General features: G+C 39.1%; 4 protein-coding genes and 1 long non-coding RNA gene across 5 annotated transcripts in view; 3 read left to right on the forward strand and 2 right to left on the reverse strand.

Annotated features, from left to right (window-relative positions):
- The first annotated feature begins 22,863 nt into the window (after positions 1–22,863).
- On the forward strand, positions 22,864–73,730 carry STT3B (STT3 oligosaccharyltransferase complex catalytic subunit B). Its single transcript, XM_066320283.1, has 16 exons — positions 22,864–23,323; positions 44,976–45,084; positions 46,774–47,061; positions 48,759–48,824; positions 52,379–52,478; positions 56,979–57,077; positions 58,599–58,745; positions 60,710–60,758; positions 62,335–62,489; positions 64,145–64,356; positions 64,446–64,633; positions 65,147–65,318; positions 67,656–67,829; positions 68,792–68,905; positions 69,901–70,113; positions 72,078–73,730. The coding sequence occupies exons 1-16, from the start codon at positions 23,091–23,093 to the stop codon at positions 72,156–72,158; spliced, it is 2,400 nt and encodes a 799-aa protein (XP_066176380.1). The 5' UTR covers positions 22,864–23,090; the 3' UTR covers positions 72,159–73,730.
- A 2,076-nt stretch (positions 73,731–75,806) lies between these two features.
- Positions 75,807–193,204, reverse strand: OSBPL10 (oxysterol binding protein like 10). Its single transcript, XM_066320289.1, has 12 exons — positions 192,861–193,204; positions 161,701–161,882; positions 159,926–160,005; positions 149,633–149,821; positions 129,296–129,506; positions 120,659–120,813; positions 98,003–98,149; positions 91,047–91,530; positions 82,408–82,594; positions 80,819–81,001; positions 79,255–79,408; positions 75,807–78,547 (listed from the first exon to the last, which is right to left on the reverse strand). Exons 1-12 carry the CDS (start codon positions 193,148–193,150, stop codon positions 78,503–78,505), a joined length of 2,307 nt encoding a protein of 768 aa, XP_066176386.1. The 5' UTR covers positions 193,151–193,204; the 3' UTR covers positions 75,807–78,502.
- On the reverse strand, positions 100,025–106,163 carry LOC136362067 (uncharacterized). The gene is made up of 2 exons (XR_010743731.1): positions 104,793–106,163; positions 100,025–100,434 (listed from the first exon to the last, which is right to left on the reverse strand). It is a non-coding gene; the product is annotated as an uncharacterized lncRNA (long non-coding RNA).
- A 23,708-nt stretch (positions 193,205–216,912) lies between the features above and the next one.
- GPD1L (glycerol-3-phosphate dehydrogenase 1 like) lies at positions 216,913–242,137 on the forward strand. The gene is made up of 8 exons (XM_066320326.1): positions 216,913–216,986; positions 221,790–221,967; positions 222,704–222,844; positions 226,457–226,595; positions 227,618–227,730; positions 235,636–235,869; positions 236,295–236,401; positions 239,244–242,137. The coding sequence occupies exons 1-8, from the start codon at positions 216,934–216,936 to the stop codon at positions 239,338–239,340; spliced, it is 1,062 nt and encodes a 353-aa protein (XP_066176423.1). The 5' UTR covers positions 216,913–216,933; the 3' UTR covers positions 239,341–242,137.
- Positions 242,138–257,700: 15,563 nt separating this feature from the next.
- The window catches only part of CMTM8 (CKLF like MARVEL transmembrane domain containing 8), a 35,852-nt gene continuing 28,584 nt past the window's right edge, over positions 257,701–264,968 (forward strand). The window contains exon 1 of the mRNA XM_066320260.1: positions 257,701–257,982. Coding sequence (XP_066176357.1) covers positions 257,815–257,982 — 168 coding nt within the window. The 5' untranslated portion in view covers positions 257,701–257,814. The remainder of the gene's footprint in view (positions 257,983–264,968) is intronic.

The following is a 264,968-nucleotide window of genomic DNA, read 5'->3' on the forward strand; positions in this document are numbered from 1 at the left end:
ATCTTAATTACTGAAAAGTTTATATTTACTACATAATTGAGTTTACTTGTGTATTGCCAAAGGTAATTTTTAAAGGCTTCAGGGCAGAAAACCGAACAGTTGATGCTATGAGAAATGAGATAAATGTCTGGTGTCTGCCCATAATACAGTAAAATCCAGCAGCATATTTCCACAGTTAACTCTATTATGAAAAAAACAAGCTATATTTGCCATGGAATTATGCTTTGTCTCCCATATCATCACTTCTTTTCTTATTTGCACACTTCTATTCCCTTGTATAAATACACTATCTCTATATCTTCATTTTTCTAAGGAGAATACACTGGGGGTTTTTGCCTCCCCACTAAAGCTGAACTGTCTTTAATTTGGTAGAGTTAAGATTCAAGTGGGGGAAAAAAGGAAAAAACAAAAGCTTCTACATTATTCAACAATGTTTGACATAACTACAGAACTGGGAAAAAACCATATCTTTAAATTGCATGTGCCAGCATACTGTGACATTATATTACCAGGTGGTGATAAAACACGACTCTATGGGAAATGATGATACACCTTTGTCATAGAAAATGTTAGGTGTTTTGGAACAGTATCGCTTGCTGTTTTGAGAAAGAAAAATTCTAAGTTATCAGGAAACTTACAGGATGGCTGCATCCAACACTGAAGAAAATTACTTGAAAATAGTTTCAACTTCACTGCCCAGAGCATACATTAAATGCGTTATCTGTATTGAGCTCTGCTGCAGCCCTAAATTTAGTGAAATGCGGTTTTCACCAAGGCTAATGAAACTGGTAATCCCTATGGAGAGTGAAATTTCAGCATTTTCCTTATTCAGGAGCTTCTCATTTTCTAACCAGACCACCTCAGGCTATGATTTATCAGAGCTCAGATGCTAGGTTTGAGGGCCTTTTTAAATACGTGGGTAGGAAACCTTTTTGGAAAACTTGGTTCCCAAGGAAGAAACTATGATACTATTGCACTATTATAAACTCAGAATTAGTTGGCACCTAGCCACTGAAACTGCCTTCTTTTGGCCAAGATCTAAAATACAAGTGTAATTAGCAGAAGACTTTCAAAAATTATTGGGGTGTTGGTTTTCAGTTGTGCTTTTGTGGGCATTCTTGCCCACAAGAAGAAACGTCTGTACTCCTATTTCAGTGATCTCTAAAACTGGAGTGATACAGACCATCTATGGTCAATTGACACAAGGTCAGCAGGAGCAAATCTAGTCTACCAAAAATTTTCAGAGATATCTAACCTAGCCATGTGAGTGAAATCCTTTTTGTCCTGTGGCCAGGGTGGTTTCCATTCAAGACAAACAGCTCTTATGTGGAATTTACTGTATCATGATGTTAGTGTTTGTACACAGTATCAAAGATCAAAAAGCCCCATTTGATGCTTAGTAAAAAGTCAGGACTTACCTCTAGATTAAAACACCTAAAAATCAAGTTCTACACATGAGCTAGATGTTCTCACGCCCACTGGAACTGGTGAAGAACTGATCAATGTAGTTGGTAGGACCCAAAAGCAATTCAGCTCAGAAGTCTCTTCTAAATTTGGCAGCTCATAAAGCCAGCATAGTTAAAAGCACTGTTTCTGTGGCAAATTTTATACAAAAGATGGATGCATCTGTCCACCCACTTAATTACTTTCAACTACTCAGCCCAAATGACCAGGGGATGCATGCTGTTGTGGTGTAACCTCCGTCAGCAACTTAGTCACTTGTTCATTCTCCCCTGGTGGGATGGGGAGAAAATCAAAAGAGCAAAAGTGAGAAAATTTATGAGTTAAGATAAAGACAGATCAATAAGGTAAAGCAAAAGAAACTCATACATGCAAGGAAAGCAAAACAAGCAATTAATTCACTGCTTCCCATGGACAGGCAGGTGTTACAGCATCCCCAGGAGAGCAGGGCTCCATCACATCTAATGGTAACTTGGGAAGACAAACACCATCACTCCAAATGTCTCCCCCTTCCTTCTTTCCTTTTTTCCTTCTTTATACGCTGAGCATGACTCCATATGGTATGAAAAATGCCTTTGGTCAGTGCGGGGCAGCTGTTCCAGCTGTCTCCCCAGCTCCTTGTGCACTCCCAGCCCTCTCACTGGCAGGGCAATACGAGAGGCAGAAAAGGCCTTGACTCTGTACAAGCCCTCCTCAGCAATAACAAAAACATCTCTCTATTATCAACTCTGTTTTCATCGGGAATCCAAAGCAAAGCCCCACTAGAGCCACTGTGAAGACAAATAACTCTACCCCAGCTCAAACAAGCCCACATGCATAGCAGGATCAATCATACAGTTTTGTCACAAGGCAGAAATTCACATCTCTACATACCATAAACACTACTCTACTTCAACAGTGTCATCACTATCCATATTTTTACTCATCTCTGTGTCTTTACTTCAAAGGTCCACTGTAAAGCAAACAAAGGAAAAGTGTAGCAGTTCAGATTTGGTTTATAACATAGCTCAAATGGTCCAATTTCCTACTAGCATTAAGTCCGCTTGGAGAAATATATAATGCCCTAATCTACACAAAGCACCTAAAATTACCTAAATGCCTGAGCTGCCTGCTGAAAATATACTGATCCTATACGTCCTCTGTGCAACCCTTGCTGATTGACACCTATTGAAATTCCACTATGGAATTTAAATTGCCGCCTACACAGACCTCTCCAGCTCTGTCCAACAATTGCACCTCGGCAGTTACAGCAAGGTTCAAGCATCCTCTCAAGCATGACATTTAACTGAAAATGGTTCACCCCTCAGGGAAAGTCTGGATGATGATGCTAAAGATATCCCCTGCAGATCAGCTTAAAAGCTTTTTAGCTTGGCTAATAGATGAAAGTCTCATTGTATTAGTATCAGCTAATTGATTTTGGGGAACAAAACCCTTTTGCCATAGGTTTAGCTTGCCTTACAACTGCCCTGTAATTTGCTGGTAAAGCTAAATAGTCAGAGTCTTACCAGATGCAGCAGAGACTGGAAATTGGATGTTTTCCAACACAGCAATTGGTATAGACACTATCTGGATTATACAGTCCCTTATTAAGTAGTGTCAAGGATTAGCCAGACCTAAAAACACTTGTGGGATTAGGGATTTATTTATGAGGACAATCAGGAAAGTGAATTAACTAAAATTGTTACTTTAAAGAGAAGCTGTAAAACTACATTAAATCCTAATGTAGATGTTCTCCTTTAGAAACTACATTTGAATGATCTAACTTCACTGATGAAGTAAATTAAATTAAATTAGGACCACTTGAATTCTGGATAAGAAGGTCCTTAGGGGTTTTAATGACATTTAACTGATCTATTTCTAAGTCACATCTTTAGTTGACTCACATTAATTTTCACGAATTGCTCCGTGTAGATAAGTCTCAACTTCTGAAATGAGAAAAGCCCATAAAAAGAAAAGTGACTGCTAAATTAATGGCAAAAAAACGTTCCTAAAAACAGTTGCAACACAGTTTGTTCATCTGCATAGGCAATAGCAATCACAATGACTCTGGATCTGCATACTGAAGGACAAGATTTAGTAACAGGTTCTCAAATCAGTCTTCTTGTGACAGTGCCCAACTGAGGCTTCTTCTACACTTCTCAGATTGAAAACTGCTTGCTCTGCAAGTCCTTAAACAAGATTTTAGATTTTAGGAAACTAAACATTTTGTAAGGCATTTAGGCCAAAGTTAAGATTTATAATTAAAGAGCTGTAAACTACTGCTGTGTCAAGAGATTCCTCTTTTCTTATTTTTCATTCCAAGTTCAACTGCTGGAGGCAAAACAAACAAACAAAAAAAATCCCTCATAACTCCATTCTTTTTTTTTTTTTTTCTGTTTCTGTAATCTATGCAATCCATGGTTGACAACTCATAACCAATCTATTTCTTGTATTGTATCAGAAAGCCAATGGAATAAATGGCATTAGTGACCTTTCTGCTTTTTGTTCAATATCCTATTTCCAGAGTGGAAGGAACTATGCCGTTTCATTATACTACCGATATTTGAGTCAAATTGCACAAGAATTCTTTTGTTGTAAATTCAGCTAATTAATCATTGTCATTCTTCTATTGTGCATCTGGAATTCCTTCTGTGATTTTTCTGTCTATAGAACAATTGCTATTACAAATATGTATATTCAGGGTGTACATAAAACTTCATTTCCTCATAGAAGGTTTCTTTTTCCTCAAGAGGGGTAATGTAAGAGTATGCATTTAAATTTTAATACCAGATACCATAAATAGTTTTTCCTTACAAAGAGATAGTTTTTCGAGTCCCTCTTGTGACATGTGCAGTAATGAGCATCTTAATGCTGTAGGTGGATTGTAGTTATTGCAGTTCAGAGAGTATATCTATACTCAGAGGGAGAAAAAAAAGACTGGAAACAGGCTAAAATATGCTGAACCATTGGATCAAATTTTTTTGTCTTCACCACTGTTGGTTATTAAAGGTACAAGCACTCATATTATGCCTCAAAAAACCCCAAACAAAACCAGCTCACTGATTTTTCTCGTGCAGAGAACAGTCTGTGAAGACCTAACCTTTATAGCTGATAGCCAACCCATGTTTAGATAAAAATGCAGGTCTTAAAATACCCTGCTCTTAGACACATGCACTTACAAGGATGTTATGTCTAATTTTGGCCTTTTGGAAGGGTAACTATTTTCAGAACCCATTCTATTGAAGTCTTAAGATACTTGCAGAAATAAAATACTACATGTTGACTCATTAGAAACCAAGTTTCAAAAATCAAGATTCTTTCCGTTTGTGCTTTCTCCTCAGTAAAAGAATAAAAGAAAAAGATACTTTACACCGAAAGCCAAAGACGCTATATTATTTTCATTAATTACGGTCTGAGAAAACATGCAGAGCTGTTCAAGGAGCAGAAAACCTAACAAGCTTATAGAAGATCTTAGTTTGGCTTTAATTCTTTCTCTTACGGAATGAAGACTTCAGCATTTTCATTACTAATTCCTGCTGTTCTGCCCATTGCATCATCATTTTCAATAGAAAGGAAACACAACTTGCTTATTTCAGAGCCCTGAAAAAATCAAGAAAAGTGGGAAAGGGGTTGATTTATAAACAAGGTGAAGAATGCAATTCATCTCTGAACTTTCTGGAAAACACAAAGGACTAAAACCAGAGAGGTTAAGGAGAGAAAAGTTTGCCAGTTTTAAAACTGAAGAGGAAGTCGATTTACCCTTGTCTTAGTCAGTGTTTGTGAAATCCTAGCATCCATGCAGACCTTTAAATGAAAACAATAACCTTGTTTCTCAACTACTCTGGGGTGATAGCAACTGCAGAAATTCTGTGGTTCTGGCATGAAAGTATCCTGATTTTATTTTCCATCAGAAAAGATAAATTGTTTCATTCTCGGGTTTTAAACTCATAATAGCTTAAGCACACAAGTAATCCTTCTGATTTCTGAAATACCGCATGTTTTTCAGGACTGTGATTGTTTGTTTGTTATCTGTTTGCACTCACTTTTTCATGACAAATATAACAAGTAAAATTGCAAAAGCCTGCTTTCTTTAGCAAAAAAACACCCTGTTTTCTGCTTACTTAACAAGCTGAATCCACTCATGAGTGGTTGAACAAGTAACAGTGGCTGTAAAAAGAAGTTGGACCTTGTGGCAGAAGTAAGGGAAAGTGCAAAAGGAAGCAGGGATAACAGAACCTGAAATCTTCCTTTCAGCAGTGTCAAACTATTAGATGTGCTCAGAGATCTCATCTCTTTGCTGGTTTAAAGACTCAGGTATGACACAAGAAAACAAGCAAGCTTCTCTGCCCTTTTTGCTTCCCTTGCTTCCCAGGAGTACAGCTCTGCTAAAAAGAGCTGGTTGGTCCTGTAAGATTCAAGAAACATTTCTTTTTAATTGATTTTCAAGCATTTCTAGTATCTCCACTGCATTGAGCACAACCTAATAGGGGAAGACCTGCCTACTTAACAATAACTGCAATGTTTTCTCACACTAGTCAAGAGTATTGAGTCTCCTGACAAGGCATGTCTCTATGGTTTATCAAAAGCAAAGTTTTTCTTGCTGTAAAAATAAAAACAATTTCTTTTCAGTTTCCATCCTCTCAAAAAACAGCCTGTGCAGTTAAACTTGAGACCTTTCCAAGTACCTTTTTTGACTACACATCACACTTTAAAATTTAAGAGAAAAGTTCTCCTTTATGAAAATCAGCATTAAAAGCTTTTAATAAAAAATTGTTTCACAACTTTAACCATAAAATGGTTACTGGAAGACTATATTCTCAAGATGGAAAATATTTTGGGGGAGAGAAACAGAAACTTATTTGTAAATAATCATCAACATGTACTGGCAGACTTTGCTGGAATGCACAAAATGCAGTCAAGGAAAAAATGTTGCCCTTTTCTATCTATATTTAAATTAGACCTTTGTTCAAAAGCCCATTTCAGATCGGATTTTTTTTTTTTTTTTCGCTTAAACCAACACTGGATGAGGTGAACTATTTAAAAAAAGAAATCCCCCCAAATGAAAAAAGAGGATTATCTAATTTTATTTTCTGTCCAGTTTTGATAAAACCTCAGTGATAAAAACCCTCATGTTATCCTACATAATACATTGATACGTAAGCAGCATGTGCAAAAATCCTAAAAATACAAGAAACTTTTAATGCATGTCAAAAATAAAACATATCAAAGTCATCAGCCCTACACTGTAAAATAATACAAGTACAGAAACCAAAAAGTCCCACAGGACGGCCTTTTATGCTGTCTTCTGCTCTTTTCCTGGACTAGAAATACTCTCATGGCAGGTTCTTTTTACAAAATTTATCACAGACAGAAAATATACATTATATTTTCATTCTGAATTTACATCTACAGACCCCCAAATATACCAATAGTTTCATCTAAGCATCTAAATTTTACTATTGATTGGAGAAAGGAAAACAGATGTGTGTGTGTGTGCACGTATAGGAAATGTAAGTGTAGGAGGGAAGGAAAGCAGAACCAAATGTGAACTCCTGCACACAAAAGATAGTGGTAGCAAGTATGGGGTGTAACACATGTTGGAACACTGTTCTTAATTTTAACATTCTTTTGGATGGATAAATCCATGGCAATTATACCACTAAGATTCTTCAGCCACTTGCAAGCTAGCATGGGAATGTAAGAACAGAAGAATGGTAGGAAGGGACTACAATTAGAGGGAATGCATGGATAAATCAGCAGATAATATGCAGGAATACTGAGATGATTGATATACAGAAAGTGAGAAAGAAAAGTAGTGTAACTAGAGACTCTCTAGAGCCTCCTAAGACTGAGGTTTGCCTGCTGAGCTCTGCAGCACTGGGTCTGTGGTTGCAAGAGGGGTGGAGCATGCACTAGGTATGGTAATGGAACCCATGGAGACTGAAGGAAAGAGTGCACGTAAGAGGAAACACCATCTTGCTCAACTGCAGACACACTGTCAGTTATTCCCCTTGGTTCCTCTTTTTAAAGCAATAGTTTATTCCCCTGTTGAAGGTAACAGAGGAAGCCAGGAACCTTTGGAAATTAGAGTTATACATACAAGAATTCAGTGAGACATAATTAGGAATACTTTTCAAAGGCTAGTTGTTAAAGATCTTCTGTCTCAGATTATTTCTAAAATGGAGAGACAATATCTAACTAGTCTACACAAGATACTGAGTTGTTGGCAGCAAAGCTCTTTTCAATACATGGGGCACTATAGGTGTTAATTATTATCATTACTACTAAGAAGAAGAAAAGAGTAAAATATGGCATCGAACAAAGGGCAACACACTGCAATATTGTTAAATTCTGTTTTAAAATAAACATATTTCTATCACTTATAATAAAAATATACTATAAAATGGATACTTGTAAAAATAAATCGCAGACGTAATTTAGGGAGGGTGGAAGTGATACAAGAAATTGGTACTGGTTTGCTTCACTGCTTTTATGCTAAATGACATTGGGATTGGGCTGAATACTCTAGACTGCAATATTCTCTGTTAAGGTTGATTTGTTCAAATCCATTACTCTTGTCAGAATTTGGTCATTTATACATCTACTGGGGAGAGAAATCAAATATTATGAACACTCAAGGCAATGATGGAACTCCTGCATTGTAATTTTTTGAGTTTGAAGCTACTGCGGGCCACTTAGATGTTGCAGATCCCTTTATTCCTTCCAAAGGAGTCTGAACACACTGACCTTTCTTTACACTATGCAACTTCCAGTGGAATAAAAAAATATGCTGGTTTGACACTAGACTGGGTAGCTTGGCTGTACATATCCAAGCTGACTTAACTAACCTATTTAGTGACTGACAAAAGTCGATCCTGAGGCAGGATGAGTCTCAATACAGACTGTTAAAGCCTAAATACATCAAACTGCCTAAATGAAACTCCAGGCCCCTGTTTGGCTGCACTGTGCTGGGTACAAACAGGAGCAGTTTTAAAGCCAGCTCAGGTGGATCCTGAGGAGCTGTAGCTACATTGCTGGAGTGTAGATGTATGATAGGAGAGATGACTGCAGATATTCATCAGCTTTGAGAATTAAAAATTACTCAGGATAAGAGCAGTAAAGAGACAAAGACAAATTTGCAAAGGAAATAAGATTTTACTTTCTGGAAATTGCATTTGGACAAAAAGTCTGATTAATGAAAATTTAGTAATTTTTTAGCATCTAATCACATTTACTCATGGTGGTTAGAGGTTTCACCACTGCTGGTTATACAGTAAATTCCTAATCAATTAAATACATTATGTTTCTTCAGTTCCATCTGAAGCTTTGGTGGGAAGATTTCTCACAAGAAACGGATTCCAGTCCAAAAGGTTCCTCACAGTAATGCACAAATCATTAAAATTTCTATCTTTAACTTGCTGGGCAACAAGCTTGCTCATTTGCTTACTTTGCTCAGCAATTTTGACAATCAAAGGTGGCAAATGAATCCTCAGATTTGAGTACTACTTCCTTATGGATTCATTTCTACCTCATTTTTGGTTTTATATTGAGTAAATATATCTATAGGTATCATATGGATAAAGCTAAAATCCTTGGAAAAGAAAGTATGCAAAAGTCAAATGCAACTTCTTTAAAATTCATTAGTACTCCAAACATTTTAGCATGCACGTAAGTCCCAACAATATATTTGGGAGGGGAAGGCAGCAGATCTACTTCTTAAGGACTTTATCATTTTTGAGGAAAAACACCAGAAAATTGTTGTATGAAATTAGGGGATGAAGGCAATAGGAGTTTCAAATCCTTTCTTTTGGTCATGAACTGAGCTACAGCTATGTAGTCAATCATGTGATTTCATTAAGATACCATTTATTAAAGAACTCAAACCTGCCAAATTTTAACCATGAATAATTCTATTACCAATAATAAAAATACTGGAAGGCATCTATCTATTTGGATTCCAGCTATTCAGAAAATGAATAAAAATATTCTTTTAAAAATTTAAATACTAAAGATACATATAAATGTTAAATTAGAGGATGCTATCTTTATTTTGATATTAACTGTTTTAGCAAGCTATATTTTTAAGGTTATTTTCTTAAACTGACCTGTTTTCTGTTCTGAAATTCCTTTTAATCATCCCCTTGTGGTACAGTCTTACACACTAAGTCATTGTTATCACATAAGTTGTCCCAAAGAGGTGACAAATCATTACATTTCTGGACAAATAGATGTGCTACAAAAACACTTCTAGCAGGAGCAGTTACAGTTTGATTAACGGTGAAACAAAATGAAAGTGAATGCTGGCTTTTTGTGCCTCTATAATGTTTTTCTTTACTTGATCTTTAATCTTTTAGAGAGATTAAAAGAAGAAGACTGGTGCAATTCGTTTCAACAATAACAGTGTTAGTTCAGAAGGAATGCCTACAAAAATGTGCAGTGCCTAACAACAAAAATTATTAAGGACAGAAGCAAAGATATAGTCATGAATTTAAAATACCGAGATATAATTTAAAATCTCATTTTGTTACCTGTCATTGCAATTAGCAGTATGCAAAACGGCTGTGAGAAGTAGTCATGGTAATAGGAGACCCTTTCTTTTAAAGTCAGGACGTATTTGAAAGAATTTTTTCAATAGTATATCTTCTCTCACTCTTCAGGGAATCCTTACTGCAACAAAATAGATATGAAAACATAATTGCAAAACCTCAACATTTGCTGAGGCATTGGGTATCTACAGCATTGGACTGGAAAGAACTTTTTTTCTGCATCTAACCCAGAAAATCTTAGATAAAACATTTCTGTCTTTTAAAAGATATCTGTATCCATCTAGCTATCTATATAAGTATGATAAATATAAAGTAAAATATAATGAAATAGCTTGAGAAAAAAAAAGGTGTTCTATAACTTACTGAGAGAAGCAGTGAAAATGTTGTTTATTTGCAGAGATATTTAAAACTAAATTGCCCAAAGCACTTTAAAAAAAAAAAAACTATTTTGCCAGGGAAGGCAATGGACTACATAAAGTAATAAGTCTTTCCCATCTCCAGATTCCATGATTCATATAGTAAATTAAGATGACCAATTTTTTTTTTAACCAATAAAAAGAAAAACAGCATCTTTTGAAAAATGTCCTTCCTTATTCCAGGAAATACTAAGATTGAAAAGTCTGACAAGTCCACTAAAACTCTAAAATTGCAACAAAATAAAATTCATTATTTATAATTAAGCACCATTTCACAAGTACTGTACAATATTTTCACTTCCAAAACATGACTGACACATTTACATTGGGTCATGGTCCAACACAACTTGCTGCAGATGCACAGGGCAAAGTGAAAGGGCAGACACACAGGTAAACAAAGGGTACACAACAGGTATTTAGGCCCAATTTGAGCTGTAAACCTACTGGTCAAGTTAGAGGAATCACATCAGTGATTGATCACATTAGTGAGAATTCCTGAAATGACACAGTGATCTGGAATCTTTCCAGCCTCACTTGAGATATTGACCAAAATACCTAAATTTAACCTTGTCACCTGGAGCTCCACCTACAGCCATTTATGAGAGAGCTGCTCTGCCGTACAGTTCTGGCTACCTACAAGCCTAAGGAAAACAGACTGAACAGGGAGTCTCAGTTGTTGATCCCTGTCCCAAAAGGACTCCTGGGAGCCCAGTTACAAATCCTCCCATGGAAATGTTAGCTGACACTTCTCTGCATGACCCCAGCCACCCAACTATTACAGCAGAGAGGTGTAATATGCACACCCAGCTATGGCTTCCTCATCCCCACAGGGAATAGAAGGGTCATATCCTGGAACTATACAGAGTTTCCTCTTGGACAGGAAGAGTAGTAACTTGGCTGTCCACTGCCTACGCCTATCAGCTACTCTTTATTACAGTTTGGTGAGCTTTGAGTAACCTTGGGTTCCTCACAAACTTACCTCCCTCAGGCTATATCCCATGAACCTTCTCAAGAGCTCATACACCCCAGTCACCAAAACTAAAAATTTGAGATCCACTTCTGTGGGCTGATCCTTCCCAAACAAATTCTTAATAACTCTTACGGACAAGGGTGGTATAATCCTGATTCCAGAGTGATAATAGTTTCTTGAGTATAATGATCAATATTATATTGGATTGGAGCTGGAGAGTAAGTGGTCTTGCACTTTCTCTCTGCTTATGGAACAGTGCACAAAAGTATTTTATTACTGTCCAAAATTTTATACATTCTTTATAAAATAGTAACATCAATATATACCAATGCCAAATGCAACTTGGAGGGAGGGAGGGAAGGAGGGAGAGAAGGGCAAGATATTTATGGCATGTTTCTTGTATCTGGATTGCTGAACAGCAAAATTATATTCAAACTGCATTCCAGGGAAACTTATAAGAAGTACATATAGAAAGCAGAAATATTTCTCCCAAACCTGGGAACAATGCTCATATATTTATATATGTTTTTCTTTGCATGTATCAAATTCTCTAGGGACACAATTCAGCAAAAACACTTCGGCATAAGATTAACTCTGTGCACTTTATTCGGGGTTATTCACATGCTTAAAGAGAAATACAAGCTTAAGCGCTGAACTTAAGAATTAGACATTCTAACAATCTTAAAATTAATGTCTTCAGATAAAACATGCAAAAATAGATTTTAGAAAACTAGATTTTAGAAAAATACATCTTATAAAAATATTCCCAACTCACCAGCAACTTTTTCCCTATTACCCAAAATCTGCAGGTATCCTCACCTCATCCATTTTTAGAGCGAATCCTCGTATCTGTCTCTTTATTATACCCTGATAAATAACCCAAACACAACAGTCCAAGACATCCTGATCTCTAGAGGAAGCACAGCAATTTTTTTTCAGAGCTCATCTGTTAACTATCCTAGAGGGGAAAAAAAGAGATTTGAAAAATATACCTAGAAAACTGCCAAGAAAACTTCCAGGGAAGATGGTTTCTTGATCCAATAAATAAGCCAAAGTGCTTCTGCAAGAGGCTATCACTCTGATCCTGACTAACAGTCAGTAGCAGCAGAATCTTCCTGGCTTCTAGGAAGGACATGACATAAAAGACCCAAGTCCAACAGATACATCACAGTAAGTGTGCTCTGGCAACAATTCACTGCACCTAGAGAGAAATCCTTATAGGAAAATCTACCAATTTTTCTCATCTGATAGTCCCAGTTCCTTTGTCATGGATCCAGTCCAATCAGAATCCAAACAACTCTACCTTCAAAAGAATTTGAAAACTCGCAGCAAGAAATGTTTAACTCTGTTACTGTAGGCAAGTTCTTAGAGTAACCACATAGCTAAGCACCAAAAATGCTCCTGCTGATTACAATTTCAAATGTGCTCCTTATGGCACAGGCATTTTTCTTTTCCCTCCACCACAAGCATAGGATCAAAGTTTTGGTTTAAAAATATTTCTTACATTTCTCTAAACTTGAAGTAAAATCTTCCACAACTATCATCACAGGTTTTGGTTTTTTTCTATTCTGTCTCAGATAACACAATCAATTCTCCTGCAACACAGCTGAAGTGCGGGAAATTTTGGTCTATTTACTATTAATGGTTTAAGAATGGAATTTCATCTCACATCAGATCAAAACATCTGCCAATCTGCACTACTGTTCTTCAGAGTGCTACAAAATACAGATTTTATTATGTTCCAGGACAGACATTTAAAACAGAGTCTAAAGGGCAAAATACACTACCACATCCTTACAATTCTTTTAATCTATGTAAATTCTATTCATCAGCAGATGCGGTGTGGGTAGCTCCTTGCTCACAGTAGGATACCCTGCACTAGACCAAGAGCATAAACATTGCAACAGAATAACTGTCCTCAGTTCTTTTCAATTTTCATTTTCCAATGACAAGCAGTTTCTCCACTCAAAGGTCATTGGGAATGGGTGCTTGGCAAACTCCACGTAGGCAGCCATCATGAGGGTCCACTGACCACACTGAAAACTATAAACAGAGTTATTACCAAAAGAACTGGCCTCCATTGCTCCAGTGGGAAAAGGCTCTGCCACAAGTAAGTCAGCCTCAGAAACTGTATTTTTTCCAAAAATTCAGAGTGGAGCAGAAACATGGGTAGAAATACAACGTTTGTTTGCTCATGACATACACACACTGATGAGCTTGTTTTGAACACTTACCATCCCAACTCTGCTACTGGTGTATTATTCATAACTCCAGAGCATTTCCCAATCCTTGCAGATGCCTGAAAATAAAGATGACATAAGCATAGGCGAAGAGGCAATGCCAGTAACTATGCACTAAGAGGCTCAGAAGAGCCATAATGCCATTCTGGCCAATTTAAATATTCATCCTTTCCTTGTTAACATAAAACCTCTCCATGTTCAGTTTCTCGGTTAAACAGGAGGTGAAGTGGTTTACACAGCAGTGCTTTAGCGAGATGGAATTTGATTACACTTAATCTCCCAATACACAAAAGTGTGGCTTCCCAAGAGTTAATAAAAAGTGATGGTTAGAAATTACAAGAGTACTACTTCCAAAATGAACTTAAGATCAAGTACAAGAATGTCTAATTACCAAATTAAAAACCTGCGTTGAGAGGCATTCATTTCTCAAGCATGGATGGGTGGAACAAGCCATGATTATATTTCTCATCCTTTAGTATATGCATTTCTTACAGACTTACCTGGCACTAGTGCTTAGGAAGCTGATTGCTTCAGCTTCCGTTTCAAGAAACTAGGTGCCATAATGTTGGCTGCATGAGTAAAAGGATAGTAATACCATATGAAGGCAGAAGAATTAAAATATCGATATTTCATTTTTTCATCCTACTGGGTATCTGTCATTCTTTAGAATGTTCTAATACGTAACAGAGAGAGAAAACTTTACGATCACAAATTTATGAGTCAGGTTTGTATGCCCCAAAGCACTCAGGGTTTGACCTTGCATTTTTGAAATTTTAGGAGTCTCTATAGGACTCCAAAACAAAACTGTATTGTATATGTATATTTTATTATAATTTTAGTATATATATGCTGACAGACAGGGCTTATAATACTCTGGAGGACCTGGCTAATCTTCAGAGGCATATCTCATTCTCAACTAAAATGGAGAATTAAGTAGAAGATGGTCAGTTTTGTACTTAATATTCACAGCTTTTCTAGTCTCTAGCTATGTGAACCAGTTCTCTGTGTGTTCATAAAAAGTTTCTCCTACCACATTAGAAGAAACCACATACAACTTATACTTGACAGTCCAGTTTAGGACACTGCACATTAAGCTACAGGTGGTGGAACTACAGTGAAATAACTGCATTTTTTTTTTCTGAGCCTGGCAGAATTACTCTATTGCTTTTGAAAGAGCATTTGAACACTGTCTTCTCCTTGTTGTTACCTAACACAATGAGCTAATGAAGTAAACAAGAAAGTCAGAAATTCAGGTCACATTTCTCTCCAGAAGAAGGATAACAAAATATTAGCATAATTCAATACTAATAATTTAACTGCTAGTAATTAACAGCCCAATAAAAAATGTCTAGGATTTCCACACAAATCTTACCATCTGCCTGCAATAAAAATCATGAAGTGTATCTCTGCTTCAAGTGGAAGTCACATGAAGGAGATGTAAGTAGAACCAGCAAGTAGAATTCAGCAAATTAAAGAACCTTGTGAGATAATGAGTGTATTTGCTCTAAAAAAAGACACCTATTACCTTAAAAAATCCTGAATTTTACTCAATATTAAGAAATAGTATTGTCTCAAAAATTGAGTGACTCCATAAACACATACAGTCTCCAAACATAATATTCAACACATGACATTGTGTAAACAGGAATGCTATGTAACAAAAGGGCATTTCAGTAAAGAAAAGTCCTGGTAGCCAGCAAAAAGATATCTTGATGCAGATAACTTGGTCACATCACCTATCCAGCTTGCCGATATGGACTTGGAAACCTGTGGGAAGAGGCCAGGGATTGCCCTGTGCCAGATACTTATGGTTCCTGAAAGGTTCAGAGTGGATCCACTGCAGGTCAAGGCTGAGCCCAACAGCCAAGTTTAAAAATATCCAAAAAATTCAAGAAGACATCAGCTAGAGAGAGGAGGATGAATAGTTAGAAAAGAGTTAGAAACAGCAGAGGAAACACCAAGTTCCAAGGAGAAGGAGCAGAAAGGGGAAGAAGTGCCCCATGACAGATATCCCTGCAGCCCATGAAACACTAACTTTATACCATGCACTTGAAAGACTGAAACTACACTCATTAAATACATCTGTCCCAAATTAAAGTTGACAAGCTATTTATGCCATTGTGTTAGATATGTCTGTTAGATGATAGAGGATAAGAACAAGCATGGAAGGTGCCACACAGTTTAGCTGCTGGTTCTGTCCTATTGTGTCCACCCTTCCACCTCTACTCCCCCTTAACGGTACCTGTGTGACAGAGTAGGTTATGTGACTGGAGAGCTCGTTGTGACCCTTGAATACTGTACATGAAAGTCCACACTTGAGGCATCTGAATAGGGAACAGTTGGAAGATTTGTCCAGACTCTCACCCTTGTAATTTTGAAGGTCAACGATTTGGCACAAAATCCACAGCACAAAGAAGCCAAAGCAATACTGAGTATAGCCCTTCATGCAAAACTAAAGTGCATCTGTTTTAGCTCAGAAAGGAGAAATATTGAGATTAGGGTTATTATACCTGCTTGGCAATTTTGGATGATCTCAAGCAACACTGGTTCCACGTTAAAAAAAAAAAAAAAAAAAAAAAAAAAAAAAAAAAAAAAAACAAAAAAAAACACCCATCAAACAAGGTAGGAGAAGGAAGAGGCCAGGGAGGCTGCAGGCATGTGTCAGGGCAGAAGAGTTATTAAATCAGCAGTTTTAAGGCAATTTTGTATCTTCGTGTTTCAGACAACTTCATTCAAGCCCTCCTCCCGCCCAAGTGCCTCTAAATGCAGAAGTACACGGGGTACAAAAGCAAAAACTAAGAAAAAATTTTAAAGGACAGAATTCACACCAGGAGACAACAAAGAAGCTTTTTAAAGTTATGACACGGCTTGTTACGTTGAGGTTGTATTACTTGCTGATTGCCACGTCAAAGAAGGAGAATGAAATGGTTGAATAACCTGCCCAATGCACCTTGCCATGAACAGTGGCTTGGCTGCTTTGGCACAAGAGTCTGTCCTCTGGCCCTCTTTTTGCATCACCACTTCTGCTATAGTCAAATAAGAAAAAGATCTTTATTTTTTGTATCGAAATTATGTGGCAGCTTTCCTTTAGCAATTAGAAATCTATTCTAGAGAAATTAATTTGAAATACTTTATATGTCTGGGAGTATGTACCAGCAACAAACTGGGAGGATGTATCAGGAAGTGGCATAGAGTATCAACAGGGATTACAATGTTCTAAGATGTGGAACAAATATTTAAGAGAGCAAGGCTAAGAAGAAAGTTTACCAGTAAGGATTAGATTAATTGCTGTGGGGTAAGTTTCCCCAGGACAGGATTTTAAACACAAAGTTCATTGTTTCAGAACAGATATGATAATAGAGGAGGGGGGATATCCAATCAGAAATTCAACTGGATAACAATAAATCTGGCATTCAGGCACTATAATCATTTGCAAGAAGAGATTGCTGGGGACCTGAAGACTGGAGATTATATATCACAGAACGTTGTGTCTCAGTTCATATGCGGACAGAAGGCAGTAAAAACTTTGTAGCAACTTCACCTTAATACATCAGTTTTTCACTTCTGAAGCCTCTAATCATTTGATGCCACTGCAGAAGCCAAAGAAATTCAAGTCATATAAAGTCAAAGCAGTCATTGCTGTGTTCTCTTCTTGACAGTGATGGAATCCTCACTTCAGATACACATGCAAGGATGCTTTAAAATTACACTATCCCAAAGCACCAATAAGCTCCTGTTTTGTATTGTATAGTGCATTTTGGCACAGTTTATTCCACAACAGTGTAACTTAAATTCTTTTGCAATTCTAATGCAGTTATTAATGCAGCAGTTGACCAGAAAAATACCTATAAGTAGTCTAGAAAACAGCAAGGAGACAATTAGTCTGAATTGCTACCAAGAGAAAAGCACTAGAAACAATCTTTTGTAAAATTCTATTTCCTCAAGGCTGTGTACATTTAGACTACAAACCCAGTTATGGAAAAATACTGCACAATACAGTGACATTTCCAGGCATGGGGAATTCTTTGCTGATATTTTACAATTTTTTTGATTTTTTTTTTCTGAATTAGTTAAGGCACTGAAGTATTTGATACTGCAGAAGAATTTTCCAACTTTAACAGCTCACTCAAATTTATCAGCCAAACTAAAATCAGAAGAGCTAAGCTTTAATGAATTATGGCAACAGTTTACAGATAATGTGCAAATAAAATCTTCTTCCAATTTCCCTACATTCAATTGCTACCAGAAACTATTTGGAATGTTCTGGTGAAGGAGGCAATGAAGAAAACCTCAACTCAAGGATGTTCAACATACTACCAAGAAAAATCTCCCACTGATTTCAACAGGCTTTAAATGACTTAATTTTTTTTTTTTGTCTCTGCCCCTTTATCCTTTGCTGTTTCCACACATCTTACCCTGATGCTGTAACCACAGCTGGTGCTACAGCAAACAGCAGAATGCCTCTTTCTTGTACTCTGATCCACCCTCTCACTTCAACAAAATTCACCTTCACTGGGACTAAGCAGCGAGAGATTTCATGTACTTAAACTGAATATAGCTTTCACTCCACTCCCCAGAGGTTGGCTTTACTCTCCAGCTGGTTCCTGGAGCAGTTTGCTGTTCCAACAAAACATCTTAATAAGGCCCACTTTCTACAACATCTAGGTGTTAAACATCACTGTTCAGATGAGCCATTTAGTGATGTTCCTGAAGCAAATGGCCTTTTAAAAAACTTTTTGTTAATCATCCCTAAGACTGTACATTCCTTCTTACCAGAAGGAACGAAATGAAAGTTTTGCAAAAACACTTGAGAGCAGCATTTGCCAAGAACAACCAAATTCTGGTTAAGGTGCTTGCAAACACTACAGATGACAAAACTTGTTCCAAGATTGGTACTTCAGAGGTTCACAGGTTCTAAATATTGCACAGCAGTTATGTGTGCAATATTTAGAAAATAGAAAAGGTTAAAAAATACACATGTAGAATGTTGAGTATGGCAAATTTTTTTTTTATTTATTAAAAGAAAGGCCCAGCTTGTGCCTCTCCCTCAGCTTTTTTTTTTTTTTAAACAAGGGATGAAGATTTAGCAGGGCTGGCACCAACCCAGCAGATGGAAAAGCCCCATTTCTTCATAAGAAGTAATGGCAGGTTGATGCAAAAGGTTATGGTGGCAGATGATTATGTCAGGTCTTTGCTAGAGAGAGCAAAAAGCAGGTCTGTGCATGCAGACTGGAGCAATTTTTACCACTGTACAGGTCATGGGAAAGGCAAGTTAAGCAGGATAATTAAGACAGAAGAAGCAGAGGAGCAACATCAACATTTTTAAACTGTTGGAAAGGAAGAGAAGGAATCAGCAATAAAATGCTGTAAGGTCTGAGTTTCTCCTGTTATTGAATTAAATACCAGATGAAGGCCTTGTCTAAACACACCAGTTGTGCAATTTCTACTCAAATCAATTACAAACCTCATTATAGTTACACAGGTGCAAAACTCTTTACAGACCATCTTGTATCACCACTTAAGTGATTTACTCATATCCACAAAGGGTCACAGCTGCTGATTCAAACTCATTTTACAATTAGAGTAAATTCATGTCATTTTCGTCTATATGGAGACCAATATATGGTGATTTTTAAGTTTATTAAACTTCAGGTTCCCAAAGATAATTTTAGGCAATAGAACCGGTTACGTTTTCTCTCATTTGAACATTTTTAAACAACAACCATCTGAGCACATAGCTGAAATCAATATCCTCCACCACATCAAATTATGCTTAACTTTGCTATTTTAATATTCTTCATTTCAGGAGGTATTGTATCACTAATTTCTAAAGCCATCCTCAAAATATCTTAATATCAAGCTTAACAAATTGTTCCACAAAGCTGGAAAGACTGTTTAAGAGACTTGTTTATTCACTTCAAATCTGAACTGCTCTTCAAATGGCTTTCTAAACTAAGGTGCTTACTCTTGTTACTAAACACTGCTGAATTGTTGCTAATGAAGTTTGGTGAGAAGTATGAACCAGGAGTCTCTACTTCTGGTTAATAATTAATTTCCTGGATGTGTTCATGTAGAGTTTTTTTCTACAGGAATTTTGCTGCCATTCTTTCAGTACTGACACATGGTAGGTCTGCTGAGGAATGAAGAGCTCTCATTTGACATTTTCCTATATGCAGCTCCACAGCTTTCAAGATTTTCTAGTTTGTACAACCATAATATGAATTCTGCATTTGGCATTATCCCCTGAATAATTCCATTATTAAGGAAGCTTGGAAATGAAAGACTTTTTTCTTTGCTTAAGGCATTTGGCCATTATTTTACATGCTAAGAATAGGAAACTGATTTTCTATACACAAAATGGTTCATAATCACTATGCAAAGTCAACTCCTCAGTCACTAATGTGGACATTTTTGCGGGGTTTTGTGTTCAAAGAATGCACCACCACACACAGTGGAACAAATCAAACCAAATTACCTTGAAACAAATCAAAGGATGGGAGGTGAGGGGGGTGCAACAGAAGAAGTAAAAATAAAATAACATAAGATAAAATAAAAAGGGAGAAATGGAAAATGTCCTAGCCTATCAAACTATTAGTGTGGGTTGAGTGCAGTTTCCAGTACGCATATTTTGCATCTCCTCTACAGAAATGTACTTTCCATTGCTGTCATGACAGTATGGTACCAAACCCACTGAATCCTTCCATCTACCAACAGGAGTCACTTAACTTCCATCTGCGTGCACTTGTTTGATCGATTTTGTCATAAGACTATTAAGCCTTATTTCAATTCAAACAATATATTTACAGAAACATTAATAAAAGCTTTTACTAGAACTGTGCTTTTGCTGCCACTAAATTTCGTTGCCTGAGCTCTGAGATATTCAAGAGTACAGCCTTTTGAACAGTTTGAAAATGAATAGGCAACAATATCATTTGTTACCAATGACAAAGAAACACTTTACCATTAGTCAGCATTCAAATAAATCACATTGTCCGGGCTTGTCTATGCTCAAAAAATTGTCTGATCTAACTCTGACAGTAGAGTCAGAATGATATAACCTCCATGCTGCAAGTAAAAGTTACAGCACCGAAATTCAAAGTAAAGACCATATAACCTTATCCACACCATGATCCACAGTAATTTTTTAAATAAATCAGATTCCAAATCAAGGAAAGTTAACATTGGTAGTAAATTATACATTTTTTAAAAGCTCTGATATACAGATATTTTTTTCCCCAGCTAATATGAATCATCAGTTGTTTTTGGCTCCTCCACATCTAGAAAAATGGTCAGGAAGGAAAGAAAATACAAAGGTATTCTTTCAGCGTACAACACTGCCATTTGAAACAGCTCCTCTGCTGCATCGTTAAGCCTGAACTGCTGTTACCAAAAACAGGATGCCAACTGAGAGAACAGAAATTCAGAAAAGTAGACCAGGACTGAGCCTGTTGTAAAATCAGCCAGTACCTTTTAGAAAACACTTGATAGTTGCAAATTTCTGCTTGCATTTGTTCTGCGTTCATGAGCCAATTAAATAAAAATCCTTCACTTGAAATGCCAGTTGGTCAGCTCATTAAAAAAGCCTCACTGACAACACTAGAAAAGAGGCAAATGTCTAACGCAGTCTGTCTTGAACATATTATTGGCCTATTTAAACAAGAATAAGAAAGAATACAGTGTTTAGAAAAGCAGCAACAAACAAACCACAACCAACACAAACAAAAAATCCCTACCTAACAAAATTTTAGCCTTTTAAAAGCCAGATTCAGCAAAACTGAACCTCGAAGTCTTCCGGAAGTTTTCCTAAGCCCCATTCTGTGGCTGTGTGAAATGGAATCCTTTAGGAGCAACAGTGTATCAAAGTGCTCAAATCAAAACATATATACACACCTGACAATACAGTTACCCTGCTTTCAAATACAGTGACCAAGTCACACCCCTTGGCTAATGCAGGGATTGAGGAACAATAGTTACATTCTCTAAGGAGTGTTGAACAGAGCTTTCCACTAAAAGAAATGAGCACCTTTCCTCAGAGCACCTTCCTGTACCTAAAGGGGCACTAGAAGAGAGCTGGAGAGGTACTTTTAAAAAAGCAGGTAGTGACAGGACAAGGGGTAATTTCTTTACATTGAGAGGAAGTAGGTCTAGATTGGAAGTTAGGAAGAAATTCTTTACTGTGAGGGTGGTGAGTCACTGGAACAGGCTGCCCAGAGAAGCCCCAGAAAAGCCAAGGTGTCAATTTGCTGTTCACCGCATCTGACCAGAGTCATCATCCCTGGAGGTGTTTTAAGCAAAGACTGGATCTGGCTCTTAGTGCCATGGTCGAGTTTATACGGTGGTTTTCGCCCATAGGTTGGACTCGATGACCTCAAAGGTCTCTTCCAACCTAACTGATGCACCCAACTGATGATGGATTCTCTAAAAGTGCTCCCAGCTGAGGCAAGTAGCAGGGCTGTCCCTGACTTTGTCCCAAGCTACTCCTCTCAACTGCATGAAGACAAAGCTCTCCCACATCCCTCAGAGCCAGCCAACGCAGTTTCCATCGGGCCAAATAAACATTCTTAAGAAATGGAGTTACTGGCGCCACGCTCGGAGGTTCGCCGCGCCCCCGCATTGCGGACTACAACTCCCGGCATGCTCCGCGCCGCCCCAGAGCAGGCCGGGAGTGGCACCACCCCCTGGCCCACACGCACCGCAGCGCCCTGGCACTGCGCCCGGGGGCGCCCGCGTGACTTATATGCTGTACTCCGATTGGACCAAACCGCTGCCAGTCAACTTCGCCAACGGCTGGCAACGAGCGCGACGTTTCCATGCGCGCGGGGCCGTGCTACTCCGATTGGCTGCTGGGGGATGACCCGCCCCTTTTAAATACCTGTCGCTCCGTGACAGGCCGTCACCGGAGTTCCTGTTAGGAGGGCGCTACCGGAGGGGATCGGTTCCGCCCCCTCGTCTTCTCCTGGGAGCCCCGCCTTCTCCCGGTAGCTCCTCCCGCTCCGGAGGGGCGGCAATGTCAAACGGCCCGCTCGGGAGGAAGGGAGGCACGATCCGCCCCTTTCCCTCCCGCCCGGATCCCGTCCACAGCCCCCTCCTGTCAGAGCCCCTTTTCCCACCCCGGCGCTGCCCCTCACAGCCGCGCGCGCGCCCCGGGCCGTCCTGAGCCCCGCCCCCCCGGCACCTCGGCCCCGCCCCCGTCCCGTCGATGTCCCTGCCCCCCGGGCTCGCCCGCGCCTCGCCGTGCCCCCTCCCGCGCCGGGGGCCGCTGACGGCGGGAGGAGGAGGCAGCGGCAGAGCCCGGGTGCGCCAGGAGGCGGCGGGGAGTCAGCGCGGAGCGCCGAGTAAGAACGGGCGGGCTCCGCCCCGCCCCTTGCCGAGCTCACCGCCCCCTGCCCTTCCTCCCTCCTCTCCTCCCCTCCTCCGCCTCCTCCTCCCCGCACGCGCCGGGCGGAGGGAGAGGCTGCGAGGGAGCCCCGGGTACAACATGGCGGAGCACTCGGCCCCCGACCACAAGCACAGACCCGCCGCCAACTCCTCGGCGCCGCTCCACAGCCGCGCCGGAGCGGGCGGCGGCTTGTCGGGGGGCCTGTCGCAGCCGGCGGGCTGGCAGTCCCTGCTCTCCTTCACCATCCTCTTCCTGGCCTGGCTTGCTGGATTCAGCTCCCGGCTCTTCGCCGTCATCCGCTTCGAGAGCATCATCCACGAGTTCGACCCCTGGTCAGTCGCCGCCGGCGCCGGGCGGGACGGGGAGGCGGGAAAGCACCGCGCCGTGAGCCGCGGCGGGGGAGACCCGCGGGTTCCCTGCGCCGTGGCCGCGGGGACGGCGGGAGGGCCCCGCTGCCCGCCCCCCGCTCCGCCGCTCCGCGAAGTTGCGCCCCTGCCTGTTCCCCGGAGGGGGCCGGCAGCCGCGGCCGCCCGGGAGCCGAGGAGGGAGGCAAGGAGAAGAGAGAGCGAGGCGGTGCGGGCGGGACACGCTGTGGCGGGTCGGAGAGAGTGTGAGGGGTCATCACCGCGGCGCGGGAGGAGGGAAGCGCCGAGAGCGAGCGGCGGTGCCGGGGTGTCCCCTGCGGCGGAGACCTCGGGAACGGGGCGGCGGCACTTCCACCGCATCCCTTGGAGTTGCGGCAGGACTCTCCGAGGGGCACGGGGAAAGTTGTGGCGCTGGCAGGGAATCGGGAGTCGGGCGGGAGTCAGGAGCGAAGAGCTGTGCCAGGCGTGACCCGCGCCCCGGTCCGGGTCCTGCTGTCGCGGCGCCGGTCCCGTGTGCGCGGTGCGGCTTCCCGAAGTGGTCTGTACTAGAGTCCTTGTCGGCCGGGGAGGGAGCACGGTGAGGAATGCACTGCAGGAAGTAATCTTCATAAAAGTGACTTGAGGGATTACAACGAAATGGTTGACATTGATTTACTGCCAGGTGCTTCGAAGGTGCGTTTCTGAGCCCAAGGACTTTTGCTGTTTCCCACACATCTTGATTTTTCCAAAGATTGCTTTCCCTCCTATAGAAGCCATCTGTTCTTTTTCCCTCTTGGAGGGGACCGAAACCATTTTATGCATGAGATCAAGAAATGCTGCGCTCGTTCCTTGCAGCAAGGCGAAGTGAAAGATGACAAGACTTGTGGGGCAGGGTTGTTGTAATGCTAAAACGTGACAATGAATCTTTATGCTATTGGTTACTTCATCCTGGGAATTCGTGAGGTTTTTAGAACTTTAAGTAGGGTAAGTGGCAGATGACTTTAGAATAGTGAATTGTCAGATTTTAATTTAAAATTTTACATCTTGGATCTCACTGTTAATTGCACGAAGGAAGGAGGGGCTTCGTTTTGAAATGCATGCTACATATTCTGTGCTAAATTTCGTCTAAAATCGTAGCCGAAATTGTATTTCTCTGTAAAGCATGCACTCCACTTTGATAGTTTCAAAAGCACAACTTCCTCTTTTCTAGTTGGCTTTTCCCCCCTTCACTTCTTCCCCCCCCCCCCCATCCGCAAATGTAATCCATTCACAAATCATGGCTCAGGATAGAGAACAAGGAATTGCTTTGTTTTTAAATGCTGTGTGAAGTAATAAACCTTTGTGATGTGAAAGCCAAGTATCTCAAAATATCTTCAAAATGTCAAGTAATTACCCGTGATTTAAGTGTTTTTCGGAAACACAAATGAATGGAAGAAGTGCAGACTTCCAATTAATAAAGTTAAGAATGAGGGGGAGCGTAGTTTAAATACATCTGCAATGAGACTATGAAGCTGAGGTTGTATCCTGTGGAGTCTAAATTTCTTCTAGTCTAAATTTAAGCGTAAAGGCTTTCCTTTCTATTATGGAGGAAAGTTTTAAGCATGCAGCCTACTTTTTTGTGCAAATTTTATCTGATTTTTATAATCAAGACTCACTCTTGTTGGATAAATGAAAATTTTACAGTGCTGAGTTGCGTAACTTGTTACTAAACCCAGAAGGACACTAAAATGGTGCTATGGGAGTTAAGTTCATAGTAACGATCTAGCTGTAAAGATAAACTCCTGTTTAAAGCAATGTGTAAATTGATGCAGAGTCATCTTCCTGAGTACACAAACAGAAGGCATTGCTGCCTGTGCTGCTGGATGTACCCTTGTTAATTAGGGAATAGATGAAGTTGACAAAACTCATTGATTTTAATGCAGGTCTGTGAGAAGCAGTTGAAATGTCAAGAATCATGCCAGTGTCGTGTTGCTGCATGCCAGAAATGGTAGAGGCAAATGCACTTAAGTTAATTAGTAGGACAGGGAACCTAAAATGGTAGAAACTGAGGGAAAACAAAGGGCTTTCTCTATTGCAGCAGCAAAATTGTTGGAAAGAGTAAAAAATGTTGTTGCTCTCTTAAACAGTGTGGAGTAGCTAGGTAGGAATGGTTTTTCATAGTTGCAAGGGTCTTACAAGTCTAAATGTAATATGGGAAAGGAGCTTATGAAAAGACTAGCAGCAGTGCTCTGTTTCTGACTTTTTTTTAACCACTTCTTTAGCACCTTCTCAGGTAAACTGGATTTTTTCATTTTCAGGACAGTGGCTGTAGACTTTGCTGTGGATCAGTTTGATATTTTTCTCAGTTCTTTTGGCTTTTCTTGTCAAGCTTGCATAGGATATCTGACAGTGTGTTGTAAAGTCAGTTACCTATTCTCTAGTATTTGTTTTGTGCTCCAGAAAGGAAACTGAGGTATATCTGATAAAATGAAGAGCTTTAGGCAACTGATTTATTCTTTTGCATGGAAAAATATTGTTACCTCTAAGGTGTAGAAAGCTTTCCCGTTTATTTAGGAATCTAGTTTCCTGGTATGGACACATGAAACTGTCAAGGGTGGGAAGAAAGCTAGATTTGCCTTGGGTTTTCTACATATTAATTGAATCAAATAAATCAAATACCACTTTTTTTTTTTTTTTTTTTCCTAACATCCTTTTTGAGTTGCCTTTCTGACAGTAAAATTTTGATTTTAGGTTTTGATTTGGGATAGAAGGGAGATTTGCTGCTTTTGTAAAATCAGCCTCTGAGACTCCCTTGTGTTGGCATTTCTTCCAGAAGTGACCCATATGTAGTACGATAGGCCAAGGCCATAGAGAGAGGACGGTGTTTGGTTTTTGATCTCCATTGAAATACAATGCCTGTGCAAGGTAAAACCAAACTGGTATTTTGAGGTCACCATGCTGTCGCTTAAGAACTTGTGACCTGTACACTATGACTAGGTTTACTGGGGTATTTTTTCACACTGAGTACCAATTTTGTGCAGTATTTTCACTTTTTGATTTATTTCTCATGTCATGTTTACTTTCCATACTTGAGCAGGTTCAGAGCCTTTGAGAAATGTGTGTATTTCTTGGCAGCTTCTAGGTCAGGTGAGCTGATACATGAAGTCAGGCAGCACTGACAGTGAGATGTGCCATTGACAGGCATTTTATTCTAAGATTTCATTCTAATTCCAAGGATTTCATTCTAAGGCCAAGAACGTGAAACATGGATAGTGATGGTACATTGGAATGGACAGATTTCACTCCTGAAATTTGGTTCATCTGTTGGCTGTTTTGGCAGCTGGGTGGACCAAGAGCTTAATTTTGGTACCCACAAGTGCAGAGCGAGAGTGCACATGAAAGTACAACAGCAGCTTTAACTCTGTTGTCAAGTGAGAGCATTCTTACTGTCAGATGTTGCCTTAAGTGCCAACCTGACTGTAGAACCAAGGCAACCAAAATCATGAAGCCCTTGAACAGGGGCTATATTCTATGCACTGTTATTCTAAATACAGCTCCAGCATGTCCATATGCTATATATTTTGGCTACTTGCATCATATATGTATGTGTATATATGTATAAAAAATCATCTGTATGTGTGCATATGTATACGTACAAAATATCTATATATCTAGCATGACTGTTGCATTCTGATACTGCTACCAAGTGAAATGATACTTTTGGTACATCAGTAGTCTTCAGGGAGTACTGTCAAAATAGTACATTCATTCTGTTTCTACAGTTCTTACCATTAAGCCACACGTGTGAGAACTCTGTCTGAATCATTAATCATATCCCATGACATGAGATCAAACTTCTCTTTCCCCTGAGAATTTTAACATCTTGCTGAAAGCCAGATTAATACCAGTTACCTTAGTGAAAGATTTCTTAGGCTGGAATGTTAAAGCTCATATATGTGAGCATGAGACCCTCTCCATACCCTTTTGCATGTGCAGGAAGGTGCACCAGTGCAGGATTGGTCAGTTCCATTTGCCTACCTTCTGCTGCAGGGAATGTTGTCTTCTACATCCCTGCCAGCTCTTGGTACTGAAGAGCACTACCACAATCTCATGTGCATTTTTGGCTCTTCCAAACCAGCAGCATTGATTGCTCAAACCACTGGCTTTTTACCTGCCATTCAGGATGGCCACTGTTTATTGTACCTTGCTGTGTGGTAACATAATTGTTCTGGTAGCAAATATGGATTATATTTTTAATAGCAATCCACTTTCTCATCACTGATACCATAATGTAGCATTGGTGAGGTTTGGTGAATGGGGATCAAATGGTGAAAATAAACCTAAGGTCAGTGTCATTGCTTGAGTTTCAGAGGCAAGCAGGTTAAAGGAAGTTGAGATTTTTATCTCAGGCACCGTAAAATACACAGGTTTTGCTATGTTCAAGTCATGTTTGTCAGATGGATCTTTGAGCTTTTATAAACTTGCTTCATAAATGAAAATGTAATTTATCATCTATAAATAGGACAGGAAACCTTCCTTAAAATTCAAAGTATGATTGAATGAACATAAGAAGTGATGTATGGAATTGACCGATCACTGGAGGTTGTGGGTTTGTGTTGTAGTTACCTGATCTGATAGTTGACTTCTGGAGTAGTTCTCCTCTGTCACCCACTGTGCAGTCCTATTTTTTTCTTCTTGCTAATGAAGAAGTCATAGTAAATTCAGTGAAGTGAATTGTTAAAATACTATAACATTTTAGTTTCCTGAGCTGATTTGGCATCAGTTTTTATATTACAGTTTAATCTCTTATTTTTTAGGAAGAATATGAACATCAGGAGGGAATGTAAAGAGTGACTGATTTAGAGGATAAAATGGGATTGAGTGACAGGGAAGGTGTATACAAATAAACCAGAGCATATTAAGACACTGGAACAACAAGTGATGAAAGAAGAGGAGAATAAGAGCATGTTAAGTTGGTGTTCATAAGGAGAGGGGGAAAAAATTGTGTAAAGAGGATAGTGTTGATAATATCAATTACCTAGTGCCTACCCAGGTAATTCATTTGGGCACTGCTTCCCTGCTAGTGCCTCTTGCTGGGAAAATAGGCAACAGATTGTTTACTAAATGTGTTCTTGAGAGTTGACAGCCACTTTGGTCATCTGAGATGTAGCAAATTTCATGAGATTTGTATTAAAAACTTACTACATGTTCTTCATTCACGAGTGTTTTGATTTTGTGAAGTGAGAAGTACACTCTTTCTGTTTTATTGAAATAGATTTTTAAGATTATATTTACTGTTAACATTTGAACGTTTTTTATACTCTAGTAGTACTAGTATAATTTTAACAGAATTTCAGGTAATTCAAGCTTGTTTCTGCCGTTCAGGTAATTCAAACTCATTTCTGCCGTTTTATTATAGTAGGAAAAATATTCTCTTAAGCATAAAGTCCAGGTCTGATTCAGTGGGGCCTGTGTGCTCATGAAAGAGATTTTTATGTGAGAACAGTCTTCTAGGCTTCACCACTGCACCACTACCTACCCTTTAATGTGGAGGATCCAAATCAGGCATCTTTTTTGATCACTTCTATTGCAGTATGACATGGGTCGAGAAACTCTGTTAGCACAGGTTCAACTGGCTTTTGGGGTTTCTCAATTGTAAGGAATTGCTGACCTACTTGGAGGGAGCCATTTTGAAGCCAGGTAAATTTTTCTGTAAGGTTGATATGGTGGTAACAGCCAAGATGATGGGCGTTGTGACTGTACTGGACTTCTCTACTGCTTGCCAAATTCCAAAAATCGGTAAATATTAGAAAGGTAATGGAAGGAGGATAATTTGGAAAAAGAACATTGGACAGAGTTGAAGGCATGGCAGAAACTGCTTTGTGAATGGGGAGACCTCAGGCTAGGTTTGTTCAGTTGGAATGATGCAGCTGAAAAGCAGTTCACTGTGTGGCCTCATAAAATAGCAGTCATGCAAATCCCTGCTCTGTATCTACTGTTGTCTGCTACCATCTTTACTTAGCTTATAGTGCTTCTTTCCTCACCTGCACTACTTGTAATTGGGGTGAGCACCTCATCAGATTTCATGTGGATGCAGTAATGGGGTTATGCATGATAGGTAGGAGGGGCAGTGTTCGTAAAACACGTGCAGAGTATGGTTGAGTAAAGAGACTCCCTACAGACTTCTTTTGGAGAACATATGAGGTGAGATAGAGTGCTTGCAAAGTGTTGACCCTTTTATTGATTTATGGATAGCAGAATGAAACGTGAAAAGGAAAACATATCCAAATGTTTTATGTAGGCTGGGTCAACTGAACCATCAAGTTTAGCTTTTAATGCCATGATTTTTATTTTTTTTATGGTCTTCAGCAAACACTCACAAACACTTGACTAACTAGAGCAAATGCTACGATTAAAATCCTTGAATGGACTTTTTTTGGCAGATATCCTATTATTTGAACAGCTTAATATGTTTGGTTTTTAAAAGAGGAATTTGATTTGATTACATAGGGTTAAAGTGGTTTATAAAGGTTAGCTTTTGCTTCCTATCAAAATGCTATCTAATAGTCTCTAGTTTTGGCAGCCTGTAATCCTAATGCTCATGTTTTTGAATCTGTCTCATGTTGAACTGATGGGGGAAGGGGAGAATAAAAATTTTGGCCAGTACAGTTAGAAAGGAGATTCAAAGTCCTGTAGGAACTAATAGGTTTTAAATGGATTAAGGGTACACTAAATCTGGGGAGGTGTCTTTGCTGTACGACAAGAATCTCCTCTAATTTAGTCAGGTTATTTTCCGTTTAATGTCAACTGTGCATGTGTTGCAGAGTTTCCTCCTGAATTTTTGAAATTTCCATTCTTGCAAGCCCTTTGAGGTACATTTGTACTGACATTTAGGGCTACTCCTGAGGGCTTCTTTCTACTTAGGAAAGCCATTAAAGCTGCTGCTTTTTGGGCCTGTGGAGCCTGCGCTCTGCAGCAAGATGTGTGACAATGTTTTTATTACTATTAACTCCTTTAGCAAAACTTCTTGCAGCCATTGGTCTTACTACTTGCCTGGAGAAAAAAAAGTGAACTTAGGGCACGCATTGCTACAGCCTTTTTTCTAGTATGTCCAGCACACAGACCTCATTTCCGGCCCATAGCTGAGCAAAGTTTGTGGTCTTCATCTGAGCTCTTTCTGGGAATCAAACTGAGGTGTTTTTGATGTGGGTAGCTGCTGGGTCTGGGCTGGAGAGGTACCGTGAAATTGACCCTAATGCTGCACCACACCTTACATAAGTTGAAGCAGCCTGGGGAATGAATTTAAGGATATAGATAGGAACAAAATAGATCAGCTTCTGTATTTCCCAACTTACGGCTGCTTTCCCAGGGTAAAAGCTCCTTTGGCATTTTAGAGAATTAAGTACTTGCTATACTTCAAAAGTTCTTGCTATTATGTGAGGCAATATTCCTGTGCTTTAGAAAAAGAAATGGTGTGTTTTAAATAAGAAATAACTGAGTATTTGTAGATGAGTGCTTTGAGAGCAGGAAACAGTATTTAAAATGTCTGTCTGCTATGGGGGACCCAAGTCCAGTATCAAATGTTACTTTTTCAGATCCCATCTAACATTAATAATCGTAAATGATAATTTCTTCCGGGTGTTACAATGCTTATCATACAATTTCCTGTGGCAGTACATTTATCTGGGTTATGTTAGTTTGTTAGGTAAAAGAGCATGTTCAAGTTCTCTTTAGCTGCTAATCCATGAGGAATTGCAGAATATGTTTTCAAAACTTCCCTCACTTAAACAAATTCCTTAGGAAACTACGTTGCAATGGAGGATGTAAGTTTTTCTTGATTATTGATTTTTGGTAGTGTTCTTGGTGGGATAGCTATTTTCCTCTGGACTGATTTACACAGTATTATTTACATTTATTTAAAATAGTGGCTCACTGTATGGATGGGCACTCTGTATCCTGTTGATTTAATATGGATGTTGCAGAAGAGAGAAATAACATGTAATTATGTAACTTTAAACTGTTCTAGTATGTGTGACTGGGCAGCCTACCTTTTTTTTTTCAGTCTCTGTATTCTCTTTTTGCAATTATACTATAAATGATAGCCAACTTCTTTAAATTCAGGAAGTGTGATTTTATTTATTTTTATTCCTATCTTCACAATAGATTGGTATGTTAAGAAAGTCTGGGCATGGAAGGTACCTCTTTGAGGATGCAGCTGATTGAGAGGAACACATTTAATAGAATATGTGTGTGCTACAGCCAGGATTTGAAAATAGAGTGAGGCAGAAGCAAAACATAACAAAACAAGCTTTCCTGTCATGAGTACTTTTCTATATTTATCCAGCTTTACACACACACATGTAGTCTATTGCATATGTTGAATGTGCTAACTCCTTATCCCAAACTTAGCCCAAGCAGCATTTGAAAGTTCAGTTAAATAACTTACAATTTAATAAATATTTTGGAAACATTTATCTTGAAAAAAGCAATTTCATCTTCATGGTTGATATATTTGATTGTTTGGGTATTAAAGGTCTTTAAAAGGCCTTTAATTCTTTCTCTAGCAATAGATAAAATACTTTAAAATTGCAATTCTTCTGATTTAGAAAGTCAGCAAAACAAAATTGGCACTTTGTCATTGTATCAGTGGTAACAATGGCAATAAATGGATGTCTCTTTGACTCACTGTTGTAGAATGAAAGTCATGAAAGCCAGTGCAGTGTCTGAGTTTTCCAAGAAGCTGTATAGTGCTACTGTGTTTTGACTGTTTTGTCTTACTCAGGTGACTAGAGTGATTCATCTATTGTCAGATGTCTGAAGTAACATTTGAAAAGCTATTGCATATGTCTCACAATTAATTTTACTTTGTAACAGTTTTAATCTTTCATTTGCCAAATAGAAAATGGATCTTGACACTGGAGAGACTAACTTAAACATTAGCAACAGTATCTTAATTTGTGATGTCTCAGGTCAGCTAGTAATGACAAATGTAGTTATTCTCCTATGGCTAAATGGGAGCCAAGGAATTTTTAGTGTTTTAATTTTGTATTCCACCTTTACTTCAGCAACATTTGCCCCACCCTCCCACAGTAAAGCCCAGTTTTTGCTAGGCACAAGCTTGGATGATATGTTTTGTGAAATACATCATGCTTGTAATTATTCCATTGCTGAATTTTATTTTCTGGCTTTTGCTTTTGTAAGTCAACTTCAGGGTTCTTTTTTCTTTATGCTTCCATTGCACTCTGGTTTCAACAAAACATTCTCAGCTATGCACACCATGGTTTTGCTTTGTGAGAGCATGTTCCACACTGTGCCATCTGCTGTCTTCTTTCAGGGCTACCTTCAAGAAGAAAAAGCTACAAAACGACACATTTGTGGAGAGAGAGTTGAGAGGGCATACGGTCTGTGGGGATCGAAGCATGAAAGGTCCTGGAACAGACTGGCTTAGTTCATAATTGGAGGGCAAGGAGAGAGAAGATTTAGGATTATGTGACCTAAGAACTGTCCCTTGAGAACTTCCACCAGATCCTTCCCAACAACTCTCACATACACCTGCAGTACATGACTTTCAACCCCACCTGAATTGAAACTGAACCTTTTGCTTTAGCATTGTGCTTTTCCCATTTTCATGGGCAACCACACATTCATTTTATGTCACAGTGGGGCAGCAGCAAAAGCGCACACTTTGATTTAATAAAATGCCTTTAGAAATGAACTCATCCTGTTACTGTTCTAAGACAGAGGGGCTGTAGTTACCAAACTGTATAAACCAGTGTAGCTGGCTGATCAGAGAGGTGGTTTCTTTTGAAAAGGCATGTTCCTGGACATGGGAGAGAGGAGGCAATGGTGGGTGTAGTATCTGAATATTTCTGTAATAACATTTCTGACAGCTTCAAAGCATATGTGTGTAACGGCAAGCCTAGCTCATGGTAACAGCGTTCCCCCACCTTCACATTTTAAGGTCATTTCTAAGCATTCATGAGATTTTACTAAAATGACAGAGGAGCACAGTGAAATAGCTCAGTATCTTACTGTAGAGTAAGACTGAACAATACTAGAAGTTCTATCACGTAATGAGAAAATAAATATGTAACTTCAATTTCACATTGTACATGGCAGGAATTTAATATTAATTATAAATATTGTCTTAAATGCTGAGCACTGCAGTTATCATAATACACTTAATCTTTAGCAGTTCTGTGAGAATACCTAAAAAGTAAATAACATTTTGTTATTACACTTGTGTTTCCTGTCTTTAAAGAAGCAGTGGTAATCATTAAGTACAATTCTTAACAGGTTACATTAAATTCAGTGAAAACTTAGGGTTTCTTTTTAATTTAGGCTTACTTGAAACAGTATGAAAGGATATAGAAGTAGTTGATAACTCATAGAAGTTAGAAGTATAGAAGTAGTTGATAACTCATTTTAAATTCTGCTTGCCATATTTATTTGAGACTAAATCAGACACTGAAAGTGTCTGAATGCAAAATACGGTTAGAAAGAGAAACTCCACTCTGTGTATTATGGGGGAGGATGAAGACCATTTTCAGTTTTGAGCTACTTTCCTGTTCTTTGTTTATTTTGTTGGTGACATCTATTCCCATGTTAATTTGCTCCAGTGTGAGACTATACAGGCACTTTACAAAGAGCTGGAACTCTTTTTGCGCTTAGCTAGGGGCCATCATCCCTTCTGTTGGATTGTATTAATTGAGTATGTGTATACTTTTAATCTGCTTCCAAATAAAATCAGTTAAAATAGTTGAGGTTACAGAATCATTTAGGTTGAAAAAGACCTCTTAGAGCAATGGGTCCAACCGTTAACCCAGCACTAGCATGTCCCACCTCTTTTAAACATTTCAAGGGTTGATGAGTCAACCACTTCCTGGGCAGCATGTTCCAATGCTTAACAACCCTTTCAGTGAAGAAGTTTTTCCAAATACCTGGTCTAAATCTCCTCTGGTGCAACTTGACATTTCTTCTTGTCATCTTACTTGTTAGCTGGGAGAAGAGGCTGACCCCCATCGGGCTGACCCCCATCTGCTACAACTCTCCTCAGGTTGTTGCAGAGAGGGATAAGGTTCCCCATAAGCCTCTTTTTCTCCAGGCTGAACAAACCCAGCTCTTTCAGCTGCTCGTCACAGGACTTGTGCTCCAGGCCCTTCTCCAGCTTCACTGCCCTTCTCTGGACTCACTCCAGCACCACAGTGTTCTTTCTGTCCCATAGCTGAACACAAGATTTGAGGTGTGGCCTCACCAGTGCTGAGTACAGGAGGACAGTCACTGCCCTGATCCTGCTACTCACACTGTTGCTGATACAAGCCAGGCTGCCATTGGCTTTCTTGGCCACATGGGCACACATTGACTTGTGTTCAGCTGCTGTTGAACCAGGTCCTTTTCCAGCATTCAGCTTTCCAGCCACTCTTCTCCAAGCCTGCAGTGTTCAGTGGGGTTGTACTGATCCGAGGCAGACCCAGCACTTTACCTTGTTGAACCTCATATAACTGGCCTTGGTCCATCATTCCAGCCTGTCCAGATCCCTCTGCAGAGCCTTTCTGCCATGCCACAAATCAACACTCCCACCCAGCATTTGCAGACTGACTGAGGGTACACTTGATCCCTCACTGAGATAATTGATAAAGAAATTAAACAGGCCTGGCCCCAGCACTGGTCCATGGAGGACACCACTTGTGACCAGCTGCCAGCTGGTCCACTCCATTCACCACTCTTTGGACTTGGCCATCCATACAGTTGTTTTCCCAGCAAAGAGTGCATCTGTCCAAGCCATCAGCAGCCAATTTTTCAGATTGCTATGGCGATCGTGTCAAAGGCTGCAGTAAAGTCTAGATAAACAACATCCACAGTCTTTCCCTCATCCATTGATTGTGTCACCTTGTCATAGGAGGAGATCAGGTTGGTGAAGAGATATCTGGCCTTCATAAACCTATCCAGGACCTGATGCCCTGGTTGTCCCTGTATGTGCTGTGTGATTGTGCTCAAGATGATCTGCTCTATAACCTTGCCTGGCACCAAGGTCAGGCTGACTGGCCTGGAGTTTCTTGAACCCTCCTTCACACACTTCTTGTAGGCTCCTACTTCACATCCTTATTCAAAACTGCTGGGAAATTATTGAAAATGGCTTAATGAGCACTTCTGCCAAGCTCCCTCAGTACCTTTGGGTGCAGCTTCATGAGTGTTTGAGTGGTGCAGTAGGTTTCCCATTGGAGTGTGGGGGGCTTCATTCTGTTCCTCATCCCAGTCTTCGAGCTCAGGGAGTTGGGTACCTGAACAACAGCTGGTCTTACTGGAAAAGACAGAGGCAAAGAAGCATTAGGTGCTTCATCCTTTGTCACTGTTTCATTCCACATCCAACAAAGCATGGAGATTCTCCATAGCCCTCCCTTTGTTGCTGATGTATTTATAGAAGTATTTTTAGTTGTCTTTTATGGCGTCTTCAGAGTGGTTTGTCGTTTTAGCTGTGATTCAAGCTTATTTGTCCGATTTGCGGACAGAAGCGGATTAGGAGCGCTTCTGCTCTCCTTTTAGCTAGCAAAGGTTAGTTGAAGGATAACTGCCACAGTTAAATTTGCATGTGTAATTTAGTACAAGGCATCCTAGAGCTGGGAATACTTTTTTTACCCTTACGCCTTTGCACTTTGGGATTTATTCATGTGTCTTTCTTTTCAGCTTTATTTGTTTGGTGCATAATTAGATCTGTCTCTAGGTTCCTGTAAACCCTGTGTGTATTGTTTGATTTGTTCTGCAGGCAGTTCTGTCTATATATGTACGTACCCACAGGTGAAAATTGTCTGGTCCGTTCTGCAGTCCTTGGGAATGCAATGTTTGTGTCTATTTATGCGCGGTTACTGAAGGGTTAAGCAGAATTGGACCAGATATATTTAAGTTAGATAAAATTAGGTCTTTAACCTGGTGTTAATAGCAGGACAGAAATTCCTAAAGTTAGACTGTATCTGTTCTGCTCTGATGATACTTTGTGTTATCTACTCTGAAGCAATTTTTTTTCTCAGCAGTTTTTGTATTAAATATTCAGTAAGTCAGTATGGCAACAGATGGAGTTCAACAGGTGCGCTATGAGAGATCCAGATTCTTAGACTAAACATGATCTACCTACAGAGAGACCAATGGAAAGAAAGTATAGTCAGAGAATTCAGACAAGGAAGACTGACCTAGATGCAAGGGGAAGAATAGCAGATGCATTGAGAAATGTACTGAAGAGTATATATGTAAGGATTTTTGGATTAAAAGCTACCTTATTTTAACTTGCTAAACTGACTTAGATGTGCAGCCACAACACTGTAGATACTTTTAATTCCTGTGAGCTAAAGAACCTTACATTGCCATAATTTGTACAGAGTGGTTTGATATCTAATGTCTGATTCTGGCTGGATTTGTCATGTTACAAAGAAGTTCAAGCAACAGACTCTTGACTATTGAGGGGTGTAGAAAATAATTTCTGCTAAAGCTTTTCTACAGTGCTATAACTGTTTAAATGTTCTGCCAGAAATAAAATTGTCACTGCTTAAATATCATTTGTGGTGTGAGGGATCTGGAGCCTTTCAAAGGGTCCTATTTACTTTTTACCATGCCTTATATTTTACAGGGTAGAAGCAGTCTGCCAGGCCATCTTGCATCCAAGACTGTTTTCGTAAATTTCACTTAATGGGAGGTGAAGTTGGTTCAAATGCATTTTGAGTGTAGCTGGTGCTTTCTCGATTGCCACGACGTTGTAACATGTAGGTGATTTTATTATGTAATAGAGATGAAGGCTGTGCCACATACTTCCCACTTCTGCACACATAGATCCTGTAGATCTTGCTACAACATAGCAGGTATTTTTGGGATCAGTTTAATGGGAGTAGTTACTTACCTGTTACAGGTTGTACTAGGAGATGATGAAAAAAGTGGCTTGGGAGCTAGCTGTACTCTGTTCCTTGTTACTTCTTATGAGGCAGTCATGTTCACTTCACTGAGTTTTAGCACTAGATTTTTCACGGAAAGGATATTTTACTCTTAAAATATATATATTGTTCAGCTAATAGCCTTTTAATTCCTTCCTGCCAAGCAGATCCTTATGTATCAGCCTTTAACTTAGAAGACGTTAGAGTTAAGCTGTCTCCATCATGTTTAAAACAAGTACAGCACAAATCTGATCTGGAAAAACACCCTTCTGAACATGTTCTTGAATTTGGTGCAAAGCCTTCAGAGTTGCAGCATACAAGGCTTATTGTGCCACAGTGTGGTCCAAGAGCACTCAGAAAGAAACAAAAATAGCACTATAGGTTTTTTTGAGTTTGTGGTAGTTAATACTGTATCGAAGAGACAACTGATGCCTCTTAGGAAGCTATGCTGTCAAAAGGTACAGAACCAACATTGTCATCAATTTGGATGCTAGTTGTAGTGTGGTGGTATCTGGGGTAAAGTGGATGTCCAAAAAAATTCAGGTTTTGGCTGTAAAAATTTCAAATTACTCTGTTTCCATCTTGTCTTTGAAACCTCTTGGGAATTTTGACTGTCTCAAGAAAAATGTCATCATCACTTTGTTCTTAGGTCTAAAATGTTGTTACATGTTATGAATGGCAGAATTCACTGGCAGGGTATGCCTTTTAATATTGATAAAAGCAATCCTTTTCATAATAATTTGCCTTGAGATATGGAATAGTTCAAAAGCAAGGCAGAGAAAAAGTAATAAAAAATCTAATAGGCATCAGGGGAAGTGTCTGAAGTTGTAGACAGATATACGCCCACTACAGTGGTGATGGGAAGCATATCGTGATTTCAGATGGTGGTATATTGTGTGAAAAATACAAATTGTGATCATGAGTGCTCTCAAAAGCTCACAGTTTCTTAGTAAAAATACTGGAGGTTGCCCTGGGTTCTCTGAAGAAGCTGAGTGACTGTATGCTCCTTGTAGAATTTTATATCATTAAGCTACTGGCAGCATGCAGTTCCTGATTTTAGCACTTGCTAAGCGTAACATCTTATTGCAGGCAGGGAAAATACCATGCCAAGCAGTGGCAGTAGGAAGGCTGTAATCCTTCTTAAACACATTGGGGAAATTCTGATATTCTTAATGGTAATTCTTAATGGTTATTCTATAAACATTCTGGTATTCTTTGGGATTTCCATTGAGCTTAGATGAATGTTGGGCCTGGAAAAAAGGGTGCCCTGCTCATTGTGTTGTCCACTTTTTTTTCTGCCTTAGCTTTCTCCTGGTTTACATTCAGGGATTATTCTAAAGATACTACAAAAAGGAAAAGTGGTGTTTCTCAGCTGGATTCCAGGAACAGAAATTTCTTCCTCCTTTCACTCAAAATTTCCATAGTTTTTGAAGTTAGGTGGCCACATCACTGCAAAATTTCCTGCCATTTTGTTGTATCATCATTCTTACTAATCTTAGTATAATAAGGGAGCCTTTGCCACATTTTTCTGAGTGGGTGGGTTTGTCCAGAGTTACGAAATCTGAAATCAGAAGCCGGTCCATGACCAACTTTGAACCTGAGGAAATCCAGAATTGCAGTACTGCTGCCAATTCTTTTGTCAAGGGCTTGTGATTGACAGTCAGCTTGAAGGACATGTATTTCTCTTTTCAAATGGCCCTACTTGCATCAAAACCCCTACAGAACATTTGAGCTTCTCTAAATGTAAGGCAGTCTTGGGAGCTGTCACAAATACTTGATATTATCTCAGAATACTAAGAGTAATTACATATTTTGATATAAAAATGTAAAGACTAAACAGTCAAAAATTGCATATTTAACCCCCTAAACCCATCAGGATTTGGATTATATTAAAGTCTGCATCAGTCAAAGCTTTTACTTTTCTCTCTGGTGGATTTGTCTTAATCATCTTTCAATCAAGTTTAGCAAGAACTGTGCAAACCTGTTCTGTGTCTGTCCCTTGTGAAAGATGGGGTAGAGTTCATGTGCTCATGACTCCCTGGGTGGTTGCCATCCGGTGAGCTACAGAAGTTTGAGTATGCAAAGTGGTAACAGCTTCCACACAAAACTGTGGTAGGTTTGTATCCAGAGAAATTTCAGAAAAAAATATTTGTGATGACATAAGGACTAAAATATATATAAATGCACTAACTAAGGACAAATCATATAGTGTATGTATTAGACTTGGGACCTAATAAAACAATTCCACTGACAGGAATTTAAGTTAAAAAGAAAGGAATGTGAGATTTTTCTGAAATAGAATTGCCGAGTTGTTCTTCCATTTTGCAGAGTGATGTCAGTTTTGGCTCAGGTAAACAGAGGACCACGGTCCTACAGAGGTAGAGCTTGGTGTATGTTTTCTCCACCCTTACTGTGAGGTCTAACACCTTAGGTTTGGGTTGTGGGCACTTGGAAAGGCTCTTCATGTATTGTAAGTACTTTTGCCTGTAGGTATTGCTGCTCCAGAATTCTAATCTTGATTATTTGAAAATGGCTTAAATGTCCAGACCTACTTACCAAGGTTATAAACACAACACAAGTCAAAATTTTCCTGATGAGAAAGACTTCTGTAATGCCTTGAATTCATTATGTGATTGATGGATGCTACACTTCCATTTTGAAAACCTTATGCAGAACTCATTGTGTTAATTGTTCATTTCCAGATAGAGAGCTCAGAATGAGACTTGCAGGATGTTGTGCTTATAGTATAGTCTGTGGCAAGCAGGTGTTTTAAAATTTAATTTGGAATACTGTATATATATTTCTTTGTTTCAATGGAAGTTACTGAAGTTTCTCATTAGATTTTCCATGAAGTGTTGCTCTTCCTTTGGATGCAAAGAATATGTCGGGTATGGAGTCAGTCTGCAGCTATCTTTTTCAAGAATCTCAACTTGCCATCTCTAATTAGATTCTGTATGGCCAAATTGATTCTGTAATCTACATTTGAATTAAAAACTGACTCCTAGAATTACTCAGATAGCTTATAATGTTCACAGTTTGTTTCTTGTCATTTTTCTGAGTTTGCAGATGTGAAAATTTTGTGCATCTGCAGCTGAAGACTTTCAGAGCACAGAAGCCTTTATAATTGAAGGCTTAGAAAATTTTCAACAGATTCTGCTTGTAAGGAGATTACATATTCTCAGATGGCTGTAAAATGCTGGATAAAAAGTCTAAATGATGGGGCAATAATAGCATGAAATTGATTGGGGTTTAGACAGTCACCATTCTGACAAGAAGCAACACACTGGTCTTGCACTCTCTTGGAATGGAGGGGTCAAATGAATTCCATTGCCATCAGTGTAATTTGCCGTAAGTGTTGTTAAGATCTGGGTGAAGTAACTGCACTGCCATACATGTGCTATTATTTTCTATATGTTCTTATTTCTCAGTAGGCTGAATTTTATTTTAATACTCACCTTAAATAGTACTTTGTCAAGGAAATACTAAACCTAGGAACGTCAAAGACATCTCTTTATAAATATAGCAGTAATTGTTGCTGTGAAGTGCTGGAGAATTCTGTAGCTCCTGGATAGAGAGTGATTGCTGTGACTAGCATTAAGTAATCATCCTACAGTATTGCCTTGTGTCATCAAAAAGGCTGTTCATAGCAAGGAATAAAAATCAAACCCAAGCATGAGCAGATAGTTAAGATTATGTTTTAACAGTGCATAATATGTAAGTGAAAACTTCACAGGCTTTGCTTTTCAAGTTGCCTAGTTAAGCTTTCTAAATTAATTTTGCTACTAAAAAAAATTATGCCTCTGTTTCAGTTATTTTGCTGTAGCTGCTTATACTCTGTTCCATGTTAAATATATGAAATGGGAACCATATTTTTATTAACTTATCTCCAGTTATCTACTGAACCAGCTGTAATATAGGTATCTCCAACAGTGCCACAAAATTAATGGTACCATACACAGAGCACTTAGGTGATCGTTAGAGCATCCCCCCTAAAACTACTATACCAGCCTAGTTTGGTGGTTGGGACTTTGAATTCTGAAATGTACAAAGACTTAGGATTGTTTATCGCTTTAAAGCTTAGCTTGGAGAAGGAAATAGTTCAAACTACAGACATGACAGAAAGAGGCAAGGAGAACAGCAGAGCATCACTTTTCCTCCTAGAACGTCAGCTGAAATAAGTCAACGCTTCCTGGTGTCAGGCCCTTAGCTGAATATTAGCAAGTGTGTATCTTCTTCACAGCATGGACTGAGAACTTGAATATTTAACTCAGTTCTTCTAGCTAAGTATTTAATTAATATTCGCTTCACATGATTTTGTTCTTTATTCTTCTCGGGTCTGTTTCAAATCAGCTTGCCTCGAGCAGGTGAGGGAGGATGAGAGGGAATCTTGGGAAATGGGTAATCTGTTTCCCTACCTCAAGATCGGATGGATGTGATGGTTGAGGGTGGCAGAAAAGGGATCCAGTCCTTTGCTCTGGTTCTGTCACATTGTGCTGCACACTGTCTAGTCAGTGCAACCAGCAGTGTACTTCAGTTCCAGTGTCTCCTTGGATAAGATGGAGTAAGTCAGAAGGAGGGCTGGATAAAACCCCTAAATGTCACTTCTACTTACTGCTGCTGCAAGTGGAAGAACTGGGGCAGGCAGTGAGCCCCAAACCTGACATGCAATCCCTACTCAACTATTCTTGCCTCCATTCTGATTCCTCCTGAAGCTGCAGCCGCTGAATCTCCCAGATGCGTGGGAGTTGGCAGTTTTTCTAATATTTTCCAGGGCTATTTTACACCCCTGTGAAGCCTGTAGACACTTGCAGGTATTGTGATAGCATTGCAGTAGAAATACAATACCACTGTGCTGCACTTTAAGCACAGTTTGAAAAGTACCAAGATAGTCAGAAGGTGTGACTGGTTTGTGAAGCCTTCTGTTTGTTAGCAGTGCTCTCCATTGTAGGTTAAAGGGAGACAGTTTCACAGGGTTCAGTCTATCCCTAAAGGAGAAAAGTGCAGTGAAGGGCTAAGTGGTATCAGACCATAATATTGGCATCATCATATGATTGCCAAACTATACTTTTGTCTGGTACACTGCCCATTGCTGCCGGTTTGTCCATGCCTGAAAGCTGGCTTTGACATGCAGCATCACAGCAACCTTTTCCTGATGTGTTCATGGTGACATTTAAACTTATTTTTGCTTGCAGGTAACCTACTGGGAGGTGAAGTGGGCACTTTTTTAAGTCAAAGTGAGGTGTCGAATTAAGCTTCTAAATTCTGTTGTTGTTGTTTCTGTGTCTAGAAGGTTGTTTCTTATTCTCACTTAGAGGTCTTCTCACAGTGAAAAACGAATGTACCTATAGTATTGCCAGTAATTTATGCAGTAAAGACATGCCCAGTTTCACAGCATGCTTTCATTTGTGGCAAAAGAATCACTTTTTGAAAGAAGGGCTAATAGATTTGTGTCTAAGAGTATATTAGGAGGGAAGATTAAATTGTTACCTCTGAAGTGGTAGAAGTAAAATGCTGTTACGTTGCATTTCAATTTTGAGTGGTAATTCATTCTTATTAAAGACTTAATGGGATGCTGCCAAAGCTCAAGACAATTGTTCACATCCTTCTGAAGTTAGTTACAAAGCTTCGCTATTTGGAAACATGAGGAGAATGTCAATATGTATTCTTCTTGCCTATTTCATTTGTTTAACTAATCTTTTGATGCTGTAAAAGTAAACATTAGTCATACTTTTGTAGCCTCTGTGAGTTTGAGTCATGATTTAAAAATCCAGAAGTAATCTGCGCTAGTAAACATCTTTCTAGTTCTCTTTTTAAAGTTCAGGGTAATGGTATTGGCTGGGTTTTTGGTGTTTTCAGTTCAGTCTGTAGCTGGATGGATTCTCTGTGTCCTGTGCAATATGAAACTCCTGAGTTGTTACATACCATACTGCAGGCACTTGGCACTAAACAAATTAACAACAGACCTTGCTATAGTAAGATAAGAGGCTAATTTTACAGGTACAGCATTTCAGAAATCACATTAGAGTTGACAGTTCAGAACTGGAGAATTAATTAATATTTAGAAATCTAGTCAAATGGGAATAGTTGTAGGCTTATTAGAAACCAATGTCACACTGCTGTTTGAATCAAAGATTTCTAGGTCAGAATGACTGATGTTCGTGTGAATTTTCTTATATAAACATGACTAATGACTTTTGAAAGGCCACAGTTTTATCAGTAAATGTATCCTATATAACTCCTTATTTAACAGATGTAAGAGAGTGTTCCTGAAAATACTTCACTCTTCATTATTAACTTATTTTTAATATTATATGATTGATGCTGTGATAGTTCAGACACTTGAAACGTGCAAGTTTGCAGACATCTGAACCTGAATTTCAGTTCTTTTTGTTCTTCTACTGTGCAGATGAAGAAATCTGCTCATGACCTCCATGTGGCTTCATTTCAGATACTTCTTGTACTGATTAAACAATTAGGAACTTGATGAGGTTTGCAGTCTTAAATAATCTTAGCTTATTCTGTGGAAATGAATTGGTTCAAAGTAAACATGTGATATTTTGGGAATCCTAGATATGCAAAAGAACTCAATTTAGTTTAAAAAAAATTGTTAGAAGATATGTATATTTCTGATCTAAGGGGATACTTCCATAAAATAGATAAAAAGAAAAACACAAGCTTTTCTTGGCTTGAATTCCAGCAATGTCTTTGGAAGTTTTTCATGGTGGTTTGGCCGTCTAACCTTTTGTGGTATTCCGTTTAGTCATGTCAACTTTTACTTAACTAATGAATAAAATCTTTAATAGATCTTTAACTAATGAATTTCATATCTATTAGAAGGGTTGGCTTTGTGAATATTGCTTGTTTTAGAAGTTGTGTTCACCCAGGATTTTCTCTACCTAGACTTTCTGTACGAAGCTTCACGTTTTCAATGTCTGTAGCCTTCTTAGTTTGAATGAATGATCATTAAAGAGTTGCTGTTATAGGATAACACGCGCTGTACTGCTTCTTGCAGCCTGATACCTAATTTCAAGAACTAATGGATGTTTTAATAGTTTAAAAGTTTTGTTCTTGAATGTTTGAGGTATTTTGTCCCAGAAAGGTGGAAGATGAATGCCTTAATAGCAATCTGTTGGTGTTTTTTAATGGTTCTTTTACAGTGTGGAAGACTGAACTGAAGGTGTGCATGAGAGACCTTTTGTTGTACAAGAAATTCTCTGCAGCAGAGAATGTATAAACTTTGAAGATGGAACTTCATCTACAGAGGTTCTACATTGTGTAAATTCTTACTGATTGAAAGAAGGCCATTAGTTTGATAGTGTGAACAAACAGACTGATTCCTGTTGCCTGTTTTTGAATGAGTCACCTGTCAATTTTACATGAAGTAGGGCAGCAGCAAAGGTAGCACGTAGCTGTCTTGTCTCAGGAAGGGAGTCTTGCATTGACTGCCTGTGATAGACTATATTTGAAAATGAATAATTTTAGAAAGGAATAAAAAAACCCCAGAGTGTTTATCAGAGTGAAAGAAAACCTTTCAGTGTTTACACACAAAATCAAACTCACCAAAAACTGTCATCTGTGGTATACGCACTGGCTGTAGAAATGAAGAAAATATAGTTGTTAGTAGCTGAGAACTTGGTAATTTACTTTAAAACTCGGCAGATTTAGAGAGGACCTTTGTACTTATATAGTAAATGAGATGCTAAAGTTCTTTGTTTTTATCTTATCCTTCTTCTGTTTCTTTCTAGGTTTAACTATAGATCAACACATCATCTTGCATCTCATGGGTTTTATGAATTTTTAAATTGGTTTGACGAAAGAGCATGGTATCCACTAGGAAGAATAGTAGGTGGAACTGTAAGTATTGTAATAATAAATTTAATAAAATACATTTAATAAGTAAAAAATAACTGAAGATTACTTTTCAGGAAGTATTTTGAACTTTCAATACAAATTTGATGTTGATAAAAGGAGAATCTTAATAAAACATGCTTTTAATTGTCGGATTGCTGCAGAGGGAATATCAAGGTGTTTTTTAGCTGCAGAAATTAAGCCACCATGCCTTTATCCAGTAGCACATTGTGACCAGGAAATACAGAACTTCTTACATATGAAATTCTCATAGTAACAAATAAGAGAATTATGACTCCTGTGATTTTGGTGCATGAAATCAAAAAAGGGAAAACATTTTTTAAAAAAATAACTCATTATCTAAATTTCTTAAGGTACAAGTTTTAATACAATATGTATGCTGAGTAGATTTCATGTATGTATGGAAAAAAGTTAGGATTTGACTGGGAGAAGATCTTGTGAAATTATATCAGTGTGGCACCTGTATGAAGCATCAGGACCAGTTAAGATTGGTATCAATACAAGTTATAAGACAGGAAACAATGTTTTCAAATCAGAATGCAAATATTCATTGGAATAGTTTTGGTAACACTAAAGTAATGCAGCCATGTGTTTCTTAATGTGTGAAAATTCATCAAGCTTTTTAATGATAGTATATGCCACTTAAAGGTTTTTTGTAGGAGTTAGATCACAATTTGTTTAAGTGTCTTAGAAATACTGGACACTTTATGCAACATGTAAGTGCATGTTTTCCATACCTGTCTTATACAAAATAAAACCTCCTAGGAAAAAAGAATTGAAATACTTGCAGGGGAATGTTTTGTCGTTTGTTAATTTAATTTAGTACAATGCCCTTCTTTGTTTTTGAAAGAAACTGCATCAGGTGAAGTACATAATAACTTTTCTGGGATGTATTGATTTTTCTAATGTTGATAAATGTGGGAGGGTAGAATTCCTATTAAGAATATTCTAAAGTTCTCCAATATTCTATGGTGGATTCAATAGATTTATGTAAGTCTATGCTACCTTTCCTGGAGCACATCTTAATTCAGTTTTACAGGACTTTGTTTTAATCCTTCATATCCAATGATATCTACAGATATCTAGCAAAAATATGGTACTCAATTGACTGACCAACAGCTTTTCAACTTTAAAAAATTAAATCTTGTTGAAGCACATTTTCTTTCCCCATTGGTACCAAGAAGTGAAAGAATATATTTTAGAGGAAAATGAATATGACTGGGAAATTTTGGGTTTGTTCTTGAGGGCTTAGAGTTTTGGGGCTTGATTTTTATTTATTTTTTTTCCTTAAAACCGTTAGCTGGCTTGAAATTCTCTTGCAGATTTTGGTTTCTGCTTCTATACCTTAATGACAAATTCTTTTCATTGTATGATAAATGTCAAGCAAGATGGGATATTATCTGTATGCTGCTCGTTCATTTATGAAGTAGATTATATGTTATTGTTAGCATTTGGATAAAATTAAAAGAGCCTAGGGTATTCAGTTGTGTTGACTAATCAAAACATGATTAAAGTAGTACTAAAATAATTCTGTTAGCTTATGCTAATACTCACTGCTTATATCAGCCTAAAAATTATTGTTTCATTGCAAGTTATATGTAAACAAACCTACCCATGATAGTTTTCTGTAATAACCAAGTGTATTGGTTTGTTTTGGTTTTTATCTCCGTGTAGGTATACCCAGGGCTGATGGTGACAGCAGGCCTTATACATTGGATTTTAAATATGCTTAATGTGACAGTCCATATAAGAGATGTGTGTGTGTTTCTAGCACCAGTCTTCAGCGGCCTTACAGCTATTTCTACTTTCCTGCTCACCAGAGAACTGTGGAACCAGGGAGCAGGGCTTTTAGCTGCCTGTTTTATCGCCATAGTTCCAGGTTACATATCCCGATCAGTCGCAGGATCGTTTGACAATGAAGGCATAGCTATTTTTGCACTGCAGTTCACATACTATTTATGGGTAAGTAATTGCTGAGTCTTTTGCTTTGGGAAGGTTTTTTGGTTCCTCCTCCAACCAAATGACTGATTTTCTTAGAATCCATTGAATTCTTATTTTCCTCCCTCTCATCCCTCTTCCCCTTGGCTCTTGATTAGGCAAGTACTGAGAAGTCACATGATCTAAGCCACTCCATAATCATGCTCTTCAATTTGCTGTATAGAAGCACAGTTCCACTGAAGTGTGTGTGTCCTGTAGTAACAAAAATGATGATGAGTCTATAAATTTGAAGCGAACAGAGGTTGTTTGTTTTTTTGTTGGTTTTTTTTTTTGGTTTGGAGGTATTAGTATTGTCTGCATCAAATGTTAGCCTCCTTATATTGCTGGTGAAAAGCAATAGACTCTGAATAGAAGTGCTTTGAATTGTCTTCTGGAAAGACTTTTGACTGTATGGAAGGTCAGGGGTTTGAGTTGAGTATCCAAATTAATAGTCAAAGCTCTCTAGAGTTAGATACTAGTGTTACTTGTGTGCTTAAAAAAACAGTCATATGTCTTTTAATTTGCTGCTTGCTAAAGCAGCATGTCTGCCTCTCTTTAATCTGTGTTAAATTTCATCGGTAAGGCAGTTTTGCAGGAGGGAGTTTAGGGAAGCTGGAGTTTTTCTGGACTGTTGAACCTACTTTGGAAATAACAAAAATAGCATAACTATATTATTAATTCAGCACAGACACTGTAAGGTACTGTCGCTTGTGTATTCTGGAATGCCTGTACTTTTCATTTAGAATGGCTTCATGTAAGTACATGGTCAAGACAACTTTCTCCATAATTTTATCAAGAGTTCTGGTTTCCATAAGCAGATGCATATTCTGAAATGTTTTAGCTTCAGAGTATTTCAAACTTGGGAGTTGGTTGGAATATAATGGAAGAGAATTGACTTTTTTCATGACTGAATGACTGATGTTTCTTAAATGCAGTTTTTTAAAAATCTGGTTTTAGAATAAGCTGCAGCTGGAAAGGTGTGCTGTGTTCGATAACAATAATAGAATCAACCTATGTTGTTACTTCAGAGTAACTGACATATGATAGCAGTTATCTGTTCTCCTGGAATTCATATTTAACTGAACTGCAGAGTGCAATAATGTTTGCATGAACTCTTGTAGAATCAAATACATTTTATAGACAACTTTCTAGCTTTTTTGTAATGTCTGTTCTTCATTCCTGTTCTCCCTCACCACAGTCACCCCCATCATTTTCAGACAAATTCATATTCCTGGGGCAGTTTCTGGATCCTGGTAAACCTTTAGTAATATCTGGATGCTCTTGTTAACCTTGAGCTTTTTGAAATTATGGAATAGCTCTTTTGTCAATAATGGCAGAGTTGGGTTGGGTGTCAGATGAATTAAGGCATGGATGGTCTTCACTTAGAATTATAAAGTGCACCAACATCTCAGAGGAAGTAGCACAGAGCCATTGCAACTACCTTTCTACATCAGATCATAAGGCACAGGGTTGGACTGAATGCTTTTGCTAGAGAAATAGACCTAACCTCCTTTTGTATGTGAAAGAATTGCATTTGTGTTACAATTTTATGGATGTCAATTGAGAAGCATAAAATATAACTTGATGTGGGCTAAAGAAGTTCTCTTGACAATTGTTTTGGAATGAAACTTTGGAGTATTGTCCAGGATTTGTCATTCATAAATACTTGGTTATTTTTCCAGGTGAAGTCTGTGAAAACTGGGTCAGTCTTTTGGACAATCTGCTGCTGTCTATCCTACTTTTACATGGTAAGGCTTTTATGTATATAATAGCTGAACTATTTGAGTAACTTACATAGTCCATATGTTGACGAAGAGGAGAAGAAAGATATTTTCATCTTTGTAGGAGCCATAATAATAAATTGTTGCTTTGTATTGGTATTAAGCCTTAAATATATGACTAAACAACATAATATGTAACGGTAAAGTATTTAAATCAACATGAGTAAAGTAGTTTTTGAAAAAAAAATTTTGAAATACAATAACTTTACTTACAAATTTTACCTGTGCTGTGAATAGGTGCTCTGATTTAGTTGGGTTTTTATTTGGGTACAGGTAAATTAAGGTATAATTTTGATATTAATGTTGTGTCATCATGATAATGCAATAATAATCAGAATATTTAGAAAGTAAGGACAAAGTTGCATTTTTATGATTTCAAAGCTATTTCTATATGTATAATTGTGCCATAAAGTAAAGCTTCCCTTCAGAACTGACGAATGACTTCAATGTCATAATAAATGATCATAAATGCCCTTTTCATTCTTGATCTATGCAAATGGAGGCTATTGCAGAGATTTTCCTAAGGGTTAACAGAGGGAGAAAACAGTAGTAAAAATGAGGAGATAAAACCAATAGAAAAATGGAGGGAATTGGTTTCCCCCTCCTCCATGTTCTGAAACCTTAGACTTGAGTAATTCTCCTGTTTGAATCAAATATTTTTATTTTTTTTCCCCTAACTTATAAACTTCATGTGGCTGGATGAAAAATAAATTATCCTCAAAGTAGCAGTGGTGGGACAGCCAGGCTAATTGCTTGGTGACAGTTAAGACTGAGGTTTCAAATACTGCTTTTCTACCATCAGGTAACTAGGTTTGCAAGAACAAGGAAATTCTGGATTGGTTTATGTGCCTTGAAGTCAAGGTTAATTCAAAGGTTCTCTGGATGCTGTCTAGTTTTCCTCTAGCTTTAATGTCCATTTGGTTTCCTGGGAGACTTTTGTAGTTAATATAGGAAATAATAGCCTTGTGTTTGTCACCAAAGAGGCTAAGATAGCTATTTCTTGTTAAAAGTACATTTATTTCATTCCATTTCTCCTCCTTTTTGCCACATTACTTAATAGAGAGCCACTTCTTTATACAGAGCATTGCTGTTTATATAGCATTACAGTGAAAAAAGGTCCTGTAGCTTTGCTACCTGTTTTAAGTGCAGTACAAAAGCTGCAAGTAAGTTTGTGAATTGTTATATTTATATAGCACGGTATTTTTTTATATTGTGCCAATTTATTGGTAAGATTCTCTAAAGATGCCTTCATAAACATACAGATAACAAATACAATACTTCCACAATTTTACTGCTAAAAAAATCACACAATAATAGTTCTTGCCATCTTAGTGTGTGGGACTGTATGTGAGAGTATGTGATCGTGTGTGTGCATGGTGTCAGAACTTGAGAACCTCTGTGTGATTCTGTGTGTGAATATCATCATGACAATCAATCCTTGAATGTAAATGGGGGGTGCTGTTATTTTCCTTTCAAGTTCTATCAGCTCATGAAAGGTTCAGATTCATCTGTAGCTTAGCTTCAGATCTCAGTGATTAGATGATAGAATTTTATTGCTTGTATCTGCTTCATCCCACATAGGCGATAGCTTTATTTTCCTTTTGGAAAGAATTCTGTGGAGTTGCCTTTCTAGATACTTTTCTTGAGTAAATTTTTAGGACAAAGCATGATTGAACTGTTTGTTACATGGAATTGTCATTTTCAATGTAAGTTGGAAGTTAAATCATATCACAGTTTTGAGGTAGTAAGAGTCAGGCCTTGAATGGGAAGTTTGGAGAGCAGCTTGAAAGGCAAATGGATGTTGCATGAACTGACAAATCTTTCCTGATAACTAAATCTGCCTTATAATATATACCTAACTCACTGTGGTACTTTGACTCATAGCCTTGCATTGCATTCAGTATAGAGAAGGGTATTTTCTCCTTGGATTTATATTTTTAGCCTTTATTTTACTTCTTCAGCTTCTGCTTCATATGGCTTTTCATGACAAGGAGGTAAAATAAAAGAAAGCTTTACATTGAACCAAACCTGTAGGAGTAATAGCATGTTTCCACTCTCTTTGCCAATCTGTGAGGATGCCTCATTTATGTTTGAAAAGCTCCAAAGTGCATCTTCAGTATAATTTTCAGTGCTTAGATTTGAGCTCATATTTTGATAATTAGAAATGCAGGTCCCTGGTCCATGCAAACTGCCACCTCCTTCATTCAAACCTTTCGCTGAATTTGGCAGTGTTCTATTTGTATGTTTGAACTCTATTCTATCTTACCTGTCTTCATACAGTGTTTTCTCCCATTAAATGAACTTATCTGTGTAAACCATGATACTTCATACATGTAATTAGACAACAGGATTTTGCTAATCTGAAATGAGTTACTAAAAACTTTGATTATTTTATTGTACTTGTTTCACATTGTCTGAATTACTCACTGTAAATTTTGAAATGTTGGGGGTTTGTAGTATTAGTGTCAAAAGACAGTAATACTTGGCCTCATGTTTTTTTTTTTTAGAATCTGTTCTATAGAACATGGTAATTTGGGTTTCTTTTTGGATTCTAGGGCTTTAAAAATAGCTACATGAATCTAAACCCTAAAGTACAATTAAAGTGAAAACCACATTAGCTACTGCATGCTAAAAATGAAGATCTGGGGTAGGCATGGTGCATATGGGAGAAGTCTAGACTGTAATTTGACAAAGAGGATGTGTTAGAATACGGATTGTCTAGTCAATATGAGCCCTTCTAAATATGTTAGAAATTTAGATGACACGTTGTAATGATAGCTCCTTAAATCCTTACCTAAACTAGCAATCAGTGATCTGTTAATAACACTATAGTGTTTCAGTTCTAAGTACACCATAGCAGTCCTTCTCAACAACTCTTATTGCCACAGGTTTGCAATTTCTATAACACTGTTGTATATCATTCCACAGTTCACAGTCCTGCTTTCATTTGCATCCATACTCTTCCTTCTGTTTATTTCCTTATACTGCACCCTGAATTGGCTGCTCTAGTCCTGGACTTCTGCTCCTGGCGGTGTACCTTGCTCCTTTTCCCCTCTCTACCTGCAGATAATGTTCCCTGTCCTCAGCAAAAATGCATGGTGCTAAATTTGTAAAAAAAAAGTTTTGGATCCTATATGAGATTATAGAATATCCTGAGGAACCCACAAAGATCATCAAAGTCCAACACAAGACTCTACCACTGCCTTCACCATTGGGAAAAGCCTCCAGCATCACATTCTTGTTTGCCAGTATGACCAGATTAGCTTGGAAGGAGGAGATCCAGGAAGGGTAGCCTGGGAAATCCATCAGCCCATTTCAAACACCTCTGATATGTGGGCTTTTTTGTGGTTTGTTTTTCTTTTATAATATATATTGGGAAGGATTCTGGTGGTATTAGTTGTTCTGACTGCTCGTGTAGATGCGCTTTGTGTTTTCTTGTCAGACCATCAAGATGTCCAGCATGGGCTGTCCTAAGAATTTGCAGATATTTCAGATCTAATTTCCTATTCCATTTGTCCTAGGTCTCTGCATGGGGTGGTTATGTTTTCATCATCAACCTTATTCCACTGCATGTGTTTGTTCTGTTGCTGATGCAGAGATACAGCAGGAGGGTCTACATTGGTAAGTTCTGTTCATTGCAAAGTCATTCTCAAATATTTAATCATGAGAAACAAAATTGTTGTACTGATGTGTTTTGTATCAAGTGGGTGTAAAGTAATTGCATTGAGTCAGATTGAGTTGTTTTAATTTGAGTACTGATTATAGTCAGTTATTTTCTACAACATGGAAATAAGGATGTGAAACAACTCACACTTCCAAAATTTTGTATATGTAGCTGCTAATTAATTTTTTCCTTTTTCATGCATGGGAAAGAAAAATGGGTAGTTTGATGTAAAAGAACCCTGTTAATACCTTCTAAATATGCATTACATGTGTGCCTTTAATAATGTGGGTTTTTTTTTTTCTTTTCATGATATGAAATAATTGGTATTTTTAAAAGTTATACAGCAGAAATTATGCAAACATATAGATAAAGACATAGGAAATTTTAAGCAGCCATGTAAGTTTTTAGATCACTGAGAGAAGGTGTGCACAGTAAGAGTCTGTCCACTCCATGGGAATCCTTAAAATTTTATTGGATTAATTGGTCAGCCTTCCTTCCAGTTTCAGGAATGTGTGAATACGGATCCTGGGAGCCTAACTTTTTTATTGATTTGCTTGACATTTAAATACTGTGTAAACTGTTTTTACTGACACTTTACCAATAAAATCAGTTGGCCATGATGTAGGTGTGTGAATGGAATAATTAGTAAGCAATTCAGGTATTCAGAGATTTAGAAGTTAGCTGGAACATTTTTAAAGTGAAGCCTTTACCAGAGGTAGGTGGAAAACATATTGTGAGCTGAAGCATAATCACAAGGAGTTTCATATTTGTAAATATATTTTCATTCCTCATTTTAATACTGTTTTTGCTTTGTATTTTTAATTGTTTTAATGCTTTTTTTAGTCCTTGCTAGAGACATTACTTTATGTACGTATATATGAATCATTATATACCACAATAATTGCTCAGTTTACTCAGTTTCAGTTTTGAATTTTGTTATCAAAACTATAAATATTGCTTCCATACTTCTTTGTTGCTTTATGTAATTGAGAATTGGAAATTGATTAAAATTTAAAAAAAAGAGAAAGGAAAAGCTCTAACCCATCTTTAATTTTTAATGTTAGTATTACTTCTTCATTAACTACTTCTTCCGAACTTAAGGGGAAAGTAATTTATCTTGTTTTCCTTTCAAAATTGTTTTATTGAATATTTTCATTTTCTGATTTCTGTGAATTAGGCAGGAGAAAATTAAATCAACTAATTGTAAAATTCTGAAGCAATATGGTAGCTAGAAACAATAACGAATAAGTGCTCCTGCTTTTTCAGCTTTAAATGAATGAGTCTTTGAACTCATATGGGGAAAATAGTACTGCATGTTCATAGAAATCAAAGGGTTTGGCAGATGTTTGTTTTGCAAATAACTACAGTGTTTTGAGATGTTATTGCCCTTCAGCAGTGAGGGGTATGTGCTGCCATGGAGTTGTCAGAATGAAAATGTGATCACTGCTCTGCTGTTTCATTGCAACTGCTGTCTTAATTTAAGCTTTTGTGGGAAGCCCTAGAGGAGTCTGTACATCTCACATTACTGTGTCATTTCTAGGTTTGTTTAACAGGATGTTTTTGTAAAACAGGTAAGAATGTTCAAGCACTTCTGAGAGGAAATTCAAGTGTGCTTCAACTCCAAACTGTTAAGATGGAGAGAAGATTTTACAAAAGCTCCTTGAAGCAGGGAGAGTAAAGATATTTGTGGAGTTTCTGTTGCAACTGCTACTGTGCCTGCAACAGTCACATAATTCTTAAAAAACTGCCCATGTTCAGCTAAAGCTTTGAAAAATATTGTCAGTGGACAATAGCTAGTAAAATCTGCATTCTTTTTACTATTACGGAGAATTTGGGGGGTTGTAATCTCTAGATCATTTGTTTAAATTTATTTCAGGCTAGCATGAGCCATTTTATAAAGGCTGTGTTAAGTTTAATCCAACAGAACAAATATAGGGAACAGTATTTGACAGAACCAAATTTTTAAAAACAGCAATGGTTTCCTGGTATATATTTTTCATGATAGTGTTCATACACCAAGGAAAAGGTTAATAGGACACAATTGATACATCTAGGAGTGTAATTCAGAATCATGTAATGAGTAAAAATTTCAAGAATGTGAAGGGGTTGCCAATTTTAAATATTTTAGGGCTGGGAGACAGATGACTTTATTAGCCAGATAGCTTCTGACCCATTTGGCATCAGTAGCGATGATGCTACCTCCATTTGAAAGCTCAAGCTGTGCTTTTATTTTTTCATCTTGACAATGGCCAGTGCCTTTCATTCAGATCCTCTAGTTTAATCATTATGAACAAGTGCTTGCAATTCCAGTGTATAATCGGAGAGGTGAATAACCTCTTTATTCAGATACAGCAACCATTGATACTGTTTTCTATTATTGTACTCTCTTTAGTTTCTCATATTTTTAAAAAATAAATTATTTTACCCTTGTAAGGGTATAGATTTATATTATGTTTGCACACTTAAATTTTACAGTTTTTTATATAAGTTTTTAGATTTTGTATAATTATCAGAATATTTAATAAAACACTTGAGGATTCTCCAGAATTTAAAACTTCATTTCAATACTTCCTTGTTATATGTCTTGGATTTTATCATTCAGTCTGTGAACAGGCATATAGTTATATCAGCTACTTCAGTATTCTAACATTTCTGATTGAGTGTTTATTTCTGGTGATTGTAATCCATTAATTGAAAGTATGTGACCAATATATGATTATACACTCTGGAGAAGCTTTTCAGTCGGTCTTTACTGTGTTTGTGTGGTGTACCATAAATTAAATTCTTTGTAAAATTACTTTATCCACAGTAGGTCAGAATGGTTTTGTTCTGGAGTTGGTCAAAGTTACAACCATAAGAACAGCATTCAGGAGGCAAAATTAACTTCTTGTTTTTGCAAAGATTGTGCAAACTGTGGAATATAAAGGAACATGAAAAGTTTGTGATAATATATCATTCTGGTGTTTCTAAGTTCCTAGAAAAATCATCATGTTGTGTAAATTACTTTTTTTAAAATCTTTTCACTACCAGGCAGTATGTAGCTTTTTGAAAGAAGTAGGAGTAAGGGATTGGGGTGAGGGTGGGCAATGCACATAGCAAGTATAGCACTTGCAGGACTGGGCTTAAAAATTATGATTTACAGTGGTTTAACAAATGTGAAATGTAGTGATTTATGCCAATCATTGAACTTCCACAGGATGGCAGTGTTGTAACAGTTGCTTGGTACAGAAAATGATTTATATTGTAGTGAATTCTTAAAAAATTTAGCTTCATACAGGAAAAATGCATTTCAGTGACCTAAGAGGGCATAGATGAGTAGCTAGGCCAAGCTGTGCAATACAGGTGCTTGAAAGAATAAACCGAGTGCTTGGAAGTATCATCCCTGACATGTCTGACTGATTTGGAACTCAGACAGTGCCCTGGGAGCATAATGCCTCAGTCAGCCCACATCGGTGCTATGAAATGACTGCTCAGCAGTGCACCCCCCAGAACGGATCTCATGGCGCTTGTAAAGGACTCTATGAGAACAGGGATCTCTTTGTAAGATCCAGGCCATCTAGAGCCAGGTGTTGGCTTAGGGTTTGTAGGAGTTTGAAAATCTGACAGGTGGATTTGTTATTGTTGTTTGCCACTGAAGGAACAGAACTTCATTTGGACTTTAAGTTGGCTGGTTACTTCAAATGTAATCAGCATCGTGCCTTTTCAGATTTGATATTTTTATCTTCCATTTCCATCTCTTTTTCACCTTGTAATATTGAGGACCAAAACCCCTTTCAAAATAAAGTATATGAATGTTAATATATCTGCAGTAAGAATTCATATTAATAATAGTAATGTTAATATTAATTATGCTCTTGGCTTCTGTTTTCTGGGGGGTTATAAATCCCCAGGATTGATACGGGTCTTTCAGTAAATCTTAATTTTTAATTCTATTGTTGTTCTGTTTCTTGCATTCCCTCTGCTCTTGTGTTTAAGCAACAATGGTGCCTGTTTGCATTTTCTAAAGAATTAGTAGGCTCTTAAATGTTTTCCTTTTTTGAGATCTGGTCCCTTCAATTTCTTCTGATATAGAAAGCTTCCTATGTCAGTTGTTATTTGAGAGCTCTTTCCATATCCATGACTCTCAAAATCAAGATGGGAAGAGAAAATTTTTTCAAGCTGGAGAATCTTAGGTAAATGGCATATTTTCCTAGGAGAAGAAAAACTAGTGCAATTAGAGCAATACTCTGCTGTATCCACTAAAATTGGTTGCAATAGACACCTTTATTCTAGTCAAAGAAGGAAAAAAATAATTAGGATGGCTGAAATATTTAGCGTAGTACAGTTCTGTTTTGCTGTCATTCAAGTTAAGGGAGAAGGTGGACTTCTCTTTGAAGGTGGAGCCAGTGCTTTTTCAAACATGTATTAATTTTGTTCCCATCTTTCTTCTCCCCTCTCCTCACATTTTTCTCTCCTAGCATATAGCACTTTCTACATTGTGGGGTTAATATTATCGATGCAGATACCTTTTGTGGGATTTCAACCAATTAGAACAAGTGAACACATGGCAGCTGCAGGTAAGAAAATGAAACTTCTTTATCCAACAACCTGCTTAACACAGGAAAACCTCAAACACTTGCAGCTTTGTTTCCTTGTATTAGAAAAAACACAGGCTAGCAAAGCAAATTATTAAAGAAAGAGGTACAGTTTAGTGTCTGTTGGGAAGTTTCCTTTCCAACTGATACATTATTTTTCACATCTCTTTTTGTGTGAACTAATGGAGGTAAAATGCTTCCATAAGACTGGCTCAGTTAGCATTCTGACAAGCACTTACTTCACACATTGATGGTCTCTGCAGGTTTACAATACAATGTTGCCTTCATTGTACAATTGAAACATTCCTTATTGGTAACAGTTTTTACTGAGTGATTGAGTTTTAGAGTTTACAGTCTAGTGTAATTTTTCAAAGCAGGCTAAATACAAATTACTTAAGTTACTAATCAGGAGGGTGATTTTTAAATAACTCATTTCAATCTTGTTTGGGTTTTTTTATTTCTTTCAGCTGATTTTTCAGTAGTTTTTGGCAGACATCTTGATTTCTTGACAGCAATAACCTCTGCTTACACTGAGTTTAGCTGCATGCACTGTTTGTGTGATATAGTTCAGTTTGTTAGATTCTCCAGGTTTTTTTCTCACATTTAGTCACTTACCAAAATGTATTTGGGACAGAGATGGGACCATCATTAAAATTTACCAAACAAATACTTTCAAAATGGAGACTTGCAACCATCTGAATGTAATGGGAAAAGAAAAAAATTACCAAGCCATATTTGGATTCTGAAGAATTTTACATTTTTTTTAGTGCATAGAATTTTTGTCTTTTTCTAGGAGTTCAGAACTAGTGAATTTCATTGCGTACCTCAAATTCTTTGTTAATTTGAAGAAAGACTATGCACTTTCATTTTATTTTATTCCCCTGCCAGCCAGTGTTGAATTTTCACTTTTGAAAGGATTCATCAATGGGTTGGTCTGATTATATACTGTGAAATGAACAATTACTGAAATACCATGTCCAAGTTCTGAGTTTAATATTAAACTCTGAACAGCATTTTTGAGGATGTTGGGTGCTTCACCAGTGAATTCTGGTGTTTCAACACTAACTTTATATAATTCAGTTGACTTAATACTTAGTTGGTTTGGTTTTTTCTTTCATTAATTCCTCCTGTTTTACTCAGTAACTTGGTTTGTGTGTATTTCTGCATTAGCATTGTGTGTTGCCTGAAGTCTGTCTCTCAATTTTCCACCACATCTAGCTAGGTATGTTAACCTGTATTTTTGCCATAATCAGTGCAATCTAGTTTTTGAGGTGAGTCTCTCCTTTAGAATACTTTGTCATTGACAGTTTCTGTTTTTCCAAGAAATATCATCCCTATTAAGTATTAAAGGTTATTTGGCAGAAAGTGATATTGTACTAGTTTCTAGATGTTAGGGTGTACCTTATGTTTATTTTTCCAGTTCAAATATAGGCAAATATGCTGGTTGCTTTAACAGCTGTACCACTTTTGAGCATTTAAACAAGAACTTTCCTCTTTCCATAGGTGTTTTTGCACTGCTGCAGGCTTATGCATTTTTGCAGTATCTGAGAGACAGATTAACAAAGCAAGAATTTCAGACATTGTTCTTCTTGGGCGTCTCACTAGCTGCTGGTACTGTATTCCTGAGTGTCATCTATTTGACATACACAGGTAAATAAATATGAAACTCGTTTACCTTTACAGCTTGTAAGCCAGATGATCAACATTTGGTTTCACCTAAAGTAGTTGTTTCAATATTTTGAACTATTTAATAACAGTTTTATTTTTGTTACTTACAATATCATTACTCCAAAAGAATTGCTAGCATCTCTGTTTCAAAGTCTTCTAAACCACAGTAGTTTGATTTGTTTTTCCATGCATAAGTTAGCAAAGTCTTCAGACTGGCATATCAAAACAAAAATTGGTTTCTAATCTCAGCATGCAGCCAAATATGTATTCTGTTGCAGTTCTTGGGAAGTGTGATTCCATCTTCTGAAATTCACTGATCAGTATCCCTGCTTCATCAGCTGGAACAGGCCTTGTTCCCTCAGCTCCTGACAGGCTGTGTAATCTGGGCTCCTGACCACCTCACAGCACTCTGATCTCTCTCAATTTTCTTAGTAATCCTCTTGCAGAAGAGGGTGCCCATATCTCTGGACCTTTTATCCCAGGATCCCAGGTGCAGCATCTGGAAGAATGAGCTTCAGGTTTTGGACTGAAGTCCTGCCTGCCGCAAGGCATGTCAAGCCACTCTTTTCAATTTAGTACAATTCCTTTTGGCCTCTGGGATATTTTTACTTTCTATGAGCCACCAGCTGGACCCTGATCCACTGTGTACTACCTTGAGCTTGTCAGGACAGCCACTTTTCAACCAGTCAAATGGTGCACTTGTCCTGTCTGTTCTTCTTCAGCTATAAATGAGCAATGAGGAAAACATTTATCAGTGTATTTCAGGAGGCTGTGTTCCATGGTCTTTTCAGCAGCTCAGGTTACACCCTGTAGATTCCCACGTATAACTTCCTGCCTTGCCTAGAGTTGGAGCAGTAGCCAATTCCCAGGCATCAGGCACCTTTATCACACAGGTGAAGATGGTGGGTAGCTCTCATGTTGGCCAAGTCTTCCAGTGCCCTCAGGTGAAGGCTGTCTACATCCAGAGAAGATCAGAACCAGTAGCTAGCTCCCTGTGTGCTCACAGTTCCTTCTTTGTGTGCACACAGTGGATTGGGATCAATTTTTTCATGTGAAGACTGAAGGGAAAAATATGTCTTGTATTAGAACATTAACCACAATATTTAAATGTCTACATTAGATACTAAACTAAACCCTTCAGTCAGATTATACTAAATTTGAATGAAGATAGAGGGAAGACTTACTGAGTCGTGCACAAAAACTTGGCTAATAATGAAAGGATTTAACCTTCTCTTATTTCTCCTTGTCTGTATCTGTCTTCAGGAGGAGCAGAAACAGTTGCAAAGAAAGTGGAAATAAAAATTTAAGAATCATATAATAACTTACAGTAATTTTATCTTCATCTAACAATTATACTATTTCTTTTCATCTTTTCATATTCAACTTATCTAAAAGCCTTGTTTTATAAAATAATATGTAAAACTTACCAGCATGTCTAATATGTCTTACCAGCAGTTTTTATATTCCATGCCAGAAGTAGAATCACCAGGAGAGAAATAAAAGGAAACCAGCATTTCATTTAGTGTTTGTGTTTTGGCTATAGAGTGTTCCCAGTTTCCTGCTGACATTTCCAAAAAATGAAATACTTTCTTATCAATTATGTTTTCTTTTTCTTATACCCCTTCACAGAGTATAATTTGCTATCTGTCATATTATTTGAGAAATATTTAGTATTGCATTGCCTTGACTTTTAGAAGTGTGCGTGTCTTGATACTCAGATTGTACTTAACAAGTACAGTGTGATCCTGTAAGTGTGTTCTAAAACCAGCTTGCTTCATGGTTGGTAGATTTTATAGCCTGTCTAATGTAGTAGGTATGGTTCACATATATTACAAGTTCAATGAAAATTTCTTTGGGTTTATTTTATAACTTGAGGGAGTAGAAAAATTATTGCTTTTAAAAACCTAGGCAGCAAAAAGGTTTTTCTTCCTCCTTCTCTTTTTCAGGTTATATTGCTCCTTGGAGTGGTAGATTTTATTCATTGTGGGACACTGGGTAAGTGAGGATTTAAGATTTAGATATTGGTAGCATTTTACTGAAAACTAATAATCATTTACTCTCCTCATCCCCAAATCCATTTAGTATTTCAGTCAAGAAGAATCAGTTATCTGAAGAGAGTATTTGCAGTAGCTGTTTCATGATCTTTACAACCATTTCACCAATTTGTCTATGAAATTTCTTGCTTCTTTGCAAGTCTTTGAATATGTAATGATATGTTTTTTCTGTATGAAACTGTAGTGTGTATGTCAGCATAAAATAACTGAAAGCTGTGCCAACACTTGAGTACACATTTAAAAATTACTAAGAGCTTTAGACTGTTTTCATTGTGCAACGTTGCATGAAATCACAAAAACATTGCACATATAATCTTACACGTTGCCTCTATACTAGGTTTATACATCTGGTTTGTGTATACAGATGTCTACTCTGAACAATTGTTTCAGTAATGTGTGTTTTCACAGATAAATGTCTTGTTAATCTTTTGTTGTAATTAACCTTTGAAAATACTTAGTTGGATTCTTTAGTCAGCACAGAAAAAAGGAATAAAATGGAAAGTATTTTTATCAGATAAATATTTTAAAGTGAAATTGAGTTGGTAGATTTTTTTTTTTAATTTAAAGCAAGGATAGAAGAACTTCGAACTTTGTGCAGTTCAGGCTTTTTTTCAGGCTCCAAAATTCAGCTCATACAGGATTCTGTCCCAGCTTTATAATAAATGCAGTAGAACAGATGTCAGTAGAGAAGCCTCAGATTCACTTGAGGAATATATAGATGTTGTTCTTTGTCTGTATATATATATATATATATATATATAATATATATATATACAAAGCATTAAACTTTTGAGGGCTTGTCTACATTAGAAAAACATATTGTGTTGAAACACACAATCCAGTTTTGAATGAGAATTAGATCTCAGTGAAGAAAAGGACATATGTTTGATACCTCACCATTCAATCATGGTAGCACCCTAGATTAGGTCCATATGTATAGTTGTCTGTATATAGAGCAGAGTTTTGTCCTTGTCTGCACTGAGTGTTTGACACGTTGTTTAGATGGCATGTGTTTCCAAGTGTAGACAAGGCCTGATATTTTTCAGCATCTGAAAGAATGTGGGTGCACCAGTAACTGATCTGGTACTAAGAAAATGAAGATACTCTATGTAGAGGTTTTGAAATACAATGTTGAAAATTTAGATTTACTGGCATTGGTGATTCTCTTCAACAATGTAGTAAAGTTCATTCCATAGCTGTGTGTTTTCATTTTGGTGAATCTGGCTTCATATTTAGCCATAAATAAATGAAAATGTCCATAATTTTAATTGTCTTAATTAGTATGGAAATAATTGTTCTTTTAAATAACTGTATACCAAATGCTTCCAAGATACAGTAAGGCCTGGTGACTTCTTTGGTTTAAGAGTTTCATCAGATTTCTTCTTTTTTCTGCATCAGATTTTACAATTTAAAATTGAAATGCTTCCTTTGAGATAAATTTCAGAATTCCTAATGTTTACAAGTTTTAATAATTTTATCTTTTCAAAATAATTTGAACTCGATTTTTTTTAAAAAAGGTATGCGAAAATTCACATCCCGATCATTGCCTCTGTGTCTGAGCATCAGCCTACAACATGGGTTTCCTTCTTTTTTGATCTGCATATTCTCGTGTGTACTTTCCCAGCAGGGCTGTGGTTCTGTATCAAAAACATCAATGATGAAAGAGTCTTTGGTAAGAGAAAATATTTAAAAATTATTTTGAAAAAGTTTGCCTTCAACTTGATTTTACTTTGGTTTTGTTTGCTCAAAGCCGATCATGTGGCTTGTTCTAAAATATGGTTTAAAAGTGATATATTTAAAGGTGATTGCAGGCAACTCTTAATGGTCTTTAAAACAGTATAGAAGTGCAGAGGTTGCTGAAATGGTGATGGAGTGTAGTCCCAGGAGGTGGGATGCAGGCATTTGCTGTGTTCAGTTCTGCAGCTGGAGTTGCATGTTCTGGTGGGATACGGTTCCACAGTACGGGTCAGCCAGGAGAACAGCTCAGTGCAAAGGCAGGGTCCATACAATGGGTGTCTGGCACTCATCCCATCGCAAATAATTAAAATGCCTTTGCTTTCCAGGTTTTCTGCTATTTTAGTGAATAGAATTACTTGCTTTGGAACAAGTGCTAGATAAGGCACAAGCCAAAATGGAAGTGTGGGTTCTCCCTGTTGTCAGTGACAGCTTCTTTTTTTGTGCAAAGCTGTATTGTGAAAGCCAGCTCCTGATTTTGAATAAGGCTTGTAAGCAGTTGTAAGCCATATGGAGGAGCAAAGATCACTCAGGTCTTGGTCTTTTGCAGGAATGGGGGGCTCCAGGCTAATACAGCCACCTCTTAGGCTACCTAAGATGTGTGTGGGCAGTTGGAATGTTTACTCTGAGGTAGTCTGTGCTGTGTGCCTTACAGTGAATGTTTGTCAAGACCAAAGCTGGGCAACTTGCTTTCAGCCTCCTACTGAAGGCTGCACCTTCCATTTAACACAGCATAAAGAGACCTATGAGTGAGGATGGAGAGCCACACTGCCTCACCACAATGTAGAAAATATTTACATGACGTAATCTGATAAATCAGTGTCTCGATGGCTGTGGCAAATCTTTCACAGGAGAATATTGTTAAACTGTAGCAAACAAGGAGTCTACCACAAGGAAACCACTATTGGATATTCCCAATCAGTGTACACAGGATTGTTTGGGCTTTTTTTTTTTCTTTCCAATAAATGTGTTCTTAATGTTTTGTAGTATTCTGAAAATCTTGGTTTATGTTTTGTGGAAGACAAAGTGGAGGTTAATACTGCTCAGGAATACTTCCTTCAGAATAGGATTCACAACATCATTATTATTCATCTGTATAGAATTATAATGTAGACAAGCCCCCAATTTGTCCACAGATACCTCTAACTTAAATCAAAATTTAATATTTACATGAAATTGTAACATTCCTTTTGCTTTTTCAGTTCTAATAACATGTTTGGTCTAGAGCTGTTTGACTTTTTTAATCAAATGAAGTCACCTGTTATTCCAGTAGTATTGTTGGTGTGTAATATTAAATTTCACTAATAATGTATCTTCTGACCCATTACTAATGAATATTGAAAATGGGGTTGTGTTATTGTTAACAGTTGTTGAGATGAATCTCAGGAAGGGTTTGAGGCTTCAAAGGGAAAAATGTAATTCAGCTGTATGTCTGTAAATTAAAAAGCAATGAAATGCAAGATGCACACTCAAGCCTTTATACACACAGATGCTCAACCCACTTCCAGAAGTAGTTTTATGGAGAGCCTGTACGTGTGCAGTCAGAGGGAGTATTATTTTCTAAGTGTCACCATTAGATGTGTTCCCTTGCAGTTGCTCTGTACGCAATCAGCGCTGTTTACTTTGCTGGAGTGATGGTTCGCCTGATGCTCACTTTGACTCCAGTGGTCTGTATGCTGTCAGCAATTGCTTTCTCCAATGTCTTTGAGCGTTATTTGGGTGATGATATGAAGAGGGAAAATCCACCGATAGAAGACAGTAGTGATGAGGATGACAAAAGGAACCCTGGCAACCTGTATGATAAGGTGAGGGGAGGAAGCAAGAGGTAGAAAACTTGTATTCCAATGTCAAGGATGATAGAATTGCTGTAACAGATACACTTGTGTTTGTTTAGGCAGGCAAAGTGAGGAAACATGTATCTGAGCAGGAAAAAACAGAAGAAGGGCTGGGTCCTAATATCAAAAACATTGTGACTATGCTGATGCTGATGTTGTTGATGATGTTTGCTGTTCACTGTACCTGGGTAACCAGCAATGCATACTCCAGTCCCAGCGTGGTTCTTGCGTCCTATAACCATGATGGGTAAGTACGGTCTATAGCCCGAAGTGATTCAAGGGCAAAAGCCTTTTTTACTGCCATTGTATTAGCAATTTGCTTTGTCATCTTTGAATCACTCCTTATTATATAAAGGAATTGAGACCTGAATAAAAAATTATTCATACTCTAATTTTTAAAAAGATACATTTTCTGAAATATTTAATGAAATATATAAAAATAATCCTACCCAAAGCCAATATAAATGATGGTTAAAAAAAAAAAAAGCCTTGGAGTCAACTAGGAAAACTTGTTTAAGAATATATATTTGACTGGAAATGCACTTAGTCATGTCTTCAAAAGCAGTTGTGTCTTCAAAAGCAGTTCAGCTTCTGAACATTCAGCTGTCAGAGAGTTCAAATTTATGACTGCTGGTGACAAAATCCTTAAAGGGAGCTGAACTCACAAGAAAACCCTTGTTTGTGAACCCAGACTTATCATGGTGCAGTTAATTTGTTGGTAGGATTTGTGCAGATGCAAATAAAATGAACTGTTTTCCAGCACTCGGAATATCCTGGATGACTTCAGAGAAGCCTATTACTGGCTCAGACAGAACACAGACGAGCACGCCAGAGTGATGTCATGGTGGGATTATGGGTATCAGATAGCGGGAATGGCCAACCGGACAACCCTGGTTGATAACAACACTTGGAACAACAGCCACATCGCCTTGGTAAGGGTGGCAGGTTTCTGTGCGGCAAAATGTTTATACTGCAGTCCAGTATGAAGTTGCAGATGTGTCTTTAGGGTGACTGATATTAAGGAAAAATTGCACCGAGTGAGAAACACAAGCGTGGAAGGAGCATACTTTTTTCATTTGTTAAAACTCAAGTCTAGGGATCAGTTTTGCTTCAGAGTTTTCATTTTGTTTACTTGAAGCTTCCATAACTTCACTTACGCTTCAGTTTCTCTTTTTTTCTTTGAGGGAGGATAGACAAAACCTAAGGTAATCATTCCCCTTGGGATTAATGCTGTAACAGCTGGTACCACTGCATTACTGGCCTGTCAAAACAAGGATCCTTGCATTTCAGAAGTGTCACTGCTGAGAGGATTTTTGAATGGCATGTGAAAACTGACCACATGACTTGACAAATTTTCATACATCTGGGAAATCACAGGAAGTGATTATTTATGACTAGCTGTGGAAGAGTAGCAGACTTAATGCAATTCTCTCTTCTCAAATTTGGAGATAGACAAAATGTCTGCACCTTTATTTGCTTTCACTTCTGAAGAGTTTAAGCTTTGTACGTGTGCTTAAGGCAGGGTGTTAGTATTGCCTGTGGTTACAGGGCAGCACCTTGAGCAACTTGTGCTGTGGAGTGACTCATCATCAATAACATTTCTTTTCAGAATGTTTTGCTACAAGGGCAGAATAGGGGAAGGGCTCAAGAAATTAGGATAGTTTCTTGTGTTCTTTCTGTCTTGTGTCAGTATGAGTACAGCTGTTGGACCAGATCTGCCAAAAAGCACTGTACAAAGCCAACAAATTAACAAAGCTGTGCTATGAGCAGAGTCCAAAAAAATGTGTGTTGGAGGAAGAGGGATCACACATCCACACTTTTTACAGGGCAGGAAACTCACATTCAGGTAGAAGGAAGCTTGGGAAGCTGTACTGATGGTGTTAATATCAGTCTAATGTCACTCAACATGCATTTCCACGTACTCTGATGCACTTAGTTCGGCTGTTGACCTGACAGCATTGGTGTGTTTTAATGGACATTTAGTTCTGATATCTCTGTGTGCCTCCCTCTGCTACAAGAGGTAGAAATGCAGATACTGCATCCAAACTCAGTTTCTTGCAGGACAAGGTGTATCCATGTCAATAGGGACTGGGCAAGTCATCTGTGTTGCCTAAGGACAGTAACCACACACATTGCAGCAACTGGCAGTAATGGCTTTAAATAAAGAATTCTCTCGAGTACACCTGCTGCATTGTCAAGTTCCATTTTGGAATGAAGACTCCATAAAGAGGGGCCCAAGCAATAAATGTGTGCTGTGGCCAATACCTGCACTTGTGCTGCAAACGAGGCATGCCCTAGAGATGTGTCCAGATGATTTTCTCCTGCACAGAGATGGAAATCTGGCAAATAACCTCACATTAATTAGGATAATGGCCAAGAAGCTGAGGTTCTTGGTCTTTTGACAGCTTGCTGCTTAAGCTTAGTGCTCTCTAATTACATTCTTAGATGAATGTTATCAAGTCAGATGCAATATTATGTATATTGTAGTTACTCCCGTACACTACAGAGATACCTTACTATGCCTTAAGTACAAGAGCTTCAAGAGCAAACAAAACTGCTGAACTGCATGCCAGTTGCTGACCAAATTCTTATAAGTGTGAGAAGTGACCAGGATACAAGAGGTGCTGGATTAGGCTCTAAAACATTTTATTCTGACATTTTCTCTGTGTAGATTTACCTGGAATTCAGTGCTGAGGGTGCCTATATGCCCTTGTATGCCTTCATTAGTGCAGCACACAATGGCTGCTTATTAATGAAGGACAGAGCTTAAGAAAAAAAATAACATTTCAAATAATTTGTACACCTTGGGCTGTGTCTAAAGCTTTGAAAATAATTTGTAATTAGGTATTTTCTGTAACCCTTAAGCTTTTGGTAATATAGTTATGACTTGAAAAATATGTAGGTGCCCCAAAAGGCAAACCCTTGTTGCTACATTTCATACTCAAAACACTCCTTTCAACAGGCAGCACTCCTCTTAAAGAGGAGAAAATAGGTTCGGCTTTTGAGTTTCTCAATATTCACAGTGGGTTTTCTTTATCTGGAATGAAAATGTTGGCTTTGGTGGGTTGACAAGTAGGTATTAGAGAATCACAGAACCACAGGCTGGAAGGAGACACAGTGGGGTCACCTCGTCCAACCTCCCTGCTCAAGCAGGGCCATCCTTGAGCACGTGGCACAGGATTCCTGGGCTTTGGTCTGGCTATATTGATCTGTGGAGCTGTTCAATAGGCAGCTGTGCAAAATTTTAAGATATTTTTGCAATGATACAGGTGGGAAAAGCGATGTCATCAAATGAGTCTGCAGCATATGAGATCATGAGAAGCCTGGATGTGGATTATGTTTTGATTATTTTCGGTGGTGTGATTGGCTACTCTGGTGATGATATTAATAAGTTCTTGTGGATGGTGAGAATAGCTGAGGGGGAACATCCCAAAGATATACGGGTAAGTGGAACCTCTACTTTTGGGTTTTTTTAAAAAACCTTTTATTTATGTTATCACATATCTGGGAGTGCTCACTACCGTGGAGAGAAATCTCTATTTTATTGCCATTTTATTTGTAACATGTGCTGGGGTTGTTTTTCTAGAATAGCAGGAGTGCAGTGGCCCGTAGCCCAGTTTCTTTCAATGTTTTTGTTTCTGAAAGGTCAGTGGCCTCAAAAGCTTTTCACGTTTTTGCATGATACTAGAAGTAGGATTTTTTCAGTAAGTCTTGTCTGTTTGTCTCTCTGTGCATCATCACATGCTTGAAAAAAAGTAGGAGCATTCAGACTGTTTAAACAGCATTACAAATTTCTTCAAACTCTGTAATAGTAGGAGACAAGTGAAAGTGTTAATATTGACTAATGTAGAGTTTTAGCTGTTCACACACCTCTGAGACTGCAGAAGTCTGTAGTAACATTTTCTTAAGCCTAACAAAAACTCCTAGATATTGAGCACAGGCTTAAGGGAGTAGCCCATGTGTGTACTTCTGTATTGTATTTGAGATGAAAACAGCAGAAATTTTTTGTTTAAACACAGAGAATATATGAAGTTTATAGTGACCCAGCAGATCTCATATATCAACAATACAGTGTTTGTCGCCCTTCTGAAGAATAGATGCCCACCTAAATTTTACAGTTTGAGGCAACTTTTCCACTTACAGTGATGTGACAAAACTTTTAACAGCACATAAGTACAGATTTAGGAAAACTGGTCCGTTGGGGTCTGGGTTACAAGGAGGTAGTTTGCAACTATTTCACCTTTAATAAGCACCATCTCTTTCATTTTAAGGTTACCTTAAATCATCTTTTAAACTGTAATAGCCAGTTGAGATTCTTAGGGGTCTTTCTGTGGGGAAAGGAATGAGAAATTCCCTTGAGATTTTAGTTTGCATTGACTCTTTGTATCTTCTTTTCTTTCTAAAGGAAAGTGATTACTTTACCCCTCAGGGAGAATTCCGGGTAGACAAGGCAGGCTCTCCAACTTTGCTGAACTGCCTCATGTATAAAATGTCCTATTACAGATTTGGAGAGATGCAGGTTAGTGCTACAACTTCTTCTGAATCTTAACTGAAGTGTGAGAAAACAAATATTATTTTGATGTATTTTCTATCTTTTAAATTAAGCATTGCATGTAGTAGTTAGTACGATCTGCAGTAAGAGTGAGCTTTACAAATTGAAATACATCCAGTCATGGTCTGCTGTTTATAACCTTTAGCAAAAAGCATTTCTGCTGTTAACCCACACTTGTACTTCATTTTTTGGTGTCCTTCACATTGCCTCAGATGAGTATGACTGCACAATGCTGTGTGCTCACTAAAGCATCAACTGTAACACTGTGAGAGCTTTAGATGTGTTTGTTGTAATAGCAGCACACAAGTGGAACTATTGACTGTTTAATGTCTGTCAGAAACTACATGATTTCCACCCAGGTCACATCAGTATATAAAACAACACTACACTGTATAGTAAGGGCAACAGTTGTCACTCCCTTTTGGGAGCACATGGATGGAGCTAAACCTGTTTGTTTTTTTCCTTTTCTTCCCTTATTGCCCCCACCAGGGGCCCTTCCTTCTGATGTATTAGTACAAGAATCCTTTTTTCAGTGGACTTTACTTGTAACACAGCAGGGCCAAATTTAACTGATAATTGTGAACTACTTCTGGATTATATGGAAAACTGTGGAAGTGCAAATTATTGCAGTATAGGCAGGAGCTCAAATGCAGCAGCTGTATTGAGAAAACACCGCTGGCTGCTGCACCTCAGACGGTTCTTTGAGTTGTTTCATCTCTGAATGCAAACAGGGTGGTTTTGCTGAGACATAAGGTACTGTCTCCTGTGACAGCTGTAGGAGTAAGAATGAATTTGTCCCTTAGGGTCTCAAAAGTTTTTCTGTGTAGTAGTAACCAATGCAAGAGAAGTGCTGCCCTTTGACTCTCGCCAGCTGAAGGCATTGCCTTATGAAGTTTCACAGTTTGCAGCGATTGGTGTTCTGGGTTTTGTCTCAAACTAACATTCAACTTTCATTTTTATAGCTGGATTTTCGGACACCCCCAGGATTCGACCGTACACGCAATGCGGAGATAGGCAACAAGGACATTAAATTTAAACATCTGGAGGAAGCCTTTACCTCAGAGCACTGGCTTGTTAGAATATACAAGGTCAAACAACTAGACAACAGAGAGACACTGGACCATAAACCTAGAGTAACCAACATTGTACCGAAACAGAAGTATTTGTCAAAGAAGGTGGGTTCCCAGTGAAGTAACTGAAAGGGGTCAGGAGTTTATTTTTAACAGTGAATCACATAGCTGGTGAATTATATATTTCCACTAGCCAGAATGTTATGGATACTGTTCATGTTAGTGTCCACTATCAGACCTGCCTGCTGGTAATAATTGTTAATTTACTGTCTGCTTAACTTAAAAGCATGTGAAGACACAAGGCTAGATTTTTTTTTAGGCAGAATGCTAACTGGACATAGAGTGTGTCACTGGCTGTTACAGCTCTTAAGTCTTCATGTAACTGGAAGTATAATCTCTAAAGTACATCAATTCATGTTTCAGTAACTATGGCTCACTAAGTAAATGTGGAAGTTGCTTTCTGACTTTGTTTGAAAGTAGTGATGCCTAGAAGTTTACAAATGGCAATTTTGTATGAAATAAATTAAATATGAAACTTTTGTTGATGGAACTTTAGTGTCTGTCTGCTTACTGCTTGAAGTCATCTTCACGGTTTTAAAGTTTGTTGTGCTGCCCTCCTTCAGCCTATGAAGAAAGGCCTGTTCCCAGGGGACTTGGGGAGACTGTTAGCAGCCTTCTCCTTCACAACAAATATGTTTTACATATATATTCAAATAGATGTTGCAAAATGAAGTCCAGAATCCTGTCTAACAAACTAGTATAGGCAGTAGACTTACACGGTGTCATGGAAATGAGAGTAGGGAACGTTCTCTGCAAGTAGAAAATCTTAAATGTAAAGATGCTTATTTCTGTGATTTGATGGGAAGTACATAAAATAAGGCATTTAGGAATTGCTACTGAAGCTAGACATATCTTGAAAGTGTAAGCTTTACAGTGCCTGTCATACACTTAACACTGTAACTTTTGAGTTACTTAAGTGACAAGCAAGGCTGTATTTATCTGTGATAGGTGCACTGACCCCCTTGAGCCTTGGATGGGTAGATTCTCTGACTAGAACTTGATGCAGTTTCTGACCCATCACTAACTGCTGCAGTACAGCCCTACTTCCCATTAAGAAATCAGAGAAGCAGGGGAGAGCATGGGGCAGGTGTCCAAATTAGAATTTCTTAAATACATTCTGAGGGCTCCTTAGCAGCCACAGTTTTTCAGCAGTTGCCTCCGTACTGGAAATTCAGTCTGTCTCCTATCATGTTAGGAATGACATTGCTTAAGCTCAGAGATACAATAAGTGTCTGAATATTACATATTATTTTGTATCTATCTCACTTTATTATAATCATGTTTTTGGTGTCATGTTGATTAAATGCAAATTTTTTTTAAATAATAGACCCTGCTGGTAAGCACAGCAAAGTGCAGCAAGGGTGGGAGCTCCCTCCTGGCAGGTGTGTTGAATGTACAGTTCTACGTGCCACAAACTATGTACACAAATTTGAAGTTAATTTTACCTATGACCAACATCAATGTTCCCCCCCATTACTACCTTAAAATAAAATCTAAAACATGCTGATAAAGGAATGAGCAGTAAGTGCTAACTAAGCAACCTACAGACCAACAGCAGAGTTTAGAAGACTAAAATGGGATCATTCAGGTTTTTTCTTTTGAAAAATGCTGCTTTGAGCAAGTACTTCTACCTAACTTCTAAGAGAATCAAATAGTGCAAAAGATACGTATTTCCAAACAAAACTAACACTTATGCCAGTTGTTCTCTTTGGGCATATTAGAGTTTTATCATGTTGGTTAATTATTAATTCTGCCTCAGCCCATGCTTTGAAAAGAACTCTACAGATCTGGTAGACAGGGTTACAAAAGCACATCCTGTGCAAAAGCAACTGCTGGGCAGGAATTAACAATCCCAACATTAAAAATAATAACTGGATAATGCCTAGTTGAGGGTTTAGCATTTAAGCTCTTTAAAATCAATCTAAAGCTCAGGCGTTGAATGCAGATCATTAAACCGCGGTCAAGACTACATCATGAACTAATACGTGTTATTCTGTTTTTCTTTTTAGACCTCCAAAAGGAAGCGTGGCTACATTAAGAATAAACTAATTTTAAAGAAAGGCAAGAGACCCAACAGGAAGACAGTTTAAACACACTGTTCTGATTGCTAATACGAAGCAGTTGTCCTTGAGATAACCAGTCTTTGCCTTTAGCTCAAATCATGTTTCACAGCAACATGAGGGTACAGAACCATCATTGGTCCAGATTATTGTACAAAATTTTCAGGCAATGTCTGATTAAAAATATTGGCTTATTGAGAACAGCTGTTTTAGATTTGTAATGTGAAGCAAGACAGAGCTGCTATCCAAGTCTAGCAGCATTTTTTTTATTGGTACATATTATCCTTCAAATCTGTTGAAAATTTGGACTGACTTTACCAAAGAACCCTGTAATTTGGTCCTTGGCACATGCATTACTTGTAAGTCTTTTCTGGAGAACACTGTTCAGCTGAATAGCAGCAGTATGAAAACTGGAATGGTGACATCTGAAAATGACTTTTTCAACAAGAAAGAGGTGGCAGAGCTCTCTCAAATTCAACTTTCAAAGCAAGTTACTCCCATGATTATTTTTCAATGGTTTCTTTCAATGTCCTTTTACTCTTGCTGCAGGCTGGTTTTGAGCTGGAGTGTAAGAAGCAAAGCTGCAGTTTTCACAAGAGGTGACAGGACAGATAAATTGGACAAGCTGCTTTTGTTCAACACGGGATTGCAGTATTGCTGCCTTACACTGTCATTTCACAAGGTAGACAAGGCAAATCTTGCACACTGTAGATACAAGGGCTAAATCTGTAACCTCCTGAAAGATCTGAAACGACAGTAATGAATGCTACAACAACATACAACTGAGCACCGTGGAGCCGCTGGTGCTTCAGAACAGAAATTAAACTATTTTAGGTGAATGTTTACATTGGTAAAACAAGTATGGCCTGGTTATTGGGGAAAAGAAGGTTGACAGGTATACAAAACCCCTTTTCTGTGGCTCTCAGAGGTAGGAGATTTGCAAACCTCTTCAGCCCTCATCGCCTTTCTGGCGAGGGTGGAAGTTTTTCTGGAAATCTGTTTCTCTGCATTTTTATTTAGAGTGCTTAAATCAATTGAAATTCCTGCTCTAGTGCTATTTGCTTTGTCTGTCTTTTTTATTGGTTTTGGTTTGGTTTGTTTTAAGTGGTGAAAACTGTCAGAGATTAAATGCACTAAAATATAAATGGAGACTGAACGTGTTCACTTTCCAGCTGTAAGGAAACTTTATACAGACTTGAAATTTTTCTTTAATTAAAATGAAAGGGTTTTTTTGCAGTTTGTTTTCCTGCCACAGGTTGTAACTTTTTATAGAAACAAAACTTGCATCAATAACTTTATGTAAAATGCAGAATAGTATGTACCTTTCATGAAGAAAATGTAAATTTAAAGTGTTCTGTGAGAATGTTACTGCTGACTTCTTTCCCAAGGTGTAGAATATTTTTTTGATTTATGAACTCATTTTTGACTCAAGTGGTTTATACAGACCAATATTACAGCTGCAACATTTTCACAAAGGTAATTAAATCTGGATTTCTGGCCCCTGTCGTTTGGAGATTTCATTTTATTTTGTTGCTTTAAAGCTCAATGCAGACCAGTTGTCAACTGTAGGGGAAAATAAAGTTAATTCAAGTTTTGTGTTAAGGCTGTTGTGTCAGTTTTGTTATGATTACCTTGATAACATGTTGCTTGTAGTCCTAGTCATAAGTCAAGCCATTAGAATTCTGTATTGCAAATCCCTGGACTTCACCAAGCTGCTGTAATGAGGCCACAGCATCTTCTTAACATCTCTCCAGCTTAAACTAAGCCAAATCTAGGGCCTCTGCTGTGATGAAATGAAGGGAGCTGTCATATTTCCAGGGAAGAGCGGCCTTCTTTCCCAACCACACATTGCAGCAACTCCTTCCAGCATCTGGAGCTTCTCAAGCTGCTACAGCTGCTCACCCACCAGCAGAAGGGCTGATTGATTACGTGATGCACGATGTCCAGTGTCGTGCTGCTTCCAAGCCAGTCTGCATCCTGACCATGGGTAAGAAATAAGGGATTTGGAAGAACACCTGAAAGGCAGCAGGACAGAGGCTGCCAGTCAGTCTGTGGCTTGGCAGTAACTCAGCCTTGTTTTAAAAAAGGAAATACAAGATCCCCTCTTCAGGTACGTTTACAGTTGGACAGACAGTCTTCAGCCTTAGGTGAGAGTGTTCTCTTTAACAGCAGGAACAAGTGAATCTGAGGCATGTGAAATACAAGTAAGCCAACTGCAGGGACCCCAGCCAGCCTGGGCCTAAAGTTGCCTACTACTTACCTGAGCTTTATTTTTTTCTTGAAGTCATGTTAGATTTAAGGATTCTACCAGTGTTCTGCAGTTGAAATTAAATAAAAAGTTTGGAGGCATAGAGGCATCCACTTAGAAAAAGCAACATTACAAAGAACTGGCACTGTCTCACCTTCCTTGGTTCCTCAGGAATCTGCACTCCATGTATGTTTACAGCTGGATCCTGAAATCAAACAGCTAAACTAACTCCCGTCTCCTCCTTGGGAGAATTGAACAGTGCTTCTACCAGCAAAGACTATTAGCAATCTTCCTCCTTCATCACATACACCTCCCAGATTGGTTTATTTCCTTAGCTCCAGGCATCCTTTTTCCTTTGGTTCCAAGTCAAATTTTGAAGCATAATTGCCACAAAACAGTAAAAAAAAAAAGAAAAGAAAAAAGTTTAAAAAAAATATCACAAAAGCCATGTGAGCCAGGCTCAGGTCAGCAGTTGTTAAGGTACTTGCTAAAGCTGCAAGTGTCTAGAACTCAATACTGCATAGGTTCTGTATCTTTTAATCAATTACTGGTGTGAGCAGTGAGGCAGACAGAGTTGTAGGTCATCCCAGAAGAAAAACTTCAACTTCAACTTGAACTAATTTCATAACAAGGAGAAAAGTCATTCATTAAATACCTTGATAGATTTACTCTTTTAAAAGCCAGCTGAATGCTTTGACAGAGCTCTTGGTACATACCAGTCTCATCATGAGTAAAACCTGAAAACTCCTATTTGGCTGTGACTAAATCGCCTGCCCTCACATCTTTAACCCAAGTGGATAAACTGCTCAAAGATGGGGCCTTGAAGCAATGCCACGGAAGCCAAGGAACAGGGCTGGGTAGTTTCCTGCCATACTTACAGGCACTGTTGTTTTCCGTTTTGCATAAAAACAAAGTGTCCCAACAAGATTGTTTCCAGCACTATGGATGAATGTTTAAAGAAAACCAGAAGGGCATTATCTAACACTTGAAAAATGCTGAATCTGTGCGATTCCTCCAAGAGCCTTTTTTCTTCATGCAAGTGTCCAATGCTGCAATAATGTAGAGTTGTCTTTTAAGAGGTTCTGATCAAGAATCTGTGTGGGTGATAAAGACTAAATGAAATAGGATTTTCAGAAGCAAGCACCTTTGCCTATTTCCTTTTTACTTGCCAAAATGAAGCAAATTTTCCCCAGCCTTTCCTAAAGCTGATGTGGCTGCCCAGCCCTGTTTTCCCTGGGTAGAGCCATCCTATGTAATGTATGCAGTGTCTGAGAATAAGCAGGGTGGAAAAGCCCCACACCAAACCCAGATTAACCTGACAAATCGCTTCCATGGGAACCATGCTTGGGTGTCATACACAGCTCCTGACAGTCAGTGACTGACACCACTGAACTAAGGCTTCCATGGAAAGAGAAAGGGCATCCCACTGCTAAATGAAACAAATCTTTTATTCATGAGCATTCTCATTTTAAATTCACAAATTATGAAAGGAAGGCAAATCAGAAGAGACCGCCAGAGCATCTTTTAAATGATAAAGGTATAAATTTTCTTTCTGAACATTTCTAATTTAAGAAAGAAAAAGGTTGCATAGGCTTTCTACAGGTGTGCACAAAAAAAAAATTGAAGTACATGGAAGTTTTTACATTACAATTCAGTGTACATTGGCTACTTGAAAAGGAAAGTATTTACTTGCAATTCCAAGACAGCTATTGGAACGACCTACAGAATAAGGCTTATGAATATTTACTTTTCAGTCCTGCAAAATATGCTGAACACATACTATCAGAAAAATGAAATTACATTTGTGAATCTTGTTCTGGAATCTTTCACTGATGGGATCTTTTCTGAAAGGACTTTTCATGTTCGTGTCTCCCAAGTTAATTTGGGAAAGAAACAGTGGTAATGTTCAGGGGATTCTTCATAGCATCAGAACGGAACAAAACATTGATCAGAGCACACGTGGAATGTCCTCAGCATGCAGAAACAACCAACCATGCACACAGAGAAAATCTTCAATAAATTACAAGCGGAAAATTATTCAAATTTCTCTTTAAAAGAACAGCTACAGCATCTCTGTAGCCTTGACAGTCACACCATCCCAGCTGAAAGAGGTCTACTCCTTCAGGGGCCCAGGCCTGCATGTCTGACACACAGAGGTTTGCAATGGCTATTTAGTGAGTATGTGTCTTGTTCTTTGGTGTGTGAGAGTTCTGGGAGGATGTTCTTCCATGGGTTTAACTCTGCTTTTTCTATTGTTCTTTGTGATGATAATACAAACTGTAGAATAGGTACTTACCAGACTAATCTCTAGAACTAGAGTGGGTCCATTATAAAGTGAATTCTTGCAGGTGATAAAGTACAAGTGTTCCTGATGATACTCAGTAGCATTACTACAACAGCATCATTTTGGTTTTGTTACAGAAAACTATTTCCTCAACTATTCCTAAAAAATAAGATTTTTTTCTTCTTGTAAAAAAAAAAAGTATCAGTTACAAAAACCAAGCTCATACAATCCACTTTTTTTAAAAAATAGGATTTAAATCATTTAGAACATGAATCTTTCTAATGTGAAGAAAAAAAAAAAAAAAGGACAGACAAGACTAGATAGCATTTTGGAGGAAAAAGTAGCCACACCTTCATTAGAGATCTGAAGTTCAAATCCAAAGGAACAATTAATGGAATGTTTCCTTGTGCACACACCTCCTCTGCTCAGCCTTCTGAGCTGCTCAAGAGATTTCGATGTCTACTGAAAAAACAAAATGCAGGATGCACAAGGACAGATGTGAGCAGTGCTTTGATCTAGGTATCTTTGTGTAGTATCTATCAAGCCTAAGCCAGTGTATGAACAAAGCAGACAAAAGGCACAAAGTTACTCAGCTCTACAGACAGGCATCCATGCTACTGTGTTAGAAATACAGTGCTTTCATTACGGGGCACTGTGGAAAGAAGTACTGAGCACATTTTACATGTGCCTTTTGCTGCCACTTCTCTCAAAAACATCTTCACTTCCAACAAATACAAACTAAAAAGCAACAAAGCCGTAACACACTTCTAAAATCCACTTTGTCAGTGTCACAGTGGATACCTTAAAAAACAAGATCAAGTGACAGGATTTTTTAGGGGTTTTTTTTTAACACTACAAAACAAATTGTATCCCATTTCATTTGTTTCATTCATAAAGTTATTGTCTCCATGGAATAATTTACTAAATTGTTACTTTTACCTCACGCAATCATTTATCTGGGAAGGCTAGTTGTATCATCTCTACTCATCCAAATGTTTTTGGTCAGAAGCAACTCCATTTAGTGGAGCATGTAAGCCAGAAGTGTTGGCACCACAGCAGCCAGAGACCATTACACAGCAAGATCAAAGTTACCAGAGCAGCTGGCTCAGGGGTGGTGACCAGAGATCAACTGAACAGCTGGAGCATGAACAGACAAAGCAGCAAGGGCACAATGGGTTAGTGTGAAGAACAATGTTCTGGAGAAGGTATTGCTACTTCAAGGGTGGCAGGAAATTCACACTCATCAGTGACAGGAAACACGCACTGAACTCAGCAGCCCAGAGTGAGCACAGCCAGTGGATCATTCTTACGTCAAGGTGAGTAACTCGGTGACTGTTCAGACAGAATGACTGCCATTAAGAGACACGTCACGTTTTAAGTGCAAAACATTTTTGGCAAAAGTGAAAAATAGAAAAACCTTAACCAGTACTAATAAAAAAGTATTTTCTTAAATACTAGCATAGGGCCTGATCCTGCAAGCACACAACTCAGGGAACCCTGGCTGAGTCCAGCCAGGGTTCTGTGCCCTAACACTTGGAGGAAAAGGTCTTTGAGTTGCTATTGGTGTTGGTACTGTTTACATGTAGTGTAAATAACACACACAGCACATGCACACTGTGGGTACTTGGGGACGTGTGCCTGTGTGTCTGTGGGTCTGCACACACACAATGGCTCCTGAATAAACTCGAGCTCGTGGTTATTTTGAGATGTATCATTCACAGTACATAGCTTCCCATGGGGATCTTCTGGGAACACACGACCTATCCAAGGACATCCTGAAGTTACATACTGTATCATTTTAATGCCATTCATGTAAAGGTACGAGGCAACTGCTCTCTCCTGTCAATGGGTCTTCCAGAGAGGATTCACGTACAGCCAACCATCGCCCTGTAAGAAAATTAGGCAGAGTTTACAAACAAGATTTATAAATACTGGATCTGTGTATGTCCACACAAAAACTAAAATAAGACCAAACAAGAAGCCATCCCTGTCACCTGAAAATTCGGTGTTTAATGAGCGGGCAAGTAATGTGGGCAGGAGGAAAAAAATTACAAGGGGAGAAGAGATGCAGTGAAAAGATGCAAGAGATTTTGGTTTAAATAGCAGCTAATGTAGCAATTCCCTCAGTCAGTCTCATTTCCCCTCCACAGAAGGAGAAAGATGAACTTGGTAAAATCTGTTTCCTTTCACACAGATGAAACCCAAGACCCTTTAGGATGTCAGTGCTTACTTACACTGGATATATCTCCCTAGATCGTGCTCATTTTAGTATGTTAAGGTTATAGGGGATGTGAGTGTGCAGAATTTGAAAAGTAAGGGCAGGATTTTACAGATGAACACATCACTTTATGTGCCTAACATTAGGCACCAACAATCCAGATCAAAATCTAAGTGAAGAAAAGTGAACAAGTTCATGACATAGATATGGAAAAGTCCACTGCTCTCCTTCAAGAGCCAGACTGTCAAAAAGAAAATTTAAGCAATGAATGGTAAATAACATGACCAGCTCAAGACAAAATCCATGGAGATTCGCTTGTTCGAAGTCCTGTGCAGGAACTTGCTAACAGGTCTCTAAACCAAGAAACTCCAAGTACCTCTTTGGCAAAGTATTTGGGTTTCCAGGGAGTGGAGAGTGCCGTGCGCTGCCGCTCCTCTGCTCGCTGTCTCTCTTCCAGGCGGTGCTTGTGCTCCGTGGCGGCATCAATGTTCCCCTCCTTCAGGGAGCTGGTGACGTGCTGCCACAGGCGCCTGGCCAGGGAGAAGGAGCACAAGGGAGGGTGAGAACAGCTCTGCCACAGCCCAGTGCTGCTGGACACCAAGCCGGTAAGAAGCAGGCTGAGGCCACACTATCCATGCTGGTTTTCCAAGTCCCACAGCTTAGGAACCATCACTCTCCTAGGATATTCATCACATTTGTGGACCAGATTTTCAGATTCACTCAACTCCCAGTATTTTGCCATGCAATTTTCTCAGCAGACTCTGCTTATGTTCTGACTCTTCACCACCTAAGCTTTTTTCTCAAAGCAGGTGGATTTATTTTTATCATTTCCAGTTCACATTCCTTACTGATGTTCCTCCAGCCCCCAAATGACAGGTGTTTAATTCTGTGGTTTTTTGCAGTTAAATTTTTGACTTCTATGGGAGTGTCAGCCAAAGCCCGATAATGCACTGAATTGGGACACTGACTGGTCAAATGAGGTCACTAACAGAGGAACTGATTCTAGGGAATCCCTCCAGGTCTGTGCTCTGTATTGCCAGTTACAATATTTACCAGCACAGAGCTACACGTTTCTCACACAACTGACCACACTCAGATAAGAGTCAGTGCCTTATACCAGCCTAGCAGAAACCATGCCAAGAAAAGCACTGAGAAAAACCCTCATAGAATGCTTTGAGTTGGAAGAGACCTTAAAGATCCTCTGGTTCCACCCTCCTTGCCATGGGAAGGGACACCTCCCACTAGACCAGGTTGCTCAGAGCCCCATCCAACCTGGCCTTCAACACTGCCAGGGATGAGGCATCCACAGCTCCTCTGGGCAACCTGTTCCAGTGCCTCACCACCCTCACAGTAAAGAATTTCTGCCTAATATATAATCCAAACTGCTCTCTGTCTGAAACCAACCAGAGCTTTCACCTATGTCCAGGGCTGTTTAAATGAGTTTGTGTTTACAATCTGATGAACTGCAGATCCTGCAGAGACACTTGATAAGTGCAATTTGCTTACTAGTATCTAAAAAACACAATAAATACACTGAAAGGCTACTGGTTTCCTTATTTACTACAATCTTTATGTTCTGCACTACAGAGAAAAAATAAGTTTGTGGATAAGCAAGTGGTCTAGAAAGTAGGCATTGTATCTGACCCTGCACAATGACTCAGGACACCCTTGTAAAATAGAAAGACATTTGCAGATAATAAAATGTAGTCGAACTCATATTTTTAAATCCTCCAATAAAACGTTCCTAAATTCAATTAAAGTATTGATTTTTCTGAAGATAAACATCAACAGTTATTGACAGTGAATACACAACAGTTTTTTTTCCAATGTACTTAGTCAGAGTTAGAATTTTTGAACTACAGCACTCAGACCTGCAGTTGGCTTCCCTGCTCTGTTCCCACCCAAAGTTCAGGACAGTACTGCAAAGCCTCTGCCCTTACCTCGATTCCAGTGGCCCCTGGTTTGCTATGGGCCTGATCTTTTTCTTGATAACAGGCAGTTTGGTGGTGTCAATCACTTTGGTGTCTCCATTGCTGTAAGTGAATTCCAGGGTGCCATTCCATTCTCCCTGTGCCTTGCACACAATGGTGTTTGTTGGATTGTGCTTCACTTCGGCTGTAACCCTGATTCCAGGGGGAAGGACAAACAGACCACAGAAATAACTGGTACCATTTATTATCAGCACATGAAAGCACCACCTTGCTAAGGGGGCAAGCAGCTTTCTACCTCCACAAACCCATTATTCAAGCAAAGTAATTATGCTGCCTCCAAAAAAGACAGACTCATCCCAGGAAAGCTCTTCTAAGACAGCAACAGCTTTGGGATGACATCGTAGCTAAGTACAGCAGTAACCCAACTTAAAATTCTGATACTCGGCTCAAGCCCAGAGCCAAATGAGGTAACCCTCAGCAGCCTGAAAAACAATTCCTGACGTTCATGTGACATTTTCAATGCATGATACTTTCACACATGAACATAATGCTTGCTGTCAGAGACTCATGTCAAAAACTTTGGGTATCTTTTTTTCTCTTCTTTAGCTCTGCAAGTTCACTTTTCAGCTGCTGAGAGGCAATGATTAAAGCCACCTCACCAGTCAAAGAACTGGTCTGAGAGTGAGCAAAATAGACAGGTAGGACTGGAAAACGAAAATGAAGGGAGAAGTTTTGTGTGTGTCCATGAACATGCACACACGTGCTTTAGCCACATAAAGTAATGTGAGAACTCAATTTTTTAATTACTGAAGTAATACAGCACAACTTCCCTAAATTTTCACTCATCCTGATGGCACCAATTATTAATCTTTTAAAGAAAAACCCTGTCAAAACAGCCCCACGTGAACATTGACCTGGTGGACACATATAGGGAAGAATAGTCACATAATCTAAAATAAAAGAGAGGTAACCATGCAAAGCACAGTCTCCTCTGGACACTGCAACAGTCCACAGCAGAACAAGAAAGGGGTCTGATGTTAACGACTGGGCCATCAACTTAAACATGGAAACAAAACAGGAGCTTGTCTTGCACAGTACCTCTTTGCACCCTTAGTAAAGGGGAACCAAAAAAAGTAAATAACATTTTCACCACCTGGAATTTCAGTGCAGACACAGGACTCCCCAGTAGGGAGCTACCACTATGGGCAATGACACTTTTGCTTCTCTTTTCAGGAGCTCCACCTGGAACACCAGTTCATCTACAAGACTCACACAGAAGCAGCAGCTGGGGTAGCAGAAATATTGCCTTTTCCATGTACATTTTTCTGATCCTGCACTTACAGCAACTTTTAACAAGCAACAAAGCCTGGAGAGATACATTCACTTTATTTTAATGAGAGAAATACATCCAATTCAGTTAAACAACATAATATGTATTGCTACAATAAACTGCCCTAAAGCTTTAAGTCATCTCCGGCAATAATAGGAAAACTATTTCGGCTATCTGTCTAAAAAATATTGCAACAGAACTGAACAGATGCCCGAGAGCCTTTCACGTGAAATCCAGCAGCAGATAAAGAATGCAGTAATTCCCCTACCTGTGGACCTTCCCTCCATAGAAGGGCTTGGTGTGGAAGGTGACCGTGGCAGAATAGCCCGTTCTGGCACAATTGATGTTGACTTTCCCTCCAAGCTCCACCCATGGGATGGTAAGGATTGAGCGAGCGTAGGCACTGGGCAGGGTGAAGACATACTCTTCTTCATGTTCCAGCAAGTGAAGAACACCTGCGCAGGAAAAGGTGAGAGCAAGGTGATAAAAGGTTCCCTGGTAAGACCTGATGGTCACTGACCAATTACCACCATCAAAATGCACATGCACAGACAGCACAATATGCAGCTCTCCTTAAAGGAGGGCACTGTCTGCTAAGAAACTCTGCTCTCTGAAACAAGCGTCTGCCAACAAGCATTTTCAAAAGCATCCAATTTGACTGTGTACCCTATGGTCCTGCACAGTACCAAACAACTTTTCAGAAAATTTGACTGGATTCCTTACTTTGTATTACTCTTAAAAGGTGGGAAAACACAGAATGCCCACCTAAAACGCCATACTGAAAACTGAGATGCCAATATTGAGATCATAATCTCCCTCCAGATAAAATATGGCCATGGCCAAAGAATTCTTCACTTCTCCATTCAGTTAGAATGGTCCAAATTAATCCTCCAGTAATTTCCTCTTGATGCTGTGAAAGGCTCTAAGTCTCCGTGGGTACAACAAGGAAATGTGGCATCTACAAATTTCCCATTAATTTTGCTCCTTAATTTCCAAATGCCTGGTTTCTCACATAGGCTTTGAAAAAATCTGGGCCAGCAGCGCCACTGCTCTACTAGCACCAAGTCCAATATCTCTATCAGGCAGAGGAAATGACTGGTGATTCCATCTCATTCTGTAAAGGTTCCTCCACCCCCAGCACTATGAGGCTGTAACTAAAAACAACACACAACAGCAGCAGTTTTTCAACATTACTTGGAAGTTGCACAAAGAAAGTTGCTTTCCTGATCAGACCTTTGCAGCTTCCCCTGGGGCTAAGGATACAACTCTATCCCCATAAAAACTGTAGTTTGGTCTTCAGGATAACAGGACATAAGACCAGAAAAAGAGCACCATAAACCTTGCACACAGAATTAGATCATGCCAAATGTCTGCAGTGCATTTTTTTATTAGTTTTACAGTCCTTTGTGTCCCATTTACTAACTGCCTAAAGGCAAAAATGACAGCTTTGAAAATATTTTTTCACAACAGGGACTGAAAATAACCCATCACAGGAAGAACTCAGAACCCAGAAATATTTTAAAAAAAGAGCAGGGAAGTTATTTTGACACAGTAACAGTATCTGTTTAGAAACAAGATGAGCATAAGCCCATTTGCCTTCACCCTGGGGCAGGCAGGGGAAGAACACACTGTTAGTGGTATTGATTAATCTATCTGTTTAAGGGAATACTGACACAACTTTTTCAAAGTGATCTCACATTTAATGATGAAAAAGCATTAAACAGGAACACAACACTACTGCTGCCAATAGGAGAAAAATATGCCTTTAACACTGCATGGAGACACAAACTTTAAAACACACTCAAAAGCACAGAGCTCTAAGAGAGCCCTGATCTTGAATATTGGCTTCAGCTAACAAAACTAAATACAGGCACAGGAAACTCTGCAATTTGCCACTTCTGCCTTCTGAAACTATTTCACAGGAAAACATTTGCAAACCAGAACAGCTTCTTGCAGTTCTTCTCAGAACATCTGCAACCTCAGCCTCCCATCAGTAACACAGCCAGCACATCCACCCCAGCAGGTCAGACACAAGGAACTGAGAGTTCAAAAGCACACAGAGAAGACATGTCTTAAAAGGCCCTTTAATCATTTTGTCTTGGAAGTTACAAGTTCCTCGTGTCATGTGCTGAACCCTCACCAGCAGGGAGAGGCCAGGAGGACACAGCCAGAACACACATACACATTTTGCCTCAAGCTTCCTCAGCTTCACACCTGCAGAGACATCCAAGCTGAACACACTGCAGCAAGGCTGAACTACCCCACTCAGACTGGACATGCAGCCAGAAGACCTTTTACTCAAAAAATGACTCTGGTTATCAAACCCATTAAATGGATGCTATAACAGCATTAAGTTAATAAAGAACAACTGTAGAATCACAGAATGACCTGGCTTGGAAGGGACATTAAAGTTCATCCAGTTCCAACCCCCCTGCCATGGGCAGGGCCAGACCAGGCTGCTCAGAGCCCCATCCAACCTGGCCTTGAACACAACCAGGGATGGGGCATCCACAATTTCTTTGGGCAACCTGTTCCAGCACCTCAACACTCCCACAGTACAGAATTTTTTCCTAGTATCTAACCTAAACCTACTCTCTTTCATTTTAAAGGACTTCCCCCTTTCTCTGTCACTACATGCCCTTGTAAAGAGTCTCCCTCCATCTGCCATCCTCCTCTGACCATCACTGTATGTCATGTTTTCTCACCTGAGAGGAAACTGGTATGATAAACACCATTTCCTTATGGGTGAGTATAGGTTTGCTTCTGTCCCCCGATGGGATCAAGAGGTTTTTCCCCCCTAGTCAAGTGGGAGGGACTCAAAGCTGCAGTGCTGCCAAGCACATTTAAAGAGGAGAGCAAACAGCAGCAGTGACCTTCAATGTAAATATTTAACCACCACAGCAGGTTAGATATTAAAAACTGAACCCAGCTCTCTCGGCAGTATTTTTAGCACCCAGGAGCATATTTTCTGAATTCCTTAAACACCTGAATAAATACATTTTTTAATTAAGTGCTATCTCACCTGAAATATGACCATAATTACACTCTAAAAGAGCTTAAAGGGCAGATCTGAAATACTCATGACTTGATAATACCTTTAATATTAACCTGACTGTTTTGTATTCCATTGTTCACAGAGCCCACATGCAAAACCTCTTTTAAGTGAAGCACCACAAACACTGTGGCTGCACCACCACATTTGAACAGAGACTTGTGCCCCCTTAAGGGAGAGAAAGCCAAAAATTACACTGATATTCAACATTTGTAATAGGTACCACAATTTGAATTAACTTCCTGCCCTGCCAAGTGTCAATCACAAGAAATTAAAAGCCTATTAACTGAAAGTTAACAGTTACTTTGCAATGTGCGATTTTAACATCTGCTCATAATCATTACATTGCAATTGATCTTTAAAAACAACTGCTGGAAAATACACAGGCTATTTTTGTTCCCTTGCTTCCCTGTTGTAAGGGATGATTCATGTTTAGTTTGAAAATATAAGTAAATACACAAGAAGTTGTAGAATATTCTCCCATTTTTAGTTTTTTCCTCGCACATCAAAGAGTTTTTTCAAAAACTTCCAATTCCTTTAAAAAAAAAAATCTGAAGTATTTATAGGCAACAATTATACACGGAAGAATGCACCAGATCAGTACTCTGGGAGGAGCAGTGGATTTAGTAATCTAGTTTGTTAGAAAAAAATGCTACAGAGAAGGGTAAATTTGTTATAAACCATTGCAGAATACTGATATTCCCCCTTGAAATGTCCTCAACATCGTTTACTCCTCCTTTTGACTACAGCAATGTATTCAGAGTCACACCCCTGCCCATGACTCCTCAGTCTGTGTTTAAAGGAAGCAATGGTCCTGGCATATCATTTTCCCAGTTTGACTCTTACGTGTCCCTCACTGATGCTGCAGCTTTGTGAATTGATTTCCCAGTAACACATATTGACAAAAAACCCAGAGAAGGCTCTGGATCAATAAGCTGCAGAAGAGACATGTGGGATTTAATGCTATCCACTGCCTGCATGGAGATCAATCTGTACAACAAATGGCACATGGCACTCGAGGGCCCTGGGGCAGTTTCCTTGTTTAAGAAGCTCTTCACCCTGTCTGTGTTTCTCCTAACACACAAAGAGGAGGAAGTTACATGTGGGATGAGCCCCACACAGGTGCTGTGTATCACTTACTGCCCACATCCCCACAGGACAGCAGGAGATGCCGAAACTGGGCTCTTATTGTCTCAAACCTTCCAGGCAGCTGTGTCGAGCACTGCTCATTTTTCAAAGACTGGAACCATTTGCTAAATTAAGTAATGATTGCCATGCTATATGAAAATGGTTCTAAAAACACTGGGCTAAAAATATTAACACAAAAATGAGTACTTTGGGAAATATTTAGGTAGCTCTAATGGCATGAAGCAATCAAGCTTTGAGACTGGTAAATTAAAAAGTCACTCATTTCTCAGTACTACAAATTATAGACCTGTACTTCTATTATTACATACAAATACATGTATTTCAATGGAAGAATAAAAAAGAAAGGAAAAAATATTTATTGCTTTCTTTTAAATTTACCCTGGAAAAAGCACTGAATCTTTTACCCACCTATCAGATCTTTTCAAGTTGATTGTTAATTTAGAAAAATAATTTTTGGAAGCCTATACCTCACTACTTTTCAAAACATTTGAAATACCAGAACTGAAAACACCAGACATAACTAGCCACTTGACAATACAGAGCAATCCATTTAAATGTACTTTATGCTCTCTGCAAAATTAACCCATAAATCAAAGATGACACTTTTTGTTGCTCTGGACCGAAATCCAAGAGCAGAAAAGGAACAGGTACAGGTGACACTGAGGTGTGCTTACCACAGCATCCTTATCCTACAACCAGGATCCGTTTAAAGATTCTATGGACAGTGTAAAAAACATTAAATATTTATATTGACTTTCTCATCCTTTGCTAATTTAAATCTTAATGTGACCCTGTTCATTACAGCCTCATCTCCTCCCTCACTCTTCCATTAGTACATAATTAACATTAACCAGAATTGGGGACTGCTCATGCAACCTAAGTTCTTTTATGCAAAATACTCTCTTTTCTATTCTGGGTGGCTTTCTCATGAGGAAACTCAGTGCTGACTACTCTGAAGAACGGGGATTTTGTCATACGGCAAAGAAACATTTCATTAGCAAGCCAGATTCAGACCACTCATAACAGAGATGAAGAAAGGCTAGCATATAAAACAGCTCCCCTCGTGGATTTCCAGCAGTGCTCTCCCACTTGTTCTGCATCTCTGCAACTGATACTTACTTTGAATTAACAAACAAAAAAACCCCCACAGACAGGAAAAAAAATCTTAGTCACTTTGAGATGCAACATACACAAAAAATCACATTACTGAGACACTGAGCTGTGCCAAGATCCTTTTTGTGCCAAGACCATACCATCCTGGAATCCCCTAATTCTTAAATTTCCTTTATAAACCTTTGTACTTCCACGACATTCTAGGTCAGTTTCTAATAAAAAGCATAAAAAGCAATGTGCTGTATACATCTAAGGACTTTCTATAAAAATATGATTCAAAGCCTCCACAGACACATTACCATTACCATATTCCTTACACACTATTTATTGGTCCAAAAATTCAGTACTACTTTATTTCTGCAAATAGACAACTGCAGTAGAAAAAACTTCATTGAACTGTTGGAGGGACACACACAATATTGTTCAGTAGACAGCAAAGTTTTAAAACACACCACAGCTGCTTGTGTTCAACATTAGGCTACAATGAGGTTTCTGGTCATCATTAGAGAATGGCCTGTGTTGGAAGGGAGCTTAAAAATCATCTTGTTCCAAACCCTGTGGGCAGGGACATCTTCCACTAGACCAGGTTGCTCACAGCCCCATCCAATCTGGCCTTGGAAACCTCCAAGGATGGGGCATCCACAACTTCTCTGGGCAACCTGGTCAAACAGAACTGTTCTATCTGACTGGAACAAGACAGTCACTCACTACCACTAAATTATCCAAAACATTAATTTCAGTTCTCTAACACTCTGTTTGGAAGGATTATTTCCCTTCTCATATATCAATTAGTACTGCTAATCTGTCATACAATGAAACTAATATTGAACCAACAGCAGAATTATTTAACCCAAGTCTCAAAATGGACACAGGTATATTAGAGGTATCAAGGAAACTGCCTAGAGAAAGTCAAAGGCCCCCACATGTACATAATTTAACTCCAGCAACAGGCAAACAGGCAAAAAAAAAAAAAAGGGGGGGGGGGGCTGAATGCTCATAATGAGGGGAAATTTTTAAAAAAGGAGAAATGGTCAAGACAAATTTCCAACAACAGCACGATTATTTGGTCATCTGATGCACAGTAGCAAAAAAACCCACGACAATCAAAACCCAGACGTTTTGATGATCCATGAGACATTGCTTTGTCTCTCATCAAAAGCAGGATCAGTGAAACTTCATTCCCCAGAAACTCACGTTATCTGCTTTTAACAGTTTAAGATTCTACAACCTTACTAGCCAACCCTGGTGTGCAAAAGTTTCTCCAAGGAGCAAACTTTAAGTAGCTTCATATGTCTTCTGACTAAAAGCACCCTTCCACAGCCAAACTCACTAATTTTGCTAGATTAATTCACCCCATATGAAATGTTGCAACTCTAACATGTCCCTAAACACAAGGAAAAAATCTCCAGATTATATTTCACATTAAAAAAAATTATTAGGCCCTGCATTACTAGGCACACAAATACAGGTTTAGGTTTTCCACACTTTTAGTCCAGCAGCTCCTTTTTGTTGGTTCAGCAGTCTATTCCCTGCTACTCACACTGACCTCAATCTACTACAGAATTTATACTTATGCAGCACATAAGAAAGAAGCATCTGCAGTAGATTCTAATTTTTGCACAGCTTGACAAATCTACACACCAACTTAATCAGGAAGACTTCCCTGGACCTAAACTAAACAAATAAATTAAAGCAAGTGCAGTTTCAAGTGAAGGAACTCCACTGCAAAGCTGGCATTTTAAACTGAGGCTGTCAGGCTTAGGCTTGCTGTTTCCAGACAGTAAAAAAGCCTCAGTGGTACATCTTCTTGCTGCCCATTGCCAGTCCTCAACATGCAACAGAAATGCTTGGGCTGCACTGAAGTGTCTCCATCACTTCCCAGAAATGCTGTCACTCTGAAGGTCCCTGCTCTTGCACTGCTTACATGAACAAAAAGATGAATAGTACCTATAAACTGGCGAACCCAGACTTCCTCCCAGAATGCACACCACAAAGACAGCAGCAAACCTTGGAATAAAAGAGTTTGCTACTGCAGATGTTCCCCAAAGCCCACCCTCACTCCTGGGATGTCTCCAGGATCATGAAAAAAAGAAAGAGTATAGAGAAAAACTTATTCTCACCAGCACACATTAAACAATCCTTGGGGTGAGTAAGCAGTTAATTCTTAGACCCTTTCTCTCTCAAAACTGGGACACATCAGGACTTTGAAGTCTTAAATAATCCCCACAGTAGACACCCCAATCCCAGGGAACTTTGTGCGCTAGCAGCAAGAGAAAGAAATTTCCCTACTCCTACATAATCATAAGTGACTTCGTGTTTAATTTTATTTCCATTAAATAGTTCCCTTCACTGAGCAAAAGAGTACTAGAAATGAACATATACCAGAAAAATGCAGAATGTTAAGCCAATGACTCAGGCTGGCAGTAGTACAGGCAGAAGACAGACAGACCAATTTCCCTTCTGACTCTCCCTTCCCAACTTTCCAAGCTTCATATTCCAAGCAAAATACCTAAGTCGTAGGAAGAAGGAAACACACGTGCTAACATAGCCTTTATCACAAAGATATCAAAATCAGCAGAAAGGAGGCTTCATGTCTCTTCTGTTAAAAAAGGGAATATATCGCCATCAGGCAAGGAGCTACTGTAGTCCTTTACACTGGTCTTTAGTTTTAGATAGTGGAAATAGCAGAATATACGTGTATTTTTTCACCATAATTATTTTGTTTCTATTAATAAACAAAACCAAACCACTACAGTTCCCACTCCACCTTTTTACTGCCTTTAATACCATAGTATTTAACATAATGATGACAAAAAGAAGCAAGTTGTCCTCATACTTCTGAGACTACAGTCTAAAAACTAGTTAAGGCAAAACACTAAAATTCATACTTACCCTCAAATGGCCAAAGGGACTTAATTGCTTAGAGACACACTTATCTCAATGCATTAACAGTCAGTGAGAACACTGGTAACAAGTGTGTGTATCAGTTCAGATCATCCATTAAGGATTTGTTATGATTCCCTGTATTTCTGAACTCAAGTTGAGCAATGACTGATCACAATGCAGACTGCATATGCATGATATAGAAAATCAGGATTCACACCTCTACTATGTGACTTTCTAGAAAGCTTATGAATATACACTAACTTTGGAAACACTACAAAAATCATGATTCTTTGCAGAAACTGAAAAATGTTAGACTTATGCAAAAACATGTTTTTTTCTCATTGCTTTGTTCCTATTGTGAACACCAAATCCCGTAAAAGTGAATGAGACAAAAATATTCTTAGAGAATATGCTATAATTTGTCATTTGTTATTGTAACTTAATTATTTCTGAAGTCTGGCCATATATATTTACAGAGTTTTGTCAATATATGCACACATTTATATATGCAATATGTACTTCACATTCTGTCTGGACAGCAAAAGATTGCATGAAGCCTACAGTTTAAATTCCAAACTTCACAAAAGCAAACAGTCATAAGGTTCAAATGAAAGGTCAGAGAGAGTGCGAGCAGGAAAACATTTGGATTTCTGCTGACACCCAGAAATATTAGCCCAAAAAAAGCAGAATAAAAGCACATTTCTTACCTTCACCTACCATAGAAACACCTATTGACATGCCCATGAACTTGCTTTTGGTCCACACGTGAGCGTTCACACACATTTTCTTCTCTTTGCACTCACAGTAAAAGCAAGATACTGGTGGATGATGAGACACTTGTTCAGCTACAAACCTCAGCTTGTAGCATGTGGACTGGTCCTGGCCAAGCTCCTTGGCTGAGTCCTTAGAAACCGTGGAGGCACCGTTAGTTCTGAATGCTTTCACTTTATCTTTAGGCACATCCCACGAGCAATGAAACGTTTCACCAATTATAGGGTTATAGGGCTTCTTGGCAACTGCTCCCTTTCGGCCTTCGTGAAAAGCTGTTAGATAATACTCCACAAAGCAGATAATTCTTTCCTCGGGAGTGGCTCCAGCTGCAATTGACAAAAACAGGTCTGGATGGGCCATGAAATTTGCATACATCTCCAGCAGGGATCTTTTCTCCAAAATAAATGTTGGAAGCACTACCTGTATGCAAAGCAGACAAAGGCATATATGATTTCCCCGTGATCACACTACCCAGGGGAAAGGGGGAGAGAGAACAGTTAGGACAGCTGTAATTCTGACCCTGCCAAATTCTGGAATAGCATATTTCCCTCCTATGGCACAACAATTTAATTTTCTTTGCAGTGTGAATAATGGGCAAATGAAAAAAGCAGTGGCCTCGATACCCATGCAGGCTGCTTCCTATTTCATTATGACTTTGAAGAGCAGCTCACACAACAGGGATGGGCTGTTCCACGCACATGGAAATCCACCTTTTCCTCTCCTCTCAGTTAACAAACCAGCCATTGTTTTCTTTGTTTACAGGACACAAAAACATACTTTGATATAAACTAATTTACATCAAACATCAACAAACCAAACTAATTATAACCATCCAAAATGGGAGGGGCACACCCTCCCAAATCACCAGGAGATGAGTATTCTACATGAACATACAGATCACCAACCTCTAAGTGGTGGATAATGTAAGGACTACATGTATCTATCCCTTCTGTCAAACATCTGTGCTCCATACTTCACTCCTGGGCCACTGACTTACCCACTCTACATGGATTAGGTCCCTTCCAGCCTTAACAAACCAACCCAAGGAGATCCAGCCACAACCAAATCATAACCAAATCTCAAGTCTATTTCCAAGTATAAAACCATTCCAAGGAGCCTTCCCAAGAGGCTACAGGCAAGAAAGCACTCCCCATTTGCCCTGGAGTGCCATCGTATGTCACGTTCCCCCACAACTCCCAAGTCATCCCTAAGATCTCCTCTCTCCCCCAAGCCCATGGCACATCCCCTCAGTTTCAGATGGTATCATGTCACTGTGGTGGGCCCCTGCACGGCTTTGCTTTACTTCAGATGAGCTGAAACAAAAACTGCGCACACCATTAAATTCATACCACGGGAATAAAGAGGCTCCCATGGGCCCAGGAAAAAAACTGGGGCTGAGCACTAGGCAGTCTGCCCTGGAGGGAGCCAGCCCCAAGTGATTCAGATACAGTCTCAAGGGCCTTCTCTAGCAAGGCAGATGTTGCCAGAGTCACTCACTGCACAATAACACTTCATCAGAAGTTTCCAGGGAAAGGTCTTGGAGGGCACTGCAAGGCAAACAAAGGCTAAGGGACATGATTTACCTCTCTCCCTTCTTTCTCCCCCATGCTCCCCTCACCGTGCTGGTCTGTTGCAGGGGAGCTCAAGGGCTGCTCTCCCATGACCAAAAGGAACTTCTGGCACAAATGTATTTGTCTTACGTGAATACAAGTGGCTCAGTGATGCCAGATGCAAACCAACAGCTGTCCTCTATTACAGCAATTCTTCTGCTTTCCTCTTTAATTCTTCATTGCATTTACGTTTTCCCTTTCCCAAAAGCAAGGGTTATTTACAGCAGGCAGGGAGCCACTGTCACAAACATGTTTGCTTTCCCCCTGCTGGCCCAGCGTGCTATTCTAAGTGGGACCAAAGCACAGATCAGCCCTTTTGGATCCCATGGATAATGAACTGGAAGCTGTCAAACTTTTATTATTCATTCAGCCCTTCTCAAAGAGAACTTGTAAACAGGAACAAGAATTTCAGTCATAGAGGCTCAAACAGAGTCTTTACAGCTACACAGCAAACCACAGTATCACCCTGCAAAAAAGAGAGAACTGCTGTGTCTGGTAACTCATCTGCTTGTTGGCTCTCTCCTTCTGTATTTTATATTTACACACATACAGTCCTTTATAGGCTAATAAGTTTTACAAGTTTAGATATAAATCAAGCAAAGTTCCATCTGTAATATTCCTCTGACTTTATACTATAAGCCTTAAGGACTCCACATGATTTCTGCTGCCAACCTATTGAGGCCCTGAATGATGGAGGACCTTAATTTTAAGCTATGCATGGCAGATTGGGTGCTAAAGACAGCCTGAAGTTCTAGTGGTGTGACACTGACAGGTTGAGGAGCTTGGCTTTCAAAAGTGAAATCCAAAACTTTGAAGGAAAAGTAGAAAGCCAGTGAAGTTTTCTTATATTTAGCTCTTTAAACTACGTCCTCTTACTTGCAGCATTCTCATTCTGACCAAATATTCATTATCCAATATAATATTTTAAAAAATGCAATTCAGCAGTTGAAATCCTCAATTCAGGATCTCATTTTAATATAAATTGTACACTAAAAGATCAGGTTACCAGAGTGGAAAGTGACAGCAAAACATATAAAAAAATCTCCCATAATTTCTGTCTAGAAATACCAGTAGTGCCTTTGTGTGCTCACTGCAGAAACTTAAAAGGGCAAACTCATTTGAATAAAGAGCACTCTGCATCTCATGTGTCCAAGAGCCTCTCTCTCTGAAGACAGTGACCTTTATTAGTACAAAAAGAGGAGAAGAAAACTGCAGACCACAGTACAGATGATGCAGGTTTTATGGTACAACACTAAGACTGCTGTGACTTCATCCCACTGATGTGGTCACAGAGTCTTGGTATCTCTCCCCTTAAGTCCTACATGTGTGCTTTGCGTAACACAGCTACACCAGCACTGCCACTGAATGAGATGCGATCAATCACCGGATTCTTATTATTGAGTTTCAAGAATCAATCTAAAATCTGAATAAGGCCTGAACTCCAGCTCAAATGAACTTGCTTTAAAGCCCTACTAAGCTGGAAAAGACACCCTTAATTGTGGTAGGAGAGGATCCACTGAACTGTTTCCGCACAAGGAGACAGAACTATGAAATAAAAATTTGAGTTTTAAAGCTTACACAACTGCAATAATACAAAATATGCCCACAAAACATTGCCGTCTACTAAATAGTCTTATAGCCTCTAAGTTTCAATATGCAACACCACCACACACTAATATAGCAAAAAACAAACAAACAAAAAAATCACACAAATCGATTTTTTTAATTGGCCCTATCTTATTTCTGCAGAAATAAGAAAAATTTGAAATAAACAAAGATGCAAGAGTACAGCATTCTTCCTGCTAGCACTGGGTTGTTGTGCACTTGTGCTAGCACTCTAGCTTTTAAAGGAATGAAGTTTTCAACTCTTCTGCAGCCAGACAGAATGAAGTGTCCAGAAAAATAAACTTAGGACCTTTGTTCTTTATACTAGCTTTGAACGGGACTACGATTTTTTTTTTAATTATTATTGCATAAGAAGTCAAAACTGATTAATTTTTTCCTCTGAAAAAATGCCAGCATGACAACCAATTGGACAAAAGAAACTCTCTAGAATAAATACCAAGTTGCTGAAGTCTGAAGCAAAAAAATCACCTCACTGCATTCTAAAATGTTAAAATAATCCATTCTTAATCTTTCTCAGGCTTCAGATGAAAAGAAAGTGGTTTAAGAGGCATTCCTCCATTTCTCTGGAAAAAAGACAATACTAGTTCAGAACTTGATTATAACCTCCTGGGTTTGGATTTGCTTAATTAGATCTGAATGCAACTGAAAAAATGAGCACAACATCTTATGAACACAGACACTTATCCCCACTATTATTTACTGTGAGGAAAAACATGGGTGTCAGCACCATTCCCTTATTTTTTCAGAAACCCAGCCAAGGTACCTCATGCTGAGATATCCTTTTCTTAGAGGTGTAAAAGCTTTCTTTTCACTGTCATCTGTGTCACTGTGGGAATAAAATAAGCTATTTTCATGCCGCTTACATTTTAAAATTGCAAGGTAAAAAGAACACTGGCAAGCAAAATAAAAACTTATGACACTGTGAACACACCACAGTGTTAATTTACAACAGGTTGACATTCTGCAGAATTACTGGCAGCCTTTTAAACAGAATGGCAACCCTTTACTTTAAGCATATATTACCTGTGTAAGGAAGGTGAGGGAATGACGGGGAGTGATCACCCATCTGTACAAACTGTTAGCATTAACTGCAATCCATTAGATGCCATTTGCCAATGAAAGCTGTCAGTGAGTTTTGGAACTATTTTTCATTTTCTAAAAGTCTGAAACAAACAATTTAGAATCTTGGTGTTATCCCCAGCAATTCTAGTTTTACTGAGGTTGAAAGAGCTATCCCAGTCCGAAGCATCAGTTGTGTACCACATTCTGCTGCTGTGAACTGCTCCCCACCCAACTCTCTCCAGCAGCTGTTGAAGTCTAATTGGTCACCACAGAGTCTAGCCTGTTCTAGCAAATCCCAACACAGATTTGATACTTCACTGCATGCGTTCTCCTTCACGGTAGTTTTTAACTCTTTAACTCCTCCCTAAAAGGCACACCAGTATGGCACAGTCCAGAAGTGAAGCACTTCCACAACGTTAAATGTGGCTATCTTCACTGTAGGAAACTGCTGTCAGCACAGGCAAGGCCACAGCTAACATAAGGAAAAGATGCTGTTTCCTGTGATATGGAATGTGAAGGTAATGCTCATGCATCCAGAACCCAAAACCACCAAGGGCTCAGAAAAAGCTGTTTGTTCGTGTGAGTATCATGCAGCAATCCACAACTCCCAGAATGAACCAAAGACAGCCCTAGGGAAAAGGCACAGGAAAATGGAAACATGTAAAAACATCCTCTGATATTAGCAACTACTGTGTCACAACCACTTCCAGCAGAAGGTGATGAGCATCAAGGTGCTCTGAAATCTGACTTTCAGAGGAATAATGAAAAATGGGAAGAAGTGCAGCCAACAAACCCAGCTTTACCATCACATGTCAGTGGCCCTAAGGGCCTCATGTCAGTAAGCGAAGTTGGTAAAAAAAGCAGCCAGCTGTCCAGTATTTTTTTAATCCTCAAAATGGGCAGAAAAGTGATGTGCACATGTGGCATGTCTCATTAATACTTATCATATGTGTATTCATGCATCACACAGAGCTCTACAGACAGATCTAACTCTGCCATATGCCTGTTTCTCTTCTCATTTCAACATGTATCATTATCTTTAAAAACTGCGTTTAAAGAACACTATGTAAGAAACAGGGTGTCATATATGTATTTACATTCATATTTTTCTCGTAAGTGTCTACACTTCTTTTATTTACATTAACTGTGTATCTTTGGATTTTGACTACTCTGCCATGACAAAAACATGACAGTGAAAATCAGGAAAGAAAAATCTTGTTTGTTGCCAAAGAAAAAATGTTTTGAAGACACAAGAACCATGGATAAGAAATCTTAGCCTAGTCTGAACATTATAGATTCAGAGAGCCTTAGAAAACCAACACAGAAAAGAGGAAGAGTTAAGAAAAACAAAACCAAAAATGAACTGTGTATAACTCTAGACATACTAAAAAGTGACAGGCATAAATTATTCAAAATGAAACGATGAAACTTTTGTTCTATTTAGAATAAAACATTCATTTCTGTTCAGCAACAGAACACAAGATTGCTCAGTCTTAAAAATGTAATTATTTTAAGTCACTGACAACTGTTCCAGAGAAGGAGAGAAAAAACTATACTGAGAAAACCTTATTTGGTAAAAAAGTTATCATTTTTGATGAACATGTAAAAAAAAAAAAAAAAAAAAAAAAAAAGAAAATTAGATTAACTCTTCAAAATATCAAAATGCCCATGAGAACAACTTCCTTCAAAACTACTTCATGTGCCAGAGAAATTCTCTGGTCTTCCAATTTTTATATTACTTGTGGAGAATGTCAGAATGAGCCCTTATTTGTGAAAAGTGGACTACAGGAGTTTTATTCAGGGGATTTTTAAGTAGAAAACCCTTGTGCAAGGAAAGGATATTCCATATATTTACAAAAATCTGTTTGATTATTTATTAAGCCCCATAAGAAGGTTTCACTGGAATACAAGACTATGCAAAAAGGAGCATTCCTTGCTTCCTTAACATCTACCTCATTTCCAAAACTCTACAGACTAAAAGGAAAAATTCCCCAACACTGTAATTTCTTTGCTCATATCAGTATAGATAAACTTGTGACAATACTGGTTCTAGGACCAGAAGAATGCACTGAAGGTTGAACTGCTGAGCTGCTCAACCCAGACAAGAACTGATACACTGCAGACTGCAATTTCTTTACCGTCATGGGTTTTTTTGAAGCTGACTTGCAATTAAATGGAATCCGATCCACAAAGCAGTTATGTGAACGTGTATCTCCTTCATCCATACAACTGCCATTATTGTTCCTCAAACCCCCAGTGCCCCCTGACATACTTGGGGGTTACACACACAACATATGATTATTCTGAATGACTTGCAAAAAAAATAAGCAAGAGTTTTGGAGGATTTTTTTTTTCTTCTTCTTTCCCTCCCCCTCCACCTCTAAAACATCTGATGTGGTCACTTCATGTGAAAGCCTATCTAGCAAAAGTCAGCACTCTACAGATCTCTGGGGCCACACTTTCATAAAGAGGAAAACTTCGCTGTCCACAGGGGCAAAACACACTCACAAGAACCAGCCATGCACACAAAGACACAGAAGGATGAGAAGAAAAAATAACAGTGAACAAATATAAAAGAGATACAGTGTTCATACCCTGGTAAGGTCCATGCCAAGTTTGAGCTGAGAGATGAGATGGAGAATTACACTACGTTGATCATCCATGACTCCTAAATCCTCCTCTTCATTATCTTCAGTATCTGTCATTTCATCTTCAACTAGGATCAACTCAGAAGCTGAATGCTGAAATGAAAAGAAACGTCACCATCTGGACAAAAAGATACAGAATGGCTATTTTCCCCCCACTATATATGTTTCAAAATGGAGCTGTCTCGATGGAACTGAAGGCAGCCTCTGTTAAAACTAAGAAAAGATACAAAGTCAAAATAAATAAAAAACCCAGCAATGGGTTCATAAAGCATTTTGATATCCTTTCCTCAGAATGAGAGTACTAAGTATGAGATGCTAATTTACACACTCTCTTCTCATATTTACAGTGCAGTCATGTCAGATAAAACTCAGAGCATATTTAAGTAACAAGTCATCTTTTCATTAAATAGAATTACACAGCTGAAAATGAGTCTTCAAGTTTATTTCATAAATCTCTCCAGCAAATACTCATGTAATACATAGATGCTGAATGACCCAATTTCAGGGTTTTTCTCCTTTCTCTATCCAATTTCAAAGCTAGATATTTAAGAAAGTCAAGATTAACTAAAAAAGATAAAAAGGTAACTATAATTAAAGAATACACCTCTGGAAAAAACCCCAAAAATATTAGATATTGGGACGAAGACCAGTAGTGTAACTCTTTATAACTATTGCAACACTTCACTACCTCACAGCACAATGCCAGTGCTGCTGAGTTTCCAAAAATACAGGCTGAATATCAATAGAGAGGCACCATGCCAGTCCCTTCAAGAGGAACTTCACAGCAAAAGGGATAATGACTTGTGATATTTTATTTTTCCTCAGGGTTTACAATGTATAACTAACAATAATCCAAACAGGTGGTAGTTACTTTGTTCAATCCATTGAAACCACTCTGCAAGCCTTCCAGATATGTATTCAAGTAAGTTTTTTGTACTTCAAGGGAAAAAAAAATTGGGTTATGTAGATGAAAAATTACAGCCAGCATGTCATTATAGCCCAAAGAGTCTGTGCTGTAAATGAGACAACACTCCCTGCAAAAGTTAGCATTCTTTCATGCTAAATTGCATTTCTGCAGGAACAGCTAGTTCATTACATAAAACAAGAATTTTCATCTCACTGTTGAAGCCTATGCAACTGGAAAGTTTCACTAAGACTGATACCCAGCTGATACCCAGAATTAGATTTCAAAGAAATATTTCTGAATGATCACATTAGAGACCCCTCAGGTGAACTGCAGCTTGTGTGAGGGGAGCTTCTTTGAAATGCAGTTACTACGGAGGTTTCCAAGATTTGAAAAAAGTACTTTCTTTTTTTTTTATTTTTTTTAATTACTTAAATGTTTAGGTAGTTGTTCCTAAAAGAATAACTATTTGGTGAAAAACGCAAGGACATCTTTGCATTCTTGCATCTTTGCAAGACACTTTACAGTTGCTTTATTTAGAAAGTAGAATATGTAGATTACATAAAACAGAATCTGGTGAGCTGCAACCTCAACAGCTTGGAGCTTTTCAAAAGGACAAAACCACACTTTCTTCTTCCCACTCCCTCAGAAAAGAAAAAGAGAGAACGGTAAGCCCTTTTCTCCCAAAATGCACAGCATTATTACCCAACTGACGCCTCACTGACAAGTTCAATTAACATAAAACTTGACAACCTCACACAGAATTATCAGTCCGGGAGGATAAAGCACTGAAGCCTGGCTCAGTAAGTCAGGCTACAATTCATTTGGAGGAAGCACGGAAAAAGCAGTATCAGAACTTACAGTAGATGCTTCCACAGGAGGCTTCCCTTTGATCCAGCTTGACCTCATTGAGAACACTGAGCTACCGAATAGGCTCTGCTGCTTCTGTTACTGCCATGAACCGAGCTTGCGGCAAACAAGCTCCAGCAGGAATTAACAGCGCTACAAAAAAAGCAAGGGAACCTCCCCTCCTCACTCCCACCCCCGCTTTTTTTTTTTTCCCCTTTCTTTTTTCCTTTTTTTTTTTTTTTTTTTTCTATCTGAGGGGTTGGAGAGTGTGCACCGGATGGCAATCTGCTCCTTGCATTTCCAGTCACATGGCATTGAGATCAGTGAGCTTAAATGCACGCAGCTCCAACTGGAAAATGGTGCTGCTGTTCCCAGAGGATATCCTGATCGGCAGCTCTCCAGGAGGGAGGGGAAGGGGCACAAATTTGTGTGAGTGTGCTCAAGTGTGAGACAGAAAGAGGACAGAAAGAGAACATGCTAGCAGGTAACATCCTTTCAGATGAACACAGAACAGCTGCATAGCCTTAAGTAGTTAAAAACATCAGAAAACAAACAAATTACCCATTACCAGTCTGTAGACTAAATTATACAGTAAGAATTTTCTTTTTCTCCCAAAGATTGTACACTCACCCAGGTGTAGCAGTTCGCTGTTTTTGCCACAGTGGAGGCTCTGGTATCTAGGCCTACAGCACGACTTCCACTTTACTTTCATGTGTGGGTCGGGTCTTGTAACAGACGCATGGTACCAATATGGCAGACGGTTACAAAAGACGTTTATTAAGTAAAAGGTTCAGGTTTTATACTTCTTATCTACTACTACGTCAAACAGGATATTGCCACACCTCCTGGGTTAGTAGTTGGAGTGGAAAAGTACTGGCACATGTTAGTAGAGGGTCTACATTCCTTTCAGGGGTAGCTTATCTCGAGAGGGGGATGGGGCTTGCTCTTATCCTCACCGTTACAGTCCGAGATCTTCCGGCCGCCTGTCCCTATCCAACCACATCTCCCCCCCCTCTCTTACAAAAGAACGAGGTAGTTATACGCATATATATATATATAGATATAGGCACTAAATGAGGTAGAAGGTTAGGACTTAATAAGGGAAAAAGGAGTTTGGAAACTTGAGTAATTTTCTACCAGGCAAGTTTGGAAATCTTGTGACTGGCGATTTTAAATTCACAGCATTTCATGTTGGCCTATGAACAGAATGTTAGTCTGATCTAGGCGAGCTTTGACAAATGAAACTATCTTGTTCAGCAGGCATGGTCCGAAGGTAACAGTTAGAAGTAGCATTGCCAATGGGCCTACCAAGGTGGAAATTAAAGTGGTTAACCATGGGGATTGGTTAAACCAGGATTCGAACCAGCCTTGCTGAGCTTCCCTATCTTTCTGTCTCTGAGCCAGTCTGTTTCGGAGTTCAGCCATGGAGTCTCTTACGACTCCGGTGTGGTCTGCATAGAAGCAGCATTCCTCTTTCAAGGCTGCACACAGGCCTCCCTGCTGCATGAACAAAAGATCCAGTCCACGCCTGTTTTGTAGAACCACTTCTGAGAGTGAAGAGACTGACTTCTCCAAGTAGGAAATGGACTTCTCGATCCTCTGCAGGTCCTCATCTATAGTTATTTGCAGCTGAGACAGACCCTGGTGTTGTGTTGCCAGGGCTGAGACACCTGTTGCTGTGCCGGCTGCTCCTAAGCCGAGTAGCATTGCGATGGTAACACCTGTCAATATCTCTCTTTTGTGGAGCTTGTTGGATTCTTCGAGAAGGCTGTACATTTCTTCCTCTGAGTGGTACAGGACTCTAGGAACAATCAGAACTTGGACACAGAAATCGTTAGAATCATCAAACTTGGGAAGAGATACACACGGACTTACTTCAGACCTCTGACAAACTTACATTGCCGATGCAGCAGGTATTACCCACTTGTTATTCTTTCTGTTAGGCTTTACAACTTTGGTGCAGACATTCCCTTTTCGCTCAGCTAGGGTTGCATTACCAAAGCATTTGCCTCGGCCTGAGACTTGACTTAGGGTGATCTCTCTGCGAGGTGTATCCCATCGGCACTGCTGGGGTGCATCAGCGGCGGAGTAACTGAATGGGGTGTTTAAAGCGACTCCTTCATAAAAAGGTGGTTGGACATTATAACAAAGCTAACAGGAATTGGTTAGGTTAGGGTTAGATTCATTCAGGGATAGAAAGGTAGCTTCTAACATACGAAAGATTGGATCGGGATCTGACCTAGCTAATTTATCCATCTGAAAGGCTTCTGCATCACTAGTTGGGGTCCTGCTGACACCCGTAGGTGCAGCCTTAGGGTAGGTTATATTTCTCTTTGTCTGTGTGCTTTTAATTATCTTGTTGGGCCCCACAGCTCTGGGTTCTGAGGGTTGAGACTTGGTAATTTGCACGTTCACCCACTTTTTTGACCCTTGAAGGACCACTGTCCAGGTCTTGCCCACCGTCCAGCTAGGATGAGTGGGTTGCAAAACTGTCATGTTATAGTATATGCATTTTCGGATTTTTGGGATCTTGTAACTATATCGATAGGAATTCCCGTGTACAGAGAGAGGTGTTTTACAACCTGCGGGTGCCCAGGTGAATTGCAGGAATTTGTCAGGTTTTTGTGGGTCCCACCCAGGCCCTGACGGCCTGGCGTCTGTTACAATGGTCTCACATCCCCAATGTCCGCAATATCCCCAGCCGGGGTTATTACAATAGCTTTTTCCTGCGTTTGAAGCTGGGCACCAATAGGATAGGTATGTGTGTGATGAAAATGGAGAATGAGGGTCTACCTTTGGTTGTCCTGGAAACAAATCGATAATACGAAGCACGAAGGATGGACTGTTTGGTGTGGTGATGTCTCTGAGCACCTTACCACTGGTAAGATGTCTCATGACCCACCTGAATGGCTGGTGTGGGTAGAAATCTGAGCTGGCTTGTCCTCTGGCGACAAACCCCAGCAACAAAATCACACAGGCATATCGTTGGTGCTTGGATCTTGCCCGCGTGGGTTTTTCTGGTGCTTTCTGACGGCTTGGTGGTGCGTCTCGTTCCTCTGGCAACAAACTTAAATCGGTTAGTTTGCACTGAGTTTGTTCTTTTACATTGTTAAAAGCTTTGCTCGGTTTCGCTGAAAACTTTATAAAATCTGTTATCTCCGTTTCCGAATCGGACTCGGAGCCCTCTGTAGAGCTCGCCGTGGAGTTGTAACTTCCTTCCGTATCGGAAGTGAACTGGTGGTAAGCTTCCGGTTTGCTATGCTTTTTCCCCGGACTCCGCCCCCGTTCCGCCTTCCGCGGGTGGGCTTGGATGTCCCCTATACTTTGATTCCATTCCGCCTCCCGCGCCCGGCCCCCCCCTTCCGACCGGGGGTGACGCCGGCGCTTATCGCGGGGGTTGTCCCACGTTCCCCCTTTTTGCTCGCCCCTGCCCTTGGTAGATGACACCGGTAAGGGACCTTGTCCGCGTGTTCGCCCCCCCCCGCTCTCCCGCGCATGCGCCATGTAGGTCGGTGGCTCCGGAATTCCTCCGACCCCCCACGCATGCTCGGTCGCGGCGTTTTGCACTTCCGGGTTCGCGTCGCCACGTGGCGCCCTTCCCCGCTCGCGCTCCACGTGGCCGGCGCCATCTTGGCCACATGGCGGGGGGGGCAGCGGCGATTGGTCGCCCCGCCCCCGCGCCGGACCGTCGGCGCCATATTGGCCATATGGCGGGGGGTGTATGCCCTCCGCGGCGATAGCCAATCTCTCGGCGTCTCTTGCCTGCCGCGCTAGTTCTTCCCAGACGAGCCGCGTACATTCCTCCGCGCGGCCGCGCCGCGTCTCCGCGCCCGGAGAGACCGCCGTTTCGGACCGTGCCGGGGAGCCGCCGCTCCGCGCGGGCGGCGCCGCCGCCGGTCCTAGTGCCGTGCCGCCGCTCGGACCCTGGTCGCGGCAAGGAGGGATTATCGGGGAAGCCGCGGTTTTTTCGGGGGTGTTCGGATCTGGGGTCTCTCGCGGGGGGACCCGGGGGTTCTCCGCGTGCTCCGCGGCTTTTATGCATGTATTTTTGGAGGGGGATGAGGCGTCTGACTCCCGCTTTTCCCCTGGGGTCTCTGCTGCACTGCGCCCCCCCCCCGTCTCTTTCGGGGCTTCTCCGGAGGGTCCTGCGCCCCCTCGGTCCCCTTTCCCCGGCTGCTTAGCCGTGAATAAACACGTTTTTGCAGCGTTCCAAGCCTCCTGTTCTTCCATTGCTTTTCGCAACACTTTTTCAACTTTTCCCCATGCTTTTAAAACTTTTCCGCTGCCGGTGGCTTTTGTATCTTCCGCCAGGGCAACTGTATATTTCTCCCACCCCTCTGAATTTAATATGTCTATAGGGCGTGAAATCGCGCCTAGATCCGTTAACCTTGCAATAGCAAGAAATAAATCTTTTTTGTCCCATGCAATTCCCGAGTGGATTGCTAATTTACTCACGACCAACTTCACGGGGTCCATGTTTTTCCCGCGGGGTCCTGGGGGCGTCCCCCCTTTTCCTTCTCCTCCTCAGGAGTTCGGACCGGCCGACTCCTACCCGCTGTGCCTTTCCAAAGCGTAGCTCCCGTCCTCCGAGGTAATCGTTCCCGGGTTTACGGCACCACTTGTAGCAGTTCGCTGTTTTTGCCACAGTGGAGGCTCTGGTATCTAGGCCTACAGCACGACTTCCACTTTACTTTCATGTGTGGGTCGGGTCTTGTAACAGACGCATGGTACCAATATGGCAGACGGTTACAAAAGACGTTTATTAAGTAAAAGGTTCAGGTTTTATACTTCTTATCTACTACTACGTCAAACAGGATATTGCCACACCTCCTGGGTTAGTAGTTGGAGTGGAAAAGTACTGGCACATGTTAGTAGAGGGTCTACATTCCTTTCAGGGGTAGCTTATCTCGAGAGGGGGATGGGGCTTGCTCTTATCCTCACCGTTACAGTCCGAGATCTTCCGGCCGCCTGTCCCTATCCAACCACACCCAGGGGCAGAAAATCCTTCTTTCTTTCTTTCTTGATGAAATAGGTGTTAGGTTTTCCTTGCCTATTAATTGTTACTAACAAAATAGCAACCAAATCAGAATATTCTGTGAAATCACCTCTCTCTGCAAAACATCCATGGTCAGAGCAAGCGACCCTACGGACACGAGGTGCTCAGGAAAGTAGCATTTGCATTGCTGTAAATGAAAGCCTTTCTGCTCATCAGGGAGGATGATTACTATGTTATATTAGGATCAATTGTGTTTAATGAGTACACTGTAAAGACTAAAATTTTAATTACTTTAACTATCCCTATTCTAAGGACTTGCGCAAGGTCACCAAAAAAACCACAACTCTGCTATTACAGTCATCAACACACCAGTGACCTTCAGTGAATGACATGCAGACAACTGCTCTTTTCTCACTTTCCAAGGAAAAGAATTTAAGGAAGCAGTTTACAGTTTATGCTACGGGAACTGAAGAGCAGTCATCTTCAGAAAGCAATATCTTGTCTATATTTCCCTCTCTTCTCGTTAGCTGTTCTACATAACTACTAAACAGATTTTTAGGAATCCATAAACCAACTTTAACTAACACATATTTCTTTAACTAACACATTTTCTTAAGCCAACATGTCAGCACCGCACTGTGTGAGTGGACACGCAGTCACAAAATACAAACCTAGTGTATCTTTAAAGTGTCATAAAAGTCCAATCCATTCTTTAATTCTTTTTCTTTCCATGAAAATCGCACGCAGTTTAGTAGTAGCCGTGCGTAAGCATTCAGCAGAATGCAAAGGATTATGTGGAGTGATTATCCTTTAACTGCAGCTTTTCTGAATTACCAGACACGGACCTTTTTTTTTTTTTTTACCTCGTCCTGTAAAACGTAACTGCAACAGTGACCTAGGAAAGCAGCGATCTGCTCCACCCGTGTGGTCAGAGCATAATGTAAAAGCTATTGAGCTGTGCACTGCCCAGCCTGGGAACGAACAGCACAGCCTGGCTTAGGTGCTGACCCTGAGAAATCCAATTCTGAACCAGTTATAAACAACCACAAAAAAGGGGCTTCTATTTAAAATCATTTTAAACAAAAACAGTTTCCAATGCTGGGCTGAAGCACCAGCATTTTTCAGAAAAATCTGAAAAGAAAATAAAAGATAATTTCTAAAAATCCCAGGAAGAGATGCACTTCAAAGTTTAAATTCCAAAGACATGAAAATACACACCAGCAGAGAGCTATTTTAAACAGGTCACCTCATTAGAACTGGAATCGATTAATTTAGAGAGGTCATCTGCTGGGATACAAAACGGATGTTCTAGTCAGCAGTCTCCATCAGAAAATATGCTGATTCTTTTTTAACAGATGAAACCTGTAAGGGTAAGAAATTGTTTCTGAAGGAAACATTTTGCATTTTTAAAAAATGCTTTTAGAAAAAAGACACCTTGATGAGCCTGGGATAGAATCACAGAGTCAAAAGCTATACTGTGAAAGGACAAATGTGTCTCTGTCCTTCTACAGCCAGTTATTTTTTCAAATTACCTGCTGTGCTGGAAATTAACTGTTAGCTAATTAATACAGATGTACTGAGAGCTTCATATTTCAGAAACCATAGAATGCAACAATACTGTCAAGAAGGATCTGGGTCTCATCTTGGTTAGTTTTTTGAGGGGAAGAAAGGAAAACACTGAATCAGAGTCTCATTTAGGTTGGAACAGACTTCTTGCTATCTTCTTGTCCCATACCCTGCTCAAGCAGGTGAATGTAGATCCAACTGCCCAAGGACTGTGTCCACCTAAGTTTTGATTATCTCCAAGGATGGAGACTCCACAACTTCTCTATGCAACCCATGCCAGTGTTCAACACTCTCCACAGCAGATGTGCATTTTTCTGGTGTTCAGATTCACTTCCAAGTGCCCACTGCCTCTTCTCTTATCACTGGGCACTATTGAGAAAAATCTGTCTCCCTGTTCTTCACTTCTGTGAGGTATTTATATACATTGATAAGATACCCTTGACCCTTCTCTTCTCCAAGCTGGACAGTCCCAGCTCTCTCAGACCCTCCTCAAGGGAAGGATGCTCCAGAACCTTCATCTTTGTGGGCCTGTGCTGGACTTAGCCCAGTAAGTCCCTGCCCCTCTTGCACTGGGGAGCCCAGAATTGCACACAACACTGCAGATGTGGCCTCACCTCTACCAGCAGAGGGGAAGATTTCAACCTTCTGGCAACACTCTTCCTAAAGCAGCCCAGGAAGCTGCTGGCCACAAAAACACTTTGTCGGCTCACAGTCAGCTTGTTGTCCCCCATGATCTCTGCAGAACTGCTTTCCAACCAGAGGGCCTCCAGCCTGTATAGGTTCAAGAGTTGACCCTCAAATACCTCCAGACACAGGACTCAGCACTTCCCTGAGCTTATCTTTAAGAGACTCCTCTCTGTCTACACTGCCAAGATCTTTCTCTATGGCAGCATACAACCCCCTGACCCATCAACCACTCCTCCCAGGTTCTTCCTCACCTACAAACTTTCCAGAAGTGCATTTTGCATCATCAGCCAGGTCATTAATGAAGATGTGGAACAGTGCCAGGCCCAGAATGGACCCGTGGGGTACACCCACTAGTGACTGGCCTCCAACTGAACCTTGTACCACTGATCACAATGCTCTGGGCTGGGTTGTTCAATTTTAAATCCATCTCACTGCCCACTCATGAGATGGATTTAAATCCATAGATGAATCCATACCCTGTCAGCTTGTCTGTGAGGATGTTAAGGAAGACAGGGTCAAAAACCTTACCAACATTAAAGCAAACAACATTCACTACTCTCCCCATAAGCACCACGCTAGTCCCTTCTATTGTAGAGGGGTACTGTGTTGGTTAAGCATGATGTTCCCTGTCTAAGTTCATTATGACTATTTCTAATTGCCTTGTCCTTTATGTGTTTGGAGATCTCTTCCAGGGTTATTTGTTCCACTACCTTCCCCGGGACTGAGGAGAGGCTGACAAACCTGCAGCTCCCCAGATGCTACCAGAACACCCAGAGATTTCCTTCTCGCCCTTTTTCAAAAAATGAATGACATTCACTTTCCTCTAGTCTACACAAACTTCTCTCAAATTCCTGGGAGATTAGAGACCCTGGAGCTATATATGTGCGGCTTAAGTGCTGCCTAAGCTGTTCCCACCTCCACCAAGGGTCAGTCTACCTCCACACTTTCCCTCTGATCTCAAAGTCTGTTACCAGTAAAGGCCAAGGTAAAGAAAGCATAGAGTAACTCAGTCTTTTCTCCACCATGGTAGTAAGCAGAGACCATGTATATCCTGGGATATCAGGGACATATATGCATGTATATCAGGGACACACTGAGGACCTCATATTCTTCATATAATTACAAAAAATACTCTAAGATCCTGGCTTAGGCATGAAAACATTTTCATGTACTATAAAAAGGACTGTAGTCAGGAGCAAGAGGATGAATCTTTGGAACTTAAAATATTCAGATAAAAATATACCATTTTGTAATATTCCAATTAAGTATTCTTTAAGTCCTATGTTCAAAAAATGCAAAAGATTGTAAAAAGAACCCTATTTACAAAACATGCCTGCATCAAGAGAAAGACAGAATAAGCAGCAATATTAAACAGATTAGTATTTTCAGACTAGACAAGGATTTTCATATTTTCTGCAGTGTCCTCTAATAATCTTTCGTCCATATTAGGGCATATAAAAGTCAAAGGCCTCGTTTTGATTTTCAGATTCCCTTCAACCACAGCACAGGTTTGCAAGCATCATTTATACTTGCATTTGTGTAACTCAAGAGCTTGTAAGCAGGTTTTCCGTGGGTGTAAGATTAAATATAACTCCATAAGGTCAGGGAGCCTTAGCACATTTACACTAATGTGAGAAATTTGTCCCGTAAGATTTTCACCAGTTTCAATACTAAAGTTAGAATTCTTTTGGTAATGCACATACAGTATGAACACCCCAAAGTAGTAGCATATAATGAGCTGTCAGCTGCTTGCAGGACTTGTCACTGGATCAGAAATGAGAAAACTGCACTAAACTAGCAGGTGCCACTTCTCTTCTTCCATGGGCACCACGCAATTGCACTTACTGTAGCATGCACCTGACAGAAAAGCATGCAAGCTTACTGTACCCATCCCTCATTAGCAGTGATCAAATGTAGCTTGTGCAGTAAGCTGTACTTAGTATTTTATATACAGACTAGCATATTGTCATGCTACTGGTTGTGGTGGGCTGTCCTTGCCTAGGAGCCAGGTGCCCACCAAAAACACTCTTTCACTCCCGTTCTCAGCTGTGCAGGAGAGAGAAATATCATCAAAGGCTCACGGATTGAGTTAAAGACAGGGAGAAATCACTCACTCATTACCTCATGGCTAACACAGACTTGACTTGGGGAAATTAGTTCAATTTATTACCAATCAAATAAGAGTAGGGTAATGAGAAAACAAAAACAAATCTTGAACACCATCCTCCCATCACTTCTTCCTAGGCTTAACTTTACTACTTCCTACCAGCTTCCCCACAGTGGTGCAGGGGGACAGAAAATGGGAGTTGCAGTCAGTACTTCACACCTTGCCTGAGGGGAACTGTGACCCAGACTCCTCCCCTGCTCCAGCACAGATTCCCTCTGAACAGGCACAGTCATCCACAAACTTTGCCAACGTGAGTCCTTCCCATGGGCAGCAGTTCTTCACAAACTGCACTTCCACGGGCCCTTCCACAGGGTACAGTCCTTCAGCCACAGCCTGCTCCAGCATGGGTCCCCCCAGGGTCACAAATCCTACCAGAAAACCTGCTCCAGCATGGGGTTCTCTCTACTCAGATCCATAGATCCAGATCCTACAAGGAGCGTATTCCAGTTTAAGCTTCCACAGGGCCCCTGCTCCAGCACAGGTTCCTCCAGGGGCGGTGGGTAGGTAGGTACCTGCTTCACTGTGGTCCTCCATGGGCTGCAGAGGGAGAGCCTGGCTCACCATGGTCCGAACCACGGGCTGCAGAGTAATGTCTGCTCTGTCAGCTGGACCACTTCACATCTTTCCCCTCTTCACTGACCTTGGTGTCTGCAGCTGCTTCTCTCACATTCTCACTCCTCTCTCTGCTGCTGTTCTGCAGGGTCCCCTTTTTAATCCCTTCTTTAGTCTGTTATCCCAGAGGCACCACAACCATCATGATGGGCTCAGTCTCAGCCAGCAGCAGGTCCATCCTGGAGCCAGCAGGCATCGGCTCTGTCAAACACAGAGGAAGCTTCCAGCAGCTTCTCACAGAAACTACCTCTGTAGCCCTGACTACCAAAATCTTGCCACACAAACCCACTACAGGGTTTGAAAGGAGGAATTGTTCCCACAGAGAAAACTGAAATTAATAGAAAGTAAATGGAAACTGTGTTTACTTCAACCTAAATCTTGAAACAAAAGGAAGTCTGAAACACATTTACTACCCACTGTGTAGATTGATTCCTAAAATCATCCTCATCCGTTCACTTTTTCTCTAATTTCCAAATGCATGGTCATTTACAGATTATCAAGCTTCATCTTAACTATAAGGCAGTAAAACCTTTTAGTAGCCAACAAATTCCAGCATCTCTTTATAAAAGATTTTCTACTCTTCAAGAACAGTTCAAATAAAAAAACACCTAGAAAATACTGTTCTCAGCATTTACCACCACACAATGTAAGCAGAGGAAGCTGAAAAATGGGGTTAGAAAAGTTGTGGTGAAGTCAGGTCATTGCTTGAGCCTTGGCCTCCCTCCATCTTACTGTAGTCGTATTTATGCTTTGTTTCTGGTGGCATCTGTGATTGATCACTGCAAAGAATGAGTAGATCAAAGACAAAACCTCAAACACACCGACATCCCATATGCTTACTGTAACACTGGCATCTGAATACCAAAGTTACAGTGACTTTCAAAGAGACTTAAGACTGTCCAGTGGTAAAAGTTTGATGTTTTCAAAGCCACATAACAAGCCCAGAAGCAAAGCAGATCTTAAATGGAGAATTTAGAGAGCAAAATTTATTACCTGTGTACACTTTCATTTCATCCTGAAAAAGGTTTCTTAAAGGTAGCAAAATATGCAGGCTCAGCTCAGCTGCTATTTTTAAATTCATTATTTTTAAATTTACTCTCGGTATTTCAGAGAAGCTGTTTCCTCTAATGTAGAAAGTCTACCACTTCAAGGAGGAACCCACCCACCTCAAACCCCAGAACACATACTCACAGTCACACTTTTAGCATTCTGTCATTAGAGCTTAGCTCTAACAATGATGAACCAAAATTAAAGTTAACCTTTAAAATATCAAAGCAAGTAACAGAGGAGGAGAATCAAATGAGAACGATTTTACAATGAAAAAGTGAATACACTATAACTTACACAGACCACCTTGGCAAGTAAAAATATCACTTTTTGTCATCCACATAGAGAACCAATAAACAAGACAGTCACCCTCTCCATATAACAAAGGAAAAATAGGCAGATATTCTATTTAACTTAAGCTATGCATGCCAAGAAAAAATAATCCAGGTATATCTATCTGAATAGTAACTGCTGTATCAGAGTTTGTGATCTGACAGCATGGGGTCAAAGCGTTTATGTAACTGTGGATACATTATTCAGCACTAATAGGTCAAACCAGGTATTATTTAGTAGAAAAAGTTTACATCAGGAAAGAATGTCTGCAGTATGCCCATTTAATTAATCTCTTGCCAAATTTGTTATTAGTGTTTGGTAATTCAGGTCTCCAGAGAAAATAAAATTCTTCAAACTAGGATCATCAATGATTAAAACATCTCCTTTTTTGTGTGTATGGATAATTTGTATGTATTTGTGGTTTGTTGCTTGGGGTTGTTTTTCATTGAATATGCTAAACACACTTGATGTTCAGAAAATCTCCCAGCTAGGGACAAGTGCAAGGATCAAAGTGTGGCAATCTGTCTATCACACAAGATTAATTGGATACAACATGTAATAGCTGAGACATCTACTGAACCAAGAAATACCTATCCTTCTTCAGGAGATATCCTGTCACTTGCAAAGCAAGCAAGCAAAGCAGAAATGAATCTTGACACTAACACTGCAGAGACAGGCTGACACACAGACAATGCAAGCAAAGAAAGCAATCACAAAACCTCTACCTTAGATGCCAAATTGGTCTGCAATCTTTTTCCTTCTCAACAAAAACAATCTGCCAGGCATCTGGAGACAAGCACATTATCCAGATACTGACCATTTAGAGAGCTGTACGTTTTGTTAATGTTTTGCAGGAGTATCTCTGGGAACAGAAGTCTTTTCATCATTAAAGAACAAGCTCAGAAAGCTTCCTTTTCCTACACTGCAGATGTGTTTTATTCTGTCCTCTGATTGTATTTAGGGCTGAACAGAACAATGTAGCAATGATGAGGACCAGATAATAAGAGATCTCAGAAGATAAAGGACTGGTTTCTTATTTAAAGAATAGGAACAAATGCATGTAAAATGAAACAAAGAACGTCTGTGTTTACATTGCAGTATAGCCTATGCAAGCATTTAGAAAAAATACTCAAAGCTAACTCTGAAAGCAATTACGTTTAAAAATAAAGAATTTCTCGGTGACTAAACATCCTGTTAAACAGAGTTCCTCATGTGGGTTACCTACAACACTGTAATCCTGTTATGCACCAAATGATGATTGTTGGGTAACTTTTTCCCCACATGTTCATATTTTCTTCCTAAGACAATTCCTCTTGCAAAAATCTATTTTCATAAATCTAAGGTAGTCAGTTCTAAAAATAGGCTGAAAAGCAGCTAATTCCCAAGCACAGACTCCACAGGGAAAGATTAAGCATCAGTCCACACATGCTTGTGAGCACCTTTCATGAAATAATGGCTACTGAAGTACAGAACAGCTTAATCAGAATCCTAAAATACAAGAGGACTTTGCAATATTGCATAAATTCAGTACGAACTGAGAATCAATATATTTCATCCCTGGTATCATCAGAGAGAAATAGTAACGTGAAACTATAAAACAAAATGCGCAAAGAGAAAAGCCCCACGGACTTGTCCTAAATTAAAGCGAAAAAAACTTGAAGGCTAGCAGAAATCACAACCATAACACAGAGAGTATCAAATCATAAACGATTTTAACAAAACCTATACCTAATGCTATACAGATACTAGTGAAGAACAATTTCCTGAAATGTATTCAGTTTATTTTGCGAATTAAATGTTTTAGAAGCAACATACAGAGAGTATCATAATACCTATTTGTATATAACGAATTTGTATTTGGGTATTTGACACTATCCAAAGTAAGTGTACAAGCTTACAAACCACAGAGTGAGGCAGGACAGATTCCAGTCACTTCCAGGCAATGCTTCAGCCACCACAAGGGGTCTGAAAGTCACATGGTTATAACTTGTGGGGAGCTAAACACAAAAGACTGCACTGAGCTGCAAGTCGGTGCAGGACAGTAGCACAGGGGGAAAGGCTGGCAGAAAGATGCACTTGAGACAGTCCCCTATATTGCAAGGCATCCTCTCTAGAATGAGATCCTTGGGGAAAAACCTCAAGTAGTAGGTTCTTCAGGCCTCATATTCCCATGAAGATGGGGAGGACAAACACCTTCAGGTAAGGGTCCTAGAAGGTAGGTCCCTTTTAGCTGCTCACCAGACAGTACAGCACACTGAGTGTGATGCCTTTCCTTACCAAACAACCCTTTGCTCCCATTAACAAAATATCTAGAGAAATCACAAGATTTTGTGCAGAGAGGCTGTGGGACCTCCACTGTGGGAGGTGTTCAGGACTGGACAAGCTGACCTGATTAGCGCTGCTCTCACAGTGCTGAGCTGCAGGACCTCTGCAGCTCCCTTTCAAGTCAGAGTACTCTGTGATTCCATTATGATTCTGCCTGCAATGCCCAGTAACTGAAAACTTAGGAAGTAACAGAGCTGAAGTCATCTAGCCAGCTGTAATTCTCTTTTATGTCTCTTTGTATGCTAGCTAAGCAAATTTACGGCAGAAAAATACTGCCACATTAGTCAATAATACACCACTCACATATGCAAAGAGGGCACAAAAAGATGGACAACCACAAATTTAACCTTTACAATCATCTGGTCTTGCAATACCAATCTATATGTAAATCCAGTTCTCATAGTGCTATTTCTTGTATGCAGTATCACATGTCAGCATATTTGTAAGAGGACAGAAACGGTAAAGACATGTTAATCCAAGCAGCATTAACAGCCTTGCCCCAAGACAACACATTTATTAAACCACCCCAAGTCTTCCTGCAATTTCTTTGCTCATCCACTATACACATTCACATTTTGATAAACACATAAAACTCAGAAAACCAAAACGAAAATCCTTAAGTCATTCAAAAGAAAACTGAATCATTATAAATCATAGCAGGAGAACATTCTATGTGTATGTGGAACAAATTAGGCCTAGAAGATAGTATCCTTTTATATGTCTAACTTCTTGAGGCCAGAGGAACTCTCTGCTTGAAAAGCTTCTAAGAACTGTTCTCAGTCTGATGAATCCATCACTTGGTCCATCTCAAACTGAAAACTCTCAATGCAGAAGAGTTCTGCCTTTTTTATTTGCTCCTTCGAAGTCCTCCTCTGGGACAAATTTTAGAATTAAATTCTGTTATCACAGCTAGGATTTATCTCCACATTCTGGGCTTTTCAAATAAAGAACAACTAGAGTTCTTTACACAAGCTAAAAACCCCAGGTTGTTTTGTTTTTTTTTTTTTTTTTTTCTAGCAAGACCAGACAGAACAGCTGAAGCCAGTCTGCATGATTCACTAAGCAAGATAAAGCAATGCCAACCTGAGACAAATTCTCTGTAAGAGTGCTGAGCCCAGCTTAAGGTCTAGTTAAGTAATTGACAGTCTTAATGAGATGGGTAAGATTTCTAATGGGCAGTATTCACCAAGCCCACATATATACACACATTAAGAAATAAAACTGATAGCACAAAGCAAATTAACTGGCACATAAAAAATTGGCACACAATCCTGAAATAAAATTAGCATTGACTTCAGAGTTCCTTTAGCAAGGAGCACAAGTTTTATACTAAATAGAGTATGCAATTGATCTACTTAAAGTTAATTTTTAAGCTTTACTGCAAGGAAACCCAAGTTCTTTATACTCCAATGATTAGATTCCACTGACTTTTCACTAGTAATTATGGAATGCCACATCAATCAGAACCTCATGTTTATTCAAATTAGAAGCAGATTTTGAATAAAGGGTGGGGTTTTTTACACAGAATATTACTCTCAATTATACAGATAGCAGCTGGAACACAGGCATTTTGGAGGTGGAAGTGATTCGGTGATACCGAGTGGGTTTGGGTGGTGATAAAATTTTTATTAATTATTTGCATAATCAGATTTACTAGAGGACTGTTTACTGACACAGTAGCTATTCCAGAAAGTTACCAAGAAAAATCAAATCAAAATTAGCTAGATTATCTTAGTCATTGTCAGTGCTGCTGTAGCAGGCTTAGAGTCATTTAATTCTACTTTTAGTCTAATTGTACATTTAATCTTTAAATATACCTTCAACTGATTGCCTCAGATTTCATTTTTTAGATGGTCTGCATAGTGAATGGATTAACTGGTACCATCTTTACCTAGAGATTAATTTAGCTAAATCATTACAGGCCATTCACTGTGCTCTTCAGCCTGAAAAGTACTTAATCATGCAGAGGACAAAAAGCAGAGCACACTGAGAAACCCTGTAATGTCTGTACTAAAAAGTGAAAAGGGACTGTCTGTAATACTGCAAACATTACTTTCCCATCCTGATCTATTGTTCTTCCATTAGTGCTCTTGTCCATCACTGTATGTTCATGGCTAAGCTCATCTCCCAACTTCAATTACACACATTTCTGTCAAGTACAAAAAGGAATCAGGAAGCACTAGAAACAAATTATACTAGGAAACAATCCACAGACCTGGGCACATCTGCTGAGACACAGATAAATAAAGGTAATATTGAATTAGAAACCATTTCTTTTATCCAGTTGAGTGTCTTAAATTGCACGAGCATTTTTTAAATTATTTCTTAGCATCTCTACTACATTCTGCAATAGCTCTAAATTCTAAAGTCATATTAGGATATATACTTACATAGAGATAAAAACCAAATTACAGCTTGAAAGAAACTATCACCTGAAGAAATGGGAAAAAAATACATAAACTTATAAAATTAAACAGTTCCCTGTTACACTTGAAAACATCAAGGTTCAAATCATCCAGTGGACCAAAATATCTTTAATAACCTGGACTTGACTGCCCTTGCAATCACTATCACAATTAAAATCTGGTTTAGCAGTTAGATAATCAGAGCTAAAGGCTCAATCCCACAGAGCTCAAACTTCAATCCTATTAAAAAGACACTTCTGTTGGGAGCACACGTACAGCTGCTCGCGCTCAGAGGCAAGAGAAAGTTAGAGACAGGAAAGCAGAGAGCACAGATCCCAGATGCACAGGACGGGAAGAATCAGCTAGCATGGCATTTTAAGGCATAAAAATCACATGAAGAGGGTTATACTGCAGATCTAACTACAAAACAATTGTCAAAAGAATTCTTAACCAAACTATTAGATCCAAATAAAACAATTCCTTGCCTTTTAGACCCTACATAAAAACAGCCTGTTACCTATTTGTATTTGGCTGTCAGGGGAAGCATTTGTCCTGCAGCCACTCTTTGTCAGCTCAGAGGAGGAATTCTGACACCCAAAATGACAATTAGTTGAACTGGAATAGTAGCTCACCCATGAAAGTGATTCATACCTTTATTCTACTTTGACACCAAGTCTATTACAACTGAATTTACTATGAAATTCAAAATTATTAATTTCAGTATTCCTTGAAAAGAACTTCAAAATTATTAAACCTTAAATGAAGAAAGCAGGGTCCCATTTATGGCAGACTGGACAGAGACCAAGTTCACATCACATGTCTGAAAATTGTAGCTCTGGCACATTTCACACCAGATTTGTTCTGTTCTGCTTTAAGGAAAAATCCTAAAAATTATAACACAACTTATGCCAAAAAGTCCAAAGTGGTTCACAGGGATGCACAGCAGCATTTTACATCAACTATTCTGTGCAGTTCAGCCCTTATCCCTTCCATCTGATGTTCCATTCCATCTGATGTTTCAAGTGGACAGGCAGAAAAAAAAAACTTAAGACACTTATAAAACCATTAAAAAAATGAAAAATAAGAGACAAAATTGCTTGATGTGGCAATTTACTCTCAGAGGTTCTTATAGTAAAGATAATAGGCTTTAAGTTCATGCTGTCTTATATCACAACTCTAAAAAAATATTAGGCAAGGAACACACCAGAAAATAGGCTGTCACAAAATTTTTCATTTTCTGAACTAGATTAAGCAGTATCTCAAACAATACCCCTGCATTTGGAAACAGGAAACACCCTAAATAAACCAAAGCAAGTAAACACCAACATATTTTCTAAAGAGGATAATCTTTAACTTCTTCCTTATTTCATCAGAGAAGAAACTTTGCATTCCTGAAATGCTAAGAGTACGACAGACTAAAAAGAAAACTTTTATTTTAGTTACCTATGGCATCAAAACTCAGCTCTAGAACTTTCTACATCCCTCAGGAATGCTTAAGTATTCAAAGAAAATTGCATATAGACAAACCTTGTTATTCCAGAGAACTGTAAAAATCCACGCACTTCTTCATAAACATAGAAAAACCAGTCACTGGTTTGTTAATGATGCTGCTTGATGTTCAATTCTGAATGTTGTGCTGAGATTTAGCACAGTTATCACTAAACACACTCAGCCACTTGGTCATGCTGCCAGGAAACTGCTGCCACTGGCAGGCAGCTGCACAGGAAAGATTCCTCAGTCGTCCACAGCCCCCTCTGCCCCAACATAACATCTCTGTTTTCTTCTTAAAATCACTGCTGATCCACATTCCTAAAATTATCTTTTCCGTATAAATAACACTCTATAATATAAGCAGCTGAGTCTGCTGCTCCTCAAGGTTCGTCATTTAATGGCATTTTTCATTTCAGACCAGAGGTCAATTCACAATCTGTTTGGTTGGTACACCTGCTATATTACACTAACAGTTAGCCAAAAAGCTCCCATTCCTTTGGGGTATAGCTTCTGACTAAGAAATAGAGGTCAAACCATAACATTACAGATTCTTAAAAAATAAAAATCTAGACCAGTCAAAGAAGAGACTGGAATTAATTTTGATAGCACTGATACAGGAACAAGCACTTTCATCTTGTAACATCTGTAAAAGCAAGGCTTGTTTCTTCTGTCAGGTGTATTTGGAAAGTTGAGCCCCATTAATACCCCAGCAGCTTCTTCAGAAAACCAAGATTATCTAGGGCCTAGTTGGGTTTTCTTTAAAAGAAAATCACTGAGAGAAGTAAGTTTAATTTACATGACACTTGTGGATTCCTCTTTTCTTCTAAAAGAAGCTATCAGAAATAAAAAAAAAAGCAGGGCATTCAGTATCAACAAAATGTCAGCTAATGACATCTAGAAGCATTTTCTCATTCTCTGCTAATGTCACCACTGTTACTAGCAACAAAGTATCTGGACTACAAGCAAGTGATTATTTGCATTTACTTTTATATATTATTATACATGCTAAGTATTTAGCACAGTCAGTGCTTTTATACCTTTCAAAATAAAGCGCCTACTCAGTGTCAGATCTAGGCTCTTGCCTTGGAAACACAAGGCCACAATATATTTAAAAATATATTTACATCCAGCATGCAGAACTGATACATTGTGTCAAATCAAACATCTCTGATAACTTTGGGCACGTCAGTCTTCATCTCCTGAGTGACTACCTAGCTCAGATAACAATTACCCTGGTAAGAATGCTAAGTTTCTCAGAAAAAAATTCATCAAATTGATCAAAACTGAAAAGTGTATCAGCTGTATTTAAAAAACATTTCAATTCAGAGCCAACAGTATCAATCTCAGCATCACACACACAGACGCTGTGTAAGGGAAGATGCAGGTTTGTAAAGAACTTTCAGGAACAAATTCTGGTTTAAGCCACTTCCTTGCAGCAAAACCAAATTACTGCTCATTTAACTGCACTACTATGTAACAAAAATCGCATTCTTGATTCCAGCTGCTTCATGTTACTCCACCAATCCACAAACTTCTACTGACTGTTTCTACCAAAAACACCATCTTGAGCTGACCTTTTTGTAACTTAAAAATCTTACTCTCTTTCTGCCTCTTTTTCTTCTTTTTTAATGGCTAATGCCTCAGGGCCTCCAAACTCAGGCTGCTGACTTCAGGAAGACTGCCCACAGAGCACTGAGGATTCTGTACCAGAAACAGTGCTACACTTCTTTGTTTCTATTCACCCCTTCAAGGGTACTCCCTTGTCAATAAATCATGAGTTCCACCAGCTAAGCACTACCTCAAGCCACACACACAACTCAAGTGCCTCTCATCAGCAAATGAACAGGAAGGGATTTTGGACTCATAAAAAAATACTGTCATTTAAAACATGTCATAAATGGCTCAACTCAACTGTAAAATGATACCTTAATGTGAGTAAAATCAGCTGCTGCTCTTCATGTTCTTGCTGCAAAGTTCATGCTTCCTCATCCCATTTGGCTTTAGTGGATGATCAAGAATAAAAAAAAGCCAACAAAAACTAAAAAAATCCTAATGAAACAGATTTCAGTCATTTAGTAAGTAGTAACTGCCAAAGAGCCTCCTGTCTTAAAAACACACTGTAAAAAGTAGACTTGGCTCATATAAAAAAAGAAATTACAGAAGTTCCTAATAAAAACTAATTACAGGTCATTTAAACATTTTGGTAAATGGACACTAGGAGTAAGAGAATTCAAAATTCCTTCTAAGAACAGAGGACCAGAAGAAAATGTTAAAAAATCCTGGTTTATCAGTGAATTTTTCTGAACTGTATTCAATTCAACATACTACTAAAGAACTGGGAAAACAGCTTTATTGATGTCTCCAGCCATTACATATTTGGTCAAAGGTGATGTAATTTAATTTAAGACATTCCAATTGCCCAGAGCACTCACTATTTTCTTCAGCTCTTTGGAAAATTCTGTTCCAGTTCTCCAGGTCTCATGTGCTCCAGGTGCCCTATAATCTCTAGGGTCTCAGAGTGAAGTGTTTTCTTTGTGGGCAGGACTGGTTACAGAAGGAGACTGCTGAAGCTGGAGAAGTTTGTCAGGATGAGAGATTTTCAGTGCATGAGATGTCTGACACGCAGCTGTGAGTCTCCTCAAAGTGTGGATGATTCAGAACTGCCCTTTACCAAGTAAATGCCATGAAAGGACAAATCAGCTGGTTGATGGAGGATGATGTGGACAAGTTCTGCCTATAATCACTTAAGAGGAAAAGGGATCAGGAAATAACATCATTTTTCAACTCAAAGAATAGTCAGCTATACTCAGAAGATGCCCAAGAGCAAACGCAAACATGGAAGAACAAGCAGCAAGCAAGTAGAGTCTCCTATCTATCTCAAACCAGAATGAAAAACAAGTAAGTAGCTTTTATTTGCATTAGAGGATAGAAACATATACTGACAATCTGTTGATTGCTTTTAAGATTAGTAAAGAAACTGTACGCTTGCCAAAGTTTGCTGACACAAATACCTCAGAGAAGTAAAAGCACAGAACAATATCATCAACAAATCTTTCAAGTTTTTGGAATGTACTGTTGCATGAAACTTATCATTTTCACGAGTAATTTCAAACAAAGAGTACAACATCAAGACAAAACACAGTAATTTATCAATGAAAGTATCCACAATCACACACGGTCTGTGTCTAGCCAATGCCCTACAGAGACCAAGCACGCTTACCTCAGCGTTTGGCTGCAGTGCCGGCGCATCCTGGGCTGCAGATGGTACTATTGCCCACGTAATGTTGGCACTAGCAGATGATAAGGAGCTGAGGGCACCATTTTTCAGTTGCTCTGTGGAGTGTGACTTGGGCCCAGGCCATCCCAGGATACCATCTGAAGCAGAAAACAGGTATCAGCTTACAAGAGAGAGATTACAGATTTCCTCCATTCACCTTACCATTCTACTGATCTAAATGAGCTGTATCTCTTCTCCGCTTCCACATACAGCTTTACTTAGAGCAAAAAATGATCTTGTGCTTTCTGAACTAGCTTATACAGTATGATAATGATATCTCTGCCTTTGGAAGCAAGAAACAGCCTAAATAACCAAAGTAAGTATCTTACAGGCCAACTTATCTGTGATTTTTTAAGTCAATGTATGTTAGTCCTACCACCAGACTGTATAATCCTTATGTTTAATTCTATCTGGCATACCTTGGAAATTAAGCAAGAATTCTCTAGCCACTATTTTCATAGTTATTCAAGTAAATCCTCCATTTCTTGTGCCTGAAATCAAAGCTTTAAGCCTAGCAGCTGTATTTTATTTCTGTCTGTACTATTAGAAGTTTTTATTTAGATTTAAGTACTAAAATGCTTTACTGGTACCAAGACCACAGTTTAAAAGAGGTCTCATTAGAAAGATACACATTAAATATAAATCAAGCAGAACTTGGCATCAAAACAACCCCTGTTTCTGGGGGCACTTGATTTCCTGGATGGGTCTGTATTTAAGGATGCCCTGACAGAAAGTATGATCAGCTGAGGCAAGTGCACAGCTGCTCCTCCCTAACTGCTCAAAAACAATCTCAACAGTCAAATCAGTAGCCCTCAGCACAGGACTTAAAATTTCAGCTATTAATTACATGCTGCTATAAAATGTACAGATATGGACAAGAAATTCACAGCTCTTCAGTCATTACCATAGTTTATATATGAATATACAATTAGTGCCATGGGGAGGATCTCGTCTCACCACAGACATTTTTAAGATGACGCAGAGGAACACAAAGTACATTAAAGAACGTGCAATTTCTCCTCTCTGTATCACCACAGAGTGCCTCTTAACTGAAGTAAATGGTTAGATCTGGAGAGGTTAAGCTGCACAATGTTGCATTAACACTTCCATTACTAAAAAATGGGCCACAAATCCCACAGTTGACTGAACTCCTACCAAATGCTAGAGACAAAACAGTTACAGAACATTCCTCTCATCTGAAAGGGCACTAAGTTATGAAGACATGGCAGAAGTTCAGATCTACTTTGCTTAGGGTGATTTTGTGGCGCCATCTTTTGCTGAAGAAAGCATGAGGAAAGCATAAGCAAATAATTCAAAATAAAATTATTTTCAAAGAGTAACCAACGGGAAAAAAATCCAGGTTTTTTTCTTTTTTAATATGTGTATTTCATAGAATTACACAAAATTCTCTTTGCCAAAGGAAAAACATTTCTGTGGCTCTGCTGTCAAATTATTTTTCTCACTCTTCATTATTTTGCAATAACAGATCTCAATTTATTTTTCTGATTCTCTCTGTCAAAAAAGCTGGATAATGGATTACTGCTGCTATTTTCCTATTACAGAGACACTAAAAAGAACTGAACTGACTTCTCTTTATGGCAATCTTTAAAAATATGCCATCCCATAATTTCCATGGGCTATCCATTTTCTTTCTGCATAAACAATCTATTTGGCCTTCACTGTAAACAGTTATTTCTTGATTTTTTAAAATCTAGTTTATGTAAGCAAGCACAATGAAAAGCTCCCACATGAAGAAGTGCCTCACTTCAGGGGAAATTTTTAAGTGTGAACATTTACATCATCATCACAAACATATTTTTAAAAGCACTATACTAGTTTTTCTCTTCAGTGAAAACACATTGTAAAAAGACCTTTGTATTTCTCTGCCCATTTTAGCGTCTCTAAGAGAAATAGAAACTGTTAGAACTTGGCAAATATGTTTTCTCTCCTGTACCAAGGGCAATGCTACCCTCACAAAACAACAAATCTTGTCAGCCTAATCAAATTTTAAACAGATCTTAAAAACACATTATGACCTAGCCAACACCAACAGGATGCCAAGAGTAAAGATCCAAATAATATTAAAGCACATTCATTTCCTCAACACTTCTGCATATGAGAAAAATTGCTTTGTTAAATTGTGCATCTGGAATTCGACTACTTTGCGGAATATGCAGGGAAAGATACTAAGTCACACAGCACAGTAATCTAAACAAATAAAGAGTATCTCTATGAGTAAGTGGAAAAAAACTCCTGCCTAGTTTCAAAGTGCCATCAGGGAACCTGTGATGATCTTTAATCTATGAATCTCACTCTGAGATGTCAGCACTCTCTTACCATACCAAGGGACTTGCCCTGTATCTAATACAACAGGACATGTTTCAGGCAAAAGCAGTCTCTGATGAGAGAACTCATCAGAAATTATCTTAAAATCAACTGCGATAAGAACACAATCTCTATGTGGAAAGTGAAAGGCCACAACAATATGGCACCTCACAAATACTCATCAGTTCTCCAAAACTTCTCATGACAGCTATTCAGGAGTTTTTTTCAGTTTTTCAGTACACCCACAATGTTCTCATCTGCACTAATACAAATTACTCTTATCATAAAATAGTACAGGTATAGCTATTGCCTGTGCCATATCTAATCCAGGTGTTTTACTGGAATTTACTCTCCACAGACTGACCTGCGATCTCTAAAATATCTGATCCACTCTAATGGAGCTGCCATTTTTGACACTTTATGGGACTCAAAAATTTCTATCAGTAGTTCAATCCCTGTTCTTATAAAGATTAAATATATATATATATATATATATATATATATATATATATAAACATAATATGAGAAAGTTTATCTTCTGAGTTGGATAAGAATAAGAAGAAACTGCTGTCACTAGTTTGCGTTTTTTTTAAGCCAGATTTTTTTTCTCTGTTCTCAGTCATAGCCAAAGACAGCTAACAGAAAGGTAAATGCTAATCTATTTTGATACATTTAAGAGCTCTTAAGGAATACTCCAGAAAGGCAGTCACAAATTATATAAAAGCACTGACCGCTACATAACTACCTTACTACTTGCTTTAAGACTACACTAGCACTACACTGATTAAAATAAAACATCTATTTCTGCAGTAAAAAATGCAAAAATCAAAAAGGATGTACCAAATACACAGCTAGTAAAATCTGCAAGGTCTCTTCTACCTGCACAGTGTTGGTTGTGTAGTTCCAGGAGTGAAAACCCAAGTCTGACTCCTCTGAAAGTTCAGAGCATATGTATATACAAAACAAGAGTTCTTACAGAACATAACCAAAAATTAGCTTCTTTCCCTCTTCCCCTCAACACCAACTTCCACTGTGATGAACACGCAGCAGACAAGTACACCAAGGAACATGAGAACACTTGTACCGAAGCAAAGTACAGCATCCAGACACAACCTATCTATCCTTTCCCTATGGCAATGCTACAGTTCACAGACATCCATTTTGGAGGGCACACGAGGTTTTATCCCACACAAATGCCCTCAGGAGAAACATCTTTCCCTTCTACAGGTGCACACTGCAGGAGTGGAGGGAGTTCTCTCCAAAGAGAAGGTTTACAGGAGATTTTTCAGTTAAGCAATGTTGATAATTTTCTTTTGTTGGTTTTGATTTTCTGGGTGCCTGATGTACCTTCAAACTCACTTTTGCATAATAATTGATGCATGAAATATGCTTAACACCTATCTCAATTACGTAACAAAAGGCTTTCTAATATTAAGTCCTCTGGTGCTGCCTGGGAGAATACAAAAAAAAAAAAAAAAAAAAGCAGCTAAGTTTTTTTCCCTGGCACAATCGTAAACTAACACCAATTGATAACACTTTTGTGACATATTTTCAATATACTCAACAAACATCCCCTAACAGTGCAGTGGCAGGCCTTGAGGAGAAGCCAATATTAGATCTGGATTCCTTCTCCTGCCAGGGATGGATGAGACAGTTCGGTCTCTCTGCTGAATCCCTAGAGCACACTGAACCAACAACAGCAAATGGCAGCTGCATCTCTGCTTTTCACATGAGATTGTATCCGCTAATGTTGTGTGGGCACTAGAAAATAATGTTATCTTCCAATGAAAGAAGAACATGTAAGGAATAACGTATCTATCTGCATTTAGATAAAATAGGAAATTGTTCTGGTTATTCTTGACAGAAGCAAGACTGGCGATGGTGCAATTAAGGGAGAACTGACTGAGCAAGCCAACTTTAGTAAAGTACACCAGTAATAAAGAATATGTGCTCCCCTGTCTTCTTTCCTCGCTCCTCCCTGCCCTCATGCATTTAAGCACAAAAAAGGAGTTACTCATCTGCTCATTTTTCTCTCACCATCTCTGCTGCAAGAGACTTCCTAGTTGTCATTTGTCAACAAATTGAAAGCATCTAGATTTTGTCTTTCCTGTCCATTTATTTTCTCCAAAAAGGAGGTAATAGAGAATAAAAAGCTCAAGTATATCCTGTCTCCAACTCCAGAACCATCTCCGATCCAATTGTTTCCATGGGAGCCAAAATCGGCAGCGCTTGCATGTTAAAGTGAACTTCAAAAAATCCATGTAAGGATGAGTTTGGTTTTTGTTTTTAAAAAAATCTTAAGAAAAATTAAACATTCTACAGTTTGGTGAAGTGGGCAACAGAGAGACTGAATAACATAGAAGGGAATTCCTATCAGGAAGATGCTTTATTCAGTAAATGAATGCCTAACGTGAAAGGAAGATTAAAAGAATGGATTGATCTGTGCAGGCTGCTACGACAACAGAGGATTCTGTCTGCCAAAACACTAAAATGAAAAAAAAACCCAGACCTAAAACACAACATACGCAGAGCTACATTAAAACAAACATTCAAGTTTGTTCTGTTCACAGTCTGGGAGGGAAGAATGTTAACAATTGCAGTCAACAGGCTCTGGAGATACTCTTCTGCCAAAGGATGTACACAGAGATGGAAAAAAAAATAACACTAGAACTTCTAAAGATAGAAATTAAGACAAAAGTTTCTTCTCTGCATTTTTATTTTCAAAGGTACCTGCTCTTTGTCTGCATGCCAAATAAGCTTGTCAGAAGGCACTTTAGACGTACCTAAGTGGTGAAATTCCTGACTGAAAAGGAAGGCCTTGACATTTTCCTTTGTTCCACAAAAAAACCCCTAAAATTCTCAAACCCAAAGAAGCTTTGGGTAGAAATGCAATTCCTCATCCTGTACTCACACTATATATATAACCAACACTTTTAGCTAATAATATCCTTCTTCAGCGTATTTTCAATGAAATAAATTTTTTAAAAAAACACAAAAATTTAGCCAGTGATCAGTGCACATACCTTTAATATGACAGCTAGAAATTATTTTTGACATTATTTGACATTATTTTGACTCAAAAGTAGAAACAGAGACAGGATTTTGCTTCACTGACTGTTTTTGTTGATGTGGTTTCAAAAAAGACAATCACAAAAACCCTTCCAATGAAGCTTCAGAGTGGAAATAATAAATTTATTGACTAGCCTTCAAGACAAGATTGAAGACTTCAGTTTAATCTTCATGTCTGCTTGTAGGCTTGAGGTCTAAGACTGAAAATTGGTGAGAAACATGAAGTGGAAAGATCATGTCATCCTAAAACTATTCCATTAGAAAGGATGTCATAAAAATATTTTAAGTCATGACCTACATGACTTCTTTATTGTAGATTCTGGACAAGATTCCACTAAAGTGAATGCCAATCTGCTTGCTTTCTACTCTTATTGAAAACCAAGCAACCGAAGTATTTACACGAAAAAAATGTAAATTTCCTGTCTAAAACAATAATGTCAATAAATCTGTTTAAAATAGCTACTATTTAATTATAATCTTTATGAGAGCTTTCCATGAGTACTAGATCAGAAACTCACAGCCACTTTTACATCCTTGCTTTATAGGCAGTAAGACTGCAAGGCCTCCAATGCCCAGGGAAGTCAGCAAAACTTCCACAATCAGGTATAAAGACTCCAAAGACACAAGGAAAGGTACACAGAAAGCAGGTTAAGTAGATATATATCTACTTTTAAGGCAGTTCTCTCTCTTTATGGCATAATTGTGAGAGCTTTGGATGCTGAAGGAAAGCAATCTCAAGAATAGGTTCAAGTCACAAGCTAAACAATTGAGTATTTCTCACAGTCTACATAAGAAAGACTTTGTTGCCTGGCTGGACTGGATTGCTTTCATGAAACGTAGGCTAGAAGCAAAAAAATAAATTATCAAATTCTTATCTTGTCTTCATCTATGCACTCTGCCCCACAATGCCCACTAGCATCTGTACACCACAAAGGAGGTAATGAGACAGCACTGGGATGGAAGTATTCAGCAATAAATTGCACACGGCCATGACATCTCACAATAAAGGTATTTGAGAATTCCTATCACAGGAGCACATGGTTTTTAAACCAACAAGAGTCATTTTCACCTGACAGTGACAGTTAAGGTCATTTTCTGTTGTACCTGCTGGGTATAAAATTAAAAGAATTCACCTGGAGGACACAATCAGAATGAACTAGATCATCTCTCAGAATTAGAGTTTGCTAGGGGATTACTTAAAGGCTTTAGTCTGAATAGGTATGAGCTTATGCAGCTTTGATGACTCTGCAACTCTACCGACTCAGCAGAAACGTTAAGTCTATCAAAGTATGCCTGGAAAAGATTAAGTGTGTAGGAAAATCAGTAATCAAGACTTGTAGGCCAGGTTCTTTCAGGCAACTGTGTTGCATAATAAGGCCTAGGGAAAAAAAAAAGCATTTCAGTCAGGGAGAAGAGACTAAATATTTCAGCAGCTTTTAGTTCCCTTCTTAGTTGGTTTGTTTTTGGTTTTTTTTTTTTTCTTTCTTCCATGCCTAAGAATAAGCCCACGCACACACTGAAGAATTAACTGCTTGCATCCAAGTTCTCACAGTCACACCAAAGATGATGGTGTGAACCAGTGTTACAGAATTTTGATTCCTGAAAGGATTCACCTGCAAGTTTACAGTCTTAGGAAGAACAAACAAAAAAACTTACTGGATTTTGTAATTCAGTATTTCCTTTAAAAAAAAAAAAAAAAGAGGGGGATTCCCTTTAAGCAATTACTAATGTTTTGCTTGCTTTTTTGTCTTCTTGTCCACAGATCCTCAAAAACCATTATCAAGTCAAAACAAAGACATTGATTTAACAGAAGATTATGTGCACAGAGATTCAAGGACAAGTACACCTCAAGTCATCTATCCCTTGACAGTTCACTTAGATCACATTGAGATGAAAAACAACCTTCAGGGACCTTGAAGATAGAAAGTAACTTTTCTTCAAAGCAAGCTTTTCAACTCTGTTTCAAACCATTCTTTTCTGACAAAGTTATATCAAATAATTTAATTCAATGCACTTTATCATTACTACTTAAATAAGTAAAGGGCAGTTTACATTTTGTACAAGAAAACGACAATTTTTTAAAAATCGTGTTCCTTTATGAAACTGATCAGAATCTGGGTATGGAAAAGTCAGCATGGACATGACACCATAGGACAGGTGTCAAAAGGTTCAATACTGTTTTTTCCAAGAACCATTTTCACATCATTTTCCTGCCTCCCAAGTAACCCTCTCACATTTCTATTCTCCTCACTATGGGAATGCTTCAGAGGCTGTCCCACTGCGCCATCTCTCAGCAGCCTTGAGGGCATATCCTGCCCTATAGAGAACCTACTGCAAGCAAGGACAGGTTGGGGGGGATTGTTGAGGAAGCACCAGCAGAAAACACTAAATGCCACCCCACATCCAGAGTTCTGCTGCTGCTTTTCTTACATCAATACTTCAGACTTGGCAGTGCAGTTTAAGCATGGGAAAACACTTACTGCCCTTCCAGAAAGCTGAAGGTCCAACTTCCAGCATTATGGACCGATCCACAACTGGATGAACTGGAAAAACCAAGGTACTTGGGGACTGAGAGGTTCATGCCTGCAGACCTCTGTGGAGTATCACACTGGCATTTTAGGCTCATAAAAACTTGCCATAGATTATTTTTTTTAAAGCATGGAGAACTCTTTCCAGACTCAAAGAAAACCACAGACTGAAATAAATCCACCTCAGCAGCATATTTACATGCAGAAAACTAGAAAAAATATTTTCACTGTAGCACTGCAAAGTATTTTTATCAAATAAATCTGTATCGAGATTGAAATCTATTAACAATTAAAAAAGGGGGGGGGGGGGGGGAAGGGGAGCAAACCAAAACAACCAGGTTGGTTCCACACTGCCATTAACATCAGAAATGTAGGTTTATATATACCTCTTCTCCATGCCCCATTTTTTTTGTGTTGCTGTCTTCAGGACTGGATTTCTCTAAGAAGACTCAGGACCACCTCTTTTCCTCCTCTCTTCTGATTGCAATACATTTTGCATCCTTGTTTGAGGCAAAGAATTACGGTGCTTGAGGTTGCAGAAGCTCACAAGCTGCTCATCCCAACTTGCCTTTCTGAGAATGGTTCATTTTGCCTGCTTCATATCATAATAAAACACCCCAAGGAACATGAAACAATACTCAAGGGAGCTTATGCTCACCTGATGACAGCGTCCTGCTATGCTGTTGGCCCACTTGATGTATGCTTTGCTGTAGTAGACTCAGGCATTCTCCAAGGCAGCTCAGGGTGGCAGCAGAGGTAGCTTTTAAAAGTAGCAAGTCCTGATCCAAGGCAGTAAGCGGCCCAGAATTTGGGAGAGATTCAATGGCTTGTACAAGATTCTTCTGTTGTCCTTCAGCTTGGCTCATGACCTGTAGAGGTCCAAAAACATCTGCTGTCACAGGAAATATCACTACGTAGCTATTAAATTTTTATGGATTGAAATAGTGACTAAATGTGAAGAACTACCACAAATGGATGTTAATGTTCTGATCCAAATATACCATATACTCACCTACAAAAACGAAGGGCTTGAGACTACCAAAGGCCTGTAAAAATGTCAAGACTATGTTAGAGAAAATAGTCTCTTAAAATAGTAGGTTCACAGTAGGTTTAATAGTGACTCATACTTTCTGAAAGTCTTTGTAAGGAAAAGTATGAAAATTCTATTTCCTTCTCCATTATTAATTTAGGCTTAGATTTTCTTGCCTTTGCATGAGATGCCCAAGGAAGTTACACTGTCCCTCCTCCTGCCCTACATAAAGTATCTCATCAAGTTTAAGAACGAGAACATTTCTCAAACACCACTAAGGACCTGTTTTTACAAAATGCAGTAATTTTTATGTGCACAGACATTAGCATAGGAAGCAACTTAAGAGTACATATTTCATATTCAATATGAATACCAGCCGTCAGGCAGAAGGTTAACCTCTTTCTAGATTGGGACCATCCAGATGAAGACAAAAGGAATGCTTGTACAGCAGGTTAAAACAGTATTTGAGCAGGCTGCTCTTTAAGCAAATTGGCAAGCTTTCAAAATCCTAAAGCCAAAAGTAAAAAAAAGATGTCCAAAATTTATCTCCATTTTTAAAGTTTGTAGGAAATCATATATGCACATGACAAGCCTCTTACACTTACCTTGCAAAAAACTTACTGGAAAAACTTGTCTATGCTTGAGGTATCCAAAGCTTTCAGAAAAATCTATCTCAAGACATCATCTTAAACAGAGATTCAAGCTCCATTTGTCCACATTACTGTACTATAAAAATGTATTATGAACTTTGTGAGTTTTTTTATTATCATTATTATATTCTCAAGTATTCTGTGCTTCCTGCAGCCTTCCTACATACTGTAAATTGACGGATTAAAAAATATTTGTTGAGTGCACTGAAAAGCTAGAAAGGAAAAAGAACTTAGAGATGCAAAAAACCACTCCTGCAAAAACAGACTAGCATTACACAAGAAGCTGTTGTTGCAGTTCATAAATTTAGCCAAATGCCTTGCTGAAGGTTGACATGACATTTTAATAATCAACATCTAAAACAGAGGCCAAAACTCCAGTAAAAGCCACAACTTTAATTCCCTTTGGCAGAAAATAAGACCTGCCAGAAGGTGACACAGACGCCTCCAATAAGCAGCTTTAGGGAACCACAGAATCAATCCCAGACAGTGCTCTGCTTTCAAAAGTCACACAGCATGAACCTGCACAGCATGGACAATGCGACTGCTTCAAAGATAAAACAAAAAAAAAAATACCACAGACACACACACACTTAGGCAAGTATTCCTCCTTCATGGAAACAGCACAAGGAGGCAAACAGAAGGAACAGCTAGGAGAACAAAAAATGAGCTCCCCAGAAGACTAAACAATATAATTGTATGGAAAACTGCTTCTCTCCTTCTCCCATCCTGTGTAAGAGTGTGAAATTGAAAAACTGACTTTCCCATATTTCACAGTGACAGAAATATTCTATTTTAATTTCCAAGTGACTGGTTTTCCTAGGTTTTTTTCCTTCTTTTTTTTTTTTTTTTGAGCCTGGGAAACAGCTTAGAAATCCAAGATTTGCTTCCATAAAAAATAAAATCAAAAATAAAACCAAAAGCAAAACTTCCAAAACTTTAAACATGCCAGTTTTCCTCTCCCCATTAATAAATATTCTTTCACAGATAAGACAGCAGCATAAGATAAACTGATCGGGGAATTTAGAAAATATCTGAAAAATTAACTGAAAGTTCATGGCTATCAGCCAGCCCAAAACTACACAGGCTTTTGTCATCTATATTCTTACTAGATTAGGAAAAATTTCAATAAAAATCAATTATTTCTTCTACCTTTATCCGAAACAAGGTGTTGGTCCAAATCTTACTGTTTTCTAGCTGGCTTAAGATAGCTTTAAAGCAGCCTTTCAATTCATCTTTTCCTTGCTACCTAGTTTCATGTTACAGTTGTGATACCAGCAGCTGGTCTACAGATCTGACACAACAGTAGACATCTGGAACTGCAGCTTCTGTGTAGAATTCAAGGTATTAGAACTTGCTGAACACTCAAACACTGATCAAAACCACACTGTTTAAAGTGCTGAATGCCCAGAAAAAAAGATGAAGAATCTCCCCTATTCTAAAGCAACAGACCAACTCTCTGGCAAAAGGATAAGGGAATTACATACATTACTGAAATAACTGAATTTTTTTTTACATATTTGCCAATTTTTTAAAGACCTTGACAAAAGATTTCGGAAGAGCTTAAGTGTAGTTGTTTTACAGAGAGTAAATCAAGGAGGAGCTAATACAAAACCACCAAATCATACACGACAAAACCCATTAAACACATCAACCCTTAACAGGACAACCATTAATGCAGTTATAGCATCATCCTCTGTCTTAATGGTGGGTCTGCTTTTTTGCTTTCTCTCAGTAGAGGAGAGGCAAAATGCTTGACTTACTAGCACTCTAAGCTCGTTTCAAAACCAGAATGAAAAGTTTTGATTTTGAGAAAGAGACCTTTTAAACTTTCCTTTTCCAAAGTGAAATAGTTTGCCTAATTTTGAAAGACTTTGCTCTTACATGGGATTATTTTAGCATCTTACCATTCTCCATCTTTCCCATTTGCAAATACAGACAGCTCGAAGTAGTAGCTCTCTACTTGTAACAACAAAGGCTATTTGCCCTGTCTCCTAACCAAATATTAACCCATTTCTCTTTCCACTCTTGTTTTGGATTTGACACTTCCTCTTCACCTATATATTCTTCTCACACTATCACTTAAAAACTTCCCAGAAATACACTGAAACTTCAAAAATAAAATTTTATGATAGATGTGCAATAAAAAACCTGAAAGAACCATCAGGACAGCATGTATTAAAAGGAATTATATGTGTGCAAGTATCTAGCATTCCTAGGCCTGCATTTACTTAATTGCAAAATATTCGGTAAGAGGAAGCCTCATCCTAGGAAGACACCAGCTCAAATGCATGGTTTGCTTCTTTCTCCATCTTCTGCCTGATGCAAGAGAATGAGCAGATGACATGTTTTTCCCATTAACAGCTGCTCCTGAACCGTGAAGGAGATTCAGACCTTTTAGCCTGTCAGAAACTCCTAGGTACTGCCTGTGGTATTGTTCTTGCAGTGGATTGACTGGCTGGTTACCCAGTGCCCACCACTTCCCCTCCTTGGCTGAACAACAAAAAGTTTGGGGGGGGTCAAGGTAAGGACAGGGAGGTCACTCAATTACCATCACAGGTAAAACAGACTTGATTCAGGGAAATCAGTGTAATTAGTACCAATCAGAGTAAGGTATCGAGAAAATAAAACCAAATCTTACTTTTCCCCTACCCCTCCCTTCTTCCCAGGCTTAACTTCGTTCCCAGTTTTACTACTACCTTCCCTAGAGCAGCACAGGGGGACAATTAGGGGGAGTTACAGCCTGCTCATGACACATTGCCTCTGCCACTCAATCCTCCTTGCTCACTTTGCCTGATCCAGCATGGAAAACTCCTGCACAAACTGCTCCAGCACAGGTCTTTCGCAGGGTCAGAAGTTCTGTCAGCAAATGCTTCAGCCTGAGCTTCCCACAGCATCACAGCCTCTTTCAGGCATCCATCTGTTCCGGCAGGGTCCTCCACAGGCTGCAGGTGGATCTCTGCTCACTCACCGTGGACTCCCATGGGCATCCTGCTTCACCATGGGCTGTACCACAGGCTGCAGGGAAATCCCTGCTCCAGGATGTGGTGCACCACTAACTCCCTTTGTCACTGGCCTTGGTGTCTACAGTTGTTTCTCTCACGTATTCTCACTCCTCTCTTCTCTGGCTGCTGTTGAGCAGCAGTTTTTTCCCCCTTCTTAAACCTGTTATCCCAGAGACTCTTACCACTGTGGCCAATGGGCTTGGCCAACTGCAGGTCCATCTTGGAGCCAGCTGGCCTTGGCTCTTCAGACACGAGGAAGCTTCTGGCAGCTTCTCACAGAAGCCATGTCTGTGGTCCTTCTCATGCCAACGCCTTGCCATGCAAAGCCAATAAAATTCCCCTGAGTAACACTACACTCAAAGAAACCTGGCATCCAATGACCATCTCATGAATGTCAGAATGCAACAGGAAACATCTGTGATGTTTTCCTTTCCAGGTCATCCCCTCCCTACCACTTGCTTCAAAACACACAATCCACAGATTGTGTTGCTTCCTCCTCTTCAGGGCTGATCTTAGCATCCTGTGTGATTGCTTTCCCTACTTACCTCAGCCACAGCAACTGCTACCTACTCCTTCACAGCTGGAACTGCACATCCTGCTGTGAGCACATATCCAACCACGATGAGAGAGACCAAACACTTATGTGACAAGAATCTAAACAAATGGTAAGTACAAATGACTAATTCTCAGGGTTATTTCCACAGTATGTGGAAGATAAGCAGAAAAAGCCATGAGATACCCTAGGTTTGCAAAGAACTTTATTTCAGACATAATAAGATGAAAGAACATTCATGTGGTAAACAAACTAAAATTAGTTATTAAAAGTTAATTTAGGAAGTAAAAATGAAAAATGAAGGGCTGTTTTCTATGCTAAAAGAAAAAAATATAGGAATTCAACGTTTTGTAAAAATACTAGATGATAATCTTTCCCATGCAGAGAAATCATCTTACAAAATGTGAATGCCATTTTTGATTTAAGGCTTCAATTTGTTTCTGAAACTAGAAAGAGAAAGGGAGAGATTAAGTATCATAATAAATAATCTCTACTCAAGATTTTTTGTTTCCATCCAAAACCAAAAATAAATAGAAACTTCAAAGAAAACTGAATAGCCACACGTCAGTGTAAGAGCATATGATTGCTTCTGACATAATTTTATTTTAAATGCTTTTGTTATCCAGACTCCAAGACTAACAGGCATAAGTCTGTCTGTCTAGGACAGATGTATATTATCAGAACGTCTTTCTTTCTAGAATTATTGATCCTACAGGATTTTGCCCAATTAACACAGAGCATTGCAACAAACAACAAACACCCAAACAGCAAACACAAGCTTTAAGCCATCTGTAAAACTTCTCATTACACAGCCGCTGCAAGTCCCAAGACAGTGACTTCATGTTCCTCAAAGAAAAGGAAGAATGACATCAGCTGTATTACCTCAGAGGGCAAGCAGACACTCTCCCCTTGTCACAGGGGCCATGTGGAGTTGGCCAAGAAAACAAGTAGCATCACCAGTCCTGTCTTTCTACATAATGATTTGCATACTTCAGATCATCCTACCCTCCTTCTAGAATATAAAACATGAGAGATATTCTTCACACCATGCAAGACACAATCCGATACACATATGAGCCATTTCAATTTTAGTTTAAATTCAGTTTAAATGTTGCTAAAATGTAGTTTAAATACGGTTGATAACATAATTGAATCCTTTTATAGTCAGTATTGAGATATGCCTACCCGTGCATGAGGAAAAATCTAAAACCCTCCAGAGAAAAAATAAAAAGTTCTTTTTTCTTAGCACTGAAAACCCACAGAAATTCTGTATCATCAAGCTCCCCTGTGACATGCTAGAAATCATTCATGAAAGAGACATTCTGCTCAATCAGTTAATAACTCTTCTTCTCAACAGTAGTAATCTCTGCACACCATCGCCAGCGGCATGTGGTCTGATGACTTATCTGCAGGCAATTCCTCTGAAAGATTTAATGCAGTGATTTTTATTTTTAAATCTCTTCCATTATTGACTCCATGCAAGTTGAAAACAGTTATTAAAAACATGGGAAAATAAACAACACAATAAAAAAGTGTTTATACGAAAAAAAAAGCATCTGTAAAAATAAACAGTTGTGTGGAAAAATCTTTAGACTCTTAAATAGTAATAGAAATGCAACATGCATCATTTCCTTAAAACTCTGAATCAAGCTGTCCTTGCGAGAAGTTTACTGCTTTTAAACATTGGGAAATAGCCAGTCTGCTGCAGCACTTTTTTTTGTCAGGATTTGATTGGTTGGCACTTCGTTTGGGGTGGGCTTTTCTAATATTAAAACACAGTCTCTCTGACACACACACTTTCTGGCAATACTAGTTTTTTGCTTTTTAGAAAATAGTACCAGAAAAATAACTTTTCAGAAAACACTGAGAAAGGACAGGAGGTGAGACCAGCTTTTCAAACTACTCTAGGGTAAGTCACTAGCGATATATGAGTCAGGACATTGTTAAACATCCATACTTTACAGGGGTTTGGATTTTTTCTTTTATTTCATAGAAAACACCTTTTTCTTAAAAGCAAAAGCAAATGAAGAACAGAAGAGTCCATGCACAAGAAACAAAAACCTTCTAAGTGACTGTAAATGTGATACATTATGTTGCCACATGAACCTAATACAGTCATCAATTCTGACCTTAAGCAAGGAATCCTCTCGCAATCTTGACCTGTATTTCATCAACACCACAAACTGTCATGCTGTAAAAATCAAAAGTTGAAACAGCCAGTACAGGTACAATACATGTGTATATATACACACACATATATCTATCAAGAATGTATCAAAATGTAAGATGCTGACACCTGGAATTCCAATGTCACTAAAGCAATCACACCAGTCACTAATTAGACACACTAGCTACCAATTCAGCACATATCTACAAATCCAACACTATTTCCATTAAACTTGCCCGCTTTCCACTATTTACTCTGAAAATTAAAGAGCATCAATACACTTGCAAGAAGACTACTGTAAATACTGTTAAACATCAGCTCAGAAAGTATACCTCACCAGTTCAGATGTCTGGCAAATGAAGATAACTTGTACAAATGCAGTGAAATGGAAATTCTTTTTTCTTTTTTTTTTTTCCAAATTTAACGTACTGTTGGTTTGAGTTAAGCATGAACACTGCAGAGCAACTGAACTTTTGACTTAACTACTTAAAAGCGTTCTCAGACTACTCAAGGTTACTTGCTATGTTCATCTTACTACTTAACAAAAGAAATTTTCTGACGAGAATTTACAGACTTCATTCTTTTCTTCAGTGAAGTCACAAAACAGATCTTTCAATGGGATTCCATCTACAGCATGCAAGCTAGGAAGACAAAATCACAGCATAATATAAAACTGAGGTGAAATAACTAAGAATAGAGGTTGCTGCTGGAAATGGTCCAATAGCTAACAGAAATCTCTTATCAAGATGATTTTCCACTTCAGCTTTTAAAACACGTGCAGACCAGAAACACGTACAAGACCAGATGACCACTAGTAACATAACTGTACTTTGCTTGCAATAAAACCTGACGTTCAGACCACGAAGAACCTCCTTAAACTGTAAACAGGAAAGAATTCTACCCACAAAGCTTCAATCTGGAGTAAGACCCACAGTAGCCTCCGCGAACATTACTATGCTAATGAGAAAAAATGTTTTAAGGAAGGATCCTAGAGCATCAAGTGAGGTACTTTGAAAGTGTCTTGGAAAGATGGAACCAGATAATGACATCCATATCAGCTGTCCTTTCCTGATTACTGCTTCCCTCCCATTACCAGGAATAAGCACGAAATTCTCCATTATCGTCATCTCAGGGTAGCAGCCAGCTTGACCTCAATTATTTTAACGAAGCAAACAATGAACATTAAAATTGGAATGACTTGTTATATAACAGTTATTAAGGCTCAGACACACACATCCTATCAACAAAGCTTCAAAGGAGCAAGTTAATTATCATTTGGCATGTAATTTGCAGAGATACAAAAAGTGACAGAACAAACAGAACTATACCTCTGACAATCAGGATGGAAGCTAATCACCAGGGCACATTTCTTCTCTTCAGTCCTTGCCTCTGCTTTCACAATTCAATTTTTTGCCTCAAAGAGAATGAAAACAACCTCTCTCCACCCCTATCTGTTATTTTGTTGTCTTTTCCTTAACCAGGAACCCACAATCTCTGTTACGGGAAAAACTGAAAAGTCAGTTGCTACGTATCTTCATTGTCTCAGCTAACAAAACAGTATTTCCTTTGGGGTTTTGTTTTGGCTTTTTGCGCTCAGCCTTCTCACCACACACTCCACAGGGCGGTTCTTTGTGAGGAAAACCTTCCAGAGCAAACATCAAATGTCAACAGGACTTAGTCTAAAAGTCTAAGACAACCAGGAAAACAGGCAGTGGAGAAGACAGGCTGGCTCAATTGTTTCCTGTTCTCAGATACTCCTACCAATCTGCTGCTGTCCCACTGGTCACCATCAGCACCACCTGGGGCTATGAGCTCTTCAAGGACCTCAGCACAGGGCTTACTCTCCTGGAAGCAGCTCTTACTTAACTACTTCTGTCATGAAAATTTCAAATTGGCTAGTTAATCTTGTCAAATACTAAACATTAAACTATGCTCCTTTTTTTACACATTCAATTCTTATTTTGTACCTTCAAATTCTGCAACTTGGACACTTACTGCATATCTTTACAATACAATTCTATTTTGCACAGACAACATCCATTAATTATCTGATGAACTACAGATGTCTTCCCACTGGCCTACTATCCAGTAGCTTATTAATCATACCTGCAAGCTCCCCTGTTATTAGTTGCACAGCTACAATAGTAAGACTTCCTATTTTGTAGGTCTTCAGTCCATGAAGTTACCCGATTTGGGGGAGAATGGAAAAGGGAGACATAGATCTTTTTTGCTGAACGGTCTGAAAGCCTTAAACATTCCAAGCAGTGGCAGAGAAGGAAAACAATCTACCCTCCCTAAGAAATTCTCAGCTGGTTGCGGCTCAGGTATATGAAGCAAGCTCCTCCACTCCTCCCTTTAAAATACGCAGAAGCTCAGCAAGAAAGGGCGCTGACCTAGGTTAATTACCTGTTTTACAAAAGCATGATTCTGCTCAGAAGAATGAAAGACAGGATATATTTAACAAATCTACCTCCAAACACCAAAAAGCATATGATATTTGTAATTGTCAGTGTTCTCTGGGACTTTGTGAAGACACTTTATTTGGATGCAAAACACTCCCAAAGACAATCTGAGTGTTCTGAATGTCTAAAGAACTCTGCTTATTACATCTGGGAAGCAGAGAGACACCAGAGAGAACTTCACTGCCCTTGCAACACAAATGGTTAGTAAAAATGATAGAGGCAGTTCTGGCAGAATCCCTGAGAATGCCTCCAGAAACTTCAGCAAAAGGACCCACCTACATCAGTCCAAAACAAATCAAATGCTTCCCTTTGCTACCTCCTTACCACACATAACAACTCCAGACATAAGGTTAAAAGCATGCTTTTTGTATTCAATCTGTCCTCCTCACCTGAGAACTGAGCTACTGAATGATAGAAAGGAAACTGGGGGCAGGGGTGAGGAAAAAGACCTTGAGTCCATGCAGACAGACTAGGACAGAAAGTTCAGATTTTGCCAGAAAATATTTATGTAGACAGATAACCTTGGATTTTCTAAACTAGAGGATGTTTTTAGTCTCAATCAATATTCTGATATATATTCAGCTTTCCGTGAGTGGCTTCATATTATACAGAGGGGGAAAAAATGGAAGGGGAGGGAAGCTTTTCTTGTCATTCTCCCAAAATCTGTTAATTATTCCAAGAATACCTTCTTGCTGCCTAAATCTGAAGGAGAACGCTTCTCCCACACAAAACAACATCAACTTCATGTTGTTTTCCCTGTGAAAGGGGAACATTTACAAACAAACCAAAGTACAAAAACCCTAGAGAAAAAAGGTTCCTCTAATAGTGTCAGCTAAGACTGTTCCATGGAGCTACTCCACAAGTCTTTAGGTGAGAAGTGAAATCTTTTCAGAAAGAGCTGGCTGCCATAAGGAATACACAAGTAAAAGTACGTGACTAAGACAAATTGTAGCAAAAAGCACTGCGTTTTCCCACAAATCAGAGTGAGTAAGCTATGTTTCTGCAAAATTATCAGTATCAACCTAGCACTGGTCACTTTGCCACTGGGGGGAGGTGTTGGGGAAACAGGCCCTGTTGCAGGAGACGTGACAGTTTTCCTTTTTTGCCTGTTGTGTTAGAGCTCCCTGTGAATACTGTGTCTGGGTAACACATGGCATTTTGTGCAAAAATAAACTAGTAAGTGCTGGCTTCCCTCACCATTATCGCTTTTCTTGAGTATTTTCTATTAACCATATCCTATTAATAGCTATCTATTGAGACTTTGTGTTTTTCAAACACAACTCAGTGGGAGTAGAGAGTTGGGATCTCGAGGAAAAATCACAGGGAAGAGAAAAAGCACCTCCCAAGGCTGTTTCCACCACCCCAAGTTGCTTTCAGTGATCCAGAACCAAAAAAGTTAGAGAAGCAAAAGGAACGAATCCACAAATTCAAGTAAATCTTGTATGGCAGCTGGCTGCCATACAGCCAAGCAGGAAGCACACTCTTCTATTTTAAACCACAGAATACAGCACTGAGAGCAGTTTATAAAAAGAACTTTGTGGGAAACTATTCTTATGCCATTTTACTATAAAAATTACCTTGCAAAGTCATTATTTTTAGTCACTTAACGTCACTCATAAGCAGATGTCATTCTGTGGGCTCTTCTGAGTAGCAGTTTTTCCTACACTTCAGAAGGATCATTATGCTGAATTAACAGCTATAGCCTGATCTAGAAAGTATATTTTGATTATCAGGAATTTAGGCTCATTTGTGAATTTCAAGTATTCCAAAGAGCTCCCAAAGTGTTGCTGCTAGCCATTAGGTCAACCTCAGCAATCACAGGAAATTCTATCAGTTTACTGCAATGTAGGACACAATTGATAAAAGGTGAAGTTTGGACTTTGAGTGAAATTAGTCTTCAGAAGAGAAAAGACCATGTTGAACATAAATTACACATTTCAACTTGGGTAGCTTCAAGGATGCAGAGGTTTCTGTCAGAATATCTGGTGCTGGAAAAACTAACTCCGGGTCTTTTAAAATTATTATTATTATTATTATTATTCCATTCCACCTGGGAATATACAAACATACATACTGCCACTCGGAGAAGTCCAACATGCTATACAATATGCAAACTTCTGATGCAAAGTCCCAGTGCTTTTGATGGAAACTTCCCTTTCCCAAGACTGCTTATAGATCCTTTCACCCCTCCTCCCAATTAGCCACCTAACTTGTAGCATCCAAGCATAAAACTGAATCTTGTTTCTGTCATTTAAAAAACTCTCAGGTGTGCATAGACATTACTTCCCCATCTTGCAGTCAATTCATCTCACATTTTCTGAGAAGTCAGTGAGCTGTCAGTACCAAGGCTAGGTACTTGTCTTGGTTATCTGTCTTACCATTCCTGAGTATTCCATAAAGTTTATCTCCATAGCTTGTGACAAAGTATTCCAAGTCCATCCCTTTAACTTCTCCCCATGTACAAAAGCTGGCTGTCAGCTGGTTTAAGTTGACATAATTGACTTTGCTGCACTGAAGTGATTCAACATACACTACCATAATATTGAGCAGCAATGCTGTGACACACTGGAATATGGTTAAAGCACCTTTATACAGCAACTTTTCCACAAATCCATCTATTTTGTGTCTGTCAGCCTAGACCTAACAATAAAACTGCAACTGGGTAACTGGGGTTCTTGGAGAAAAACAAAGCAGTAATCCCAGAACACAGGAGATACCACCAGAAAAATACGCTAAGTATGTGTAAGAACATATGACTGTGCTTCCTAGAAAGTGGCACAGGGAAGAGACAAATGTATGAACCGTAACAAAAATTAAAAATAATTCATCAATGACAGGTATACAGCTAGTACCTAGAATAAAATGCTACTTTAAAGCATATGTTAGATTTGGGCAGATGTAGTTCAGGTTTGCATGTTGGATGAAATGTTGCTAGCCACCATCTTATTGGCCATTTTTTAAAAGCATACTATCAGAAATCAGAATTGCAACCAAGAAGCAGGTAAGCAGCTACTGAAAAGCACCTATGTAGTAGAGTTTCCAAAGCATTCATTCAGCTGCTAGACAAGCCCTACAGTAAGAACACACAGCAAAAGCTGTCAGAGATGAGGTCTTCGTTAAATAACTACGAGCTACAGTGCTTACTATTCACGTTTGTTGTAAACTCAAAATATTTCCTGTGTTTCTTAGAGTAGCACTCAGTACTTCAGGTCTTACTCAAGGAGCTGAAGATTATAGTAAGCCCTCAATAAAGGTGTATAATAATGTAAACTTAATGTTATGCTTAAAATATATGAGCCATTTCTATGGTTACTTTCTTCTTGAGGGCATTTATATAAGTACTTTCTGTACTGAGTATTTGAAACTTGGCTAGCCACCTAGTATTACATTGTCATGTATCACCACTGAGAACATTCAAAAATACCTTCTACTTAATTTAATAAAAATAGCACATAAGTGTGGGTTAACAAAACAGCCCATGTATCTTGGAAGTTGTAATTTGCATTACAGAGCTGCAGAAGGTGCCCCTTGTCACCCTTGTTCAGGGTTTGCTGTGAAAATCACTGCTACACCAGCCAGCCACACAGAAACCTGCACTGAGAACAAGACCATGAGATGCAATATCCTCATTCAAGAAAAGATTTACTGAAGTATGTTTTCTTTAAAGCTTCATTTTCAAACTGAGACTCTGATTTTAAACTACTGCAGTATTTGTGCTATAATTGTGAAAGAAAACAACTCTGTAGTTTTCAAAAAATGCAGGTAGGTGTATGACATGCTATGCTGTTTTATACATCCACATAAAAGAAAACAGTTGAATTTTGTACATAAAGCAGAATTAAGTGGCAGTTTTGAAGACACACAGAAACTGGAGACTGAATTCCCTTCAAATGTAACTTCTCTCAGGATCCCTAGGGAACCTACCATTTACTTGAACTGTAATTAAATGTTTTAATAACTGTAAAGAATAATCTTGGCTTCTCTGCAATTGCTTAAGAAAATGAATGCTGCAGCAATCTCTGAATGTAGTTATCATATGTACTGTATTATCCCTAATTTATAAATTGCCATTTATTAAATGATGGAAAATTATCATCTTTGCACATGCTCAATTACTGCTAAACTACAGGTTGAAAAAAAAAAAAAAACCAAACATGAAAAGAAGCCATGTTTGTATAACTCATATTTTTCAGGTTTAATGGGGGACCAGAAGAAGGAACTATCAGCAATAATGAACCAGGGTCATTCTTGGCATAACCTGTATGGACACACAGTGTAATTTTAGTAGAACATTTGCTCTACAATTCCCATAGCAACCTTAATTCTCCCTGCCTGGGTATCTGGAACCCAGGATGACTCAACCTTCACATGAATACAAAATCAAATGCACAGAACAAAGCGTAGTTTAAGATGATGCTACTTATAAGCGCTCTTGGTGACCTCAACCATACTGCAAACACAAGGTAAAGGTTCAGAGGTGAGAGGAGTATTCAGCTCATGTTTATGTAATGATAACAACTGGTTTATAGTAGTAGAATAATTTCCATCTCCTCATCCCCAAAGTGAGACAGCTAATGCTGCTTACTGAGTAATTTTTATAAGCACATGTCCATTTACTACTCTGGGAGGTACTAGACTGACAACGTCAGAGATTTAGCCATCCCATTTACTCCCCCAGGAGACATGTTTCCATCAATCTTAGCAGGACTAACTTGGGACAGAATAAGCAGACACAGACGAGATGTCTGTAGCCAATACAAACAGCTTCCAAAGAAACTGCCACAGAAGGCACCAAATAACTGCATCTGTCGTGCATGCTCCCTGTTCTGTTTTTCTTTCTAAGGAGATGAAGGGCAGGCAATCACAGAGACATTGCTGTACAGCAAGAAGAATATTTCTGCATGTTCACACTGGTATTTTCACACTCTTCAAGGATCACAGGTTTCTAGAATAGAGGCCAACACCAATTCAGAACAAAGTGCAGAGGTAACATCTGCAGCTGCCCCTTTTAGACCCCATGTTAGGTTTGAAACTGGTTCATACTGTTACAAATTTAATGCCTCTAAACAAATCACAATAGCTTCTGTTAAAACCCAGCTGGGATCAACCTTTTTGGTATCAACCAGCTCAGCTGCAACTGAGCTGTTAAATGTATTTGTAACACTAATCTGTACTATGACACTTCTCAATTCAAAAAGTGTACCTAAGCACAGTTAAATAGTGGTAGCTATAGTATAACTTACACTACCATGTTCTGTGCCAAATAAGTATCAACTACTGAATTAAGGCTTAAGGCCTCATTGGCTTTGTATCGACTTCAAGGGACACAAACCTGACACAACAGCTTTCTGCTGTCTTTTTTCTGCTCCACTTTTCTTCAAGCCAAGCAGTATCCATTACTCTCTGAGAAACAGCTGGGTTTGGTTTGAGTTTTTTCCAAGCAATTTTACATTACCTGTTTTAGAGTGAAGACATTCTTCTGTTCACACCCAGATGATTAAAGTGAAAATTTTCTTACAGTGAGTTTGCTGGCAAATGAAGTGTAATACATACAATCCATATAAAGTATAGATGCAGTGTTATGAGGATGCAACCTCTTCAGTAACATATCTCATTTTCTGATTAGCATCCATTTATAGTTAAAGACTACTTATCTTGTATATATTATGATGTACTTTATAGAAGATTATCAATAGGATGAGCCTTTACTTATTTCTTATGTATAGTGGGGGATTGGAGGATAATATTTTAAATACAAGTCCAGGAAAAACTGGTCCAGCTGTAACTAACAAAGGCTACTCCTCTGTGTTCTCTTCCTTCCTTTTCCAAAATTGCCACTCACGGTACCACTGTATTATTTCCTCAAATGAACAGAATACAGGACACTTGGATTTCAGAACTGAAACAGTATGAACACTTTCTGCAGTATCTATGAGAGGTAAAATGCCCTGATCAGTCCAACTGAGAAATCTCACTGGATTGTATTTACTACATTAGTTTTGACATGCAGGAAGACTAGTTAGAAGAATCAACCACAAACTGCCACAAAGAAAACATCACAAAGTAACTTTTTATAGAAAGAAAAACGGACATGATTTTAGGTAACCAGTTTTATACCTGACTAGCAAAGGCTCAGCAACACAGACTTGAGCCGTGCTATTGCAGCTGCAATCCACAGTTATCAGCTCTCCCCTGATAAAACATTCACATTACTAGGCCAGAAAGACTGAAGTTAGCTCAGTTTAGCAGCCCATCCTACCTCCATACCTTAGGTGAATATCAGACCATTTTCACCTCCTAAAAGCAAATATTTGATTTATTACTCATGCAAACTTAAAGGTCATCTTTGTTACAAAGCTAGCTCTCATCTTCCTGCACTCCAAAATCAAGGTGAGAACTGCAGTGAAAGCAATGATCTAACATACAGCATTTCTCCCCACTTACAAAAGTAATTTTACACAAAATTAGACACATACTTTCAAAAACACTTAAATTGTTAACAGGATTTTTAAATGTTCTTTGTACATACTTTACACTGTCTAAGCATGATGTCCTGTTCAAGGAGTTGAATCCATTTTTTTTTCATGTGCCCTTATTGCATAACCCCACAGAACCTCAGCACTATCAGCCAAATATCTAGAGCTACAGCATTCTTTTTGCTAGGACTCACATTAGACCTTGTCCTTTGACCCTTCCATGTACACACCTTCAGAGAAACAAAAGGAGGACAAAAAAAAAATTGAAATAAAAAGCAAAACCTGACTTCTTCAAAGCAGCAAAGTAAAATATGGCATAGGTCAAAAACCATCAAGATTTCCCCCACTACCAGTTTAAACATTTACTACAAAGCTTTAACATCAACACAGAGTTTAGTGTATGTCTTCACATAAAGTTCACACTTTGAAAGTCCTGCAAGTCTGAAGGTTTCCCCTAGTGGTTTAAAGTACTGCATCTCCTTTGTCACCTACAATGCTGCCTGTGCAGTGCTGTAATTCTGTAACACAACAATCACTTCTCCACAGACAACAGCATCCTTTTTTTGCTAACAGTAGTGAGTCACAGTTCCTAACTCTGCTATCCAAATATTACAGTGACTTGAAGACATTCGCTTGTCACTTGAAAAATCCTCAAAAGTGTTTTAGAATCCTCCCCTTCTCCCAGTAACCAAAGAAAATTGGACATTAGTAGCCTCACAAAAATGGTTGTTAAATAAACCTCCCTCCATGAAGCCCTAGGTGGACGTCCTAGATTTCGCCACAATGTAATGAAGAAAGCAAAGAATGATCACTTAGCTGCATAATTCCTGCAGGAATCAAATAGTAAGTGTTTATACATGGAAAAGGATATGCAAGAAGCAGTAGGACTGTCATCTTACCAAAAAACCATCCCTTCCAAGTTCTAGGACTGCCCACTGGCACATAAAAGAGATGTTACATTGGCAGAAGTCCTGTGAAATCTGGATCTCCCTGTACCAAATGTTCAGAAACCCATGCTGATGACTAGTCAGGGTATCAAAAGTTGTAACAAACATATTTCAAAGTGATAAAAAAAATCCTTCATTGGCTTTTTTAAACTGTGGGAAGAAATCTTTCTCTGGACCTCTTTCAGTTTAATTTCCCTAAATGTCTGTAAATAATTAATATAAATTACTACAAAATCTTCACACACTTGGCTCTTTCTTGCGTTAACAATGGTAACACTGGAGGAGGCTATAGAGAGTCAGAAACTCTCAGCCAAAATAAACACCATTCTGACCATTCTGTCACTGTTATTTAGTTCAGTGACAGCTAAAACTTAATATGAAGTGTGATGTGGCCACTTGGCTTAACCTTCCAGTTGATTTTAACCACCTGCTCTAAAGAAATCTGAAATAATAACTCTTATCATAAATTTCTGACAGGATAATAATATGCAGAGTTTTAAAAACAGAATTAAATTTCAAGATCACAGAGACTTAGGTTGCCATAAAATCACTTACTAAAAAATTAGCTCAAAGTACTTCTTTAATGCTAAGTTATGGTTGAAATAAAGAGGTAGGATCTCTAATAATTCTGCATGAAGTGCAACACAATGCAGATCATTTCTCACAAGGTTAGTTTTAGTTTTGATGTACTATTCCATAAATCAGTGTGGACTGCACTATTAACACCAAGTTAATATAAACAAAAATCTGATTTAAGACAACAATATTATACAGCATAAAAAATTACATTATGATGAAAAGCAATGCTCCTGAGCCTTTTTTCAATTCATCACTATACAAAAGTAGGTCAAGTATTAAAATATAAATTTTTATAGCAGTCAAAAGCTCCATACTTATGCTCAATTTTAACTCACCAAAATTTGGAAAGAAGTGTAATTTCAATTTCACAACAGAAACACTTATTACATGTATTATTTTGCAGATCTAGACTGTTGCATTTACTACATTTATATGATTTGGCATGTCAGTTTGGTGCTAAATAGACCTCTTTGCTGCAATTAGTTTCATGCTAAAATTCTCTAGCCTGTTAAAAATAAAACGAAATCAACCAGAACAAACCACAGAAGGAAACGTTGTTGTTTATTCTTACTGTATTGCTCATTTCTTATTATGGCGTGAAAAGAGGGAGGAAAGAACAATCAAGTATTACCAAACATCTTAAATTATATAAAATATAGGAGTATATTCTGACCTATTTGCAGTATGGAGATACACCTTAATTTTTTCCAAATAATATGGCCAGATCAGAAAGTTCAGAACTGAGTAGCAACTTCAAGTTCAGCACTTTCCCAGGAACATTGTCCAAGCTAGCAAACAACACATATGCCAAGTGAAGGATGCCCCTTTTTGCAGCATTACTGTTTTTCAAAGATCTCATATACACGGCCACACTACCACATCGTAATATCGTTGTGAAATTTAAAATACACATGCTTCCTCTCATTTCCCAGAAGCAGATCAACTTTTTCCATTGACTCAACTACTGTATTTACACGGTGCAAAATTAGTTAATGCAGTCCTATTTACAGAACAATTAAAAAAAAACCAAACTTATTTGCATCATTCAATCATTCAATCAAGGCAACACTAACATTGATCTATAATCCTTTTGCAGTCTCTTCCCTTCATCCAGATCATACCAAATAAATTTCAAATAAAAAGCAAAGATTTGGGCGTTGAGGAAAGGATTAACTCCCTCTCACCGTACTTTTAGCTCTTATTTTTCATTGTTTCAGATTAAAAAACAAGACTAGAACAGATTTAAGTGCACTTTTGTGAGGGGGTCTGGACATACCTCTTTACTGATGAATTTAACAACAGACGGTGGATCTAACAGCCATCCATTGATTCATATACAGAACAAAGACAGTCCCTGAAAACACAGGGACATATCATACACCCAAGTCTACTGCATTCCCTCTGGAAAATGGGGGAGAAGGAAGTGCACAGAGCATGCTGCTGAAATAAAATCTGCTTCCTTCATCTGGAAAAAACAGACTTATCCTTTCACAAGATGGAAGCAACATCAGTTAAGAGGCCACTTCTTACACAAGACTGGGAAAGAGGGCAGAAGGTCAGATTTCTCCACTATTATGCTCTTCTTTAGGAAGCAGCACACATGGTAAAATATCCAATACGTAAAAAGGAAAACTTCACACATCATCTTATGAAATCTGTTTATGCATCATTCATCTTAGTACCACTTTCTCTCCCTGAAAAGCACTCATTTCTTTTCAGTCGTTACTGTATCTTCAGTATCTGAGGGTTTTTTTCATTACTATTGCAGCTCTCTAAAAGGAACAGCTGCTGCAGCTGAGGTACTGTTCACATCAAATAAAACAAAATAATTACATTCCATCATTACAGACTGAAATCTTGTAATAGTTACCTTTTTTGGAATGACATCACATCGCAATACACTGCAAACAAGTGAGTCAGCAATTCACTGGGCTTTTCTTCAGGAATGATACCTGACCTCTTATTCATTGTTTTACTATTGGTTAGTATTTATTTCTTCCAGGTGTAGTTCTTTGCAACTGACAGCTTTTTTCCTTCCAAACTTACTATGATCAGCACACACACTAATGCTCTCTTTTAAATTGCTTTCAGCCTTACTCAGCTTCATTCAACTAAATTGCAACAGCACCCACTGTTGATTTTATTAATAGATTTAAGGTGCACTCTGAATTCAACCTATGAGAGCAAATGCATTTAGCATGCCAGAAACAACCTGGGCGAGATGATTGGTAGATAAAGACAGGATATTTTTATAAAAAATAAACAGATGTGTGTTTTCTATAGAGTAAAGAAAATGCGGGTGACATTCAGACAGCGAGTTCATAATTTCTAATGTTAACTAGAAGAAAAACAAGCATTCCTCCTCAGGATGAGCAATTTAAGCCTTCATTGAGAGCATATCCCAAGAATTTATTCAAATTCTTAACATGAAAGATGAACCAAAAAAAAAAAAATTAGTAAAGGATGAAAGATGAAAGTGTGTCCTGTGAAAATCTTCCATATATTTAAGCTTAAAACTCTGTACTGTTTTTGTTGTCTGGAAGACAGACTTAAATTGGTATGAGTGTGGTACAAACAGGCTTTAAAAGAAACAAGCTTTCTTCTTTGGTTTTTGTGCATTTGACACAGACAAACCATTTTCCTTTTCAAAGCCAGCAATATAAACGCCACACAAAGTGAAGACCAGAGCAGTATAGCAACAAACTGCTGAGTGTGAGGAGCTACGTCCTCATTCACACATTCATCAGACTTATTCAAGTAGTTTTTTTCCAGCTTTACTTAAATGCTTCAGGGCCCCACTTTCCAATCTGAAAGGTATGGCTGCACAGAGCTTCAAAGAAATTTTCCTCCAGTACTGCAACATCACTGCAAAGTCAGGGAGCTGCTGCCAACCTACTTCACTTTTAAGCACATGCACACGCCAAAGTTAGCATCAGCATTAAAAAATCTCTATGCACCTGACCTGAAGCTGAACCACAACCAAAGCCCACCTCTTGCTCAGCAAGGGGATCAAAACAAAGCAGCCACAAAGTAGGAAACAAAGAGAATCATTAACTTGTCAGATTCAATTGCTTATTCTAAAGCAAAATAAGCACTTCCAAGTTAAAACAGCAGATGTTCCTCTCTTACCTCTCTGACTTCATGGAGTTGACCAGACTGCTGGCTCTTTGCTCTTCGAGCAGCTGCAGGTGATTTGTGATGTGTGATGGTTACAACAGTTGGCCCACTTTGATTCATGTGTTTCTGGCCACTCGGAGATGGAGAATTAACTGTCCCAGGAGGCAGCAGAGATGAGCTTCTACGTGAGGATGAGATGTTCTAGAACAAGCAATAGGATTGTGCTTTAACACAAGTAAAAATTTACAATTTAGGTTATGCATTTGTATTGTTTTGTTTTTCTCACAAACCAAAATCTGGAGGTGTAACTGATTTATTCCTTCTGAACCAGATGCATGGCTCAGCAGAGATGTTCTCGGAAACATTCGAGCTATTGCCTTTGTTTCTTGGCTTGCCTGAAATTGGTCTTTGCAAAAATCTTCACAAATTCTTACATAAAAGTACGCTGCTTAGTTCTTACAAGCCTACTTTTTAGGAAAGCTTAGGAAAGATTTTGTAGAGTAACAACAATGCCAACACAAATATTTTTTAGGAAACCACTGACCTACAGTTCACTAAACTGGTGTGAACAGCAAGGAAGAAAAAAATCTTAATGCTTTCATTTGATGAACTTCGGAAACAGTGTAGTATCATTTTCAGCATCAGAGGAGATGCAATTTTGGCAAGGCCAATCCACACACCAATTAATCATTAACATTTGAAACAAAATATGGCTTAAAGAAATCAACATGTTCTGAAGTAAGCTTGGGATAAACCAAATATACAAAAAAAGGCCAGAAATAAATCTCCAGTGGTATCTGCAGTATGAATACTTTTAACATGCAACCGTTAAAATCAGTCAGGACATTCGGTTTTTATCTAAAACCCCCCCCCCCCATCAGTGTTGCTATCTCAGTTTGCTCTCCACAGGCCCCAAACAAAAGTTATCCTAAAGGTCTATAGGACAGCAATTCCCAATCAAGCTCAGATGAGCACCAGATCACCATGGGACATGATATATAAAAGTGCAATAAAAAAAAAGTTTCTCTCTTCTATTTGAACTGTTGATTGCATCTGCAAGGTTAAAACTGAAACAGAGTACCTTTTACCTCATGAAACACAAACCAATTCAGAGAGTAACATTAAGTAGCACTTCAGGAGAGAAGAAAACACACAGCTCCACCAGTAAAACACCTTTCCACCTCTCCTTCAAACCTTGCACAAATAACAATACAACATTGCTAAGACAGTCACCATCAACACGAGGTACTTCTCGTGAGCCTGCTGGTGAGTACACAAAAGTAATCCTTGGGTGAAATCTCTCTTCTTATACCTTACAGGTCACTTTTTGAAATTCTGTGGTAATCTTCAAACCAAGGTGAACAGGTTCCAATTGAAGTCAGGCCTCATGTTACCACCACACTGACTGTAAAGGACAAGGCAGATTATTTGACACTGCCCAGGAGGAATGAAACAAGTAACACAATCTCTCTGCCACGGTCACACAAAACTAGACTTCAGACTTCATGAAGGTTTAAAAAATGGCTTATCACATTGCCAGTGTGCAAAGAGCTACTAATCTCATAGAAATAATTATTATTACATTGGTCTAGACTTAACATTTATAAATGCTTCCAAGAATGATGGTCTGACTCTTTTTGAAATTAATATATTCTTTGCTACCATGCCCAGTAAGATTACAATAATAAGCATCTATTCAAAAATTATCCACCCTGGCTGGTAAATCACAATTGCATTAAAACTGGATTTGACTCCAAGGCAAAAAAGCAGCACGAGGTGTAATTTGTCAGAAGGGCACAGAAGGTTGCTAGGGTTATAATTCATCTTCCATTTGAAAGAGCATGGCTTAGATGTAACTACAATTAAAAAAGAGCCAGAGGAAAAGGTATTTGAGTAAAAGAAGGGGATGAGGGAAACTGAATTTCCTTTCTCAAACATATATTCTACATAAAAAGGCTATTCCTAGTATATAAGAGTGGAATATACTTCACTAATGTCTGTCTTTCAAACTGACTAGTATCAGAATACTTCTGAACTAAATTTAAACTGGAGAGTAAAAACAAGATAATTTTATTTTTTAATTGAAAAGTCAACTTCTCTTTTAGGTTAATAAAAGTTATTTTTGTTTTAGAATGAAATCTTTTGACATTCACTGATATTTTAGTATCATACTGTCACAATAATACACAGCTGCTACTTTAAAATAGCTAAACAGATCCTAAGATTCAGCAGCAATGTAAAACAGTGAGTTTTCCCATTAGTTTCACTTAAAGGAAAACAATATTCTGTGAGAGGTAAAGTTTTACTGTGTTTTGATTTTCTTGAGGGAGCACTATAGACCTGCACACAACAAAAGCTAGCACAAAACATCTATGAAAAATCCATGCACTGGTTCAGGCTGTGGGACCATAGCACATTTCATCTGGCTCTTCCTAAGTTTTGCCAAGGCGTATAGCAGCTCACAGCAACTTCTGGTGAACAGTCATTTAAGGCATGGAGTTTGGGGATCAGTGGAGCAGGAGAGAAAAGTCAGAAAGAACAGCCCATCTCTAGTTTCAGTAGGGCTGGTGCTCAAGAAGGCCATCCTGCTATGGGGACACTAGGTAAACCCCAATCTCTAAACACACAAGTACACAGCCTGACAAGGGCTGCCCATGATCCACTGCCTGGTGCACCTGACACTCAGCTCTGCCGTAGGGCAAGTCATGGAGCTTTGTGACCTCCAGGGAGAGATCACCTCTGCCAGCAAGTCTCCTAGAACCCTCTGCTTCCCCTTGCAGCACAGAAGAGTCACCAATCCTATGTAGCTGATGCTGTCAGGGACACTGGCAATCCGGAATTCACACATACATAGTCTGTGCCAAGTATCAGAGCTAAATAGATTGGTCCATGATCAGCTCCTACAGGTCTATAAGCAAGCTCTCCTCACCTTTGTTTTCTGTCCCTTTATACCCTTCATCCATCTCTAGTGACCCAACACTTCCAAACAATGTGCCAGAGAATTCCACCAGCCCACAACACAAATACTCCAGCACCTAATCTGGTATTATTCTTTAGAGGGCACCTGTAGCATACAAACTTTAAATGAGCTCAGTATCAGGATCTCTGGCCACCTATGAAACTACCTCTAGGCAAGGCCCTACGACAAACAAAAATTTACAGCTTAAAACTTCCAAAATCAGTCACAGCCAGTATGCATGTGAATGTCTGCAGGAGGCAGTTCTTACAACCACTCAAAACCTTTTCAAGTTGGACTCCCCTCCTCCACTGCCACAGACAACAGCAGCAGAGCACTGCACCTGCTGCCTCCAAGAAAATGGGGGAAGCATCCAATTCCTTCTGACAGCTTCTTCCTGTCACTGCCAGAAGAGAGCTCTCCAGGAACTGCACACTCAGCCCCTCAGGCACTTTTGAATTTTACAGCACATTGTCAACACCTATGTCCCAGCCAAATACTTGACTCCTCTTTTGCAGAATTTCTTGAGATTAAACACTGGGAATGACAAGCGTCCCTTTTGCAATGACACACAGCTGTGCAAAAATCAGAATCTTCCGTGTCTGTTAAAATGCAAAAACCTATGTGAAGTTTTCCACTGCTAAAAGCACTCTAATTATAAATCATACTACAACAGCCATTAAAGTCACTCTCACAGGAAATCAAAGCAATGACAGTAACTGAAGGGCCTTTATGCCTGATCCCCCAGCTTTTCGCCCAGCACTGCTCATGACTGATCTGCCCCTCTAATTATTATCACATATAATTTTCTTTGGTCTAGCTGCTTTCTGGCTCACAACTAAATAAATAAAAAGATAGAGGAAAGTCTGATGAAAGAAAGACGTAAGCTCTTCAACAATTAGAAATGCATAGTGCCAATAATGAGTCAAGAAATCCACAAGTTGAAGCATCCCAAAAGGACTGCAGATTTTCTTTCCTGAGGCTACACTTTACCATTGCACCAACATTTTGCCTGCTAATAAAACGAAACCAATAAAAGAATAATAAAGAAGCTAATAAAAGATTAATTTGTAACTTGCTTTCATATGGGTTTTATGACCTAAAGCTAGCTGAAGTATGCTTAGCTAAAACAGATTTGGGTTAAGATTTTTATTTTAGTAGCCTGTCCATCCCCATGATAAAAAAGCAGTATAATGAATGCTTCCATTTGGATATCAAAAATCCTAACAATAATGGAACTGCAGAATATTAAGTTCAAACTATACTAATGTTTTCATGACTCATTCTCCCAGGAGATTGCCCTTCATGTTCACAAAGAAGCTGAAGTGTTTTTCACCCTTTACCAGAAGCAAATAATTTTGTTTATTTTGGAAGTAAATGCAATGTTCCAGAGATCAATAAAATAATTTCTGAAGTGAATTGTCATATCTGCTTATGGTTGATAATCATCATTTTCACAGGCACTGTGCCACAGATGTTTATCTCAGAATAATAATTACCAAAATGATACTCCTTTACTCCTCTGCATATATACAGCACAGAAAACCAATCTCTGCATGCAGCTTTAGAGCTATGGGAAGTCACATGCTATCAGAAAGTAATTACAATTCTGAGACACCACTATTCTGTGTTTTAATTCCCATCTACTTCTTTTCCAATGCATCCTAAGTAAACAAACACGGATAAAAGATAAACGTAGACACAGTTCTGCTTCATTTACATTATAATCATTCACAAATATTAAAATGCAAATCACAGCATCTACATAACATCCAAACTTCAGCACTGCAAAGGGACCAGCTTACAATGTTTTGCACATTTCTGTGAAACACCATCTATAGTACTAACTTTCCTGATAGAACATCATAGTGCTTCATCATCTTCAGTAAGGCAATATATGTCTTTTTTTAAGCAAGAGACTATGATAATCATTCTATCACAAAATCTTTTCTTCATCAAGAACCATTTGAGCATGTTCAATCCTAAACTGATTTTCTTCCATTTCTGTAGAAAGATTTTAGAAGCAGTGAGCAACTCTTATTTTCATGAAGCTTCCAAAGGGAGGAAAAAAGATGTCAAATACATACCTATCAACAGCCAAGCACTGCTTTCCTCTCCAGCCCCACTACTGTAAGGATTTCAGTGCATGTTTTAATTAGAAGTGCCATTCTTTAGTTGACTTCTATAGGTCAGGGATGAGAAGAAGAAGCAGACAAGCATACCAACAGAGGAACAGCAAAGCTCAAAAGCCAAAGCAATTTGACATGCACAGAAGAACCAAAACAACACTGAGAAGGACTTGAAATTTTCACTAACGTGGCTTTATGAAAAGCTATCATGAAGGTGTTAAAAATATCCAGCTAATGATCCACTTAGAAATGTAAAGGTATCTCTGTGACCATTCATTATTAAGGCAAAAAGAAGCCTGATAAAACCAAAGATCTGTGACAGTCATTCTCCCAGCTGTGGAGAAAAATTGCACATCTGCCTCATAATAATTTGATTAAAGCAGAAGGCAGCAGAAGGAAGGGAACTGGATTGCAATTTACAGTTGCAAGGAATCAGCAAATGAGTTCAGCTTAAAGATGAATCCACACCATCCAATTTTAAGCAGCTAGCTTGCTGTGCAGCTCCAAACCAAAAGCTTAAACAACAGAGAGTCTGTCTCCTTATTCTAACAAAGACCTAAACTGAAATTTACCATCTGAGCACAGAAATTACTTCAAAAGATAAAGGTTCTGTTCCCTGTCACATTACTGAGACACACTGAGATATACAAGGGTTATATGCAAACCCAGCAACCAATCCACACACTGGCATTAAAAGCTAGTTTAAAAACCTGTGTTTGTTTTCAGTACTGCTTTTACAGCCATCATCATTAAACAGTCAAGAAAAAAGGAGTATGAAACGGAAGAACTAAAAAGCTTGTGATAATTTCTGGATACAAAATTATTCTTGGAAGTTACCACAGAAATTATGCATATGCCTACGCCTTCCTGAAAGCATTTTATATCACTGAATTCAAATTTGACTAATGCTTTAATTAAAGCTTGTACAAAATATTCCCTGAGAATAGTCGAAGAGAACCAGCAATCCTATCCAGACACAGAAGATTTCTTCCAATACAGTTGATTTGGCACTCACGGAGGTAAAGCAATCTGTAATTAAGTGAAATGAGACTTGTATGGGAATACCAAGAACACTAAGACTATCTGACAGCATAGGAATTATTTGCCAGAGAACACTTCTCTTTTACTGCTTTTTTTTATCATTACCATGTAAAATTTAATTAAAACGAAGTCAGAGACTTAGCTTGTGTCACATCCATTCATTAACGGTACTGCTCACCTTTGGACCATTCATTAGGATGCAACTAAATTTAGTGTTTAGTATACAACTTTTTCTTTTTTCAAGCACTTCTCTATTTAATTTCCTCCACCACCCCAATCCCCAGCTGAAGCTTTAAAAAGTCATGACAGCAAGTCATTCAGTAGCATTTTGAAGCAGTAGCTGCAAAAAAGAAAGGAAATTAATGCTGATCTAGATCCAGTGCAGTAAGAAGGAATGCTCTTCTCTGAGTATTTCACAAAAACAGTGACACGGCTTCAGCTTTGAAAAACATTGTCCAAATTACCAATTTTTCTATGAATTCCCTTCCAATATCTATTCAATATTTTAAAAACGTGTTCTCTCTCCAGTATGAATGACCTGTTGCTAAGAGTTACTTTGCTGGTATTCTTGGGAACCTTCCCACTGCTTGCCTGGTTATCCCATTTTTTTCTTCATATTTAAACTATACTCCACTTGCATAACATGAAATATATCTCTCACTGCATATTTTTCACTTCCCATTCTACCTCATTCAAGTGTATGACTCCTAAAGGACAGCTGGAAATTTCAGCATCTCAGTATTCTGATGAAAAAGGTGAATTTAAGCTGCAGAAGAAGCTGGAAGCAAACACTCAGATTCCAATCTTCTCTGTTTCCAGCAGAGACAGAGCTTGGATTCTGTTCAAACTCCAGAAACTCAGAACATATGAGTATCTGCCTATTCATAACAGCACGATGAGAGACAGATAACTTACAGTTTTCACTTACTACACCCCTTCAAGTATACAGAGAGGGAAGAATAAAGAGATCCAGCCCTGCTGGGCAAGCAGAATAACAAATCACATCATGACAGTCCTATCAAAGGTAGAGCTATTTTAATAAAACCCAAAAATACAGATTTTTGTGAAGTCCTCGATTACGCAAAAGTAAGTCAAACATATACCCATCTCTGTGTCACTACAAATCTTTCTACATAATTCCAGACCCTAAGCTAAACACAAAAGAAGGCTGTGGCTTCCTTTCTTAAGGTGGCTAAAAATAACAGAATGCTATTTTATGTAGATTTAAAATATTTTAAAGAGCACGTTTCCACTCCCATGCTAATAATCATTTAGTATGAAGTACCATCATCGACAAGAGAAAGAAAAAAAAGAATACATCAGGAAGAAATGAAGCAGTTCTTGCTTCTCTTATGTCCCACCAGGCAGTGGATACAAGTAAGAAATTTTGAGTAAAGAAAAAGAAAGAAAAAGAACAGAAATACTTTATTTTTCTAGTTTCTGGAATTTCTGTGAAGGATTGCTACCTTGTGAACAATATCTGATCTTCAAAGTCTAATTATTGTAGCATTCAAGCTTTTGATCCCTTCCTTTTATAAAAAAAAGCAGAGAGAAATTTTGAAATTTACTTGTAGATGAAATTCAAGTTAGCACTATATGCAATCCTAAAGCCAGGTATAATACTCTCTTCAGTTAATACTCTATACTGAGAAGATAGGAGGGGAAAAAGGAAAAAAGGATATTAAAAAGACGACATAAATATTTTCAAAAGAAAGGTTTCCAGGAACAGGTAAGAACAAAACTGCTTCAAGTACATTCCACTTCTGGAGCAAGAAGTAGAGTCATCAGTGGTCTCATCTGAAGCACATAAATTCCCAACATTTTATTTTCTGGATTGTTAACTATAAAAATACAGAAGATAGATATTCTCTATTTGCTCCATGAGTTACAAAAGCAGAGAATTAAAAGTGCTTCACTAACAAACATTTCAAGTGAAAAGTGACCTAGCCTGATTTGTAACACAGATCTCTAAAAAATAGTTTTCTTCAGCATTTCTGTTTTATACTCAACAGATTCAAGCTAATTAAAACATATCTATTCCAAAATACACCTACCTATACTCCAACTTCCTCTGCCAAGTTTCTGTATCATCAGTCTTTAAGAAAAATACAAGAACTCTCTTCCTACTATCTGAAATACTTTCATTTAATTCCTTTGCTACATATGCCCACTACCCCCCAGTTAAGTAAATCCTTTTATTTTCTTGCACAATGAGCATAGGAACTAGAAGCATTGTTGGTCACTATACAAGAATACAAGTAGTCCAGTGAGATGCTCCCCATCCTAAAACCAAACTGTTTCCAAAAGCTGTGCCTTAGATTTCTGTGACAGAAACTGTCACAGAAACTGTCTTTGCATTTACTAGCCTTCCACTCATTTAGTCAAGTCTTTCTAATAAAATTCTCCTTTTCAAACACTTTTCGAATCTATAAACATTTTTGGCATCGAAAACATCCAAAAATATTCTCCACTTTATATTCACGTCGTTTTGGGGGTTTGGCGTTTTGGTTTTTTGTTTGGCCTGCTTTCAACTCCTTTCTTTGAAGCTCCCCATATAATATTACTATTAACAGCTATTATTAATACCTAGCAAATACTTCCTATTCAGCCATTGCAGGGCACCTACTATACTGATTTTCCCTTTCCATTCTCATTATCAAAAAAAAAAAAAAAAAAAAAAAGACTACAATGAAATCAAATTTCATCACAGAGTTCATCCTGTACAAAAGAATAACAAATATGAGGAAAACGACTTCATTTTCCCCACTCCAGTGTTTCATTTCAGAAATGGAAGGGGACTAATAAAATATTCATTACAAGTATTTGACAGAGAGCAGTCAAAGAATTATCCCTTTTTTTTTTTTTTTTCCTATAATTTCTAAAATTTTGTTAGCTTTCTTTGGACCACTACTAATGGCTGTTTATTTTCATTGTTGTAACACTAAGATTTTTCTCAACACACTAATTAATTTAGAACAGAATAAGTAGACACCACTCCTATAGAAGGAGCTCAATACAGCAAGGTAATATGAACAGAAATTATTACTAAGTGCAACAGTTTTTAACTTAAGAAGAAAATATGATCCCAACTTCAGTTCCACAAATATCAGCTTCAACTAAATTACTGCCATTCTAAATGAGATTTTGCTATTAAAATAGAGTAATTTATTACAAGCAAGAAAAGAATAAAAACAAAGCCAATAGTAAGAAATATTATGAAAATGAATGTAGTGTAGAAGCATAAGAATTAGTATGCAATTGCACAAGTCTCTGATAACATATACATCAAACAATAGTTTTACCACCTCATCACAGTTAAATTATAGATGCGAAACATTTAAATGCATTTAAGAAGTGACCAGAAAACATACTGAGGAATAACTCCTTGATGGCAATTGAGTATAAAAAGTTGGCATTACGATCTGGCACAGGAGCTGCAAATGAACAGCAATTGTAAGAGCATCCTGGTTGAGCAGAGTTGCACCTTTCTGAGTAGTTCTGGGCCACATCTGTATACAAATTATATGGAATTCCAGTGCACAAGAATTTTAAAAGTACTGAAATACTCAAGCTACTTAATTCTCCTTCAAAAAGGGTTTCATTTGTACCACAATTCATGCCATTTTTACTTGGTGGTCAGAGAGAGCCTCAACCCATCATTTTGCAGTTCATCCTTTTACCTACCCAAAATATTTATCTGTTTGAGGACAAATATTGTGGACAATTAGTTCTAAAGAAAAGTAAATAACATAAATCTTCATATGATGAGCTCTTTCCAATTTAGTGAAGAAGATGAAGAATGACTGCTGCTAACATCTATGTGGAGCTTCCTATAATAAAAGTCACTGAATTGTATAAAATTAAATAAAACTGTATTAGTTAATACTTTTCAATACTAATCAGGACATCACATGGCATTTGTTAATAAACAGTTGGTTCAGCCACTCAATTAACCATGCACTTCACTATTTTTTCATAAACAGGAAATTGTTTATTTAATCAGATCGCCCAAACTGACTTAAGTCTGCTCCAGTTAGTGACAAATGACAACTTGCTGCTTTTACTCAAAACCTTCTAAACACCAAGCGACTAATTACAGCAGCCAATCATCCAAGCTATGCTGCTCTTCACCTACTCCACTTAAAACATAATAGTTACTTCTCACTCTTAATTATTTACCTTAGAATCACTTTCCTTGTGATGTTTGGCACAGGATCGAAGCTGAGTTATCCAGTATTGTTTCTCCTTCGCATCAGCAGCTAGAACAGAAACAAGAAAATGCAGCCTATCACACACAAATCAATACTCTTTTTTCCACAGGAGGTGACAGAGCACGGCAGAGGGGGAAAGATTAATTATTAATTAGGATGCAGTATAAATCCTAATTTATGCTACAGAAGTACACTTCAGTTTTTCAGTGCAACACATCTAAACCCGTACTTAAGAGGCCAATGGAAAGAAATAAGCTTCTGAGTCTTCTTCATAGTTATCTCCTCCACAGGTTAGCAAAGCAGAATGACCTACCTCAAGCAGACATTTTTGCTCAAAATTTTTCATCCACTTTTGTTTTACTTGTCTGTCTTTGTGGAGGACACGGGCTATACCACAGTATTTAAATCCATAAAGGCTCTACACTCAGGCTGTCAATCAGCTACGAGACAAGCTACCAGTTCCCCAGATACTTAAGTGCTTCTCTTTTAATGGAGTTCAACTAAATCTCTCTCTAAACCCATGTCATTCGCATGCAACTTAAAGAAACAGGAATAAAAATCACAATTTCCCCCACACACCTTTAAAAATCAGCTTTAAAAATTAGTGAAGAGTTTGTCTGCTCTCAGATGCCCCCTATGTAATACAGTGAATCTGTTTATGAGAGAGGCTTTTTTTTTCCTTAAACTACCACAGGAATCCTCATTAGGAATGGCAATACAGAGTTGATAATTTCAGTAAATATTTTCTCTTACTTCCTCTGCTATTGAGTATCTTAATGGCTTATTGACTCAGCATAAAAATTATTTACTGATTTTAATCAAATTCACAGACATCATTAAATTAAAAGCAGCATATTGTAATCATTTGATGATTTTAAGTGATTGGAAAAGCATAACAAAACAACAAGTGTTCATGCTTTCTAGTTGTGCAACTTTCAAAGCATTTCAACAGAAATTCTCCCTAGTTGTTTCTGAATTCAGTTCTGTGTATGAGAGAGGAACACACTGTACCACAGGGGACTCCTGCATGCTCAGTCCTGCTGGACAACTGACAAACTGTGGTCACAATAAAACTAAGAATACTTCTGTCACACTACATTATGCATCTTCTTTTTTAAAATAACAGTTTATTTTTTATAAATTAGTTTTATTTGGAAGCATCAGGATCAATCAACCATACTGAAAATACCTTAAAATCAGAACCACTGCCTTTTCTTTTTCTTCCCTTTTTGTAAATATTCCAAAGTAACTCCTATATACTCTACATTGTCTGTCCTATACTTGGAAACAAGGGAAAGGAAAATTTTACATTAAAGGTGCATTCAATTACTCCAAGAGTGATAAGAACATAATATCTTAGTCTCTCACTAGCATTTTTCCCTTCTCTGACCCATCATCAAATTCATTACTGCACATTATCTGCAGGATGGTGTCAAGCAAGGATAGTACTAGAAAACAAATGTTATGCTGTTTTATGACAGCAATGAGAGCAGCTTTTTCTTACATTGGAAGCAAGTAAGATATAGCATTCAATGCACAGTACTAGATTACAGAGGCCACCTTGAGGTACCTTCCAGCCCTAAAAGTCTATACATTGTAAAGTCACATTACTTAACTCCAGATTACTCCTCCACTGTGTTTTAAAACATACTATGTAATAAGAAATGAGACATGAGAGAAGAGATGCAGAAGTGGGAGTGGAAGAGCAGAACAATTCAGCTGTCACTGTGAGCAGCACTGTACCTCTTAACTTGTACATCTCTCCATTTGCAGAGTAGACCACCAACATGTGTGGCACTTCATCACTGGGCGATATTATAGCTCCAGCTAAAGACAAGGCTCCTCGTGGCTTTGGGCTCTGGTTTTTAGTTTGTTCATTCATGAAATACTGCAGAATCCCCGTCTCAAAGTCCAGCACAAAGTACCTGTTGAAAGAAATTACAAGCATATAGTACTTCTGCAGAAGCTTTTCATGCTTTCATCCAACAAAGGGCACAGATTGATCTTAAATCAAGATCATAAATATATAACTGAGGTTAAAGTAATTTTTGTACTTACAATTTTATAAGGTATTGTTATTAGGCTTGGTTTTTCAGGGGCAGATGATCTATTCCTCTATTTATTACACAAGCCATTTCACAATAAACCAACACCTAGGACTGAAAGATCACACAAACTAAACTAAACTAGCTGGGTTGCCCAAGTGCACTAAATGAAAGTGAACGTGTTTCAGAGTTGGTGTGTCAGCCTCAACAGTTGAAAACTATTTTTTTCTTTTTTTCCACAAATAAACCGATCCTTGACAACAGCACACATCCTAAATTCCACTTCCCTCTGGAAACCCTCTATACTATACACAGAACAATTGTTTAACACTAACCCTTGACCAAAAGGAACAGACAGCAACCTCCTGGCTTGCATAAAGGTCAGTCTACTACAACCCTCAACAGACTAGAGCAAAGATCACACAAATGCAGGTTGTCCCCCTGAGCTGCTTCTAAAAAACACCACTAACAATCTGGCTAGTCCCACTAACACAGGCATTTGTAATATACACTACTTGTGACTGTTCCTCTAAGATAATATTACCACAGGTCACATGAATTTGTGTACAATATTTCAGAAATTATTGTGATTATTCGGACTTCTGTAGCTTTGTATACCCCAAATTTGCTCAAGTTCCCACATTTTGTATTAGCTTTTTTACTAAATCCCCGGTATGCAGAATATCTCTAACTTTTCCCATCACAGAACATTTCCAGGATTGTCTCCACAGCCTGCAGTTATTGGTGCTGGTCTGCTCCTCTCCTTATTCATGCTAAATAAACCTGGACATGATGCAAGCAGGTATTGCCTAAGATTTACTGAATTTCAGACATTTTACTTGGGACCCCTTCCTTTGCTGCAATTATGCTTAACTCTCTACTGCCACTGCCATTAGAGCAAAGATCAAATTCTCTTCCAGCTGTCACAGACTAACAACCCTGTCCCAAAAAATTTTGCTTCACTACATCCCTTCATTTGTGCCCTGACTCCATCTCCCGCAAACACTTCTGCATCCCTTTCCTCAAGAAACAAATGGAAAGCCACCCTTTTGTAATCACGTAGCAATCACTTCACCTTCCCTCTACAGGTTATCTTTGACACAAAGAAGGACTAAAGGAATGGGAAGCTGAATGACAACCACATTTTCAATAGTAGTGTTAAAGATAACGATGCCCTAAAAGGAAACTGCCAAAATTTCAGATTACCTTACTGACTTCTACCAGTTCATAACCTTCCTGTTGTGTTTGACTTTTAAATTATTTTAAAATACTACTCTTCCAATTAAAGAGCATTTTTTCTCTTCAGGTTGCTTAGTAGGAGAAAATTATGCACTTAACTGCATCATAAACTGGGGGAAACATCAAAATGTGAAAACTTTTTTTTAAGTCAGACTTGCATATTTCATAGTAAATTTTAATTTTGCTCATACTCATTTTACCAGATATTTTGGGAATATCTGTTACATACTCGAGAAAAAGCAGAGCACTAGAGAGAAGGGATGCCATGCCCCTAAGAAAGCTTGACCCTAGAGCTAATGCTTCTCCCCATCATCTCTGAGCCCAGCAAACAGGTCTAGACTTTATATGCAGTGATGTTCATTCTGAGCTTGTGCCATCCTCATTATAATTTCATTGCCCTTTATTGTTCAGGTACAAATAATTTATTTCAGCCTTTGTTATCTGGCCATTTTTTAATTGATTACTACTTTGGAAATCACCATTGTGGTTACTTAAGTACAGCTCTACAATTAACAAAAGGAGGAACAACAGCTAGAGGAGAAAAAAGAGAAAGAAAAAGAGAGCCAAGAAAAAGGCTCTTCTTCTCCTTTTAAGACCAAAGGATTTGGGGAAAGAAGTTCCTCAGAGTCTATTAGAACAGAATCTATTAAGTTACATAAACACTACGAGCACTTCAGCTCAGAAACTTCTGCGTGCTAGACCAGCAAAGCACACCCAGAATGACTGTAAGTGCCACAAAAATGGGCTTTGCATTGGCTTAAAGCTACCCCAGGGAAGGACACCAGCCATTCGAGTACAGAACATGCCTTTACCAGCATAATGACACCTGACAGCAGCAACTTCTGCAAATTCCCAAACACAGAGACGGCATCCTTCCATACCCTTGTTATCACTGCTACAATGTTAAATGAATTTCTAGCCTACCACAACCTATTGTGTACAGTCTCAGAAAAACCAAACATCATCATTGGCTTTGTACCTTAGGTTTTTTGAGATGAGGTCTTAGAAGCCTGTAAAAGCAAGCAATGTTTCCAGTACCAATGAAACAGTAATTTTCAGAAAGAAAAAGGTAACTAGTTCTCACAAGCCCTCACATTACCCACAAGTATCCTGCCTTCTTTCTTGTCCCAAAAGAACCAGGAACTTTTCACAAGCATCTTGGCCATGACACTGTTCACATCACACAGAATCAAGCATTTCCTTTTCAGAGGTTATGGTTTGATGTGCAACTCCCCTCTTCACCTTTCACACAGTGGTATCACAGAACAAGGCAAAAATAAACTGCACAGACAACTATAGCCTTACAAAAGAAGCAGGGAGATAACACACTTTGAAAAGTGCTAAAAGGATAGAAAAAGCCAGGAGAAGGAATAAGGAATTAAATGTCAAATCAAGCAGTGCAAGGCTTCATACAAAGGAGGTGGAGGAGGGAGGAACACAAAGAGATAGGAAAAACAGGAGCGGCTTTCAAAAACATTTTCTCGCATCACAGACCAAATGATGACCCAGTTCAGACCATCACAAAAACACAGAAGAAATGGAGACCAGAGTCTTTCATTAACTGAGGATGGAAAAGCATTACACATATAAAGCAGTACAGAAGAGAAGGGTACGTGTCCCATTTTAGAAGCGCTGTGTAGCAGAATCAAAAGGATAGAGATCTCTTTAAACTTCTAAAAGCCATTTGTTCTGCCTACAAGGGAAATAACAGCACTAATCTCTCTACAAATGATTCATCTTGCCACCTCATCCTTATTTCTCTACTGGCCTTGCTCACATTTACCCATATTTCTGTAACTAAACCTCAGATACCAGTGATGAAAACAAATGTACTCTTTAGAGATGTCAGACAGAAGGCAGCAGAGTCCAGTTATGTCATACCTCTCATACAAAAAATTAGTGCCATAGAGAAATTGTGAAACAATTGTTACTGAAAGACACTTCCAAAAGACAATTGAATGCTTCTGTTATTCTAATACCAGAATAACTTTTTTTTTTCAAATTAATAGTCTTTAAAAGAGTCTGCCTAGAGGTAAGGTAGAAAATCACCACTTAAGCATATTTTAAGCAGTTTTGACTCCTTAAGTACAGTCCAAAACAGGCATGCAAAATTACAGGCAAGAAAATGCAGGCTACTTCACAAAAGAGAAGCCAATGAACTTCTTACTTCAGATTCAAATCCATTCAGAGACTCAAAGCTTCCTGATCCTCTGGCCCAGCTTTCCTTAAGCTCCTGAGATCCACCAGGATACTCCCCCTCTGCCATTCCAACCAAATGCAGAGCCACAACCAATCAATTACAAGCAAAAACATTCACCTCACTCTGCAAAGCTGAAGTCTGACACTACCAGAACTGTTACATTTTAAGTCACCCAAGAGGTTGTCAATATGGCCTGATGACAATTTCTCTTTTACTTCCCATATTTCAAAATTAATGCTTTCTCTGCATAAATCCTAAGTATTATAAATTCGACAGCTCTCTGAATTAAACACTTGTGTTTCACCATGCCCTTCAGCCATTCACTCATTCATAGCCATTTAAAAAAATTAAAATGTCAAGCAGAACACGCATGATATGCTAGGAAGTGTATGTAATGTGTTGCCTTTTGAATTCATAGGAGGGAAGGGTCAAACACTGTAGTAATAAAGTATTTCAACTGGGTTTGCTTCTGCTAATATGAGCATTTATTAGAATAATAATTCTAATAAATGTTCATATAATTATATAGTATTACAATAATTTATTATTAGTTCCCTATTCAAGAAGATTTTAAGAAAAAGCAATGACTATGCTTTAAAGAATGAAAAAATGCTGGTAGCATAGCCGAAGATGAAAGTGCTCTACCACTAGAGCCTGCCAACAAAGAAGAGCAGTTTAACAAGTCTTCCATGAGAAAAACTGACATTTCATCAGTATAACAGATTTGAGGCAATAAAGAATTTTTAGGAGATTTTTAACATCACACATAATTATCAAAATCACATGATGCAAACATTTCCCACGTAATTTACTCATCTCACTGGATTTAAGAATTTTAATTTTCCCATTTCCAGTCAAATTAATCATTACCATATTCTCCAGTGGAAATGAATACTTACATAAGTAAATAATTAAAAATATCACATTTCTATGTATTTCATCATTCAATTACACCTCATAACATGGTGCACTGCTCCTTGAAGCTGTTACTTGGATGCAAATCTACAACGCACCCAAAATTATGCTCCCAACAGAAAAAACACCTCAAAACAAGTTCCTCCTTTTCTTCCCTTATTCTGAACACATCTCAGAAACCAACCATCTGAACCCATGTTTTCACTACTCTGTAATCCCAAGAAATTTTCAATGTAGGATTGCTAAATCTTTCCATTGTGTAATGCATTCCCAGCAATTTGAATACTCCTCACACCCTTCTTTCCCACTTAGGTCAGTTTTCTGGACCAGATTTTGTACAACTTCCAGTTTGAATCCATAATGTGACACAGGTTTTTTATAGACATTTGCATCTGGACAAGTACAGTCCCAGTCAAATCTTCCATTTCTGACTCCATCTTTTAGAACAACCTCAACTCTTTTGGAAAGCAGCATTGTATTAATGATGTCCTTGGGTTGGTAGCCTATAGTGGAGTCCATGCCTCATAGTTGGATTCTATCTAATCCAACTTTGTGTTTAAAATTGGTATGGATGTCCGAATACTGCACACTAGCACACACAAATCCTTCTGACTGAAGACAAACATCTTCCAATTTTCCATCATTTCCAAACAATAAAATTGTTTTCATTCCATTATAACCTAACATAGTAAGTACTTCCGGATGGAGAGGGCTGCTGGGTTATTTCTACAGCAGGCTAGCTTTGGTTCACCTTTTTGGAGATTTTTCCCCAGTTACTTAACTTATTGATGTATAGAGGAACTTTTCTTTCTAAAACACCATTTTAGGTCATCTGCAGACATCTTTTCTTCTAAGCCAGTCTCACAATACATACTTTATGATCTGCTTTTTATTTGGCTTTAGCCATAAAAACGCAAATTGTTTAAATCAAATACACTTATTGGAAACAGCATAGTATTCACAGAGATTTAAAACCCTGATAGGCAGCATCACTTTCCCTACCACACTGGAATAGTTATGTATTAATGTATATGTAATACATGTAACAATTCATGTATTTTCCCTTCTCAGACTTCTGAATTCATCATTCCAGACAATGTGACAAATACTGTGCTCTATTCCATACTTCAGCACCAAATTAACACAAGAACAGACACAGCTCACAACAGAGGAATTTCACTACCGTCTACTTCAACCCTATTCTCAACATTTGGGTTTCCAAACACATTTTTCTTTTGCTCCATTCCAATCTCCCCCAGTCACTGTCAGCACATATTCTTCACTGATTCCATAACCTTATAAAGGAAGATTTTCAAGAAGGCATCAAACTATTCTGTGATTTTTTTTACCTTTTTTTTAGAAGTAGTTTTAAAATAAAACTGTAGGATAGAAAGTAAATTATTGTGTCAAAGGAAAGCAAAATTTATGGCTCCAGTAACTGAATGAGATGTCACAGAGAAATATTTCATTTTTAGGAAACTGTGTCTTATTAGGACATCCTGAACACCACATTTATACAACTACTTCTTTTTTTCCCCTTTTACCTTAAACCATAAAACTAATGGAACTATTCAAGCCAATAAAGATAAAGCATAGCACACACACATTCAACAGCCAAGGACTTTATTATTAAAAATCATCTCCAAAGTTGTCATTTAAAGACCGATGATCAGGAGAACATCCTCACATTTCTCTACCATCCCTTCTGCACTGAGATTCCTCAAGTTATCATTTTCTAATATATGAAAGCATTGAGAACTACAGTATTCATTAAAAGCTTTACTGACTTTGAGCATCCATGTAAGAAAACTGAATTTTTAGAACAGTAATTTTTTGGCATTATAGAATTTAGTCAAGATGAACTACAATTTGCTGGATACTTTTAGAGGTGTTCTGCATCTAAAATGTGGTTAAGAAACAGAGGAATTACTATCCACAGCTAACAGATGAAGAACTTGTTTTTTGCTGATCAGGTCCCCCATGACTTTAATATTCACAGAATTCTCACACAAATAAAATATTAAAGAGAAATCTCCTGTCCCTGTCTCGTCAAGTCCCAGCAAGCCCTCTTTATGAACCAGAATGTCACTCCTTTTTCAGTGAAGAAACAACTGCTACAGACCAGCTCATCAGGTCATCAACCTCTGCTTACAATGCCAGTTATTTTCAACTGTCTGAACTTCTCTGCAGTGACATATAGATACGTTGCCTAGATTTTACAGAAAAAGTCTACAGTAAGGATAAACATTAAAAATTGCTTAGGGGTTCATTTTTAGGAAAGAAGAATAGGCCTAAAAATAATGCCTCCATCTGTACCCATCAGGCTTTGAATTCATAGAGAATTGTGGACAAGTACATCCATCATACTAATCTGTGCTTCAGTACAACAGGGACATGCTGAGGAGCAGCAATCACAACTTAGGGACAAACATAAACAGAAGGTACACAGTTGAGCTTGATACCATTAACAGCACCTACAGCCCATCACACCGGCTGGCTACCTAATGCTACTTCATGTCACTTAGTAATCCTTGTCACCTTCCTTTTCCTTGTTCAGAATTCACTACTACTTAACAATTAAACAGACTCAAGCTTTTGTACTACGGGTCAAGAGAAAAGGGACACAACTGGGGGAATAAATGGGCTGCTGTAATTTTAATTCTGGAAATGTTATTACCCAGCTTGATTCAGGTCACAGATTAAAAACAGATCTTCCAGGCAGGAAAATACACTTTCCTTCGTAAGAAAAATAATGAAGACCTAAAACAAAACAAGAACCGAGTACTTACATGTAATTTCTAATGATCTGCATGTAATGAAAGGATATAGACCTTTAGAAAGACAATTCTGTGAGATTCTAAAACAAGATCAAGGAAACACACACAAGAAAATCAGTTGTGCACACACCAACTTCATTCCCCATCTGAGGGGAAGGCAGAGCTGTGCAGGACACAAGGCTCAATAGCTAAATTGGTTCTCACTAAAGCCAAGTCTAGATGTTTGCAACCATCTAGACACCAAAACAAAGGAAGCTGTCTTGTTCATCTTCTCCCAGTCCCGCCTTCCCACTTTAACCAGGAGCAAGGCTTTACTCCTTTGACAAAGTAAAACTACAGACATCTACTTTGCAGCCTGTATGGATAACTGCTGCTCGACTCCAAGTCTATGTGCAGTACTGTCCTGTCTCAACTAGCAATAAAAATCCCACCAATAAACAAGGCAGCTATCAGAAATCAAGTGCTTCACTTTCTTCTGTTATCCCCTAAATCTAGCTAAACTGGACTTTACATTCAGATGTTTAGTTTCTACCTAGCCATCGTCAAGAGGATGCAAAGAAGCAGAATGCATGAAATTAGCCAAGGAATATTCTACTTGCAAAGTACCTTAAGAATACCCAGAGTAACAACAGTTAGAAGAACTTATTACCAATCTTGGTCAGTAAGTAAATGACAAAAACAAAACTTGCTTTCATTCGCACTACACATCACCTAGCAAGAAAATCCAGAAGTGAAAACACACAAAAAAAGGCCCCCAAACCTAAATATTGGGGGGAGGGGGACACACACACTAGATATTGGAAAAAAAAACTGAGCTTCTTCCCCAAAATAAAGAAAATACATCTATGCAATGAGACAACCAATTATACCCAGCTTGTGAAAGAAGCTTTTACATACTAATATTTGTAAATCCTGCTACTCACATCAGCAGCTATCAAAACTTCTGCTTCGCAAAGAGCTGCATTACCACACAGCTTTAAACACCTCCCAGAATTATACCAGTTATGCCAGGAATCTTACTGCCTATTCTTTTCTGTAACACAAAACCCCATCAAAATCGCAAGCGATACAGCAATATTCGACCTTCTGAAAAAACATGTCACTTTCTTGCTTGACACTTTCTGTAATAGGTTTCAAAAGATTTGACAGGTTTGACAAGCACACTTCACATCAAAAATTGCCTGGTGCCCAGCATCCCTTCATCTTGCACAAAATACTTATTAAAAATACAGAATTAAATAAACAGCTTAGAAGTTGGCCTAACATACCAAAAAATACAACCCTCCAACAAACTAAATACCAAATGTGCAGGGAAGTAATCAGAAAGAAGGCAGCACTGAAGGCAGACACTGGGAAGGCAGCTGCTCAGAGCACTAATGAGTCCAACAGTGACTGACACTACTATGTATTATTCTTCCAACAGTCTCTCCTTTAAGTAGGGACATGTACACACACAGAACACTTCCAAGATGGTAATATATGAAGACAAATCAATAATGAAGTGAGATTTGACCAAGGGCAGTATTTTATGGAGATTTCTGTCTGCTACTTGTAACATCCTACAGGAGACTTCACAGATTGACTAAAGAAGATGTGACCTTTTGTCCCGGGGTGACTTTATGATGCTTGCACCCCCAATCAGCTACTCTGTTCATGCTGGATACTAAGTTCTGCACCTTTAAGACCTGATTCTGAGAGTGAAGGTGGGGAGAAGCAGCACAGAGTTTGTTTGCAGAAACTGCACTCACTCCTCCGCACTCCTGTTCCTGGACTGTGTTGTCTATGGACAGACAGTGGGAGAGAGCTCTCCTTTGCTTTTAGCTCATTTTTAGCTAGCTGAGGCAGAGAAGTGCCCCAGACTGTGGCTTTTCTTCTTCTTGGAACTGATCAGCCTGCTCTGGACCAAAAAACCAGAAGAACACTAGAAGACCACAACCATGGCCACCAGGGCCCAGGACAGCATTTTCCAGCACTAGGGTAAGAGACTGGGCAAGCCGAGCTACAGCCCAAGACAAAGACTTTCTGAATTTGCCATCTCTTCAGAATGGCAAGAGGTTTTATTCTTTAATATTATTCATCTTTCATGTTTGTGAATACTTTGTTTGTTAAATAAGCAGGTTTTTTTCCATTTTTCTTCAAGGAAATATTTTCCTGAAGCAGTTGTGGGAGGGGCCACTTGAATCTGTTTTCTAGAGGGACACCTTTGGAAGTCTCGTCCCAAATTTGCCCTAAACCAGAACACCTTTGCTTGGTCTTTCTGCTACTTGCTCTTACAACATCCACAAACAAATCAAATACATCATATATATCATTTGACAGCCTGGTTCTCATGAAACATAATGAGAGACGCACAGTAAATTCAATCACCTAACATAATGGCCCCACAACACACAGTCTCAGAGCCTGGAATTGCTGGTTTTGTTTCAGCATTACCATGCAACAGAGTTTAAAGAAAACCACAACCCACTGAATTTGTGTGAGTCAGTCTGGTCTAAATCACAGTTTTATCTCAAAATACTGTCATCAATAATCCGAATGCTCTACAATTTGCAGCTACTAAATTGTAGCAATCCCAAACAAAAACACCCATGAAAAAGGCTGTTGAACAAAAAACTTATATTCAGTTGAAATATCCCCATGTGAACCTTCTCCTTCACCTCAGCAGCTACAGCTTGCCTTCTGAACTACATTACTAGGTCATAAAATGTATGAAGGAAGCAGTAAACCCACACAGTCACACACCCTGTGTCTAATACACACTATCTCCCACTAGCCGCATCCTAAGCTTTACTATCACTTCCCTCTTACGGTGTACTGGTGATGAATTGAACCCTTATTTGCAGAGATGAAGTTGGTTTATGTTTCCCTGACTTGTACCTCCCAAGTCAAGTCTTCCCCTCTCTTCTCCAACAATTTGCATTCCTCACTGGTAAGAACTAACCCAGCACTACCGTTATCAAATATTATGTCTCATCTAGGAGAAGCACCTTCAGACAGCTGCAGATTTTTGGAGCTCTCTTTTGCTGCCAAGAATTACAGACCATCTACAGAAAAGCACTCAGCTATGAGAAAACCAGTATGACCCCGAGTTTTTATGCCAGACCCTACATTAGTTAGGATTTCACCTGGAGATAAAATACTTTCAGGGACTGAAATATTAATGAAACAAACAACAAAGGCACAGGGAATGACCCTGGACAACAGTACGAACATTGATCCAGAGAAGGAGACAAGGACTGGATGACAAACCAAGAGACAGCCTAACACCTCTAGGCATGAACATCAGGCAAACTATTTTAGGTAATCAGACCACAAAACTGACAGCAAAGCCTGCAAATAGAAGTAGCTCAAATTACAAGACTATTCTAGCTTCAATTAGAGTAGCTGTAAAATAGTTCAGCTACTTTCAAGTACTGCTTTTTGCTCAATTTAACAATGAGAGTACAGAAATAAGTAGTATCATTCAAGTTGTACCTTAAGCCAATTAGAAAGACAAAAGGAGTCTGTTATCTCAGCCCAAACTACTTAGCCTCAGTCTCTACACTTAAAAACCAGGGAAATTATCTATGTAGGTAAATCCGAATGTTCCTCATGGGTAAATATAGTCCCATATTCAACAATAGCCTGTAGTGGTAAGTCAGGAACCTTTAGGGAGTTGACCTGCACATAAATAAAAAGGAGTAAATGTCAATGCAAGCAAAATGGCCACTGGAATTCTTTCAAGTTAATTTTTACTGCTTACTGGAAACCAAGTTGTATTAGGACACAGTGCAAAAACCTCAGAGGAAAGACATGCAACTCTACCAAAAATTCTGTTCTAGCAACTGCACTGTTTTGTATACAGTAATTATTGAACTAAATAGCTAAATCACTCAACTATCTGCACTATTACGTCTCTCTTTTGTCATTTTTTATTTTTGAACATGAAACATTAAAGTTTAGATAGGATTCATAAACCACACTAATAAAAAGATGTCATCAACCTAAAAGTTTCCAACAGAAACATGTTGCTGAAAATTAATTATAACAGTCATGTCATGATTTGAGACAGAATATCAGTTTTACTACAACCACTCTGCTGACAACAAGCAAGAGACAATCTAGAGAGGAAATGAAGTAGATAGATGAAGGAGAAGACAAGCAGAACAGCTTGAGAATGGGATGTGTTAAAAGGTTCTTATTAAATCTACCTAAAACTAAATAAACAGCAGTCTGAAGAATCATTTGACACTGCAGTCTAAAAAAGCTAGACTTCCAACCACCATCCAGAGCAAAAAACTCTTCTGCACCACATTATATGTACATTAGGCTAATTATTAGGTTAGAGAAAATTGAGGGTTTTGCTACTTCTCACCAATTTCAGAGATATTTAATTCTGTTCAAGTTACTGATACGAAATTCTAAAGAACATGACACTCCCCTGGAAACTAAAACCCTTTCACAAAAACTACATTTAATCTTATTTACATTTTATGTAATCTCCATGGATGAAGACTTAGGAAATCAGTACAGATATCCTCTTATAATTGCTTCCATTCTGTGTGAACCATTCAATTCCTGAACTACTTTACTGAAGAAAACACATTAGGTAGATTCTGTATTTCTTAATATATATAATTCCTTTCTGATCAGTTAACTAAAATGAAGGGGGAAAAAGAAGGTTCAACTTAAGATACGAGCCCAACTTATATCTCCCAACTCTAATCACTTGATTTAGGCTGAATCACAGTCCACAGCAATGGTGCAAAATAAACAGCAATCATTTCCCCAAAATCTCACTGAAATGTTACATCACATAATTGGGCAAAGTGAAAAAAGCAGCCCTTAAAAAGCTCACGTGAAATCAGTAGCAAACTCTCTCTCCCTCCTCAAGGAAGAATTACTGACTTGCTCTTTAAAAACCTAGTTCAGCTGAACTAGCCTTCCCCTATTTGATGCCACACAGAGCTCCTGCTCTGTCACCTTCCCTGCTCAGTCCCCATCACTGCCCGGTAGCAGCACACAGCAATACATCCCAGTACAGCCCATCTAGCAATGAGAGCTGGAGTCAGAATAACACAGCCAGGTCAGTCTTTGAGGAGAAGGGGAACTTTGCAGAATCATGCATACAGCAGGGAAAAAAAACTCAATTTCTCTGCAACTACAAACATCACATGGAAATCACTGGACTGTCAGTATTCTCAGCTGTAGGTCTGTGTAGATACACTTAACCCCAGGCCATAATTTGGTACAGGCTGACTAAGAAGCCACAGGTCTCATGCCCCATGGTGAACCTGTGAGCTGGAAAGCTCCTGGCTCAGGTACTTCACAGGGAGTGAAGATGCCTCAGGAAAAATATTTCAAAAGGTGGTTTCAAAACCCTAAAATGCAAGGAACCAAAGTACATAACAAGATAACAGCTAAAATGAAGACACACATCTGGTTTATACTATTGCTAAGCAGCCAACTACTTCACTGCATAAATATTCCTATCAGGGTGGATCCAACAGGAGCTCTCCCTGAACTGCAGCTAACTGCCAGGTGACTCTCCCCTTGAGCAGGGATGTATCTCAAGGTTTAAGATTCCTTACTTGACCAAGAGATCCTTCCTTACACAAAGCAGAGATCCCTGAAGTGTGACAGATTCTTGGAGACAGACTGACAGCACGCTGAGTTAACTCTAATGAAACATTGCCAATCCACATAGCTGCTTAGTATTATTATAAATATTGTACAGATAATTCATTACAGATTAATCTTAGTCTGAGATTAAGATTGGATCCAGCTCCACATATTCTCCATGAGGAGTTAGAAAGCAAGGGACATTGTGACTGAACATGAGGGTCCCTCTTTCACTTCGCATCTCTGATCTACATGTACATCATTCTAACACAATCCTATTTCAACTGTCCTGTGTACATTTCTACCATTCAGCAACTAATAAGGTGAACTTTGCCATCAAACTTATTGAACCTTGTCAAACCATTGTTAAACCTTTTTGAATTCCATCAGGTTTCTTCAACTCTGTCAATTTATTATTTTGCATCAGTAAAATGTATGAAGTGCATATTCTACTCATCCACAACAAGATCACATGCATTTGTGATTGTATGTAGCACTCCTGACTTGACAGCACAGAGAAGTTCAACTTTTGCCCCATTACCAACTTTCAACTATGCCAAACTCCTGGCAAGCAAGTTTCTACTCAGTTACGTGCAACTATTTTCTCCCAAGCTGAAAACACAGCCTGCCCCACAATAACAACTACTTTACTAATAAGAATCTTAGATAGTCAAAAAAACCCCCAACGGTACGAACAATTTGCACCACTCAGCACCAGCAGTCGTGCCAAATTAGTTTCCACTGCACTCACATTTTAAAATTACAAAAGTCCTTTTTTCAGGAGCCTCCTACATTACATTACATATGTTTCTGTCAAATCCCCTGTTGCATCTTACTGAATGACTGAGAAGAGTCATAGTGGCTGATCACCTGGCAGGTAAGTACTTCAAAATAAAATTTGATGTCATTCTTAATACAAAAGCAATCAGTCTGCTCTACAAAAGAAAAAATCACTTGTAACTTTTTTAAAGCTTAACAATTTCTGCTGTCATTCCTATAGCTACAATCAGGTTACTATTAAAAACAATTTGGGAACTACTGATATAATCCACCCTCCCACACAAAAAATAACTCCTTTGCCATAACTGAAATTATTAACTTTTGAGCTATGAACAGTTGTGAACCAACAGATTCAAAAGGAAAGTTTAAATTCTTCCCTTTTGAAATAAACTAGTGCATGGGTATTTAAGAAATTAGGCCAATAATGACAATATTGCAAAAAAATCAAACTATTTTAAACATACTGAAAACATCTCTGCTTATGAATGGCATAAAGCAGAATGACCTGCCTGGAAAAGATAAAACTATGGAACAACGAACTAACTTAAGGAGACAAATATAACATCTCTTAGAGAGTGCTTCTAGTTCAACATCAGATTTCTACAGTCTCTCAGGTCAGGTTTGTGCTCTCCCCTTTAGGTAAAGGTAAAAACCATCATTAAATATAGCAAAACAACAGGCTTTTTTCCACGTGACAGGAAGTAACACCAAGTTGGGAGATATCTATTAGACTTGAAGTTTAATGGTTCTGGTAACAGCTGAAACCCTAAACTTTACTTTTAGTGCCTGAACATTTAGGCTACATTTCAAATTTCTTCATGAAACTCTACAATCATAATAATGAAATAAATGCTACAGGGAGATTTGGAAAAAGGAAAGTTGCTATAATAGGTTGGTTATAAAGGAAAGTTGCTATAAGTTGCTATAATAGCTTAGCCATTTCCTCAACTAGCAGATACAAGCAGTAGGTTTTCCTTCAGTTACCAGAAGTCCACAGCTTTAAAAAACAGAAGCAAATAAAATCACTCAGCCACACTAAGTTCTTTTCAGTAATGACCTAGAATTTATTTCAATGTCTTTCCTGCAAGTGTAGTTTAAAGACTTCTTCCACCTAGCTTTTTTCCTTGTCCCTAATTATGATTAGAAAATCAATGGTGTGTTAAGTACTTCTCTACTTCTCCACTTGTTTGTAGTCTTTTTTTAGTTTATCAAATGTTATCAACTGTTTGCAAATAGTCTTAATAGATGCTGCTCCTTACCTGACACCACAAATAGACAATGTATCATTTATTTCCACTTCTTCCTTCCCCAAAAAAATAACTCTTCTTGCTCATTGTATCTGAAACATCCAGATTACAGTCAGAAATGCTCAAGCACTAAAACAAAGGGTAGGGAAAAGTCGAATAAGAAATATCTCAACTGAAAATCTGAACTACAGAGTGATGCATTATTTTAGCAGCCACTTGAAAAAACTTACTATTTCTCAAAATAAAGCACTGTAAAGCAGTATTATTCCTTCACTTTATGGGGCAAATTGTTAAGTCTCTTTCCAATCAAAGATTTGACATCGAAGGTCACTCCTGCTCTGCAGTGCTCTTTGGTACCCTACTACCCGCCTCCACCACACTCCTCAGTACTCACACTGGCCCTGCACTGCAGCATTTGACAAGTTTTCTTTTCTGCTCTCCATTTCGTTTCGAGCACTGAGAAGCAGACAGCACGATAGAACAGTAAAAGCAGACAGAACAGTAAAAAAAAAAAAAAAAAAAAAAACCACACACAAAAACTACACACATAGGCAAACACCAAAAACCCCGCAACTTAGTTGAGAAAGACCTTCTTACTACCAGACTGGAAACACCAGCAATAAATGTAGGTGTTTTCTTACACTCCTCTAAGTGTAAACTTCATGCTTGCTGTGAGAACTGCAGTAGCCAGCTTGCCTACTATGCAGTCTCTGAAAGAATGAAAGAGCAGATAACAATGCTCAGAAAGAATTTCAGGAAAAAAATCAAGTGCAGGGATTTCAAGAAATAGAACTCTTTTCCTGTGAAGGAAAATACAACAGGTGGTTTCATTTTCTCCTTCAACAGCATAAACATGACACAATTTAACTGAACCTTTGAACCCACTGTTGGCACATGTATACAGAAAGAAGGTGCGAGAGGAGTGCATTAAACCAACTCACAGGTGTAAAATACTCTTTCAAACACAACAGATCCATCCAAGCACCTAACAGAAGACAATACCACCAACAAACCAAAAATGTAAGCACAGAACAAATGGAGGTAATAAATAAATAAATAGCCGGAGTAGATATAGTCTTCACATTTCCAGAACACCAAGTCAATTTCATAATTTATTTTTTTCTTTTTGTAAAAAACAGGCAATTCAGCATTCTAGTAATTAAATCCAGTTGAGGGAATTACTTGATGAAAGTTAAAACACAACATGAGAACTCATAGTAGGTATTTTCAGTCTCTCAGACATCTGTTTCTGATGTCCTGACAGCATCCCAAGTAAAAAATATCTGTGAGAAATTGCACTGTATTTTTGCCTATACCAGCTGCTTTCTCTATTACTAGTGACAGTTCCACTAAACTTTCCAGATCTCTCAGTTGAGACACCTATTTCCACCTCTTGTGCTCAATCTGGTCAAGTGCCACTTTCGAAAAATCAATTTTTAAGCTCAAGGGGAATAAAATCTACAAAAAGCATCATGTCATTAGCCTCCTCTCCGGAACCTGAGGTCACAGCTCATCCACCTCTCATTTTTAGCACCTGTAATATTTTCATATCCGATCTCCTTATTTTCAAATGTTTTCTTCTCCTCAGTCCGTCTCCTATAGCACCACTCCCCCTTACACTTGCTGTCACAGTATCAAAATGCAAGATCAAATAAATGGGAAAGAGATCCTTAGAAAGTGGAAAGGAGGACAGGCAGACTCCTTATCATTTATCCGATCCTGCAGAGAAGCTTAATATTCCACTGCAAACCTGTTTGTTCAGCTCAAAGAGCAAGACTACAGCTGGCAACTGCTCAGCTCTTCTCCTCAAGGCTTTAATTCTTCCATTTAAAAACTAGCATAGAGAAAAGATAAGAACCTAAGTGATGAGCAGTTGTAAGCTGCTCCAGTCTGCTTAGACGGTCCGGCTATTTTCTGCGGCTGGTCCCTGAGCTCGGGGATTCCCACAAGAAATCCCGTGTCCAAGGAGCAGCCACTTAAGCCCCCCACCAGTTTTCACTGTCGTCTGACCCTCTACAAAAGGTCAAAGCACAGGGAGACACTTCCATTACTTTTCCCTCACAGACAGGAGCATGCTGCTCTACAGGAGGCCTTGAGCTATATTTGAATAATCTGCCAGCCTTTTGGTTCACAGCACGGCAAAATGACAGTATCTGTCACAGGATTTCCTTTTGCCAACAGCATTTACCCCACTGAATGAAGGAAGCTGTGCCATGCCCGTGACCTATCCTTTGGGCCCGGGGGCTGTGAAGGAGCTCAGCACAGCTGAAGAGCTCGGATGAAGGCCAGGCCAGGCGGGCCGCGGGCAGGCAGCGCAAAGCACCCCAAACCCCCGCAGCAGAGCAGCCCGAGCGCGGCGGAAGGCGGGCATCAGCTGGCTGCGCCCCGCCGGCAGCGCAGGGCGGGCGGGGACACAGCCGCCGCGAAGGCACGGCACCGCCAGGAAGCCGCGGAAGCCAACGAGCAGTTTGAACCCCTGACCCCACGGCAAGGACAGAGCAGCCGAACGTGGCTGTCACGACCCACAGGTTATCAACCGCTCACTGCGACCCATTCTCAAATTTCTGAGCTCTGTCCACATCTGAGAGCTTCGCTTTAAGACGTGGGCTGTTCTCACAGCTTCTTATGACTATCAAGTCTAAATTAGTTTCTTAATTAGAAAAGAAGGATAAGAGTACCAGTGCTTTTCCCAGCATAATTACACTTTCACTAGGGTTTTTACTATCAAAATGTAACAACTGGGGGAAAACAGCAGTCCTGTTAGCAAGTTATGTAATGACAGAAGGAAAAAAGAAAAAAAAAGGAATTAGAAGTTTCTGATGTTCCAGTCTCCCAGTGTTTTTCCCATCCAGGAGCAAAGAGACCCTTTTAGATAGAAGTACTCCCAGATCAGGTGCCCCAGCTTTCACTTCTGGGGAAAATTATCAACTTTCCTCTAACCAGTGCGATTTGGGACTTGGGAGGAGAAGTGATAATTCTGAAATAAGCCTCAACAGCATGTTTGAATTAAAGTGGCCTCCCAGAGAGAAACAGAGAAAAAAGAATGAATAGAAACGAAAAATATGAACCACATATTTTATCAGCAGCCTCCAGATCCCTTGTACTATCCCCCTGATGATGACTTTACTTGGTTCAGTAAATTACATTCCTTATTGGGTGTGGAACAATTGTAGATATACTGCATGATGCCTGGTAAGTACTAAATGTATACACAGACTTAACTGGACAGGACTTGCATCAGCATCAATTATAACTCTAGTTTTTACAAACAGAGTATGGAATCACAGAAATGCCTTAGGATGTTCAAAATAGCTTGAAAAAAGAAGAGACAACAGAGGTACTGGCGACAGAAGGATGGATAGGGTAGTACAGCATGATTATACAGTAAATTTTTAAAAAACTGAATTTTACATAGTGATCTTCTACAAAAGGAAGTAAACTTATTAACTAGGATTGCCATACTATGTAAGATTTTTTTTTCCACTACATATTATGTTAAGGACTGGTAAGTATTTCATTTATGTTTTTAAAATAACAGAAAAAGTTTCATGTATATTCAAGACTACTCCTAGTTTGGTTTTAGATCCATTAGATTTCAAGGTGACATCTTTTCAATATTCAGAAGCTACTTTGTTGAAGTCAACTCTTTAAGAACAAGAACCTGTCAAAGAAAGATACTGACCGTACTGTATTACAATAATGCAATCCAATGAGGTTGAAAGCATAAACACATCCCATGGATGGATATCACTGCATAAATCTTCAATTAGCTGCCTTGAGTCAGCAGAGTTCTACTGAGGTTGTATCACAGTCCACCAACTTCTTTGCCAGACCTTCAGAGTGCATCCTTGTTTTGCAATGCCCTGTCCTCAGCAAGAATCATTGCCAGAAGATAGAAACTCTTCACCGTTACTTTCTAGTCTGCAGCTAAAACCATCAAGGAGTAAAACACCTCAAGAAAGAATAACCTTCCTGTAAACTGAAAAATTAATGTTTAGATTTGAAAACCATCTTGTAATCAATCAATAAGAGTCATTTGTAGGTCTCACTGTTACACCAAGAAAAGAAAAACACTATATATATTTAATCTAGCAATCAATTAATGAGGAAAAATGTGGTCAGGTAGATATCCAGCACCTCTTAGTCTAACCTCAAGAACGCTGAGCATCACATCTGATGCTTCAAATTTTGTGAAGTACCTGTGATGCTTTCAGATGAAAAATAAAAACTTTAAAAAAAAAACCTTTAGGTTTTTTAAGAAGACACTATCACCACAAAATACGGTGTTAAAAGTTTAAACAATAGAACAGTTGTGCTACAAACCAGTTTTAGTAAGTATTTTATTTTTATTGGGTAATGCAATGCAATACTGACAATGACATAAGCTCATGGATGCAAGGTTTTTTTTTTTCCCTTGCCATTTCTAACAAAACAGGATGTGAAATAGTTTGAAACATCTTTTATCAGAAGTGTGTTTATCTTCATCAATCTAGGTCACCCGAGTTATAATGCCTATACAAAGCTTCCGTATTCAAGAATCTGGCTTTCTAATACCTGCCTCACGTTAATTTAGCTATTTCTGCCTTGTGGACATACCTACATTATTCATGTAATTTATGTGGAAGGAACTCATAGTAATAAGATCTGAATACCACCACAAAAAGGAAAACAAAAATTTTAGAAGTCATTTCCAGAAGATAAAGATACATACACGATGCCAGGAAACACCAATCCTCATGCTAATTCTTCATTCCTCCATTCCACTCTGTACTACTTACATAATTAACTGAGGGTACATTTTCTATAGCTGTTCTAGACACAAAGTATTCTGATATATTCTAAGCTTATATCTTAGATTAAATGCCAGATACTTTCTAGCAGGCAAACACCTTCCAAACACATCTATTTCAACAATAATTTTTGTGCAAGTTGATGGAATAAAACATCTGGTTTAAATTTTGTTCTGTGTTTTTTTACTGCAATGTTTATAAGAGCTGTTATTTTCACTTTCAAAATGCAGACAAATTATCATCTAGGTTTTCAAACTTGAACAACATGAATGTTGGCATTTCTCCCAACTGTAAATTTCATTCAAAATATTATTTCACTGGCAAAACCTGTTGGACAAGAAATATTCATTTCACTGTCACATTCAAGGGGCTGAGAACTCACCTATAATATAATACTAACGTCATTTTTGTGAACTGCATGTACTTCTTATATATAGGGAAAGAAACACACAGAAGAAAAAGAAGAAGCAAAAGGCAAGTTAAGGTCTTACTTTGGCAATTTCTGAAGTTCTCAATTTCAGTCTTCTCTTCTGTTTGTTCCTCCTAGCACTTGAAATATTTCTTTCTATCCACAATCTAAAAAGTTCCCAGTTGGAAAGAACGAATGTATCCAATGCAGTATTTTCTTTACACATGATATGAGAGAAAATTCAATATACAAAGTAAGAATCTTGATTACAAGATCAGCATACTGGTTTCCTTCCAGCTCTTCTGCACCCAGCTTGTTCAAACAAAGCTTTGCAGAAACCAGACCTTTCTTACATCATCTTAGAATAACTGAACTTTTCAACTTTCTATGCCAATACTTAACAATCCAATAGTGTTTCCTTTGCCTTCACTCTTAGGACTATTAATTCACTGACTGAAATGAGAAGTTCAAGTTTCTGTGTTCGGTCTTTATCCTGACAGCTGATACGCAGCCATCTTTACCAAGTACCTTGTCAACACTGTCTCTTAGAAACATGTATAGAGTCCACAGAATCCATAAGAGGGCGGTTTCATTAACATGTTGCAAGATATGCAGAGCATTAGCCTTGATCCTTCTCAAGAAAGAATATTTAGATTTGTGAGCAACTGACTTCTGAAGACCTTTATGCATTAGGTCGCTGCTTTGTAAACATACATATTCCTAGAAATACTGTTCTATAAAAATCCAGATCATCAGTGTTCCAATCAAAAATGAGGAAACAGTACTTAAAACCTTTAGCAATAAAATAGTTCCATCGTCACAGATGCTTGAATTCCCATATAAAAACAATACTGTGTTTGAAAGGGCAATGGTAAGTCTGGCACGTTAATATAAATCCAGGTGGACATTGTCAGTAGCTTCCTCTAGCTGCTATTGACATTAGTCCTCTACTTGCCTGATATTAGCTCTGCTACAGAAGGTGGCAAAAGGACGAAAGCAAAACCAGGAAAACCCTCACTATGCATTTTGCAATTTAAAAAATACTATTTTCTTCACTACTTCTTGTGTGCCATTCTTAATGGCACAATTAAAATGTATAAATAAGAGCAAATTCTCTCACTTGGGTTTTCAAGACTTCATTCTGAATTCATGTTATACAACTTCCAGGCTATTTTTTAAAGAAGTAAAGGTCAAGCCTTGTGCTATATTCAGTTCAGCATCTACTTTTGTCTCACTCATTTCCTCCCTTTCACAGAATCACAGAATGGTTTGGGTTGGAAGAACCTTAAGGACCACCCAGTTCCAAGCCTCCTGTCATTGTGTGGGACACCTTTCACCAGACCAGGTTGTTCAAAGCCCCATCCAATTTTGCCTTTAACACTTCCAGGGATGGGGCATCCACAGCTTCTCTGGGTAACCTGTGCTACTGCCTTGCCATTCTCACACTAAAGAATTTCTTCCCAACGTCTTATCTAAACCTACTCTCTTTCCATGTGAAACTATTCCCTCTTGTCCTATAACTACAAGTGCTTTGCCTTCATCAGCCCATCTTCCAGATGTTTTAACCCATTTTCTAAAACTCTCCAGCCATTCTACTCTTTTCTTTCCTCCCTTGTTCTATTGCCAAACTATCCCTTCCTTGTACTTGCATAATAAAAATGGTATAATTTTGATATATGAACACAATGACCATAAAACAAAGCTCACTAGGCTGGTAAGATCAAACGGGAGAAAAGTAGAGAAGTGAAGAAAGTAGAGGCAAAATCCACACTACACTTCACGGTAAGGGAGGCAAACCTTTCAGCTAAAAAACAACCAAAATCAAACCATCCAAAAATACCAAATGCTTGATGCTTACAGTAGTGAATAACCTGTTTTGCTTCTCCATTGTGCTGCTTTGGGCTGGGATAAAGTTAATTTGGATATACTTTGGTACCTTCTTCATGATTAAGTTCACTATTTTCCTTCTATCACCATGATAAAAGCACTACATAGAAACTTGACTCAACTCCAAATAATGGCAACAGACAAGAAATCGACCTTTTACTCTCTTCTTTCTTCCTATTTTTTTTTCATTCCATAAATTCAAATAGCAGAATGCCTGATCTTGCCTGCATTTGCCTAAACAAGTCTCCCTTTACTAGGAAGCTTTTCTCCATATTCCAAAGCTGGAAAAACACACACACCTTTCTCTACCTGAGGTTAAACACACTACTCTGACTACAGTGTGCAGATTTCCTCACAGCGTGTGTGCCCTACCTCAGTGAAAGATGCAACAACCAACACAGCTGTAAGTGGAGCGTGGTTCACAATTCTGCATATAAGGTAAGCACTGAAGCTTTATCAACACACAGCCCCAACATACATTTATGCACTTCCTGACTCACCACTATTCTTAACTGTGCTCCACGTCCATTCTCAAGCAAATCAAATAAACATCCACTTATTTTATAAAAGATCTTGTAAACCTGACTAAAGGCACACTATGTAAGGCACAGCTCTTAACACTGGAAGAGATAACCCCTGAAAGGCTGTGCATTTGAGAAATGCCATTTCCTCTGTCATTGAGAAATATGTACTTGATTTTGGCTTAGGACCATCCAACTGATAGCTTAAGATCTTTTCAGTCAAGTACCTCTTAAGGCACCTACAAATGCTGATACCCAATAGCAACCACATTAAGCCTGCAGGAGCATCAAGCACACAGCAATTAGTACTACACATCAGTGTATCCCTGTCTTTTAGTCTGAAGACTCATACTGCAAATTTCAAACTGCCATTTTAACAAAAAAAAAAAAAAAAAAACCAACAAAATTGTTAGGTTACACCACTCATACAGTGAATGACCAAAAAAAAGATAAAGTTCATCAACACTTGGTGCATCCAGCTCCTCTTCATCAGAAACAATGGACAAGCATCCAAACCACAGAAAATTACACATCAAATGCACTGAAGAAAAGTTAAAAGATGGAGTCAGCCTTAAAATATAACTAAATGAGGTTATTTGAGTGAATGTATTTCTAATAGGGCTTTTTGGCAATCAGTACTTGACTTTGGAGTGCTTAGCAATGACCTACATGGGAGGAAAAATTTCCATAAAGATTGCTGATGATAGGAAAATAGGCTACCATCAGCCAACATCAGGCTTTCCAGTACTTTGACAATACTGTCAAAATAAAATTACATATCTAGTGACAAAAATTTCATAATTACAAGATACAGGATTCACCTAGAAAAGAACTGACTCATAAAAATTCAGGGTAAGGAAAACCTACTGATTATTTTGGTCAAATAATTCTTCCAACTAATAATAACTTTCCTCAACTATATTTTAAAATTATTGTCTTCCTAAAGGAATAATTAACTGCTGTTTTTACCCCCTAAAAAAACAAGGCCTCCATGCACCATGAGAAAGCCCAGGAAAGATCACTGGGGATATGCAAAAACATGCTAACTGTGGAGAGAGCAGTCTGCAGGTTGACAGCTACCACAGCAACTCCTTCCCAACACCTTCCTAGACAAAAAAAGGGTAGTGAAGTGCTACCCTGCATTTTGACACTTCTGGCACTTGGGTGGTACTACACCATATGTTCCTGGATCAAGTCGAATACTGGATACCAGGAGAAAATGGCATAACAAGCACCAGGATGTTGTAGTTCAAGTAAATAGAAAACAAGGAGAGTGTGGGTATGGAGATACCTGTCTGGAGAACCCAAGCAGCACCAGGGAACATGAGGTCCCTATGTCAGTCTAACAATTAAACTTAGGAGGCAAAACTAGCAACTTAATTAAAAAAAAAAAAAAAAAAAAAAAAGACCTTAAAAGCTACTGGGTTTTGAACTTTTTAAGCAGGGAATAAATATTGAGGTGGAGCAAACAGAATGCATTATCCTTGCATTTGATCCCAAGTGCAACTATAACTGAATGCGTACACAGTTCAGGTGTTGCACATAAATAAAAACTGAAACACTGAATAACCATCTGGACTATCATAAATTACTAAAGTTACCTGGACAACTGACCTGCATCAAGAAAACACCATTGGTCTAGGTACTCCAAGCACAGACAAAAGATAACCACTTAGCCTGCCCAAAAATATTGAACGGGGAACCCAAATGTGGTGAGAGGTATCTTCAGTCCAGCATAATGAGATTCAGTGAAGAGTTAAAGGTTGATACACACTACGTACAACAGGCAGTTTTTTAAGTAGTGATTAACTCTGGGCAAATTGTTCCCATGGCTATGATGAACAGTCCTCTATCACCAGAAGATAAATTCTCAGATCAATATTCAAAGAGAAACACAAGCCTAGACAGAATAGAAACCATGGCTTGTGCTATACTACCAAGTAGTTAAGAATCTCCACCTTTCAGCTTTAAATTACCTACTAATTAAACGCCATCTTGGAAAGTGAAGCACAGCAGCATTTAGACAGCATTTATGTCAACATTTTTATATGCAACAGTTAAGTACCAAGCAAACTTTGTCTCTCTGGATTATGTTCCAAAAAGTAATCAAATATCTCAGGAAAATATCCACAAAAGCCTCCAAGATTTAAAGCACAATGCAGAGATACTTGCAAATAAAGTTACATTAGTTTATTATATGAAATAAACTGCATTTTTCAATGAACCAAATCCACTACCTTTTTTTTTTTTTCATCATTCATTACAATACATATTTAACAAATATAGTTGTGTATTAAAAACCCATTGTTATGGCAATTTTTAGCAACCTTTTCACTTAGAAAGTTCAGTCTTTTAAATATATCATGAATAACAAAGTAAGATTATTAAGTGAAGCTAAGGACCAAATAGATTCTTAGTGAACAATTGATTTTAAATATAAAATAACTAGGGAAAACTTCTGAATACTGATATACTCATAAAATTACTCCTGACACATTACTTAGTTTAACAACCTACTGCCACTTCTCCTACACGAACAAAATCCATATTCATAAATTCGTGGGGCTTTTTAAATGAGCCAGCAAGTGCATGTGTGCTCCTTCTAACCACATTTATCACTGCCTTGCTAAGCACAGAAATCACCACTGAAAAACCTAGCAGCAAAATGAGCCAGTAATAATAAAACCCAGAGAAGGGCAAGTGCCTGCTTCAGTGCTAGTGCCAACTGACACTTCTTTGCACTGCCTGAGAGCTGTGACATCTGGGTGAAAGGAAGACCACATTCTATTTTGACTGTCACCTCACTCCCTCTGGTACAAGACTGCCGCTCAGCTCTGAAGAGCACTCGCAAATCCCAAATATACTGCCTGAGTGAAAACGCCCGAGTCTCATCTTTTTCAAACAAATTTTTCCCACATTACCATCGTGCATCTTCTGCATTAGGTTATTACCCATTATATGAATTTATCCTCTGCACAGGCATATGCAGCCCTAACACCATGTGACACAAGCAGCTGAGGAATAAAGAGCTCGGGTTACCTGCCTGGGGACAAGAGAAATGTCCATGGCAGTTCTCCAACCAGAATCCACACCCCCACAGTGGAAACCAATTCCTTAATCGCAAGACCATCCTTTTCAGTTTTAGCCTGAGGTTCAAAGTTGTCTTCTTCCAAATGTTCCCTGCAAGCATTATTGAAGGGCAGAGAATGATGGATTTTTCAGCCTCTTACCTTGTTAAAATCCCTTCTCTAACTGCTGTTTGAAACGCCTTCTCCATTCTCCCAACAGAGCTAGTTTTAGAAGCAACAGCAAAAGCTATTCAAACTAATCAACCAGTCTGTCATTAAACCAGTTAGGTTTAATCAGCCACTAACTAAACAAAGAGAAAGTATGTAACTTAAATTTTCCTACAAAGAGGGATATACATTTTAAAAGATGAATTTATTTCTTTTAACTTTCATTTGTTTTTTTTAAGTGAGCATCAATGATACTTAAGGGGGAAACGTTTCAACAGCAAAGTGAAGGAAGGAGAGGAAGAAAAAAGAAAGCTTACATTTCAATGTGATTATCTTTGCTACATAAATCTTAGGATTAAGAAAACAGATTAATGCCTTAATCCAAAACAGAATTTACTAATAACTGACTTTTTGGCATTTTGAATTCAAAGTTTATTGAAGACTAATGACATACATCTTGATTTAAATTATGTAAAATATGCAGCTACTGAGTTTTTAGCATAGGAAACATTGTTTGCTCCAGAGAACTAAAATAAGTTGGGTTTTAGTAGATCTCTTCCTTTTCACATTGCCTCCTACTACAAAGAGAACCTACAAGTGAAGGGACAAGAATCTCCAGTAAAATCTATTTTGCAAGTAAAATCTTTAATAGAATGTTAGCACCATAGTATAAAAACGCTTTGAAATTTCAAATTTCTACAATTCCTAACAAATTATAATCAAGGTTCCAAAATTCAAGGAGGAGAGGTAAAAAAACAGACAAATATTGTACCTCCAGCTCCTTAAAAAGGAGTCTCCCTGTTCATGGACTCTGCAAATAAATGCTGGAGGGTATTTACAACACTACACAAAGACATGATTGGACAGACATGCCACAGAATCACACTAAGATGAAAAAATACACAGTGGAGGAGCTGGTGTTAATCTAATTCCAGTAAGAACACAAAAACTTCCGATTTCAGCAAACTTTGCAAACATTAAATTAAGTGTGTGGCTATTTTCTCCTTCTTAGATACTGTCTACTGATAGGCTATTTAATATGGCTTATTAGGAGTGCGGGTGATTTTTATACTAAAAAACCCCGTTTCTTTCTCTAGGACAGATTTCCCTCTCAGCAGCCTTACAGGTATACCCATACAACCGTAGTCATATAATTTGTTCCATGACCATATACTAATTTTTTATACTGGGAAAATGCCCCAATTCATTGCACAAACGACTTGACTGGAAGACTCAGAAAGAGGGAGAGGGAGGTTATTACTTGTGTTTGAAGATACCTTCATCAGTTCTTCTAAGAAGTCACAATCTGTTTCTCCGGAATATATATATAAATCTTAAAAATATATATATATAAATGTTATAAACAGATTTTTTGCTACAGCATAATACAGTGTTGACACATTTTGTCAGCATATGTAGAAAATCCTCCTGTAACAGCTGCATTCAGAGCAGCACAAGTTCTGGGAGCCAGTGAAATCAGTCCCTAAAGTGGCACTAAAATCTGATGGCTACCTGCTGCTAGGGACACTGGTAATAAGAAAGGATCTTTCTGTTGTGGCAGGAGTCAGACTGCAACTGCGTTGTGCAACAACATGAGAAAAGAGATTACACCACAGCACTGGAAAGCCTGATAAAGATCCTGAGTGCAAAAAATCCCCAGACTGCCCCAAAGTACACTTTTTATTGACCTACAGGGAATGCAGCTAATCCCCGAAAGAAGTCTGGTGGTGCCCAAGTACAAGAAGTCAGGGCATGATTCATGCAGGCTGGTAATACAATATATTTCCTAACAGAGAAAGGACACAGGAGTAGGCCAAAATAATGCTTTAGAAAACACCTGGGCTACTTGCACAGAGCAGTTCAGTTCAGAAAGGCAACAACATCTATCAGCCAGGGCTCCATTTATTGTGGTTATAAACCCAAATTTAAGTCCCAGCTCAAATGCAGCTGATACTTCGTACACACTTGCAGGATAAAACCCTGCGAGTGTAAGTACTAAGTATTTTCAGGGAAAAAGCAGAGGGGGATGCAGACACCATGAATTCTCCACTACCTTGGGAAAATGTGGGGTTTAAGACTATTTACAACATTTTGCCACTCTACTCAGAAGACAGGATAGTAACATTACAGATGTTAAGTATTTCAATAATTTCAAATTAATTAAGGAAAAATAGGTCTTGCATGCCATGAGATGACACTACAGAGACCATATTTGCCCATCAAATCCACGTAACTCCTGCTTAAAATGCAAGTTCTACCCTCCCATACACATGTACCACGTAAATCCCAATAGAAATTATTTGTAACAGTACTTCAGTTGAGAACACAATTACCCGTAATTTCACAGTAAATTCAGCCAGATGCCCTAATGTCTCCAACCAGACAGAAGTGTTCTTATGTCAAAGAGCCTGTTTCAGATTAAGCTCCCTTCTCCATGGTATCCATACCTGAATAAATCCACAGAAACGTACAGGCTTAAGTGGAGACACTCCAAATGCCCAGGCCCCTTGACACCTCTCTCACACAAAAAACTGCCTCAAAACAATGAAACAAACAACCAGTTTCCTTCTGCTTGTCATAAAGGCGAAGAATCACATCGCTCATTTCCAGATCAGGCTGCTCCTGATCTGCTATAGTAGAACAAATGGATTTCTTTAGCAACAAACAACAAACCCTTGGAAATTCTCAAAATAAGAAGTAATGCAGCTATCCAAATTAACTGATCTGGATGCCTTCAATTACTTCAGTTAATGCTTATAAATGAAGTGATATGCTTCTGTTACCATATTCAGTTGCCTCATCCAAAATCTGACTACCTTGCATATGTCTGCTAAAGGAACATTTATTCAGAAGTGACACAACTTTATTATAATTCAAATTACAGTAACTGCTTCAGACTTGTAAAGGCTACTCTGCACACTAAGTGTTGGATAACCCAGGAAAGCCTTTCAACTTCAATACCACATGTCAAGGGCTAACATTAACTACATTTAAATTATTTAGGCTAATGGATAAGGAGCTTTAAAGAAGAACATTCCAACTCCATGATAAGTGAACTCTGTCAGTTTTTGCTTTATTTTTCCATTTTATTTATATTCATGCCAGCTGGTTGTATTGATCATGCAGCTAAACAATCTTGTCTTTTTCAAATAAACGCTAAACTAATTTGTCTGCTAACAAATACGCTGCAGGTGCCAGCTACAAAGTCACTTACAGACTGCTACAGAATGAGCTCCAATTCACATTAAACACAATCCATAACAAATATCCAGAAGGCCAAACAGACAGCCATGCTCAAACACATGGATCACTACTCATTTATCGAACATTATATAGTAAGATCAACTTCTACAAGCCTCAAGTTTCAACTGATCTGTTTAGAACTTGTATCAGGTTCCACATCCCAAACCACAGCTACGTGCATCAACAGAACAGAGTAAGAGAGCAAATTTAAAAAGTTACTTATCCAAAAAGATGTCTCATGGAAAATCACTTGCTCAAAAAGCCAGACTTACAGAAAATAAAACTGGCAATCGACAAAGGACAATAAAGCAGTATTAAAAAAGACTGCTGAAAGTAAGCCAACATTCATTTTCAACTGCTGTGGCAGAACTGCTTAAGTGACATTTGTCTTTTTTTCATGATGTTTTGGGGTAAAATTTCTTGGACATGCACAGATTATGCACACTTCTTCCAGCTGCTAGCCTTATCAAAGATTTAATGTTTCCAAATACAAAAAACAGGCAGCTTCAGACCCAAAGTCTTACAAGCCATTACCTCTCTTTTTTAATTTCAGATTACACCCTTAAAATCACACACAGTAAAAGGAGCAAAAAGAGAGGGAGGTGTCAGGGGGAAAAAAGGGGGCTTTTAGTTTTTAGTAATGGATTTCAGTCCTACATTTTAGGTATCAAAATGTGTTTATTTCTTAAACAAAACTACAGGAGGACAAATGACAGCAAAGGGCCTTCTCAATGTCTATGCTGAAACAGTCAAGCTTAATGGAGATGAGCGTGCCTCCAGTTCACACCAAACCTGTTCATTGTAACTTACAGCTGGTACACCTACGCATGGCCTCCAGTGCATGGAATTAGACCAGCTCCTGAAATTCTTCAGGAAGTACTGCTACAGTAGTCCTAGCACTGATTTAACCATACGAGTCAACACCAGAGCATCACTGGCATTTATGCAACTCTGTCACTTATGAATGCTGTAAATTTACTGTCAGAACATCAAGATCCCAGCCATTCCCGTGTTCTTACTGCTTGTGATCATCTAATGTAAGTAACAGCAGGTTTTGGTCTTTTTGTTTGTTTCATTAAGGGAGTCTACAGAGCTCCATTACTAGTCCTGTACGTGTTTTCCCTATAGCATTTCCTTCTCTTTAAAATCACCACAGTGTTGCTTTATATTGAAAATTTGAGGTTTGGACGCATATCTTCATCCATCTACTAAGAGGACAAAGTTGAGTAACAAAAGGTAAAACATTAAGTGGAAATCTTTTTTGCTCTCAACAGATCCCAATATAGCACTATTAACTCCACAATCTGGCTCCAACTCTGTAAAAATTTTGCAGTACCACTAGACCAAAACCAGACCTTCCTCGGGACTTCCAGAGATGCAAGTCAGCCTGTCCACACCCAACAAATTGCAGGACCTGGGCCTGTCACCATATCAACATAAATTAGGGCTCGTCAAACAGGTAGAACATAGCAACCTAAGTTATTTTACTGAACGCAAAGGTAACTGTTTCCACTGTCCCACCACATAACAAAAAAAAAAAAAAAATAGTAATAATCACAAGCATGATGTTTTCCCCTATTTATTTTGGGAGGCTCTCCGTTTTTCCTTCTTAAGTTATCCAAGCTAACTTCACAGGAGATGGAGACTAACGTGACAGAAGAAGGAGCTAAAGAACGGAACCCTGCCATGCAGGGACAGCAGCATGTGCAGCCTCGGCCCTCCCCTGCCCCGGCCCCGGCCCGCACCTGCGGCGGCCGCGCTCGGGGACACCGACCCTCCGCCGGGCCACCTCCCCGCCCGCCCGTACGCCAAACTCGGCTGGAAAAATAAACAAGCCAAAGAGAAGGAAGGAGAGCGGGCGCAGAGGGGAACGGAGCCCGGCCTCGGGACGCGGCGGCCGGGGAGCGCTGGGGTCGGGTCGGGCGGCGCCGGTTGCCCGGGCACCATCTTGGGGGCGGCCGGGGGCGAGGACGCGGCCCCTTAGCGCCGCCGGGGGCCGGCCCGGCGCTTTACCTGCTCTGCCAGCCCTGCAGGAGGTTGGTGTATTTGCTGAGCGTCCCTTCCAGCACCGGCTCCCGCCGCCTGCCGCCGCTGGGCGCCTGCGCGCCCCCCGGGCTGGCCGCCACCGAGCCGGGGCTGCTGCCGCCGCCCCCGCCTCCATCGAGCCTGCCCGCGGCTGCCGCCCGGCCCGGGAGCCCGCGGCTGGCGGAGGAGGACGAGGGGGACGAGCCCGCCGACGCGGGGCGGCTGCTGCTGCGGCTGCTGCTGTTGCTGCCGCCGCCTTCGGCCGCCGCTTTCTCCATGGAGCCCCGCGGCGGAGGCTGCCCGTCCGCTCCGGCCGCGGCTGCCGCCCGTGCCCGGCAAAGCCCTGACTCACAGGCGGCGCGGAGAGGGGCGGCGCCCGGGGGAGAAGGGGCCGGGCCGCGGCGGGCGAGGGAACCGCCGCGCCGCCTCCTCCGAGCCGGGCGTTGCGGGGAGTTGGGCGGCGGTCGGTGGCCCGCGGCCCCGCGGGGTCCCGCCCGCCGCCCCCCCGGGCGCCCCGCCCGCCCGGGCCAGGGGCAGGGCGCCGCCGCGGCGGGGGCCGCGCAGGGGCGGGGGCCGCACACGCGGAGGCACAGCGCGAACGGGGACAGGCACAGCACGCACGCGGACTGCATGGTGCACGCGCGCCGTGCGACACGGGGAGCGACCCCACAGGACACGGTGCCCGGGCGCGGGGCGGGCGTGCGGACCCGCGCGTGTGGCGGGGGCAGAGCGCGCACCGAGACCGCCTCCGGCCCCGGCCGCCGCACCGCGCCCCCGTGACGTGCCCGCCACATGACAGGCGCTCGCCCGGGCGGCGGCGGGATGGGCGCTGGGACGGCGGCGGACAGCGCAGTGCCCGGGCCACAGCGCGTGTGGCTGATGCTTGCACAGGCTGTGCCCCGTCCCCACCGAGGAGGTGACTGTCCGTGGTACACTACACCAGCAGCACAGTTGTGCCCGCACTCGTGAGCGGGGTGGTGTGCCCAGCACTCAGGAACAACACAATATTCTTGCTCAATCGACAGCAGGTAGTGTGTATCGACATACCGCATCAGTCGCGTCATTCATCCAGACTTTACCAAAAAGTACTGTATGTCCACGCTTCCTGAAAGGAGAGGATGTAACCTCAAGATCACCATAACGAGCTAAGCAGATGCTGTACAGGTCAGCCCAGATCCACGAATCACTTCTGTGGTCATCCTTACTGTATGAGACAAGTGCCTCAGTTATGTTACAATGCGTATCTTCCCAGCGCACCAGAGATGTAACTATTCTTCTTGTCATTTCATAATCGTGGACCTGAAATGTAGAGGAGACTCGAGAGTCTTTGAAAAGCATAAACTGAGCCTTAGCTTTTGTGCTTTAACCCTGTGAAAGTTTTAACAATCCTTTGTACTAGGGCTTTGTGAGTGTAGAGTGTCACGTGTGCCTTCTGTTCTGCACCTCAGAAGACAGTCAAACTATCCAAATCCACACACAGTTAGGTATATACATTCCCCATATAAATCAGCATAGAGAGGAGGGATCCTAACTTAGATTTTCCCAGTTTTCTCTCTGGAAAATCCTACCATATGTGCTGTGGTTGAGTAGCTGAAATGTTGGGCAACCTGATCCTGAATTTTGGGTGGTTAAACTTCTCATGTTGTAGTTAAATACTAAGGCACTGCAGTCTGGAAACTTGAATTTTAGTATTTCATGGGTGGGGCGTATAACTCTCTACTCTTGCAGTACAGATAAAGATTAAGGATTTAATTATTTTTAAAAATAAAATATTTTAGAGGGACTATTATTCCACATCTGTTACTTGAGATGTTTGTGTAAAATTCCCAAATCATTGTTTACAATGGAAAGAAACTCCATTGCCAGAAACCAAAAATTCTCATTAGGCTCAACTCTACTTGTGATGACCACAGTTTTCAGGAAACAATTGAATGAACAAGGAATGCTCCTTTGGGAAGCTCAGATCCTGCTTGGTGGAGATGAGACCCCTTCATTTGTCTTTATAATGTTATGATGACAGGCCAAAATTGTGGAACAATATGTTTTAATGAGCTGTGTCACCATATCAGCCACTTCAACACTATACATGTGTATGTTCTACGTTATAGGTAATGAATGTAGTATTTTCTGCCTTCCACAGAATTCATTGGAAGATAATTCTTCAGGTATCCATCAGGAAAAGAAGTGACCTTACCCAAGAATAGAGAAGCCTCTCCATGTATTTCTGTACAATAAAATTCAAGCAACTTACCAGAAAGTTTCTGAAATAAAAGTGGTAACAGGCTGTAAGTGTATTATATCCCCAGAGAGTTTTGCCAAATCATAAGGCATGCTTCACTGTTGCTAGAAGGATTGCTTTGATGTGGTAACATAAGAAGTCCTCTTGTAGGTTATAAACTAGTTAGTAGATGGGAAATGAAGCACACGAATAAATGGACAATTCTCAAATAGAGGGAAACCACTGTGAGTTGGGTTCTGTGTTGTTCAGTATCTTCTTAAATCAGAATCTCTTCATTTGCTTATAGTTAAAACTAGAATCAAATGTGAAAAAATAGCAGAAGGATATCACTGTAGTGACTAAATCACTGATAAAATGGCACCTGAAATTTAATCTTGCTAAAAGGCAAAGTAAAGCACATGGGGAGAAAATAGCTTTTACTATGCAGGCAGGATGATCTATAAATTAGCTATAGTCTCTCAGGCGAGAGTTCTTGGTGATATTTTAAATAGTCCTCTGAAAACTCCATCTCAGTCATCTCGTCTCAGAACCCTTGTTCAAGGGTAATCAAACAAACAACAGTGACAAGCTCATTAGGAAAAATAGAATAACAGCTTAGTAGTACACCCAGTACCTATACAACCCTGCATTTATAATATTTATAATATTCCTTCAAAAAGAACAGTGTAGAATGAGAAAAGTGTAAATCTCTTGTATGAAGAGAGCTCACTGAGCAGGGTTTTCAGTTAAAAAAGAGACAACCAATGTATAAAATTATATTGAGGTTAGCAGGAGTTATTTTTCACTGTTTCTCATGAAGCAAGAACTATGGGGCAACTGGTTTAAAACAAGCATAAGAAGCTACTTTCTCACATGGTTTACTCATAAAACTAATTCTTATGGAGATGGTTTTGGATGCTAAATATCTAGAAGGATCTAAAAAGCAATTGTTCTTGAAGAACCTTTAAACAAGGTTCACCAAAGTATTTCGGGTGTATTTGATGTTCAGAAAGGCATTAAACTTCTGACTCCTCAAAGACTGTTTTTACTTCATTGATTAATTAATCCCTTGCCCTGTTCTTAGTCTTTCTGAAACACCTACTTGTGGAAGGAATAAAGTGCTGGACTAGAAAGACCTTTGGTTTAACCTATGGCATAGCTTTCCATATACTAAGGATTCCTTCTTGGTCAACCAGTGGTGGTTTTGAGTCAAACATTAGCACAGTTTGCAAATTTTATATTGTATTGAAGCAAAAGAATGTGTCATTCTTCTCATCACCGTTCCCTCTTAGTTTATACATATTGCAGCCTAGCAGAGCTAAGACAACCTTTCATAGCAATCTTCATAAAATTGAGCTTCTAACCTCATTTGTTTTAAGGTATTAATGTTCTTTAAAATGACTGAACGTGTACTTCTTTTACTAGCTAATGGTTTGTCCCAGTAGAGCTAGAGTTCAGGGTAATACACGCTGACTTAGTCTGATGCAATACCACATGATGTATGCTTTGTTACAAGTGTTCTTAATTACCTATTTATTAATGCAACCTGCATGATGAAGGTTCACACTGTTTCCAAGGTAACACAGCTGCTATGTTACAGTCCTCCTTTGGAATGTTACTTTCACTCTCCTACCAAACCAAAATTTTGCTTCTTTTATTAAGAATCCAAAAGAATCAAAATAACTCATTATTTATCCCACCTTTTAGAAAGCCAAACATCCAGTAAGATAAGAAATTCAGTACTCTTTGCTCTTATCAGGAAACAGAGACCTTTCTCTGTCCTTTGCTAAACTACACAGTTTTAGCTTCTGGAACAAGGTCAGCTCATAATCCATTTGCTAACTTACGTTTCTTGGACATGTTGGTTTGGATTTCTCTACCTTTCTCTAACACTCTCCTAGTTATCAGTTTTCTCAAATGACTTTCCAGTTTCATCTCCTTCCACCATCAGATTTCCACACAACTTCTCACCATCGTAATTGTATGGAGGAATTTAGCTATATGGTCTACAGAAACTATTTCTGCCCAGCCTACATTCAAGTATTGACCATATTCCATGGAAATGCCCCAAGGCTTGCTCAGCTTTGCCACCTCTTCCTTCTTGCCCTACAGAGTCCTTCTGAGACACTGCTTCATTTTGCATGAGCTTTGGAGACTAACTCCACCTGTCACTATACTGTAGGCAATACTAATGGCAAAAACATACCAATACCACGGTGCACTTCTTTCCCCTCTGCCCATAGGTGTCAGCACCAGAGTGACTGGGACATTATCCCTAAAGTTCATCTCATGCCATGGTAGCACCTGCACCGAGCCTGCTGTCACTAAGGCTTCCCAATTGTCCACAGCAACTGGAAGAGAGTGAATGCAAGCAGGTGGAACAGTGTGCAGCAGCATGTCCTTCAGTCCTTTCTTAGATTCAGTGTCATGGGTTCCTGGGCTTGAAGGTTTAAAAGAAGCAGTGACTCTCTAATCTGGCCTTTTAAATAACAAAGTTCAAGAATTGTAAATATTCTCTCTTATATGATTGTTTTACCTAGAATTAACCAGCACATCATCTATGAGTAGCAGGCTTCTGACCTGAGGATTTCAAGAACACAGAGAAACAGCCACTAACTCTGCAGTCTGCCAACTTTAGCATTAACTTTGCTGACCCAGTATCCACCTTATCCTCCCTCTGTTGTGCATGTAAGGCTGCAATGTATGCCAAACCTGCTGCTTTGCCACTCTTCATCCTGTTGTCAGCAGCTTCTCATCCAGCAGCATAACCACCCATCTAAACCTCACTTAACTCAAAGCTGGTGACAGGGAAACAGAGAAGAGAGACGTGGCATATGGCAAAGAGCACCCAAACTACCTTTACTGCCAGGAACAATTGAGTCCAGGAGACAGGCACTTGCCTGCAGGTGAGTATACACAACCACAAGGCACTGCAGGTGGACTGAAGCTTCTGCTGTCACAGCTAGACTCTTACGGCTTGTTTACTCAGCAACAGTGCTCTGCTCTGTAATTTGCAGGTTAGACCAGTTGAAACAAGAGTCGATCAAAATGCCTGATCCTCTGAAATACAAACTCTGGGATGGCTAGCTGTAGAAAACACTATTTTGTATTATGCATGTTATGTATGTATTTGCATTGGATGTCATTAGAGGTACATGAGGAAGTGATGTGTAAGACAATCATGACAAAAGGTATTTTCTGTGTGGCTAGAATCAACCCTTTAAACTGCAACTGGAAACAAATACAAAGCCAGTACATAAAGAAACTAAGTGAGCACAAAAAAACTAAGTGAGCAAAAATATTACTTACATTTTTATATTGTGTATTTTAGCTAGTGAGAACAGCTTTATTCTGTGCCAGCTAATCTTTGAACAGTTTATACAGGCAGTCACAAATACAGTTCTTCAAAATAAATTCATTCATACACTGAGGCCAGAAAAAAACACTGTGATTATCCAGAATAACCAGCTGGATAACAGAAACCCTTTTTGGTTTGATGTGGAATTACAGATAAATGTTGATATACCAAACGTTAACAGTCTGCAGGCATTTTTACTGTCGGTTTTTCTAGCTCTGTGGTTAAACATTTAGGGATTTGAAAAGTGTACTGGCTCACTAAAGGTCAAATTCAGATCCAAGACCAAACTGAGGTTACTCAGTGTTGCTCTCATATCTCAAACCAGTGCTAAAGCTCTCTTTTATCCCACTTTTTTGAAGAGCTGAGTGGTTCTAGTGGAATCAGTCATATTTCAATTTTATTATTCATAACTCATGAGGCTATATATCAGTATAATAACACTAAGCTTTTTAAATGAGATATCTGTGCACCTGTAATCTTATGCCTGAATTGCAAAACCATTTGCACATCCAAAAAGTATTGCTAAAGAGCATTTATGCTGCAGAGAGTTTATTTATTGATAAAATAATGATATTTTATGTCACTTGGGCTCTGGTCTCACACTCCACCAACAGCAATTTGTGTAGTTGTTTGATATCAGCAAGCAGTATCTTATAGATTAAAAATAACTCATTCAGATTGGACTGGTCTCGAAGCCTGTAACTTACCTACAGCAGAGCTCTACTTTACTCACATCATCTCTAAAAATACTCTTTAGGTAATGTTAGAATCCACGAAACAATAGGATGACAGTTTAAAAAAAATTAAAAGAAAGAACTATGCACTAGAAATCAAAACCAAAACACAAACATTTAAATTTTTTTGGCACTGAGAAAAGGATGAAAAGTTCAGTCAATAAGATTTTCCAACTACTTATGCAGAAACCACTTTTGATTACTAGTTTCAGTGACCATTCAGCAGGCAGATTCATCTACAGAAATTTAATTAAAACAAATACAAGTTTCTAATGCAACATGACTGCCTCTTTTTTTACCTACAGATCTGCATTAAGAACATTTGTATGTATTTCAACATGTGGGATTAAAATATATAGACGTGACAAATGACAGAGTCTGTTTCAAGCACTTCCTGAAGCTCCAGAACCTTGCATTAAAACATGCATAATGTTCACTCCATTTTTCATGACAATGTTTTGGAAGCTGTGCAGACTATAGATTTCCTAGTTCTTTATGAGTACTGTAAATACACAAAAGAGCAAGACCTTCTAAGCAAGTCATGACACCTATATTTTAACTGCTTTTTACAATCAAAATAAATCTCTTGGAAATCCAATAAACTACTGAAATATATTTTACTACTCAGTTCTAAATTTTAGTTCCTACAAATAAATACCAGTCAATGAGCAAGTAAAAGGGAGTAAAAGACAGTAAAGCTTGGGGGTTTGTTACAGATTGGAGGGTTATAGTTTTGGGGGTCATACTTTAACTAACTGTAGAATATGTGAGGTATGTAATTATCCCAGGCTGTGGATGACATCTTTTTTTGCCAGGGTTCCCCACTGAGTGATTTTAAGTCTGGCTGATAACCAACAAATTATAATAGCTTGTGAAAAACACATAAATTTTCTTACATATTAAAATAACTAAGATTAGCTTTTAAAAACCCAAACAAAACATAAAAGGGATGCACTGCATATTGCCCACCTCATGCAAATGTGGACTGTAGGTTTAAAGCTGATATAACAGATAGGCAGTGTTATGTTCAATAGGATCCCACAGCACACACTGTTATCTTCCCTGCTTCTGAAGAACAGTATAAACTGGGGTTTATAAAATCCTGACAAGATCGTTTATCCAATACTCTTCTGGTTGCTGGACAGAAAAAGACAGACATATTTTTTTCTCCCTCTTCTCTGGTGGATTTGCTTGTAATGCTTACTCTCTCATATCATACTCAGCCCTTGACAGAAGTATCCAGTGGAGATAACCTGAAATATGCAAAGAGCTGAACTATGATTCTGTCCCTCTGGTTCCTAAAACTCAGCTGTCAGCTTTGATCTTTGACTTTTGAGAGCCTGTTCTGCAAAATAGTATGTGCGTTCATACATGGCTTGATGTAAGAGTATTTGCTATGATTTCAAAGGTAGAAACAAATGCTAAATTTTTAGAATAAGCCTAGTACAAGTTCAGGAAGCAGCCATTTTTCAGCTTAACTTTTCCTGACCTTGGCCTTTTCCACAGAGGATGCCTGGAACAGTCACTCCTTAGCTGCAGTTCCACAAATCCAGACATTCTAAACTCTGAGCTCTGCCAGCTTCACTCAGTCATAAACTTCTCCCTACTATACTGTGTCGCAGTCTAAAAATAGGGTTATACTTTCAGAAAATGAAGTAGCATTAAAGCTATGAAAGTTGATAAAACCGATTCCAGATGCTAGCAACCTGAAATGACAATGAGAGAAAGAATCTAAAGGTTTGTACATGGACAATTTTCTTCCTACTTTGTAAGCTACACAGGAGGCTGGAGAAATTTGTCTTATTTTTCTGACATCCCATTTGTGTGAAATGAAGGACAAATATTTAATCTTACTATCCTATTGGGGAAAAACAGGAAACATTTCTGGGAAACCTTGAAATCCTGATAAGGAGAAGTCAACCGCTAACTGACAAGACAGGCATTGGGTCTCTAAGATCATCTCACAAATATTCGAAACTGTCATCAGAAATGAAAATTTAAACAAACAATATAACAAAGCTTTGAATGGCCTCAATAAAAACTTTCCCTGTCCAAATATGTTCTCTGTAGACTTTTCAATTCAAAACACTTAATGAAAAAACAAGTGGAAAGGGTCTGATGTTCTAGTATAAATATCAAATGAAACAGGAAAGGTCTTCAAAAGATAAAAGATCACTCACTGTCTTTTTCTTTTTTTTTTTCCTAGAAAACTCCTTGAACAAAATCATCATCTAAAAGCTATAAATAAGCTCATACACAGCATGTACTTCATAAACTAGAATAGGGTCTTATTATGGGGAAACACAGCCCATACTAATTTAATCTAATCCCAGATTACTTCATGTCAGAAATAAAATTAATACTGCTTTTATAGAGAAGGGCATAGCACTGTATTTCTGACCAGGAAAAATGGGGCTTATGGGAAGAAAGAAGGAGAAGAATCAGTCAGTTTGAAAGAGGCTTAGATATTAATTTATTTTTGCTAACACTGAGGTATGCCATACCACATTCAGAGCACCAGCAAGGTCTTTGGCAGTTGCTATCATCTTATTTTTGCCAGCAAGTTCTGTTCTAACCAAGTTTAGACAACACTTCTGATAGCAACAAAAGCGGCTGGTCTGCTTTAGAAATCCCAGTGGAGATGGAGCTGCTCCAGTGTCAGCCTAAGAGTGTAATGGGGAGTTTGCCAAAAAAGGCTAGGTTAGATGAAGTCTTCAGAGGCTACACAAAAACCAAATGTGTCAAAATCCTGGCAGTTAACTGCCAGGAAATTTATAACCCAAAGAGAAAGAGAAGACAAGTCTTCTGACATAACCACAGAATTTTCTCACTTTCATAGAGTTTCAGAAGGAAAATTGATGTTGTTTGATGATGCAGTGCATCAGAAAAAGTCAGAGGCCATCACCCACAGGCAAGCATTTCAGAGTAATTTGAATCTTAGGAAAATATTACAAAGGGAAACATACGTAAGCAAGTGAACCCAAGCCATCACACAAGAAAGAGAATGTTCTAAGGGAAAAAAGAATATTCTCTGCATGAAAGTGAACTGATGAGCTGATGCCACAGGTTGTATGATTATTTTTCTTCAGATTAGTAGTTTTGAAGGAAAATACCACTCCTATCCACGCAAATTTTATGCATAACAATTTTGATGCATTCCTTGTGCTCAAGTAAATTTTTTTCACAGTGGATAGGAAGAGTGTTTGTGCATTCAGAGGTACTACTGCCTTATTAATTAATAAATATAGGAAAAGATCTATGAAACCATTTCTTTCCACTTTGTTTTTTCCTAACACGGCCCTAATATAAAACAAGCATAACTCTATGAAGTTGAATAAATGCAATAAGTGTCCTTCAGGCCTGAATCTTGATAAAAGAAAAAAATACGTGAAGGAAAGGTAGAAAAATACTTTTGTATCAGCCTCTTTCTCAGGAAAATTCTCCATTTTAGTTCAAGTCAAAGGTTACCAACTTCTTATTTGGCCAGGAGCAGTTTGCTTCAACCAAGAGTGGGGTGATAGAAATAAACAGTGTAAGTTTACAGGAAAGGGATGAATTTTCATTTGTAACATAGAACCAAGGCAGTACATTTTTCATTTACAATCTGTAACACAGTGCAATTAATGTTTCTCCCTAGAAATAAATACAATAAATTTCTATATTTCTCTGCCCTTAGCTATCCAGGAATACACTCATGGAAGAACTGACCAGGAAGCACACAGCTTCCTGTTTCACTGGTTACAGAACTTCCTGTGCATTTCCCTGTACTGTTAGTGGCACCCATTGGGAAGAGCTGGGCTTCTGAAAAATTTATGCTATATAAAGTAGAAGATAAAGAAATTCAAACCCAGCAAAAGGTAGTTGATCTCTGCTGTGCATCCTGCTTCCCAGACTCTACCTAATGTCACATAGCATCAGAAATAAAATCAAAATACGTATTTTAAAGGTTTGATCACAGCTCTTACTCTCCAGAAATCCAGCAGATAATGGCAGGAAGTTCAAACACTGTTATACAGTTGACACAAAAGCAATAGGTATCATCGAAAGTAAAAATGACTTTGAGACAGTCACCTTTTTGCAGTGGCTGGTGCTGAAATTCATGGTACATTTAGATATCTCTTGTTAATACACATCAAAGGAGGCAGTGAAACAGCAGCATAGAAATGTAAGAAGTAAAACTGTGGTTTTATCTATGGTACAAGGTACATTAGATTATCTATGGATGAATGAAAACAGGAGAATCAAATTTGTTTTCTCATAAAGGAAAAGAATATTGAAATGCAGGGCACAACTAAAAAGCTTCAGGAAGGGCTTAAAGGACTGGCAGATTTAGAACGAGATCTGGGCACATTATTTTGACCTAGCTCTAGATCTACTCAGTCCAGAGCAAAGCTTCTAGCAGATGGATGGCAATCTAACTCAGCAGACATGACTGAAAATCCAAAATGTCAGTAAAAAGGACAACTCAGATATGAAGCTCAACTCTGCAGGGTACTAGAGAATATGCTTACAAAGCTCAAAATCAAAGTCAAACAAAATACCACATGAAGCCTTACATTCTGTGATAGCCAGCAAAATCTAGGAAAACATGTCACAAAATGCATTTAAGGGGAAGCAAAGCATCTAACACATTTTGTCATTTTGCAAGGGTGTACCAGCAGAGTGCATAACATCAAAAAGGAGACAATGAGGGCCTCATTAAATCTAATTAATTCCTCACAGGAGCTCTACTAGGAGATGAATGGACTGCCAGCTTTCTAGAAAATGGGAAATGTATTGCTTTGTGCACCAGTGTCCGGCTTAAAATGAGCGTATAGCCAAAACTGCAGAGTTTCTAATAAAAACCCACTAATCATAGAAGTTAAGCAATAGGACCTAGACTTCACAGTGGTTAGATTTCCTCACAGAGATAATACATTAATTAGGTATATTTCTATAAATTATAACAGCGTCAAAGGAAAGAGAAGCCCCGACTTTCAGATTTGAAGTAATTCATATCCTTGGTCTTACTAAGGAAGCCACACACAAATGCAAAAGGAAAGCAAAATAATTGCTTTTTTAAATTGAGATGATTATGAAGACATTTTCCTGGATAAGTATAAAAGTGCTCATAGGGTATTGAAAAGAGCTGGAAAAGTTCAAGAATTTCAAATTTCATGCCTCCAGAGAAGTTCCCTTTGACCTACCATAGCATGAGAAGAGAACCTGAATGCATTATTTTGAGCAAAATAGAAGGAAAACAGAAGAACCAAAAGTGCAAAAACATTTCAGCACCATAGAAAAAAATATTCCACTTAGACATGGATTCCAAAGAATTCAGCAAATATTTTAAAAAGAAACATGTTCCACTTCCTCAAAAGGGAATAACACTCAGGGAATGTGGCTGATGCCAAGGATTTTTCTTCACTGAATGCATTCTCAAAGTTTCCTCTATACATCTGTAATAGCCTATCCTACAAAGCTTGTATACTTCACTCTTCCCTGTGAGCAAAGATGAAATCGTATTTTTCTTTAATCCAATATTCTAATTAAATTTCCAAGGTTTAAAGGTGCAAGAAAGTTCCCAGTTAATGCGGTAATTAATGACTAGAAAGCCAACTTTCCATTACACTATAATTTGGACAGCTCACACACTTCAGAAGACTTCTAATTGTGTTAAATGTTGAATGCTCAAAGCTTGTGTGTGTTGTGCACATTTTACTGCCCTCAAGGCCAATACACTAAACAGTTTAAAACATTCAAATACTCTGGCAATCTTGAAAGCTAAGCCATAAACTACTAAGTTCACTGTTATTAAAGCAGATTAATTAGTCATGCCATAGAGTTTATGGATGCACAGACAAAAAAATGACAATGCATCATCTCTACTAGCAGGAAATTTGAGGAGAAGAAATGTACAAGAAAGCTGATAAAATTTCTTTGGAAAGATGCAGCAAGTTTTATAGCAGTTAAGAAAATAAATACAAATAACAAGAGGTTTCATTATCTCCTGTGTTAATTTATTTTTCAGTACAAGTGTTTTCTACACCATCTTGTTTTCCATTCTTATGTATTAGGTATAAACTAGAATATCAAAGCAGAGGAGACAAGTTTGCAGAGATGAGGATAACTATAGAGAGGATAATCGCTTTGTACTAATAATCGAAAAGAATTTTCCTTTTTTAAACAAGTGGATAAAAATTAAGCTATGAAACAGTGCTAAAGCTTCTGCTCTACATAAAATCATAGCTATATTCTTTCGAGACATTACTATTGATTCGCAAAGTGGATTTACATAAATGAAAGTGGATTTATCCCTTATCTTCTACTGAAGACATCCACTGATATTTACTGGTATTTGGTGTTATCTGTTGATATCTATCTACTGATATTTACTGGGTTTATTTCCTATCAGTAGGGCCAAAACTCTGCCCTTCCTCACCCCATTTATTAATCAATATGATTGCATCTTATTAGCCCATCATTTATGCCTGCACAACTCTATCTACAACAAATAAGTTTCATGAGCTTTGGAGATGAATACTTCAAGTTCTAGAAGTATTATTTTAAGTCTGACAATCACATGAGTACACGTAAACATTACAAACCAAGAAGTTTTTCTATCCAAAATTAAAGAGCAGTCTTCCCTGGTGAGTGGCTGAGTCACCTTCTCTGGAGTTACATAAAAGGCATAGAGATGTGGTGCTTAGGGACATGGTTTAGTGAAGCTCTTGGCAGTAGTGAGTTAATGGCTGGACTTGGTGATCTTAGAGGCCTTTTCCAACCTAAATTATTCTATGATTCTATGAAAATCAAAACTAGTGATGAAATTGTTAACATCACCATAGTTAGTTCATCGTTATTTTTCTAAACACGTGTGGGTATTTTTTTTGTTGTTGTTGCTTCTCTCACACCCAAGTGCGGGCATCTGAGGCATCACTCAGGAATTTGGAATTCAGAGCTCTTTTGGAAATATCTCTGTTGAGCAGGGACTTAAGTTAGCTGCTAAAACCTATGAAGCTCTCCATAAGCTACAGATCTTTAGATTTTAGATTTTGCTAATGAAGGACATCCCAGTCTTTTTTAAATGTAAAGGCTGGAGACTGAAATTAAGTCCAAAGTGAGATATTAATTCAACTCATTTGTTAATTTTAAGAATCTCAATAAAAGGTGACATATTTACTGGCTGTAAACTTCACTATGCACCACATCTTGTTCAGAAACATTTGGTGTAATGCCTCTTTTGTTTCTATCTTGTCTTTTGTTCTGTCAGTTTGCATACAAACTCTGTAAACCAATAAAGTCCCCATATGTTTGAACTTCAGCTGCACAGGACAGGTTTATTGCCAGAAAACAGCAACTCCCTCTAGTGCCAAAGGCGCTTCCTCCCTTACAGCACAATAAATGAATCTCCTGTGAAAGTCATTCATTGCTAATTTTTGTTATGATCTTGTTATGAGGTAGTATTCAAAGGTCTTTTTCCTGTTAGTGTGTTTTGTTGTACCTGCTGACACAAGTGTTAACAGTAACAAAAATTTAATAGAAACAAAAATAATTCTGTGTTCGCAAATTAGGACACTGTTGGACGTCGATGATTTTTTTTTAAAACACATGATGTTAAGCACAATGATGAAAAGCTTTGGTTTACATACTCAGACCCTATCAGACTGGCACTAAAGCTGGCTCACTGCCATCTTTGCAAACTGAACCCTGTGGCTTTTACAATTTATGGCAAGTATATGGTTTCCAAGCAAACAGCAACATTGAAATCAGTCACAGTTACTCTGGATGCTAAATTTGTCCTAGGTGTAGATACTCAGCAGGTTAATATGTATAGAATCTACCACAGAATAACAAAGCAGAAAGTTGCAAGCCTTGTGGGAGTTTTTATCCTCTGAAGAGAAGATAAATAGAAGTCCTATGCCCTTGAGTTACAAACTAGCTGCTGCAGATCAGCTCCCCCCGGGGCATTCCATGCTGGCTTGGCGTGCTGATAAGCAGGTTTGGATGCTGCTGGTACTGTTAGACTGCACATACTGGATACAAAGGTTACTGGAGTTGTCACACTCAATGCAGAGAAGCTTTGTGTACATTAGGATTGCACAGCTTGCTTTGTTTTCTGATGCACAGCAGCAGAACAGCATGAAACTAAGTGGTAAATGAAAGAAAAAAAAAAAAAGAAAAAAAAAAAAAAAAAAAAAAAAAAAAAAAAACACAAACAAAAACACACCAAAAAAAAAAAAAAAAAAAAAAAAAAAAAAAAAAAAAAACAGCCAGCACAGTGCTGGGAAGAAATAAAGTTACACCTCATTAAAGGTGACCAGAGGCAGCAAGGAAGCTGTCCTGTCTCCATCACAGGAGGGGGGCTAGCCTGCAATGCTAAATCTGCCCTCCATACTTCACTAAGTTCTATGGGTGGAAGAGAATAGGACATGGGGTTTATAGAGAAGATCTCACTAGAAACTCCCACTACAATGATCCAAAATTAGATAATGACCCAATGTCCAAAAATACGCAGTTTTAAACCTTTACAGGATCACTTACTATGATCTACTATACAGAAAAAGATGAACACAGGAAACAAGCAGCTGCCCAGCTGTCTTTGGTCAGAAGCTGAGGTACAAGCTGTCCCTCCTGTAGTGTATGTGGTGGCCACTTACAAAGCTGACAAGCACAGGGAATTATCCATGCTCTGTACAGATCAAGAGCAGCAAGGTGTGTATCTGTATGCTGCAGTGTGGCAGAGTTCTGTACAGTGAACCAGCTAAAATGGCAAAAAGCATTCAGAGCATTAGGATCTCTACAGAGCAAATAGAAGTGATGCAGACAGTGGGGCCAAGAAATGACATGTTGATCCCAGTGCAAGTGACAAATGCAATTTGGCTTTTTTACTCCTGCAGCCTATATTTTTTTTTTTACCCTGAGATCACTGACACCCTGTGAGTCCCACATAGAACTACTGCAGACCGTTTACACAAATGATAGTCCACAACCTGGGATTCATCAACCATCTTGGCTTGGTAGTCAGCTCAAAGCTCACAAACTTCTTTCCTGCCATAAAAAACCACCCAATATGAGAAGATTACCTCAGATTTAACCAAGTAACCAGCTTGACTGCATAGGTGGAGCCATGGGATAAGGTGATTGATCCTTTTAAGTCTCCCAAGAATCTTTTAAAGCTATTGAAAATAGATTTCAATACCTATTAGGTATTTTGTGGCTAACGAAATACTGGCTGGGGTAGTTGCTGGAGTTTTTACATTTTACATTAATAGTTAGCGAGCTGCTTTTTACTAAATGCTATATACAACAGTATAAGTATAGGTTTTGTTTCTCCTACCTGATTTATTTTCAGTTTAATCTCCCATCATCATAGTACAAGAGAACAAGAAGGTATTTTCACTTCCAGCCTTAAATAGTTTTGTGATCAGGAATAAATTTGGCTTCCTTGCATGAATCAGTCATGTACTCACTGTTACTTCATATGGCCCTAGTCCATAATACTGCATAATTTTATTCAAATAAACTGTCTCTATGGTTGCTTAAACAAATAAAGTCATTTAGAAATACAAATAAACTGCCTTTTTGTGCAGCTGATCTTTGTCCTGTTGTTAGTCTCACTCCTCCTCTTAGTGATGCAGGATCAGCACAGGTGCATCCACATAACAGCGAGGGCTGAGCTGAAATGCAGCTCCTGAGATAATGGAGGGAGTGTGCATGGATGGAAATGTGCATCCTAGTCCCATCTGAGGCTTTTCACAGCTTTCTCCTGACCTAGCTGTTTACAGAGCAGCCTGATCCAACATTACACAGCTGTAGCACACCATAGTTACCTGCAAACAGAGGCAGCCAAAGCCTGGGAGATTGGGAAGACATGCCAGAGAAGGCTCATGGAAAATGATCATTACAGATTGGTCAAGATAACTAGAGCCAGCCCTGATGGCAGCTGAGTTAAAATGTTCTGTAAAGGCTTTTCTAGCTACTCATTTCCATTTAAAAATGGAGTATATTTCTTTTTTCCTTGCTATGTCAAATATTCACCAGTCCATGCACACTGAGGCTGTCATTTTGCTTAAAATGAACCTAGTTACTTTCTGATTTTAGTACTTTACATTAACTCTTTCATAGTGAATTCCTGTTATTTATTGTTGCAGTGTTTATATGATGAAAAACACATTCCATGGTTCTCAGTTCAGTTTCTCTTGATAGACATGACAGTTTCTCAAAAAAAAAAAAAAAAAAAAAAAAAAAAAAAAAAAAAAAAAAAAAGACAATGGCATTTAACCAAATTTGAACGCAACAAAAAAAAATCAATTTTGGAAGCGCATACAATTTCACATAGTCTATGTCAATAAAAGCTATTAAGCAGTAACAAACCCACTTTCAGAGACAGCTATTGAGAGCATCAGCTAAGCATATTATTGACTGGCAGGGACTACTGGGCACAATTACTTCTAAAAATCAGTCAATACATCTTCCTACAATAACTTTATCTGAATGTTTTCTTCAAGCTGCATAAGGCTGAATATCTGATACATGAAGAGAAATGAGGATATACATACATAAGTCAATATTCCTTATGTTAATGGAAATGTCTTTACTGTCTCAATCCTTATTTTGGAAGTTCCAAACCTCATGTCTTGTGTTACTAAAAACTTGGGAAGAATCAGTACTGTCTTTTCAGAAACCTGGAAGTCTAGTTGCATGCCAGTTAAAATTCATTCTAGATATACTAATAGTAACTGGAGCACAGTAGAGAGAAATTCTAAGTGATCTGTTCTGATTTCAGATCACTGGATAGCACATCAGATTCCATTACGGCTGAAAGAACTGTGCAGTCACTTAGCTGTGCTTCCCATCTTGTGAATGTCGCTGACATCCATGAACTTATGATTCCAAAATTCAACTGACCAGACACTTTACATCTTGCTTGACCAGCTAGAAGTAGTTTTCACTTCAAGTCCAGATATTTCTTTACTCTCAGATCTTTCACTGCAACAATGGCACTGCACAGGGAGCCAAGTGCCCCTCCAGAGCTGCCCAGAGTCAGCATGATGATAAGGCACAGCACAGTACTTAGCAATCCAAGAAACCAGTAGTAGTTAATTCTGACTACTGCTTGTTAGGAGCTTGAAAGTCCACTTAGAACTGTCTTCCATTAAAATGCAGAGACAATGATGGCAGTGGCACAGCCATCTCTGGCATCACAGTCATAAGCAAAGAAGTACAAAACTTCTACTCAAGTTAAAGCAGAGTTTTCCTATTTGCAGCATTTATAGATAATGATACATAAAGACAGATGAGAACAATTATACTACATACACATTAGCCAGTGTAGTTTACCTAAAGAACCAGATTTTAATTAATTTGGCGTTTTCCCTCCCTCAATAATGCCGTTGCAGTCAGCAGACAACATTAAAAAAAAAAAAAAAAGCCGCATGATAAAAACCTTTTTGACTAATAAAAGTGATAAACAGTAAATAATTTCAAATCACTTGTCTTAAACCTTATTTATACACTATACGTGCCTGAGAATAGCTCTGTGCAGCTACAGTTCCATGGATTGAGGCTGCACAGTAGTGGAAGGCTCATTTTAGAGTTTTCTAAGAGATTCTCTCACTATCTGGAAGGCAGAGAAACTACTGAGCAAGAGTTATCCACTAAGCAGAACCCAATGATGAGAGCAGGACACAGCTGGAATAAGCACCACAGTCAAGGCACTAGTTAATCTCTAGCAGCTGTAAGGGTCACATCAGAGATGCTGATCTGTGCATTGCAAATTTAAGGCTTTATTAAAGCTGACTGTGAAACAGCAGGGAACTAGACCTATATTCCTACATCATCATTCCTACACCATTATCCTAGCTTCCAAAGACAAAGCTTGTTATTGTGTGATTTGCTGAGGAAAGGTTAGAAAGAAAGCATTCCCTGCATGCCATCGAGTGCTTCAATGAGAAAGGCGAGAAAAAGGCTAGTTCAATTTCAAGAGGAATGGAAGACAGAAAAGAAAGGAATGATTTGAGGTCTTCTGCACTTCAAAGAACAAGGGAAAAATCCACATGTCTAGAGCAAAATGTGCCTTTATTTTTTTGTTTTGTAAGGAATAGATTTTAATGCGGTTTATATATAGTACAGAGCAATGACAAGCAAATCTTCTAAAAATAGTTCTCTCTCACTGCCTAATGATTGTAGGCAAGAAACACTTTCCTGGCAGACACCCGTATTGCAAAGACAATTTTTGTGTATTGCCCTCAGCCCACATAATTCTGTCTCCGTTTTATATTTAGACTCTGTATTCCAGAATACAAATCTAATAGCACTAAATTGCTTAGTCAGATATTTGACTTCTTACTGTGGGCTGAGACAGTCGTTCAACAGTTCAAGCTAGAAGAACAGATGAACACAGCTGATTGTCGTTTCTGATTCTCTGCATGGACAGCACAAATTACAGCTTTTGTATTAGCACAAGGTGGAGGAAGAAAGTGCAGGAAGGGGAATGGGGAATTGAGAGAGGATGGCCTTATTACTGACACAAAATGTTTATCATGCTATGAACTTAATGAACAAAGATGTTACACATAAGTGTAATGGAACAACCTGCAACAAATTACCTGAAAGAAGTACCAGTATATGTAAGATACAGACAGATGGTCTTTATGAAGCTAAAATCAGATATTTCTTTTCCAGATTTCTTCTTTTTTATTAAGCTTTATATCTATGCTTGACCTAGGTTCACAGCTAGATTAAAATTGCATTTCTCTTGTAAGGTCTGCCAAAATGCAATATGTTAGAGCCGAAAACATTCTTTCTTCTTTGAGAATAGAGGTGTAATCTGTTTGGAAGACTGACTTATTTTGAAGGTGCTTGCATGAGGTGGGTAGTTCTCTGAACATAAAGTAAATACTTTTCCCTCAACGTAAGGAAAAGCAAAATGGCTTTTAACCCACAAATCATCTTTCTTTCCTCATTAACGTTTTATCCTCAAAAATGCAGATTTTTCAGTCAAAATAGAACAGGACTGGGAAGAGAAATTTTTTTATAAAGTTGCGGAGATCTGACAAAATAAGCACAGATAGAAGTAGGAAAACAGGTTATGTGAAGAATGGATGAATAGGGAGTGGATGTGAAGAGGAGGGAGGAGAGGTAAAATGTTTGTGCTTCTTAGCATTTCCTGGCCTTCATCTACACTTCTTTTTGCAGGGCTTCAAAGTTACCCAGCAGTCACTGGGAATAAAATCCAAAAAGCTAAAAGTCAAACTTAACTACTTCGCATCCTGTACACCTTCAAAAGAGTCAAAGACTGGGACTTTCTTAATTCTATTATTCAATTACATCTATGCTTGTTTAATTTAGGCAAGACTTCATCCTCAAGTCTGTATTTGAGATGCTTTAGAAACTGAGGTGTCTTTAAACAAGTATGAATTATTTTATCTTAATCTGCGTCCCCTTGAGGTCACCTACTCAGAGGGCTGAGCTTTACTGCCTAATCCACATCCACAGGCAGGAGTTTACAGTACTAAAGGAGTCACAGAACTTTTAAAGTCCTACACTCTCACAACAGTACCTAAAAGAAATTCCTAGAAAATCACCAGAATTTAGAATGACTCAAAATGTGTTTCAAGATGTTGATATGTTCCGGTGAAATAATTACCTAATTACATATAACCCAGATTCTTATCTTTTGTGCACAACACTAAGAATAAACTAAAAGAAAACTGCTATTTAATGCATTTAATTATATCCTAAGGAAACTATTTTTTGTAATACATTCAATAAGAGACTCTGCCTATTAAAGGGAAAATTTCCAAGTACATAATCAGGACTATTTTTCAGAGACTTGCAATTGAAGCTAAATATTTTACATTACTCTAGCTTTTCTGTATTTTTCAGTTGCCAGATGTTACTGCTTTGTACAGGACTCTTTGCAGTTGAAGATTAGCACTGATGTATCTTATTATCTCTGGGTACTGAGTTTTGAAAGGAGCTTATCAGGTTCCAATAAATGCTTGGATTGTCAGACAAATAGAGAGCTCCTGAGAAAAAGAGGAATATCCCAGCAATACCTAGAATAGTTAAAATAAATCAATATATTTAGCTGTAAGCACAGTGACTCTGCCTATAAGTAGTCTAGGACATGCAATGAGAGAGTATCAGAGCTTTATGCTGCCCTTTCATGAGTTGCTTTTTTTCTTCTTAATGATTGCTCAATCCATGCTGTGTTTTTCATCACTGTGTATGAAGTCAAATGAAGCACTGAAGAAAAGAAATAAATCTATATCTATTGACACTGGACCTACAAATCACTTAGATGCAGAGGAAAACTGGAAAACAAGAACAGTGATACCATTGTGTATTACTTTCACCCCCATCCAAGATGTATTTTTTTATGTTAACGAACTTCCTTTTTTTTTTTTTTTTTTTTTTTTTTTTTTTTTTTTTTTTTTTTTTTTTTTTTTTTCTCCTGTAACAGAATAATGGGTACCAAACTAGCTGCTTTCCGATATGCACTAAATAAAGTTAATATTGACTTTTTTGGGGTGTTGACAGATCAAATCTGTCAAATCCTAGTGGCGGCTTAATAAACCCAGTTGCCTGCTTCACCTGTCAGAGGAGCTCATACTGTTGCCACAGCAAGACTGGCAAAAGAGAACGTGCTCCTGCCACTGCTACTTCCATACAAAGCCCAGAATCCAAAGCCCTTAAAACCCATAATTCAGGAAAACAGTTGTCTGACTTATCTATTAGAACCCAGCTGTCTGTCACTTCCTTTTGGCTGGTTGCTCTATAGGGCTTAGGAGAACAGAATATGGACGTGAGTATTTGTGACTTCAGTTCGTTGATTATACATGGACTGTCACAGCTACATTATTAGGATGTGAGTTTTTATGAAAGATGCTGCAAGTCTGATTTCCCTGAGATTACCTTTCAGGTTGCCTTTGCTCCTGACCCTTCTCATTAGCAATTTAAAGTAAGATATCAAACTCTGAACTCAAGCCACTGACATGTAATTTCTTCTGCCGACCTTGAGAAAAAGATTAAAATCTCCAGCTGGGGTCAGTTTGGCCTGCTAGGATAAGAGGACAATACCTGCAGTCAGTACAACCAGACTGCTTGAACACAGCTGCCTGAGTCTGCAAATGAGGCATTAAAAAAAAAAAAAAAAATAAAGCTTTTATTCTTGCTAATATTAATGATCTGGTAGCACTTGTTTTAACAGTAGAAAAATTCTTTCTTGCCCTTTCTTCTCCATTATTTGCAATGTTTTTATTTAAAGGATTGGCCATTTCTTACTTCAGAAGCAGTTTAAATTAATCAGCCCTAAATTCATCAGGCAGCTGAACTAGATGGTTGTTCTAGTTGCCTTCCAGATGAAATTTTACTATTTTTATTTATTCTATTCTATAAAATATAAAGTGGCACGGAAGATCTGCGGAATGTACTTCTGTACATCTGAGGATTCTTCAAGATGAATATGTGTTTATATTCTGGGGTTTTTTTCAAGTTTGTGTAAACTTGATCTGTCTAAGTAGAATGCAGTTTAGTTCATGGTGTAAATGTATGTTAAATTTCAGGTTGCAGGCTGCCAGTGAGGCAATGGCAACTTTGTGTAAAGACTTTAACCTTTCTGTCCACACTGTCAAAATTATTTTGAAGTGCTCATATTCAGGATGCTCATTTTGCATAATGTTCAGTTCCCTATTTCATTAAGTATTTAGATTCAAGACACTTACTACTCAGTTTTATGGGAATACCACTTCCCAATCCCACAATACCTAGGCCAAATGTTATCAACCCTGGTCTCTGAATGCCTAAAGCAAGCATAAGTAAAACACTCTCTCACTGGGCTCAAACAATGAGATGAGGGCTTTCTTCATATTAGGAAGTGCTAGCAGTAGAAATAAAGATTCTAGTGCAAGCAGATTGGATTTAGGCGTGTTTTGCTGGGTTTTGGTTATTGTTGGGGCTTTTTTCCCTTCTGTTACAGTTTGATAGTAAACTGGCAATGAAGTAAATAAAACCCTGCTTTTTAACTGAAAGAAAAACAGCAGGTAACAATTCACACTGCTTCAGCTTCGAGGGCTCAAAAGGCAACAGAGCTGATTCAACTTTTCTTCTTATATAGCCTCTAATTGAAAGAGCATTTTATTGACAGCTAACACCTAGCAAGTGATTTGGAAACAGTACAAGTGAAGAAACGCGCTGTAATGAAAAGCTCAAAAGGTTATTGTCTTGATACACAGTTGATTTTAATAAAGAGAGGGAGGCACTGTTCTGGTACAGGGACAAGAACATTGTCACAGGATCATAGAATATGCTGAGTTGGAACGGACCCATTAAGTCCAACTCCTGGCCCTGTACAGGACAGCCCCAAGAATCACACCATGTGCTTTGTCCAAACACTTCTTGAACTCTGCTAGGCTTGGTGCTGTCACCACTTCCCTGAGAAGCCTGTTCCAATGCCAAACAACTCTCTGGGTGAAGTACCTCTTAATATCCAACCTAACCGCCCACCCCAGCTTCATGCTGTTTCCTTGGGTCCTATCAATGGTCATCGGAGAAAGGAGATCAATGCTTGCCCCTCCACTTGCCCTCCTAAGGAAGCTGCAGACCATGATAAGATCACTCCTTAGTCTTCCCTTGATAATTTATTATTAAATACAGCTAAAAGTGTCAGTAAAAAAAAGGAAAAGTTTATCATAGATGGCTCACATCCACCTATCAGACAAACAACTCATCCACTCTTTTTTCCCTCCTGGGAAAGCATGTAGGATGGAGAACTCCTTTGGCTGAGGGCCAAAGGAGTATTTGAAAACACTCATATTTCTGTTTTTAAGATCCCTCCAGGCCTAACCTGCTTTATTACCTGATACATTGGTTCCTCCACACCTGGGAATCTTCACAGACTTACTCCAAAGCTATATTGCACTAGGAGAGAGCACAAGTTTTGTTGTTACATATATGTTACATATACATATATGACCATATATGAAATGTATGGTATTAGTTCAGCAGATAATGGTGACAATAAGAATTCTTTCCCTGCACTTGGCATTGGTGAGGCCACAACTTGAGTGCTGTGTCCAGTTCTGCACCATTCAATTCAGGAAGGACATTGAGGTGCTTGAATGAGTCCAGAGAAGGACAAGAGAGCTAGGGAAGGGTCTGGAGCATAATTCCTACGGGGAGAGGCTGAAGGACCTGGGGTTGTTTAGCCTGGGAAAAGGAGGCTGAGGAGAGACTTCATTGATATCTCACCCGTATCTAAAAGGAGGGTGTAGCCAGGTGGGGGCCAGCCCCTTCCCCCAAATAACAAGTGACAGGACAAGAGGACACAGCCTTAAGCTGTGCCAGGTGAAGTTCAGGCTGGACATTAGGAGGAATTTCTCCACAGAAAGGGTGATTAGCTATTGGAATGGACTGTCCAGGGAGGTGGTGCAGCCACCGCCCCGGAGGCGTTTAAGGAAAGACTGGACGTGGCACTCAGTGCCGTGCTCGAGCTGTGGGGTTGGATTTGATGCTCTCAGAAGTCTTTTCGAACCTAAATGATTCTGTGGTTTTGCGATACGGCACAGTCCCTGCGGGATTGCCTGCTTTCTTCGAGGGCCCCACGTAGCCTCGCCCTGGCCGGGAGCCGTGGCGCCCTCGGCAGCGCGGGCGGGGAGCGGAACTACAGTTCCCGTCACGCCGCCGGGGCGGAGGGCGAGCGGGCGATGCCCTGCCGGGGGGGCGGGAGCGGGAGGCGGGCGCCTCTCCGAGCTCTTGGCCGCGGCCATGGCGCTCTCCGCCGGCCCCCTCAAGGTCTGCATCGTGGGCTCGGGCAACTGGTGAGTGCGGCGGCCCCGGCAGGGCGGGCACCTCGGCGGCCGCCGCGGCCCGGCCTTCCCCGGGGCTGTGCCCGCCCGGGCCTTGCTGTCGGTTCCCGCCCGGCGCCGCGGCCGCGCTTCCCTCGGGGCTGGCGGCCGGGAGGCCACCCGGTGCCGGCAGCCAACGCGGTGTCGCCGGGCCGGGGCGGGCGCTGGATCGGGCGTGTTCCGTGCCGGGGGCTCCTTCTGCCGTGCCGGGGCTCCTTCTGCCGTGCCGGGGGCTCCTTCTGCCGTGCCGGGGGCTCCTTCTGCCGTGCCGGGGGCTCCTTCTGCCGATCCGGGGGTCGTCCTGCCGTGCCGGGGCTCCTCCTGCCCCCGGCTCCCTCGGAGCCGAGGCGCTGCCGTGACGCGCTTGGGGAAAGAAGCGGCAGAATCGAGCACTCAGTTCTAGTGCTTGTAAACACCCTCGTGTCCTAAGAAGAAGTTGTTCTAGGATATTTTTAACCTGGTGTTTGTTGTGTGCTTTGTCCGATATTAGATGACGTAGACGTTAAAGATGCTGTACAATTTAAAAGTGGGGGTTTTTTTTCCAACTACACCCTGCCTGTAGAGCTTCACTAACAACCTCACTTGTCTGCAAAAGTGCTGTTCGGGGTTTTCTGTATTCCTGTGTGCCTGTTTTCCAGGACAGTTCAAAGAAGAATTGCGAGACACTAAGTTATTTGAAATCCTTCTCTTTTTTATTCCCCACGAAATTGATTATGCTGAGGCACACTGAGCGCTTGAGACAAGGTTTTATTGCTGTCTCTATCTGTAGTTTATAATTAGGCTTAAATAGACTTGCTTCTTCATCCACTGAGAGCAATAGACTTACACCATTCTTCAAGAGGAGTATCGTGTTAATAACCCTTTAGTTCTTCTTTTTCTTACACCAGATCCCTCTTTACAGTGAACAAATTAAGTACCATGTGTTATAGAAGTAGGTCTTCACAGTTTGTCACTTCCAATTACTAATGCTAAGCACACATTATTTGAGTAGCATTGGGGTTTAAGACATTAAACTCAGAGGAATTCCATGTAGAGCAAGGCACTGTGTTTTATTAAACCAAACTTGCCAGTCTTTTGTTGGAATGATCATAGTTTTGTTGCTCACCTCTGCCCACTCCATGCAGTTGGCTTTTGTTGCTGATAAAAATATCAGCAGCTGCCATATTTTATTCTTCTTTGTGATCCCATTGTTGAGGGAATGGCTGACATTTCAGTGCAGCATCTCTTGCCTTCCTTGCACTAGCTTGTAAAATGTATGCATTGCACGATATATCACAGAGAAGTTATGCAGTTACACTTCGTCTTTTAGGAGTGTTGTGGCTGTTGTTCCGTAGTTGAAGTTTAGAAAAAGTTGTACAGGAAGTTTCACTCCACTTGTATTTGATTTACTGTGAAACACTTGCAGAAGCAAAAGGATTTGTAGGTACTGCCTACTAGCAATAACCACAGCAAATGTATTTTGTTTTCACCTCACTGGATCAGTTTAATAAATAAGAAATTTAGTCCCTAACAGAGTGAGCTGGTAGCAAAATGCCCATATCTCCTGTGCTGAGAGAGAGAAAAAAGCTGATGCCTGGTAGTAGCATTCTCTCTTTTTCTTGGGGATAAATGTGTTTAATAAATTACAGCTTCTTTCATAGGTAATGGTAGGGTTTTTCATGTGAGGATAGCAGAAACCAAAATAATCAAAAATTGAAAATAGTAGTTCTTGGAAAGGTAGGTGGTTTCTTCCTCAAAGTCCATGGGATGATAGACACCAAACCCCGGCTGCAAAGAGCACTGTGATTCAGTAGCATGTGTAACCATTGAAATAAATTGGAGTAAATTTGTGTACCTTGTAAGTGCCTTTGGAACTGGGGCCTGCAGTCCTTTTTAAATATAAAAATATTTAACTAAAGTGTTAGAATTTAATGCATTAAATAGTGCAATAAATGCAGGTAACTGCAAAGAACGTGAAGATTTTATAAACATCTGATCATTGATATTTGGGGACTGTATACTTTTGAAGCCTGAGTTATGGGAGTGTGTGATTCGTGGTGCCTAAATTGTAAGCATTGTAAGTAGTTGATCTGAGTGGGGTTTGGTATCTTGAGCAGGTTAGGACAGTGGGTTTTGGAGTTCTGTGTGAAATAATTCACACAGACTGTCAGACAAGCCTCTTCATAGCTCTTTAACCTGTCTCTGAGATGAAAAAGCCCTAAAGGATCTTGGCAGGACAGTAGCTTTAGAAGGGTCAAGCCAGGCACCTTGGCTGATTAACTGCTTCCAGTCAGACTTGTTTGGTTGGTTTTCGACAGGAAGGTCACCTTAACAATGAAGTTGACTTGGCAGGGGTCACTTGACACCTGATGGAAGATCATGGGACAGGACAGATGGCTCAGCATGGAAAAGCAGGAGCTGTGCTGTCTGCTGGCCTTGCCCTTTTAGGGTTGCTCAGCTGGTGGATAAGTGATTTTGTTAGGATCTTTTAGGGGGATAAAGTAAGCTGTCTGGGGTGTGGAGAGGGTACATCTTGGGAATATGCCTTGGAGCCCTGGGATTCCAGGACAGTGCCCAGAGTCATTTAAAGTGTTGCAAGTGCTGCCTTGATCATGTACTGTATCCTGTTCTGATAACACTTTCAGGGCAGGTTAATGAGGTATGCACAGCCAGAATTTATCCCTCACTGTTTTCTTGGAACCTGTTGTTAATTAGCCTGATGGCCAAACTTGAACAGAAGCCATAAATTTTGGGAAGAGGTAGGAAGTTACTGGACAGAGGGGTTTGTGCAGCTAGGAACTTGTACAAAACTGGGAGGAACTGTGGCTTAACTGAGGTGATTTTACAGGGACAGTGGTAGAACTAGATAATTATATAATTTGCACTTGGATGTTGTGACCTCCACTGCTGCTCCTATCAGGGCAAGTTAAGGAGCTTTTTGGCTTTAATTAAAAAGTGATGAAGAGAAAGCAGACCAACTGTGAAATGATCCTAAAAGAATGGTTGCAACATCATGGGAAATGATGAACCAGAAAAGCCAGTCAGGAGAATCTTATTGAATTCAGAAACTAAGACTAGGCAAATCTTCACTTTTTTAATACTGCATTCAAAGGGTGAAAAAAAACCCCAAAACAGTTCAGGCATTTAAGTGTTAAATAGTAATGGAATTAATGTCTCGCTTAAGTAGTACACACTGCCAGACTTTCTGCTGGCAGACTGAAAATCCCAGTCAGAGTTGCTGAGTCAGTTATTTCTGTCTTGCTCTGTCACCAGCAAGCACAGAGGATATGAAGTGAAGTACAAAACAGAAGGCAGTGGGTTTGCCAGAATCCCAACTTTGTGTATAAATCTGTTGCAGTAAATGTGATTTTTGTTCAAGAAATGAAAGCACTGTCAGAGGAGCACATCCCTGTGCTGTGTGTACTGTGAGCTCTGCTGTTTGTGTGGATCTGACGTGTGGAGGCTGAGCTGGTGAGCTGTGTACCAGTGAGTGCTGCAGAAACCATGCTGCATGAGCTTGATAAGAAATGCCTTGCAGTTGTCTTCTGTATCGCTCCCGAACTCAGGGTCATTTTTAGTGTGTGAACTGTGATTATAGAAGTAAATTCCAGTCTTTTAAGACATGCAGTTTTATGGTTTAACTATAAAAGGTCTACTTAGGGTACTAAAGTTTTTCTGCTGCTACTTAAAAAGTGACCTTAGCTATGTGCTAGCACACATCTTTAATACAGCACAACGAGTTGTGCCGTATCAAAAGCTCTTGAAGCAGAATGAACCCATTTTGTTCAGTTGCCAGCTATGGGTTTATTTAAAGCAACATCTTTTGAATATAAATTTAGGGGATTGTGTGAGTATAACTAGATTGGAAAAGTTAGTCTTCTTACCTCCTAATAAAGTGTGCAGTTTACACACACACACACATATGCATAAGCCTCAGGTCAATGACTGTATTTTTATCACATCTCTTAAAATTTTTTGTGTCTCCTTAGTAGGTTATCAGTAATTATGAAACTACTTCCTATCCCAGGGAAGGAACTTCAGTTAACAGGTTTAATAGAATGATGAAAGGGAAGATCATTATTGTTCCTCCTCTTGTAATTGTGATCGATTTCATTATTGCTTAGAGATCTGAGAATCAAAATTAATAACTGTCATTCAGATCTGGTTGTATGCTGTTCTGGGGGAGAATATGATGGTAACAGTAATGGACTTGACTGCCTGCAATTTCAGAGGATACTGTTACAATAGTTAAGTTCTGTGAGATTGGCTGCACAGCCATGAAGCTTTTAACTTCTGCAGCATATAAATGATTCTTGGCTTTCAATGCCTATCAGTATTGTACAACAGCTGGTGAGTCAGTCATCTTAGCAAAGAAGCTTCTCATCTCTTAAAGGTGAAAATGACATATTTAATAAGATTTGGTGTGTCACTTTTACCTCAGCTGTAATGATACAATAATTTGATTTAAGGAAATACAGTAACCTAAACTCTCAGTGGATAGCTGATAAAAAACCAAAATAAGTAAGAATGTTTCAGTAAATGCTTCAGTCCAACCCACTGTAGCAACTCTACATATCTCAACTATTCTAGCTGTAGTTGAGAGAAAGCAGCAGGTGTGAATGAGTAGTGTATTTTTCTGCTTATTTTACTAGATCAAAGTGCTGTATGGTAACTGGTCAAATCATCTGTGAATTTGTGATTGTTTTAAAGACAACCTCTTTTTTTCTGCAGCAAAATCATAATTTTTTTAAGACTGTTTCTGGTTATGTTGTTGTTTTTTTTTTTTTTTTTGTGCAGGGGTTCTGCGGTTGCCAAAATAATAGGTAATAATGTAAAAAAATTGCAGAAGTTTGCTTCCATAGTGAACATGTGGGTCTTCGAGGAGAATATTAATGGGAGAAAACTGACAGATATCATAAATAAGGACCATGAAAATGTAAAGTATCTCCCTGGATGCAAGCTGCCAGATAATGTGGTAAGGCTCAGAAGCTAAATTATAGTTATGGAGCAGAGGGAATATTGTTTGTGCTGTAAATGGAGTTAGAAATTTGTTTTGTTAATACCTCTAGGGTTTATAATATTTCAGACTATGGTATTTTACTGATGACATCAGAAATTGGAACAAGTAAAATTATGTAATTATGCAGTTAAGTAAATCCAATGCACTCTTTCTTCTTTGGTGTCACTATTGTCTTTATGTTACTCCCGTTTCTGTATAAGAATGCAAATGTGAAAACAAGAGCAAGATCAACAGCTTTGACTATACCTATTAAAAAAAAATTGGCCTGAACTTTGGATGGGAGCTGTTGGTCTGGGAAGTTTATGCTACTGTTTATTTTCAGTGATGAAATGCAGTAGTTTGTAGCATTCATCATAAGACCAAATAGGGGTTCAAGTTCAAGATCAAACTGGGGAAATTCAGTTTGGACATTGAGAGGCATTTCTTCACAGGGTGAGTGACTGAGCATTAGAATGGGGTGTTCAGGGAAGTGGTGGTGTCACCACCCCTGGAGGTGTTTGAGAAATCTGGATGTGACACTCATTGCCATGATCCAGTGGGTTGGATGGTGTTCCTTCCAAGGTTGGACTCAATGATCTCAGAGGTCTTCTCCAAACTAATTGATTCTGTGATTCTGCTTTTATTGGATAACACTTGTGTGTGGTGTTAATTTTGAAAAATTATGCTGCCTTTCTCTCCCATAACTACACAGGTTGCTATCCCAAACCTTTGTGAAGCAGTACAGGATGCAGACTTGCTGGTTTTCGTCATTCCTCATCAGTTCATCCATAAAGTCTGCGATGAAATCACAGGACGAATACGCAGGAAAGCGCTCGGCATAACACTCATAAAGGTACAATAAATACCATGTGTTAATCAATGAAATGTGTCATGGAATTTTCTAAGACAGAGTGACTTGATATTTTGATATGAAAAGTCTCTGTGCTTTATTCACTTGACTGATCCATTAAACCTTTCGAGGTGTAAGATTAGAATTTGTCTCAGTCATTAGTGGGTTGTTACACAGCGCTTGCAATAAGAGGAAAATGAAGCTCTTTACAAGACTCTTAGAAAGAAAGAGGGAGTCAATAGTTTTGTACCACTAAGCCTTCCAGTCTTTTATTTGTTGTTACCAAAAGCATCATTAGATGAAGAGCAGAGCACAAGCATAATGCTTTGATTGTTAATGCACGTCCCACATGCTGAGTTGATCATTTCAAGAACTGCTGAGAGAATTTCATGTGACTGAGAGGATAGTGCTCTTGTTCATGTTAAATATTATGTTGCAACAAGAGAGTCTGTTCAGTATCACCCAAAGACAGTTTGAGCATGGGAGACAGGAGAGGGCAGAGGTGCAGGAGGCAATTCACTGGAGTGTTTGTAGTTTTGCTGGCAGAAAAATTTTTAAATGAGAATTAGCTTATTTTTGGGATTGTTTTTTGGGTGGGTGGGCTTTCTTCTTCTGTATATTTAGCTGGAAATAATAAGCTACTCCCACAAGGTTTGGAATATTCTGGGTTTGTTGTTGCTTTGTAGGCCATTTTCTCAGCACACATTCCCTTGTTTCCTGTCATTTCTGGAAAATTATACATTTATGGATCTGTGCCCAAAAAAGAACAAAAAACTATCACTGCATACTGCAAGCTTGTCTCTTTAGTTTGGCTAACAAAACCCATCAAATGTATTGTTTTGTCAGTGCTGACTGGTGTATTGGTGAGATGTATGAAAAAGTGATGCATCCAAAGTGTTCTAGCTCCAAATTGTAGAAAAACTCCTGATAGAAGGGTAAAGTAAGGCACTGTTAAAGGTGCTCAAGATACATTCTCCTTTAATTTTCTAAATGTGATTTATATTCTCCTAGTGATAGGAATAACTAATGAAATTGCTGGACTAAATGAGGATTTATTTCAGCATATGTGAAGTCAGGGTCCTGGGCCTATATTCCCTTGGAATTACTGTTCTGGATACTAATTACCAGTGGTCTAATGGAATGTTGATTTGGCTATATTTGACAACAAACAAACCAAACCCCCAAAAACAAACAAACAAAAACCACCAACAGCAAGGTGGAGGGAGTGGGTGGGGAAGGAGAAGAAATATTTATGTTTGAAAAAAAAAAAAAGCAGCCAAATTGCAAACAGATAGAAATCCCCAGCAAAACAAAAAGTCCATGCCTAGTGTAGTAGTGGAAGTGAAATTGTGATACTTGCCATGCAGTGCAGAGTTGGTTACTGGGCAGCTTCCCACTGCCACACTGCACCACTGCATCCGTAGGCAGCCTTTCAAAAGAAATGCTGTGAGGCCCCTTAATATTTTGCAGGAGAATGCAAAGTACATGTCAATTTTTATGAAAAGGCATAACTGTGCATCATAAGAAGTATCGTTTGAGAAGAAAGGGTAGAGATTTAACACAACAATTCATTTTTTCTCTACTTTTGCATATTCTTTAGGCTTGCTGTTTTCATCAGTGTCAGTTTTTGGCTCTCATGCTCAATGCTAATGCTGTTAAAGTGGCTTGTGTTAACTTTGATAGTTAAAGTGCAGTTCGGCTCTGAAAAATATTCATGAGACATCTCGTTTCTGTGCTTTCTAAATTGGTTGTCAAGTTAGCGGTGTGTCATCTTTTTTTCTTGGTTTTTTTTTTGGTGGTTTTTCTTGTTTTTTTTTTTTTTTTTTTTGGTTTTTTTTTTGTTTTGTTTTTGTTTTTTTCTTTCTGACGGTCTAATCTTCAAGCAGAGCCTAATGTCTGGCAATAAAATCGAGTCTTTGGGAAATAAAGATGTTTGTCTGCTGGTTAATACACATTTCCACTGAAACATTTGCGTCTGTGTTGCTTTACATTAGCTCTGTGTCAATGAAAACCTAACAAGTCATGGTGTGGCTGTGAGGAGAGGAACCATATAAAACTTCCAGTTCAGTACAGCAATGAGCACAGGAAGCAGGGTAGCTGAAAGTCATTCAAAATACTCTTCAGGCAACCTCAACATCAGCCTCATTCTCATTTACCTGTTGCCCCAGGGATTGCTCTGACAGGCATGTTAGGATGCAAGCAATAAAGTCATTTGCATTGCCTGCAGGCCATTGAAAATTCCCATGCTGGAGCCTTGGTTTTGCAGGGAGGAAGAAGTGTTTGGTTTTTATTCTGTCATTGAGTATTGGGTTTAACACCACAAGAAACAGGTACAGCTCTCCTTGACTTTTCAGAAGTTGCATCTGTTTCACAATGGAGCAGCCTTTCTGATCTCCTTTCACTTGCATGAATAATTGTTGTATAGGTGTTCACATTTGTGGAGTTGCTCCCAGTGTGTGCATTCTTTTCTGTTTATTATTTGCCACCTTAGGGAGAGGGGCCTTACGGTTCTTTTGTGGGGACATTTTTGGCACTATGAGGGAAAATGCAACATGTATTGTATGCTTGCTTTCAAGTTGTTTCTGTATGGCTCATTAAAAATGAGAAAGCAGAGTTGTGCGTTAAGTAATGCAAATTGAAAAATATTGCAGAAATGCAAGCACTAGTTTAATTGACAGGTTTTATGCAGGCATTTCTGTATGTCTCTTGATTGCACCGTGTTATTTAAGGAGCAGCACCTTTAACCTATGGAAGTGCAAATTACTTCCTGAAATGTCACTACTGGCAGCATACAAGTGTGTATATAGATGTATATATGGAAGTAATACAGGATCATTTTACCTATAAAATATATAGGTAAAATGATTTTTACCTATATATTTTATAGGTAAAAATCATTTTACCTATAAATCATAATTCAAAATTACCAATTCCCAAAAGTATCAAATCCTCAGCATTAAAAAAGAGTATTGTATAAAAGGTGGAATACTGTGGGAAAGAATGGCTATTTCAATAGCTGGTCTGCCATACCCCTGTAATAATAGCTGAAAGTTGAACTATTCTCAGTTGTTCAGCTTTCTACATATCTGTGAATGGCTGTTCTATTTGTATTTCTGCTAGTAAACTGTTGTTATACACTGGGGAGCCTGCCTCTGATATTTCAGTTCAGATATCTCTTCACAAAACAAATTATTCAGATGCCATTTTGTGAGTTTCAGTGCAATTTCAAATCCAGGTTCAGGTCTGGTTCATAACTGATGGATTGGTTATGCTTCACTGATTATGGATATACTGATAAGAAGCACCTGATTTCTGAACTAACAGCACAATGTTCAGCACTTCTTTGAATCAGGTCTTTGAGGATGCAATAAAAACTGTTTTCATCATCTAGAGTTTAGTCCTAAATCTTAAGGTGCTACTCCTACTATTCTAAGACATCTTGGAGAGGTCAAAATAGCAGAAGTGTCTGTGGTAGTACATCTGTCATCCTTAGTGTCTGTCTGAATAGGCCTTGTTTCACTTCTCACCTGTGGACAAGACTAACTGTGTTCTGCTTGCATCTCTACTGTGCCTAATGAATGACTTTTTAGTAATTCCATTTAATTTTGGCTGCAGGGAATAGATGAAGGCCCGGATGGACTCAAACTGATCTCTGACATTATTCGAGAGAAGATGGGAATAGACATCAGTGTGCTGATGGGAGCTAACATTGCCAATGAGGTGGCAGCAGAGAAATTCTGTGAAACCACAATAGGTACTGTTCCAAGTTGTAAGAATATTTAAAGCATGCACCTGTCCTCACAGGTGCACACGAAATAGCTCAAATTTCACTGTTGGTTGAGTTTCCTAGAATGTTTACGCTTCCAAAAGTACTAGGACAATACTGGGAATAGAGAGAGGGAGAAGAGCACAGTTTTACCTATTCTTACTAGGGTTATAACCTTAGCATGTGAAATACAAGCATGTTTTTTATCATCCTTCATAAAACAAACTGCTTCATTTTATTACTGTGTTTAAGATTTTTCTTGGATCTGAATAGCTTTACACGGATAAACAATTAAAAATTCTGTACTCCAGCTCAGGTGCTGGGGTCAAAGATGGTACCTTCATGCATGTTTGTTTTGGTTTGACCTTTTTTGGTGTTTTTAAGGTATTTTGTTTTAATTTCTCAAAATACCTGGTTCCCACAAAAACTAGGAATTGTTTTAGTTCTGTAGTTGATGTCTGCACACATTTGTAGCATGAGCATGTGCCTAATCTTGGATTTTACAGTTTGTAGAAAGGCATGTGTATGTATATGTATACAGGCACTCATATTTTATATCACAGAGTTCATATTATGGGTTTTATCAGTGTTAATTTTTACAGTTTTGTTCAGTGCTAGCTTTGTAACATGTCATTCACAGCTTTTGCATTGAACTTAATTTTGAATGGTTGAACAACATCTTAGTGATTAGAAACAATTGTCAGGGGCAGCATGCTTGATTAATAAAGCAGCTTTGACATACCCTTATCAGTAGGTATTTTTCTGGAATGCAGAAATAATTAGAAATAATTGATAGAATTGCTCCTCCCATATTCTTAATTCGTCTCTGTTTTATAATTGGCTGTTGTTTTTAATGACAGTAATCAAAAAATGGACAGTGTATAGAGAGTTCACGGAATTGTTATTTAGAACCTGGTCTTTTTAGGCATTTTGGCTTGCACAGGAAAGGCTAAATATCATACAAATAAATTATTCATTTTTTTTTAGCTTTCCTTTCACTCTCTCAATAGGCTGCAAAGTCTTGGAAAATGGCCTTCTCTTCAAAGAACTCCTGCAGACTCCAAACTTCAGAATAACTGTAGTAGATGATGCAGATACAGTTGAGCTGTGTGGTGCTCTGAAGGTAAGAGTAACAGGCTGCAGGTGATACACAGATGAAATAGTGATCCCTGTAGGAAAAAAAAAAAAAGAGGGTATTTCAATTAAAAAAAAAAAAAGTTCATTGTATCTCATATCATATGTAAAACTGCCACATAACATTTCCGGAAGAACCAGATGGGAAATGAGGGAGCAGCATTTTCTGAGAGTTGGCTTTTAGATCTGTGTCTCACCATCTGCCAGGTTATCGTTCTACATCTTCCACTTAACTTACACACAGTCATGAAGCAAGTGCTGATTTCATCTAACTGGCTGATATATTTCTAAATCTATTTTAGTTCCCTTTTTCTTTTTGCAACAGTGTGTTCACCAAAAGAAAGGGAGAAAGAAGTTGGCATTAATGCTTCGTATCTGTTGACAAAACTATCTCCCTCCACACTGACTGAAGCAATGTGAGCACTCATGTTTTATATTTTGTGGACATATACCACATAAGGTTTGTGTGGATAACTACATACAGAGAAAGGTTAATTTTGGACAGCTACTCATCCAAAAATTTTTTCATAACAAAATTGATGCTGACAGGAAGCAAAGGCTAACTTAAACACTGTTTAATGGTTGTTTTTTCAGGCTAATTTAAGGCCATTTGTGAAGGGGAGGCATTAGTTTTTTGGCACCCTAGCAAACAGCACCATAGTTCACATTATCTGATACTTATCCTGAATAATTTCTGATGGATGTAGTGGTTTAATAATTAATTTGGCTTAGGGCTTTTTTGTATGTGTGTTTTGGGTAATTATTTTGTCTGCCTTTGGTTTTGCTGTTGAAATTTTGTGTAAACTAAATTAATTGACTTGCAGAGCTACCACACCAAGCAATGATATCTTAAGCTAAGGAATTCTGATTCCTGCTTTGGGAAAGTAGATGGATAGCTATAACAGCATATCTTTTGGCATATAAATTTCCTTAATTTCATCTTGACAGCTGTCATACTGGAAGGCCTGAGAAAGAGGAGGCTATGGGTCTGTGCACTGATGGGATTAGATGTTTTGAGGAAACATACTTTGGAGTTACTGAATAGATAGCAATTTCTTGAGATTATCAAGCTTGTAATTTGGCTCCACAGCCATTGCTTTAAAATGATGGGGTAATGTGGGAGGTTACCAGAACACAAATCCCTGTGTATACTCTTTCAAGTTTTGCAGATTTATTTTTCTTTGAAATCTGCTCAGCAGGATGTTTTCTGACTGGCTTAAGTTCTTGTCTGATAGAGGGGTTCTGCCCCAGGAAATTTTTATTCAGAAAAATCTCATGAAAGGGCCTTAGATATGAGCACGCCCATCAAACTGGGCAAGTAGTCAGCAGACACTCCAAACTCCACTGTAAAGGTCTAAGTCAGGCAACATAGCAATATTTCTTGGGAATTGCAGTAGAATTTAAAGAAATTGTTGTTCTTGACCTGGAAAGATAGTAAGGTGAAACTTTTGGGGTTTTTTTGTGACCTTGCTTTATTGCTCTCTTCTGCTTCATTATTCATCATGCATCCTGTAGACTGAAATATCTAGTTGTATTTCTAAAAAGCTGTTTATATTCTGTATGCTCTAGTCATTTTGTATTGATTGCAATATATTTTGTTAATTGAGTTGAGATTTTAAAAAAATGCATAGTATAATGCATGGTATAAACAAAAAGTTAAATAAGGATAGATTAACTGGTTTTAAAATATTATGGATTTCTGGCAAAACTGGTATAAAGTGGCATAGATCCATCATTCTAGTATAGATGATGTTTTTAAACATACAACTCTACCTAAATCTGCAAGAAAATATTAATAAAATTGTATTTTTAAAGTAATTTTTCATTTAAAACTCATTCTAGTTAATCCTAAGTCTTGTGCTGGCAGCATGTAAATAATGTCCTGAGCTGTTTTACTCTCAAAGATTGCAAAATTTTATTAATGCATTGGGAGCATGTCTGGCTCTGAAAGAATATAAAGAAGGTAAAATTAAACCTCTGGATAAGGTTTTATTGCCATAGTGCCAAGCAAAATGCAAAACTCAGATGTGAACAGTGCTTTTTCTTAGAAGCTGTACGTATTTTCTATTAGGAGAATTATATGCTAAGGGTATCCATCAGAATTTCACTTTTTTATCATTAATCTGATAGTCTTTGTAATAAAAATTTGACAACTAGACATCTTTTTGTATTTTTTTAGAGTAAAATCTAATGTGTAGCTTCAATCAACTGACAGTTTGTTAAACTTGCAAAGTTACTTCAATAAAAAAATAGTAAAAATTAGCTTTGTTTAGCTTCCTGGAAGGAGGAAATTCCAATTTCAGAAGGTGACAGTGTCCTGTTGCATGGAGAGACAGGCGTAAAAAGAGGGGCTCTCTCCTCTTTTTATAGTAGTGCCAGTTTGAAATGTCAGTAGTGGCACTGCTGACTACAGCAAGGAGAACGGGGTAAACAGGCAAACACATCACTCCAGACTGTGTTTTTGGATGTGGAAATAGTAAAAACAATCCCTGTGTTGATATTAAAGGGATGAGAAACAGTACACTATGAAAAACAATATGTTCCCAGCTTCTGCACTTTTCTGCAAATACCAGCTTAGGAAAAGGAGGCTTCCCTGGTATTACTGGCATAATGAACTAGCTGTTAAAAGCCTGTACTCTACCTCGCTTTTTCTTTCTGCAAGCCTTTCTAAACAGGGAAGAATTTCAGTGTGGGTGGTTGCCTAAAGCTTGGGAAAAAATACTGAAGGGTAACAAAGAATGCTCTGAGCACAGCTTTCCCTTACAGTGATAATTACAGGTTTGAAATTTGGTTTTGGAAGCCTATTTGAGTTCAGGCTGTAATATTAGGTAGTGCAGCTGGGTGATCATAAGAGAACATGTGCTTGATTGCTATTTATATATGGATATGTATAGAATATCCACTTCATTTACTGTATTTAGATTTGTGACAATGGGCTGGTGGAGATACAGTGAAGTGCAGAAATCAGTGCTGTGAAAATGCAGTGTTATGTCAGCTTGGAGACTGGCTGAATAGACAGACAGTGACAGTGACTTTATAAAATCTCATGGTACCAATAGCTTTCTGCCATAACCTGGCTGTTGAAACAAGAAGTGCTTGGCATGTTATTTGTGAGGATATTTTTTTCTTTTGAGGACAGATGAATGTTTCACATTTGTCTGTTGATCTTTTCTAAGAGTTGAGGACAGAAATTGACAGAGCTGAAATTTGGATAGTTGTTTCAATGTGTCCAGTTGGCTTTACAGGCAGCATGACTCAAGGCCATCTGCAAGCACACCTGCCATTTGCCAGACAATGAATGGGCCTTCCTAGGAAATGCTTAAAGGTTATGTCACCTAAAAATAGTGTGTGCAGCTATGCCCACATAAGGAGGTGCTGATGGATACTGATGAATGTGATACTGCAGAGCAGCATGGACCCAAGGTTATCACCTTGGAGGTGCCCTTAGAGTCCTCAGTGCCTGTGCCAGTGTGGTGTTAGCAGCACAGATGTGAGGCAAGACTGAGCTGAGGTAAGAACCTGGCCATGTCCTTGAGAGGCCCTGTAAACACTGGTAGCTGCCATCTCGGGGGTAAACTGTACCCCAGTTTACCTCACTTACCCAGTGCAGCAGTGCCAGGGTTGGCTGAGAGGAGGAGGATTGAGAATCTAACCTCTGGATACGGCAAAACAGCCATGCTCCAGCTGCCTGATGATCAGGGATCTGGAGAGTTAAAAAACCTCAAGTGGCAGCAGCCAAGGACCAAGACAGATGTGAGTTACTGTAGAAGGAGAAGCAGCAGCTGTGCTTGCCTTCCAGATTGCTTCAGGCTCCTCTAAACCTTCCGGCTCCAGCTAAGCCTTAAGTAAAGAAGTAAGAAGTATAGTGATGATTTATTGTTTACCATGTTATATAACTCAGCATTGTTACTTCCAAAGTGTGTTTAGGGCAGTCACTGTTGGATAGTCAGTCTAGGTACTATAGAAGTTGATTGTGAGAGTTTTTTCCTTTGTCCTGAGATGAAGTGGAAATGAAATTCAACTTCGCCAGGAGCAAGCAAACAGTTTATTCTTAACCTCTCTGACAGCCCTGCTGATACTGTCTTGATTTTTTGAGTCTTTTCATTTGGCCTCTTCTCAGCCATCAGGGGAAGCAGTGAGATTCTCCAAGTTCATGTGTAAACAGAGGGGAAGCAGGCTGTGCTGAGCTGTGACACTGCCTCAAGGAAGGTGAAATAACATTTCTGCTTAGTTCTCTTATTGATCTGTTTAATTATGGAGAAGTAATGGTTGCATCAGAAATGGCTGCTGAGGCTGTCTTCATGAGCACTCCACAAACATGCTGTACAGTGGATATTGGATACTTCTGAACACTGACTCTGTAGGAGAACAGTCTGTCAGCAAAGTCTCCAGACTTGTTGTCCTTGTTTTCTTGGTCATCTCTTGACCTTGACCTTGCATTTTTGACCTCTTGCATGTTTGCAGCAGATGGCGTGCAAGTAAAGGACACCTTATTTCATTTGTTTTGACAGATATTGTGAGTCCTGCCTGGTATGAGCATTTCTTTTCTGGAGCATAGCTTCACTATCCCAGTGATAAGATAACTAAATCCATTCCTTGCTCATGTTCTGGAATAACTAGGACTAGGACTAGCACCAGCTTCAGGATACTCGAACAGCTGTCTGTTAGGTCAAAGTACTTTAGTAGTTTAAAACCATATACAATATAAAAACACTGTGCATCATGATTACAGGATGTGTGCTTTCATGTAAAAAGCTGTTAATGCCAAGATAGATGAAGTATGTTTGCTTAAGCATGTAGTGATTTTGAGAGCTCTGAATGCCTCAGGCCAAGAGGAACATTGTGTTGCCATCCTTTTGGGGTTATTGTGACAGTACCGTTGAGCCTTTGGAATGTGTTTGTCAGTAGGCACTTGCTTATTGGGCTCTCAGACTCCCATATGTGCATGCAAATACAGTCAGTTTCTAATCTCACAGGAGTGTGGACTCTCTCCTCTAGCACAAATACATACCTACTGCATTTGCAGGAATTCCTGTAACTTCATGTTGTGGTTTAATCCCAGCTAGCAACTACATATCACACAGCTGCTCACTCATTAACCTACCCATCAGGAATGGGAAGGAGAATACGTGGAAAAAAAGTAAAACTCATAGGTTGAAATACAAACAGTTTAACAATTGAAATAAAGGAAAATGCAATAACAGGAACAGCAGTAGTGATAGTAATTGTAATGAAAGACAGAGTGAAAACCCAAGAAGAACAAGTGATGCACACTGCAGTTGCTCACCACCCACTGAGCAATGCCCAGCCTGTCCCCAAGCAGTGATTGATGCCTCCCAGCCAACTGCCTCCAGTATATACTGGGCATGGCATTCTATGGCATGGAGTATCCCATTGGCCAGTTCGGATCAGCTGTCCTGGCTGTGTTGCCCCCTCCCCAGACTCTTGCTCACCTCCTCCCTGGCAGAGCATGAGATACTAAAAAGTTCCTTTCCTAAAGTAAGCACTACTTAGCAAACAACCAAAACATCAATGTGTTATCAATGTTATTCTCATACTGAGCTCAAACCACAGCACTGTATCAGCTACTAGGAAGGAAGTTAACTGAAAACAGGACACTTAAGGTGTAGTCTTAGTCAGTGGCAGCAGTCAAAATCAACCATATGAGTTACAGAAAGATGTTTTTTTGCCAGGTCAATCACCCTTCCTGCCTCGAGTACTTCTCAGAGGATCATAATAGAGATAGTTTCACTAGGCTCTTGTGTGTCAGTGTGTGTTTAGCTTGTGCATCTTCCTGAAACAAGCTCGGCTTTGTGCCTACAGCCAGAGATTTCAAGTAACAAACTGTCTGTTTTGGTCTTGTTTGGGACTGAAGGATAACTCAGTTGGAAGTTTTGTGAGATTTGTGTTGTTGTTGTTGTTTTTAAACGGGTGGCTCATCTTTGAGCAAGGTATAACTCTTTCAGTGTGGTATAATTAATTCTCTACAGTATATTAGGCACAAGACAGTTGTCAGAGATTGTTCAAGGATTTAAATAAAACCAGCTGGTAGATCTTGTACATTAATAGTTGTGGCCTGTGGGATATGTATACCAGGATATCACAGTCTCCTAGGCATGGGGGTGTGTTCCAGAGCATAATCCGTTGTCTTGTTTCCTCATTATTTGTAAACTGTGTAAGAGCATACAATGGGAACATTGTACAAACAAGGAGCTCAGTGTTTTAGAGTTGGACTCACAACTACCCTTGTTCCCTAGCCCATTTCCTCAGAAGTAAATAGTCTTGGTACAACTTACTTAAAAGAGTATTTCTGTTGCTCCAAAGACAAACACTGCAAAAGGTACAAGTAGACAGCAAAATAACATAGGCCAAATCGTACTCTAAATTATGTTTAAGTAGACTGCTTCAAAGTGGAAAGTCAGGCAGACAAAGCTGGAGGGAAGGAAAAGCTTTAGTATGGGAGTGTTCAAGAAGAAGGCTGCTCAATCATGTTTGTGTTTTCAGCTGAGTGCTAAATACTTATATACTTCACATAGATTGTAAAAACCATTTGAATGGGTTATCCCATCTGAAAACTTTTTAAATATCAGACTTCCTCTTGGCATCAAATGAAAGTATATTAGAGGAGTCTTCTGATGAAGATATACCTTGACTGAATCACCAAGATCTAAGCCAAGATGATTTGAACAACCAAATTTTAAGTTGACCGTCTTTGGCTGCTTCAGGTCTAATGTTGGGATATCTCTCTGCAATTTTTAGAGTCATCTTTAGACCTCAGCTAGCTGCTCAAACAGCAATGACTGATCATCTGGCCTCATTTGATTCAGAGTCACCTAGCCATGACTGGCCACACAGCTCTGCAGCTGCCTGGCATTTGTGGTTGTTTTCAGTAACATCTTCTGATTGTTCTTTCTTCATCAACAGTTAAAGTTGATTTATTAATTTTATTTTTTCTCTGCATCAGGTGCTACATTAGGAGTCATAATGTTGGTTCTCCTGTGCTCTCTCTTGAGGTCACTGCTGCTGCTGTTGCATGTAGGAAGATATTAACATTCATTACTTCCTTTTCTGCTTTATCAATATGTCAGAATGCCATCTTTTTTTGGAGGGTTTTGGTAGAGTTTGTTGGGTTGGATGGATTTCTGTAGTGTGGGTAGTGGAACCATGGTTGGTGTCTGCTCTGACTCCCAAGCCAAAAAAAAAAGGTTTTATAGTCACTTCACTCAAATGTGTCTCATCAAATGTTCTGTAACCAAAGCAGGGACCATATAGCTGAATGTTAACAGCACATTCTTTGTAGAAGGCTGTCACCAGGTCTAAGGAAAAAACAAACACTTTTTTTGCTGAGGGAGGTCTTCCTGTGTCATGAACCTTTTGGGAATCCTTTATTAACTATTACTGTTATAGAAACTCTGCATACTTAAAAGGGCTGGATACTATAGGCTTGGCTGAATTCGGTCCCTTAGCATGTCGTCATAGAAGTCAATAAATGCTTTTTAGCTGTACTATTGCTTTAATCATAAAGGAAATCTGTATAAAAGGACTGTAGAATGTCAGTCTAACTTCACTCCTACCTCAGGCCAGAAATAGCTCAATCTAGCTAAAACCTTGTTTGGGTGTAGTGCAACCTGTTTGTTCTTAAAGATGGTCAATAATAATAGCTCCACAGCCTCAGGAGCAACTTGTGTCAGAGCTTTAACTATGCTTTTATCCATGGAAATATAAGACTTGCCATATTTTTTTCTTTATTTTTTAGGTTATCCCACAGACATCAAAATCTCCAAACCAAAATAACCCAAACTAACAACCTAGTCTTCCAGTAGTAAAGTGTTCACAGTTCTTCAGGACATCTGTAAGCAGTAATTGAGTCATTTCCCATTTCTCTTCCCATTAGAATGTAGTAGCAGTAGGAGCTGGTTTCTGTGATGGCCTTTGCTACGGTGACAATACCAAAGCTGCTGTTATTCGCCTTGGCCTAATGGAGATGATTGCCTTTGCCAAAATTTTTTGCAAAGGCCAGGTTTGTACTGCCACTTTCCTGGAGAGCTGTGGCATTGCTGATCTCATCACAACGTGCTATGGTGGCCGGAATCGACGTGTCGCAGAAGCATTCGTTAAAACTGGAAAGGTACCTTATTCACTGGGTAAAATCTGTTCATCTGTTCTCTTAAGTACTGCCACTCCTCGTTTACTGGAGTAATACTGTAGAGTTACCTGAGTCCTGGCAGCTCACTGAGTGGGCACCCTTCTCTTTCCTCTTGTTTTTGGAGTCTGTTGGTTAGAATGAGTGTAAAGGTATTAAAAGCTAGGGGCTGGGGGGGGAGTGATTAAAAAAAAAAAAAAAACACTTGAGAGATAAGACATTGTGAGATGCAAATTTAAGAAAACTTACAAACAAGAATATAGGGTAATATTCTATATGCTCACTCAAGATCACTTTTGAAAAAGAAAAAAACTCAGTAATTTTTTTTCATCCAGATTGTTGTCAGGTTTCTGAAAAGTTTATCATAGCTCTACTTTGTTGTTTTTTTTTTTCTCCCCTCTGTTGCTTAGTCTATTGAAGAATTAGAGAAAGAAATGCTGAATGGTCAGAAACTGCAAGGACCACAGACTTCTGCAGAAGTGCACCGCATCCTGAAGCAGAAAGGAATGCTGGACAAGTGAGTAAGAACAGATAAAACAACTTCCACATATACCCCTTTTTTATCTCCATAATTCTTTCTGCATATTTGGTTTTGATATCTTCATAAAAGTAATAGCCAAAAAGAAAATAATTGTGATAACAGTAGATTAAAAGTTAAAATCAAAGAAAGAAGTGAATAGAACCTGAAAATAATATTGGTGTAGATAGAGCTATTAGTGTGATGTTAAATTTGTGAATGTCCTTCTGTTTGCAGAGTGTATTATTGCCTTCTGCTACTACAGAAAAGCACAGCAAGTGTGTTTTAATATGTGAAAAGAAAAAATCCATGAAAGTAGAAGTAGAGCTTCCTAAAGAGACTGTGAAAAGTCGCTACATCTCATTTCATTGTAGGAAATTCATTAGTTACCTCCAAGGAGAGGAGCTTGGCGATCATCTGAATAGAGTGACTGCCTCCACCACGTGGATCCTAGCTTAGATACTGCAGTTCTCCATCTTAATGTGACTTCCAGTTTGCTGTAGGTTAAAACCTCCCATCTGCCGTAGGTCACAGGGTGTTTTTCATGGTATGAAATTAAGCAGATTGTCCTGGCTTGGTTCACTTGTATTCGAGTCAGAACATGAATGATTCTTATAGCCACACACACAGTTGTCTCCTTATGAGATTTATCTGTTCCTGTTTGTAAAAAAAGGAAAAACCAGAAATTAAAAAACTGCCAGTCAAAAGACCAAGCCTTGTTACTTTTTTTTCAAAAGTATTTTTTTAAAGTCTAGTTTTAATGGATCAGCTGCACTAAATGATTAATGTTCTAATATTATCATTGGATGTAAGGTACCTAAGTCTGTCTCCTCAGTGTACAGTAATTAAGCTAACTGCAGAAAAAAATTAACGAAAATGTTGGCTTCATTCCTTCCTGTTTATGATTCCCTAAATGAAACAGGATGCTGTGTTTGAGGGTTGTTTTGTATCCTGTTCTATCTTACAACAAATTGAGTGCATTATAGATGATTTTGGGTTGTTTTTTTAATAAAAGACATGAAAACAGTGTTGCTAATTTCCTTTTGGTATGCCAACATATATGTGTCAGTTCTTCATAAAAGGTCTCATTCAACAAGACTTTTGAAAGCAAGTTTATAATATAAAACACAGTGGAGCAGCCATGGTTTCAAAGTGAGGAGGTAAGAGTCTTGTAAGGGTAGAATTTTATAGTCTGGTCCTACAAAACTATTCCCAAGGCTATGTAGAAGTGTGCAGAAGTCAAAGTTCAGAAGAGCCTTGATAGCAGGGTTGATGCCTATTGATACTTGTGGTGCAATTACTTTTTTTCAACATTTGTAGTCCTTGTTCTTTTGATGTGCTCAGGCCTAAGATGCATTTGGAGTTTGCTGGCTCTGAGCCTGCAGTCAGCCTTGGTACAGGTTTCTCCATGTGAAGTGTGACAGACCTGTGCACAGTAATGTTCTCTGGGATTAGCAGCAGGACTTAGGTTGTGGTCTGTAGTAGTGGTGCTTCTTCAGTGAGAAGTAACTGCCAATACTGTACCTAAACATGTGGGAAACCTGCTTTTGCTTCAGAAGGTTCACCTCTTTTGTGGCCACCTCTCACACAGGCATTGCAAATTTTGTTAGTGCCTACATGTGAGCTTTTATGGTAACAGCAAATGGAACCCCCCTTTAGCCTAGTACATCATACAAAGTGAGTGGTAAGTGAGGTTTGTTAAGGAATGCAGAAGTCATGGTGCAAATTTTTTTCTGCAGATTTCCTAGTAAGGGTTTTGCAATCTAAGCAGTTTAGCATTGGATTTGAGAGAGCAGCTATGTGGCTGTGTGATAATTTTTTCCAGTAGAAACAAAACTCACATCGGTCTAGTTTGGAGCAGAGTGCTGATAGCAGAGTTACTGCAATGTAATATGTGACAGCAGAATGTATAGGCCATCATATATGGTGCTCACTACTGCTCAACACTGAAATGTGCATTGCAGATAAAGCTTTAGAGTGACTGGTGGGACATCTTTCCCAAGGAGAAAGTCCTAGTCCAGATGTATTCTGAATCACTCAGAAATTAACTAGTTCCCCTCTCAAATGACCCTTACTTTTTATTTCCATTGGTCAAAATTCATCGATATAAAAGGCCATGCTGAAATTGTGTATGTACTTGGTGAACAGATCAACCCCTAAAATTCACCAGTCTTTGTATGAAAATTGAATTTCTCTGGCTGTTAATGTCTGGGATGGACAGAAAGCAAATATAAATTTCTATAAAGCATCTTGGCTTTAACAAACCTTCAGATTATCAGAGAAGCCTGAATAATTTGGAGGTTGTTGGAGATGTGGCCAATCTGCAAAAACAAAGGAAAAAAAGTAGATGTGGAATTTTGTATTTCAAAATCCAGGTTTGATTTTGGATTCTTACTAAAAACTTGACCTTCAATGTCCTCTTGGGTCTTTTTTGGTCATATTCTCTATTATCACATTATTGCTCACAAGTACTGCATAATGGATGTGCCAGTCACCCTTTTTAACCACAGATGGGTACTGCTGTAAGAACAGCCAGGAAAAAATGTTTTTAATTTATTTTTTTAGATCACTTTATGGTTGTGCCATACATAATGAATGACTCAGGCTCCATTATAGCTAGCTAGGCTTCTGAGAGTCACTGTATGTCAGAGATGCTTGCAGATTCTGTAGTTATGCCCTGCTTTTCAGCCCAGCATTTGTGCCTGACAAAAAGAAATCATGTTTTACACCTCTCCCTTTTCCCCGTCTCTCTCCTCACCCCTTTTTATTTCTTTAATTTAAGAAAACGTTACAGAAGAAATTTACACCATGTTCACTTTCCCCACCATCTCTATTTCCTCAGGTTTCCACTCTTCACGGCTGTGTATCAAATCTGCTACGAAGGGAGATCTGTTAAAGAGATAATATCCTGCCTTCAAAGTCATCCAGAGCACATGTAAAATCCATCAGGCTGTTGTACTCATGCAGCTTTCTGCCTTTCAAATTCGTGTCTGGGTTCAAGTGGATGTAGCTACCACCAAGCTTTGTTCAAAGCTGCTCTTAGGCAAGAGGAACAACATGGATGTCTCTGAGCAGCTCCTGTGTTTGTTACCCAGCCTGGTCTGACACAGCACGCGGCGTTGGCTTGGTGATTGTCCTTTCACTGGCTAAAATGCAGCGCTTAAAACATGCAATACAAAAGTTGCACCACATGCCTGGTTTATTTACACAAGTGTACTTTGAGTTTGCTCCTACACCATAAAACAATGCTTTGTTGTCTTTTATTAAAGCCTAGTCCAAAATCTGCTGGACACTGTGGGAAGAATCCCAGTGCTTTTGATCAGAGACTGAATCAAGCTTGTAACCTTGGAATATTAGGAATCTGTCTGTTAGAACTTTGTTTTATTCTGTATACACAATTAAATGTTAACATTTTGCATGCTTATGACTATATTAATTTAAGCGATGTTAATGCAAAACAAGTTGTAGCATTCAGGGGGCTACAGGGATATTTCAATGAACTCTAGTGAAGAATATTTTGATTTTTGAAAGTCATTGAAATTGTCAGGCTACTTTGAAAGCAATTTCTAAGTAAATTTAAACTTTTTAATTATACTGTTTTAAAGGGAATATTCTAGAGGGGAATCATTGCCTCCCCTTCTGTTTTTTAATCCTTGAATTTTTGTATTTCTCTGTTTCTCCCTTACTATTCCTCGGTGTTAGGCTCTTCTAGAATCTCATTCCCCAAAGCAAGCCAGAGGTGTTGACATGGGGGTTCTGAACCCTAGAGCCTACAGTTCGTTTTATTGTTTTACCTATGGTTGTTTTTCACTGCTTAGCTGCAAAGTGTTGGGCTACACACAACACTCCAAGCAATGTCAGGGGAATTCCCTGGTACAACACACGCTTGTGTCCTCAGAAGGGTTGTGTGCCAGTATCTGCCAGTGACTGGTATGTCCACTGGTCTGTAGTCCTGATCCAGCCTTCCCAGTTCTGGAGTTACTCTTTCATTGGACAAAACTTTTATGGGTGCTGAATCAAATCCTTTACAACTAATCTCCCAGAAAGTTTCTCAAAGGCATCCATCTCTTTTAGTCCCCCGGGATCTCAACACGGTTTTTTTCAGGAACCTTTGTTTTATCAGGGAGGTTAAGTTTATTTGTTATTGGAAAATTTGTGATTTCATGGAGTCTAAGGCGCGGGGGGAATTGGTTTGATTGGTCTTTTTAGTTCTTTTTTTTTTTTTAAGATTGATGCAAGAGAAGAGAAATGAGTAAAATCTGTTTTGGTTTTCTTGTAAACTAAAGTGTATTGGGGAGCGGGGTGGATGTGAAATATATGCTAGGTACATTAAGAGTGGACTCCTTCTTCCCAATGGGAGACAAGGACTGCCATTAGAATTTATGGAACAAGACTGCTCATTTGCTCTGAATATTCATGCCTAACATTTCTGCAGTATCAGAACTGCTGTTCACTGTTCTCAGTGGTGGTTTTAGACTAGAAATCATGAGCACACACTCCTCCTGAAACTTTAGGTTGTCATTCAAAATTTACTAAAACAAAGAGAATGCCTGGGAATAATTATCATACTTACATAGCCTGGATTACTCTGAAATAGGGAAGCTTTGGGGCAGCTTTGTGTAGACAGAAAGACCTTCTGCTCAGGGGTACCATTTTTTTGTGCTCCTGTATTGTTTTGCGTTAATATTTGGAAGATCTCATGAATGTCCTTAGATATTCAGGGATGTGAAAAGTTATTTTGCCTTACTTCTGATGTAGTGCTAAATATAAGAGATGGCCAGAAGTGAAGTGACATCAGACATTTGTGGCAGTTGGGAACATCACTGGTAGAGCTGACTTGGAGCAAGCACTCTGCTTACACGTTTTGAGAGGGTGTTTTAAGGTTGGAAGCACTGTTACACTAACGCACACATGGAGCATACACTCCTCATTACTGCATAACTTTCAGTGTGTTTGCTTATGCTTTGTTTTGTTCTGGTTTTTTAATACCAAATTGGTGGGTTTTCCTTTGTATGTGTACATATACATTATATATACAAACTTTTTTTTTTTTTTTTTTTTAACATGCAGCATGTAGGACAGTAGCATTTTGTATTGTAAGATACATAAAGGGCTATATGAGCTAAATGTGGTAAATTAATATATATTTTTAAATTATTTCTTTATTATTCCAATACTTCTACCACTGAAACTCCCAAATCTTAATTGTTTTTGTTTTGTAGAGAAGCCTATATTCTAAGGCGAATCCAGAGGAAAGGTTTTTATGGAATTCTTTCTTCCAGTCTGTTATGATATTCTTTTTTTTCAGACAAAAAGTGACGTTTCAGTAACTAAAATCATTTATTTAAATTTCTAATGATCGTTCACTATTTGCATTTGCTTTTCAGTGCTGGAGAACACTCAGCTTGGCATTAAGTATTTTTCTCCCACTAATATTTACTGCTCATTAAAAGACTGTGACATGGTACTGGAACTGAATGATTAGAAGCCTGCTCTGCAAACACTCTGTTTTGCCTAGTACCGGGATAGTCTTACTGAAAACATTAACCCCTGTGTAAGGGGGTCTTAAATTTGTAACTGATCCTTGATTTATGAACTCTAATTACTAAGGAAGGCATTACATTCTAATGATACTTACTCAACTTGCCCTCATCATATGTACTGATTTTGTTTAGAGATGTTGAATGTATACTTGTTTTGAAGAGTTAGTACAAATAAACATTTTTGTCTCGGGAATCACTTTGGTTTCTGTTGTCTCATTTTACGAGGCTTGCAATTAATATTTTATTCAGTTGATGGAATGTAGGTTTTTTCTGGTTGTGGTATGTAATGACAGCAGATATGAGGTTGCCATGCAAGAGCATAAATTTCAAAAAGAGCTATTTGGCATCCAGATGTCAGCATTTTCTTTCTTTCCATTAATGATACAGTTGTGGTGTCTTTGACCTCTGAAAACAGGTTTTTGTCTTCAGTCCCTTCAGTTGCTGTGGGAGCCACTGGAGGGCAGTGGCTGGTCGGTAAGTGGCTGATTCCACCACTGGAGTAACCGTGCTGACCAGTTCTGAACTTCCCGAGGTTCCTGTATGACTGCACCTGTTCTACAGTGTGTGCCTTGTATTTAGAAGATGGTTATAGTTCAGCACCAGATGCATGTGTCGTAAATCCCCTGGAACTGAGAGACGGAGCTTGGTGTAAAATGCTCAACATAGTATAGCCTCCACCCAAGGCACTGCCTTGCCTGTCATCTAAGACCCTCCCAAGTATAGGGCAACAGCCACTACCTCACCTGTTGGGCAATATGATCAATGAGATCTTTCAGTATCCTATGCTATGTACCCAGCAATGTTTGTTTCTGTTGGGTGTTGAAGCTGAAAGACTTTGGGAAGGAACAAGAGCTCATTGTGCTCAGTTCTGTCAGTTTGTACATCAGCCAAAGGGGTGGGAGGTGTCACAAGTGTTTGTCCAGGGAAAGGAAGCTCTGCTACTTAGTGTGGGACATCATACTGTAAAACAGGTATGATTTTCTTGGTGACCAGAATAATGCATTGTCTACTGAAAACCTCAGGGCAGTTAATAAAATGAGAGCATGTCCTGATGAAATAAAATGATGAAATAAAATCAATAAAATGATGTCCTGATCCATCGTTTACACACAGGGATACTGAGAGGAGTAGAAATGGTTGCCCAGCAAACCTGTGCCTGAATGTATTTTATTCCTAATTTTAAGACAGAATTTTAGCCATTAGGTAATTTCTTGTGGTACTTTTATCTCAAAATTATACTTAAGAGTGCATGAAATCAACCAATAGCATGAATAGTATCTCAGACATACCATCCAAAAGGGCTTAAATTCTAATTAACCTGAGTCAACAGCAAAGTAAAAACCATCACAAGAGAATTAGGATGGACACCTTTGTTTTATGTATTTTCTGAAGGGGTGGTGCTTTCTCACTAAATCAGTGCAAACAGGCTGGGTGTCTCTCATTGTCTGACTGCAAATAACAGCCAGGCTGTACAAGAAATGTGGCAGACAAGAAGTCAGTGTCCAGTGGCCTTTGCTGATGGTTCTTTATAATGCTCCCAGCCTGGACTTCATTGTAAGCCTGGAGTTATATGAATGAATCACATAGATTCCACAGCAGTGAAATAGGATAATGCTGAAATAAAATGTCCTGGAACACATAGCACATCATATTATTAGAAAGGATAGAACTACTTATTTTCTGCCTGTCTCCTGGCTGCATGGATTTTTCTCCTGTGATTTGCCATGAGCTGATAGAAATCTGAGCACTAGAAGGTAACACTTCCATTTTGAATAATGGATGAGAAGAGCATCTGCCCTCAATCCCAACATGTGCAAAGGAGAGGTGTTTAGCATTCAGGTTAAATGAAACATGCTTCTCTCTCAGTCTGTTCTAGCTTGATTTTAGATCTCTGCTTTGGGTAAGGACTTAGAGATCTCTTGGTCTGTCAGTCTAATTCTGCTCTTACTGAAAACAATTGCAGAATTAGATTTTAAGAGGAGAACAATAGGGTGACATCCAGCATAATAGTATCTCTGTCAGAGTTCCCCATATCTAAACTGACTTTACCTATTTGTTATATTTACCTGTTATTTACAGTGTCTGTTTTAGGTTTAGTGAAGGGTAATTGTAGGGGCATTGGGAACCATTTTTTGATTATTTCTGTAAGTTACTAGAAACTGTGAACTACTGGTTTTAAAAGTTTGCATTTCCTGTAAGTTGCTGAAGGAATCAGTGAATGATAAATAAAGTGACCTGTGTGAGCAGTCCTGATTGTTTAGGTGGATGCAGCTGCCAGAGTCTGCTCAGTCTAATCCACATTGCACTCCGATGATGGCGCTGCTGTTTGTTGGTACACTGCACGTTTCCTTTTCTCACCTGCATGAGAGTCATGTAGTGTCCTTCACCCTACAGCTTTTCTTCATGCCTGTTCCAGCTTCCTTCTCATCTTCCTGTAGCTGCACCTGTATGTGCTGTTTTGTAGTGAACCTTAAGAAGAGTTCTTCATATCAGAAGATACGAAGTGTACACACTCACACATGCTCATCTACACAGGTAAACCCCTACTTACCTTGCTTTTGAATGTTTGTGTGCACAAATAAGCCTTGTAAGGTGCTGGGAATTTTGCACAGGATTTTAGCAAGGCCACCAAGAGGATTAATGTTCAACTGCCTTTGCACTAGCTAATGTCTGTCTATCCATTTAAAGCTGTCTGGCTGTGAAGCTAGTGCATAGATTTCTTCCAGCCTGTCCTCAGTGCCTGGGATGGCAGTAAGTCAGGCTGGGATAATTGAAAACATTGCTGTTCTTTCAGGGGAACAGTATCACATCCATGCTGCCAGTCCCTGAAGCTCTGAAATGCGACGTTTGTAAAGAATAGTTCATGTTCAGGTGAAAATAATAGTGACTTTAATTGAACTCCTTTGTCCTTTCTTTCTCCAAATCTAGGTTTATTATAAACCCTATTCTTGTCATAGGAACATACTTCAGCTCTCTGTGTGATAGATTTGTTCTGTATGGATTGTGTTTTTGAGGACTTGGTGAGTATCTTTCAGTTTGATAATTACTGAGCACAGGCATGTGGTAGGCTCAGAAAGTACAGCCTTGGGGATTTTTAGTTTGCTCTTTTGCTATTTAAAGGCTGGAGAGAGCTGGAAAGCAAGCCAAATCTGTTAGCAAGCACTGGCTGGGTTCCTGATCTACATCATTTTAAATACTAGTATTTGAAATGCAAAGTCAAACACAAGCACTTGCATCACAGCTGCTTGGGACTGTGAGGCGCTTTTTTTTTTTTTTTTTTTTTTTTTTTTTTTTTTTTCCCATGCTGTTCATTTTTTCTGGTATCCACTCCCTGTATTGTTGCATCGAGAAATAAACCTACATGTATTATGATCCATGCTTTAGGAGGCTCTAAATACTTGAAAGCAAAGTGAGCACAAAGCAAGCTGCTCTGTACTGTGATAGCTGAGCAGAGACAGCCTTGGCTGTGCTTGTGCTTTGGATTAAAGCCCAGGTTTTATAGAAGTATTTTTAGTGGATTTTTTAAACCAATTTTTTTTTTCTAATTCCCACTTACCATGCTGATTTCAATGGAATGTGACAGAGATGCTTTGGGTATTTTGTTGTTTCTGGACTTTTATAAAATTTATAGATATAGATGTCATCAACATAATTTTCTTCAAGCTTCAAGCTAGGTGGTAATTGCAGTAGCGTTCAGTCATGCCAGTCTTCCCTTGTCTGTGTTCAGTCTTACCCTCCTATTTTCTTTGTTTGCATTTTTTCAGGCTGTAGGCTACTATAGATAAGGAATACCTCTCATTACTCCCAGAGCTTTAGCCAGCATGGAAAAAAAGGATTAGCATACTGCCATGTGCATTTAGCCTTGTCTTAATGTTTGATGCCCAGCAGAGAAGTTAAGTGGAATAAGGTCTTCTAAGCTTTCATAGTCTTAGGTTTAATCCTTATGCCACTCCCATCTTTATTCATATATTGACTGTTTTAAAATAGCCAAAGCTCAAGTTGTTTCTTAGTGGTGTTTCCTGGTGCAGTTGCTCAGGCTGCTTTAAGTCTCTAGAGTAGGTGATCACACCAAGATCTCAGTAGCTAGCAATGATCTTTAACCCATCACAGCTTAAGGTTTGTAACAAAAGCTGCTTATGTTGATTGTAATGTATTCCTGCTCTGGAGCTGTAGTACCCTACACTTAGGTGTAGTCTACCTAGTTACTATACTCAAATAATTTCCCCCCCTCAGAAATTTTATCTCCATCTTACGAATGACTATAAATTATTCACAGATGCAGTAAAAAACTGGTAATTCAGCTCCTTGAAACCATCTGACAGAGGAATGAGCAGTTTCCAGGTATGACAATTTCCAGGTGTGGCTTTTCTTCCAAAATACAATGTGGATGCCTTGACAAGGCTGGGCAAGGCTAGAGCAGCAGAGGTGTTTGCTAGCAGGCACAATTAGCTTTCTGACAGCAATCAGATTAGAGTGGAATGGGGTTGCACTGCAAACCCTACAGGTAAATTGTTTTAAGTGTTAACTTGTATGTAAGTACTATGTGTGGAGAAGAGAGGGAACAGAATGCAAAGTATTGCATTTGTTGGAACATAAGGAATGAGCCCAAGTCAATTTTAGCAAGAGGTGGTAATACAAGAACATGCCCTGAAATACAGAAAGAGCAAAGACAAAGCTGTTGAGAGTTGATTGAAGCCCCTCTTGGCCTGTCAGTCTGTACTAGGCATGGCTTCATGGTAACAGCTCAGTGCAGCAGCGTTCCTTTCAAAACTAAAACTTGGACAATGTCTCCTCAGAGAACTTAGCAGCTGCTGAAGTAGAAGAGAGATTTCACAAGCACACTTGATTTATCAAAATGCATAGAGATAAAACCATTGCTGTTGAAGTTCCCTTCCATTCCATGTATTGTTTCTACAAGCAAAAAATGCAAAACTAAGATGAGAAAAATATGCTGTTCATGTATTCTAGACAACTTATACAGAGGAAATATGCACTTCCTTCAGTTTGCTGTGGGATGATGAGTTCATGAAAATGTGATGATGGTCATGAGAAAGGCTGGCAAAAGAGATAGCTGCAACTTCCCCAGGGTTGCACATACTGTATTTAACAAGAAGTGTTGCTGTTGCTTACCTGCTCATCAGTTTGTGATTTTTCTCAGAGCTAAGCTAAGCAGGATTAGGTCTGACTAATTAGTCAGAGATAAACCCTCAAAGCAAAGCTCCTCAAAATGCTCCTCCTTCACTTTTGCAATTGCAGATTCAGAGCTAGAAGCAGGAGTCTTGGGTAATGGCAAGGTAGCCATAACCCTGGCTATTAACATTTTTATGTGATCTTAAAACCAAATAAGTATAATGCTGCCAGCAGCTCTGCCCTGTTGTCACCAGAGGTTGAGGTTAAATCAAAATAATTGAGCAAGAACACTCCAGGGACACTCCTGACTGCAGATGTGATTTTATTCATCTAAAATAGGTGGGCTGGAAATCTCTCTGCTTGCTGCCATCTGAGAACTTGTGTTTTATACCCAAGCTTTCTTCCCTAGCACAAAGCCAGCATCACTGTTCGGGTGTTTTGTTTTGTTTTTTTAATTGCTACTGTAATTAATCTGAAAGTGAAGAAAAGTGGATGTGGTTACATGACTTTTGAAGAGGCATTTGTGTGAAAATGACCATATTTAGCTTAAAACTTGTTATGTCAGCATGTGGGCTGGATCAGGAGAGCATCCAAGGAGCCATGAGCAAATATTGGGAGGTTTGAACCTTGCTGTTCTTGTAATGTTGGGACAGTAATTAGGCCCAGAGTGCATGGGCAGACAGATTTTAGGAAACAGAATGGGAACACTTGAGAAGCTCAGCTCAAGATACCCTGTGTTAGTTACTGAATTTGACTAGACTGATTTAAAACTCATTATATTATAATGCCTGGGAACTCTGCACTGGGTAACCAGGCTTCACACGAGTCCTCCTTGAATGCATCACTGAAAGTGAGAATGTGGTTTGTTGTTACAGAAGTTATATGGTGAATGAGCAGGGAGCCCAAACTATTCAAGTTTAGCAGCTTGCTTGTGTCAGGATAAAAGTGTTTCAACTGGACTCATAGAAGACAGTTCCTCGGATTGCTGACCTTGCTGGACATACCTTAAGGAACCAGTGACATCATTCCCTGGGACTGCTTGCTGTCTACCTGCTTCTGTGTGTTAAATTCACATTTTAAAGAAGGAAATGCATGCACAGACATTTGAACAGGAAAAAAAAGTTTAATTTTCAAGTCTGCTTTCAGTTCTGAAGTATTAGCCTTAACATACGATCTATCTCTATTCAAAGCAGTTTTCTTGGGTATACCTTTTTCCATGTCTTTGTGTAGCTAGACAGAGCTTTGGAAAGATTATTTTGCTTTCAAAGGAATTATCTCTTTTGAGATGATTAGTAAAATATATTGAAATCCCGTTGGCAAATCTCAAGAAATAGCTGATCTTCAGTTTAATGCAGATTCAGAGTGTTTGGGGTTGGTGGTGATTTAGGTTGGCAAATTTTTTATTTTTTGTGCTGCCTTTGAATGAACACAACTTACTGCATCTGCTTTAGTCCAGCATTCTTGACTCATTATAATGAATTGGTGGCTTTTTTTGGAACAACATATGTCAGGGGATTCACTACCACACACACACAGGGTAAATGTAGTTTCTCTGTGTAATGATCATGGAGAGTCTGATCATGGCCTCTCTCTGCCACTCATCTTAAAAAAAAATTTCAATCACTTTAATGAAGAACTTGGAAATAATGGTTTCTTTTTCAAGGCAGGGATACACAGAGAGAAAGTATGTGGAGGGTGTAGTCCCTCAAGTCCTGCCTCTTCTTCACTTCCCCAGATTTGGAGGTGGATTTGAGCTGTATCACTCACACACAGATGAGGGAGACTGAGGATCTGCAAACCCTCCAATTCCCTCTCCTAGAGACGCCTCTTTTCATGGGTCCCTTTCTGTGCTTTTATAGAAGCACATGGGATACTTGTCCCTGTAGTAAAGGTGTCTTCACCAGCTTTTTTTTTTTACTTCTTTATGTGTATTTTTCCTTAGCACTGGTTGTCTTACACTGGGTTGCTTTATATATTGGATTAATTTTGCAGGCTGGAGGACATCACCTATAAATCAGCTGCTGGTTAGATAGATACCTTGAAATACCCTTTGAGGTATCCCAGTGTTCTTCATTGCTATTGATGAAGATAATTTATTAAATCCTGCATTTCAGCACTGATGAATTGAAGTAATCCACTTACTCATATTTCCCTTTCTTGTGAATTACATCAAGAATACCTTCACTAGTGATTTCAGACAGCCCATAAAAGAAGTATTCTAGCACAAGAAGGATGCTTGCATGCAAGAAGTCATAGAATCATTTAGGTTGGAAAAGACCTCTGAGATCATTGAGTTGTCCTGTTAACACAGCACTGCCATCTTCACCACAAAACTATGCCATACCCATGGTTTTTTGAACACTTCCAAGGATGGTGATTCCACCATTTCCCTGGGCAGCTTGTTCCAGTGAAGAAGTTTTTTCTAGTATGAAATCTAAACCTCCCTTGGAGAAAATGAGATTTCATCAAAGTAATACCTGGTTTAAATAAATCATTGCTAACTTCAATATTTTCCCTTGCACTGCCTGCTGGAACAATGAATCACGAAATGATGACCTCCCTAATTACTCCTTCACTGAAATAGCAATCATAGCATCACTAAAAAGAAAGCCCAGCAGTTTGATGCATGACCTTCATTTGCACACACTGATACAGCTTGTTTCCTGGGCCTCTGATTGAATCCTTGTGAGGAAGGCAAGTGAGTAATTATTTGATTGGTATATTCAGAGAATCACACGTAGATTTGATGTATTTAGTGACCACTTATTTTTTTTAAATAATATTTGTCTGGATCTATGAGACATGCTCTTGTATGCCTCTGTGTGTTTATGTGTTTACACACACACACACATATATATATATATATATATATTTATATATGGAATCAGATTTCTGAAGTGCTGAGGAGATGAAGGTTAAGCTATGACACTACCTGTCCTCATCTTCATAGTCTTAACTGATCAGTCAATTCCAGATGGACATGACAAAGAGGAAGGTTACCAGAAGATACCAAATTCTTGTGAACGCCAATAACGTGCTAACAGAGAATAAGCTCTCTGTAGAAAAATCTACATGGAATAAATTGTCCTTGCAAATAGCCCCACTGCAGCTAGCACAACCAATGGAGTCTGAACTTTTCTTGATCATTAAGGTGAGCCAACCTCAAAGTTTATAGGAAATAAGATTTTTTGTTGTAGGGATGGGTGGGGACATCTGTATAATTAAAAATATTACATTGTAATTGTCTCATAGTTAGCATTAAGCCATATATTTGTAAATATATGATGGACTTCATTCACATTAATGTTAGTAATTAGAGCCATATCCATCACAGACCATCTTCTACTTACTCCAGATCTAGTACTGCAATCCACAGGGCCGTGCCAGTTCACATACTTTAAATACTTGGGATGCCCTCAGCAGAAAGACTATTTTAGTTGCACTATGAGCTGTTAGAAAAATCCTTCCTGGTATGTTTTTCTCATCGTTCAAAGAGCTTAGATATCCTAACTCCTATCAGCTCTTCGCCCAATCTCCTAAAATCCCCAAATGAAAACTTTCCTTTCTTCTAAAATTCTCTTTTCCCTCACTGATCTAGGGAAGAAGCATTATCCATGCTCAGTAGCTAGTTAGCAGGGTGATAAACGACTTGACAAGATAAGCTTTCTCAAGACATGGCATAAATGGAATAAGCCTATGTTCTGAGGAAATCCCAATCCCCCCAAAATGCAGCCCATCATCCACCCCCTGACTGTTCTATAGTCTCACACCGTGCACTGTTCTCACACAGCCCAAAGTCTGCAATTTTTGTAGTGAACTAAGTGAATTGAGAAATTTAACTAATTTTTTCTTTCTGATTAATTTAAAAATCCCAGCAGGTCTTATGAGGCCAGCAGGAGAAAACACACTCTGTTCCCCATAAGTACACACAATCATAACAGAAACATTATTTTCTCTGTCCTGTTTCTTCAAACTCCTGCTTCCCTTGCAAAGGATGTTTTTGGGAGGCTAGAACTGGAGGATGTATTAAGTGCCTTGCATCACTGCAGGTATTTTTTCATGCACTTACACAAGACCTACCAGGTATTGGGGGCTTTCCATGCTGGTTCTTTGCTTATCTGTAACACTAATGCTATAAAAGCCTCCAGTGATTCACAGTCATGAGAAGTATTCTGTATATCCTGAAACACTGGTGCCTGCACCTCTCTGTCCTGCTTTGAGCTGAACTTGACTGTGTTTTGTACTAGGGAGAATTGTTTCTTTGGTTTTGTTTTGTTTCAGGGCTAAGACTGCCCTGGGAATACAAACATCAGGGTCATTTTGTTCTCTGTTGCACAGAAGTCTTTTGGCACTTGTCTAGATGCAAAGATAAAGTGCTGACTTGATTATATTGCTCAGCTGCTTGGAGATTTCAGGCCACTACGTGGTGTAGTGTCCCCTGTTAACATTTTCCTCTCTTGTTAATGGAGAGATGTTAAATGTCCTTATTCTATACTGATACTACACAGAACACACTAAGAGAAAGGCTGTGCCAACCAGTATGAGGAGCAGTAAAACATCTGCCTGCACTTCTCTGCCTACTCCTTTCACTATTGTGCTCCCCAAGAACCGTCAGTGCTCTGCCAGGCTCAGTTCTCTTCTCCTGCAATCCTGCCCCCTATGACAGAAGTGCATGTACACTGGCACCTTGCCCTAGTCAGCTGGCACCTTTCTCTGCAGATCCTGCAGTCAGCCCACTGGCTTTTTAACTTTCTCTGGATGAGAATTTTTCCACCCTTAAAGCTTGCAGTCCATCTGCATAGAATTGATTCTCTCTGTACAGCAGTTTCATTACCAGTTTTCATTGTCCAGACACAGCGAGATTCATGAGATCCTTTATTCTGCTGCCACTCCGGGAGATGTGTCAGGCATTGGTACTGCATGTGTACTGTACAGCTGAGTGACTAGTGTTAACAAGACTGTCACTTTATGGAAATAACTGGAATTAATTTCTGTGGTTTCTCAAATCATTTGGGTCGTCTCTTGTCGTATTCTGTATAATAAAGACCACAAGATTTGTCAATGTAAGTCTGGTAAAGAGTGCATTTCAAATAAACCTATAGCTTGGAATTATATTTAAAATTATGGTAAGTTTATTGTTTTATTTAGTAAATACTTCAAATAGCTAATCATGCTATATTAAAAAAAAAAAATAAAAAAGCCCCAACAACAAAACCTCTTTATTTTCCATCTGAATTTCTCTGGTTTCAGGTTTTAGCCATAGTATTTTGTTAGGTTTTTGCATGCCAGCCATGTCTTCTCTCAGGGTATATACAAACACAGCAAGCTCAAGTCCCCTTCTCATAATTTGGGATAATATAAAACACACTTCAAGTCTGAGGCCTGTGTCATGGTGTTGTACCAACCACAGCAGAGCAATATAGCTGACTGTTTATTATTTTATTTAAGCCTGCAAGCAAACTGAGTTGGCTGTGAACTCTCTCCTTAAACTTGGATGGTGTGGTGATGAAACCACAGTAGAATTATACAGTCTTTCATTAATTATCTAAAAACAAATATGGCATTGACAATTGTTGAAGGTGATATTTTCCTCCACCTGTTTTGCACTGGGCTTGGGTGCCGTATAAACATTACCTGCTGCAATTTACACAAACACTTAGGCAAGCCCCACCCTTAGCAAGTAGAAAATGCACACGTCTTCAGTGGAAATGTTTATACTCTCCAGGATGTAATCACTAGTATATGTTTGCTCCATAATAATATTTAAAGGTCTGTGGCAGACTGCTGACCCTAATGAAAGTGTTTAGGAGTGTGCCTCAGGGACAGCCTGCCTGGACATGCTCAGGGGCAGAATAAGCTCCTTCCTCAAGCAACATGACACCAGACACTCTTGAGTATTCGGGTGGCCTCTGATTTGCAGATGTGAGAAGGCACAGCCACCAGCTGTGCTTGGAGCTGTGCTTGCAGGCTCGCTGGAGAGCAAGACGGCCCAGAGCAGCTGGGAAGCAGCCTGGGAAATAAAATGCAGACATGCTCTTGCAGGTGCTCTACAGAGCTGAGGTCCCTGGCCCCAAAGCATGAAAACCACAACTCCCATTCTGAGAAGATTTGTATGTGGACTTCACACTTCTCACAACAAACTCTTTTTAATTTGAGTGGATGTGCTCTCTGCCCTGCATATATATTCAGCATGCAGGGACTGTGTTTGAAGTACAGCAAGTACTGCTCTGAAAGAAGTAAGTAATTTTTCCTCAGTACAATATCTGTGACATAGCTGTGTTGCAGGGCTGGGAAGGATCTTTAGATTCCCAGAGCAGATAAAACACCTGGTAAAAGCCTAATGTAAAGAAAATACACAGCTTATGTACTCTATGCTTTCTTTTCTTAGCACAGTCTCTATCACCACACAGTTCACTTAGTGTTGTGGGTTTCAAAACTGAAAAATAAATCTAAAAGTCAGTATATTACTGTTCCCAGCACAGAGTTAATTATCTATATGACAAAATATGTTGTATGACAGCTTTCTGGCAGATGAAAGGACTGTGTGTCTACAGGACTTTGTCCATATAATTCATGTAAAGAATGAAATATTTGTGATAAGAGGAGTATAGAACATATACAGCTAAATCCTACCTTTTCCAGCACTAGGGTAGTAACAAACATCTGATGATAAAATCCCATGCACTGTCGTTTGATTATTGTTTGAATTGGTATTGATTTTATGTTCATTAATTTTAGGTGCCCAAACTGCAAAATAAAACAAATATTGTGTTTAGTAACCCCATGTACAAACAAAGGTTCTCTATGGATCTGCCAAATAATGGCCATTTTAAAAATATGGGCATTTCATCTATTTGCTCTCTGTTGCAGCAACACTGGAAGATCCAAGTATCTCAGTCATGAAAACCATCTTTGCTTTGTGAAATGTGGATTCTTACACAGAGACATTTGCCTTGATTGATCATGTGCCTATGGCACGTGTTACTACCAAAGTACAAATCAAGTATTTCTGGTTTGGGTTAGTATAAATCAGCTTTTCCATATGGTTGTAAGCTGCCGAAGGGTATTTATAAATTATTTACTTGAATACTTTTGTAGCTCAAACCCTACACTTTGCTAATTCTGAAAAGCCATTAGGAAATTTCCAATCATTTCTTGATTTAATGCTAACTAAAAATATCCTCAGATTAGCACAGTAGGTTGTTAAGGGTGAGAATATTCATCCTGGACATCTGACATGAATCCCCGTTCCTTGTGCGAGACCTGGGTTTCATGGAAAGTAAAGTTCCTTTTTTGCTCTCTTCAGAAGAAGTTCCCTTAGCTTTCTTAGTTCACTTCTAGGTGGTTTAAATACAGTAAGCTTTTTGTTTGGACTGGAACCTACTGATAACCACAAAAAAACCTCCTCACTTATCTTTTATATGTTAACGTGCTTTACTTACCTAAAAAAAGTTAGACTGTGTTTGACATTTGAAAATTCTAGCATTTGGGAAGGGGGAAGGGAAGCTGTATTTCAAAACCAGAGAAACAGTTCAGGAAATTCCAGTCAGCTCCACTCCTTGAGCCTGTGAGTCTACTTTAATTAGCACTTCCAGCTGGCCAGATTGTTGCTAAGAAAATAGTTCTAGAGAGCTCAATCAGTAATGTCAAAAATGTTGATACTTCAGGATTTGAGAACAAAACCAGCTTAAATGGAAGAATCTGTTAATTAGACATTGAGATGTTCAGGAGTAATCCCTTTACTGGGAAACTTAATAACACAGGTATCCAGTATTTTGCTTTTACTAAAAAGCCTTCAATTTACATTGAAAGGCTTCACCAAATTGCATATTTTTTCCTAATCAGAATTTACTTCATTATAGTAGTTGACAACCAAGAGGTTACAATCTTGACTGGTGCTTAAAAGCCTTGCCGATCCTTCCCTTGAAAGGTTAATTTAAAATAAAGAAAATAGGCCACCTTATTCTCTCTTGGTAGTTCTGTAATAAAAGGTTGATTGTTCAAGCAGCAGCATTCAATTATTCTGTTTCTGATGCTATCTACATGTAAAAAAATCTAGCTAGGCTTAGCTGGTCCCTGAAGGCTTTCCAGTTCTAGCCTTCAGTGCAAGGATGCAAAACAAAAAAATTAGAGCCTCACAATTAACATTCAAAATGTCAAGTATTATGTTGTCAAGTTAAAGAATGAAATTTGCTTCCAGGAATATCAGATACAGAAAAGCTTCTGGAGTGTTTACTCATTTTTTAGTGAAACCCATTCTTCGAATATGTTTGCTGGAGAAAAATAAGCTAAGTAGGGAAGTCAGAGTGGCAGCCAGTGTTCAGAGAAATTGCCCACAAGTGTAGCCCTCCAGTTCTTCTTGAATTAATTATGATACTAGACCTCTACAACAGACATTGAAAGTGTACAGTGTATTAATATACACTGAAGCAGTGTCTTAATATTTAGCGGAAGCTGAAAACACTTGGTTCCCTATCTGTGTTTGTATTTTACTTTTTTTTCTCCCCTAAGGGAGCTGGGATGCTTAAACAACAAATGTGCAGACCAAAAGTAATGAAATTTATTGCTCTGATTCTGATGGTTGAAAGAAAACCAACACTGAGCCTCAAGAATTTAGGGAGCAAAATAAATAAAGAATTTTAGAATTATGCATGAACACTGAGACCACTGAATAACATCCTGGAGATGGTGAGAATATGGTGAGAATATACACCCAGTGTAAAATAAATGAGCTCTCAAAGGGAAAATTACGTGAATGACTCAAACAACTTTGAAATTAGTGTTAATTTTGATAGCAGCAGGAATTTTAGACCCACATTTCCTCACTTTTACTTACTGATCTTCTAGGTGGAAAACAAAAAAGGAATCTCTCGGAGAGGAAAATCAATGCTGTTACAATGGATCCTCAAAACCAGCAACAGGGGCATGGCAAATTAGCTCTGGCATTGGAAGGAACCCTGGCAGTGCTGAACAATCAGATAAAGCACTTTTTATTTGCAAGCCAGTCGAAGCAGGCCTCCAAACAGACCAATGCACAGGTGTGTTCTGTTCCTTTAAAATATCAACTCTTATTTAATAGAAAGGAATAAAATAGGAACACAAAAAATACAGAATTCTGTTAATGTAAACCCCCCCCCCCCCAAAACCCCAAAATCAAACTGTGGTTTTGCCAAAAAGTATGAAATTCCTTGTTTCATGATTAAGAACTTGTGTCCAGTGGTTTCAGGGTGTGGTTTACTAATGGCCTTTTTTTCCCTCACAAAAACAAAGAAAAAAAGAAAAAAAAAAGAAAAAAAGATGCTATCTGTACATCTTATCGTGCTGAGTGACAGGCATCGTGTTCTGATGACCTGCAGTTCATGTTTGCGAAACTCTGCCACATTTCTTCTACCACCTTAAATAAACAAGTCACCAGTGTCTAAAACATTTACATTGAAAGGCTTCACCAAATTGCATTTTTTTTCCTCATCGGAGGTTACTTCTTTTCCTAGTCAGAATTTAGAGGGCATGAAGCCTCCACAGAGCTTAAGCCAAGATACACATTCCAAGGAGCCCATGGAGCCTGTGCTGTGACACACTTACACTGTGAGCAGAGGCACAATAATGCACATGAAACAGTTCCTTTGGGTAATTGAAGTTTCCTGTATTTCTGTGAGAAACTCCCCCATACTCCTCCTCCTCCCTCCCCAGCTGCTTCAATCCCTTGCTGAAAGGTAATACCACAAAATCCAGCCTTTGTTATCCAGCAGGAGAGCAGCAGTAAACAATTCAAGGACAATGGCCACCAGACATGTGGAAAACACTTCATTTTTACTGAACGGCCACATGCAAATCCTTTGCTAATTCGAGTTCCTGAACGCTGAAACCTCATGATTTTTGTGGAATGGAAGATCTCTTTAGAAGCTCTTTAAAAACCCAGAAATGTTTGGGTTTGCTTTTTTAAAAGATGACACTTAAGGCTGGAGTACTGAAAAATACAGGTTAAGGAACAGATCAGCACTGCCAGGTAGTAGGTTAGGGTTAAGGACTTCATACTTTACATTTCCACTGACTTTTATGACTTTTAAAAGTCTTTTTGCTTTGTTCAGTCTCTTGGTTATTTGACAGACCCCAGCAAAACCCCCATTTCCAGCTCCTGGAGGGTGTGTTATCCCCTAAACTCTTGTTCCCGGCCCGCGGCGCTTTGCGCTGGTTCCTCTCCCAGGCTATAGGGACAGGCAGCGGGGACAGGCAGTGGGGACAGGCACCTGCAGCACCAGCGCGGCTCCTGCCAGCGCCGGCTGCCCGTGGGGCCAGCGCTCACAGCCCGGAGGGACGATGACGGCCGGCGCATGGGGCTGGAGCCCCCAAACCGAGCTCGCCCACGGGGCTGTGGCACAGACAGCGGCGGCTCAGCCCGGCTCCTCGGCTGCACTGGAAGCAGACGGGATCCCGAGTGTATGTAAGCCCGGAAAGTGAGGAGATGGCTTTGAGAGCGGACCCGCTTTGACCCTCGCTCCGTGGCGCCGGGGATGCCGCGCACCGGCAGCGCCGGGTCCCGCCCGGGGGCAGCGGCGGGAGCGCTGGGCGGTCTGCGGGGCGGGCGGCCCCGCTCCGGATCCGCCTCCCCGCCCGGCGCCGGGGCCGAGCGCCCTCCTCCTCCCCCGCGGCCGGGCGGGGGCTGCCCGCGGCGCCGGGGCCACACAAAGCGGCGAGCGGCGGGCCCTCCGCGCCGCCCGTCCGGCCGCAGCCGCGCCGGCCATGGAGCCGCCCGCGCCGCCTCAGGAGCAGCCGCCGCGCCCGCGCTCGCACACGGTCACCACCACCAGCAGCTCCTTCACCGCCAACCTGTCGGCCAGCTCCAGCACCCTCGCCTACGACAGGGAGTTCCTGCGCACCGTGCCCGGGCTCCTCATGGTGACCGAGATTGTGAGTGAGCCGGGGCGCGGAGGGGCGGAGGGGCGGGAGCCTCGGCCGGGCGCTCGGCCGCGCTGCGGTGAGGGCTGGGATGTTCCCCTCGGGATTCGCCCTGCCCAGGGCCGTGCCCGCAGGTGGGGCGCGGGGAAAGGACGAGCCCGCGGCAGCAAAGAGCGGCTCTACGGGGGCACAAACGTCCCGCCTGGAAGCTGGGGAAGCAGCCCAGGGCACAGGCGGTCTGTTCAGCCGCCCGTAGCATCGGCGGTACCATCACGTCCCATAGCGGAAAGACGAGTTTTGGCAGACCGGGCGCTGAGTTTTGGAGACTTCTGTAACCACATTGGTTGTGTATGCTTTGCACTTTATAGAGCACGTATAGTCATGATGTGAGAGTTCATTAAACAATTTAATTTTTTTCCTAGGTCAATAAAAAACATTTCCTTACGTTCTTAGTGCTTAGATACACCTGTGCAGAGTGGGAGATGAATTGACGCCTTCTGGGTTTGGTAGTGAATTTGTTTTTTGCAGGTAGTCCATGAGGTGTAAATGAACATACAGAGGACCGGGCAGTGCTAAATTCGGTCACTTGCCTTAGCACAGCGCCGGGATCCCCCTGCAGACCTATGTGCCCTCAGTGTGCTGAGCAACAAATGCTCAGCATCTCCTCTTAAAAATTATGTGTTTAATTCCATTCTTCTACATTATTAATAATTAAGGGTCATAAAGAGCAGGCTGCCCCACGTAATTTTTTGAGTTTCCTGTGTGAAGTTTTTGTTGTGTCGAAGATTCAAGGATTAACTTATCAGATCACATTTGTTTTTCAAGGCTTGAAAACATTGTGCTTCACCAGAGCAGTGGAATGGCTGTTGGTTTTGTGGACTTCAAAGTTAAAATAACCAGGCAAAGCTTCAGGCTGATGTGTGATGTGGGACCTCTGGCAGGAACAATGCCACTGGAGAGAGGATACACTCTGAGATGCCAGATTGTTGTGCAGGCCAATAGTGATGAGGCTGTGAAGTCAGAGCCTGCTGCTAGCTGGTGCCCTGTGTGCCAGTGTCCTTGGGAATTCTGTCGGTATCTAGCAGATAGGTGATTGTAGGCTTGTTTTGGCTGTTGAATATGGGAGATGATCCACTGTCAAGGCTGTGGTAGATCTGAGAATAAACAAGTTTTTGAAAGAATAGCTGCTTTCTTTTCCACTCCTTTTCAGTTAGTAATTACAACAGTTATGTACCTTTCTTGTACTTTATCTGAAGAGTGATCCCACCTTAGATTGTTACAGAGGCGCCCAAGGCTTTTCCTGAGCCCTGCTGGAATGTCATATATTCATCCTGGCTGTGAATACTGGTTCAGCTGCACTCACATTGAGCTGCATGGCCACAGGGCATGGACAAGCTCTTGCTTACTCTTTGCTGGAAGTGTGCCTTCCAGTTTGTTTGTGCAGCATAATCTTTCTAAACAGTGATGATGCTTTTTAGGGGGATTTTGTTTCCTCTCAGCCATTCCTAACTCCTGGAATAATTGTAAAATGTGAAGATGAGCAGTTCCTGGACAACTCAAAGGAGCTAATAGAAGTCTAATGCAGATTAACTTTTACTGGTTTGTGATGGTGTACTTGAGAGAACAGAGTACAGTTCTGATATGAAGTTGAAAGTTGTGGGCAAGTCCTACACAAGTAGAATACTGATAGATAGTCTCTTTAAGGAAATACTTCCAGTTCTTAACTCCACTTATTTTAAAGCAGCTAGAGTAGCTGTTCTTCTGTGACATTAAAGAAATATGTATTAGTGAAGACTATTTATATATATATATATATATATATATATATATATATATATATATATATATTTGGCATTGGGGTTTGGTGAAACATTTTCCACCAGTTTGATATATTGTTGTTTTTTTTTTCCAGAGAGAAAATATGCTTTAACAGAGCATGACTAGAGATCCCAAGATCTCAATTTCAAAACATGCTGTGCGTATTCAGCAATATTGGAGTTCTGTATCCTAAATCGGCCTGTTCTGATTGTTGTGCCTTGCCTGCACCAATTGACCCTTCAGGATATTTCTGGCCCTCAGTACTGATCCCCCAGCTTGTAGCACGATCCTTCTGCTAAGGGTTTGCAAACCTGTAAATAAGACCAGCATATAATTCAGTCTTAGGAGTTTGCAGCCTGGTAGATCTTTTCCAGACTAAGCAGTGATCTCTAAAAAGCAGCTGCTGTGATAAGAGCATCCCTTTGCTTCTGGTGCCCCTTCTCTGGGACACCTGTGACGTGGACAGGGAAGAGGAGTTTTTTTTGTAACATTTGCTCTCAGTGCAGCTACTCATCTGCCAGATCCCATGTCCATGGTAAAGCTGAGCTATGGCCATTAAACAATGGTGCCAAATGCTCTGAGAGTTTGCACTGTGGGGCTGCATAAATATTTGATTATTGCTGCTGTCAGTCAGCAAAGTGCATGCAGCAGGAGGAGTGCAGCCTGTGTCTCCTGGCTGTGAAACTGGAGCTCTCTTCTCTGTGTAGGCAAAGGGCAAATCTGTGTTATTCTTTGACCAAAGAGAATGGAAAAGCAGAAAGTTACCACATAAGTGAAATATTCCTGCCCCCTAAATAAAGGACCTTGATCAGGTTTTGCTCCCACTTCCCTAATTTGCATACTGCGAAGATGAATTAACAGCTGTGTGGATTTCCATGTGTCCTGGTAACCAGCCTACATCTGCACTGAGACTGTGGTTTAATGGCACAGTAAATTCAGCTTAACAGTTCCTGCTAAGGGATTCTTTGTAGCCCTGCAAAGCACTGGTCTGCTATTAACTCAGTCTGCTGTTTCAAATTTGTTCAAAATGAGTTAGCTTAATAAAGACAGGTTTTATGATGGATCAGGTATTATCTGTCCTTTATGTGGCTGCTTTAGAGCCTGTGTAAATGTGGGATGAGGCTGACTGTGCCTATTCATCAGTAATAGAGTTATGTACCCAAACCTGGTTCAGCTTAACTCCGTAATGCCTTTTGGTTTAGCACTGCACACGTCTGGCATAAATGAACTCAGAAATTCAGCCTGCAGTGTAGGCTAAATTACCTGGTGCTGACAGATTTCCACTGCCTTCGACGTCTGCCTCCATGACCAGAGCAGGTGCAAGGTTTCCTGCCACTCACTTGGAAACAACTGGGATCAGTTTATTTCAGTGGAAAGAGCAAAATAGAAAATGCCATTGTGTTTCTGAGAGGCCTTTGGAAACTGACATAAAACATAACTTCGGTGCATGGGAGGCTGTCCAAAGCACTTACATACAGAAGTATTAGTGCTTGCTGGACAGGGCAGGGGCTTCTGACTTTGGAAACTTGGATTTACTGGCTTTAGTTGGCCATTGACTACTACAGGTTCATTTATCTGCATCTCTCTAACTTCTCAGAATGTCTCATCCATTCATGGAATATATGTACTAATCTTTGTAAGGCTCACTGGGATCCATTGCTGAAAAGTAGTATAGAAGATGTAAGTGGTGTTATAGAACGTCTTTAAATGAGAAAATGAGATGTCAATTGCCTGGGTTGACACTGAAGTAAAAATACATCATATGAAATAATTGATACTGATTCCTACAGTGTAGCAGCACCAGTCCCCCTGGAGGATTTACAGTTTCAAAATGAGCAAGTATAGCGATTTCTAGAGATACCTTTTGAGTGTTTCTTTTCTGTAAAATGATGGCCCAGAAAATCTCCGTTTATCTTCCTGGGACTTTTATGGCCAAGAAAAATGATGGCTAGTGATACCTTTTCAGAGCTTTAAATCAGCTTCTCAAGTCAAGCATTATGGATCACTTTGGGGAAGTGGAGAGTTTTGTGGTTGCTATGGATGTAGTTATAAAAGTATTTACTTTCTAGCAAGATGACATTGATCTCTTCAGATTGTTGCTTCACACCAGTGTGTTGCTAGATGGAGTCTCTTGTAAAACTTGCGCTACTGATTTTAAGGCTTGTGATGGCTATTTGACCTTGACAAAAACAAATACTTATATAGCTTGGAAAGGTTTAGAAGGTTGTTACTCTTCTGCTGTACGTGAGATCTTGTGATGGTGTAAATTGTAATTACAGTTGCATTTTTTTTGCTGTTCTATGCACATTATTCTTTGAAAAATGCCCAGAATAAAATAGGTGCTTGAAATAAAAGCCTCATAGGAAGTTATATACTTTATTAACACCACATAAAATTGCAGTTAAAATTTATATTTCTGGACAATAAAAATAATTTTGATCACTGGTTCATTATTCTTTTTAAAATGTTAGACCTTTGAAGATTTAATTCATAAAGGAAATATTGTTGAATTTGTTTATTCTAGTAGACTGGCGGTCCTCAGAATATTAAATAGATATTGAAAGTTATGTCAGATCTAAGATATTGAGGTTGCCAAAACCAGAACAACTGGAAATGTGCAAGTGTTTGTTCAATAGACTTTTCACTTTTTTTTTTTTTTTTTTTTTTTTTTTTTTTTTCCTGAGAGATGCATCAAACTTGTCTACAGATATTCAAGTGTTGAATTAAGTCAGCAGTAAAGTAATATAAATATTAAGAAAAATAGAAGTAATACTGGGGGGGGTGTGATCTACTGTGAGAAAGTTAAAATACAAAAATTGTACTTAAAGTTCTCTTTCCATTTAGCTTTTTCTTTCAGTCTTATGCCCTCTCTGACTGCAGTTCAAAGTTTTATTTATATATACCCTCCTCCTCCTGCCCTCCCATTTCTTGGAATAGCTCAGAAGCATGGAGGGAGTTCCAAAGAGCCCCTTTCCTCACCTGAGTTGCAGCAAGACTTTCTCTTCTTTCAGGAATAGTAGAGATTTTTTTCTTTTTTCTTATAATGGGATTTTTACTCCAGTCATAGCCTGTCTGCTTACAGCTAGTTGACAACACTGAGTTACCACTTGACATGTGGAACAAGTGCTTTGCCTAGAGATGTACACAAGCGCAATCTTAATATTACTCACTTTGACTTACTGAATGGAAAAAACCAAACCCTGTAGGGACTAGTCAGTCACTTCATCCAGCAGCTTCATGTTCCTGTGCATGAATAAGACAACACGCCATATAAAGTCTCAGCTCTCTCCTTTGGTTTGATCAGACAAAACTCTTGCTGAAGTCAGGTTTCAGTTCTGCCTTTTCTAGGTGCTGTTGTTCCACTGCTAACCCTTAGCTGTCCTTAGTGTACTGAATACACACATCTATATGATTTCCATCTTCCTTTAGGATCATGTAGTTATTTGAAGTTCTGTTTCCTGTAAGGTCTTTGGTTTCCTGGACAAGATCAGGGTGTTTCCTTGGGAAGAGAGAACTGTTTGGGGGACAAAGAAACAGAAAAAAGAAAACCCTTTGAACGTGCTCCAAGTGATGATAGAAACAGTGTTAGGGCTAAAGTGGTAGGAGGGTGAAAATGCCTCTTAAACTGAATGAAGATATTTTACCAAAGGTCAAAAATGCAAAATATTCTCATTACGTCAGAGTTAAGGTACAGCATGTATAAAATGTCATTATCTCTTCATGACAAGAATGCTTTAAAGTCATACTTAAGCATCTACTTTGTTGTTGGGTGGATAGTGAATATAATATAAATCCTTCCTTCTCCCCTCTCCCAAACTCTAGGTTATTTTTTTTCCTTTGTGCCTGCAAAAATTCCTATGTGCACAAACTTAATTTTAGATAACCTTTTTGGGCTTCAGTGGCCTGTGTCTATATGATGGTGAAATGTGCAATCCTCCCATTATTCCTAATGGAATAGGCAGAGCTCCCCAGGTGCTTAGCTTTAGCATGATGCTGTGGCTGGGTGTGAGTCGTGAGGGTAAATGCTGAGGTGACTATCATGGTTTGAGGACAAAGGTCGATGATACAGTTGCAAGGAGGCTTTGACTGCATTCCTGAAAATTGCCTTTTTCCAGGTATGCACAGAATAAATCCCAAATCCCTGGGTAATCGTACTGTGGGAAGACAGTGCTATTGCCAGATACCTGATAATCAGGAGGTACCTGATAATGATGGGGACACCTGATGGTGTGTTTTGTCCTAAAATGAATTCAGATCCCAGATTTGTCTGTGTCTCTTTTCTTTGTGGTTGGTTGGTTGGTTGTTGTTCAGTTGGGAAATTTTATTCTCCCATAGTGTTATATTATCTTTTTTCTTCTTTCTGCACTGTCATTCCTGCTTTCTGTTTGGAATTATTTATTACACACTGTTAAGACCTCAGAATAGAGGATCTTGAAGTAATGTATGCCTATCTAAAGAACCCTGTTTTCCATGCAGTATATGATGAAGAGGTGTCTTTGTTGGCAGTGTAGTAAGAATGTGGGCAGGAAAAGGACACAGAAAGAAGTTGTCTATGGGTCACACTGGATTCTTGCAAAATCATTGATGGCCCCCAGGTTTCTGAATCCATTAACAAAATACTGCTTCTAGAGCAAAAGCAGATGCCTTTCACTCCCTGCCCTTTGAGTGGGAGCACTTCCGTGTACCTGGGGAGCCCACTGATGTGTCTGCTCTGTTCTGTCCTCTGAACCACCCACGTAGCACCAACAGGCAGGGTTGGAGCAGCGGTGCCTCAAAGATTCTTCTTCTTAAAAATTGAAGTCTCAAATCACAGAAAAATTCTCCTGGGCACTCTGAACCCTTCAGAATGGGAAGAGTAGAGGGAATGATAATCTGTTCTTGTTTGTTGACTGCCTTCTCATTCAGCCTACTGCTCTTTCCTGTTCTCTTCTGGCAGTAACAGTGCCATATATTTAGTTTATAATGGTCATGTAGATAAGTATGCATATATATACATGAGATATATACACACATTTATATATATGTGTGTGTGTGTGGTTTAGCTTCATTTTATTTTGGATAAAGTACATAGTGTATTGTGTGATATTTCCACACTTTTTTCCCCTTTGAATTCCAGAAAAACAAAAAGTGTGTCCTTGCAGAGAGGACCTAGCCCTTTTTTTTGTAGGGTCAAACAGCAA

The sequence above is a fragment of the Sylvia atricapilla genome, chromosome 1 (assembly GCF_009819655.1).
Source record: "Sylvia atricapilla isolate bSylAtr1 chromosome 1, bSylAtr1.pri, whole genome shotgun sequence".
NCBI classification, from domain to species: domain Eukaryota; kingdom Metazoa; phylum Chordata; class Aves; order Passeriformes; family Sylviidae; genus Sylvia; species Sylvia atricapilla.

What these genes read in the sequence shown, in the direction of transcription:
- STT3B (XM_066320283.1), top strand. Translation starts at nt 23,091, where the DNA reads ATGGCGGAGCACTCGGCCCCCGACCACAAGCACAGACCCGCCGCCAAC. An exon ending in CATCTATTTGACATACACAG is followed by an intron (nt 58,746 to 60,709) that starts GTAAATAAATAT and finishes TCTCTTTTTCAG; the next exon opens with GTTATATTGCTCCTTGGAGT. An exon ending in ACAGATTTGGAGAGATGCAG is followed by an intron (nt 68,906 to 69,900) that starts GTTAGTGCTACA and finishes TCATTTTTATAG; the next exon opens with CTGGATTTTCGGACACCCCC.
- OSBPL10 (XM_066320289.1), bottom strand. Translation starts at nt 193,150, where the DNA reads ATGGAGAAAGCGGCGGCCGAAGGCGGCGGCAGCAACAGCAGCAGCCGC. An exon ending in TAGCAGGACGCTGTCATCAG is followed by an intron (nt 120,814 to 129,295) that starts GTGAGCATAAGC and finishes TTTCTGCTTCAG; the next exon opens with ATGGTATCCTGGGATGGCCT. An exon ending in TGTTTCTATGGTAGGTGAAG is followed by an intron (nt 82,595 to 91,046) that starts GTAAGAAATGTG and finishes TTTCCTGCGCAG; the next exon opens with GTGTTCTTCACTTGCTGGAA.
- GPD1L (XM_066320326.1), top strand. Translation starts at nt 216,934, where the DNA reads ATGGCGCTCTCCGCCGGCCCCCTCAAGGTCTGCATCGTGGGCTCGGGC. An exon ending in ATTCTGTGAAACCACAATAG is followed by an intron (nt 226,596 to 227,617) that starts GTACTGTTCCAA and finishes CTCTCTCAATAG; the next exon opens with GCTGCAAAGTCTTGGAAAAT. An exon ending in CATTCGTTAAAACTGGAAAG is followed by an intron (nt 235,870 to 236,294) that starts GTACCTTATTCA and finishes TCTGTTGCTTAG; the next exon opens with TCTATTGAAGAATTAGAGAA.